Here is a 288,358-nt window from a genome sequence, read left to right on the forward strand (position 1 = left end):
AAAAAGTTTCCCCATATTGTTGCAAAATTCTTTCTACTGAAATGCTTTGCTACAATAATAAAAAGCATACATTACATATAAAAGATACCAGTGTACTAAAAAGTGACAGAAGTGGACTAGCAAATCCTTCAAAGCACATTATATAAATGACTAGCATTTAAAAACATTTCTCCTATAAAATGTAGGTCATATACATTATAAATTGGCGGTTTTATTTCTAAAGCAGTGATGTGTGTTCAAATAGTCAGCTGTTCTGTACAGTAGCTACTCGATTCAAACTACATTAGGTTTGTCTTTCTTTGTATTGAAGTTGAATAAATTCATCTGATCAGTTGAGAAATCAAGCTTGAAAAATAAGTATCTAAAAATCAAAGTAGAAAGTTTAGAATTATTGAAATGTAGCTACGAAATATGAAGAGAACTACCTATTTCACAATGGAGCTGAAGTCACCTCAAACTTATGGACTTGAATTTAAAACAGAAACTAATATTAAAATCCAAAGCAAACCACAAGGTTAGGTAGCAGGACAGAAGCAGGAAAGGAAACGAAAACAAACAACACCCCCTTCCTTCAGTGTGATGGGCACTAAGTTTTGCGGTCTTCCTCCACCTTGCACAAGAGTGGTAAGGCCATTCAATGCTCAGTGAAAGTGAGTACAGATGAAGCCAGCTTTAGCCTGTCTCCCCTGCTGCTTCAATTATGCTGTGTAAACAGTGTTCTGTTCCAACAGGAGGAACAATGGAATTTGCTTATAAAAACTGATTAAAGATAATCGTTATTAAGTGAATAAGGATAATTGATAACTCTGAAATGTGTTTAGAACTTTCCTGATGCTACTTGAAAAGTTAGCACTGCTATGTATTATTGCTTACATACAGTACAACATCATATGCCTTCTAACGTAAAGCAGTACTGTGATTTGTACATATTTACAGATTCTTAAAAACAAGCTGTAAAAACATTACATACTTTCAGACAATACAAATTAGCACATTGGTACTCACTTTAAAACAAATGGAATGCATAACATTAATAAACATTGTAAAGGAAGACTCACGTAAAAGTCCTTGATTGTCAAGACACGTTTATATATAAACTCTAACTGTGCAGAATTAAAGATTTGATCATAGGTACATCCTTATCTGATGAACCATATTTACAGCATGGTCTTGCATAAAAAAATAAAATAATGTTTACAGGGTTTTACTTTTTTTATCCATTGGATTCAAGAAAGCAACAAACATAACAAAGAAATGTTTGTCTGCTTCAGTTTGTTTCCTACCAAAGTCTAAGTGAAAAAAGGAAACATAAGGTTTTTATTTGCAGATATAGCAAAAACTGGAAAATTATTTCCCTGAAATAAAGCAATTTGAAACTGAAAAAAGTTTAAATTAAATTGCAGACTCAAAATTGTTTTGACTATAATAGTGCTTCTTCAAGTAAATACACTGTGGGAAAAAAAAAAGGAGTTCTAGTTTAAAATCTTCTAAGAAATGTAGTACTAGAGTTATGCCTACTTTAAAAGTTTCCCGGCTTTTTTTTTTTTTTTTTTTTAACAGCCCTTTGAAAACCCAAATAAAAGGAAAGAAGTGGCAAAAGATCTAACCTAGCTGGCATTCTGCAAGTTTCTCTTACTTGTGGAAATGAAACCTACCCTGAGCACAAGGCCTCTTCTACCTCTCAAAAAGGTAAAATCAGTGTACTGACAATCCTCAGCTAGGGCTAAAAAGATTTCTACTCTATCAAGTAGAAAATTTGCATGCAGATCCACAAAATCTAAGAGCCACTCAAATATTCTGAACCAAATGAAGTGTGCATGCAGTAAGAAGTTAAAAAAAAGACAAAAAACTTTTAGAACATGTTCAAAAGATATTACCTCACCTAAGGTTACCTGTTTCCAATCTTCAAACATGAGACTAAGTCCTAAGTGAAAAAGCACACCTCACTTATACTGATCAAAAGTTTAAGGGTGAACTCTCACCTAAAGCACAATACTAATTAAAAAAAAAAAAAAAAAGTTTCAGGGTGTAAGAGCATGTAAAACAAGCTGGAAAAGGATATTTCATACCCTCAATGTTCCAATCTAAAGCCGCACACGAGGCTACTTATTTTCTCTATTAATGCCCAGATAGAAATTAAATAACATTCTGAACCAATGTGGGGAAACCCAAACTATTGAGATGTTTAGCATAGCAACGATAATAATACAAGGTCACTCTGGTAGGCATTGATAATTTCACAGTAAGAGTGAAGACTACACTTAAATGGTAAATGAATAATTTATGCTGCTAAATATCACTTATCTCAAAAACGCTCATCACCTGGTAGAAAAGTCTGCCATTGTGTAGATTTAATGAATTGTGTTGAAGACAGAAATGCAACACCTGAATTTTCCGCTTGCGTAACTACCATTTTCCAAGGCCTTCCTTCCTAAGCTTACCCTGGCTGCTCAGCAATAGGGTCGCATTCTCAAAACTGTGCTGGTGATGTGGAAACAAACAAAAAACTTTAGACTGCAACCAGAACTACATCAAGTTCTCAATGGAACAAAATTTTTGATCAGGCTGAAAAAAAATTCAACTCAGGAAATAAATGCCGGCTATCATCAAAAATACGATTAAAAAAAAAAAAAAAGCAAATGCCTATGTAGCGTGAGCACAGTTCCACGTCCGATCTCACCTGAGTGAAGCCTTCTTGCAATTATGTGATGTACAATCCAACACACCAACCTGAAGAGTCAATAACGGCAGAACTTAAATATTTACCTCAAGGAAGTCTAGTTCCTTCCAAAATTTGCCAGCAAAGAAAGCTGTCAAATGGGAAAACTAGTATTTCAAGCAAAGCTTAGTAACCAAAGTGTAGAGGAAATCACATTAAACATAATTAATATTCCCTATCATAAAAACACCGATATATTCAAAATAAGTGTGAGGGGTGTCAGGGTGAATATTTCTTTGCTCCCCTTTTTTATGGGAACAGTCTTGGGATATCATTAAATAAAAGAAAAAAAATAATTTAAATGGATAACATATTTTATGTTGAAACAAGGACTACAGATTTATAGGGCCAATATAAAGGCTAGAATGGAAATTAACAACAATAAAGTTTCACCTTCCAAAGGTATTAATTTTAGATTATCACTGGTGCTATATCAGTATGTGCATTGTGATAAAGATGGTGGAAATTTAAATAAGAAAACCAAAAGCTGGAACAAATAAAAGAGGATAACAGAATTAGTATAACTAATGTTATTTTCCAAAAATCCAAACTGTCTAATATGCAACTCAAACCATCATTCTTCAGAAAAGTGTATATATATAGGTATATATATATATATATAAAATCACTATTTATTGTACCATGCTGTATTTAATTTTAAGACAAAGTATTTAAAAAAAAAAAAAACATTCGTGGTATAAGGATAAAGTCTGCAGTTTATTTAGATTTTGAAATGCAACAAAAAGTTTTCGATCACTCATCTAGCTGAAAAAGAAATTGTTGTTACTAGAATTAGTAAACACTTTTGGTTTGTAAAATTGTAATGAGCAATGTTCATTAAAAAAGTAACTCAAGATAAAATAAGCAATTAAAATGCCCATTTCTTTAGTTTCTCTGGATACTGTTTAATTATCCAATCTATTAAGATTCTAGAAAGAGAAGGATTAAAGTGGTTTTACAGCTCCAAAGACAACCCAATTTCCTTTTATTGCCAAAAATTAAAATTGTCACTTATGAGATGATTATGACACAATCATATCAAACCTAAAAATCTAATTTTTTTTTTAACTTTGAGAAATCAAAAATACCAGATAGATTCTAAGTGCTCTATGTTGACTGAAGTGTTTATGTAAAGGAAAATACAATTAAGCTTTAAAACGTGGAATATACATTTTGTGTAAGCATTATGTTCTTGGGAATGTAATCTACAGAATTTTTTTTTTTTTTTTTTTTTTACTAAAACTTCAAAACCTTGATACCTGCACATGAAAAAATCATAAAAAATATCTAGGTACAACTGTACAAACAAACTGACACCGATATGCACACTTCCACAGAGAAGTGAATGCTTCAACAGTTGGGTATTTTGGTAAAAGTTTTGCAAGTATGCATATTTTAAAAGTAATTAGGCTTTTAAATAGTGGAGTCTTCGACTATCAGGTTTTATTACTTTTTTTTCTTCAAAAAAAAAAAAAAAAACACATGTCAATATAATGCAAAATGAAAATCAAGGGTATATGGCATACCATTCTTTTTAAAAGGTGGTGTCTTTTTCCCCCTAGAGGACGCGCTAATTTATTTAAGCCATCATCTCTTGACATTTAAACTCTGAAGTTCACTCTGGCTGTAAAGTATACTGGGATTCCCTGCTGAAGTGCAATGACTACGCTGAAAGACTCAGAAACAGTATCAGAGTAAATCTCACACAATCACTAATCTCCGAAGAATGTACAATGAAATCAGCTAGGAAACAATTGTGCGGAAGTCTTTTTTTTTTTTTTTTTCCTTTTTAACTTGGTGTAGGTAGAATAGCAAGTTTCTGATCTAGAACAAGTAATGCATTGCTTCTATAAAGGTGACAACATGTAAGGCAGTTCAAAGAATGCTGACTAACCAAACAAAATGCAGTTATTGGATTATCTTGCTATTCATATCAGCTTAACTTGTTATAATGCATTGCTCTTGAATCTGTACAGCACTCCATCTTACACAGAGTAACCCCACTCTTGATTAATCTGTTCTAAAGTGCCAGTATTATTTACATTTTTGTTTTGTTTTGTTTTTTAGCCAAAAGTCTGGCCAGTCGTGGCATCCGGTGAAGATGTCATCCCAGCTCTGTTATCATTTACATTCACCAAGGGAAACTCTGGAAATTCAGCACTTGTCCCTGGTCCCCGAAGGTTCACCTGTCCGTTGGCAGTGCTAAACTGAGTAGCTATCCCAGCTCTTGATCCGTGATACGGAGCACGGAAGGGCTGTTCGAAAGAGCTCATTTGGTAAGCTTGGTGGACAGGCTGAGCCTCGGCTTTCTTCTGAGAAGTCACTTGATCCAAAAAGTCCTGTGTTGCTGTGGCAGAAGCATGGTTTGTCTCATCACCTGAAAAGGGAAATGAGTGCTGTGAATCACCAACTATTAGTCCAAAGTGGGACTTATCTGGAGTCGTTCTTAGTGGAGAATTCATTCCTGATCGAAAGCTATTGATGGGCATGGCGGCATAGACTTGCTTGTCTATGGAAGAGAATGCTGGCTGATTTGGAAGGGTCTGGTTATCAGTCACAAAGTTAAGGCTCGGGCTATTCAAATAGGCATCGTTTTGGCTAGTTCTGTCCAAAGCCTGCTGCAGAAACTTGGAGTATTCCTGCAACATGTTGGCTTTATCCGACGAGGATGCTTGGGAGCTTGATCCCACATTCTCTGACTGGGTGACCTCAGGTACTTCCGAAGAATTGATTGATATGCTAGACGTCACCTCAGTGTCAGCCACACTGAATGATATCTCATGCTGCCCATTAGCTTTATGGGAGTAATGATCCAACAGAGTCTGCAGTACCTCGTCAGGGATAACATTTTTGTCATGGTTACTCTTAATCTCCACATTCAGGGCCTGGGAGTCCAATATGGACGCGGTAGTGCTTTCATCAATGACGCTTGCCACAGCTGCTTGTGTTACGGAAGGCTGAGAAGCTATGGTGCCCACATTCAGCGCGTACTCCCTGCTGTTGTTACTCGCTGCCTGAAGGTACCGCTTCTTTTTCAGAAACTGCATGGCGTCATCGTAATTCGTACTGCTATGCACAGGTTTACTGGGCCCCTCTTGTAAATTATCAACTTGATCAATGTCGGCGTTGCCTTCTGAGTCCAGTAAACCTTGTTTATCCACAAGTTCGAAAGCATACTTTGAAACTTTGCTCTCTTCGTATGTGGATAAAGGTGAAATTGTTTGATTTTGCTCCAGTGGCTGTTTCAGACTTCTCTTACTATTAATTTTTTTGAGGACCAACTTAGGTGGGTGTATTTCTCCGGATGCATCTTCTAAATGCGAGCCCCCAACCGAAGAATGCGGCATTTCAACGGCGTATTCCGCTACCATATACTCATCCTTCACTTTAGTGCTTGGAGAATAAAGAGGCAAGTAATCATTTTTGTCTTTCTTCAGGTCAGATTTGTCCATACCACTTTCCTTGTCCATCCCAGATGACTTTTTCTCAGTTTTCTGCCTTTTCTTTTTTGGCAGTGAGTTATCTTTTGGTGACGTAGAAAAGCCAGAATCTTCCTCAGAGGTCAGAAGGCCACCTTTAATGGCACACCTGTTTAGTTTCTTGTCATGATTTTCATGGCACATACGTTTATGTTTCAATACACGATCTGTTCTGGAAAAATACTGTCAAATTCAGAGGGCAGTAGTGGGTTTGTTTTTTGTTTGTTTTGGTCAACCAGGAAAAGAAAAGGAAAAAAAGAAATAAATTAATATGATGATATATATATAAGTATAATAACATGCAATTCCAAACTAGCTTGCTGAGTCAATTTGATTTGTATACAAATCTGATTAATGATGGTCGTGAGGTTTTCAAATAGTTCTAGCAGTAGATAACATTTTCTAATTGAACTTACTAGAATCATTTTATAATTTAGTTCTAGACAAAGAATTTCAAGTCATCTCTTACCTGTAAACAGTATTCACACTGGTAAGGTTTTTCTCCACTATGGGTTCTCTTATGCCTTTCCATATGATATTTTTGTATGAATCTCATACCACACTCATCACAGCGAAATGGTTTTTCACCTAGTACATGGTACAGAAAGTTTAAAACAAAAACAAATATTGTCAAATGATGAATTGTTTTCCCATAAGAATTTCTAACATAAATGGCTTTTGCAAGCTGTCATAATTGATTTGCTCTTTTTAAATGAGAAAAGAGCAAGTCTCCCTTATACTAAATAAAAAAATATATATATACTAAATATATTCTCTAATTTGGAATGTCAAGTGGGTTTTGCTTTATAAAAATGAAAAGAATTGGAATATGCCAATGGAAAGAAAAAACTGAAAGCAGGCATACTCAATTTCCTTGTCTGTCTACATGTATATAACATACTCTTTTCACAGAGAACAGTAGTACCAGGAATTTATGGCAATATGAACATTGTTTTAGTAGACATTGTTATATTAAATAATCTTTAATATTTCAGAAAATACTTTGAAAAAAGAAAATTTTACCCATACATAGGCCAACACAATTTTTGGGTATACCTTTCTAACTCAATTTCTTTTAAAAAACATTTATGGTTAAGTGAAATCTGACTCTCAGGAAAATATTCTTTAGGATCTCATTTATTAAAATGTTATAAATAGAGCTTAAATTAGAGATTAAATTTCAAAAGTAAGGTTGGTTTATATAGATTCTTTTTTTCTCAGCTCAAACCAACATTTATCATGCCCTTTTGGGAATGAATTAAACTGAGTACTGTTAATTGGATACTTCCCTACCCCCAATTTTTTTCAATCCCATTATGACTTCTTTAGCTGTAAGGAACCATTATTACGGAGATCTGAAACAGTTTTTACTGATAAAACCACAGTCTAAGTAAATAGATGGATGTGACAATAAGCTATCTTGACTAATAATTATTTGGGAAACTATCTTTCTATATTCTTTCATACATTCCATAAAATTTTACTGAATATTTCTCCTCTACACATAGCCCTGCTGTAAGAGGTTAAAAGCATGAGACATACTACTTGTCTTCAAGGAGTTTACAATGTAGCTGGGAAAACAAGATAACACGCATAATAAAAAGACAACAAAACAAGGTCCAGCTCTGGTTTACCTTTACGGCTTTACAGTCCACTATATTTCCCTTCTTAACCCTTTCTTCTAGCCAAACCAAAGCACCTACCCAGCTGTCTTCCTGGCTCTCTGCCTTGGTTCCTGCTTTCTTCAGTCAGGAATGCCTACCTTTCTGAGTTCAGACCTTATACTTCCTTCAAGACTCAACCATCTCCTCTTTGCCCTATTGCCCCAGGGAAAAGGTATCTTCATCTTCTTTTAAATTTCCATAGAACTTCATCTGTACCTTCCCAACTCCATAATTATTTGTACATTTCTATTCTTCTACTAGATTACAGATCTGTAGGTCAGAATCTGCCTAATTTATCTTTACAAAGCTCATAGAGCCTTGCATAATTTTTAAGTCCCAAGTAAATGGCATAATAATGATTACTGAGTGTAAGTGGGAAAAAATATTACTGTGAGCTGGTATGATTTAGAAAAGCTTCTGTGAAGAGTCGGAAGAATCTAGGCTGGGTAGCACTTGGAGATATTGTGTGCATGTCATTAAAGTCAGGTAAAGAAATAATTTTGGGGGAAAAACAGAGCAACTAAGGGCTCAGATATCATAAGGTGTCCAGGAGAATTGGAGCCTAAAAAGAGAATTTAATTTAGCAACAAGTATATTATTTGAAAATTTCAAGAATGCAACGTCAGTAATTGCTTGTGAGTTATCAAATTTTAGAGCCGAAGAGACTTTTCAGTGGCTTTCAAATTGTGCTCTTGGGGATTCCATAAAGGCTCCCAAAAGCTACTGCTGCACGCGGCAAAAAGCTCTAAGCTTGCCACCTGTAACTCAGTACAGGATAGCTCCACTTTTGCAAGTAAGCTTTCTTTTGAACTAAGAGTTCAGAGGCTAGAGAGGTATCTTAACAAAACTAATCTAGACCACTGTCCTCTTTCTACAGAAAAGAAGATTTAAAGTCCAGAAAAGTTAAAAGGCTTAGCAAAGGAATCTGGGAAGAACTTGGTATCTTTTGGTTTCTAACCCAACGCTCCTTCTACTATAACACACTGCCTCAAGGAGGCAAGTAAATGGGAAATGAAACAATGGAAGCTGGTAGAGAGGACCATGTAATAAAGAAGTTTGGGAATGAAAGAAATGAGAAAAAGGAGCTGAAGGGGATTGTCAGGAGGCAAACGATTCAAGAGTAGTACTGTTAAAGATGGGAAACTGGAATTGTTTGACAGGAGAAAGGAAGGTACAAGTGAAGATGAGAAACTGAAAATGAATACCGAACTGAAATTAAACATTATGGTGAATAATCAAAAGAACAAGATCCCTGTGGAACCAGGATGAGAAAGGAAGGTGAGTACAAGTAATATCTTGGGAAAAAAAGAATAGTTGCAGATGTTGAAATGGAGAGTGTAGATGACAGGCTTCGTTAAAATCACTTATCAAAAATGAGAAAAAATGGATAAAATTAGGGAATTGATTAAAATTCAATTAGTTCTGCAGGGTTAGAAGACTTAATATTGTTAAGATGGCAATACATCCCAAACTGATCTGCAGATTCAACACAGAAATTGACGAGTCCATCCTAAAATTCATATGGAAATAAACACAAGAATAGCCAAATCAATCTCAAAAAAGAAGATCAAAGTTGGAGGACTCACAGTTCTCAATTTCAAAACTTACTTCAAAGCTACAGTGATCAAGATGTGATAATGGCATAAGAATAGACATATAAATCAAGCAATAGGATTCGAAGTCCAGAAATACACCCGTACATTTATTTTCTACAAGGGTGTAGAGGGACAGCGAAGGCAGCACAACAATTGCGAGGAGGGCACAGGACCGGGCAGTGTTTCGTTCTGATGTAAACAAGGTCACTGAGTCGGAACGGACACGACAGCAAAAGGGCACCAGTTTTCTCAACGCCATTCACTGAAGGAAAGTTTACCTTTTCTTGGTCCTATTTCTTAACCATGATCATAAACTAATAAGTTCCACGGGTCTATGTCTAGAACTTCTATTCTGTTCCACTGCTCTGACTATTTGTAAGCCAGAATCAAAATGCTCTAAGTATTATGGCTTTATGATTTATCATTTGGTACAGCTAATCTCCCTCATTGTTCTCTTTTACTTTCATCTTCCTGGTTTATTGCATTTGTCCACTTTTCATATAAACTTCAGAATTAGCGTGTCTAGTATTGGGGGAAGGAGCCCTGCTGGTGCCATTGTTAAAATGCTCGGCTGCTAAACAGAAAGGTCAGCAGGTTTGAATCTACCAGCTACTCCAAGGGAGAAATGTGTGGCAATCTCCTCTCATAAAGATAACAAACAGCCTTGGAAACCCTATGGGGGCAGTTCTACTCTGTCCAATAGGGTCGGTATGAGTCAGAATCAACTTGATGGCAATAGGTAGGGGAGGTGGGGTTGTCGTAAATGCTTATGCAACTTACAGAATATTGATCTTTAATGGTGATGAGTCTTCTCATGAAGAAAAGGCTATGTCTTCCCATTAGATTAAGTTTTCTTTCGTATCCTCCGTAGCGTGTTTTTAAAAACAGACTATTTTATAGAGCAGTTTTAGGTTTATAAAAAATTGTGCAGAAAGCAGAGTTCCCATATATTCCCTCTTCCAGTAGTGTTTTACTGATTTCCTCATATGAGATTTTCCACATTTCTTGTTAAATTAATTTCTATTAATCTTTTTTTTTTCTGGGGATATTATTTTTAAAAGCATTTATTTTCTTCCATTATAGCTTCTACCTTGAATATGTGTATATATATGTATAAACAGTATTGCTTTCTGCTACCTTAATGAATTCCCTTGTCTGTGGTAATTTTTTCAGTTAACTCTTGGATTTTCCAAGTTTACAATCATATTGGCTACAAAAAATGATTGCTATACCTATAATTTTTCTTGCTACTATTTTTAAGCACTATATTAACAGGCAGAAAACCTGGTGGCATAGTGGTTAAGAGCTATGGCTGCTAACCAAAAGGCTGGCAGTCCGAATCCACCAGGTGCTCCTTGGAAACTCTATGTGGCAGTTCTACTCTGTCCTATAGAGTCACTAGGAGTTGGAATCGACTCGATGGCAACAGGTTTTTTTTTGTTTTTTTTGTCATATTAAAAAGCAATGATGACAATGGGTTCTATATCTCTGGTACTTTGGTGTATTTCTTATTCTTAAATAGAATGAAAATAAGATGACTGATATATATTTCTCAAAGAAAAACACCTAAATGAAATTTCTTCTGGAGAAAACTGTTTTATTGATTTTCTCTTGGATGACCAGAGCCCCTTTACTGGAAAAGGAAGACAATTTATATAGCGCTCAAGCGATTTTATGATGGACAGGAAAAGCTTATTTGAAAAACACCAAAGAGTTTGTAATACAATGTTTTGACATTCAGAAAAGCAGTAATAAGGTGAGGAAAAAACAATCCCAAAGTTTTCCACTAATGGTAATTTTCCAATACCCAAAGGCTCTGGAGTTTCTGACAGTAATACTTATCCATTAAGACCAAAAATCTTCCCCATTCTTTCTGGTACCTTTGACATTACATACATTCAACTGTTTATGAATAAGAACTCTTATTATAATATATGGGTAACTACTAAACACCCCTCCATGCACCGCCCCCCCCCTAAAAAAAAACCCAAACCCATTGGTGTCAAGTTGATTCTGACTCACAGCGACCCTACAGGACAGAGTAGAACTGCCCCATAGGGTTTCTAAGGAGTGCCTGGTGGATTTGAACTGCCAATCTTTTGGTTAGCAGCCACTACGCCACCAGGGTTTCCTGGGTAACTACTAGGGTAAATGATATACAAGGAAGTTATAAAGACCACTGTGGCTTAACATATTAAACTGGTTTTGACAGTGTCAACTAACTCCTCTCTTCTTCAAATCATTCAAATCTTGCTTCTTATCACCCCATCAAAATGGTTCCTGATATTCACAAATCACCTTCATGTCACCAAATACAACTTAAACTTTTCAGTTATCACATTAGACCTCTCAGCGGAATTCAACTCAAGTGATACCGTTCTTCTCGGCTTCTATGACATTATGTTTCCTTCAACTTCTCTGACTTTTCCTTCTTAATGCTCTTTCTAGCTCATCTTCCTCCCTCCAACCATAAAATGTTTTTTCAAGGCTTTGTCCTAAGCTTCCTCATTTCCCATTCTATAGTCTTTACTTTGGCCAGAAGGGAAAAATCGAGTCTTTACTTTGGCCAGAAGAGAAAACTCATCTATTACCATAGCCTTATTTACTCTCAAATCTACGCTCCAGATCCACACATTCAAACTGCCCACTCAACATATCCACTTTCATGACACAAGGGGGACCTCAAGTGCATCACATTCCGATCTAAACTTGTAAACTTCAACCTCATGCTTAGTCCTTCACCAGATGCCCTACTTCCATGCATGGTACTACCATCAACCCAGTTGTGCAAATCAGAGACCCACACATCTCTCTTCTTTACCCTCATTACCCTTGTTACCCTCTCCGTTATCCACCAATTAACAGGCCCTAATTTTTTTTTTTTTTTTTACTAATTAGATATCTACTAAAAATCTGTCAAATTGGTCCACTTCTCTCTATTTCCCACTGCCGACACCCAAGTTCAAGACACCATCATCCTCTGGCCTGAAGTATTATAATACCCTACTAACTAGTAGCCTCTCTAGGATTCACTCTCATCTTCCAGTTCCACACTACAGGCAGATTTTGTTAATATTAGTAAATGTGCTCATGCTTAAAGTCTGCTGATGGCTTCTACTGTTGGTAAAATCAGATAAAACCTGGATCCTCTATCATCTGGACCCTGTCCTTCTCTCATGTCTGAACGTTGTTGACAATTTTCCTCTTTGCTTTCTAAGTTCTGGCTGAAGTAGCCTTCCTTCAATCTCTAGAATTTATCACTTTTTCTCACTTCAAGGTTCATTTTCATCTAAAATTCCTCCCCCAAACCACCCCTAAACCAATTGTTTGTTATGATAGTGTATGTAAAGCACTTTATACTCAAGAAATGGTAGCTACTGTTCCTGTTAACCAGAATATAAGTGGAAATTATCAATAATAAAGAGTGTTCATAAAACCAAGGCTAAAAAATGCTTATCATGATACCTAAGGCAAAGTTCAAATGGTCCAGTAATGCATACGTACAACAAGAAGGACTGTCCATCTTTAACAATCATAAAATGGATGGGTGTAAGAGATGATTTAAAACTGCAATAAATATTACACTAACAAAAAAAGCATGCAATAATATAAGAAGAATATAAAATAGTACTTAACAGGGTAGGTTCTAGAGCCAGACTACCTGGGTTTGAATGCTGGTCTCACCATTTCTTAACTGTGAGAAATCGAGTATGTTATTTAAACTCTTAAATAACTTGACATTCTCATCTGTAAAATGAGAATAATAATAGAATATACCTCAGAACCAAATGTTAAATGAGATAACCTGTGTAAAATAGTGATTTCAGAATGAAGCCTAGCACAATTGTAATAGCTCTATAACAACAGAAATAAAGAGGCTGATAACAAACGATTATTATTATTTATATTTTGGTTATAGTTATAACCCAGTGACTGGGCTATAAATCCCAAATGAAAATATACTTAAGCTGGACAAGAAACTTGGGGAGACAAGAAACAAGAGAATTAGTGAAGTAAACACACCAGCTAGTGACCACACATCCAGTACTGGCTTTGAACTGTAGAGAACATAAGAATTTCTTTGGCATATAGTCCTTCCAGGAGATCAGAAAGATCTTATTCATGAGATTAAGGAGAACCCAAATACTATGCATGAAATTACATTCTATTGGAAATCATCTGAGATTAAAGCACAATTAGTGAAGTATAAATTAGGTTAGTAAACAAAATCTGTGACGCTGTTACAGTAACATGAAGACATGTTGGTTAAAGCCCAATGGCAAAAGCCCAAAGGGCAATAACTAATGACAGAAACTGTATTTCTGAGCAGTACATTTTTTAAAACCCATCTTTCTATTATAGAACGGTTTTCTTTCCCTGGAACTGGAGGGCAGGGAGACACATCAACTTCTGTGTCTCGAACTTTAGAAACACTGGCATATGTTGGCTCATTTATTAAGCTGACAGGTTGTGGTCAACACCACTGACCCTTGACCCCAGCAAAGAAAATAAAGTTTTTCCGCTTTTTATGGGTTTCTTTTATTTTACAGAGCTATAAAATAACACAATTACTTTATGATTTTTAAAGCTATCTAGCTCTGGGGGTCCACAAATTAAAAACAGAAACGATGGAGCTGTTTCTGGGCTTCCACAGATGATGTTTTATACTTCCGCTTTATGAGACAGACAACATGAAAGAATGGTCACTTCCACCTTGTGAGGCAGACAACATGAAAGAACGATCAATTACCTCTGTTACTGTTAGGTACTGTCAAGTTGGTTGGTTCCAACTTATAGCAACGCTACATACAACAGAACAAAACACTGCCCGGTCCTGCACCATCCTCACAATCATCGCTATGTTTGAGCTCATGTGTTACAGTCACTGTGTCAATCCATCTCCCCGAGGGTCTTCCTCTCTTTTGCTGACCCTCTACCTTACCAAGTATGATGTCCTTCTTCAGGGACTGGTCCCTCCTGATAATACATCCAAAGTAAGGGAGACGATGTCTCATCATCCTCACTTGAAGGGGCATTCTGGCTTACTTCTTCCAAGACAGGTTTGTTCATTCTTCGAAGTCCATGGTATATTTGATCTTCTTCGCCACGGCCATAATTCAAATGCATCAATTCTTCTTTGGTCTTCCTTATTCACTGTCCAGCTTTCCCATGCATATGAGGCAACTGAAAACACTATGGCTTGGGTCAGGCACACTTTAGCTCTCAAGGTGATGTCTCTGATTTTTAACACTTTAAAAGTTTTTTGCAGCAGATGTGCCCCATGAAATACATCGTTTGATTTCTTGACTGCTGTTTCCATGAGCGTTTATTGTGGATCCAAGTAAAATGAGTTCTTTGACAACTTCAATCTTTTCTCCATTTATCATGATGTTGCTTACTGGTACAGTTCTGAAGATTTTTGTTTCCTGTTGAGTTGTAAGGCTGAAGGCTGTGGTCTTTGATCTTCATCAGTAAGTGCTTCAAGTCCTCTTTACTTTCAGCAAGCAAGGTTGTGTCATCTGCATCACGCAGGTTGTTAATGAGTCTTCCTCCAATCCTGATGCCATGTTCTTCTTCATATAGGTCAATTTTTCAGATTATTTGCTCAACATACAGATTGAATAAGTATGGTGAAAGGATACAACCCTGACGAACACCTTTTCTGACTTAAACCACTCAGTATACCCTTGTTCTGTTCGAACTGCCTCTTGATCTACAGACAGGTTTCACATGAGTACAATTAAGTGTTCTGAAATTCCCATTCTTCACAATGTTATCCATGATTTGTTATGATCCATATAGTCAAATATCTTTGCATACTCAATAAAATATAGGCAAACATCTTTTCTGGTATTCTCTGTTTTCAGCCAAGATCCATCTGACATCAGCAATGATATCTCTTGTTTCACACCCTCTTCTCAATTTGGTCTGAATTTCTAGTAGTTTCCTGTCGATGAACAGCTGCAACAGTTTTTGAATTATCTTCAGCATAATTTTACTTGTATATAACACCAATGAAACTCTTCAATAATTTCTGCATTCTGATCACCTTTCTTTGGAACGGGCAAAAATATGGGTATCTTCTAGTCTGTTGGCCAGGCAGCTATTTTCCACATCTCTTGGCATAGGCAAGTGAGCGCTTCCACCATTGCATCTATTTGTTGAAACATTTCAATTGGTTATTCCAGCAATTCTTGGAGACGTGTTTTTCACCAAAGCCTTTAGTGCAGCTTGGACTTGTTCCTTCAGTGCCAACAGTTCTTGATCATATGCTACCTCCTGAAATGGCTGAGCATCGACCAATTCTTTTTGGTACCTTTAATAAAAGTTCAATTACCTCTAATAATACCAAAATCCCAGGCAGATCCTATATATAATTTTAAGGATTTGAGAATTGGTTTAGGAACCATACATTAAAAAAACACTGTCCTGATTTTGAAAATAAGCTGAATAACATATAATTATGGCAATTTCCCTATCTCATTTCTCTATCAGTCAAAGTACACACTTCATACACAACCGGTACTAATACCTACGCACATTAATACTAAATAATTGATGTCTCGGCACTACATGACCTAAATTAACATAATACTAACTTATGGTAAACGCCATCTACATGTGACGTACGTAACTAATGTCTAATTATTCTAAAAACTATAATTCAGAAATCACACACACATAAATCTATCTTCTACAGATGTGGTTTTAAAGTATTTTTAAAACCAGTAAAATGGCTGGGTATGTCTGTGTCCCTACCAAAAAGAAATCTAAATTAGAATTCCAAAATACAAAGCAGATTTAGTGAAGCGATCTCTATTCACGGCAGACTTCTTGTCTTCCTTGCAGGAGACCAGGGAACTAATCCAGCCAGCATACCTCACGCACAGCCACCACCCACCTGTCAGTGGAGGCCTGCGTGCTGCTGCGATGCTAAACCTCCAGACAAAGACGGGCTATGAAGAAAGGCCTGGCGATCTACTTCTGAAAATCAGCCGATGAAAAACACCCAGGATTACACTGGTCTCATCAATTAATCACGGCCAAGGCCTGGGCAGTGTTTCTTTCTGTTGTGCATGGGATTTCCCTAAGTCAGGGGCTGACTCACAGGCAACTGACAACAACATCTCTCTTTGCAGATGACATAATCCTATGTGTAGAAAAAGCCAAAAAAACCCACAAGAAAGCCACTACAGCTACAACGAATTCAGCAAAGTTGCAGGGATTAAAATCAACATACAAAAATCAGCTGTGTTTCTATATGTCACTAATGAACAATCTGAAAAGGAAATTAAGAACACAATTCCACTTACCATAGCATCTCAAAGAATTATAAATAAATTTAACCAAGGAGGTAAAAGACTTGTACACTGAAAACTCCACAACACTGCTGAAAGAAACTAAAGATGACCTAAATAAATGGAGAAACATCTGTGTTCATGGATTGAAAGATTTAATATTGTTAAGATATCAACATTACCCAAAGCAAAGTGATCTACAGATACAGTGCAATCTCTTATCAAAATTCAAATAGCCATTTTTGAAAAAGCCAATCCTCAAATTCATGTGCAACTGTATAGTACCCCAAATGGTCAAAACAATCTTGAAAAGAACAAAGTTGGAGGACTCATACTTCCCAATTTCAAAACTTACACAAAGCTACCATAATCAAAACATTGTGGCACTGGCCCAAGGCTAGATATAGAGACTGAAGAAACATAACTGAGAATTCAGAAATAAACTCACACATCTATGTGAAATTGGTTTTGCGTGCCAAGTACATCCAAAAGAAAGCATAGTCTTTTCAACAAATGGTGCCGGGACAACTGGATTTCCACATGCAAAAGAAATGGAGTAGGACCCCTACACTTCACACTATCTAGAAAAATTAACTTAAGATGGATCAACAACCTAAATACAAGAGCTAAGACCATAAAACTCTTAGGAGAAAACACAGGGGTAAGTCTTTATGATCTTGGATTTGGCAATGGATTCTTCGACACGATACCAAGAGCGTAAGTGACAAAATAAAAAATAAATTGGACTTCATCAAAATTTAAAACTTTTGTACTTCAAAGGTTATTATCAAGAAAGTAAAAAGATAACCTACAGAATGGGAGAAAATATTTAAAATTATGTACCTGATAAGGGTTTAATACCCAGAATTATAAAGAACTCCTACAATTAATTCAACAATACAAAGATAAACAACCTATTTAAAGAACAGGCAAAGGACAGAATAGATATTTTTCCAAAGAAGATATACAAACGGCTAATTGAAACAAAACAAAACCCGTTGCCGTTGAGTTAATTCCGACTCATTGTGACACTGTATGATGGAATAGAATTGCCCCATAGGGGTTCCAGGGAGAGGCTGGTGGGTTCAAACTGCCAGCCTTTTGGTTAGCAGCCGAGCTCTTAACCACTGCACCACCAGGGCTCCCAAATGGCTGATAATCACATGAAAAGATGCTCAACACCATTTGTCATTAGAGAACTGCAACTCAGACCATAATGAGATACCACTTCACACCCAGTAAGACGGTTATTATAAAAAATTAAATAACAAGTGCTGGCAAGGATGTGGAGAGACTGGAACACTTGGGTATTGCTGATGGAAATGTACAAACGGTGCAGCAGCTGTGGACATTAATTTGGCAGTACTTCAAAATGTTAAATATAGAAAAAAATACATGACCTAGCAACTCCACTTCTAGGTATGTAACAAAAAGACCTGAACGCAGAAACTCTAACAGACACCTGTACACCAACGTTTACTGCAGTATTATTAACGATAACCAAAAAGTGAAAACCACCCAAGTATCCATCAACAGATAAATGGAAAAACAAAATGTGGCATACACATACAATGGAATATTACTTAGCAATAACAAGGAGTAAGTCCTGATACATGCTATGACACAATATATAAATTTTGAAACATTATGCCAAGTGAAATAAGGCAGACACAAAAGGACAAATACCGTGTAATTCCACCTGCTTGAAAAACCTAGAAGAGGCAAATTCATAGAGACAGTAGCTAGAAGAAGTGGGTGGGAGATGGGAAGTAACTGCTTAATGGATAGAGTTTCTCTCTGGGGTGATGAAAAAGTCCTGGAAACACACAGTGGTGATGGCTGTACAACATTGGGAATGCACTAACGCCACTGAGCTGTACGCAGGTGCTTTATTTTCTAAGGTGTTGGTGTTATCTAACAATGCCAGTGGAATTTGCATTCTAATCTAAAATACTTCTGTTTTATGGATGTCTTTTCTTAAAATATCATTGCATACCTACTGTATGCCAGGCGCTTGCTGGGAACTCTCATATTTAAATCAACTATTTCTATTAAGTAAATGAATCCCCCACATTAACAAATTTTTGCCTGAGGTCATGACGCTAATAAACGAGGTCAGGAGTGAACCCTGGATGGCCTTCTTTCCTCTCAGGGAACATCCCACACAGCATCGTGTTCATCTACCTCACGGTTTCTCTCAGACAGCCCAATGTGTGGCACAATCACGTACGAAGCTTTCAAGGATTCATTTAACGAGTGCTAGTATTTTCCTTGTGGGTAGTATTTTCCAGTGTCTGTTCTTCCTTTTCCAGGAAAATGCCAGCAGTGGAGTGGTTACAGCCTAGGTTTTATTGTGTGTGTATGTTTTAACACTTTTTGAAAAGTTTTGACAAATTTATACACGTTTAAAACCATATCGCAATATACCATAAAACAATCCAAACCACAGTTTCCTGTTACTCTCTGTAATCCTTCTCTCAGTCCCTGTCACCTCCCCTTTCTCCGGGCAACCAATTATCTGCTTTCTTTCCCTCTTGTTTATCTTAACTATTATTATGGATATTTTCAAACATATACAAAAATAGGAAGACCTGGTGGCCTAGTGGTTAAGTACTATGGCTGCTAACCAAAGGGTCGGCAGTTCATATCCACCAGGCGCTCCTTGGAAACTCTATGGGGCAGTTCTACTCTGTCCTATAAGGTTGCTATGAGTCAGAATTGACTCAATGGCACTGGGTTTGGTTTTGGTTTTTGTTATACAAAAATAGAGAAGAAAACAACGGGCCCTTCTGTACCAATCAACCCAGCTTCACTAGTCATCAACACAGGTAAATTCTGTTTCCATCTAACCTCTCCCATTCTTTCTTTCTTCCTTATTTTAATTAAGTGAACTCAATTGGAGAATAACAGTCACAGAGAAAACAAACCATAATCATAGCTCAATGAATTTTCACAAAGTCCATCTATTCATATAACCAGCATCCTTATCGCGAAACAGCATATTTTCAAAGGATTGATGAACGATATGAACCACAGCCTCCACCAGCCTGAGCCCAGAACTATACGGTGCCTGCCTACCACCACCAACCGCTCTGACAGGGACCACAATAAACAGCCTGGGACAAAACAGGAGAAAAATATACAACAGAATTCAAATTCACACAAAAAAAAGACCAGACTTGCTGGTCTAACAGAGACTGAAGGAACCCCCGAGACTATCGCCTCCGCACACCCTGCTAACTCAGTACTGAAGCCACGCCCAAAGTCCACCTTTCAGTCCGTTAAGACAGGCCTATAAAACAAACAATAGCACATGTGAGGAACATGCTTCTTTCTCATTTCCATCAAGTATACGAGACCAAGTGGGCAACACTTACCCAAAAGCAAAGACAAGAAGGCAGGAAGGGACAGGAAACCTAGACAAACGGACGCCAGGGAACCGAGGTGGAAAGGGAAAGGGGGAGAGCACTGACACATTGTGGGGATTACAACTAATGTCACAAAGCAATTTGTATATAAATTCTTGAGTGAGAAACTAATATGTGCTGTAAACTTTCACCTAAAACACAATAAAAAAAAATTTTTTTTTAATGCAACTAAGAGGAAAAATACAGTGCCTGGCAGAGTGGAGATTCTCTACATGTGAAGTTTTTAGTATCAAATTATCACTGCCTGCTATTAAAAAAAGAAATGGAATATTACCAGAATCACTGAAGTGCCTCTTGTAGCCCCACCTGGTCACTAATGTCTCAGAGATAACCACACCTGTGTAATCAGCAGCCACCAAATCAAGAAACACAACAGTATGAGCACGGCAGAGGTACCTCACCCACCTCCGTTGCTAATCACTATCCAGATTTCCAACACACAATTTAGTTTTCTGAACTTCATATGAATGGAATCATACAGGATGTATTCTTCTGTGTTTAGCTTCTTTTATTCACATTATACTTGTAAGATTTGTCCATATTGTGGTGTCCAGCAATATCTACCCTTTCTCATTGCTGTATGTTTTCTATTGCATGAATACACCACAATTTATTCATTCTACTGCTGGCAAAAATCTGAGCTGTTCCTAGTTTTGGCTATTGCTAACAATGCTGCTTTAACATTCTTGTATACATCTTTTGGTGAAAATATGTACACATTCACATAGGATACACCGCTCAGAGTGGACATGACAGATTACAGGGTTTTGTATTATGTTTGATACAGCTTACCAAAGTGGATGTAGCAATTTACAGACCCAGCAGCAGGACATAAGCATTCAAATTGCTCTACATTCTTCTAAGTACTGCCTGTATTTTTCATCTTGATCATTCTGGGGTGTGTGCAAATGTTAACAGATCGGAATTTTAAGTAAGATTTTCCTGATGACTAATGGAGCTGATTAACTTTTCATATGTTTTCGTATTTATTGACCATTTAGGGGGGTGTGTGTGTGTGTGTGTGTGTGTGTGTGTGTGTGTGTGTCAAGTGTCTGTTCAAGCTTTTTGTTCATTTTTCTATTAGCTTATCTTTCCCTTAACAGATTTGTAGAAATTCTGTATTTGTCAGGCTTCAGTTTCCACACTCTTAATGGCGTCTTTGATGATCAGGAAGTCTTAATGTTAACGTAACCCAATGTATCATTTTTCCCATTATGATTAGCATTTCTGCACCCTGTTTAAGAAAATTTTCCCAACACCAAAGTCATGAAATTATTGTATAAGATTTTCTTATAGAGGTCTTATTATTTTACCTGTCACATTTATATCTATAATCTATCCAGAATGAATTTTTATGTAAGGTGTAAGGTAGAGAGTCAGGTTAACTCTTCCATAGACTTATCAACATTCATGAATAAGACTATCCTTTCTCTACCACATTATGTGTCATTTTTGCCATAAATTAAATGAATACATGTGGGTAGGTCTGTTTCGCGGCAGCATATTTTGTTCCATTGGTCTCTTTGTCTCTCCCTGTGCCAGTAAGACCAAAAAACAAAACCCACTGCCGTTGAGACGATTCCGACTCAAGACACTATCTCAAATTATTACAGTTTTATATTTTGATGTACAGTAAACTGGACAGCTTCTTCAAGGCTGTCTTGGCTACTGCTGACTGTTTGCTTATCTGTAAGTTTTAAAATCAATTTGAATGTTCTCCCCTTTCTCCCATCTCTCTCATTCTCTCCCTCTTTCTTACAAACACCCACACACACACCCCTCTGCTGAGGTATTAATTAGAACTGCATTTAAGCTGTAGGTTAGTTTGGAGGATAGATGTAACAATAGTTTTCTAATCAATGATTATGCCCATTTATTTTTCTTTTCAGTTTAGAAACCTTCCAAATCTTTCATCAGGTCTATTCCAAGTTGATATTTTTTACACTACTTTAAGCGGTGCCATAGTAAAAATTTCATTTCCTATTTGCTTATTTGTAGACACAGAAATGCAACTGATTTTTGAATACTGAGCTTACATGCAATGACCTTGATGAATTCACTCTAAATTTTCATCCGTAAATCATTATGGATTTTCTACATATACAAAATAATCTACGATGTTGGCCTGCTTTCCCCTCCCTGCGCCTGCATTACTGCATCGGCTAGGACCTCAAATACAACACTGAACAGAAGTGGTGACACTGGGCATCACTGTCCCATTTCCAACCTCAGGGAAACCTTTTACTATTTCATCTTTAAGTACAGTATTTGCTATGGGCATTTGATGTATACCCTATCGATTACCTATTATTCCTAGTTAGCTAACTGTTGAATTTTTTAATTATCAAGTGCTATCGAGATAATAAAATATTCCTCCTTTTATAGTACCTATCTTTGTGAAAAGACAGAGACCAAATATATAAAATCTTATTGCAGATCAGAATTAACAGATGAACATTTCCAACTGATTTGATGACAGGGAACACTGACTATAACCTAAGCAAAATATTAGCCCTCTCCCCATAAAAAGGAAACCCTGGTGGCGTAGTGATTAAGAGCTACAGCTGCTAACCAAAAAGTCGGCCGTTTGAATCCACCAGGCGCTCCTTGCAAACTCTACGGGGCAGTTCTACTCTGTCCTATAGGGTCAATATGAATCGGAATTGACTCAACAGCAGTGAGTTTTGGTTTTTATCGTTAATGGGGTAAACTAGATTTACTGATTTGTGAATATCAAACCAGTTTTGGATACCTGGAAAGTTGACACTGTCCTGATAAATTATCTTTTTAACATACTGCTGGATCACCACACAACCACCCACTGCCGTCTGGATCAGATGGCTAATATTCTGCACAGGAGTTTGCACCTATGGTGATGAGACAGGCTTATAATTTTCTTGTCATATCTCTGTCAGGGTTTGATATCAAACTATGGTGGTCTCATAAAATGAGCTCGAGGCGCTTCCTCTGTTTCTAAATTTTCTAGAATTTTTCTAAGACTGGTGTTATTCCTTCCTTGAATGTTTGGGAAAATTCACCAGGGAAGTCATCTGAGCTTGGAAATTTCTCTGCGATAAAGTCTTACATTTTAGATTCAGTGTCTTTAGTAGATATAGGACTATTTAGGTGACCTGTTTTTTTCTTGTTTCAGCTTTGTTAAATTATGTTATTCGAGGAATTTGTCCATTTTAATTTTCAAAAATTTTAAACAAAGTTGAAATGATTGTGTTGGATCTACAGTGCTGTACACATTAAAAATCCTGACACTGGTAATTTATGTCTCGTAGTGTGTTGAGGCTTGCTTTATGATCAAATAAATTATCTGTTTTGACAAACGACCAACGTATACTTGAAAAGAACACGTATTTGGTCACTGTTGGGTCGCTTAGGTCAAAACTGTTAACGGTGCCGTTTAGGTCTCTACCTCACTGATTTTTCTTTTATCTTTTGCACCGCCAGCCATTGAGAGAGGTACTGTAGGTACCCACTGTGACTATGAATTTGTCTACTTTTTTTGGTCCTGTCAATTTTTGCTTTATATATTTTGTAACTATTGATATGCACGTTAAATTTTTTTTTAAATCTTCTGGTGCACACGACGCTTTATCATTATAAAATGTTCCTCTTTATCTCTAGGACTGCTGCTTCTCTTTCGTCTGATACTAGCTTAGTTCCACCTGCTGTTTACTGCTGTTAGTGTTTACATTGTGTGTTTTTTCTATCATTTTATATTCAACCTTAATGGTATTATGTATAAGGTGGGCCTTTGTTTTGGTCCTTAAATATTGGAGTATTTAGGCTACTTGCACTTAATGTGTTTTCTGATTTAAATCTATTATCTTACTATTTGTATTGTTTGTCCCGTCCATTCTTTGTCCCTTTTCTTCCCCTTTATGGCTTTCTTGTGATCAAGAGTCTTTAATACTTCCATTTTCCTATGCTGTTTGATCTTGTTGGTTTCAACTTCTTTTGCTATTCTTTTGGTGATTTCATAGAAATAACAGATTCCAACATACATTATTACTTTTACCACTTCACATCAAACCAGGATCTTAGAGCACTAACCCCATTTACCTGCCTCACTCCTTTTATTATCACTCTTACACATTCTTATGCTATATATAATTTAAGCCTCATTGTTTGGCATGTGAACACTGACTGACATTTAGCTGTACATTTACCATCTCCGCCATTCTTCATTCCTTCCTGTTTTTCCGTATTTTCATATGGCACCATTTTCCTTCAGCCTAAATAACTCTCTCTATTGTTTCTTTTAGTGTGGGACTATTGGCAACAAATCTACTCAGTTTTTGTTCAGCTGAAGACATTTTGAGTTTACCTTTCTGAAGGATAGTTTCCCTAGGTACAGAGTTCCAGGTAAGCTTTCTGCATTTTAAAGATGTCATTTCCTTTTCTTCTGAATTCCATCATTTCTAAAGAAATAGCAGCCATATTTTTGTTGTTTCTTTGCAAGTAATTTGTGCTCCCGTTGTCTTTGAGATTTTCTTAGTCTTTAGTTTTCAGCTGTTTGATATGATGTGCCTCCTCTTCTTTCCCTCCCTCCCTCTTTCTTTTTTTTTAATTCGATCTGCTTGGAGTTAGCAGAGTTTCTTGAATGTGTCCTGACACCTTTCATCAATTTTGTAAAAGTCACAGCCCTGATCTCTTCAAATGTTGTCTCCCCACTTTCTGGGACACCAATTACAAATATGCTCCAGCCTTTCTCCACCAGAGTTTCACAGGAGAATTAAGCTCTGACGCCCTAAGACATCCATCGTATGCAGTAAATTAACTTCTCTCCTATGCATCTAGAATAGAACTAGTTACGTACTACCTCCAGGAGAAGTAAGAAAATCAGTCATTCAAATAATTTTCTGTGTTCTATGGGTCAGATGAAGAATCTGAATTGAGAAAGTACTCCATGTATCTTTTTCTGCATCTTCATTTTTTTCTCTGTGGTATTTTCTATTGAAATATTCCAGTTCACATCCAGTTCTTCTATCTCTACGCTGCAATTAAACCTATATTATTTATATTAGTTATCATATTTTTTAGTACTAGATTTTCCATTTGCTTCTTTTATAGACTACAATTCTCTGGTAAAATTCACCAATTTTCCTGTTTTCTGTACTCTTTCTACTATTTTGTTAGAACATATTAATCAGTTTAAATTTTAAAGCCCCTCTTTAGTAACTCTAACATCCAGATCACCTGTGACCTTGTTTTTATTGCCTAATTTTTCTCTTAGTTTTCTGTCATTCAGTCCCACCTCTTGGCATGCACTGTAATTTGACTGAATATGAAATACTGTGCATAAAAAATTGTAGAGGCTCTGAATGTTGTTATTTCTTTTAGAGAGGGTTCGCTCTGTTTTCTCCTGAGTATGCAGAGTGGGGGCTGATAACCTAAATCCCAAGATGGATTAAGCTGGCTTGATGCTGGGTTATTTTACAACAAATCTAAGACTTCATGGCTTTTCAAAATAAGAAAATGTTCTTTCCCATCCCTCTTCCTCTCTACCCTCATGAACTTTTTTAAATTAAGAACTCTGTCCCACTGTCCAGCCAATTGGCCTAATACTGCTTTTAGAGTTTCTGGTCTACCCCCCAGTTCAATGAGTAGTGCCTGCAAGGGGTCATCCAAGAGACAACAATTGGTCTCCACTCACCTGGAGCAGCAGAGGAAGAAGGGAGACTCAGGAACTGATGAAGGAACTAGACCGCTTCCTTTCCCATGAGACCAGAAGAACTGGATAGTTTCTGACTACCATTACTGAATGTTTTGATCAAAGACTCAATAGATGAGTCCTGATCAAAAGGGGGAAACTGGTGAACAGAATTTTAAATTTCTTACAGAATCCAGACTTACTAGACCCACTGAGGCTGGAAAAACCCTTGAATCTGTTGCCCTGAGAAAACTTTTGAATCTTGAACCAAAATTATCCCCTGAAGTCATCTTCAAACTAAACAACAGTTTAGCTGAATTAGTAAAAATGTTCACCTTGGGCATTACACTCTTTTAAAGGATTATCTATATCAGATCAAACGGTCAACAGTAACTCTATAAAGCATACAAGTACCATATTTTTACACAAATTATTCGCACCTTTGCCCTCCCCTTGCGAGGTATTTTTGTAAGAGTGCTGTGCTAATTCTGTTCTCACAGCAACATGTAAAAAAAATTGGCATAGCAGTGCTAATGAAAATACCTTGAGGGGGGAGGAGGGTGTGGTTGGCAAACAAACATAGAAGGTACGTGTTATCTACATAAAAGTATGGTAGTTTATGGGGCAAGGAGTCTAAATCAACGGAGGTAAAATAATATGGGAAGAGACAGTGAAAATGGTGATACAACGTGAAGAACGTAACCAATGTCATTAAACTGTACATGCAGAAATCGCTGAATGGGTATATGACCTGCTGCATCTCTCTTCACAAAAACACAAAATCAAACGCTGCTGTCCCAGATGCCTGGTGCTTACCCCTGGCTTTGCAAACCCCTGGAAATAGCACAGCAGCGTTATGCTCAGTGGCCTTTCTTGTCAACTCAGTTCTACCTTCTTCTGAACACTGTTTTTTTCATATGCCTTACTGCTTTAGAACTTAGTACTATTTAGTACTAAATAACATAATATTTAATTGTAAAATTTCTAAAATTTTATATAATGTATTCTCTCCAATAGCACTAGGTATCTATGAATTTCATCACGAAATTTTAGATTTTTCAGTGTGAATCTGAAGGTTACCACTGTTAATATAAAATCTGGTAACAAAGCATTTTAGTTTTCACGAACAAAGCATGAGTCTGTTAAATAAATTACTTTCTTATTCACTCTTAAATAAAATACAAATTAGTCATATGCTAAAAATGTTTCCAAGTGTAACTTATTTTCCATATCACGTAAGTTAAATTCTTCCAGTGTTTCAGTTTGATAGTAAAACACTGATTTATGTGAAACATACAGCCTATCAGTTTTTAAATAGATGTTAAGAATAAATTACCTACCGAATATAATCAAATATAATCAAAATGATCCATATTGTTCTTTAAGATATATAGTAAAACTTACATAATACGAAGAAAACTTAAATACATAAAAAACAAAACCTAGTATCTTTAACATTTTTTTGGTTTTAGATTTCTCCATATTTTAGAAAATACTTATATTAATGTAATTTGTTACCATTTTACTTTTTATTTGCGGTAAAGGTAGAAACATTAAGTTATAAAAAAAAAAAATTAATGTGATGCTACCTTAGAAAATATATCTACTATTTCTTAAGAAGTCCCTCAGGATAACAATGTTTTCTTTTTTTATCAATTTGAAAAAAAAAAAAAAAAAAGTCCAAAGGAGAAAATATTGCAAATCACATATGTGATAAAAGACATATCCAGAATATATAAAAATTCTCAAAACTCAACAAAATAAGAAAACAATTTTAAAGGGGGCAAAAGAGTTAACACTTAACCAAAAAATATGTCAACGGCAAATAGGCTCATGAAAAGATGCACAACATGCTTAATCACTAGGGGAATGCAAATTAAAACTATGAGATACCAGTACATACCTATTAAAAAAAAAAAAAAAAAACCCAAACCCGTTGCCCATTCCAACTCATAGCAACTCTATAGGACAGAGTAGAACTGCCCCATATGACTGCAGGTGGTGGATTCAAACTGCCAACCTTTTGGTTAGCAGCCTCTTAATCACTATGCCACCAGGGCTCCACATACCGATTATATTGGCTAAAATAAAAAAATATGACAATACCAAGTGCTGTCAAGAGTACAGAGCAACTGTAACTCTCCTAAGTTGCTGGTAAGAATGCAAAATGGTAGTTGCTTTTTAGAAAACATTTTGGTGTTTTTAGTTATTATTAAAGTTACAAATGAACTTACCATACAACCTAGAAATTCCACTCCTAAGTATTTTCACAAGTGAAGCAAAAACATATGTTCACATAAAAAGTTGTACAAGAATTTTTATGGCAAATGTTTACAATGGCTTTATTCATAATGCCCCCAAACTGGAAACAACACAAACGTACTTCAACTGGGGAATGGAAAAACAAACTGTGGGATAACCATACAATAAAATACTACTTGACAATAAAAAAACAAACAAAAAAATTACTGATTCATATAACAGCACAGATGACTCTCAAAAGCACTATGCCAAGGGGATGAAGCCAGACTCAAAAGGTATATACCGTATGATTCAATTTATACAATCTTCTGGAGAAGACTACAGAGACAGAAGACACATCAGTGTTTGCTACAGGCTGGGGGTACAGGAGGGTGACAGAACTGCTCTGTATCTTGCGTGGTGGTGAGTACACAACTGTATTAATCTTGAAGTATATACTAGAAAGGGTGAATTTACTGTATGCAAACTGTACTTTAATTTAAAACGATGAAAAAATGAGTCCAGAGTCAACAAATTTCCTTTAAGATGAAAGATAATGAAAATGTAAACTATCTATATGCATATCTTTGCAAACATTACAAAAACCTCAGCTATCTTGTAAAATAACATAAATCGCTATTTGCCCACCTTCCTCCAAAAGATCAAAACATCTCAACTCATGGATGAACAGATGTGATACTAGGAACTTGCTGAAGCTCTCTTCTGAGTACTCTGATTTTCTCAGTGAAACAGGAAGCAGGTAATCAACTCAAAGTGAGAGGGGTGGAGGAGGTGTTGGAGGTTTATGGAAGGAAAAAGTATGAAATATCTGTCTGGGAGAAAGGTTGGCCACAGAGAAGATATTTTCGGCATGGAGACAACCTGTCACAACTACTCAACTCTGCTGCTATAGGGAGACCGTAGCCATTAGCGCTGTAGTTTTGGACCCCATCTAGGTGAGTGACAAGTGAACGGACTGGGAAATGACCGCTTGCCAGCAGGCATCCAGGGCCCACTTACGGTTTCCCAAAAATAAATTTAAAGTGACCCTAATTCAGCAAGGCTTTCTATGTAATTCCAACAGTCAGGTGCATGGGAAGGTTGAGTTAAATACACCTAAGGTTTTAATTTAACCAAGTGAGTACTATGTATGAGAGAGAGGCAATGGGGCACAACAAGTGACGATGAAAAATCACCACAGAATTTACACTGGGTGAAGAAGGTAAAGATATGAGGACAATGAGAGCTAGTGAAAAGGAGAGAGAATTCTAGGTCTTAGCAGAGGCAAAGGATTATCGAAATCTAAGTTCAAGAAGGCAACAGCAGGAACAATAGGATGTGGTGCTTCAAAACGAGAAACTGAAATGAACAATGAAGTCAAAATCATGGAGAGATCGAAGTTTGGTAACAACTGGTCTCAGGTTTGACCGTAACCGAGATAGAATGAACGAGAGGATCACGGACAAAGAAGAGCTCTAGGAACCGAAAGGCTAGGGCATTCAAAGAATGATCTTTACGACGGGGTCAGCCAATGTTTTCTAAGGTGCCAGATAATGAATACTTTACGCATGATGGGCCAAGAGGCAAAATTAAAGATATTGTGTACATACTCATATAACAAGAGATAAAATAATTTCCAAAATTTTTTAATTGGTGAAATTCAAAGTATAATAATAATCAAGTACAATTTTTTGTAACAGGTATACTAGTGAGAGGAGCCCTTGGGTGGTGCAAACGGCTGATGCGTATGTCTGCTAACCGAAACGCTACAGGTTAGCAGAGGAGGCTTGTAAGAAAGGCCTGGAGACCGACTTCTGAAAAATCAGCCAATGAAAACCCTATGGAGCACATTCTACTGAAACACTTGGGGTCGCCATGAGTCAGAACTGACTCAACAGAAAGTGGTTTATATTAATAAGATGACAAGGATTCTTTTTTATGGGGAAGAGGACTAATATTTTGCTTAGTTGGAGTTCAGTCAGTGTTCCTATCATCAAAAGCAACTGCAAAAGTTCATCTGTTAATTCTGATCTGCAATAAGATATTATATATTTGATCTCTGAAACTGTCTTTTCACAAAGATAGGTACTGATATCAGTTCAGGAAAACATGACTTTAATTAAGCATTACTTATCACATAAAAAGCATTTATAGAATTGTTAGATTTTTCTCTTGATGTTTGCCTTTTAGCACGCCTTCACATTGCAAATTAATCACTTCCAAGTGAGGGTTAGGCAGAGGCTCGATCACACTTAAATAAGATTCTGAAATATGGATATTTCCTTTACACTTGTATAAAGGCCCCAAAACTCTTCAGAAACTATAGTTTGAGCTCAGAAAATATATATCCACCACGTATTTCTGAGAATGGAAATTCTGCTACTTGTTCTAAGTTCGACAGTGTATAAAGCAGCATTTTGTGATTTAACAACAGGGCTGCTATGGGTGGGAATTGACTTGACAGCAGTGGGTTTTGGGGTGATTTAACAATACTGGCTGTTGTCAGGGAGCCCTGGTGGCACAATGGTTAAGCACTTAGCTGCTAACCAAAAGGTCAGCAGTTAGAACCCAGAAGCACTCCTCGGAAGAAAAGACCTGGCGATCAACTCCTCTAAAGATTTCAGCCTAGGAAACCCTATGGGGCAGTTCTACTCTGTCCTACAGCAGGTTCCCTATGAGTCAAAATCAACTCAACAGCACCTAACAACAACAACTGTTGTCAAAATGACTTTCACCACATATAGGCTGCATGGATAAGCACTGTTTCCCATTAAAATTTTAGGTTGAATTTATATAGACATATTAGTGACCGAAAGTGGCTCTTCTCATTCAGAAAAATTTTAATCTCAACCCTGTGCTCAAATGCCCCCAATAAAACTTTACCATTGCTAAGACATCAAACTGCTGTATAGTACTGTAAATCAGGATATTCAACTTCTATATGTAACAAAAATTAACACAACTGATGATGATTAAATTTACTACAGAGCAAATAAAGTCATCACTGATACTACTGGTTCAGTAAGACACAACCTATTCAAATATTCTCAGCAAAGTCCTGCTCATAAATAATACAAGGAATAACCATAGGTTTTATATCACTTACATCTTCACAACCTTTGTGTATCAGTCTAACTAAACCATTTTTACGCTCCACACATTTTTACCACCATCAGTTGTAAAACATCTTAGCAGATCCCACTTCAGGTTCTACTGAAAGCATTTTTTCAACTTTTTTGAAAATATTCTCGCCTATAGTTGTTCCATGCAGATTATTCACACAGACTATTTCTTCCCGTCACTTCTAACTCCTCAGGTTGACTCCTCAAATAAACAGCTGAGCGGTATTGGTAACATCTGTTGACTCACCAAGAGCCAAGGAAAACCACTTACAACCATTTGCCTTGTTTGTCAACCGATTACTGTACTGATGTTGCTCCCAATGTCCTCAAATCTTTGACCAACTGTTCTTACCAAAAGGCTAATGGTCTTAATCAAGTTTATATTCTCTGGACATATTTCCTTGGCTGCTGCAAACAAACACGATTTAATTAACACTACCAATGGAAAATGGCTTTCCTTGCTTTACATTTTTGTGAAGAAATTTTGCCGTGGTAAGATATTTCATTTTAAATTTTCTAATTTTACTGACATACTTTCCTCTGAGTTGGGAATACTGTGATGAGTGCTTAGTCTGGTTATGTCAAAGTATATTTTATTTCTTTGGCCCAGCTATAATGTCATAGGATAAAACAACAAAATGCTTTGCTATCAAGTTAGATAACAAAATAATCCATACTACACTGTGGCTTAAAAGTACAACATTCAAAGTCCACTTTTATCTTTTCTTTTTTGACATGATAGGTTCATGCTAAAAAACAAAACACCAAAACCGCTGCCGTCGATTCTGACTCATAGCAACCCTATACTAAGCCCCCCTCCCCTCCCGCAACCAAACCCGTTGCTGTGAAGTAGATTCTGACTCATAGCAAACCTATGACAGAGTAGAACTGCCCCCATAATCTTTCCAAGGAGTGGCTGGCAGATTTGAACTGCCGACCTTTTGGTTAGCAGACAAGCTCTTAACCGATGTGCCACCAGGGCTCCTAGTGTGCACTAGTAATAAGAAAATAAAATGTCATGGTAGGGTGATGCTCCTGGCACTAAAAAAGCTATTGAGTTATAACTGCATTGTTATAACCTGTAACATGCCAAGGAGAAGTGTAAAGCCATGAGAGTTTCAAATACATTCTCTGTTTGTCATTGATTGAACTATGTCCCCCTAAAAATGTGTGTATCAATTTGGCTGGGCCACGATTCCCAGTACTGTGCGATTTTCCTATGTTTTAAATCTTGCCTCTATGATGTTGATGAGGGAGGATGGGCAGCAGTTGTGTTAGTGAGGCAGGACTCAATCTACAAGACTGGATTGTGTCTTGAGGTGATCTCTTGAGATACAAAAGAGAGAAGCAAGCAGAGAGATAAGTGGACCTCATACCACCAAGAAAGCAGGGCCTGGAGCAGAACACATCCTTTGGACCCAAGGTCCCTCCACAGAGAAGCTCCTAGTCTGGGGGAAGATTGATGAAAAGGCTGACAGAGAGACAAAGCCTTTCTCTGGAGCTGACGCCCAGAATTTGGGCTTTTAGCCTATTTTCCTGTGAAGAAATAAACTTCTCTTTGTTAAAGCCACCCACTTTGTAGTATTTCTGTTATAGCAGCACTAGATAACAAGACACTGTTGCAACTACTCAACTCTGTCACTGTAGGGTGAACGCAGCCATAGACAATATGTAAACAAATGGGCATGTATGTACTAAAAATAATATTTACGTAAATTTGAATTGCATGTAATTTTCACATATTACAAAATACTCTGGTGTTTTTATTTCTTTGAACATTTGAAAATGAAAAAAAAAAAAAACAAAAAACAATTCTTAGCTTGAGGGCCATACGAAAACAGGTAGCAGGCCTGATTTGGTCTGTGGGCCAAAGTGTGCTGACATATGATCTATGAGAACATGGAAATTACTAAGATTTCTGAAAGGAAAATGTTAAGAGAGTAACACTGATTGAGGAGCTAAGACCTTCGAGGAACTGGAGACACTGGGGGCATGGGGTACTGGATAGTCTGATTCAGAGTTAGAGGTTTTTAGGGAGGAGACCTAAATAATTTGCTAAAAGTTGTTGTTAGTTGCTGTCAAAGTCGATTCTGACTCATGACGACACCATGTGTACAGAGTAGAAATGCTGTGACATTTTGGGAGCAGACTACCAGGCCTGTCCTCCAAGGAGCCTCTGGGTGGGTTTGAACCACCAACCTTTCAGCTAGTAGTTGAGTGCTTAATCGATTGTGCCACTCAGGGATTCCTTCCTAAAAGTTAGATAGCTGAATAATAACTGGCAGACCAAAGTCTATCCTAATGTATTTCCAGCACCTAATGTAAGTCATACTTGCCACCTAATCAGCACTCAATTACATATTTGTTAAATAAACAAGTTAACCAATAAAATTAGCAAATCTAGACCCAATTTCAATGTACCTATATTAAAAGAAGATAAAGTATCTTGGGATAAATTTAACCAGGAGAGTGAAAGGCTTGTATACAGAAAACTATAAAACATTACTGAAAGAAGTTAAAGAAGACCTAAATAAAGGCAAGGACATTGCATGTTCATGGATTGAAAGGTTTGATATAGTTTAAGATATCAATACTACCCAAAGCAATCTACAAATGTAACGCAATCTCCATCAAAATTCCAACAGCCCTCTTTGCAGAAATGGAAGACAGCCTCCAAATTTATACTGAAGGGTGAGAGACCACGAATAGCATAAGCAATCTTGAAGAAGTATAAAGCAGAACTCACACCCCCTGATTTTAAACCATACTGTTCAAAATAGTGACCCTCTGTACTCACAGTGACCCTATGTACAACAGAATGAAACACTGCCTGGTGCTGCGCCATCCTCATAATCATTGCAGTGTTTGGGCCCACTGTTGCAGCCACTGTGCCAATGCATCTCCTTGAGGGTCTTCCTCTTTTTCCCTGACCCTCTAACTTTATCAAGAATGATGTCCTTCTCCAGGGACTGGTCTCTCCTAGTAACACATCCGAAGTATGTAAGATGAAGTCTCGCCATTCTTGCTTCTAAGGATCATTCTGGGTCTACTTCTTCCAAGACAGATTTGTTCATTCTTTTGACAGTCCATGGTATATTCAATATTCTTTGCCAAAACCGTAATTCAAAGGCATCAATTCTTCTTTGGTCTTCCTTATTCATTGTTCACCTTTTGCACGCATATGAGGCCACGGAAAATACCATAGCTTTTTTTGTGTCAGGTGCACTTTAGTCCTTAAGGTGACATCTTTGTTTTTTAACACTTTAAAGAGGTCTTTTGCAGCAGATTTGCCCAATGTAATACATCGTTTGATTTCCTGACTGCTGCTTCCAAGGGCATTGATTGTGGATCTAAGTAAAATGAAATCCTTAACAACTTCAAAACATACTATAAAGCCACAATAATTAAAATGGCCTGGTACAGGTACAATAATAGACATAGAGACCAATGGAATTAAGAGTCCAGAAATAAATCCAAACATCTATGGTCAACTGATTTTCGACAAGGGTGCTAAGTCTATTCAGTGGGGAAGGAACAGTCTTTTCAATAAATGGTGAAGGGAAAGCTCAATCTCCACATGCGGAAGAATAAATCAGGATCCGTATCTTACACCATACACAAAAACCAATTCAAAATGGATAAAGGACCTAACCGTAAAATCTAAAATAATAAAATTCTTAGAAGAAAACATAGGTACATGCCTGCGGGGCCAAGTTTTTAACAATAAATTATCAGATATGAAAACAAAAGCATGAGCAGCAGAAGGCAAAGCAGATAAGTGGGACCTCATAAAAATTAAATACTTTTGTTCATCAAAAGACTTTATCAACAAAGTGAGAAGACAACCTACAGACTGAGAGAAAATATTTGGAAACCGTAAATTCAATAAGGGTCAAGTATCCAAAATATATTTAAACTTCAACAACTTAACAAAACGGCAAATAGCCCAATCAATAAACGGGCAAAGGACTTAAACAGACATTTTGTCAAAGAAGATATTCAACTGGCCAACAAGCACGTGAGAAGATGCTCAACGTCATTAGCCATTACACACTGCCATCAAGTCGGTTCTGACTAATACATAGGATAGAGCAGAACTGCCCCATAAGGTCTCTAACACTGTAATCTTATGGAAGCAGACCGCTACATCTTTTTCCCACAGAGAGGTTGGTGGGTTCAAATGCCAACCTTTCAGTTAGCAGCTGAGTACTTAACCACTGCACCACCAGGGTTCCTATATTAGCCATTAAGGAGATGTGAATCAAAACCACAACGAGATACCACCTCACTCCCACCAGAATGACTATGATAAAAAACAAAACAAACAAAACCAGAAAACAACATGTGTTGGTGAGGTTGTGGAGAAAACGGAATCCTCAGCCATCAGTGGTAGGAATGTAAAAATGGTACAGCCACTGTGGGAAACAGTTTGTGGTTTCTCAATAAGCTGAACAAAGAACTACCATATGATCCAGCAATACCAATCCTAGGTATAATCCCAAAAGAAGTGAAAGCAGGGTGCAAAAAGAAACCTGTACACCAATGTTCACTGCAGCACTTTTCACATTAGCCAAAAGGTGGAAACAACCGAAATGTCCATCAATGCACTAACGGGGAAACAAAATGTGGTACATACCTGCAGTGGAATATTACTCAGCCATAATGTGAAATTAAGTCTTGACGCATGCCACAACGTAGATGAACCTTGAAAACATTACGCTAAGCAAAATAAGTCAGTCACAAAAGGACAAATACTGTATGATCTCACTTATATGAAATAAGCAAATACACAGAAGCCAAAGATTATTAGTGATTAACAGGGGTGGGAGCTACAAGGGAAGGGGAGTTTTTGCTTAAGGGGCATTGAGTTTACGTTAATGGTGGTGGACAATTTGTAAATGGAGAGCGAAAATGGCTGCACGACTTGAAAAATGTAATCAATGTCATTGAATTATGTATGTAGAGATTGCTGAAATGATGTTTTGTGGTGCATATTCTCGCTGCAATGAAAAAAGATGATACATGAAGGATATGTTAAAGAAAGTCTTTTTATAAAAACAGGACAACTTTAAATCAAGCTTAAGTATTACGTACTCTGTAAGTTGGACTAGAACTGCACAGCCCATCAGAATCACTTGGGGGAACTTGTAGAAAATACACAATCTAAAATAACGTGTCCACAAAGAAAACTGGCACAAAAATGTTCAAAGTAGCTTTATTCCTAATAACAGAAAACTGGAAACTCAAATGTTCATATCCGTTTATATCCTGCACACCAACAAAAAGAATGAAATATGATATACACAATAAAAATTAACCTCCTAGACTTTAAGCTGAGAAAAAAGTTGAAAACAAAAGAGTACATAATGTATGAATACATTTACAAGAAATTCTAGAAGAGGCAAAACTACCGTAAGTTGGAAAATATCAGAATAACGGTTGTGTTTTGGGGGGGAAGGGTAGTGAGGAGAGATCGACTAGAAGGGAACCAGAGGAAACTTTCCGGGGAAAAGGAAATTTTCTATATAGTAATATTCTATTATAGGAATATGGTTGCACATTTCAGCATATGTCAATTTTACCTTACGAAAAAAAAAAGATAATGGGAAGAGAAAAATGTATATAGAATCTCAGGTCATATTCCTGAGAATCAAATTATCTACACCAGGGAGGTGTGTTGGTCCAGAAATTTGTATTTTCTAAGAATGCAATACGTAATTTTGACTCACACAACCACTGAATCAGATGACCCAAAGATCTCTGTAACTTCAGAGCTGATGAGGCTTGAAAGCTTAGTCACAGTGCTTTCTTTTTCCTTCTTTTTTTATTTTTAAGAGGAAGATGCATTATCTTCTCTTACCTGTTTCATATAACTGGGTTCCACGTAAGATTTAGTCTGAAAAGTACGGTTCAACTATCTTTGTACTTAGTAATACTTACATCACATTATAGCCCTTAATCAAATGCTCTCTGTCATACTCCGTCTCCCCAACAAGAATTTATATTGGGGCCTTATCTTCTACTTCACATATTATTAGTCTACTATCATCCGCCATAAAGAGCACTTGGGCACTGGCTACCATGTTCTCTCTGTATATATTATGTACACACATGTATATATGTGTTTATGTATATAAAACAAGTTGCTGTCAAGTTGATTCTGACTCACTGTGGCCCCGTGTGTGTCAGAGTAAACGGTGCTCCACAAGGTTTTCAATGGCTGGTTTTTTTGAAAGTAGATCACCAGGCCTTCTTCAAAGGTGTCTCTTTGTGGATTTGAATCATCAACCTTTCAGTTAGCAGCTGAGCATGTTAGCTGTCTGCACCACTCAGGGACTACATATGTATACGTGTGCATGTGTACAAATTTTCTATAAGAAAGCTGATAGAAGAATTGACTAAAAATTTGTTGATCTTTTTCCCCTACATTTTCATCCATCTGTAAATTTTTTACAGAGCTTTATTGATTTTTCTTCATTCACATTTCATTACCCATTTTGATTGACTTTTTAAGGGCACCTACAGAATGACCAAGTCCTTGTTCCTTTCAGTGTAAGTTCTTAAGTAGTCCAGAAAATATATTCAGTTAACTCTTAATTACCTAGGGTGAACTGACCAAACTGTACAGGCCAATATTGTGCTTATACAATTCAAGAACTCTCTGCACCCTTAACAATTAGTCAGATATATTCTTTAACATGGGACAGAGGGGAGAGATATGGACTCTGACCACCTATAACTCTATTCAAACTGTATTCCCATAGAAAATCTTGGTTTGCTCTGTCTGTTCCTAAGATGTTTTACTTTTTTACACTGAAAACTGGGGGAAATGGATGATGGACTCACAAGAACCTGGAGCTGAAAGGTATTATTTTAAAATCTTAGGATTCAGAACTGAACTGCCATGTTGTTGTTAGATGCCGTCGAGTAGGCTCCGACTCATAGCGACCCTACGCACAACAGATCAAAACACTGCCCGGTCCTGCGCCATCCTTACAATCATTGTTATGCTTGATCCCATTGTTGCAGCCACTGTGTCAATCCATTTCCTTGAGGGTCTTCCTCTTTTCTGCTGACCCTGTACTTTGCCAAGCATGATGTCCTTCTCCAGAGATTGATCCCTCCTTACAACATGTCCAAAGTATGTAAGACGCAGTCTCGCCATCCTTGCTTCTAAGGTGCATTCTGGTTGTACTTCTTCTAAGACAGATATATTCGTTCTTCTGGCAGTCCATGGTATATTCGATATTCTTCTCCAACACCACAATTCAAAGGTATCAATTCTTCTTCGATCTTCCTTAGTCACTGTCCAGCTTTCACATGCATATGATGCGATTGAAAATACCACGGCTCGGGTCAGGCACACCTTAGTTTTCAAGGTGACATCTTTGCTCTTTGACACTTTAAAGAGGTCCTTCGCAGCAGATTTACCCAATGCAATGTGTCTTTTGATTTCTTGACTGCTGCTTCCATGGCTGTTGATTGTGGATACAAGTGAAATGAAATCCTTGACAACTTCAATCTTTTCTCCGTTTATCATGATGTTGCTCATTGGTCCAGTTGTGAGAATTTTTGTTTTCTTTATGTTGGGGTGCAATCCATATTGAAGGCTGTGGTCTTTGATCTTCATTAGTAAGTGCTTCAAGTCCTCTTCACTTTCAGCAAGCAAGGTTGTGTCATCTGCATAGCGCAGGTTGTTAACAGTCTTCCACCAATCCTGATGCCACGTTCTTCTTCATATAGTCCAGCTTCTCAGATTATTTACTCAGCATACGGATTGAATAGGTATGGTGAAAGAATACAACCCTGGCACACACCTTTCCTGACTTTAAACCAATCAGTATCCCCTTGTTCTGTCCGAACAACTGCCTCTTGATCTATGGAAAGGTTCCTCATGAGCACAATTAAGTGTTCCGGAATTCCCATTCTTCGCAATGTTATCCATAATTTTTTATGATCCACACAGTCAAATGCCTCTGCATAGTCAATAAAACACAGGTAAACATCCTTCTGGTATTCTCTGCTTTCAGCCAGGATCCACCTGACATCAGCAATGATATCCCTGCTTCCACGTCCTCTTCTGAAACCAGCCTGAATTTCTGGCAGTACCCTGTCGATAGACTGCTGCAGCCGTTTTTGAATGATCTTCAGCAATATTTTGCTTGTGTCTGATGTTAATGATATTGTTCTATAATTTCCACAATCCGTTGGATCGCCTTTCTTGGGAATAGGCATAAATATGGGTCTCTTCCAGTCAGTTGGCCAGGAAGCTGTCTTCCATATTTCTTGGCATAGACGAGTGAGCACCTCCAGTGCTGCATCTGTTTGTTGAAACATCTCAATTGATATTCCATCAATTCCTGGAGCCTTGTTTTTCGCCAATGCCTTCCGAGCAGCTTGGACTTCTTCCTTCAGTACCATCAGTTCCTGATCATATGCCACCTCTTGAAATGGTTGCGCATCGACTAATTCTTTTTGGTATAATGACTCTGTGTATTCCTTCCATCTTCTTTTGATGCTTCCTGTATCATTTAACACTTTCCCCATGGAAACCCTCACTATTGCAACTCAAGGTCTGAATTTTTTCTTCAGTTCTTTCAGCTTGAGAATCACCGAGCTCATTTTTCCCTGTTGGTTTTCCATTTCCAGCTCTTTGCACATGTCATTATAATACTCTGTCTTCTTGAGAGGCCCTTTGAAATCTTCTGTTCAGTTCTTTTACTTTATCAATTCTTCCTTTTGTTTTAGCTGCTTGACCTTCGAGAGCAAGTTTCAGAGTCTCCTCTGACATCCATCTTTGTCTCTTCTTTCTTTCCTGTCTTTTCAATGACTTCTCGCTTTCTTCATGGATGATGTCCTTGATGTCATTCCACAACTCGTCTGGTTTTCAGTCACCAGTGTTAAATGTGTCAAATCTATTCCTGAGATGGTCTCTAAATTCAGGTGGGATATAGTCAACGTCATATTTTGGCTCTCGTGGACTTGCTCTGATTTTCTTCAGTTTCAGCTTCAACTTGCATATGAGCAATTGATGGTCTGTTCCACAGTCGGCCCCTGGCCTTGTTCTGACTGATAATATAGAGCTTTTCCATGGTCTCTTTCCACAGATGTAGTCAATTTGATTTCTGTGTGCTCCATCTGGCGAGGTCCATGTGTACAGTCACCGTTTATGTTGGTGAAAGAAGGTATTTGCAATGAAGAAGTTGTTGGCCTTGCAAAATTCTATCATTTGATCTCCTGCATTGTTTCTATCACCAAGGCCATATTTTCCAACTGCTGATCCTTCTTCTTTGTTTCCAACTTTCACATTCCAATGGCCAGTAATTACCAATGCATCTTGATTGCATGTTCGATCAATTTCAGACTGCAGCAGCTGATAAAAATCTTCTATTTCTTCATCTTTGGGCCTAGTGGTTGGTGCATATATTTGAACAGTAGTCATATTAACTGGTCTTCCTTGTGGGCGTATGGATATTATCCTATCACTGACAGCACTGTACTTCAGGATAGATCTTGAAATGTTCTTTTTGACGATGACTGCAACACCATTCTTCTTCAAGTTGTCATATGAACTGCCACATGACCCAGCAATTCCACTCCTAGGAATATACCCAAAAGACTTGAAAGCAGACACTCAAAAAGAGGCTTGTACACCAATGTTCACTGCCACACTATTCACAATAGCCAAAAGGAGGAAACAACCTAAATGCCCATCAATAGATATATGGATAAACAAAATGTAGTACATACATACAATGGAATACTCCTCAGCCAATAGGAAATGAAGTCTTGATACATGTTAGAGTATGGATGGAGCTTGAAAACACTATGATGATTGAAATAAGCCAATCACAAAAGGACAAATATTGTATGACCTTACTTATATTAAAACAACAACAACAACAACAAAAGACAAACACATAGAGACCAAAGATTATTAGTGGTTAGCAGGGGCGGGAGGGAGGGGGAAGTGGGGTTAACGGTGATAGAAAAATTGCACTGAATAAGGGTAGGGTTGCAGACAATGGCTGTAATTGCTGTCAATAAGTTGTACATACACCTGTAAAAAGCTGTGTGGTAGACATATTTACAGCAATAAAAAGAGAGTAGCTGCTGAGGCTACTATGTACAATCAAAGACCTCATGGGATTTGGTTCCCTGGTTTGCCAGTTTAGGGTCATAGTTTCATGAGACATCCCAGTTAATCGGCCTATTAACATGTTTAGGGCTTCTAGTCTACCTCCTAGTTCATTGCATAGGGCCTGGGGTCTTAAATGCTTCCCAGCAGGCATCCAAGGCACAACAATTGGTCTGTATTTGTGTGGAGCAGCAGAGGAAGGACAGTCAGGAATAGGAGGAGGATATGGAATGTGTGGCTAATTGCCTCCATGAACAACTGCCTCTTTTGCCATGAGACCAGAACTAGATGATGCCCAGCTACCATTACTGAACATTTTGATCAAAGATTCCATAGAAGAGTCCTGATCAAAAGGGGGGAAATGCAGAAAAGAATTTCAAATTCTCATGGATTCCAGATTTCCATGAATGAACCCCTGAAATTACTGCCTTGAGATAATCTCTAAACCTTAAACCAAAAAAAGCCCCTGAAGTCTTCTTAAAACCAAACAATAGTTTAGCTTAACTAGTAAAAAAGTTCTGCCTCGAGCATTATGCTCTTTTAAGGACTATCTATAGTGGATCAAACTGACAACAGAAACTCGAAAAATCAGACGGGAACCTTAGGGGGCAGTGAATTTATGTTGATGGAGCAGGAACAACAGAAAATAGGGTGAGACAATGGAACACTATGCAACAATAAAGAACAATGACGAATTTGCGAAACATCTCAAAACAGGGACGAATCTGGAGGGCATTATGCTGACTGAAATAAGTCAATCACAGAAGGACAAATACTGTATGAGACCACTATTATTAAAAACTCATGAAAATGTTTCCACACAGAAACAATCTTTCATGGTTACTAGGGACAGGAGGGGTGGGAGGGGAAAAACACTAACTAGACAGTAGATAAGCGTTAACTTCGGCGAAGGGTAAGACAGTACATAATACCAGGGAAGTCACCACAACTTGACCACGGCAAAGTCAAAGAAGCTTCACAGGCACATCCAAATGCCCTGAGAAACCCTTATTAAAATTTTTAGCGTTTAAATATAAAAAAGTGTAAAAAGAAAAAGAGGGTGAGAATTTTTGCACACCTTGAAAAATGTAATCAATGTCACTAAATTATATACGCAGAAACTGTAAAAAATAAAATACAATAAAGAAAGAAATCTTTGTAATAGATGGAGAAATACTTATCCTTTCATGATACATGAAAAGGTAAAATTCACCTGTGTAAATACAGTATGATTGGAACTGTAGGAAAAAACTAGAAGGAAGTATATCAAAACATCAGCAGTTACCATCTTTTAGTGCTGGGACTGGGGTGAGTTTATTTTCTTCCATTCTGTTTTTCCAAATTTTTTATAACAGGCATGTAATTTTTATGTTAAGAGTAACAGTAAACTTTTTGTAGGTTGTCTCAAAAAAAAAAACAAAAAACAAAAAACTTAGGATTCAGGGACAAATGCAGGATTTGCCCTATGCAGAAGCCATGGACATAAATACTAGGGACTGAGCAGGAGACATCTGAGGGGCTGTTATTAAGGAGATGAGATGCTAAGCAAAGATGGAGAAGAGGATGGTCACTACAGCGAGGGGCAGACACTAGCTACCAAAAACAATGCCTGCTGCGGCTGAGCTTTATCACGTAGACTTTTGCTTGACTATTTCTAGTCTAAGGTTGCACAGGCTTGGTTTCTAATACTAAAAAGAAAAGACTGTCACCAAGAAACAGATAATAGTGACAGACTAGCAGAATGGCGGTATTTTTGATAATTTTTCTCCTTGTATTTTATGTGACACATTTTATTTCTAAGCTGTTACACTTGCATGGTTTCTGTATCTCTGATGGTAAAGCCCTGGAGGTTGTACAAAGTTTCCATTAAATCATTACTTTCCTGAATTGAGGGTTGAAGCTACTGCTTCTACAAGAGTCTGAATTTATTTACTCAGCAGTTTTGGGGTTTTAGATCTTATTAATGAGCTATTATAAAATTTTCCTCCTGCAGGAAAGTAACTGTCTCTGGAACTAATCCCAATTTTTTCCCCCACCACTCACTGAAATAACTGCTTGTAAAATGAGATTTCTCAGGAATGCCACTATCATACTATAGCAAAGTATATTTTATTAAGTGATGAGGGCCTCTATCAATATACAAGACTAAAAATGGAATAAAAAGGATAGGAAAGACATTTCACGGGCAGAATATAGATAAAATTTAATAACACTTTAAAAAGAGGAAATTAAAGGAGTGAGACCAGTCTAGAGCAACGGTTTTCAAGCCTTTATCATGAAATCCTACATCCTACGTCTTTGTCTGTGTCTCTGTGAACAGGAGACAAGGCAGAGTCCATCCATTTAAAAAGACAGAAAAAAAAAGACAAGTTCTACAGGAAATAAAGAGTGGGAAGTACTTGCGCTGATGACTAATAACACAACCAGTAGAAAGCAGCACGGCAGATGAAGTGGAATAGATAAATAACCACCTAGCGCCACACTAGGATGCCAATTCTATGACTTAACACTCGCTCCTTACCAGCATTGTGAAGTTAAGACTTGCCAAAAGATGTGCAAGAGAGTGAAATAAGTTAAAAAACATGTACAAAGCTGTTGTTATTGTGCTGGCTATTTTCAAAGAAGAAAAGAATGCCAAGGTACTTTCATAAAATTCAAGTGAGGGTTGAAAACCATAGACATTTAAGCATTTTTGAAAAACAAAAACTCTTCCAGAGGAAGCAACACCTAAAGCTCTTATACCCAGAAAAACAAAAGAGAACATCCTTGGTAAGGCACAAACGTCCTCGGTGAGGCAGGAACGTCCTCGGTGAGGCAGGAACGTCCTCGGTGAGGCACGAACGTCCTCGGTGAGGCACGAACGTCCTTGGTAAGGCAGAACGCTGGGGATCCACCCCACCGGATTCTGAAGTAATCAGTAGTCTTTACTGCCAAGAAGGCAGCTTCAAATTTTGGAGAATCCTGAAGGCCTGCAAGTGTTTGGGTTCAAGGCAAAAACTGGGTGTTTTTCCAAAGAAATTCCATCTAGAATTTGGTGTCAAAGGATTTGTAATTCAAAGTGTCAGATCTAGACTCAATTATCATAATGCTTCATCTTCTGTGCTTGTAAAATAATTTTTATTTTGGAAGGGGAGAAATTGATATTAAAGGCAAACTAACAAGTGAAAGAGAAGCTGATCTTGTTCTAGACTAAATGTGTTCTAAAGTTATTAAAAAGGATTTAAAAAACATCAAAAATTGAAAAGTATCATCAGAGATAACTTCTAAAAAAAATCAGGAAGACAAAGTTTCAGACATGTTAAGTTAAATTTGGGGAATTCTTTTTCGATAAATTAGTGCTTTCAATACTATTGAAAAATGAAGAAAATCTAAAGTCCGGAAAACATCACTATGTTTTACTGTAATATTCTGTGGTTTCCCAGTTAGTGCCTACTTCTCACAAACTGAAGTAATATTATTTTCTTTCAAACTTAACAATGTTGTTCTATTTGTTTAAAAAAAAAAAAAAAAGATGTCAAATACCGAAAAGTTAACTTGATCAGTAAATTTGCCATTGTCTGAAAAAATATTTATTTTTTACTCGTACAAGCAGCTTTACTCATAATAGACTCAAAGTGGAAACACTCAAAGGTCTACCAACAGAAGAAAAGATAAATCGTGGCATATTCACACAATTAAAAAAAATTATAAATAGGCAATAATAGGAATGAATCTCGAAAACATTCTGAAGTGAAAAAAGAGTACATGCTATATGATTCTGCTTATATGAAGCTCTAGAAAGGGCAAAACTAATGCAGATGAATAAAAAATCACAACAGTGATTGCCTGGGGAGTGAAGGAGTAGGAACAGGGACTGACTGGGAAGGGTAAAAGGGAAGCTTCTGGAGTGATGATAATGTTCTATATTGAAAAAACTGTATTTTTAAGTTAAAAATATTAAATATAGAAAATTTTCTCATTAATTATACTTAACAAAAAAGTAACACATTTCCTAAAATTTCCATCTTTCCTCACAAAACAGTATTTTTCCCACATGGCAATTAATGCCCTGGTATTTTATGAATGCTTGTAGGGTAAACCGGATACTCCTTAGCTAGCATCAAGACTTGATCATCTGATTCTAAATCAAGCTAGTCTTAGCTCCTTATCCACAACCCTACATGCTCCTTCCTGCTCTACTTAGGACGGTCACTTCCATGATGCCCATCTTGCTTTGATCACCTCATACCAGCTAGAACCTGCCTTAACCCTGCACTTTAGCTTTCATTCCAATCAGGCATACCCAAATACTCAACAGGCCACAGGCCAGGTCCAAGCTTGGCTCTGCTCTTACCTAAACAAAATACAAACCTCCACGGCTAAAACCAAAAGAGAGAAGAAAAACCAAAGGCTGCTGTCAATTCAAAGTTTTCTTGGTGCTTCATCTGCCCTTTCAGTAGCACAGTGGTTAAGGTCATGAACTTTGAAGACCTGGACTGTGTCATTAACCAGCTGTGCACATCGGGGCAAGTTCCTTACTAATTTTGAAAATGAATTTCCTTATCTGTTAAATAGGAATAATAATACCCTCCTTACAGGGCCGCTGTAAGGATAAACTGAGATAATTCATGCATTGTTTAATAATAAATGGGTATTCAATAAATTTAGTTGGCAATATCATTAGGTTTATGGTGATGGTTTATGATAGCGATGACTTCTTAAGAATCTCTAGCCTTTTTAACCACCTGGAAGTGTCTGGCTCCTTTTGGTTCTTTTAAAACGTATCTGACACGCTACTTGCCGTACTGTCCAGTATATGCTTGTCTGGCTGATTTTTAACTTGCTGCTCTGTGTGTTTTAACTTTTTGCTCTGTGTGTACCTCTGAATTGATTACGTACACATCTTTTACCTATCCTTGCCCAAAAGAGTCCCAACTTCAGTACACCCCCGATTTTTCTCCTGTTCCTGGTTTCCGTAATGCCTTTGTTCTACCACCTACAGTTCCTGGACTGACACTTGACTCCATGTAATACAGATTAAAAACTGGAACCTTGAACACTCTCAGGGCCACTGAAGTTCCACTTCTTCCATGACCAATCTGATTCCTCACTGGTCTGTTTCATCTGAACTCCTAAAGCACAAGCTATCTGTACTGCTTATACGGAAACCTGACATATCTGCTGTCAAACTGTAAGTCACGTAATCCACGTGTTCATGATTATATGTAATACAAGAATGAGACCACCTGAACAGATTGTCAACTTGTTCAACTATAGACCTGAGGCTTGTCAAAACAAATGGGGTGTGTGTGTGTATTTTTTTTTTTTACTATAGCCACTGTGAACTAACAGATATCATTTTATATGGATTTGAGGGGCAAGGGGGAGATATTTTCACACACACAAAGTATATACCCTTAAATGAAAACTAGGCAACCTTCATTATAAAGCCTATAACTCTCCACATTTCAGTTGTAAAACAACACTAAAATGGGGTTAATATTCTGGATGGCTATTCCTATCCCTTAAAACGAAAAAAACCTTTAAGAAGTACGGTGTAATTATAAACATGCATGTGCACTCACACACATATGATTTCTTTTATGTCTTTACTGAGATGTTTTGTTATAGTGTTAAGTTCGGTATGTTTTATGTGTACTAACCATTTTGCAGAGGGAAAAAAAAATATCTGGTTACTGCAAGCTTTACTGAAGCAATGAACGTCAGTCACGGCAATATGTACTTCCCTGCTTAATTTTTCTTGGCAAGTTCTGTCCATGCTGGTGCTGCATGACTTCAACCGCCACAATGCCGGGAGCTCAGAGCACAGACAATATTCTCAGTAGCAAAAAAAAAAAAAAAAAGGTATTCACTTCCCTCATCTTCACAAATGAGAGTTAAACTCTAACTAGGTCTGTAACATCTTCTTTTAGGAACACTTCTCTAATGACTGAAAAACTATAAATTAAGGCTTTGGGGGAAAAAATGAGAGAAAAACCTGTAATTTTTATTAATAACAACCATATTGAAGGAAATGTAAAGCGTTAAGCTAAGGCAGTCAGGGTGAATCAATATTGTCTCTGCCCCCACCCCACCTGCTCAACTGGTTTTAAAAAATAGTGCTACTACTCAGCTATTTAACATTGTTGTAAATCAAAACCATACTTAAGAATACAAAAGGATCAACGTATGTTTTCAGGCTTGACGAATACTGACATAGAAGACATGTTTTCCAGTGTCTCTAACTATATATGATTCTATAGAATTTTATGTATCCAAGAACTACAAGCCTTAAAAAAGAGAATTTATAGGGGGGAAAAGCCCTAATGAATATGCATAACTCTGAATGAATTGCTTATATTTTCATAATCCCTTTGACTCTCTTGGGGAAAAATCGTAAGCTGGTGGCATAGTGGTTAAGAGCTCAGCTGCTAACCAAAAGGTCGGCAGTCCGAATCCACCAGCTGCTCCCTGGAAAACTTATGGCGCAGTTCTACTCAGTCCTATAAGGTTGCTATGAGTCAGAATCAACTTGACGGCAATGGGTTTGATTTTTGATACAGAGGAACACTTTCATAACATTTTTACTAATTGAAATAAAAAACAAAATTATAAAGACTACCACAACTATAAACAGCAACCATGATTTGCTATACAATAAACAGGACATCAGGATAGATATTCTGTGGCTTACTACTTAGGAGTGTTTAGAAAAATAAAATACTGACAATTGTATTTTATGCCTCATATGCTGCCACCTCCCATGGCAGTAAGATGGGTGTTTCCTTAGTTAAGAGTAAAACAGTCAAACAAGAAGCCAAACCAAGCCAGCTGCCATCATACAGTGAGCAGAACACAACTGTTTGAGAACTGGATATGTGTCATTCTAACATTTATTCTATACATGCATTTCAGAAATGCAAAATGAAAGGGCACCTTGGACAGAAGCACCTAATTACAAAGTCAATCTGCCAGTGAAGATGAATATTTAACCTTGGTATATATCTAGCAGTTATTCTGGCCCTAGACAAGATCATCAATTAGGATCCATTATCTTTGACCTAGACCTCAAGTCCTCACCTTCTCTCTGATATTCCAAAACATAATCGCCAAAAATAGCAGTTCCAAGGGTATTTGCATTTTGACAGTTTTCAATGCCCTAGGCATAAAAGAGGAGCCCTGATGGCTCCATGGTTAAGCAGTTGGATATTTATTGAAAAGTTGGTAGTTCGAGCCCACCCAGAGGCTTCATGGGAGAAAAGACCTGCAGATCTGCTTCCATAAAGATTAAAAAACTAAACTTGTTGCCATCTAGTCAATTCCGACTCATAGCAACTCTATAAGACAGAGTAGAACTGCATTACTGGGTTTCCAAAGCTATAATCCTTATGGGAGCAGACTGCCACATCTTTCTCCCTCAGACAGGCTGGTGGATTCAAACCTCCAACCTTTCAGTTAACAGCCGAGTGATTAGCCACTGAGCCACAGGGCTCCTTCTGTAAAGATTAAACCAAAAACCAAACCCAGGGCCGTCGAGTCGATTCTGATTCATAGTGACCCTAAGGACAGAGTAGAACCGCCCCACAGAGTTTCCAAAGAGTGCCTGGTGGATTCAAACAGCCGACCCTTATGGTTAGCAGCCGTAGCCCTTAACCACAGAAAACCCTATGGGGCAGTTCTACTCTGTCACAATGGGTCACTAGGAATCGAAAATCGACTCAACAGCACCTAACAACAATTGGCATAAAGGAATAAAGCTTTCATCAGAATTCACAGATCATCCTCCGGACGAAAAACCAGTCTTAAAATATTTCAGAGGCTGGCTCAAGTTCAGGAAACAGAATTACCTGACAACTTATCCAGGGCAAGTTCAAAGTTTTCTATTTCAAACCGAAACCAAGCTAGGTTTTTGGTTTTTAAAAGCCACACAGGATTTCTTTATTGGTGGCAAGCAGCAGCCAAACACTTAATGATTTGTGACCCTATTGCAAAGGGATCAGAGAATGGGCTTCGGGAGGTTGGTGGGGGGGGGAGGTATGAGACCTAAAAGGAAGGGGGAGACTTTGAGGAAAAGTGGGGCTTTAAGAAGAAGTAGTTCTCACCAGCACACAAATCGCTGAGATCAGTTGATGGGTAACTCATTATCTGCCTGACAGTTTAAAAATGGATAAAAAAAAAAATGGATAGATACACGCAAAATCTTTTTACTGCCATAATGCAGTCTTTTGAATTGAGATCCTACAGAGAAGGAAAGCCTTGAAACAGGCAAACTTTAGGGTATTCCGCCCTCCCCACTAACTCCCTCAATAAGCCATTTAAAGCATGAAAGAAAGGATAGTGAGGACAGAATAATAAACCATGGAGAACGTATTTGTGTTCCTACATCTATATTCCCAAATAGCTTTAACTTCTAGGTATCCTGATTACAAGACAAAGATATTCTACTATCTTCAAAAAGAACCTATAAGGAGAATCAAGAATATGATTAAAGAAGGAAGAATTAAGCCCCTTCCACCTGGGACGGTGAAAGAAAAGAAAAAATAGGGCAAAAGTGAGTATCTTCAAAAGAAATTTTCCTCAGTAAAGGAACCAAAGTGATCAGTGTGTCCTGTGTTCCTCTCAACCCCACATCTTGTTTTAAGTGTATTCTCTACAAGAGAACTATCTTTGCCTCCACCCCCTTTAAAAACAAAACAAAAAAACACCAAACTGGTTTCCCATTGAGTCAATTTCGACTCACAGCGACCCTCTAGGACAGAGGAGAACTGCCCCAAAGGGTTTCCAAGGAGCAGCTGGTAGATCTGAACTGCCAACCTTTTGGTTAGTAGCCATAGCTCTTAACCACTGCACCTGCTCTGCCACTATGGCCAGCAAAACCAGGGATATATTAAATTATGGCTTAGACTTCTTACAGGTTTAATAACATCTAAAAGGGATGGGGAGCCCTGGTGGTGCACTGGTTAAGAGCCATGGCCGCTAACCAAAAGGTCACTGTTTGAATCCACTAGTCACTCCTTGGAAACCCAATTGGGGCAGTTCTATCCTCTCCTAGAGGGTCGCTATGAGTCAGAACTGACTCGATGGCAATGCGTTTTTAGTGGCAGAGCAAGAAAAACTCAGAAAGGCCGAAAGATATTTTTCTGCTTCTAATTTATTCCCCATAGTCGGTGATTTCGCACGTGTACCTGGAGTCAGATGAGCTGGAATCTTGGCCCCACCATCTACTAAAACCAGTTGCTGTTAAGTCGATTCTGACTCACGGTGATCGCATAGGTATCAGAGTAGAAGTGTGCTCCACAGGGTTTTCAGTGGCTGATTTTTCAGAATTAGGTTGTCTGCTCTTTCTTTCAAGGTACCTCTGGGTGGACTCAAACCTCCAACGTTTCAGTTAGCAGCTGAGTGTGTTAGCTGTTAGCACCACTCAAATTATATAAGTTCAGGAAAGTTTGTTAACTTCTGTATGTATCCTACTTCCTCACCTATAAGATAGAGATAGGAATAGCTCCATCCTTTCAGATTATTGTGGGAATTAAATGAGGTATATAACAAAACACGTAGCACAATACCTGGTACTCAGTAAATTCTCAATAAATGTTAACTACCCTTAACACCCTGCTTAAATCCAAAATATCCCAAAGGCTACGGCAGTTGTTTTCTAAACAGTCGGATTACACAATCGTGACCAGTACTTTAAAAATGAATTTGTTAGAAGAAAACAAAATATCAGAATGCAATGAAAGTATTGTTTTGAAAATCTGTGTATGTATACACACACACACACACACACGTATACATGTATGAATTCTTAACTTCACCTCACTCAGCCTTTCTGCGATGCCTTCCATAAGTCACCTTCAACAGACAGCACACCTGTCTCTCCTCAGAGCACCACAGCATTGCGTATGAAACTCTACAACACTTACTACCCTGTGTGTGTTTATGTCTGTCTCCCCCGTAAGAATGTAAACTGCAAGGAAATGTCTTATGTATCTCTGTATTTCTGGTGCCTGAGAAATGCTGGGTGCTCAGTAAATTTCTATTGAATGAAGGAACAAATCATCAGAATTCAGTAGGTATTAAAAACACACAAAAATATATGTAACCACTTTCGTTTTTATATGATTGAGTTTTATTATTGTATAGAAATTCAAACTTAGCCACAAGTCACACAAAATCCGTTAACGATGGTCGTTCTCCCACCGTGCCTATCACACTCCCTTCCACATGAACGTGATCAATGTTTACTTAAGAAACAGAAAGGAAGGATGCGCAAAATGATGTTTAAAAAGTAGAATACTGAAAAGAAGAAAGAAGGTAGAACACCAGAGCACGGAGATGTGACACACTGTTTAAATTTCACTGAAGCCCATCAGCCACCTTCATGCTTTTTTGTTAGGGGCAAAGCAAGCTGAAGGAAAGTCACTAGACAGAATAAGTCGTTTCTCTATCACAAACTGTCCAAGGACCTTTCTCCCCCAAGTACGCAGGCACCATGAGAACACATCTAAATAACAACATTGGACAGGATACTTGCTTCAGTACTTTACAAAGAGAAATACGAAAAACTTTTTTAAATATTCATATATTACCATCACCATTCTTGATTGCACTTAAATATAATAATCACAGTTGTACAAATTCACCAACTCTGCCTTTATTACAGCAAAAAAGCCAAACCACTGGAAACCAATTCTAAAGAGACATTTTTCACCATACTTAAAGGTGTCAGAAGTTAAGAGTTGACTAAATCGAGGTTACTCACAAAGCTTGGTTTTACATTTACCAGTAAGAATAAATGCAAATAAATGTTTCCTCTAAGATAAGACTTAAAAGATTCAAAACACGAGTTCCTTTAGATCATCTTCCAAAATATTTGTTTCTAAATCACTAGCAACTTGACTGAGAAACTGGAAGTCGCCAACTTTTTAGAGATTGCGTTCCTCTGGATACGGTACACCGTGTACATGCTATGGTGCCGCAACACTATCTTAGGCCTCAGGCATTGCAACTTCTTCCCCCAGACTAATTAATGCGAATGATAATTTACCTACTTTTTAAACATCTAAGGAAACAGCTATTTCACAAAAGCTTCCTTCTTTAGTCATTTTAAGTGTATATTTTATTACTTATTTCAAAATAATTTACTGAGCTTGGACATTAAAGCCAAGTCTTAACAGTTAACACTAATTTATTGAAAGAAGAAAAAAGATGAGATGTGATCTATAGTCAAAACAATGGAAGTGGCAACAGATGGTTGCTACTCATGAGAAAGTCTTCCTTACATTGGAAGTAGTAGCTGTAATGACCCTAGCAAGGGTGTCAACACTCACCAGTATGAATCTTCTCATGTCTCTGTAGCAGGTACTTCTGTATGAAACGCATGTCACATTGACTACATTGAAATGGTTTTTCGCCTTAAAATAATTTCACATCCATAAATTAGTTACTGGGTAAAACAACAGTTTATAGTTACTATTTCTGAGGAAAAATAAATCTTACAAGCCCAGATTTGGGGAAATTCCAAATTATCCAAACAAATTGCTTATATTTGTTCATTAACAGAATTTTATTTCCTCTCAAGTTTTCCCCAAATATTTTAAAATTTACATTCTCATCATCACACAAAAATTGGATCTATATCCTTTAAGGAAAAGAGGAAACAAAACAACTTCAAACAGAATTTTTAAAAAATCACAGGGCTGGAGGTACTCTAAAGGACTCTAGCATGCCTTAAACTTTTCCTTTTTATCTGCAGGATGATGCAGCCATCCTGCTCTCTATGGCTAACCATCCCTTTATTCTCTTTCACTTATATCTTCTTCAGGACCTTCAGGTCATCTCTTTTTAGAGAAAATCCTTTCTCATCAAAATTTCTCTTCCGTTAGAGCCTTTCTTTTTAAGTATTCTTAGGTCGGTACTATGCTGAGAAACTTTCCTACAATCCTGAATCTCTCCTACTTTACTAATTTCTCTCCTTCCCTTTTACCAGAGAACCTTATTAATAGAGAGTAGTCTACCCAAGGTCTCACATTCTTCCCCATCCACTGGTGTTTTAACCCCTATACTCCGCTCTCACAAGTTGCCCCTGATCTTTCCTTACTATTTACTTCAATGGTCTTTCCTCAGTTGTCTATCCCTCTCCATCCTCCTGAAGCTTTCTGACTGACGTTGATGGTGTCCTTAAAATTCTCTCTTCTTTTGGTCTCTGGGATACTGCATTTTCCTAATTTATCAAATCTCCCTCCCTCATTACTCCTTTTTTTTTTTTTAAGTCATTGATTCACCCTACATGTCTAGTCTGTTTCTCTAAAGACCTGTGATTAGTTTTTAGATCTCCTCTCTACAATTGCAGGATCTTAGCCATCATCTGTCAAATTCTACCTGGCTGTCCTGTGCAGAAAAATAAAGGTTGACAGGCTTTTCAAAGTACATTCTTTAATCATTTCTCTAACTAAAAGGAACACATTAAGCCAAATAATTTTTCTGACCACAACTATCTAATTAATTTTGCACATCCAATGCTCACTGTTTTCCAATGTAACAGTTTTGCTCTTTTCTTCTGACACTCTGGCCTATAAAGTCTCTGATCTTGAAGTATCAGGTTAGCTATGGTCTTAGGAATGAATGACATTTATGGGAGATGAAAATAGCAAAGATAATAATTTTAATGGCAATAAGCCCATTTTAATTCAAGAAATACCTGTATGAATGAAGACATGTCTCTGTAAGTGATAGTTCGTTCTAAAGGCAGCATTGCAGTGCTCACAAACATGAGATTTAGGGGTTTTCAAACCAAGTGATCCATCCTCATTTATTGTAAGGATCTAGTTAAAAAAAAAAAGGCAAAAACAAAAGAAAGAAGTTTTTATAACGTAATTAAATACTAATTTATAAAAAAGATAATGCCTTTTAATGCAAACAATGGTCACCAGAGATTATGAATTTTTTTTTTCCCTAAATAATCTTGAAAAAACTGTAATGTTATCATTAATGGTAAGGAAGTACAATGTGGCTCAGAATGGGTAAAAATTACTAATAAAATCCTGGAAGCTATTTAAGTAAGATCTTAGTACTCTGCCCCTCCCCCTCCAATGCTGACGCCCAATGGAGTCCTAAGTGTTCTCTGTTAGGGAGTTCAGCTATGTTCTCAACTTTAAATCCTCACAAAAGCAGGACAAACATCTACATTTTAGACACCACCTAAACATAATCACAAGGGAGTGGTTAAATAAATCATGAAAAATACAATTTAGTATTATGAAGTTACAAAATAAATGAGAAAGCTCTCTATATACTTAGATGGAAAGAGCTCCAGGATTTATTGTTCAGTAAAAAAACCAAGGTTTACAACCAGGTGTATGTTTTCACTAATTTGTATACACGAGGGAGTATATATAGGAATATTTACATTTGCTTACATATATGTAAGAACTGTTTGAGTAGGATATACACTAAAATGAATATAAGCTTGGTTACAGGGCTAGAGAAATGAGCAGATGGGAGACAGGGGTGAGAGGGAGACTTTGTACTGTACACATTTAAAACAATTTTTTGGACCATATAAATGCTTACCTACTGAACTTTTTTTTTTCCTTTTTCAATGGAGAGAAAACTAAGTTCTGTAGCCATCCTAGAGTAGAACTTGGAGTCTAGCTCAGTCTAGGATCTCTAAGGCTAGTCTAACATTATTAAAGTATTGCTAAACATATTCCTAAAAATATCTGCTGGGTAAACAAATTAGAGGTGAGTATGGAGCGGGAAGATAAAAGACAAATCAATCTTATTTTCCTAGGCTTCTTGAAGTTAGGAATGTTGTGGACCCAATCTGGATATGGCCAGAGAGAAGAAACTCTGTCTGGGCCTCATGTATTCCAATTTACCAACTACTTATGTAACACACAACATTAAACTGCCTCTCTAATGGCTGAGTAAGATGATAAATGCCTCCTTTTTTCATTATTGAGATGAGAAATAAGATGGAAGACTATGACAGGGAGATAAGAAGCAAAGAAAACTAGGAGGTAAGATCAGGAGGAACATGGCAAGTCAGGGGGAAATGTGTTGGAGGTAGGAGCATACACAGTTGGAGCTAAGAAATTGTGTCCAACACAGGGTAGAGAAATCTGGGAAACACCTCGAGAAATATAAAGGTCTGTGGAAACTAATTAGGGTCTACAAGTACATAGATAGCTATGACCCCTTCTCAAACCTAGGTGAAAAGGGAAGTACAAAAAAAAGAAAAAAGGCTTTAATCTTTTTTTTTTTAAACTTTAAATTCAGGAACAGTTAAGCCTATAGTGTATGTAAATCAATGGTTAATTATTATGCAAATTATACAGGGCATTTGGGTTCTAGGCAAACTGCCAATGTGGTCAACAATGCTTCAAAGACTATGCGCTAAAGTCAGAGGGAAACATTTGGCAGGAGAATGGAAGTGGGTGTCACAGCTTCCTGAAGAGAGTCAGTGAGGATGGAAAGTTTCATCTCTGGCCATTCAGTGAAAAATTTTTTCAACCCCTCCAAGCCACATAATAATATGCAAGTTAACACTGCAAAAAGAAAAACACAAAGTCTTTTAAAACATGATTCAAAATATCCCTAGCATAAAACAAAATGAAAATGTTAAATAAAAGAACTAAAAACATGATAGGACCAGGTATTTTTTCACATGTGTTGATAACAAATGACAAGATCCAAGTGCCAAAAAACATGGCAGCTCAATAGCTTTCTGTGGCATAGCAACTGCAACGAAAGGCTTTGTGGGGAATGAATCTGGCCCAAGTTACTAAATGTGAAACGGATGTAATCCTTGCCTGGACAGAGCCCTATTATAAAGAGAGTTAAGGACTTCAAGGTCATTGTTTTCTGGCACTAGAGGTAATGCTGCTTTTCATTATGGATTCAAGGCTTAAAAAGGTGGATTTTTATGGATGAAACAACTACCACTGCCTCATAAATAAAAAGACTGAAAAATCTAATATTTTTATAAATCCAAAGACAGAAAGACCAAATTTTGGGGCATTTGATATATCATTCTTCTTTTTTTTTAGGCCAGAGTAACAAACATCTTTGTTGACGGGACACAGTAAAATTTATCTTGCCTCAGAAAAAGCATCAATGGTCTTTCCAATTTGTAATCTACTCTAAACATTTCCACCCCATTTTGTCTGTTTTATTCACCACTAAAAAAAAAACAAAAAAAAAAACCCGGTGTTCCAAAAGCTGGCACATAGTCCAGATTCTACAAATCTCTACTGACACAGCTACCTGCTACCTATACCAGATATCCATCACAGTTCACCACTTTATTCTTTTAAAATAATTGTTAAAAGTGATACTTTTCCATTTTTCAAAGTCTTCAGGTCATTAAATTGTGCCATGGAGACAGGACATACAAAGCACAAAGTCCCTTAGTGGTAAACAAATGGCACATTAATGTAGCAACAGTTTCTTGGTATAGACTTGTCTTCTTTTCTTGCTCACACCCTGTCAAGATCTTTTAGTAGAATGTGAAGTACCAGTGAAGTGTGTTTGTCTTAGAGATTTAGCAGAGTCTTACCTGCTAAAGATGTTTTTCTTTTTTCTCAACATAAGGAATACTGCATCACTATACAAGTAAATTTTATGAACGCCATTACAACTAAAGAACTTAAATCCCAAGATGCCTATGATACATAGTATTTCCAGGTCCTTTATCTTGTCCCCATCACTGCTACTACAGGAGAAATACGGTATATTATAAAGACCAAGAAATCAGGCTTTATCCAGAGTAATTAGTAATAATCTAAACATTATTCAACATACTTGATTTTTTCCTGAACTATTTAGTAAATTCAAAACAGAATTTTATAAAGAAAGTCTTCAATACCAAATGGAATGCAGCCAATCTGCTTTCCTGATTTCAGAGTCTACTGTAGATATTATTTTCTGTTCTGAGCCCCGTCTGTTCTCGGCTAGCTACCTATATGCACGGTGAAGGTTATCTTAAATAATCTACGAATTTTCATCAGGAAAAGCCCTAAACTCTTTCTATTCAATTCAGACATTTTTCACTCTTCAAGGGTCTCTGCCACTGAATGACTGAAATATGACATATCCCAATGAGAAAAAGTTCTGCTCTCTTAAAAGGCAGACATGATTTTCCCTATTCTACATATGAACTACTGAAGTTATTAAAACATACTTTAAACTTATGGTTAAGATTATATAATATATTGTAAACCAGGTATGTTTTACCATACATTCTTAAATCAATCTAAATCTACTTCTAAACCACCAAAACCCAAAGACAACTTTGAAAAGTTTAACAGTTTACATTTCTCACCTATCATGAGTGGTTTTATTGCAATTGTGAGGAACAGGGAAAGCTTTTAAAATTCTCTTTACTCGCCAAATCCAATGAGAAATTGAAGAACAATGCAACTCAAAAAACATACAACAAAATTGTTTAGAGCAATAACCATCATGAGATTTTAACCATTCTCCTTATCTCTAATATCCCACTCTCACACTGTCATTGTCTTTCATTCTTACTATCAAATTTCATTTTTAAATGGCCAACCTCTGAAAGCTCCAGAACATTAAATTCATAATTGGATAAGAAGGAAATTACACACAACCCAACAAGTATTATGTCATAAAAGCCATGGATTTTCTCCACAGGAAGAGAGTGAAGTTCCACATTCTTCCTCAAGGACAAAACTTATCAGATTTAATTTTACACATATATTTTCACTTTGGAAAAAGGCTGGTTTAGCCCCAGCTTATAAATATCAGGAAAGAAGACATAAAAAAGGATGTGGACAGCACATTTTTGATTCTGACAGGGAACAGGGGATGTCATACTGAAGATAAAAGATGATGAACTAATAGCAGCACCACACAGAAGGACAACTACAAAGAGGAAGAGAAACAAAGAAATAGCACTAAAACTTAGAGCATTCTGTCCTAATTCAGCATCGAGACAAACAAATCGCAATATCACCTGAGGCCCACATAGAAGAAACGGGATCAGAGATTAACCAAAGAACACAACGAAATCTTTAGTGTATCAGTAACTACTTGGACAGGGAATGGGGAAAGAAGTGTCTCAATCCCACAATCAACAGTAGTGTAAAAGTGGTGTAATTTAGTGAAAAGGAAAGTTAAACCACACAGACGTGAAAAGTCCAAGAGAAAAAGTTACATACTGTGTGATTCCAACTATCTGACATTCTGGAAAAGGCAAAACTATAGAGGCAGTGAAAAGACCAGTGGTCGCCAGGAGATCAAGGGGAGGGATGAAGGATGAACAGGTGGAGCACGAGGCATTTTTAGGGCAGTGAAATCGTTCTGTATGACTATAATGGTGGATATATGACGTTATGCATTTGTCAACATCTACATGACTGTATAACACAGAGGGTAAACCCTAATGTAAAATATGAACTTCAGTTAATAATAACATAACAATATTGCTTAATCAACTGTAACAGAGACCACAGGAATGTGAGGAGAAATAATGCGCAAGAGGGAGGGGGTACATGGGAACTCTCTGTACTTTCAGCACAATTTTTCTGTAAACGTAAAACTGCCCTAAAAAACAGTCTATTAAAAAAAAAGTCCAAGGGCATGACTGTACCGTAAGGATAGTACAATAACTGATGCTCACCATAATGACCCTGAGTTGCAGAAAAGGTTGTTTCTTTCCTGTTTCCTGAATACTAACGCAAAGAAGTATGTGATCTATTTTAAAGATTTACATCAAAAATTAAAAAAAAATTCTTAAGAGTTTAGTTCTCTGGAAAAAATACTTTACCCAGAATACAAAACACCCTGGGAAAATTACATAAATAAAAGACTAATACATTATTTTAACTCATTTCCTTCCTTAATTTTCTCTTAAGTACTATTCCATATTTCCTGTTTTCATGCCCCATCTTATAATTAGTTATAATTAGTTCATCTTCAAATCCCATTTCTTCCTAAATCAAGGTAATGTGAAGAAAGTATAACAAATGCCTGGTAGTATCTATCTCTCTGTTCCTCTTAATTAAATTTTCCTCATTTTATATCATTCAATTTCAAATCTTTTTGATACTCAAATCTCAAATTCAGAAGGGAACCAATGGTATGTAATAAATTACTGGGAAAGGATTCTTTATATAATTTACCATCTACTTGGTTTGGGGAATATGCACTTCCTCTAATGCGGCTTAACTTGGAATGACCACTTTCTTCTGCTCAGATGACCTCGAGTGCTGTGACACGGTTCCTTTCTTCAGTAACTAGTAAGAGATCCTAGAACGTAACAGGCCCTCAAATTATTTGTTGAATGAATGAAAAAGGAAATACATTTCAGAATAAGGAGAACTCAAAGTGCCCTGCTCTATCTCACTCAATTGCTAGGGCCGATGAAAAAACTTATAAAACGTTTACAATACTAGGTTAGATAACACTGTTATATTTTATTGAAAAGGAGTCTTGGAATTAATTAATGTTAACACAACAAACCTCATAAAATCCTTCTGAGGTGGGAAACGTTATCTCTTAATTCACATAAATCATTAGGAAAGCCAGGTGGTGGCACCTCATTTTTCCAGAAACGTCAACTATCAAGACTTGAGGTTCTTGTCACAAAACAATTTGTGTACTAATTGTCTAATGAGAAACTCATTTGCTCTGTAAACTTTCACCTAAAGCACAATTAAAAAAAAAAAAAAAAAAAGACCTGAGGTTCTTCAGCTTAAGTGTATATCACCATCTGGAAGAAAGACCTAGTAATTGACTCCTGTAAAGATTACAACCTAGAAAATCCTATGGGGCAGCTCTACTCTGTCACATGGGCTTGCTACCAGTTGAAAACTGACTCAACAGCACCCAACAACAACGGCGTATCACAATCACCTTGGACTATTTTAAAGTATGTAAGAATCTACAGGGGTGGGGCTGGGCATCTATAATGGAAAAAGCCCTATAGGTAACTTTAACGCACAGCAAGAAGGGAGCGCCACTGACATGAACGCACCAAACTGAATTAAAATCTTAGACTTCCACACACTGCTAGTGAACGTGGTTATCTGTAGTCCCAGCCTACAACAGAGCAAAAATAGATTTAAAGGGCAAAGGAAAGTGATATTAAGTGGCCACGCAGGCACAGAAATGTAAATATGAATAGCAGGTCATTAAGGAAAGAGACAGTGGAGCAATCAAAAGCTGTCAAAAAACACTGGATAGTCTGGCTGACAGGAGTGTTCAGGGTGAAGGGAAGAAAGCCCCAATATCTCAGCCACCCCAGAGGGCTTCATTACAATACGTGTGATTTAAAACATGTAAAAATCAATCCTGGGACAGCAAAAGCTGGGTTATGTTCAACCATACCATATTTAAAAAGGAAACGATACATTAAAGATTTCCAACAAAGTGGTTAAGATAAAATCTGACATTTAAAAGGGGCAGCCTTCTATTATGTAGAAAATTTACTTTCATAAAGCAGTTTATTCCATGATAGTGTCAAAAAAACTCCATCTAGCTTGATTACCCTCTTCATCAGACATGTTTCCATGTGTATTTTGGCAATTTTCAAATACCAAACATATCTTAAGACAACTAGGTTTTGTCATATGACAAAGGTTAGAAAGCAACTGTTGCTTTAAAATCCAAGGCAGCTAAGGGTGACCTGACAATACAGCTCACTGTAGAGCTTATTCTGAAGGGAGCCACATTCATATGAATGTATAAGCTCATTTCCTTTTTTTCCTCTAAAAATCGATCACATTATTTTAACTTCCTACACAGACCCCCAATCTAATGAGACTCAATGACGACACATACTCAAAATATTCACACTGGCAAAATTCAAGATGTGGGAAAGAGCGGAGTCCTCTCAGCATAATTAATTAATAATAATCCTTTGAGAAACTTAAAATTATTCTTCAGGAATTTAAAACACACAACACTTACTGATTTACACACCTGAGGTAAGCCACTTTTCATACAAAGGGCAGAGTTACTTTAATTTTTAAACTCACGCCTGAGAAAATGTAAAATAACTCTCTGGTTATGCCTCAAAGCTTCAAAATTCCAGAAGCTCTCCATTCATCTGCAGACTGCAGACCAACGTTTAAAACAGCCCACAACCATTCATATATAACACGTCAGTACAACTTAAAATTAATTCTCAAGTAGGTTTTCAATATTCTCACACCCCTGATATATATTATTTTTAGCCACTTCACCTTTCTACCAATTCCCTAAAAAGACTGCCCTAAAACATTTTCTTATATACATTATGCTTAGAATACGTCAAATTTTTCATCTGGTAATATAGGTATATAAATACTTAACAAATAATATCTTTAGAACTATTATAAAATACGACCTTATAAATGAGTTTAATTATCTCAAATTAGATAAGCAAATATCTTAAGCTCTGTAAAAATCTGACTGTATTGCCTCTATTTTAGAAACACCTAGAACATACCACCAAATGGAGATTCCAAATAACACTCTACTAGAAGGAGAATCACAGTTTAGTTTTAATCAGAATTTCAGAAAGATACTACACTCAGGAATAGTACCAGAAAAATATGGCAATAAAATAACTAAAATGACCTAAAACGTACATATATGTTGTTTTTAGAGACTTGAAATAGATTATCCATAGATCAGTAGTGAACCCAAAGTAATATAATCCGTCATCATCACAAATTATTTTAGAAACAAATCTTTCCTCTCAAAACCTGGTATTGTTCTCTATATCAAGAGCTTGATCTATACCTTCATGAAAAAAGCGGGTGTCATATAAATTACTGGGAAAAAGCAATAAGGCCCCCCAAAAAGTGAGGAACGCTGGAAGGGAGAGAAGGAAGAGAATGAGGGAGGGAGGGGAAGGCGGGAGGAGGGAAAAGTGGGAGGGTGGGGAAGGGGGGAGGGGGAGGGAGGGGAAGGGGGAGGAGGAGAAAGTGGGAGGGTGGGGAAGGGGGGAGGGGGAGGGAGGAGAAGGGGGAGGGGGAGGGAGGGGAGGGGGAGGGCGAGGGGGGAGGGGAGGGAGGGGAAGGGGGAGGGGGAGGGGGAGGGGGAGGGAGGGGGGAGGGGGAGGGGGAGGGGAGGGAGGGGAAGAGGAGGGGGAGGGAGGGGAAGGGGGGACATACAAGCATCAGACATGAAATATCAAATGCCCATAAGAATGAAAAAAGTTTAATATGACTGGTAACTACAGAAATGCAAATTTAAACTATAATGAGGCAGCCACTTTCAGCTCTAAAATAAGCAAAGTCTCCTATTCAAGGCTGGCGAGAGTGTATGAATGGCCCTGGTCCAACATTCCTGAAAGGAGTACCATTATGGACAACCTTTTAAAAGCTCCCACCCTTTGATTGCGTAGTGCACAAAGGTCCATACACAAATACGAGTACAGCATGATTGAAAATCGAGAGAAAGAGAACACAACTTAAACGTCCAACAACAGGGTAATCGTTAAATATGCTGTTACACTGAAAAATATTATGCAGCTAATAAAAATGTTTACAAAACCATAATACTCTAAGTGTAAATACAGCTTATATACACTTAAGCATTTAAAATCAGGAAATTAAAACACACACACAAGGCTTTTAAAACATAGAATGGGAATGTGGCAGAAAATTAAGGAAATGTCAAAATGTGACTATGGGTTACCTTAGTCTCTGTATTTTTCAAAATTTGCTATAGTGGGCATACTTAAATATCTCAAAAGCAATGGTATGCTGGAAAATGTTTAATGACCTGTTAGTCAAAGGGTTGGGAAGTGTTTGCTGATTTCCATGGTATAAATACTCTCATACAGCCAATTTCCAGTTACCAATGGTTTTAGAAACTGGGTTGCAAAATTCCTAAAATCAGCACACCACTGAGTCCAAAAGCATACAAAATATATAAATATCATCTTTTAAAAAAAAAGCTTCATTCATTACATGAAGGAAGAAAAAAAAGATGAAAAATAGTAACTACAAAGATGTAAGTACACTGCAGAGTTCAGGGAATTAGTAGGAATACCAAAAATTTCACTGTACTAAAAAGAGGGAGAAAAAGCAGGCAACTCCTAATATTTACTGCATCACCTGTTTACAAATTCATTCATTCACCTATAATACGTTTATTGAGGGCCTGCTATGCCTACTAATTCACATTCTTGGGATACAGCTATGACTAAAACAAAGTCCCTGCCCTCATGGAGCTTACATTCTATGACAGGTAGCCCACAGTCTTTTTTCCTGATGAACAATTAGTATTGAATCTTCCTGAAACCTTTATATTAAAATAAGTAAAACTACTGAATGAGAAAACAAGGTCACTGCCTACCATCTGCTCATTTTCAGAGAAAAGAGAAACGTGGAGAAAGAAAAGTTCATTTTTTAGAAAAAAGAGAGGCATGGTTAAAGTAGAAGTGGGGCAAACAGTGAGAGACATGGCCCACCACCTCCATGCAGGCATGCATCCCTTGTTCCCTCCTGGTGAAGCTGGTGTGGCCCTCCAGCCTTAATAGCCACGTGACTTTTGCTTCTGTCTTACGGGCCAGCCAGGTTACTGTTCATGAGATTAGCCAACGGTTTGGGATTAAGAGGTCAGGAACCACCATTTTAATATATTCTCTTACTTTTGCAGGAGAACGCTGTTTCCTCTTCTTCTTTTTCTGTAAGTCTACTGGTTCTCTGATTTGTTTTTTGTCTCTCATCAGTTGCTCAGATACATCAGTAAAAGTAATTTCCTGCTTTACACTTATCTGTTAAAAAAAAAAAGGCAACTTTAGAAATGAATAAAAAATTCCATGTGACAAAAAGCCAGTGCATGTTTAATCTTTTGCTAAAACCTACATATGGGTGCTCCCAGAATGACTATTTATATGTCTATGCCAACTGAATAGTCTTAAAGAATTCCTTAATAGGCAAACGAAAAATAAGAATCAAGAGTACATAACTGAAGATTTAAAAACAAAACTATCTGGAAAAAAAGATGAAAGATGTCCTGGGAAAGACGATCACAGAACCTAGCAAAACGAAGTGTAAGTCAGAACACAGTAACAGTGATTTCATTCCCACATTTAAGGAAACTGATGCTGAAGTTAAAAGCACAAGAAAAGGTTAAATACCTAAAATCAATAAAATATTGGGGGATAAAAGGGGTATCTAGGCATCTCGATGGGCTCTCCCTCAATTTATAAAATATCAAGAAAACAATACATTCTCAGTGACAAAAAAAGAAAATACAAAATTCCAAAAGATGATCACATCAAAAGAAAGGCAAGACGAACTAACTGAAAATTATTTTTGTGCTCAACACTTCTGACAAGATCTTAGCCAGTATTTTCCTGGCCTTCTACTACAAAACATGACCAAATATGTGTTTATCGAATTGCATGTAGATGGCTTTAGGGCACTACTTTGCACAAGACAAAATGCTAACTACACAACAGAGAAACACTACAAGAAACAGTAAGGTTTCACCAATGCTATGCTATCTTTAGGTCTTGGTTCTCACAGATACAAAAGAGTTGGTTGTCCTAAAAAATTAATTGACCAAGGTCCTAAGACCACTGATGGTAACATCAATCCTTATCAGATTTGATGGTGTTCTGTCATCCACTCCTCATTGCTACATTTTCAGTCTGTCCTTGAAATGAAAACACAGTGATCTTAAAACTAACTCAACAGGCTATGAAATGCATTAAAAATCCTTGAGAATAATCCCGGAAGTACAATGTGCTAATGGTCACATTTTCAAAAAACACACTTAAAGAACGATACAGAAGATTATGAACATCTTACAGATTCTTAGTGTAAAGTTGGGAGCCAGGTATACAGAAGGGGCTCATGGGGAAAACGCAACATGAACCAGGGATTTCAGATTGACAAAATAAGAAATTGCAAGCTTTCCTGGGTTCCTGAAATGTAGGCAGTATATATATACCATCCTATAATGTATAAATTCATAAAGAGAATTACAAATCAAGGAGAGCTTTGGCACAAAAACATGATGTAAAATGATGATTTAGCTAATAATTCTATCAGGTTACCGAACAGTACTAGTCCCATCCTTATGAATTCTTTCAGTGTCATTTATACAGAACATAAAACAGAACGTGGAAATCGCCACCAACAGAGCTTTGGAATACACATCCTACCACCTCTGAAGTGATGTTTACTGAAACACAACTACCTGGGCTGGGTACGAGACAAGGATAAATGATAAACACTAAGTAGCTATGTTTTATTCTGTAGGGCCACCAAAAAGTACTTTAAAGATTTTGGTCAGCTTATAAATTGGAAAGAAGTCATGAAAATATAACAAGCGAGAGTGCCAAGTAGAGCATAAGCCGGATTCACAAATAAGCTCTACCATTAGCAACTATTCACAAGCCAGAGAGCCTTTATGTACAGACACTGAAAAAAGATTAATACTTATGTACCTTATTTTCAAATATAAGGCATATTATGAAAGCACAGACCCAAATGGGAAGTATCAATGGATCCAAGCAGAGTGAATGTCAACAGACACAGCAAGCTACACTTTCGGATGCTCCAGGAGGTTAATCACTCATAAGTGGGATAAAGTAATCTCCTCTATATATAACTTGTCACCACACACTAAAGCATACAGTCCAGTCTGAGGTGCTTGGAAAGCATGTCGGTAAATTTAAAAACTAAAGAGATGGGTACGAGAATGATAAGACAGCTAGAAAGAATGAGTTGCAAAAAGTATGGAAAAAACATAAGCCTTCTTTGGCCCAAGGACAACTATAATAGTCTACGAAAACTTCCTAGGCATGGCAAGAGATAGCATAATAATTCATCCGTAAGTTGTCTACCCTTTCCGTGAAACCTTCCAAAGGAAAACATTAATTGTGTGTTCTCAGTATTACTTTTCACCTGAAATAAAACAAATTAATCAAAGCAGGCATCAGCAGAGCTATGGTATTTGAAAAAGCTGATTTGCTGAATTTTTGAAACATATCCATAAAAGCATCAAGAAAAGCTAGTCAGAGCCGTGACGCAAATAGATATATGCACACTCGTGTTCACTGCAGCATTATTCACAGTAGCAAAAAGATGGAAACAACCTGAGTGCCCAACAGAGGATGGATCAAATAACTGTAGAATATATACACAATAGGATACTATGCAATAATAAACAACAATGCTGAAGCCACAAAACATTTCACAACATAGATGTATCTGGAGGACGTTATGCTCAGCGAAACAAATCAATCACTGAAGGACAAATGCTGTACAAGACCACTACTGAAAAGTAACAACAAAAGGTTTACACACAGGAAAAAAAAAAAACTCTTTGACGGTTACCAGGGATGGGAGGAAGAGAAAGGGAAAACTACCAATTAGGTAGAAGACATGAGTTAGTATCGGTGAAGGGAAAGACAATAGATAATATGGGGGATGTCAGTACAACAAGACCAAGGCAAGAGAGGACACTGCGCAGAACGTAAGAATAAAGGGCAACTTATGGTAACTACTATAACTTAGACAATCCTGCAGCAATAGTTTAACAAACAATAATTTACAAAAGGACAAATAGGTATATAGATACATCAAGAGGTGTGGGAGGATGTAATGGAACACACCCATCGATAAACATAGGTTTAGTGATAGATATTTCTACATACATGATTGTAGGTGTGGCTCATTTAGAACACACAAGGGCTAAAGTCAGAGAAATCTCTTAGACATAACCAAATACCTTGTGGGATGAAGTTCCTAAGCTAGAAGACACAGGACCATAGACTTGGGGGCAGCATCTATGTCAAGTGGCACAAGAAAGTAAGTAAAGACAATATCCTGCCATCCTACCTTGGTGAGTAGTGTCTGGGGTCTTAAAAGCTTGCAAACGGCCATCTAAGACATAACTACTGCTCTCTTCCCATCAGAAGTGAGGGGAAGTGAAGGAGGCAAAAGACTCACAGTCTACATGACCCTAAGACCAGAAGAACTAGATGATGACCAGATGCTACTACCAACTGCTCTGACTGGGATCACAATATGGGGTCCTAGATAGAGTGGCAGAAAATTATAGAACAAAAAAATCAAATTCACAAAAAAGATCAGACTTACTAGTCTAACAGAGACTGGAAGACCCTCTAAGACTAAGGCCCTAAGACACCCTTCTGACCTGGAAATAAAGCCATTCCCAGCAACCACCTCCCAGCCAAACAACAGACAAGCACGTAAGAGAAACAATAACACCCAAGAGGAACGTACTCTTTAGAACAATTATGAGAAAACAGAAAGGGGTAGATAATCAGGCCAAAAGAAAATAGGGAAACCAGGGCAGAAACGGGGAGAGGGCTGACACACTGTGGGGAATGAAACCGAGGTCATGTAATATTTTATGTACGAACTATAGATCAGGAAGCTATTTTGCTCTGTCAACTTTCACCTAAAACACAATTAAAAAAGAAAACCAACAGCCTAAGAAATATATCAGATTTTTAAAAAACAAAACAAAACTTGTAGTTTCGTCCTATCACTGGAGTTATACCATTTCAGCTAGTCCACTAGTACCCTTCTGTCCACATTCCAGTCCATTAATTTCAACGCTGCTCCTGCTCCTGCTACCAGCCCAGAAATACCATCACCATCATCACCACCCTACCCACCCTTCTTTTATCGGATTTGACTAAACCCAGACATTTTTCCTCCAAAAACTCAGCCTCCTGCTCATCCACCTATCCATTCTCCCTCTAGCCTCTCACTCTGATTACTATAGTAGCTTCAGGCATGACTCCCAGTTCCTATCTATCTTCTGAACTCACCTAACTTCCTCACTAACACTAACATCCTCAGAAAAGGTAGAGTCTTATTGTGTTATGATTCCTTGCCCCTTACTTCTGCCCAAGGAGGGGATTTCTTGTAAGTTCTAAAATCTCTCAAGTATCCTGGGGTTTTTTTTCTCATTTTCAATCTCTCCCTCTTTCTTCTCCTGACCTTAAACATAAATACCCACCGCTGTCGATTCCAACTCATAGCAACCCCACAGGGTTTCCAAGACTAAATTTCTACAGAAGCAGACCACCACATCTTTCTCCTACGCAACTGCTGGTGGTTTAGAACCACCGACCTTTCGGTTAGGAGTTGAGCACATTTACCACTGCGCAATCAGGGTTCCTTAAACATAAACAGGTCTCTCTATGTAGAATGGCACCTTGGTGGCATAGTGGTTAAGAGCTTGGCTGCTAAACAAAAGGTCAGCAGTTAGAATCCACCAGCAGCTAATTGGAAACTCTATGGGGCCCTTTTACTTTGTTGGATAGGGTCGTTACAAGTCAGAATCACTTGAGGCAATGTTTTTTTTTTTTTTTTTTCTTTATATTGAAAAAAGCCTTCCCCTGATTCTAATTACTAATAACTCAAGCCCAGAAGGCAGAATGACTTAGGGACTCATTTAATTTCTGACCTAATAATAAACTGTCTTACTTTCGTATTTATTTCATGTACCCATATCTTGTCTTGATATATTAAAGGAAAGTATTTTTCTTTGGTATTTCCCGTAATAGCTTTCATGCATTTATTTATTCATCAGCTACTAAGTACCTACTATGTGCTAAACTCAGTCACTCTAATGTAACAGAAAACATTTACTTAGATCCTAATATGTGCAGAGCACCATTCTAGATTCTAGAAACTGAGGTCTCCTTTTCAAAGGTCTTAAAATCTAAGTAAAAACCAAAGACCAATCAACACAGTGGCTCCAACAATGGGCCCAGGCGTAACAAGGACCGTGAGGACGGCGCAGGGCTGGGCAGCATTCCGTTCTATTGCAGGCAGGGTCGCTGTGAGTCAGAACCGGCTCAACGGCACCTAATAACAAAATCTAAATGGAGAGTTACACGATGCTCATTGCAACAAAAAAAGAACTAGTAACTCAAGACCGCACAAGTCAAGCTCTCATAAAATGAATAGTACAGGCACTAAGGGCAGGAATTCAAAGGGAGAAAAAAGAGCTGAAATAACTGCAAAAGGCTTCACAGACAGAACAACAGACATAATCAGACCTGCAAGTTGATGTATTTATATACATCTCCCCCTTTAATTTTTTCTTCCAAACCTGCTATCCTTCTCAACGTCTTTCCTCCAGACTCAGTAATTTTAATCAGTGAAACAACAAATGTGAAAGTATCTAAAATAATGTTGCCAGATAGACTGCATGATGAATAAATACTTCACTTGGTTTGCAAATCTACAAGTATTCCTTCCCAGTATCCTCCATGCACCCCCCACTGCATCTGTTTCATCCCGGCCTTGCTGCCTTACGGCATTCTCATCCCCCGACGTATTCGTCCAAAAATAAATCAACGCTAAACTCGGTTTTCATGCTCTCCATGGTCAGTGGTATCAATTATAAGCTCTCCAGCACAGTTTTTAAGATTCTACATAGTCTACTTTCCAGAAAAGACCTAGGTCACCTGACAGAAGTGCCTGTCCTTGCCATCGCTCCTCTCCATTGCAAACTTTTCCGGAGCCCTCTGTCCCTTTCGATTTTTAGTGTTTCCATCCTATCAACGGGCCTCACTCCTGCCGGAGTGAAAGGAAGGGGAGTGAAAGGAAGGCGCTGTTCTGCTCTCCTCTACACCTGGGCTACTGACTCCACCCCCAGCATCTCCAGGGCTCTGCTGCTTTGCCACCGCTCTGAAACAGTCAGGCTTCTCGACTCTACCTGCTCCTCCTCCTCTACCTAAAAGCACACTCAAGTATCTCCTCTAAAATAAAGTCTCCTGACCAAAATGTTTCCAACTACTCTCCTTCTTATGGCCAAATTTTCTGAAAGAATAATCTACAGTCCACAGACAAAGACAAAATAAATTGTTCCTAAATTTAAAGAAGTGGTTATTCTGAGAGTAAAAGTAGTACCCATCCCATTGCCGTCGAGTTGATCACGACTCACAGAGACCCTATGGGACAGGAGAGCTGTCCCATAGGGCTTCCAAGGAGTGGCTGGTGGACTCAAATGGGCAAAAAAAATTTTATTTATTTTTTTTATTTTAAGTGAAAGTTTACACATCAAGTCAGTCTCTCATACAAAACTTTATATACCTTGCTAGAAACCCTGGTGGTGTAGTGGTTAAGTGCTATGGCTGCTAACCTAAAGGTTGGCAGTTCAAATCCACCAGGCGCTCCTTGGAAACTCTATGGGGCAGTTCTACTCTGTCCTATAGGGTCACTATGAGTCCAGATAGACTTGACGGCAGTGGGTTTGTTTTTTTGGTTATATACTCCTAGTTGCTCTCCCCCTAATGAGACAGTACATTCCTCCCCTCCACCCTGTGTTTCCATGTCCTCCTCGGCCCTCTCATCTCCCTTCCAGACAGGAGCTGCCCAGATAGTCTCCTGTGTCTACCTGATCCAAGAAGCCCACTCCTCTCCAGTATCATTTTCTGTCTTGTTGTCCAGTCCAATCCTTGTCTGGAGAGTTGGCTTCAAGAATGGTTCCTGTCTTGGGCTAAAAGAAGGTCTCGGGACCATGACCTCTGGGATCCCTCTGGTCTCAGTCAGACCATTAAGTCTAGTCTTTTTACTAGAATTTGGGGTCTGCATCCCACTATTCATTTGCTCCTTCAGGGATTCTCTATTGTGCTCCCTGTCATGGCAGTCATCAGTTGCAGCTGGGCACCATCTAGTTCTTCTGGTCTCAGGATGATGTAGTCTTTGATTTATGTGGCCCATTCTGACTCATGGGCTCATACTTACCTTGTGTATTTGGTGTTCTTATATTCCCCTTTGGTCCAGGTGGGTTAAGACCAATTGTTGCATCTTAGATGGCCACTTGCTAGCATCAAACAGGCAACTTTTTGGTTAGCAGCCAAGCTCTTAACCACCGCATCACCAAGACGCCAAAAGTAGTACACAGACATATAAGAAGGATGCATTTAATTTCCCAGGAAGAAATCTGTCGCAAATGTTGTCTGGGAAACACTCAAGTTGGATCAAGGATCAAGGTTAATATCACCAGTAACAAGACATATCCCCTAATAGAAAGGGCCTTGGGTGGCACAGTCTGTGCGCAACTTACAAACCCACCCAGCAGCACCACGGAAGAAAAGCCTGAAGATCTGTTTTCATAAAGATTACAGCCAAGAAAACCCTATGCAGCAGTTCTACTCTAACATAAGGGATGACCATGAATTGGGATGAACTCAACAGCAACAGGTTTGATATGACACAACATCAGTTCTGTGTGATTCTTGTCAAAAGCACCTAAATTCAATAAATGAAACAGAGAATAGAAAAACAATTGAAAGCATCAACGATCAAACACTGGCTCTCTGAAAAGATCAACAAAATTGACAAAACACTGACCAAACTGACGGAAAAAAAACAGGAGACGATGCAAGTAACTCGAAAAAGAAATGAGATGGGTGATATCACAACAGACCCAACTGAAATAAAAAGGATTGTAACAGAATACTACGAAAAACCGTACTCCAATAAATTTGAAAACCTAAAGGAAACGGGCAAATTTCTAGAAACGCACTACCTACCTAAACTAAGACAAACCAAGGTAGAAAAACTAAATAAACCCATGACAAAAGAAGAGACTGAAGAGATAATAATAATAAACTCCCAACAAAAAAAAGTCCTGACCCCTATGGCTTCACTACAGAATTCTACCAAACTTTCAGGGAAGAGTTAACTAAAGGTATTTCAGACCACAGAAAAGGAAGGAATACTCCCAAACACACTCTTTGAAGCCAGCATGACCCTGATACTAAAGCCAGGTAAAGACACCACAAAAACAGGAAATTACAGACCAATATCCCTCATGAAAATAGATACAAAAATCCTCAACAAAATTCTAGCCAATAGTATTCAACAGAATCCAACAGCATATCAAAAAAATAATTCATCATGACCAAGTGGGATTCATACCAGGTATGTAGGGATGGTTCGACTTCAGAAAATCAATCCATGTGTAATCCACCACATAAATAAAACAAAGGTAAGAACCACATGATCTTATCAATTGATGCAGAAAAGGCATTTGACAAAGTCCAACACCCATTCATGATAAAAACTCTCAGCAAAATAGGAGCAGAAAGGAAATTCCTTGACACAATAAAGGGCATTTATACAAAGCCAACAGCCAATATCATTCTAAACAGAGAAAGAAAGCATTCCCCTTAAGAACAGGAACCACACAAGGATGCCCTTTATCACCACTCTTATTCAACACTGTGCTGGTGGCCCTCGAGGACAGCGCAATAAGGGAAGAAAAAGAAACAAAAGGCATCCAAATTGGCAAGGAAGAAGTAAAAGTATCCCTATTTGCAGATGATAGTATCTTATACACAGAAAACCCCAAAGAATCTACAAGAAAACTATTGGAACTAATAGAACATTTCGGCAAAGTATCAAGAGACAAGATAAACCTAAAAATCAGCTGGATTCCTCTACACCAACAAAGGGAACATCGAAAAGGAAATCACCAAATCAATACCATTCACAATAGCCCCCAAGAAGATAAAGTATTTAGGAATAAATCTAACTAGAGGCCTAAAAGACCTCTGCAAAGAAAACTACAAAATACTACCGGGAGAAACTAAAAGAGGCCTGTTGTTGTTGTTAGGTGCTGTCGAGTCGGTTCCAACTCATAGTGACCCTGTGCACACCAGAAAGAAACACTGCCCGGTCCTGCGCCATCCTTACAACTGTCGTTATGCTTGAGCCCATTGCTGCAGCCACTGTGTCAATCCACCTTGTCGACGGTCTTCCTCTTTTCCGCTGACCCTGCATGATGTCCTTCTCCAGGGACTGATCCCTCCTGACAACATGTCCAAAGAACGTAAGACGCAGTTTCGCCATCCTTGCCTCTAAGGAGCATTCTGGCTGCACTTCTTCCAAGACAGATTTGTTCGTCCTTTTGGCAGTCCATGGTATATTCAATATTCTTTGCCAACACCACAATTCAAAAGCGTCAACTCTTCTTCGGTCTTCCTTATTCATTGTCCAGCTTTCGCATGCAAATGATGTGATTGAAAATACCATGGCTTGGGTCAGGCCCACCTTAGACTTCAGGGTGACATCTTTGCTCTTCAATACTTTGAAGAGGTCCTTTGCAGCAGATTTACCCAATGCAATGCGTCTTTTGATTTCTTGACTGCTGCTTCCATAGCTGTTGATCGTGGATCCAAGTAAAATGAAATCCTTGACAACTTCAATCTTTTCTCCGTTTATCATGATGTTGCTCATTGGTCCAGCTGTGAGCATTTTTGTTTTCTTTATGTTCAGGTGCAGTCCATACTGAAAGCTGTGGTCTTTGATCTTCATTAGTAAGTGCTTCAGGTCCTCTTCACTTTCAGCAAGCAAGGTTGTGTCACCTGCATAACGCAGGTTATTAATGACTCTTCCTCCAATCCTGATGCTCTGTTCTTCTTCATATAGTCCAGCTTCTCGGATTATCTGTTCAGCATAAAGATTAAATAGGTATGGTGAAAGAATACAACCCTGGAGCACACCTTTCCTGACTTTAAACCAATCAGTATCCCCTTGTTCTGTCCGAACAACTGCCTCTTGATCTATGGAAAGGTTCCTCATGAGCACAATTAAGTGTTCTGGAATTCTCATTCTTCACAATGTTATCCATAGTTTGTTATGATCCACACAGTCGAATGCCTCTGCATAGTCAATAAAACACAGGTAAACATCCTTCTGGCATTCTCTGCTTTCAGCCAGGATCCATCTGACATCAGCAATGATATCCCTGGTTCCACGTCTTCTGAAACCAGCCTGAATTTCTGGCAGTTCCCTGTTGATATACTGTTGCAGCCATTTTTGAATGATCTTCAGCAATATTTTGCTTGTGTGTGGTATTAATGATATTGTTCTATAATTTCCACATTTGGCTGGATCACCTTTCTTGGGAATAGGCATAAATATGGATCTCTTCCAGTCAGTTGGCCAGGAAGCTGTCTTCCATATTTCTTGGCATAGACGAGTGAGCACCTCCAGCGCTACATCTGTTTGTTGAAACACCTCGACTGATATTCCATCAATTCATGGAGCCTTGTTTTTCGCCAATGCCTTCAGAGCAGCTTGGACTTCTTCCTTCAGTACCATCAGATCCTGATCATATGCCACCTCTTGAAATGGTTGAATATCGACTAATTCTTTTTGGTATAATGACTCTGTATTCCTTCCATCTTCTTTTGATGCTTCCTGCCTCGTTTAATATTTTCCCCATGGAATCCTTCACTATTGCAACTCAAGGCTTGAATTTTTTCTTCAGTTCTTTCAGTTTGAGAAACGCCAAGCGTGTTCTTCCCTTTTGGTTTTCCATCTCCAGCTCTCTGCACATGTCATTATAATACTTTGCTTTGTCTTCTCGAGACACCCTTTGAAATCTTCTGTTCAGTTCTTTTACTTCATCAATTCCTCCTTTTGCTTTAGCTGCTCGACGCTCAAGAGCAAGTTTCAGAGTCTCCTCTGACATCCATCTTGGTCTTTTCTTTCTTTCCTGTCTTTTCAGTGACCTCTTGCTTTCTTCATGGGTGATGTCTTTGATGTCATTCCACAGCTCGTCTCGTCTTCAGTCACTAGCGTTCAATGTATCAAATCTGTTCTTCAGATGGTCTCTAAATTCAGATGGGATATAGTCAACGTCATATTTTGGCTCCCGTGGACTTGCTCTGATCTTCTTCAGTTTCAGCTTCAACTTGCATATGAGCAATTGATGGTCTGTTCCACAGTTGGCTCCTGGCCTTGTTCTGACTAATGATATTGAGCTTTTCCATGGTCTCTTTCCACAGATGTAGTCAATTTGATTTCTGTGTGTTCCATTTGATGAGGTGCACGTGTACAGTCACCGTTTATGTTGGTGAAAGAAGGTATTTGCAATGAAGTTGTTGGTCTCGCAAAATTCTATCGTTTGATCTCCGGCATCGTTTCTATCACCAAGGCCATATTTTCCAACTACTGATCCTTCTTCGTTTCGAACTTTCACATTCCAATCGCAAGTAATTATCAATACGTCTTGATAGCATGTTCGTTCAATTTCAGACTGCAGCAACTAATAAAAATCTTCTATTTCATCATCTTTGGCCCTAGTGGTTGGTATGTAAATTTGAATAATAGTCATATTAACTGGTCTTCCTTGTAGGCGTATGGATATTATCCTATCACTGACAGCGTTGTACTTCAGGATAGATCTTGAAATGTTCTTTTTGACGATGAATGCAACACTATTCCTCTTCGAGTTGTCATTCCCAGCATAGTAGACTATATGATAGTCCAATTCAAAATGGCCAATACCAGACAATGTTCCGCTGCTATTCATAAGGTTTTCACTGGCTAATGCTTTTCAGAAGTAGACTGTCGGGTCCTTCTTCCTAGTCTGTCTTAGTCTGGAAGCTCAAATGAAAACCTGTCCTCCATGGGTGACCCTGCTGGTATCTGAATACCGGTGGCATAGCTTCCAGCATCACAGGAACACACAAGCCCCCACAGTACGACAAACTGACAGACACGTGGGGGAAAAGAGGTCTACATAAGTGGAAAAACACATCTTGCTCATGGATAGGAAGACTCAATATTGTGTAAGTGTCAATTGTACCCAACACGATCCACAGATATAACACAATCCTGATCCAAACTCCAATGGCATTTTTTAACGAGATGGAGAATCATATCACCAACTTCACATGGAAAGGGAAGAGGCCCTGGATAAGTAAAGTATTACTGAAGATGAAAAACAATGTGGGAGGCCTCATACTACCTGATTTTAGAAGCTATTATACCGCCATAGTACTCAGAACAGCCTGGTACTGGTACAACAACAGATACACAGACCAAGAGAACAGAAATGAGAATCCTGACGTAAATTCGTCCACCTATGAGCATCTGACATTCGATAAAGGCCCAAAGTCAGTTAAATGGGGAAAAGACAGTCTCTTTAACAAATGGTGCTGGCCAAACTGGATAGCCAGTTGCAGAAAAAAATGAAACAGGACCCATACCTCACACCTTGCACAAAAACTAATTCAGAATGGGTCAAAGATCTACATATAAAATCTAAAACAAAAAAGATCATGGAAGAAAAAATAGGGACAATGCTAGGAGCCCCAATACAAGGCATAAACAGTATACAAACCATTACTAACAATGCACAAACACAAGAAACTAAAAAACTGGGAGCTCCTAAAAATCAAACACTTATGCTCATCAAAAGACTTCACCAAAAGAGTAAAATGACAACCTACAAACTGGGAAAAAAAAAAATTGGCTATAACAATTCTGAGCAGTGTCTAATCTCTAAAATCTAAAAGATACTGCAAAACCTCAACAACAAAAGATAAATAATCTAATTAAAAATGGGTGAAGGATATGAACAGGCACTTCACCGAAGAAGACATTCAGGCAGCTAACAGAAATATGTGAAGATGCTCATGATCAGTAACCATTAGAGAAATGCAAATCAAAACTACAATGAGATACCATCTCACTCCAACACCACCCACTGCCGCTGAGTCAATTTCGACTCACAGCAACCCTACAGGGCAGAGTAGAACTGCTCCACAGAGTTTCCAAAGAGCGCCTGGTGTATTCGAACTGCCTACCTTGAGGTTAACAGCCATTATCTCTTAACCACTGTGCCACCAGGGTTTCCCAACAAGACTAACATTAATCCAAAAATCACAAAATAATAAATGTTAGAGAGGTTGTGGAGAGACTGGAACACTTATACACTGCTGGTAGGAGTGCAAAATGGTACAACCACTTTGGAAATAGATTTGACGATTCCTTAAAAAGCTAGCTATCAAGATACCATATGATCTAACAATTCTGCTCCTAGGAATTCATCATAGGGAAATAAGAGCCATCACAAGAATAGACATATTCACACCCATATACTTCACAGCATCGTTCACAATAGCAAAAAGATGGAAACGACCTAGGTGCCTGTCAACAGATAAACAAATTACGATACATATACACAATGGAATACTATGCAATGATAAAAAACAATGGTGAATCCATGAAACATCTCACAACATGGATGAATCTGGAGGGAATTACTGCTAAGTGAAATCAGTCAGTCGCAAAAGAACAAATATGGTATGAAGCCACTATTATAAGAGCTCAAGAAAAGGTTTAAACACAAAAAAAGCCGTCTTTGATGGTTACAAGGGTGGGGAGGGAGGAAGAGGGGAAGTCATCTTAGGTGAAGGACAACAAACAGTACAGCGAAAGTCAGCACAGCTGCACCAAAGCAAAAGCTAAGAAGTTTTCTGGACACATTCAAACACTTCGATGAAGAGGAGCTGGGGCTAGGGCCTGGGGACAATAGTTTCAGGGGACATCTAGGTCAATAGGCATAACAAAGTTAATTAAGCAAATGTTGTACACCCCACTTTGGTGAGTGGCGTCTGGGGTCTTAAAAGCTTGCGAGCAGCCATCTAAGATACATCAACTGGTTCCATCCCACTTGGAGGAAAGGAGAATGAAGAACACCGAAGACACAAGGAAAATATAAGCTCAAGAAACTAATGGACCACATAAACCAGAGACTCCATTAGCCTGAGACCAGAACAACTAGATGGTGCCCAGCTACCACCAATGACTGCCCTGACAGGGAATACAACAGAGAGCCCCAGATGGAGTGGGTGAAAGGTGTGGAGCAGAACTCAGATTCACGTAAAAAGACCAGACTTAATGGTCTGACAGACACTGGAGGAATCCCTGAAACTACGGCCCCTGGATGCTCTGTTAACCTAGAACTGGAACCATTCCCAATGCCCACTCTTCAAAGATTAGACAGGACTATAAAACAAAAAATAATACATGTGAGGAGCATGCTTTTTAGTTCTCAGATACATGAGACCAAATGGGCAGCTCCTGTCTGGAGATGGGAAGGGATAGGGGCTGGTTGAATGGACACAGGAACCCAGGGTAGAAAAAGGAGAGTATGTTGTCACACTGCGGTGACTGCAACTAATGTCACAAAACAATATGTGCATAAATTTTTGTATGAGAAATTTTTTTAGAAGTAGATATGGATACTAATAAACCACTTAAAATCTAAAAAGAAAACCTAACTTCAATCTAGTCATGAGAAATCATCAATTAAGCCCAAATTGAGAGAAATTCTACAAAATAACTGACCAGTATTCATCAAAAGTGCCAAGGGAAGTTCCAGCCAGAAGAATAAGACAAAAAAAAGCAATAAATGTATCCAGATTGGAAAAGAAGTAAAATTATTTGCAGATGACATAATCCTATATATACAAAATCCCAGCGAGTCTGCCAGAAAACTTCTAGAGCTAATAGAGGACTTTAACAAAGTTACAGTATAAAAGGTCAACAAACAAAAATCATTTGGGTTTCTATACACCAGCAATGAGAAATCTGAAAGAGAAATTACAGAAACAATTCCATTTACAGTAGCATCTAAGAGGATAAAATACCTAGGAATAAATCTAACCAGCAACGTGAGGGACTTATACAATGAAAATTACAAAACACTGCCGAAAGAGATTAAAGACTTGAATAAATGGAAAGATGTTTCTTGTTCATGGATTTTAACACTTAATATTGTTAAGATGTCAATACTACATTTATACATTCAACACAATCCCAATAAAAATTCCAACAGTCTTCTTCAGAGAAATGGAAAAACCAATCCTCAACTTCATATGAAATGGCAAGAGATACCCTGAATTGCTAAAGCAATGTTGTAAGAGAAGAACAAAGTAGGAGGTCACTCACACTTCCTGATTTTAAATCATATTATAAAGCTACAGTAATCAAAACTGCCTGGTACTGGTATAACAACAGAAACAAAGACCAGTGGGATAGAACTGAGAGTCTAGAAATAAACTCACACATCTATGGTCAACTGATTCTTGACAAGGGTGCTAAGTCCAATCGATCGGGATAGAAGAGTCTCTTCAATAAACAGTGTTGGAAAAACTGGATTTTTCATATGCAGAAAAATCAAACAGGGTCTCTGCCTCACCATGTACGAAAATAAATTCAAAATGGATTAAGGACCTAAATGTGAAAACAAAAGCTATAAAATTCTTAGAAGAAAATGCAGGGGCAACTCTGTCAGGCCTAGCTTTTAATAATGGATTATCAAATATAGTAACGGAAACCCTGGTGGTGCAGTGGTTAAGTGCTACGGCTGCTAACCAAGAGGTCGGCAGTTTGAATCCACCAGGCGCTCCTTGGGAACTCTACGGTGCAGTTCTACTCTTTCCTATACGGTCACTATGAGCCCGAATCGATTCGATGGCAGTGGGTTTGGTTTTTTGGTTTAATATAGTAACAAAGCACAAACAGCAAAAGAAAAAATAAATGGGACCTCAAAAAAAATTAAAACTTTTGCTCATGAAAAGACTTTACCATAAAAGTGAAAAGACAAGCTACTGACTGGGAGAATATCTTCAGAAACCGTATTTCTGATAAGAACGTAAACCGAAAGACATATAGAACTCTGACATCTTAAGAACAAAAAGATAACCCAATCATAAAATGGGCAAAGGACTTGAACAGACATTTCACCAAAGAGGACATTCAAACGTCCACCAAACACATGAAAAGATGCTCAACATCATTAGCCAGCAGAGAGATGCAAATCAAAAACACAATGAGATACCATTTCATTCCCACTAGGATGGCTAGCTAAGGGGGAAGAAAAAAAGTGTCGAGGTCATAAAGGACAAGGAAAGACTGACCAGTTGCCATAGACTAAGGGGGACTAAGAAGATACACTAATTAAATGTAATCTGGGATCCCGAACTGATTCCTGAAACAGAAAAAAGGCATTAGGATAAAAATAAGTAAAATACAAGTACTTAACAGAATTTTACCAATGCTAAAAAGAAAAAAAAAAAAATTTTTTTTCTTTTTAAGTTCTTAATCTTGGTAACTGTACTATGGTTGGGTAAGTTTCAATATTAGGGGAAGTTAGGTGATGGGTGTATGTGAACTCCGTAATGTTTTTTGTAACTTTTCTGTAAGGCTACAACTATCTCAAAATAAAAAGTTTAAAAGCTGTTCTAGACTCTTAGATTTTTCTAACTAAAAAATGCTTAATGTTTATATGTGCCTTACCGCTTTGTGATAAACCTTGCTTGCTGCAAGTGAAGGGGACTTGAAGCACTTCCTGGTGAAGATCAAAGACCACAGCCTTCAGTAAGGATTACACCTCAACATAAAGAAACAAAAACCCTCACAACTGGACATTATGAAAATCGAAAAAATATTGACGTTGTCAAGGATTTCATTTTACTTGGATCCATAATCAACACCCACGGAAGTGGCAGTCAAGAAATCAAATGACAGATTGCACTGGACAAATCTGCTGCAAAAGGCCTCTTTAAAGTGTGAAAAAGCAAAGATGTCACTTTGAGAACTAAGGTGTACCTGCCCCAAGCCATGGTATTTTCAATCACCTCATATGCATGTGAAAGCTGGACAACGAATAAGGAGGACAGAAGAATTGATGCCTTTGAATTACAGTGTTGGTGAAGAGTACTTTACGTACTATGGACTGCCAGAAGGACGAACAGATCTGTCTTAGAAGTACAGCCACAATGCTCCTTAGAAGCAAGGATGGTGAGACTTCATCTCACATACTTTGGACATGTTGTCAGGAGGGACCAGTCCCTGGAGAAGACATCATGCTTGGTAAAGAAGAGGGTCGGCAAAAAAGAGGAAAACCTCAGCGAGATGAACTGACATAGTGACTGCAGTAATGGGCTCAAGAATAACAACGATGATGAGGATGGGGCAGGGTCGGGCACTGTTTTGTTCTGAGGTACGCTGGGTCACTGTGAGTCAGAACCAACTCAACAGCACCTAACAACCACCACCACCACTTTGTGATTCCTCCTCCTCAACACGGTAAAGACTTCTCTAACAATTACTACGTGCCAGCCGCTGTCCTAGGTATTAAAGATACAACGGCCGGGAGGGGGAAGAGGGGCGCCAGGTCTCAAGCCTGTAGAGTCTATTGCATTTAATCCTACAGTATCCCAATGAGGAAGTATTTTCATCCCATCTTAAAAATAAGAAAACTAAGATCTAGAAAGTTTAAAAGAGGAAGCCAAATTTTAAATCCAAGTCTTGAAACTCCACCAACTGAGATCCTAACTGCTGTGCTCTGTGAATTATTTTTAACCTCACCTTACGGGTAAGGAAACTAAAACGTCAGGGAAGTAAGTATCTTACCCCAGCTACAAAGTTTCAAAACTGGCACTTAAACCAAGATCTTATCTCTTTCAGTCCAGTGCTATTTTTACTACTATAACTGCTTCCTAATAAGTGTAAATTGTTCAGACTTATTTATATGCTAAAAAAAGTTTAGTTTGCGGATTTTTTTAAATGAACATATTGTATTTTCCCATATATGGACTATGGTTTGGTTGCTACCAGAGTTTGGAAAGAACTTCTAGTGGTTCTAGAATGCCTAGTAGACACTACTAAAAAGAAAAGAATTTTATGAATAATAAAGTAGACAAATCATCAACAATAATTAGGTGAAGTAGCAGAAGACACGAGTTTCAAGACCATCTTTTCAATTACTAGCTGGGTGAAAGCTTCCAGAGGTAGTATGGCAAAACAAGAAAAGCACAGGTTGAGAGTTAAAAGAAAAACAACCTAACCCCAAATATTAATGCTAGCAGTGTAATGCTGACGTTGAACAATTAAAATCTAATTATTTGAAACTTTTGTTCACCTGTAAAATAGAGGGAATAATCCTCACAGGATTTCTGTAGTTAAATGAAACTATATTTGTAAAACACCAAATACAATACATAGCAATAGACAGTAGATTGACAGTACTTTATTTTCACCTGTCATTTGGTAATAATAATTTCTATCTTACACACATCAGAAAATCAAATGAGATTACATAAAGAGCACCTTGAAAGCATTAAAAGTAGCAAATACATATATGGTCATTACTTATCATACAACTGCAGATGTGTAATTGATTGGATTCACACAGTGTTACCAATTGCTACAGAACATCTCTACTTATGCACCCTGACATCTATCTCAATACACCTAATAACGAATAAATCTCTATTTTACATCAGATCCTCCTTCCAAATGCCCTGCTTTCCGATATGCCATGTTATCTAGTCTCCCAAGCATGAAAGCCTGGGACACCTTTTAATTTTCTTCTCCCCTCCCCACCCAAGGCCAAGTCCAGTTGATTTTTGTTCTCAACATGATAAGAATCTAGAAATTTTATTTCACATTTCTTATACTAGATCATTTATAAAAATACTGACTTAGGAATCTCATATATGACTAGAGAAAGACTAAATGGGTCAATTTTGTGGAATACAATTTGGCCAATACATATCAAAAGCTGTAAGGAACCCATACTAAAGAAAAAATCTCACACGACAAACGTTATCCACATATAACATCACAATATTGGTTAATATAGTAAAAAAGTGCCAATAATGCAAGAATGGTGACATAAATTACAACCCGGCTATACGACATACAGATAGCAGAAATCTGACTTCTGGTTAAAATTGAGAAACACTCGTAATTTTAAGACTAAGTGATAAATATATAAATAAATGTTTACATCTTTATACAAACACAAAAATGCATACACAGCATATTTTATACAAACACATACACAGGCAAACAACAAAAAAGAAACGCTAAAATGTTAACAATTAAATAAATGCTGATAGTTGTCATCCTAGAGTAGAAAGATTATGGTGATTTTTATTACCTCCTTTGCAGTTTTAAAGACTTTATATTTTCTCAACAAATATGTATTACTTTATAATCTTAAGAAGATATTAAGTTCTATCAAATTCTTAACATGAGTCAAAGAACAACCTATTTATCACAATCTTAATACATTAAGTTGTTTTAAAGAGTAAAACATTAAGGCAGGAAAGTGAAAATGAAAAGAATCTCTATGGGTTTTTTTTTTCTTAAGCCATCAAAGAAATCTTGATCCCTCACACATCATGCCAATAGAGAAAAATCAACTCCAAATGGATTTTCAATCTAAATGTCAATGGAAAACCATAAAGCTTCTAGAAGTTAGTAAAAGAAAGTATCTTCACAAACTTGAGGATGGCAAAGATTTCTTAAAAGGAACACACTAAACACTAAGCAAAAGGAAAAGACTTAAAAATTGAACTTTATTAAAAGTTAATTTCTGGTTATCAAGAGAAAAAAAAAGGCAAGCCAAAAAGTGGGGAAAGATAAGTGTAATACATATGCAACAAAAAGATAAGGAAGTATAAATCTATAAACAACCCAAGAGAAAAATGGGCAAAAGATGAACATAAGCCTTACAAAGAAATAATAGCCAAATTGCCAATAAACATAAGAAGGTGCTCCACTTCATCAGTTACCTGGGAAATGCAACCTGAAATCACATTGCAATGACACTACATCATCACTGGAATGGCTAAAATTAAAAGGACTGACAATACCCAATGGCAAGGATATGGAGCAGTTAGTAGAAACTGGCGAACCACACAGCAAACTCCTGGCAGTACCCACTGAAATGGAACATTTGGACTGTCAGCAAATTCGATCCCAAGTGTGTAACAGAAATGAGGACATAAGTGCATCAAAAGGCACATCCGAGAATATTCACAGCAGCTTTTTTCATAATAGCCAACATCTAGAAACAACCTAAATGCGTATTACACTAGAATGAATAAATTCTGGTATAGTCACAGCATCAACTATTGTACAGAAAGGAGAATAAACTATTTTTTTTACATATAATAACATACTTATGCCTCATAAACCATGTAAAAGAAAGAAACCAGGCACAGAGTACACAGCATATGATTCCATTTATATCATGCTGAAAACCAGGTAAAACTAATAAAATGTTAGGGTAGTGGTTATCTAGGAGGGTTGTGATGAGGAAGCACAGAAGAGGGGGCCTCTGGGACGCTGTTCTACGTCTTGATCTGGGTAGTGGTTACACATCACATTTGAGGAAGTTCATCAAGTGCTTTGCGTACTTTTCTGCATCATTGTTATATTTCAATAAAATTTGGAAAAGACACACACTTAGAGAAACAGTGTTACAAATACATACAAGCATGCGCCTTTCACCATTGTTTCATTCAAACGAACTTGGAAATAACATAAATCCATCAACAGGGGACCGGTTAAATAAATTACAGCATACAATTTAATCAGTCACTAAGTGCAATGAGGCAGATTTACATGCAATAAAACCGACATTGCTCCAAGATGTTATTAAATGAATCATTCAAATTTCAAAACATATAAATAGTATTACTCAATTTATATAAAACAAAATGTATGTAGATTTATATAAAAAATACACAAAACGTATTATATAGACATACACACACACGTTTATAAACTGACATTTTACAGAAGGAGTCCAATGTTAGTAATTATCTCTTTGGAATGAGTGAGCAGAGGTTGGAAACGGGGAATTCTTCCATTTTAGTTTATTCCCCTCTATACTATTTTAATTTTTACAATGACTATGTCGTCCTTTTATAAGAAACTACATCATACAATTATGAATAAAACAAAGTAGCCATCTCTGAGACTGATCTAGCTGGCTGATCCTATTATACCCTTGTCCATAATGATTTCCAATTTGTGGACTCCGGGTCTAAAAGAGCATAGCTCTCATTCAGTATCACTGTCTCACAATTACAGATCAATGAATTAGACACCAAAAATCAGACAGAGCTCCACTCTGAGTGCTAAATAACTGACTATGGTATTTAAGTCATCCAGAAAGAAATCTTTTATTAACAATTTATGTCTACCTAAGAAAAAATAAAATGCCATAAATTGGGTAAAACAACTTGAAGAGCATGGAAGGACACCGAAAATACACCATGCTGGACTTAGTTCCCTAAAATAATCCACTAGAAGAGCTTCCTTGATTCATCTACTTACCAAGTGGATTAAAGTCAATAATAACAAGTGTTTTAAGCTGGGTTCTCTAGAGAAGCAAAACCTATAAAGCATAGAAATATATAGAGAGAGAGATTTGTATCAAGGAAACAGCTCACGCGATTGTGGAGGTTGAAACGTCCCAAGCCCCTGGATAAGGATAGAGGCCTTTACCAATTCACAGAGCCACAGAAGCTGGTGAACCCAAGATTGTCAGGTTGGAAAGCAAGGCTCCCACTCACAAGCTGTGAATCCCAAGGCCAGCAGGCAAGACCGCAAGGTTTCTCCCTGTTCACATAACTGCAGGAGCTGGCAAACCCAAGATCGGCAGGTCGGGGAGCAGGACTCTTGCTTGCAGGCTGTGAAGATCCACGAATCTCAAGATGGACAGGTAAGCTGCTGGCTCAAGTCCCAAGAACCGGACATCAGACAAGAGGCAGCTGCTGGATGCGGTACAAGCTAAAAACCTTGGCAAGGCAAGCAGGAAGGAAATAGGTGGAGAAAAGAAGAGAGATGAAGGCTAAGGGGGCAGTGAGCTGCCACAGGCCCCATCTCCACCAGTACCTCTCAGCAGATTCCAGCATGGGGGTAATCACACACCAAATTTCAACAGGTAAGCGATCACAACATTATACAACTGCCAAAACACTGAGAATTGTGGCCCAGCCAAGTTGACACACAATCTCAACCATCATGGTCCACTCCTTGTCAACTTGGTATCTGCACACATCTCCCCAAACCATACCTGATCTCTGAATAAACACAATTACAAAGTCATACTTGTACCTAACATGATACAGCTAACACACGTACAACCGAAAACACACTAACCCTATTTACATCTTATATTTTATAATAAAACAGAAATATCTGATGCACACATACACAGCAGAAATACTCATAATAATTACAGTCCTCGTTTCTGCAACTGGTCACGTGTCCATAACCAGTATTTAGAACCACCTTCTTCCACCACCTATTCCGTATTCCCTTTATCCTCAGCAAGCACCTCAGCTGGCCGTGGTTCTTTGTCTGATGGGGTGACCCAAACCTTCATTCCTGAAGGGTCTGGGCCATTAGTAGTCATGTCAGAATTGGATTGCTGTAGTTTTCCGCTGACTTTAATCACAGGACATGGTAGTACTAAGAGGGGCCCTAAGAGATCTCCTGCATTCCAGACATACTCTTCTTTACCTCCCTTATGAAGTATCAGCCCGATTTCCTCTTGGTAATGATGATCAATCACACCAGCCAGCATGGTAACTCCCTTCTTTGCCTCTTGATCCAGAGGCATAAAGAACCCAAGGTGGCCGGGTGGCATTCTTAGCTTCCAGTTCAATGGAATTATTGATGTGTCTCCAGATGGGAAAATTCCTCCCTTTCCTCCCTTTGGAACTAAGACCTCTAGACCTGCAGAGCATAAGGTCACAAGGACAGGAAGCAAAAATCTTACAAGTGAATCACTAGGGGTAATAGTGAGTGGCGCCACTCCCATTTCCACCTCTTGATTCCTGGACCCATGAAGCCCGGCAATGGGAGAAACAGCATATACTGAATGCTGGTTTAGAGCATATATAGCCTCCCAGAGAACACTGACCCAAGGTATCATCACATAGCTGGCACCATAATTGTGTCATCAAGGAGGCCATTCCATCATTCTATCAAGCCAGCTGCTTCAGGATGAGAAACACAGTAAGACCAGTAATTCCATGAGCATGGCCCCAGTGCCAGACTTAATTTGCTGTGAAGCACGTTTCTTGATCAGAGGCAATGCTGTGTGGGATACCATGACATCGGAGAAGGCGTTCTGTAAGTTCACAGATGGTAGTTTTGGCAGAAGCATTGCATGCTGGAAAAGCAAATCCATATCCACAGTGTCTATTCCAGTAAAGACAAAACACTGCCCTTTCCGTGATGGAAGTGGTCCAATGTAATCAATCTGCCACCAGGTTGATCATCTCAAGGGATGGTGCGATATCAGGGACTCAGTATTGGTCACTGCTGCTGGCAAACTGGGCACTCAGCAGTGGCTGTAGCCAGGTCAGCCTTGGTGAGTGGAAGTCCATGTTGCTGGGCCCAGGCGTAACCTCCATCCCTGCCACCATGGCTACTTTGTTTATGAGCCCATTGGGCAATGACAGGAGTAGCTGGGAAAAGAGGATGAGTGGTTTCCACAGAACACATCATCCTATCCACTTGACTGTTAAAATCATCCTCTGCTGAGGTCAACCTTCGGTGAGCATTCCCTTGAGACCCAAATATCTTCACTTCTTTGGCCCATTCAGAGAGGTCTATCCACATACCTCTTCCCCATGAATCTTTGTCTCCAATTTTCCAGTCAAGTTCCTTCCAAGTCCCTGACCATCCAGCCAAACCATTGGCCACAGCCCATGAATCAGTATACAAGTGCACATCTGGCCATTTCTCCTTCCAAGAAAACTGAACAACCAGGTGCACTGCTTGAAGTTCTGCCCATTGGGAGGATTTCCCTTCACCACTGTCCTTCAGGGAGGTCCCAGAAGAGGCTGTAGCGCTGCTGTTGTCCACTTTCGAGAGGTGCCTGCACGTAGCACAGAACCATCTGCAAACCAGGCACAAATTTTCTCTTCCTCAGTCAACTGGTCATGAGGAACCTCCCATGAGGCCACAGATGCAGACTGGGAGATGGAAAATAATGTGACAGGAGTGGAGACCATGGGAATTTGGGCCACTTCCTCATGCAACTTACTTGTGCCTTCAGATCCTGCTTGGGCCCAATCTCATATATACCACTTCCATTTAATGATGAAGTGCTACTCTGCACGTCCAACTTTATGACTCTGTGGGTCATACAACACCCAGTTCATGATGGGGAGCTCAAGCTGCATGGTGTCCCATGGTTAACCGTTCAGTTTCTACTAAGGCCCAGTAACAAGCCAAAAGCTGTTTCTCAAAAGGAAAGTAGTTATCTGCAGAGGACAGCAGGGCTTTGCTCCAAAATCCTAAGGGCCTACACCGTGATTCACCAACAGGGGCCTGCCAAAGACTCTAAACAGCATTTCTATCTGCCACGGGCACTTCAAACACCATTGTACCAGCTGGGTCATATGGTTCAAGTGGCAGAGAGGCATGCACAGCAGTCTGAACCTGTTGTAAAGCCTTCTCTTGTTCGGGGCCCCACCCAAAACTAGCAGCTTTCAAGTCACTTGATAAACAGGTGGGAGTAGCACACCCAAATGAGTAATATGTTGCCTCCAAAATCCAAAGAGGCCCACTAGGCACTATGCCTCCTTTTCAGTCATAGGAGCAGCCAGATGCAATAACTTATCCTTCACTTTGGAAGGAATATCTCGACATGCCCCACACCACTGGACCCCTAGAAATTTCACCAAAGTGGAAGGCTCATGAATTTTTGTGGGGTTAATTTCCCATCCTCGAGCATGCAAATGTTTTACCAGTAAGTCCAGAGTCACTGACACTTCTTCCTTACTAGGTCCAATCGGCATAATGTCATCAATGTAACGGACCAGAGTGACATCTTGTGGAAGGGAAAGGCGATCGAGGTCCCTGTGGACTAAATTATGACATAGGGCTGAAGAGCTGATGTAGCCCTGAGATAGGCAAGTGCAGGTGTGTTACTGGCCTTGCCAGCTGAAGGCAAACTACTTCTGATCATCCTTCGAAACAGGTATGGTGAAAAAAGCATTAGCCAGATCAATGGCTGCATACCAGGTACCAGGAGATGTATTAATTTGCTCAAGTAATAAAACTGCGTCTGGAACAGCAGCTGCAACTGCAGTCACCATCCCGTTAAGTTCTCGATAATCTACTGTCATTCTCCAAGATCCATCTGTTTTTTCCAAAGGTCAGTTTGTCTAGCGAAACTAGGACCAACCAACCAGCTTCCTTATACCTCTCATTCTGACAGAACTGCAGAAAGCTATCACACATGTGTTCACCCAGAGCCTTGCCTTTCACCAATGCCCGATCTACTGGTGGTGATATTTTGTGTATTTGTATCGCCACCTCAGCCCATGGATTAACAGTGCCCGCTTTACTGCTGGAAGCAGAGTCATCAACATCTTTAAGACTAACCAGACTTGAGAACCAATTTAGAAAACTCATCCTTACAATTTTGTTTCTCTACAGCCACTCTGGGTACCAAACGTCTTGGGCTGGGTTCTCTAGAGAAGCAAAACCCGTAAAGCATATAAATATATACAGAGATTTATATCAAGGAAACAGCTCACGTGGTTGTAGAGGCTGGAATGTCCCAAGTCCCTGGATAAGGATAAAGGCCTTTCCCAATTCACGGAGCCACAGAAGCTGGTGAACCCAAGATCGTCAGGTCAGAAAGCAGGGCTCCCACTCACAGGCTGTGAAGGTCAAGGAATCCCAAGGTCGCCAGGCAAGACTGCAAGGTTTCTCCTGATTCACATAGCTGCAGGAGCTGGCAAACCCAAGATCGGCAGGTCGGGGAGCAGGACTCTTGCTTGCAGGCTGTGAAGATCCACGAATCCCAAGATGGGCAGGTAAGCTGCTAGCTCAAGTCCCAAGAACCGCACGTCAGCAAGAGGCAGCTGCTGAATCCAGAACAAGCCAAAAACCTTGGCAAGGCGAGCAGGACGGAAGTAGGCAGCAGAAGGCAGAGAGACGAAGGCTGAGGGGACGGTGCACTGCCACAGGCCCCATTCCCACCAGTATCACTCAGCAGACTCCATCATGGGGGCAGTCACATATCAGATTTCAATAGGGAAGTGATCACAACATTATACAACTGTCAAAACACTGAGAATCATGGCCCAGCCAAGCTGACACACAATCTTAGCCATCACAACAAGTAATACCACAACCCTCATTAGCAAAAATTATAAAGGAAGAATACTGACTTAATGCTTTCTGCTCAAATATTGATTCCTATCAGTCAGGATACTTTCTAAGAGTCACTTAGTATGTGAGTGAAAATCTGTGAAAAAAAAAACTAGAGACCTGATAAAAGTTCTCTGTTCTCCTTAAAAAGAGCTCAGTTAATAAATCTATTTCTGAAAATGACATCTAAAGAGTGTAAAAAACCCATTGTCATCAAGGAGATTCCAAGGCACAATAAAAAGGATTCAAATGTTTAAAAAAAAAAAGCACCTGTAGAAAATACACCAAAAAAAAAAAAAAAACCAAACCCACTGCTATCAAGTCAATTCTGACACTCGGCAGCCTTATAGGACAGAGTAGAGCTGGCCACAGGGCTTCCAAGAAGCAGCTGGTGGACTCCAACTGCTGACCTTTTGGTTAGCAGCCGTAGCTCTTAAATGCTGCACCACCAGGGCCCCAAAGAGCCCCAGTAAAAGCCAACATCCAACAAACATAACAAAACTATGCCTGAATCTCTCAAATGAACTTTAGAAGAAATACAGCGGTAAAAAGAAGTGGCAACAATTTCTAAATTCTTTGTTGAAAAAGTATAGCATGTCACAGATGACAAGTTTGGAGTTAGTCAAAGACAGGAAGAAATACATCTCACCAATGACCATTTAAACAAATAGAAATATAAAGAGATCAGTCACCTTCCAGGAGGATTCTGAAAGATCATTTGTCGCCCTTAACTACAATTCAATTCTGCAACTAAACCAGAGTACAAAACACGTAGCAAAAATAATATATGCCTTGTTGTTGTTAGTTGCCATTGAGTCAATCCCAACTTATAGTTATACCTTAAAGCCATTTAAATGGGTGAAACTCTTTTTTTTCTTTAAATAGGAGAGAAGTCACCCATTATATATACCCAAACTCCTACCATCATCTTATTAGGATTTTATTGACTAAAGCCTGAGATATTTGGGAGGATATCTCCTTAAATTAATGACAGGATTTGAAAAAAGGCTGATAACATCTAAATTTAAAAGCTAAAAATCACAAGAGGTCTTTTGTCAATGGCCAAAAACATTTTGAGTTTCCTGGGCCATTAAGCAAAATTAAGTATAAATACAAACTGTATAAAAATATGCTTGTAATTTATGCTGCTTTATAGCACAGAAATTTGTGACTAAAATAAAATGCTACCTGAATGCCAAAGTACATTTTTTCAAGAGTTATGAATACCTGAAATATTTTATTTCTTTTTATATTATTATATGACTGGAACACAATTTTTTTAGATAACTTCTAATTTATAAAACCCTTTTGCTGAAGTGATACCATTCAATAGTTTTCTAGAAGATGAATGTAGCCCATGTCATTCATTGTGAATTGCGGTTTGTGCCATTTTGTTAAGAAATGACATTCCTGTTTAACATGCTTGTCATCAAACAGGAAAAATAAAAGCCATAAAAATGCGTGATTTCTTGAGTGGCGTCTGGGGTCTTAAAAGCTCACAAACAGATACCTAAGATGCATCCATTCGTTCCAACCCACCTGGAGCAAAGAACAATGAAGAATACCAAAAACTAAACACAGTGCCGTCATGTCAATACCGACTTATAGCGACCCAATAGGACAGAGTAGAACTGCCCCAAAGAGTTTCCAAGGAGCACCTAGCAGATTCGAACTGCCAACCCTTTGGTTAGCAGCCGTAGCACTTAACCACTATGCCACCAGGGTTTCTATGAGAATACCAAAGATGCAAGAAAATATTAGCCCAAGAGACAAAAAGGGCCACATAAACCAGAGACTCCATCCACCTAAGACCAGAAGAACTAGATGGTGCCCAGCTACCACCAATGACCGCCCTGAATGGGAACATAACAGAGTCCCTGACAGAGCAGGAAAAAAGTGGGGTGCAGAACTCAAATTCATATACAAAGACCAGACTTAATGGTCTGACCGAGACTAGAGGAACCTCAGAAGATATGGCTCCCGGACTCTCTGATAACCCAGAACTAAAACCATTCCTGAAGCCACCTCTTCAGACAAAGATTAGACTGGACTACAAGACATAAAATGATACTCGTGAAGAGTGTGCTTCTCAGTTCAAGTAGATTAAAAAAAAAAAAGTACATACACGAGACTAAATGTGCAGCTCCTGTCCAGAGGCAAGATGAGAAGGCAAAAAGAATAGGAGCTGGTTGAACGGTCACAGGGAAATCCGGGGTAGAAAGGAGAAGTGTGCTGTCCATTATAGTGATAGCAACTAGGGTCACATAACAACGTGTGTATAAATTCTTGTATGAGAAACTAACTTGAGCTATAAACTTTCACCTAAAATACAATTAAAAAAACCAAAAGGGTATGATTTCTCAATTCCTACTGATAATAATAAAAAGGACAAACTACTTCTTTCAAATTTTTGAGATAAATTTCATTTCTGAGTTGAGAGGCTTTCTAATGCAGTAGTATCCAATAAAACTTCCACGATGATGGAAGTTTTTTTTTTTTTTTAATCTAAGCTGTTCAATTCAGAAGCCACTAGCCACGTATAGCTTTTGAGCACATGAAATGTGGCTAGTGAGACTAAGGAATTATTAATTTTATTATATTTTAATTTAAAAAGTTAACATATTAAAAAGCAAATTGTAATGAACAAATCATATACACTCAAAAGTGGGTTGTACTTTGCTACTGGAAATACGAGGCTCCTAAGTTAAATTCGAGTGAGTGATTAAGAGTAGGGAGGGTAAAGACAGACCTTGAAAACTAGCAGGTATTACAAATGAAGAATTTTTACTTCAATTATCACTAAACACTAGGAAGAGCTTTTACAAAGGCTAAAATTGTTATTAACAGTGTCAGAAAATTCAACTCAACTTTTCTGTTTTGAATAAATAAAAAGTTAATATGAAATAAATAAAAGTTCTTTGCAACTCCCAAATGAATGAGCAAATGAAAGAAGAAAACTATTAACGTGTTCAGTATCAATTTTTAAAAGGCTTTAACACAATCTAGAAAGGATGTAAGACCTGTCAGCTTAAGTTTTCACACTTTGGGGACCTAGATCACAGTGTTATAGATCAATGTCTTCTCTCCAACTCAAAATGTATATTCGTGATCCCAAGACTGCCCTTTACCTCTGTGCCTTATCAGCAGGAACACATGAGTAATAAGGGGTATAATTTCTCATGTCTGTTATGTTTTACTACAAAACAGCACTACACAATCTCTAATTCTGCCCATTTGGTATACGGTTTGATATAACTTCTCCCTGATTCATTCTCAAAATGAACTAAAATTCATCATTATCTATTAGGGTTAAGAGCACTTAATAATAGAATATCTTCAAATATAGAATACCAAGCTGACTTCTAATATTAGAAGAATAAGGACTTGAGAAAAGTTCAAAATGTGTTGGTAAGTAAGAAGCAACATGACCCTATACATGGTAAGAAAAACAAAAAAAACACGGTATGCATATAAAAAAACATGGAAGCATATACATCACAATGTTAGGAGTAGTTATACCTAGTCGACAGAGCTATGATATTTACCCTAGAGATACGTGAACCAATGTTCAAACAAAAACCTGACCACCATCTGGGGTCTTAAACACTAGCAAGTGGCCATTTAAGATATGTCAATTGGCCTCAATCCACCTGGATCAAAGGAGAGTGAAGAACACCAAAGACAAAACGTAAATATAAGCCCAAGAGACAGAAAGAGCCACATAAACCAGAGACTACATCAGCCTGGGACCAAAAGAACTAGATGGTGCCCGGTTACCACCAATCACTGCCCTGACAGGGAACACAACAAAGAATACCTGATGGAGCATAACAGTGGGATGCAGGTCTCAAATTCTCATAAAAAGACCAGATTTAATGGTCTGACTGAGACCAGAGGGACCCAGGAGGTCACGGTCCCTGGACCCTCTGTTAGCCCGAGTCTAGAACCATTCCCAAAGCCAACTCTTCAAATAGGGATTGGACTGGATTATAAAACAGAAAATGATACTGGTGAGGAGTGAGCTTCTTGGCTCAAGAAGACACTGGAGACTATGTGGGCAGCTCCTGTCTGGAGGGGAAATGAGAAGGCCGAGGGGGACAGAAGCTGGTTGAATGGTCAAAGGGAATACAGGGTGGAGAGAATGAGTGGACTGTCTCATTAGGGGGAAAGCAGTTAGGAGTACACAGCAAGATGTGTGTAACTTTTTGTATGAGACTGACTTGATTTGTGAACTTTCGCTTACAGCACAATAAAAAAAAAAAAAAACCTACCCACAAATGTTCACAGCAGCTTTATCTGTAATAGCCAAAACCTGGAAACAGCTAAAATGTCTCTCAATAAGTGAAGAGTTTATCAAACTGTGGTACAGTCATATCAGGGACTACTTAGAAATAAAAAGGAACAAATTACTGATACCCATAACTTGTATGGCTCTCAGAGAATTGCGCTGAGTGAAAAAAGTCAATCTCAAAAGGTCACATGATTCTATTCATATAATTCTCAAAATGACAAAACAATAGAGATGGAAAAGAGTTAAGGACAGCGGTGGAAAGGGGAGAGGTATGAATAGAAAGGGGTAGCACCAGGGAGATCTTTGTCCTGATGGATTAGTTCCATAGGCTTTCCAAGGAGCAGATGGTGGATTTGAGCTACCAACCTTTGCTTAGCAGCCAAGCTCTTAATGTGCCCCCAGGGTTCCGAGAGTCACAGGAAATGTAACCACTGGGGGAAAGGAGGTGAAGGGTACACCAAACTTCTCCATACTATCTTTGCAACTTCCTATGAATCTACATTATTTCAAAACAAAAAGTTTAAAAACAAACAAAAAAAGTTAAAGGACAGATCTTGTCCCTTCTCCTTCCTGCTCCCCCATCCCTATCCTATTACCCTTCCTGAACCATTCAATCCCAAAGCCCTAAGCTCAGACAGAACAAGGCGTCAGATCCCCAAACAGAATAAAGAAGCGTCTGCATGAGAGGGCTCCCCAGTATAAAATCTAAGAGCCCAAGCAAAGTGAGGACATCCTCCACACAGAAGAGCAGCTGGCCAGAAGGTGCTGGAGTCCAGGCAGTATAAGGAAGGGTCTACGTTGTGGGGAAGGGGAGTATGGAGCAGGGTGTGGACCAGCAGAGTTTATCTGAGCACGAGTGCAGTAAGGAGAGCTTCTACGTGGTAATGCAGTCTAGTACGAGCTGTCAAAACACACGCAAGGGAGAGGAGCGTATCTGCACAGGGGGTGGCAAGCGCTGCCATCCTGGCATGGGGTATAGCAGCCTAGGTGAACTGAGAAGGGCATCTGCAGGAGAAGAAGGAACACTGAAGGGAAAATGGTTACAGAGGAGGGGGCACGGAGTAGTCTGATCAAGTACATAAAAATAGTATTAAGGATAACAGGAGCCAGGTTTCTCACTGTCTACAAAGGGAGTTATAAAATAGGAAAACGGAAAAAGCTAAAGTGTACCCAGTGGTGGTAGACTGTAATTGGAGGTATCATGGTTCTCAATATTGACAGACAGGGAAATAATTATACCTGTAAGTATGTGTACATACGTACATATAAACACAATAGTATGCACGCATATATTCCCCAGCTCTGTCCACTGAAAGGTCTATACTCCAACAACAATGAGCAGCACATCTAGCTCCCAGATCTTAGCTTCTAAATATCATTCTCCACTAAACTGAACTAGGGCTCCTTGGAGAAACAGCTAGTTCCAGGGCTAGGGCAGGGAAAGTACAAGATAAGCCTAGAACACCTCGTGCCAGAAGCAAGAAAGTGCTCAAAAACTGATGGGACATGTCAAAAGAACACAGAAGTCAGCCTGAAGAGGTTCCTACCGGAACCTCTTAAATCTTAAACAAAAAAAGTATCAAAATAAATAATCAGAGTGACAGATTATAACACAGTCAACAAAATAAAAAACTGTAAAACCATAACGATACAAATAAATAAATTAGGAAGTTTAATAAAGAACAAAATTAACTTCACGGTGGCAAAGCCCACGAGGTACCACCTGAATCCACTGATTAGCATGAACTCTCAACAGAACAAGGCAAATCGTGTGCCACCTGAAAGCATGCAATAGGGAGAACTCGGCAACGCTTCTGTAATATCCCTGCCAAAGATGCTTAATTTAAATCTCATAAAGAGGAAAAATCAGATGAACAAAATTAACGGACATTCCATAAAATTAATGGTCTGTGGTCTTCAAGTATTATTATCATAAAGCTCGGAGACTGGGGAACCGACCCAGATTAAAGAAAACTAAAGAGACATGACAGTTAAATGCACCATGTAATTCTGAACTGCATCTTCTTGTGATGCAAGTATTGATATAGGTAACAATCGGGACAGATCTGCATATCACAAAACAATGACACACTGTAAGATCCTAAAATACTAGAATATGCAAGCTTATTTATAGGAACAAAAGGGATTAGTGATTACCTGGAGATAAGGGCAGATGGAGAGACAACAAAGGGGCACTTCTGGGGGTGACAGAAACGTTCCGTTCTCTTGATCTGCGGTGGTGATTTTGTGGGTATATACACGTGTCAAAACTCATCAAATTATACACTTTAAGTAGAGGGAGTATGCTGTATGTAAATTATACTTTAAAAAAGTTCACTTCGAAAAAACTAGCCAAACTGAAATATTAAGTACATAAATCCACAATTAAAACTGGAGATTGTAATTGTTCAGTCAAGTCTTCTCAATAATGGACTGAACAAGTACACAGGAAATCAGTAAGGGTATAAAAGAGCTGAAGAACACAATTAGCCAACCTGACCTAACTGGCATTTATTCTGTAACAACAGCCAGAACGCACATTCTTTTCAAGTGAACATAAACTGTTCACCAACTAGATACCTAGGCCCTAAAACAAGTCTCAACAAATTTAAAAGGACTAAAATCATGTAACATATGTTCTTTGACCACAATGAAATTAAATTAGGTATCAATCAGAAAAAGGAACCTGGAAAATTTCAAAATATTCAGAAATTAAGCAAAACACTTCTAAGTAACTCATAAGTCAAAAAGAAATTATGAAGGAAGTTAAAAAATATTTTGAATGCAATTATAATGAAAACACAACATATGAAAATATCTGGGGTGCACTGGAGCAGTGCTTAGAGAGCAGTTTATAGCTTCAAATGCTACGTTAAAAAGAAAAGTCTAAAATTAATTATCCAAGCTACTACCTTAAAAAGCTAAGAACAGAAGAGCACGTTAAAACCAAAGTAAGTAGAAAAAGGAAATAATAAAAAGTAGAAACAAATAAAGAGTTCAAATGAACAACAGTGCAAATCAATAAAACCAAAACTTAATTATTTGAAAAGATCAACAAAATGGATAAATCTTTATCCAGACTAAAAAAAAAAAAAGATAAATTATCAACATCATAAAAAAAAAAAATCACTACACATCCTCTGGACAATAAAGTAAGAAAATCTTATGAAGAATTTTGTATCAATTAAACAATTTTTAAAAAACAAAAAGACACCTTGAAAAACACAAATGACCAAAACTGATTCAAGGGAAAAAAAAATGTTAAACCTGAATAGACTGATGTATGTTTTAAAAATTGAATTTGGAATCAAAAACCTTCCTACAAAGAAAACTCAGCCCCAAATGGCTTTAGTGGTAAAGGCCATCAGATATGTAATGTGGAAAAAATACTAATCTTATACAAACTCGTTAAACAGAGGAGGGAATATGTCTAACTCCTTAATGAGGCCAGTATCCCCAAAACAGATAAAGATACTGCAAGAAAATAAAGCTACAGACCAATATCCCTCACGAATACATGTGAATAAAAATTCTGGTTCAAAATCAGTAAAGTAAATCCAGCAGCATATTTGAAAGAATGACACATCATGACCAAGTTTATCCCAAGAATGCAAGGCTGGTTGAACATTTGAAAATCAATGCAATTCACCGCTTTATGAGAATAAAGAAAAATTATACGATCATCTTAATAGGTGCAAAAAAAATCTGACAATATTAAATACCCATTAATGATTTCAAAATTAAAAAGCTTCTTAGCAAAATAGGAAGCAAATTTCTTTAACCAAATAAAGGACATCTATGAAAAACCTACAGTCTTTCATAAAGGTGAAAGACTGAATATATTCCTCTAAAGATCTATTCAACATGGAATTGAAGGTCCTAGGCAGTGCAGTAAGGAAAGAAAAAGACATTAGATTGGAAAGGAAGAAGTAAAACTGTCTTTACTTGTGGACAACATGATCATGAAGAAACCTAAGGAATCTACACAATAACTACTAGAACTAAAAAGTAAATTTAGTTATAATCATAGAGTAAAAGTCAGTATAAAAAGTCAAGTGAATTTCAATTCTAGCCACAATTAGAAATTGAAGGTTTTTTTTTTTTTTAAATACCATTTACAATAGCATCCAAAACATGAAATACTTAGGGATAAGTTTAACAAAATCTGTTTAACATATACTCAATTTATTTTCAACAAAGGAGCCAAAGCAATTCAATGAGAAGTAAAATTTCCAGATGTATCATAGATTTAAAACATCAAAAGTAAAAACTAAACATAAAATTAAAAACATAAAACAAACTCAACTATAAACCATTTAAAAGAAGAAAATACGAGAATTTCTTCACAACGTAAGTGTAGCCAAGGATTTCTCAGAAGGGCACAGAAAGCACTAAACATTAAAAAAATTTTACAAATTACACTTCACCAAAATTAAAATATTTTGTTAATTAAGAGATACTGTTAAGACAATAGACAAGCCACAAATGAGAAAACAGTATTTGCAAAACAATTTGACAATGGACTTGCACCCAGAATACATAAAGAATTCCTTCAAATCAGTAATAAAATGGTTTTTATGGACAAAAGACTTGAGTAGTACTTCAGAAAGAAAGATACACAAATAGCCAATAAGCACCCAAAAAAGTGCTCAATGTCTCTAGACTTCAGGGACATAAAGATTAAGACCACAATGAAATACCACTACACACACACTAAAATGACTAAAATTTAAAAGGCAGAGAACACCAACTGAAACTCTAATACATTGTTCAGAGGGGTGTAAAACCAAGTAACCAATTTGGTAATCAATTTAGTATTTTTATTAAGTTAAACACATACCTACTTTTATGTTTAACCTAACATAGAAATTCTGTATCTGTACCCAAGAGAAATAAGACTTGTACAAAAATATACTCAAGAGGAATGAAATGGGAAAAAAAAAAAGGCTTGCATAAGAATGTTCATAAAAGCTTTAATCACAATGGTCAGAAGCTAGAGGTAACACTAAAAGAAAATAAAAATAACACTAATGACCATAAAAAGGAAAATGGATAAACAAAATTAGTATATTAAAACAGCAGAACATTATTCAGTCATGAAAGGGAATGAGTTACTGATACACTCAACATGGATGAACCACAAAAAACATGCTGGACAAAAGAAGCCAGGCACAAAAGAGCTACCCACTGTACAATTCCATTTATATGACATTCTCAAGGGATAACACTAATCTATGGTAGAAAAAAAGTCAGAACAAGGGTTGTAGGGAGTATAACTGAGCAGAAACGTAAAGAAACTTTCTGGGGTGATGAAAATATTCTGTATCTTAACAGGGTGTGTGTTACACATGCTTATGCAGTTGTCAAAACTCTGAACTACACACTTAACGTCTGAGCATTTCACCCTCAATACTTCCTCAATTAAAAAAGAAACATGTATTTTTATAGTCCTTCACTCAGCAAATATTTGATTGTCCACTATAGCCTATTAAAGTTTCAATATACACAAATACCTGCTTGCCTACTGCTGAGGACACAAAGTTAAAAGGCAGAATCCAGGAAACAGATGTTCAAGTATAGCACAATATAAGCTTGCAAAGAAATGCAAAATAATAAGTTAGTTACCATAATGAAAATCACACAGAAGAGAGAGCTTTTGAGCTGAGAAGTGAAGAACAGTCAGGTATACACAACATGTACAAAAGTAAAGTGACAAGAAAAACCACAGTGCATCTAGTAATTTGGTACGCTTAAAGCATGAGGGTTAGGGAGGTTACTGGAGAAAGAGGCTGGATAAGATAAGGAACCTGACTGTGAAGGCTCTTTTGGCCCATGCGAGAGAGTACATTTTAGCTGGCTGGCAAAGAACAACCAACTGAAGATGTTTTCGCAGGGGAATGCCAAGGATAAATCTCATCTTGGAAAGATCACTACAGAAAACGGATCTGAAAGATAGACTGCAGAGGGCTGAGGCTAGCGTCAGACCAGCAATGGGCTGGGTAAAAGTCTGTGAGCCACCTATATCAGAACAAATTCTAAGTGGTCATCCATTCATTCGTACCATGTAACAACACCTGGAATAAGGCAGAAAATAAGACAAAATTTCTGCCCTTGTAAAGCCTACAATCTATCACAGAAGACAAACGGAAAAAGTAATCACAGGTTCCTACTACAGGAATTCAGCCTACGGCTGATGAGGACAAAATGCTATCTAGGTTAAAAAACAGGGTATGGCTGTGAGGAGTATGCCGAGTAGAATACAGGAGGGTCTTGAAGCAAAATTTTTAAAAAATTCAGCGTATTAGATGAATGGAAAGAAACCCAGGTTTAATATCACAGGAGGCAGAGAAGAGAACTGCATTATGGTTGTGGTTTTGCTGGTCAACAGGGAAAAATAAAGGTATAAGAAGGCAAGAACGTTACTGGTGCTTACAAAAGAATGGCTGAGGTGATGAACCGTGGTGTCTAGGGTAGAAAGGAAAAACTAAAGGACTGATAAACGTTAAAAAGAGAAAGAAATCAAGCAAGTTGAGAATATCAAGAGGTCACAGAGCTGGGATACACTAGGGGAGAAATAAAGGAGAAAGGAACTGTGGGGAGTTACTGTATTTGAAGGAAAAATCCTTGAGCATGTGTCTTTTTCTAGCTATGCTCAAGATTCAAACTTTCAGCTCTTTAAGGAGGAAACCCAGAAGTTAAATATCTTTTAAAATTAAGTATTCATAATTCAATACATAAACAATCCTGATAGACAGCAACGGTATCCTGGAAAAGATAATTTTTAAAAATATATGTAATACAAAAACTTCACTTTTCCAAATGTGATTTCTGTCAATACTGTAGTATATCTACTCAAGAACACTCATTTGAGCTATACTTCAAAATATTAAAAAATATTTTGTGAAACTTTTTCAATGACTTGCAGTACGACTTATTATAAAATTAATTCTGTTTCTGACTAGAAGGCGAATATCTTATAAAGGAATTACTTACAGGGACATTAAGTGCATACTGTAGTCCTTGAGGAAGCCTTTCGTGCGTCTCCATCTGCTCTTCATCATTTTTCACTGTCTCCTCATGGACCATGAGTTCATCGTGTGATATCATATCCTGTTGTCTCATTTCACTTTCTTGTAACACTTCATCTGCAGCAAGGATCTCCTGGTGCGGTATACTCCGATCTTGAAGCACTGACTCCTGCAGCTCCCCAGACACGGTGGACTGGCCAGACACTCCACCCATTACAACCATTGCCCTGGAAGACTGCATTTCGTCTATGCCGCCACATTTAAGAAACAATCCTTCCAGTTTGTCGTCAATGTTCATGCTTAAGTGTAACTGCCTAGAAAGACCAGGTGTGGCAACAAAGCACAATAAATTAGTTTCACGTCCACTTAAATTTTTTTCATTCAAATTATGAAAGGTACACATTTAAAGAGAAAATGTTTATTCGTGTAATTCAGAATTGCATCCAGTTTTAAAATTATCAAGATAAGTTTCCAAAGGCTAGTTGAGTAAAACACAAATGTGCATTTTTTACATTAAGATTAAGCTACTTAATATTGACAGATTAAATCTTAATCTATTTCATTAATGAAAAATGAGCCTGATATAAAGCAAATTAAGGAAAAGTATTTGTAGCATGAGACAAAGGGTCCATTCCTTTAATCAAGATGTCTTAAAAGTAAAAAATAGATGATAAATTGAATAAGAGATAATCAGACAAAGGACAATATCAGGCAAATCATTAAAAAAAATTTAGAAATACTTAATAAACATATAAAAACATTCACTTACACTAGCAATCAAAGAAATAAACACTAAAAACAGGTGCCAAATTTCAATCACCAAACTGGTAATGATTCTTCTAATGTTGAGGTGGTTTAAAAAAAGGGGGGGTCATACATCCAATGTTGAGGTGGTTTAAAAAAAGGGGGGGTATCCATCCACTGATTCAAAACTTGCTAGTGTCGACTCACAGCGACCCTACAGGACAGGGAAGAACTGCCCCACACGGTTTCCAATGAGTAGATGGCACATTCGAACTGTCGACCTTTTGATTAGCAGTCAAGCTCTTCACCACTGCACCACCAGGGCTCCCATATCCACTGCTAGTGGAGTATAATAAATGAGTTCAACTTTTTCAAAGGTAATTTGGTAGTATATATCAAAAGCCATAAAAATGTTCATTTCCTTTGACCATGTAATTCTACTTTTAGAAACTTATTCTGATAAAATCAGAAACATATACAAAGATAATACAAGGGAAATCACTACAGCAGTGTTTATAATAGTGAAAAACTGGAAAGACACTATGTATTCAGAGACTGGTTAAAATATGTCCATACAAACGTTTTAAAACTGGATTATAGTGATAGCTGCACAACTCAGTAAATTTACTACAAATCACTGCTTTGTACACTTAAAATAGATGAATATTATTGTATGTAAATTATATCTCGATTAAAAACAAAACAAAACAAAACAATGCCTTTGAGTTGATTCAGACTCATAGTAACCCTATAGGACAGAGTAGAACTGCCCCATAGGGTTTCCAAGGAACAGCTGGTAGATTCGAATTGCCAACCTTTTGATTAGCAGTCAAGCGCTTAACCACTACACCGCCAGGGCTCAATAAAGTCTTTTTTAAAAAATCACATCAAAATTCCCCCTTGACTGGGGAAAGGGGAAGTTGCAGCTAGGAAGCAGGAAGGGGGCTTCTGGGAAGCTGGTGATTTCTTTCTTGAGCTGAATGTTGGTTGCACAAATGTGCTTGCTCTGTGGAAAATTTAAGATGTACACCTGTGATATATGTACTTTTCTGTCAGTTATTATACTTCACTAAAAAGTTAGTCTGTTGAAACTAAAAAAAGTCCAGTCATCAAAAATATCCTTGAAAAATACGTGACGATGTGAGAAATTATCCCATTAATGGAAATATGTGTGTATGCACGTGTGTACGAGCATACATAGGTTTTTGTGAAATGTAACAGCTTTAAGATTACCATTGGATGGTGAACTTATCAGTTTTTAATTTTCTTATTTATATTTATCTCTAGTTTCAAAACTTTCTATAGTAAAACTTTATTACTTTCATGTTTTTAAATTTGCTAAAAGCAATAAAATTAATATTTTCATTACTAATATATCCTTAAACAGTCACACCAGAAAAAATAAATTTAATAGGTCATGATAAGAAATTTAAGAACTTGTTAGATGTTGTCGTTTAGGGGCCATGGAGTCGGTTCTAACTCATAGCAACCTCACGTACAACGGAATGAAACAGTCCTCGGTCCTGCACCATCCTCACAATCGCTGCCATGTTTGAGCTCACTGTTGCAGCCACTGTGTCAATCCACCTCATTAGGGTCTTCCTCGTTTTCGCTGACCCTCCACTTCACCAAGCATGATGTCCTTCTCCAGGAACTGGTACCACCTGATAACATCTTATTTTGTCCAGTGTTACAGAAAAGACAGTCAATGTTTTCAATCCACTCTTCTTACACTAGTTGCTGTAAATCCATGTTTAATATTTTAGTGGGTTATTATACCAACTAACATAATAATCATGAGATACAAAGGAACTTCACCGCAAAGAAGATCAAAGCACTGGTATAAAATTTGTTCCTTAAAACGTTTCTGTACCAGACTGTGTGAAATAAACATTCACATCCTACCCAACGTGAAGAAACTACAATTCGTAAATGTATAAACTACGCTTCAGTTTCGTCAGCTCTTTCCCAAGTTGATCACTTAAGCAATGGTTATGGCCTTGATCATAGCTTTCAGAGCAACATACATGATCAGTAAAATTCAAACATACTACTGAAATCTAAACACACTTTCATTTATTAATGCTATAATCAAGGAAGAAACTTTGACTTAAGTGAACCACTCAAAATTCTTATAAACAGCAACTGAAACAAAACAAAAATACAGCTCACACTTGCTTATCTTGTCTTCCCTGGTATCAGGTATTATCAGCCCTGGAATACAACCTACAGGACAGGAGACCAAGACTTTAGGTAGCAAACTTGAAATCTGAAGAGTAAAGATTTTAAATACACCATCAAACAACTGTTCTCTTCAAACATCTCATTTATCCTATTTCTTAGAGAATAAACTACGGCTAAATGAAACTTTAAAAATCTTCTAAGGCTAAAATCCGTTTATTCTGACCATTTCTTTGGGAATCCTTACAAAATCAATTATACTCTTTCAAAAAATATTTACTGTTTTCTTAAAGAGTTTGGAAAGCCCCTAACTTAACCGGGACTTATATATACACAAAGCCACCCTTATTGGAATTTTCTGTTGCCGCTGAAACTGCTATTGCTCAGGAGCATTTAGTGAATATGGGAGATATAGAAGTTACTAGAAGAAAGACAAATTCAGAGAAGCTGACCTAGGGCAGGGTCTCAGATTGGGGGGAAAAAAGAAAAAAGGGCAAGCCAAAGTGGAAGCTAACTGGATCTAACCCAAGGTCTACATTTCCCTAAGCAGTGGTCTCCAATGTTTTTGATCGAGCATCTCCATCAATTAAGGTAGTATACTCTAATAGATACACACTATTTAAAACTATATACCTGTATTTTTGTGCCAGTATGTTATGTACATATTAAAAACAGATGTAAAACATAATTTTTTACTACCCTCTTCTCTAACGTCAAGCTGAAACAATAAGTCCTGAGAAAGTCAAAGTTCTGAGGCAGTACTTTGGGGACAGAGAATATTTTGGAAAAAAAGGCAAGCTCGGGTCAAATGCCAGAGTCAGCGACGTGGGTAAGAAGATAACACACCTCAATACAGAGGTAATAAATGGAAAGTGGGAATATTGTAACTGCAAGACAAACCTGACTTCTTTGAAAATTTTTCTGAAAACAGATCATAGAAATGAAAAAATCTTTTTTCCATATGGCTGCTTATTCCCATGGCCCCCAAATTAAGCCATGCATTTTGGGCTAAACTGGTTGGCATGCAAACTGTCTTTTTGAGACAACTCCCTTGGAATACCAGAAAATACATTTTTTTGGGGGGGAGGGGCAAACAATGCACCCACGTAAATAACAGGCCTACATACATAACCACAGTGCACCTGGGAAAATAACACATGAGGGGGTTGCACGGTTGGCATGTTATTTGCATAAAATATGGTAGTAAGATATCAACAAAGACTCTATTTTGGACACCGTACAGATAAGGTTTTAATATGCACCCTGGAAATGTCTATCAAAATGAAAACGCCACGTGCCATCAATCCGGCAATCTCACTGCTAGGGATGTACACAACTCTATGGATTTATGCATAAAAGTTCACACCAAAGACATCCATCCGTACAAGGATGTCTGATGCAACACTTTAATGAGAAAAAACTGGAAAGAACCAAAGTGCCCAATGATAGGAATCTTCTTAATTATGATTCAACCATACAATGGAATACAGGAAGCCACTAAAAGAATGAGGTAGCTCTGTATGAGCTAGGTGAAAAGTTCTTCAAGATATGTTAAGTGGGAAAAAAAAATCAAGTGAAGAACTATGCAGAGAGTAAGATCATTTCCACATATTTTTTAAGAAGATTTTTAAATAGCTCAATCAATGGTTATTCTATAAAGGATTTTTTTTGGGAGGGGGGGAACCTTAGCAGTGGCCTTTGAGAAATAAGATAACACAGGAGCTATGGGAAGAAGACCTTCAATTTTATACGTTTTTCTAACTATGTGTCAGTATCATCATTTTTTTGTTGATGTTACAACAGGGGATTATGTGGGTAATAGGACCGACTCTAAGTCTTATTTTTCTTATTTACGTTAAAACAAAGACTTAAGTGTTATTTTAAAACATGTTTTAAAGACAAAACGAACCACACCTACACCCCATCTCCTCGGTTTGTCTCCTGGCAGAGTAAGGTGGACAGAAAATGAAACAGGCCCCCAAACCAAAAAGGTAATTTCATCAAGTCTATGAAAAAAGGAAATGAGACAACCCTACTCTAAGAAAAAGGATGAAGTAGGGAAAGTCTGTTTTTTGTTGTACCTGTACCTCCTTCCTTCTACGCCTTTAACAACTTCAGCTTTTTCCCCTTAAGACCCCTATGTGGTCTTAGTCAAAGCTCTACCGTGCTTCACTGCACATTCAAAAACCTGAATACAACAAACAGTCCCAGACTCAAAAGTGAAATCATGCTACTTCCCTTCTCTAATTTCAATATTTTTAGGGGTGAGTCAAATGTAAAGAAAGGAAACTGAAGTAACCAATCCATACTAAGATGTATATAGTGAAACGTCTCATCCAGCTAAACAAACCCGTGGCCACTGAGTCAGTGCCGGCTCATGGTAACTCTAATAGGACAGAGTAGAGCTACCCCATATGGTTTTCTAGGTTGTAAATCTTAACGGAAGCAGGCTGCCACATCTCTCTCCAGCAGGCTTGTTGGTGGGTTCGAGCCACTGACTTTTTCGTTGGCAAGTGAGCACTTAACCACCGTGCCACCAGGGCTCCTCTCATCCTGCTAAACCCTCAAAAAGCTAAATGTTTTTGATCCAAATGTGTATACAATTAATGGAAATCCAGGGACTAGGGATATTACAGGAGAGACAAGAAAATAAATAAAACTTCTTTTAAATCACATTTAAATTCTTTTAAGTATTTACATAAAAGACTGGATCTGGAAGAAGAAAAAAAGAGCTAAACAATTAATTTGAGTTCCCAAGAGCCTCTAACCAACTGGAGGAAAAGATGGAATAGGTGGAGTAACGAGACACTCTGAACACCCTGTGAAGGCCCTTCATTTTGTGAGTCAAGAGACCTTTGGCAGCTGACTCTGAAGGATACAAAATGGCAGAGCTGTTAGGAGCCAAGACAGGATGGAAAACGCTGCCCTAGGGCTAACTCAGCTTAAGGATGGATGGTACTCCTTCTTCTGCAGTTTAAGTTACCCCGAGCAAAGAAAGTTGAAAACTGGAATACAGCAGGACAGAGAGAGAAAGAAGCCCAGCTCGGACTAATTTCTCCAAAATCTCTCTTTAGCAGATTACTTCAAACTCTGAACTCTTTTCTTCCTTCCAAGGTTTTTCCTTCCCTCATCTCCATTCCTTGGCCAGAGAATCCGGAAGGTATGACAACAGGGGTACAACGGGGACCGCAAAAGTTTCCTGTTCCATCCAATGTCCCACTCCCCAAGCTACCATTCTTTCCTACTGACAAATGTATGTTTGATTCAGCTGAGTAACTGGAGTGCTTAGTCAATTCCCTAGGCATTTAAGCCCAGAGGCAATGCTGTACTTAAAGAGAGCGCAAATTAGCAGCCATCACTTTCTCCTGCCTTCCAGGAGAGACAGCTGGCTCCCTTGTTGTCACCTTCTAATTTAATTCTTCTAATCAACTGTGTGCAAGCAATTAGAAATTAAGCTTTATAGATTTATAAGATGAAACAGAGTAAATAAGCCTGAGTCAGGGCTTTTAATAAGAAGTTAAATGCAGGGGCTTTTACTATAAGCATTTACGACAATTATTTCCTAAGCTCAGGGGACTACTGGGCTTGTTCACGGAGGACGAAGTTAACAGAAGCTAACATGGACAAGCTGGGCATTGCTACTCATTTTTAATCAACTATACAAGGCTCTTAAATGTTTACTCAGTTTTTTTTTTTATGAGAATTCTATGCAATTAAATGCGGAAAATATCTTTCCAAATTTTATTATAGGTTTGTGTCTGTATTATAAAGTTCAGAGGTTATGAAAACCCAGAGTGGAAGGATAACTAACGTGTGTTAAGCTGGGCATCTTTACATATGTTACGTCACCTAATATATACAATAACCCTTCAAGGCAGTAACAGTGTATTCCCATTTAACAGATGAGGAAAGTAGGGCTTACCCAAAGTCACATAGCTAGGAAATAAGTAAACTGGAATTTCAACCCAGGCTTACCCGGCTCGATGTACTTTTTACCACACCATACTCTCAACCTGAAAAGGCCCTGGACATATTAAGAACCCACTGGACTCACTCCCTTCTCACCACTTAATCTGAGGGCATCCTACCACCATTGCTTGGCTTGGGTAAAGCACTCAACTCGCCTTACTTGGTTATTCCATCTACTGGCTGCCATGGGAAAACTTTCTGACTTGGAATTCCCTTTTCTCCTTTAGGAGGAGTGGACACTTTCTACATCCCACTTCCATCTATTATTCACAGCTCAGTGAATTTCAACCTAGTCATTCTTTTTTTCACGGGTTTACATACAGCCACTTAAACTACCTTCCTTCCTCCATTCTTTCTTCAAACCGTTACCAGTTACTTCAGGAAAATCTCTTTTCTCTTTCCCATTTCTATTTCCAAATAAAAATAATAGTAACCATAATCCTAAATATGGCTGATAAATGTAAAAATCAGTGCTAAAGATACATCTATATCAAAGAAAAGAAGGCTGTACGTTTTAGGATACAAGCAGATGTGAAGACTTGTGCCATAATACTCTAAAATCCCTGAACGGACACCTAGTTCCCCCACGGAATAACATAAATATCCATCTGCCACTTTATCTTTAATTAAACCTGCAGTCAAGCATTCAAAAAACAAAATCAAACAAACATTTCTCATTTAAAGACACTTTTTTGTTTTTATTAAGTTTTATTTATTGAGTTTGGCAGTGATATTATTTTACACCATTTCTTACTGAACAATGCATTACTTGAACTATATATTATGAATCAAAATGGATTGTAATTGACATGCTTAGAAATCTAAACATCATTGTCTTCTCTATGAAAAGAATAATTTCCCACTCAAAATGTTCTCCCAAATTCAACAATATCCCTCCTTTTACACAGAAGCTTCAGTTGTAGGCAGAAGAGAAGCACTGAAAGGAACCTGTTCTGAAAACAGGTTTAAAAAAAAAAAGCTAGATTTCACAAATGACTTCTGATTCAAAGCATATCCAAGAAATTCCTTGTAGTTTGGAGGATGCCAGTTAGGCTAATTTGGATAGTAACACTTCTAACCTATGTATGAGTCAGTGAGAAATTACAACTTAAAAGTATCAGCATTAGAAGTACACCCACTCCTCATTTATCAACATGGTTAGGTTCCAGGTGGTTATGCAAAAATCAGTGTTATGCAAAAATGCAGGATGACCTCAACAGATCACAAAATGGAGGATGACTACATCATTACATGACTGCCAAATTACATCATTACATAACCACCAAACCACTGAGAATCATGGTCCAGCCAAGCTGACACACAGCCTTAACCACCACAACCGACATTACTCTCACCTTGCACCTCAGCATTTGTTACTGTCAGACATTCATCATTAATGTGCAAAATAGTCAGACAGTAGATTTTTTTACCACTGTCGTAAACGTGAAACGTCAGATAGTGAGATAGCCGATAAGTGAGGAGTAAGTATATAAGTATCGGTCTCAGGATCATTTGGTTAGATGAAGCAAGAGGTGAAGAGCTCCATGATCAATACTAGAACCTTTGACAAATTTGCCATTTCTAAAAAGTTGTACTGTTTTCTATTCTCTCTCATCCTTCGAAAGTATAGTTTTGATCTAAGCAAAAACTGCCTCATCTCTAATTTAGAACAAAACCTACTTCTTGTCTAGGCACGTTCCACATTTAGAACTGTCTTCAAATACATGTTTGCGCAATGATCATTTTGCATCTATAAAGCATACCTTGTAAACTGTGCCCTTAGTGATTTTACAGGTGCTGTTGTGGTGTGCCATCAAGTTGCTTTGTTATAGTGCTGCTAGTTCAAAATGCACAAATAGAAGCATTGTTTACAATGCAGGTAAGTGGATAAAATGGCTTTTCTGATTAGTGCTACCAAAAATAAAAGAGGTTCAAATAATAAACAGGTATCTAATTTTAAAAACTAAAAACAATATAATTATTAGAGAATTTATAGGTTAAGATCAATCATTTTATACAGTATGACAATAAAAAAAACTATCAATCATTTTATACTGTATGACAATAAAAAAGGAAACTGTGAGCTTTTAACCACAGAAAAATAATTTATAAATTTTACGCCAAAGTTAACAGGCATTTCTATATCCACTGAAGCCTCCCTCAAATAAAGCAGAATCCAAGTACATTCTGCATTCAAGTAACTATCACCAATATGTCCTAAAACAATGCAAGAACAAAAAATAGTAGTATTCAGAAATATCAAAACATCAAACGTATGGCAACTCCAAATGTTAAGGAACAATTATAATTTATTTTAAGAGAGAGAGGGTTAAAAGGGTCAAACAACAGAATCCCATAGTCTGCTAATCGAATTGTCGCATCTATTATATCTTATGCCAATATCAACAAATCAAATATTAGTAGTCAAAACACTGATTCTATTAGGAAACTGAACTTTCTATAATCTTGCATAATAAACAGAAGATAAAAATACTTCTTAAAACAAACTTCCCTGTGCACTATCAATGAACGTTACAAACCGAGTGGTTATTTTCAATACGTACTATATAGTAATCAGAACTTACTCAAGAACAGAAGCAGTGTCAACTAAATTTGGCCTTTTCAACAAATCAAACAAATGTCATCTCACGGTAACAGTACAAACCCTATTTGTGAAATACAACAGGATTAAAGATGCCTTCATTGCCATCAAAGCCAAAAACATCTCTGTTTTATAATCATTTAGCAATAAACTTAAATCAACAGACCTAATACAAAAACTGTATATAAGCATGAAACAAACTTATCAAAAGTAATTGCTATGTGAAGTCTTTTTAAAAAAGGTATCGAGTTTAATGTATACTGGCATAAAATAAGGTAGAAACTGACAACTAGTTTCCAACCCTTTAATAAACTGTGTAACAGAAATATGAAATATTTGATACTTGTTTCAAAGTGCACACTATTCACATTAGGACAAGCACCATAAAATGCAATGTACAGTACTTTCCATCTAAAAAGAATGACTTAAAATATATCATGTCTTGGGGAACAAGTTGTTCTGATCATATCTAAACATTTAGAATAGACTCTTTAGAATTCGAAGAAATCCTTTACATGTCATTTAGCTCTATACAGTGAAACCTGTGAGAGCCGGAACTCTATGGGACTGCCTTGTTTTTCCAGGTCTCCCAAGTTTTTCGTCTACGACAGCATACAGTCTTACCACTTCTCTATTGCTCTCTATTAGTGGAAAATAACTTCGTTTTCCTTCTCTGACAGGTTTCCACGTTACACAGGTTTTGACTTTCACAGATTTTACCGTATGTAGCTAAAAAGACCCTCCCAGCCACAGTCCCTCACTCTTGCTTTAAAGTCTAAAATTTTATACGAATCATTTCAACCTAATGTCAGTGAAGCAAAATGATAAATTATCTCAAGTCAAATTTACCTTTTAACACGTTACCCCATCTTATGATGGGGTAGAGCTTAGTCAATGAACCATGATGACTTTCCAAATTATTGATGAATTTTCAAAGTATTGTCTGAGGCCAAAAGTTAATGTCTTGGGCAATAAAAACTACATTTTAAAGTAACAAATCCTAACATGACAGATGGCTGATCCTCAGAATGTTTTCTGCTTCTTACTCAATAACCAAATTTTAAGTGAAACCCTTAGCTACCAGGTAAGACTCATTTCTCAGTCTCCCTTGCAGCTGGTTGTGGCCACGTGACTAAGTTATAGCCATCGGGATGTGAGTGGAAGTGGTATATACATCATCCTTAAAGGCAAGAAGAATGTGGTATATACATCATCCTTAAAGGCCTCCCCTTTTCTTTCTTCCTTTTGGCTAGAGTCAGACATGATGGTAACTGTTTTAAGATCAGTGTTAGAAGCCACATATTAAGAATGGCAGAGCAAGACAAAGGAGCCAGGGTCATACTGCTTTTAACACCTCCATAAAATCCCTGGATTGTTTACACGGGCTTTTCAAGTAAATATTTTTTAAAGTCTGTCTTTTTTAAGCCTCTGTCACAACAAACAAATCCATATCCTAACTAATACATCTAATATAAATAACTGCTTAATTATCTACATGACTGCTTCTTTACATTAATGTAAACAAGCATACAGTATGTACGAATATACAATAACTGGTATGTTCTTTTCACATTTTAAAAATTATATAGCAAATGCCATTAAATTTGACCTATATATCTAATTTTCACAAAAATGAAAATAGTGTTTCCCTGGAAATTCTGGAAAATTTAATGTGTGTGTATTGTGTGTGTGCGTGTGCACTGGGATGGGGTAAAAAAATGCAATAATCTGCTAAGGAAAAGGGTTAAACAAGAAAACAACTTCTCACTTAAATTTCACGTAAGACTACATGCTAAGCTATACACATTTTCTTAATACCTAAAGCCATGCCATTATTAATCAATTTTTCCTTAAAACTGTTTTCTGAAGAAAAAAAAATTAAATTTCTTCCAGATATAAATACTAAAACATAAACTATTATACAAACTCAATATGAAGTTCTAGCAGTCAAAAAATGGTTTCATATTTGAAAAAAAATTTACTTACACATGATTATGAAAAACAAGAACTGAAGTTACCTGAGACTAAGGTAACAATGAAGACTTCAAGGAAGGAAATGCTGTAGAGTTGAAAACGAAATCATGGTTGAGTTTCCACCTTTCCCAGGCTTCAGAAACCCTCAAAACCACCTTAATCACTTAGGTCATCCAATTCCTATCCAAAAACAAAAACAAACCAAAAAACCACATTACTTATGGGAGAAAAAATACTATATAAATACAATATGGTGAAGCAGGTATGAATCCTTAAGTGATCACTCTTTGTAAACACTGAGCTACGCCTGAATAACCAAAGTACTGACTTGTATTTAGGTCTGAAATTGGGTAGATGTACCAGTGGTAAGTGGTCAGCCATAAAATAATCCTGGTCTTATAAGAATAATTTGTCTAGATCTGGGGTCTACAGCCTCAGAAATATCGGATGTTTAAGGAAATTCACAGTTACAGACTTTAAAGGTTAGAGAAGAGAAAGCAAACATTAAAGAACTACTTAAACACATCATTCATATTTGCTTTATAAAGTCTATGAAGTGAAGAGAGAAATAAACAAATTCCTGGCCTTACAAATAACAAACAGAACTGGTGGTATCCAGAATGCATGTATATTCACAATAGAAAGGACAAGAGTTATATACTACATTAATTACCCAGATACAGAAACATCGTTACTAATCTTTGACAGGGAAAGCTGACAAAAAGATGGGAATAGTGACATAGAAAGTGTGTACGATATCCAAAAACACAAAGAGCATAGACTGTACATAAGAAGGCAACTTCTTGGCAATATTTCTGAGTATAGTAACAATCTAAAGAATTTGTGGAATTTCCTACTCTGGAAGTATGTAAAAATATTAGATTTCTATCTAGCAAGGATAGTTTATATACACAGGCAGTCCCCAGGTTCCGAAGTCTGAGTTACATACAACCTGTAGTTACAAACCAACCCCCATAAAACATATTATATTAAAAATCTGAGGTATATACAATGCTTCGTAATGACAAACGGGTGCTACTTTGTGACGTTCATCAAAACATTGTTATTATGTTGAAGATGTCTGTGTATCTAGAAGTCTGTCTTTAATGCTTGTATGCATAGAAAGATACTCTATATATTATATACTACAACAAACATTTGACTAACTGATGTTAGATATGAACCATACGTAACTCTTCCAACTTACGTACGTATTCAATTTGACGACAGACTTAGGAACGGGAACTCATTTGTAATCTGGGGACTGCCTGTATCCTTCAAGGGAAGCTTCCAAACCAAACCAAACCCGGTGCCGTTGACTCAATTCTGACTCATAGCAACCCTATAGGACAGAGTAGAACTGCCCCATAGAGTTTCCAAGGAGTGCCTGGCGGATTTGAACTGCTGACCCTTTGCTTAGCAGCCATAGAACTTAACCACTAGCCACCAGGGTTTCCACGAGAAGCTTGGGGACCAGATAATATACAAAGAGATTTTATATCAGTTGCCAAGGACACAAAGGCAAGAAGAGTGATTTTTCTTGTCTAGAGCATAACCAGTAATAACCGCATCTTTGAATTTCAAAAAGTATAACAGTAATTATACTTTATTTTTTAAATATTTCACCAACATTGTGTATATATTTTTAAAACATTTTAAACTCTAACAAAGCTATTCACCCCTCAGTACCCTTCCATTTCAAAATGTAGCAGGAGATTCATGCATGTCTATTTTTCTAGATAAAGTTTTGCACAAAATAAAAGTTGTTACTTTTTTCAATAGGATAGGACCAAATATATAAATCATAGTGAAATGACAAGAGAATCAACAACAGCCTTGAGACTGGGGGAATATCACAATGCTGAGTTGTTACAATGCATTATCTAAAACGCTGTTTTTAACAATAAATTATGAAACAGATAAACAGGAAAGTGTGAACCTAATTATCATATTTTTAGACAAATAATGCACATGTTACATGTTTTTTTGCCAACCATGCAACTCCCTCATGCATTATTTTCCTAGTCATGCTATGTGTGTTATGTGTGTGGGCATCTTATTTACGTGGGCATGTTGTTTGTGAAAAATATAGTACTGAAAAATAGCAGTCAGTACAAACTGTTTTTCCATGCTCCCAGATGCTGGTTTAAGCAATATGTGTATACATGTTAAAAGAAATAAAGAAAAGTTAAGTTTTCAAAATTAAAAGAAATTATGAAAACAATAAGTCGACAAAGATTCTCAATATGGGCACAGAAACTATTTTAAAGGAACAAATGAAAATTCCGAAGTTGAAGAATACAACAGATAAAACATTCACTAGATAGGCTGAGCAGCAAATTCAAGATGGCAGAAAAAAGAATCTGTGACCCTAAAGGCAGATTAACAGAAAATATCCAGACTAAAGAACAGAGGGAAAAGAGTTTGAAGAAAAATGAACAGAACCTCAAAGACCTGTGAAAAAACATCTAACTTACCAACATTTTTGGAGTCCTAGAAGGGGAGAAGAAAGAGAATGGGGTATAAAAAGATAATAAAACACTGGCAAAAATTTCCTAATTAAAAAAAAGCAAAAACAAAAAATTAATGTACAGATCCAAGCAGCTGAATGAATCTCAAGTAGGAGAAATACAGAGACCCCCGCCTAGACACATCGCAGTCAAACTGTTGAAGGCAAACACTGGAAGAAAACTCTTGAAACTGGCAGGAGAAGAATGACTTGGCATGTACAGAAACATCAATACGATTAACGGATGACTTCCAAGTGAAACAACAGAGGCCAGAAGACAGTGGAACCACACATTCCAACTGCTGAAAGAAAGAAGCACTGTCAATCAAGAAAGAACAAAATTATTCTCAAAATGAAGGCATAATAAACATCTTCTCAGATAAACAAAGGCTGAGAGAAATTTTTCTAGCAGACCTGCCTTTCAAGAAATACTAAGGAAATCTCTTCAAGCTGAAAGGAAATGAAACCAAACAGTAACTCAAATACACAGGAAAAAAAGAAGAGGCACCAGAAATGGTACATACATGGGTTAATCTAAAAGACCCTATAAATGTATTTTCTCACTTCTGCTCTTCTTTAAAAGCCATAAGGATGCATGAAGCAGTGACTGTAACACTAGACCACTTAGTTGTTGCTGTTAGTTGCTACAGAGTTGATTCCAACTCACAGCAACCTCACGTGTCCAGAGTAGAGCTGCGCTCCAAAAGGTTTTCAAGGCTGTGACTTCAGAAGCAGATCGCCAGGTCTGTCTTCCAAGGTGTCACTGTGTGGGTTCGAATTGCCAACCTTTTGACTAAGAGTTGAGTGCCTAACCATTTGCACCACCCAGGAGGAGGGAGAGAATGGAGCCACACTGGATCAGTTTCTACTCCACCAAACAACACACATTGTTTAAAGCACGCATGGAACCGTCTCCAGAATAAACCACATGCTAGGCCATAAAGCAAGTATCAATAAATTTAAAAGGACTGAAGCCATACCACAACCGAACCGTCAGCTATACTGGAAACTTGGAAATTCCCAAATGTTTAAAAATTAAACTTAAAATTTCTAAATAACATATGGGCCAAAAAAGAAATCAAAAGGGTAAATAGAAAATAATTTGAAATGAATGAAAACGAAAATAAAATATATGCAAGTTACTGAGGGAAATTCATAGCCTTAAGCACATATATTAGTGGAGTCTCCAATCAATAACCTAAGCCTCTACCTTAAGAAACAAAGAGAAAAACAAGCTGAACCTTAATGTAACCAGAAGGAAAGGAATAACACATATTCAAGCAGCAATCAATCAGATACAAAAGAGAAAACCTCGTTTCTTTGAAAAGATCAACAAAATTTGACTAATTTTTAGTTCAAGGACTATGAAAAAGGAGAAACAACACAAATTACCAAAATTATGAAGGAGGTGGCATTACATGTGACCCTACAGGAATTAAAAAAGAATTATAAGGGAATATTATAAATTTATAAAACAAATAGACAACTTGCATAGAATGGACAAATTCCTAGAGAGACACAAATTACCAAAAAAGACTCAAGAAAGAAAAAATCTGAATGTTAACAAACTAATTAATACTTAAAAATCTCACAAAGAAAATCCAAGGCCCAGACGGCTTCACTAATGAAGTCCATCAAATATTTTAAAAAGAAATACCAATCCTTCACTAACTCCTTTAAGAAACAGAGGAAAAGGGTACACTTCACAACTGAATTTATGAAGCCAGTATTACCTTGATACCAACATTAGACAAAGACATCACAAAACTACAGACCAATATCCCTCATGAACACAGATGCAAAAATCTTTAACAAAATATTACCAAATTGAATTTAGCAACATATAAAAAGGATCATACACTATGACCAAGGAGAATTTATCCCAGGAATGCAAAGTTGGTTTAACATCTGAAAATTAATTAATGTAATACATCGTATTAACAGGAGAAAGAACAAAAAAATCACATGAACATCTCAACAGACACAAAAAAGCATCTGACAAAATTCAAAATCCATTCGTGGCTTAAAAAAAAAAACTCAAAGCAAATTAGAACTAGAAGGGAGCTTCCTCAACATGATAAAAAAGCATCTAGAGAAAAAGCTACAGTTAAAACAACAATGAATGATTAAAGACTGAAAGTTTTCCTCCTAAAAACTAGAAGCCACACACCACTTCTATTCAACATTACACTGGAGGTGCTAGCTAGCGCAATAAAAAAGAGGGAACAAAGCATTAAAGGCATCCAGATTACAAAGGAAAAAGTAAAATTGTCTTTATTTGCTAATGGCATGATCTTGTATGTCGAAAATTCCTAACAAATTCACAAAAAACCTACTGGAACTAATAAACAAGTTCAATAAGATCTTCCTATGCAAGAACTAGAATTGATTCAAATTTTCTTCTTTATCACTCAGTAGAGTTTCAAAATTTTCTTTAAATTCGTTCTATAAATGTACTAAATTTGTTCCCAAGCATTTTATCTTTTAGTTGTTATTGTGAATGTATCTTTTTTTCTTCCATTATTAGTCCCATCGTGTGCTGTTTATATAAAAGAAAGGTAATTATTTATGGATCATAATTTTATTAGTATTTCCTTTACAGAATTCTCTTAATACTATCAGTACAAGAAGAGGCAGGTTGATGAACTGAGCTAAATAGATTTCAGAAACAGGCCCCACAAAAACACAGAAATTTAGTATATGATAAACGCGGCATTTTGAATATGTGGAGAAGAAATGCATCGTTCAATAACTGGAGTGCAGACAGTTGACTAGACATCTGAAAAAAAGTACAGCTCTTTTTCGAGTATCGTAGTTTACTGAATCTAAATCTACCAATCTTAGGACATGCAACTATTTTATGTGGAAGAAAGGATGGGAGGGAGGAAATGTCAACCTATGCCATGCCAGCGATTTATGTCATTCAGAGATGTTAGACTGTTGGGGGAAAGTGAGTCCTACAAGCAATGACGAAGACCTTATAAGCTTACACAGAGCCTTTCCATATTATAAAAGAAAACATCACTACATTAACCATAAAACACTAAAACTTCTGTAAGGCCAAGACACACACAAAATCAAAGGTAAGCAAACACTGAGCAAAAAGATTTGTCTATCAAATGACAAGGGGCTCATTTCCTTAATATACAAACCTTTAAAACCAAACCCCTTGCCGTCAAGTCAATTCTGACTCCTAGTAACCCTACAGGACACAGCAGACTACTGCCCCACAGTTGGATTCCAACTGCCTGCCTTTAGGTTAGCAGTCATAGCTCTTAACCACCACACCACCAGCCACCAGGGCTCCGAATATACAAAGCGCCCCTGAAAAGGGCAAAAGCACGACTAAATGGATCACTGAAAAAATGCACACAGCCAACAATCATGAAAAAATGCTCAAACTCACTCATAATGAAAGGAAAGGAAAGCAAAACAACATAAAACTGGCAAATATTAAAAAGTTTGACACTAGCTAATATTTTCAAGGAGATAAACAGATTCTCATTCTCACAGACTACTGATATTAGGGCAATCTTTTGAGAATCAGGCAGTTCACCCATCAAAATATTAAATGTTTTCCCCTCAGGAATTAATACTGCAGATATACATTAAAATAGACAAAGATGCACCCAAGAATATTCACTACATTCCCATTTATTAATAGCTAAAAAACTGAAAACCCAATATCTATAAATACATGACTAGCTAAATTATGTTACATACAAATACTGGAAAACTACACTAAATGAAATGAAAAGGGGTGATACGGAAAGTTTAAAAAAACATGCTGCAGAACAATATATATGGTATGATCTCCTCCTTATAAAACCAAAAAAAAACCAAAACCATTGCCGTTGAGTTGATTCCGACTCATAGTGACCCTATAGGACAGGGCAGAACTGCCCCATTGGGTTTCCAAGCAGCGGCTGGTGGATTTGAACTGTGGACCTTTTGGCTAGCAGCTGTATCACTTAACCACTGTGCCACTAAGGCTCCCATTTGTATGAAAAATATGTAAATACAGATATACATATAGATGTCTGCACATGTATGATAATTTTTGGAAGGATACATACACACAACTGTTAACAGGGAATGATAACAGGGAAAAAGCCTCTGACCTTCTAACATTCTCTACTGCTTAAGTCTGTACTCCTCATTATAAACTTGGGTGAGGAGTGAGAAATGTTGGACATGACAATACCAGAAGATATGGAAAAAGAAGAAAATCCTAACATAAGCCATTAAAACAGGTACTATTTCCACAACCTCAAGTTTTAGAAGAATTCTCAAAGCAGAACAATCGCTGAGAAACTTCAGAATTTTTATGATCATCAATAATTTACATGAAGATATAAGCCACTGCCAGATATGCAAATACCTTGAAAACTGTTAAACATTTCATTTTCTTTCACTTTGTTTGAAAGATAAAAGTACAGTTATAATACATGCACCAAGGTAGGCCAAAAAGAAAAGGAAGTATCATCCGTCTTACTAACATATGAGAACTGGGGCCTAAAAAGTAACATGCAAGTGATCTGGTTATATAAGAGAATATACTAGACTTTATATTATAACATTAATTCTTTTCAATGCACAAATATTCTTATCTACATACAGTGAAACTATGCTATTTATGAGTCCCTGGGTGGTGCAAATGGTTAAACGCTTGACTGCTAGCCAAAAGACTGGAGATTCTAAACCACCCAGAGGCTTCAACGAACAGAAATTTATTTTCCCACAGTTTAGGAGGCAAGAAGTCCGAAATCAAGGCACCAGATCTGGTGGAAGGCTTTCTCTCCCTGGCTCTGGGGGAAGGTCCTTGTCCCTTTTCAGCTGCTGTTCCTTGGTCCCTTGGCAACCTTCATATGGCGTGGCATCTGTCTTGCCCCATCTGTGCTTCCTTGCTTCCATGCCTAATTTGCTCCTTTTATTTCTCCAAAGTGATTGGCTTAAGTGACATCCTGCACCGATACGGCCTAATTAAACATGACAAAGGACACTCTATTCCCAAATGAGACTATATCCACAGGTACGGGGGTTAGTATTCCAAGACATATCTTAAGGGGACACAATTCAATCTTTACAACTCTACCCTTTGGTCCCACAAAATCATGTCCTTCCCACATGCAAAACACATTCTCCCAGTCACACCACCCCAAAAGTCTTAACCCATTCCAGTATCAACTCTAAATTTAAAATCTCACCTCTTGAATCATCTAAATCAAGGATAGGGGAGACTTTAGCCATCCACTTCTGAAAAGTCAAAACCCTATGGGGCAGTTCTACTCTGCACACGAGGTTACCATGAGTCAAAAAGACTCAAAGGCAACTAACAACAACATGCTATTTATACTTGATATCCAAGCCATATACAGGCGGGTATGAAAGGAAAAGGGATTGCCCAGAAAGTACAGCGTATGACCCAATAGCAGGAGTGTTCACGTGCATCTGCCTGGTACAGGCAAAAATTAAAGATGGAGTAAACAGTGTTGGAATACCTCCGTGAAGTGTATCAGGCAAATGCCCATGCCGCCAGATCACTGGGCTGAATTTCCAGGCTGCAGGTTCCTCCCTCAATCCTACAAAAGTACAAAAATACAGGTTAACCCCAAAAGAATCAGGATTAGATATATTCCAGAGTCAGGTAAAATTGTTATATTTAAATGTGCTAAACCTAACAAAAATCTCTCCATGGTACTAACTTACGGATTAAATTAGTAGTAGCAAGAAACTGTAACGACCCATCAGTGCTACATGATATTACAAAGATAAAAAATGACTCATACACTAATTGGACTTTTTCAAACTTAACTTCTAGCTGAGAATTACAATTTCTTTAAAAACAAGAAAATAACCTATAATTAAATATCTTAAAATAGGGAGAACATAAAAATGTGTTCCATTAAAAACATATTTTGTCTCTCCATTACTAAAATGATATTTTTTAAATGTTTTTATTTTGGTAAAATATATGTAACAAAAATGTGTCGTTTTAAGCATTTTAAATGTACAGTTCAGTGGCATTAATTACATTCACAATATTGTGCAACCATCACCACTATCCATTTTCAAAAGCTCTTCATCACCCCAAACAGAAACTCAGCACTCCCTAGGCAATGAACTCCACATTCCCTCCCCAGCCTCTGGTAGCCACTAGTAAACTCTCTCTATGCATCTGCCTATGATACAATTTCATACAAGTGGGAGCATACAATATTTGTTCTTTTTTGTTGACATATTTCCCTTAGCCTAATGTTTTCACGGTTCATCCACGTGGTACCATGTATCAGAAGGTCATTATTTCTTCATGGCTGAAAAATATTCCATTGCATGTATACACCACATTTTGCTTATCCATTCATCTGTTGACAAGATACCTGGGTTGTTTCTAAAATAAAATTTTTTCATAAAAATCCCGTAGTAGCATCTCCCTCAGATCAATAAACATATTAAGGTTTGAGGTTTTTAAAAAATATGAAGTATTTAAAATTTTCAAGGCAAAGGGTATTTAATAATGCTAAAATGAACTATAGACACTTTTTAAATATCATGCTGTCATCACCCATTTAGCAGAGGCTAACACAAAAAATAAACACTCTATGTTGGTGCTGCATTGATACCCAAAATAGATCATTTTCTTCTCGTAACTGGTATATTTTTTCCCTTGTATATGAAATAAAAGTAATGAAGATTGAAAGCTGAATTATTAGAAACAAAGAATAGTTTAAAGAAAGGTTTTTACTCAGAAAAAATAGGTAAAGGGTTTCACATAACGGCCCTAGCACATATTCTAGGGCTAAATAAATATTGCGCAAATCAGTAAAAGCTGTAAGTGTAAAAGCAGAGCAATGAAAGAAATTTTAAATCTTTAGAAAATATCCAAGTACCTAAATTCGAGATTGTGTTTATATATTTTATCCGGGGATTACAAACACTACAGCCTCTCTGGTAGTTGGGCGTTTTCTAGTCCTTGGCCAGTCAGTAGCTCCGCTGCTGAACTAGTTACACAGGGAACATCTGTTTTAAGTATCTATTTCTACTTAGCCCTTAATTGCCTACCTCAAAGTTTTGTAGCCAAGCATTCAAAAGGGCAGACAATTACTTCCAATTATGCAAAATTATTTTTTAAATCTTATTTCTACAGCAATAGTACCAAAAAGATCATAAAGGTCATAAAATTTTACCCTTATGGAAGACATTATTAAAAGGAGGTAAAGTAATGCAAAACTGTATCTGTCCTACACTGTTATTCACTATTCAATTTATGTGTGTAGAGGTATATGCAGGACACCCTGGTAGCGCAGTGGTTAAGTACTAGGGCTGCTAACCAAAAGGTCAGCAGTTCAAATCCACCAGGCGCTCCTTGGAAACTCTATGGAGCAGTTTTACTCTGTCCTATAGGGTCGCTATGAGTCGGCAACAGGTTTGTGTTTTTTTTTGTTGTTGTTGTTGTTAGGTATATGCATGTATGTGTATATGTATATACACACACACACTTCCCACTTGTAGGAAGTAAAATTTCTTCAAATCATGTATTAGATTAAGTCTTTTTAAAAGTTGATATGAAACTCCATATATCTACTCCACAATCAAGACATTATAGTATCTCATCACATAATACGGTAACATCTACAGATTGGACAAATATTTTTAAAATATTAATATTCTGTTGAAAGCACTTTCACAAAAAGCCTACTCACCTTCTTGCATCACTTTTTATTGAAAACCCTAGATTAAGGCTGTCATACATCAAAGAACATAACTAGGTATGTTAAAATGAAACAAAAATAGAGCAGCAAAAAGGAAATATCTCTCTCTCACACACACACACCAATATACCCTCAAAGTCCACGTCTATCAACAGAAATTTTGGAATATCTTCCCATCACAACCTTTCCTCTACCATGGAAGCCCACCGTTTCCCCCTAGGAAAGTAAGACCGCAAAAGTTAAAGTTTTAGAATTATTGTGGCAAGATCCAGACGATACAGGTACTAGTAGAAACCCCACAAAAATTATGTCAAGCATATTAATTTCTAAGGCAATGAAGTTTTTTTTTAAATGGTGGAAGAAAATTTAACAAGTGAACTCATCATTCAGAATCACTAACTTCTAATGGAGAATGGGCATATTCTTATTTCCAGCCAATTTATACTCAGAAAATTAAGGACTGTAAAGGCAGGACTCACTGCCTATTTGTCATACCCCATGGCGGCTTGTGTTGATGCTGTGATGCTGGAAACTATGCCACCAGTATTTCAAATACCAGCGGGGTCACCCATAATGGACAGATTTCAGCAGAGCTTCCAGCCTAAGACAGACTAGGAAGAAGGGCCTAGTGATCTGCTTCCAAAAATTAGCCAATTTGAAAACTCTATGAATACCATCCAATATTGTGCTGCAAGATGAGCCACCTAGGTTGGAAGGCACTCAAAATATACAGTGGACGCAACAATGGGCTCAAGAATACTCACGGTCATGAAAATGGCACAGGACCAGGCAACATTTCCTTCTGTTGTACATGGGGTTGCCAGGAGTCAGAGCTGACTCAGTGGCAACTAACAACAACAAAAGCGGGACACTTTCTTGCTTTTCCTTCTCAATCTATGAATTAAATGAAACAGACTAAATTGGTTGCATAAGATTTTCAGTATTGTTCTGAAAAATGTTTGATGACTATCGAAATACTATTATGGATTATTGGGATAATTAAACATTTTAAATACAAATAATTGATGAAACACATCCTTGAAGATACACCCAGAATTCATATTCATTTTAATTAACTAAATAATAAAATCCTGTTTATGTCTGCATAACATAGAGGCATAGGAAAATAGTATGCATCTATTCCCTAGCACCCTCGTAAACTGGGTATGGCTGACCTCCCTAACAGGCGTCTGTTTTAGTGCTTTATGAAGCAAACATTTATATAATGCTTAAAAATTCACAAAGCACCTTCCCATATACCATTATTTTCAAAGCTAAAATAACCCAGTGAATGGAGAATATTCAAGTCAAAAAGGTAAGGAACTTGAACTTCCAGTCCAGTCAAATGGTGCTGATCTGTATTTCCCTGCTCCTCCTCACTAAGCGTTAACTATAAACCATGGAAATAACACAACAAACAACCAAAGGAGAACTCTGAAAGGTGCTTAACTAGTCACACACAGAACATCCATTTTAAATATTTATTTTATAAGAAGGCGAACTGGTTTAGGACCCCATACTGGAGAAACCACCCAGCATCAGAGCGTTTACGTTTCCACACCCATCAGAAGAAGGCCACTCAGGCCTGGCATCTCCTGACCACCAACCTAGCAACAGAAGCCCAGAAAAACATATTCCTTTCAGGGGTCAAATAGGAGTCTCTCTGGCAGCATCAAACAAGGGGAATCAACTGGAAGCCCCACCAACAATAAGGGCCAGGGGAAACACTCTCCTTACTCTCTTGCTTGAGACTTTCCTTTTCCATCAAGAGATACCAAAGCAAGTGGGCAGACTTCCTAAGAGGAACTTGGCCACAGCAAACAGCTCAATTTGGAAACTCTTAATTCCCAAAAGCCAAGACTCTAATCCTCAGGCTAGCTGGCTGGGGCTTTGGGAGTGGGAAACCAGTAGGGGTTCCAGGACACCTGAAAGCCCAGCCTGGGGAAACCCAGCAGCATCATTAACATCAGATAAATCAAGGAGATGAAAATAACACTGCAAAGGCTCTGAAAATCAAACCACCATTGGAATCAGCCCACAAAACGGGCCAAGATTCACTGCTAAACCAAAACAGAGTGACTGCCTGCTAAAATAAAAGATTTAAGTAGGACTCAAAGTCTGCTAACATAATAAAATATCCACAATACAACAGAAAATCGTCCAAGAAAATCACAACATGAATGAGAAAAGACAATTAACTAAGGTAAACAGAGAGATGAAGATGTTGCAATTATTTGACAAGGATTTTAAAGCAGCTATCAAGGGTCGCTATGAGTTGGAACAGATTCGACAGCAATGATTTTTCTGGTTATCACGAAAATGTTCCAACAATCAATTACAAATTCTCCTGAATCCAAAAACAGAAAACCTCAGCAAAGAAACAGCAGCTATAAAAAAGAAGCAAAAGGAACTTATAAGACTAAAAAATACAATATCAGAAATAAAATTTTATAAATTTGCTAAATGGGCTCAATAAAGATTGGAGATGACAAAGAACCAATGAATTTGAGGACAGAAAAATAGAACTGACTCAATCTGAACAACAAAGAAAATGCAGACTGAAAAAAATACTAAGTCTTAGGTACCTGTGGGGCAATAACAAAAGATCCAGGAAAAAGAGTGGGGCTAAAAAATGTATTTGATGAAATGAAGGCTAAAAACTTCCCAAATTTAGCAAATAAAACAAACTTACAGATCCAAAAAGCCGAGTGAACCTCAAACAGGACAAACCCAAACAACTCTACAAAAAGATACATGATAGTTAAACTTTAAAAACCTAAAGACAACAATAAAAAATAATAATCAAAGTAAAAAAGCAACTAAAGACAAAGAAAAGGTCTTGAAAGTGGCCAGACAGAGATGAAGCATTGCTTACAGGAGAACACTAATTTGAATGACAGTAGAATTCCAATCTGGAGACACTGAGGCCAAAAGAAGTGGCACAGTATTTTTCAAATACTGAAGAAATGTAAGTGCCAACTAAGAATTCTATACCCATTTAAACTATCCTTCAGAAATAAAGAAGAAATAAAAACACTGTGAAAAGAAGAAAAACTAAATAAACACGATGCCTGCAGACCTACCCTTGATGACTAGTAAAAGGAAATTTTCCAAACAGAAAGGAAACAATAAAAGAAAATCCTGGAAAATCAGGAAAGAAGGAACAACAGAAATATAGGTACATACAACAGACTATTTTTTTCATCATTAGTTTTATAAATTATATTTGACAACTGAAACAAAAATTGTAACATCATCTAATACTCAAAACAATTATACTTAAAACTTAACAGATAAAGAGACCTAAATGGAAGTGAGATGTCCACCCTTCTGTCAAAGTGGTAAAATGCTGATACAGTGGGCTGTTATAAGCCACATATGCATATTGTAATACCCAGAACAACCACTACAAAAACTCTACCAAGAGACAGACTCAAAAACTCTGTAACTCAAGACAGAATCCTAAAATATGTTCAAGTAACTTGCATGAAGGCAAGAGAAGGAAAACTAGAGGAAATAAACAGAAAACAAATAATAAAATGGCAGGCTTAAGAGCGAACATATCAATAATACTCTAAATGCAAATGGTCTAAATAAACCAATCAAAAGACACACTGACAGAATGGATTTAAAAAACATGACCCAACAATATGCTGCTTACAATAAACTTCAAACTCAACAACATAGGTAAGTGGAAAGTAAAATGATGGAAAAGTTGCAACAATTGGAAAAAGAAGAAAAGCGGAAATAACTATATTAATAACAATCAACCAATAGGGTTTAAATGATATACATAGAATACAGAACCAACAACAGCAGAACATGTATTTTTTCCAAGTGCTCATGGAACATTTTCTAAGACAGACCATATCCTGGGTCATAAAACAAACATCAACAATTTTAAAATTTGAAATCACACAGACTAAAAACCAGTAACAGAAAGACAACAGAAAAATCTCTAAACACATGAAAATAAAACACACTTCTAAATAATCCATGGACCAAAGAAGAAGTCTCAAAGAAAAATTTTTTAAAACACATAGAAAATGAAGACAGCACATAAAAATACGTAGGATGCTGCTAAAGTAATACTTAGAGGAAAATTCAGAGCACTAAAATGCTTACATTAGGAATGAGAAAAGATCTCCAATCAATAATCTAAGTGCCCACTTCAAGAAACTAGAAAAAGAACAAAATGAAACCAGAGCAAGCAGAAGAATGAAAATAAAGATAAAAATAGGAATCAGGAAATAAAGATAAAAATAGGAAAACAATAGAGAATATCAATTAAAAATTGAATGAAACAAAAAATATACCAGATTTTAGCTTGTATAACAAAAATAAAAAGACAAGAAACAAATTATCAGTATCAGGGATGAAGTAGTAGACATCACTAAAGATTCTGCAGCAATTCAAAAAATAATTTTAGAAGAAAAGGTAGGAGTAATGCTTCAGGACCTAGTTTTTAACAATGAATTCTTAGATTGACACCAAAAGCATAAGCAACAGAAGACAAAATAGATAAACTGACCTTCATCAAAATTAAAAACATGTGTACCCAAGGACTTTATCAACAAAGGGAAGAGACAAAAGACTGGGAGAAAATTTGGGAGACTAATATATCTGATAAGGGTTTAATATTCAGAACGTATAAAGAACTCATACAAAAAAAAAAAAAAAAACTCAACCAAAAAGTGGGCAAAAGATTTGAATAGACATTTCACCAAAGAAGAAATACAAATGGCCAACAAGCACATGAAATGATTCTCAACGTCATTAGTCACTAAGGAAATGCAAATCAAAACCACAATGAGATATTACTCTAACCCCATTAGGAAAGCTATGATCAAAAAAAAAAAAGAAAACAGTAAGTGTTGTAGGGAAACCCTGGTGGCATAGTGGTTAAGTGCTACGCAAGGGGCGGCAGTTCGAATCTGCCAGGCGCTCCTTGGAAACTCTATGGGGCAGTTCTACTCTGTCCTATAGGGTCGCTATGAGTTGGAATCGACTCGACGGCACTGGGTTTTTTGGTTAAGTGTCCTAGAGGATACAGAAAATTTGGAACCCTCATCCATTGCTGGTGAAATTTAAAATGGTACAGCCACTATGAAAACAGTTTATCAGTTCCTCAAAAAATTACCATACAATCCAGCAATTCTATGTATGTACCCAAAAGAATGGAAAGGAAAGATGCAAACAAATACTTGTACCAAATGTTCACTGCAGCACTATTCACAATAGCTAAAAGGTAGTAAAAGCCTAAATGCCCATCAACAGCTGAATAAATATAAAAAGTGGTACATATATACCATAGTATGTTACTTAGCCATAAAGAGAAATGAATACATGCTACATGAACCTTGAAAACATGCTGAGTGAAATAAGTCACAAAAGGACAAATACTGTAGGATCTCATTTATATAAAATATTTTAGAACAGGCCAGTGTATAGAGACCAAAGCTTATTAGTGGTTACCAGGGACAAGAGGGAGGGAGGGGCAAAGGAGGACTCATTGCTTAGGGAACAATGAGCCTCTGTTTAGGGTGATGGAAACACATGGAAATTGATATTGGTGATGATTAAACAATATGATGAATGTAATTAATGTCACTAAATTGTACCTATAAAAAATGTTGTAATGGCAAATGTTTTGTTACACATGTATTTACCACATTTAAAAAAGAGTGAAAAGAAACACCAACTAGAGTTAATAAATAAGTTCAGCAATGTTGCGTACTACAAAATCAATGTACAAAATGTTCATTTCTTACACAATGAACCCAAAAATGAAATTAAGAAAATAATTCCATTTATAAAAGCATCAAAAAGAATAAGATACTTAGGAATAAATTTAACAAAAGAGGTATAATACTTGTACACTGAAAACTACAAAATACCATTGAAAGAAGGCCTAGGGTCGCTAAGAGTCATAATCAATTCCACAGCAACGGGTGTTTTTTTGTTTTGTTTTGTTTTTTTAATATAAATGGAGGAGGAACCCTGGTGTTGCAGTGGTTAAGAGCTTGGCTGCTAACCAAAAGGTTGGCAGTTCAAACCTACCAGCAGCTCCATGGGAGAGAGATGTGGCAACCTGCTTCCGTAAAGATTACAGCCTTGGAAATTCTATGGGGCAGTTCTACTTGGTCTATAGGGTTGCTGTGAGTTGGAATCAACTCGACGGCAATGGATATATAAATGGAAAGACATCCAGTGTTCATGGACTGGAAGACTTAATGTTGTTAAAATGACAATAATCCCCTAAATTTATCTACAGATTCAACATAATCCATATAAAAATGCCAGCTGCCTTTATAGAAATTGACAAGGTGATCCTAAAATTCATATGGAACTGCTAGGGATCCAGAATACTCAAAACAATCTTGAAAGAACAAAGTTGAAGGATGCACACTGCCCAGCTGCAAAATTTACTACAAAGCTACAGAAGTCTGGACAACATAGTACTGGCATAAGGATGTTGTTGTTAGTTGCTGTCCAGTCAATCCCAGCTCACGGTGGCTCCATGTATGCAGAGTAGAACGGCTTCACAGGGTTTTCAAGGCTGTGGCCTTTTGGAAGCAGACTGGCAGGCCTGTCTTCCAGGGTGCTTCTGGGTGGGTTCGAACAGCCAGCCTTCCAGCTAGGGCTGGAGCACTTAACCTTTTGCAACATACAGATCAAGGAACAGAACTGAGAGTCCAGAAATAAACCATTACATTTACAGCCAAATGTTTTTTTTAAAAGGGTGACAAGATAATGCAATGAAGAAAAAAAAGTCTTTTTAACAAATAGTGCTGACAACTGGATACCCACCTGCACAAGAATAAAGCTATACCCCTACCTCACACCACATAAAGAAATTAACTCTAAAAAGATCAAAGACGTAAAAGAGCGAAGAAAATGCAGACATAAATCTTTATGACCTTGGATACGGCAAAGCCTTCGGAAACCCTGGTGGTATAGTGATTAAGGGCTACAGCTGCTAACCAAAAGCCTGGCAGTTCAAATCTGCCAGGCACTCCTTGGAAACCCTGTGGGGCAGTTCTAGGGCTGCTATGAGTCAGAACTGACTCGACAGCAATGGGTTTGGTTTTGGTCTGAGACTAAATGCACGAACAAGAAAAAAAAAAAAAGACGTTTGACTTCATCAAAATTAAAAACTTTTGTGCTTCAAAGGACAGCATCAAGAAAGCGAAAACAATCCACAGAATGGGAGAAAGTATTCACAGATCCTATTTCTCTTAAGGGACTGGTTTCAAGAATATACAAATAACTTTTACAACTCAATAATAAAGTGACTAATAACCCAATTTAAAAATTGGCATAGGATCTGAATAGACATTTCTCCAAAGAAGATATGCAAATGGCCAATAAGCACATGAAAAAATGCTCCACACGCCGTTAGTCATCAGGGAAATACAAATCAAAACCACATGACACTCCCGGAGGTCACCTTTCAGCCAAATAACAGATTGGCCTATAAAATAAACAATAACACCCTTGAAGAATGTGCTCCTAAAAACAATCAACTCTACAAGCGAGACCAAACAGGCCACATTTGCCCAAAAGCAAAGATGAGAAGGCAAGAAGGGGCAGGGAAACTGGAGGAGTGCAAACACGGAAGACAGGGTGCAAATGGGGAGAGTGCTGACACATTGCAGGGATAGCAACCAATGTCATGGAACAATCTGTGGACGAATTGTTGAATGGGACACTAATTTGCTGTGTGCACATTCACCTAAAACACAATAAAATGTTCCAAAAAAAAAAAAAAAAGCCCACAAGATACCACTTTACACCCACTAAGACAGCAAGGATCAAGACAGACAATACCAAGTGCTGGTGAGAATGAGGAGAAATGGGAACCCTCATACACTGATGGTGGGGGAAAAAAACAAAAGTCCAACAACTGATGAATGGATAAACAAAATATGAAAGGTCTGTATAAAGGAAATATTCAGCCACAAAAAGGAATGAAGTACTGATATAAGCTACAATACGTATGACCCTTGAAAGCATTATCCTAAGTAAAAGAAACCAGTCATAAAATGGCACATATATCCCATTTTTAGGAAATGTCCAGAATTGGCAAACCCAGAGAGACAGAAAGTTTATTAATGGTCACCAGCAGCTGGAAGGAGGGAGGAATGGGAAGTGATGGCTAATGGATATAAAGCTTCTTTTAGTGGTGATTAAAATGTTATAAAATTGGTTATGGTGATGGCTACAGAACTCTGCGAACATGCTAAAAATCACTAAACTATACACTTTAAATGGGTGAACTGTATGGTATGTGAGTTATATCACATTGAAATTGTTTATGAAAAACTATATGGTACCTAGAAACCCTGGTGGCGTAGTGGTTACGAGCCACAGCTTGCTAACCAAAGGGTCAGCAGTTCAAATCTACCAGGCGCTCCTTGAAATCCCTATGGGGGCAGTTCTACTCTGTCCTACAGGGTCGCTGTGAGTCAGAATCAACTCGACAGCAATGGGTTTGGTTTTCTTTGTTGTTGTTTATATGGTACCTGGAAATTTGCTTCAAAATAATATGGAAGATCTAAGCCTCTACACAGTAGAGAGTTACTGGGTAGTGCAAATGGTTAACATGCTCAGCTACTAACTATAAAGGTTGGAGGTTCAAGTCCATGTAGAAGTGCCTCAGAAGAAAGGACAGGCAATCTACTTACAAAAAACCAACCACTAAAAACACTACGGAGCACAGTTCTACTCTGACACACATGGGGTCACCAAGACTCAGAACTGACTTGACGGCAACTGGGTTTTTTCTAATACAGTAAAGATATCAATTCTCCTCAAGTTGAACGACAGGTTTAATTACTATTAAAATCTCAACAAGATGTTTTTGTAGCTTTAGACAAGCTCATTCTAAAATTTATACAGAAAGGCAAAGGAACTAGAACAGCTAAAAGAATCTTGACAAAGAAGAATGAAGTGGGTAATAATCAAGACAGTATGGTACTGGCAGAGGGACAGATAAACAAAAGCAATGGAACAGAACAGAGAACCCAAAAACAGACCACCACAAGTATGCCAAACTGATTTTGCCTTCAAACATTGAAGATATTACTACATTGTACTCTTCCATCAATTCCTCTCCACCCACTTCTCTTAAACTGACTCCAACCAGGCTTTTATACTCTTTTCTCCACTGGCTTGCTACTAATGACGTGCAACTTGTTTAATATAATTGGCAATTAAAAAAAAAAATTATTGTAGTAAAACACATGTAATATACAATTTACCATTCTAACCATTTTTAAGTATACAACTCAGTGGCATGAATTATATTCACAATATTATGCAATCATCATCACTATTTATTTCCAAAACTTTACATTTCCCCAAAAAGAACCTCTACTTATGAAGCTGTAACTCTCCCTTTCTCCCTGCCCCAACACCTGGTAACCACTGACCTACATTCTGTCTCTATGTATTTGCCTATTCCAGATATTTCAAACAATATTTTTCTTTTTTTTGTCTGACTTATTTCACTTAGCATAACGTTTTCAGGGTTCATCCATTTCGCAGAGTGTATCAGAACTTCATTTCTCTTTACGGTTGAATAATATTCCATGTACAGATACACTTTTGTTTACACACTCATCTGCTAATGGACACTAGAGTTGTTTTCCACCTTTTAGCTCTTGTGAATAATGCTGAAGTGAACACTGGGGTACAAGCACCTGACTCTCAGCTTTCAGGTCTTTAGGGTATATACTCAGGAATGGAACTGCTGGGCCGTAGGATCAGTCTATGTTTAACTTTTTGAGGAGCCACCAAGCTATTTTCCACAGTGGCTATACCATTTTACATTCCCACCAGCAATGGATGAGGGTTCCAATTTCTCTACATCCTCATGAACGCTTGTCTTCCATTCTTCTGATAACAGACACCCTGCTATGAAGGGGTATCTCATGGTTTTCTATTTCCCTAGTGACCAATGAAGGAGCCCTGGTGGCGCAGTGGTAAAGCGCTTGGCTGCTAACTGAAAGGTCGGTGGTTCAAACCCACCAGCTGCTCTGCAGGAAAAAGACGTGGCAGTAAATCTGCTTCTGTAAAGATTTAAGGCCTTGGAAACCCTACGGGGCAGTTCTACTCTGTCCTGTAGGGTCACTATGAGTTGGAATCAACTCGATGGCAGTGGTTTGGCTTGGGAATGACCAATGACTGCTGAGCGTCTTTTCATGTGCTTATTAGCATTTGTATACCTTCTTTACAGAAATGTCTATTTAAGTCCTTTGCCCATTTTTTAAACTGGATTATCTTTTTGTTTTTGTCAACTGATTTTTGACAAAGGGACAAAAACAACTCCATAGAAGAACAACAGTGTTTTTTAGCAAACAGTGTGGGAGCAACTGGACACCCATAGGCAAAAAAAATGAATCTTAAACTAAACCTCACAACCATATACAAAAATTAATCCAAAATGGATGATGAGTTTAAATGTAAAACTAAAAACCATTAAAGAGACTGAAAACATAAGCTACAAACTCAGAGTAAATGCTTGTAAACCACGCACCTGACAAAGTCTTATATCTAGACTGTGTAAAGAACTCTCAGGACTCAACAGTTAAAAAAAAAATTATTCTGATTAGGAAAATGAGCAAAAACCATAAGGAGAGATTTCCCCCAAGAAGAGATACAGATGGCAAATAAGCACATGAAAAGACATTCAAGACCATTTGTCATGAAGCAACCACAAGTTAAAACTACAATGAGATGTCACTACACACCGATTAAAACCCAAAAACCAAACCCAGTGTCGTCGAGTTGATTACGATTCATAGCAACCCTATGTTAAAACTGCTAAAATTAAAAAAAATGACAGTACCAAATGCTGGTAAGGATGCAGAGAAACTGATCTCTCACACACTGCTGGTGAGAAGGTAAGATGGCGCTGCCACCCCGGAAAATCGTTTCAAAGTTTCTTATAAAACTAAACGTGCAGGGCCGTGGACAACCTGCGAACTCAGAACCGAAGCCACTCCCAAGGCCCATTTTTCAGCCGAAGATTAGACAGGCGTACAAAACAAACACATGTGAGAACGCGGTTCTTCCTTCAAATATATGAGACCAAATGGGCAACTCCTATGCAAAAGCAAGACAAGAAGGCTGGAAGGGACAGAAAAACTGGACGAATGGATACGGGGAATCTGGGATGGAAAGGAGGAGAGTGCTGACACATTGTGGGGATTGTAACCAAAGTTACAAAACAATTTGTGTATAAATTGCTGAATGGGAAATTAATTTGCGCTCTAAACTTTCACCTAAAGCACAATAAAAATAAATGTGCACCTGCCATAGAGCCTAGCAATTGTACTCTTGGGCATCCATCCCAGGGAAAAGAAAACTTACATTTACAAAAAAATCCCGTATGTGAATGTTCATAGCAGCTTGAGTCGTAATAGCAAAATACTGGAAACAACCCCATATGACCTCTAATGGGTTAAACAAGTCTGGTTACACACTGTATTTATATGTACCATTCTTGCAACAACAAAACTATAGAGATGGAGAACAGATTAGTGGTTGCCAGAGGACAGGGTGGGGGGTCAGGGCACAAATACAAAAGGGAAGAAGAGGTAGCTCCTTGGTAGTGATGGAACAGTCCCATATCTTTACAGTGGTGGTGTTTACATAAATTTACACACAGGACAAAACTAGACAGAACCATATACGTATACGAATGCAAGTTTTAAAAAAGGGTGAAAACTCAGTAAGTTCTGTACTCCAATTAATACTAATGTTGTATTGCCAATTACCTACCTTTGATGTCTTACTACAGCTTTCCCCCACTGGGGGAAGCTGGGTGAATGATGAATGATACACAGGACTTGTACTGTTTTTGCAACTTTGAGTCTATAACTAACTTCAAAATAAAAAGTTTAAAAAAAAAAAAAGGGGAGAAAGTGGGTAGAGGTACAGATGAAACAGGACTGGCAATTAATTGCTAACTGTTGAACCTAGGCCATGAGTACACAGAGGTTCATAATATTATTCCATCTATTTTTTATCTATTTGAATGTTCCCATAATAAAAGATTAATTAAAAAACAAGAAAGCGACACATAAAAATATTAACAGCAGTTTCTTTAGTTGGTGGTTTTAATTTCCTTTTTGCTAATATGCATGTTTAAAATGTTTCTATAAAATAAACATGTTCCTTATATAAAACAATTTTTAAAGAAATTTTTGGTTACAGGGTCTTTTGTCCTCATCTACTCATTTAAAAAACAAAGTGATGCTACAGAAACCTTAAAAACATAAAAAGAAGCCCATTGACACTGCTTCCTCTGATAATACTGCTTAAGGACTTTGAAAACATTTCATCTAAATAAATACCAATGTATATTTCACCTGCAAGCTCAAAAATCCAGCCACTGAAAAAATTATGGCGCACAGTACTACTCTGCGGCGTGTGGGGTATCCATGAGCGGGAAGCACCTCGCTGGCAACCGGTACTGGCGGTTCTCCGTTGGCGGGGGGAGGGCTGTCCTGTACACTGCAGGCCGTTTGCACCTACCCACCCACTGGATGCCAGCAAACCCTGCAGCACTGCAACCAAAAATGTCTCCAGATTACCAAAATCATGCCTGGGTGAGAACCACCTTATCAGATTAAAAACTCCCACGGGTTCTTTGGAGCTGGGGAGGAGGAAGAAAGGTGGTTTTGGTCTTTGTGATGGAGAAGGAAAGGCAAAGAAAGGTGAGGAATATTTTATAACAAACAAAAAGGTTCAACTGCAACTCACACACCACAAAAAGGAAAGGTACCCTTTTGTATGAGGTCTACTGAAAAACATTTTAACCAAATACTGCTGTGTGTGGCCAGCACAGTAATGATGAGAGTAACAGTACAGAAAATTGAGGGGAAAATCCACAGCATCATTACCTTGTTAATAAGTATCTTCAATAAAATAAGGTCCTAAAGATTTTCGCAAAGATCAATGAAGTTAAACTAACGTAATTCCCGTTCTCTCCAACATATGTAAGGAGGTTAAACATTCTCAAATTACCTGCTATTCTCTTACCACTGAAAATATCCACATAAAAAACACATCCACTCAATTAGCTATCATAAGCATCTGTTTTAATCAAGTGTAAATGTGCTACAAATGCCATTAAAAAGTAACATTTTCAGAATCCTCTCCTCCTTTCTATTTGCAAAGGAAGACCAAAACATCCAGCCTGGAGAAGCTATGGTTTAAACATTACAACAGAAAATTAAACATTCACACATTCTTTTTCTGGCTGATTATAAAATCAACTCAGCCATATTTTCCACCAAACAGACAAATACCCAGTTTCCTTAGTCTATTCTTGGACAGGTCACCAGACTGGGAATAAGAGACCGATAGTCTATTCCCAGCCGCAAAACAGACTTGTAATCTTAAACAAATTATTCACTCAGGTTAAGGTTCTACACCGGTATCATGCTGACAATACTGAAAATCCGCCCAGAAACAGGCTCGGAGAAACCCGGGACCTCCTCCTGCACCCAGAGGACAAATGGCAGCGTATTTTTAGATTTATAAAATTTATAAAATCTACAACGCTGAATAGGGTTTTATTTATAGCAACATTTTAACATACTTGAGATTTCGAAACTTTACCATTGCCATCTATAAATAAGAAACGGTCCTTGTTTAATCACACCATGCCCAAGTTTGCAAAATTCTATATGCCAAGTAAACAAAGATAATTATTATGTAAACCAAAACAAAAAAGCTCTTTTAAATTCAAGCTATTGGTTAAGGTTCAACTTTTGCATTTCCTAACTCTAGCTTCTTTCCTGGCACTGTAAAAACGGGCTTTGCAAAGTCTGGAGAGTCAAAGTTTGCCCCATAGCCTAATTTTGGAAAGGCCTTAAGATTGTCCTCTCCACTAAACACGCAGGTTTTACTAGCGCAACCAATGTAAGAATACAGGCATATATTTTTTTACTCTCGATGCCAAGTAAAACAATACCCAGTAAACCAAGCTACCCGTCTGACCTTTTCGCACACCATAAACCTGAACATGATGCAGTCCAACGGTAGTTTGAAAAAACAGGGTTAAGAGGAAAAGTGTGCGTGGGGGTTGTCAGTTAACGTGAGGCGGCCCCGCTGTCAGGCAGACACTTGTCAGCCGCCGAGGACCCACTCACACCGTCTCCCATCTCGCTGGGGCAGAGGCACTGACTGCGCCAGCGGAGCCCGACCCGGAAGTCGCGGTGTCTGGGCCACCCGGCGGCGCGCGGCCCGGGCCCCACAGCCCTCCGAGGCCCCGGCCCCGCCGCCCGCCGAGGCCCCGCCGCCCGCCAAGGCCCCAGCCCCGCCGCCCGCCGAGGCCCCGCCGCCCTCCCAGGCCCCGGGCCCGCTTCGCCCGCGCAGCCGCAGGCGCGCCAGCCACTCGGGCAGGAAAAGCCCCAGCTTCTCGGCAGCCCTTCTCTGCACACGGGGGCCACGCGCGCGCGCACACGCACTCACACTCACTCACACAACGAAAGCGAGCCGTGCGGGCGGCGTGCGGGGCTCCGCTCGGGGTGTCCGGGAAGCCCTTCCTCCAGTCCCCGCCGCGCGGCCCGGGCCTGCTCACTCACGGAGCGCTCCCCGGGCGCGCGTGCCTGCGCGCAGATCCCGGCCGCCCGCCCGCCCGCCCGGCTCGGCCGCGCTCCCGGAGGCGGCGGCGGCTCCGGGCCCACCAGCAGCGCGGCTCCGCGCCCTGCTCCGCCCGCAGCCGAGCGGACTGCCGGCAAAATCCCGCCCGCGCGGCTGGTCCGATCCGGCCTGGCTCCGACAGCCCCAACGACCTGAGGGCTCCCTACCTCCCGTCTTTCTTAAGAAATAAAATTATTACGCTTAATTATCTGTATTGAAAAACCGTACAAACCATGGCCCTGTAAGCCCCTTCGCTTCCTGAACCAGTAATCAAAACTACCATCTAACACACCACCCCCACAACACAGTCTTAAAACCTATTTTCGCCAATCAAACGGGCTTCAGCAATCTGTCAGTAACCTCTTCAATCCTTCCTCTTGTCTCTTCACTTCTTCATTTACTTATCTTAGTTTTCCCCTGCCTTCCTGTTTTTAACCTAAGGGCTGCGTTTCTCCCAACGCAGATTGTTTTCTAAACCCTCTTTCCGATTTTACTCTTTTGAACTTTTCTAACAGTACTAAGCTTCCTCATAATCCGTCATATCTCCCACTGAACTTATTCAAAACCTCTCCACGACCTTTATAATTATCAGCTCCTACCAAATCAATGTATAAATGACCTCAAACACTACATTTTTTCTTGTCTATTCCCTCAAAGTTAAGACTTTCCAACTTAACATAGAAATTTGCCCGAAACTGCCCTCAAATTTTGTGAACCTATTCCAGAAAGCCACAATTATCATTGAAAAAACCCATCTCCTAAGTATGCCGCTAGTAACTTCACAATGATCTTTCTAAATATTCTTTACCAATTCATTTGAGTTGCTCAAAACTCAAGACCTACCATGCCCATTTCCCTAAAGGCTCTAATTATAGAGCCTAATCGAACTAACAAATTCCCTCTATTACTGTGTGTATCTACACATTCAGGTGTTTATGTGTAGACAAACACACATACACAAGACCCTGCAGAACACCAACTGTACACTTCATTCTAATCCCTTGAGTATTGGCTCTTCTCAAATTTACAAGGAAAGCTCAACCTTTCCTTGATTTGAGAAGGAAATCTAGATTTTCAGGCATCCTACACCCTGTGAAGTCACTTAAAACATACCTTGTCATTTCTACTCTGACCCCTCCCAACATCTTCCTTAAGGTATCCATCTTTAGTCTAACGCACACAATCCACCCCAATATTCAGAATAAACCATCACTCCCCAAGGTCCAGGTATGCCTGAAGCAGGTCCTAGAAACAATTCTAGGTCAAATGAAATCAGGCAGGGTTGCTGTACGCTGCAACCAAGCTTTGTGAGTTGGGTAGTGACATCCCTGGGCCCTCTTAGACCTTTCAAAGCTCTGGATTTCCGTAGGTCCTTTATTATTAAATTTGGTGTCTGAATAGATGTAGAAGAAAAAAAGAAAAGGGATGACTGCCCCAGGGCTAGATGCTGGAAGTAACCCTAAAGCAAAGCTGCACCAGGATGGAACACCAAAACCATGGACTCTGTCTTGTCATAGTGTTCTCCCTGACACTTCATGTTTCCAACCCGAATGGGCCCTCCCCCTGAACACAGCCCAACACAGCATAAACCGTTCTGGATTCCTGGTTTGAGCAGGGAAATATTCTTTGCTCAGAGGTTGAAAGGGTTAGTCATATGAGGAATATAATGCAAATACCAAGGGTTTGAAGCATACAGCATTGGTTCTTTAACGGTTTAATATGTCATTTGTGACGTTCACAGCAAGACACTGATGGAGAGTCTTATAAAAATCACAGTTAGGTAAACGGTTTAGAGTCCAGCCTTTGATACTGTAAAGGAAAAGTTGATTTAAAAAAAGAGTTTAACAAAAATGAATACATACCATCTCAGAACTAGACACGCAAAAATTTGAGAGCAGATACAAAGTTAAAAGCCAAAGAATAAGGAGCCTGGTACATGTCATAAATATCACCAATGTAGACTACGAAAGCGAGTGTATGGAAGAATGATGACCATTTCAAACCCTGAGATTATAATGCTCAAGATGTTAACAATAAAAAGCAAAGCTTCGGTTTTACCTATATTTTGTTTTTGTAATTAGCATGACAGCTCCTTTACAGATGTTCAATAAACAAGAACTACAAATAAGACAAGAATGCACGTTTAGAACTATATATCTGGGAGTCACCTATACAGGTAGTAGGTGAAGCGAGAATACAGATCAAACCAACTTCCTAAAAAGCACTAAGAAAACATGTGTACACTCTGAAACGAGACAGAAAGCAGTTTTCATTATACAGTAGTCCCCAGTTTACGGCGTATCTGAGTTATGACAAACCACACTTACTACTGTCCGTTTTTTTTTTTTTGTACATCTTATCCTTAGTCATATGTACTACATATAACGTTTCAGTGCATAACTTGCTGATGTTATTCTCGTGCCAACCCCCAAACCCAAAGATCAAATTTATAAATAGAATGATAATAAAAGGCAACAACAGTGGAAACTTTAAAAAAAATAATGAGGTATTCAACTTACATCAGAACAGAGCCCCATCGTAAGTCAGGGACTACCTATACACAAAACAGAGAAACTATGAAGCCCTAGGACATCTCCTTCCTACCATCTACCTCATTCTCTTCACTTTTTACCAAAGCCTCCTACATACACAAATTATCACAATTTTTTTTCTTTTTTAATTGTGCTTTAAGTGGAAGTTTACAAATCAGGTCAGTCTCTCATACAAAAATTTACATACACCTTGCTATACACTCCTAATTGCTCTCCCTCTGATAGCTAGCACAGTACTTCCCTGCCCTCTCTCTCCTCATGTACATTTGGGTAGTTTCTGGACACCTCTGCCCTCTCATCTCCCCTCCAGACAGGTGATGCCAACATAGTCTCATGTGTCTACGTGATCCAAGAAGCTTGTTCTTCACCAGTCTCATTTTCCATCCCCTATTCCAGTCCAATCCCTGTCTGAGGAGTTGGCTTTGGGAATGGTTCCTGCCCTGGGGTAACAGAAGGTCTGGGGTCCATGGCCTCCAGGGTCCCTCCAGTCCCAGTCTGACTATTAAGTCTAGTCTTTTCACATGATTTTGGGGTCTGCATCCCACTGCTCTCTTGGTCCCTCAGGGTTTCTCTATTGAGTTCCCTGTTAGGGCAGTCATTGGTTGTGGCCCGGTACCATCTAGCTCTTCTGGTCTCAGGATGATGTAGTCTCTGATTTATGTGGTCCTTTTTGTCTCTTAGGCTCATAATTATTTTGTGCCTTTGGTGTTCTTCATTCTTCCTTGTTCCATGTGGGTTGAGACCCATCGATGCATCTTAGATGGCTGCTTGTTAGCGTTTAAGACCGCAGACGCCACTCTCCAAAGTGGGATGCAGAATGTTTTCTGAATAGATTTTATTATGCCAATTGACTTACATGTCCCCTGAAACCATGGTCCTCAAACCCCCAACCCTGCTATGCTGGCCTTTGAAGTGTTCAGTTTTTTAAGGAAACTTCTTCGTTATTGGTTTAGTCCATTTATGTTGACCTCTCCTTTATTGTGTATTGTCTTTCCCTTCACATAAAATAAAACTTATCTAGTATCTAATTAGTGAATACCCCTCTTCCTCCCTTCCACCCTCCTCCCCCCATAACCATCAAAGAGTATTTTCTTCTCTGCTTAAACTATTTCTCCAGTTCTTATAATACTGGTCTTATACAATATCTGTCCTTTTGCAATTGACTGATTTCACTCAGCATAATGTCCTCCAGATTCCTCCATGTTATGAAATGTTTCATGGATTCAATACTGTTCTTTATCAATGCGTAGTATTCCGTTGTGTGAATGTACCACAGTTTATTTATCCATTCATCTGCTGACGGGCACCTTGGTTGCTTCCAACTTTTTGCTATTGTAAACAGCGCTGCAATGAACATGGGTGTGCATATACCTGTTTGTGTGAAGGCTCTTATTTCTCTAGGGTATATTCCAAGGAGTGGGACTGCTGGATCATAATCACCATTCAATTTTTGCCAATACAAAGTCTGATGTGGTTTTGAGACGCTCAAGTAGAAATCAGGGATCTCTTCGTGTCTATGATTTACACTATAAAAAAGTTACGCATGACGTACTATCTAAAACCACCTTTGTAACGTTATGGGTAGCATGGACTATCCCTATTAGCACAGAGAACAAACAGGCTACTGGTATTTGTTACTTCTGAATAATTTCCTGTTTCTTTGATAGGTAGCTTTATGTTTTCTCTATATCTTCCCTGCTACAAACTACTTCCTCCACTCTTCATCTTATTCTTACTCCCAACTCAACACCATGTTCTACTGTCGACAAGCTGCCCCACGTCTTCTTCTTTCCATATTAATACTCATTCCACCTCATCTTTTTGTCTTTAGTGTATGATTTTTAATCCACAAATATCTCTCAACTGAATTTATATCAGTAGATTACATATGAATGGTTATGATTTTGCACTACTGTGAAAGAATTGATGAAAGTAACAAATCCATCTACTTCTCTCAATCCCCACACCACAATGACAATTAGGATCACTACCATCTCTATTGTGTTTTAGGAGAAAGTTTACAGCTCAAGTCAATTTCTTATACAAAAATTCACAATCATATCACTTTGTGACATTAGTTGCAATCCCCACAATGCGACAACACACTCTCCCAACTCACCCCAGGTTCCCTGTATCCGTTCAACTAGTTCCTGCCCCATCCTGCCTCCAGGTAGGAGTCGCTCATTTGGTCTTGTGTATCTGATTGAACTAAGAAGCACACTACTCACATGTATTATTTTTTATTTTATAGTCCTGTCTAACCTTTGTCTGAAGAGTGGGCTTCAAGAATGGCTTCGGTTCTGGGTAGAGTGTCCAAGGGCCACATCTTTAGGGGGTTCCTCCAGTCTCTGTCCGACCATTAAGTCTGGTCTTTGTACATGAATTTGAGTTCTACTCTGCACTTTTCTTCCGCTCCATCCAGGACTTTCTGTTGTGTTCCCTGTCAGGGTGGTCACTGGTGGTAGCTGGGTACCATCTAGTTCTTCTGGTCTCAGGCTGGTGGAGTCTGTGGTTTATGTGGCCCTTTTGTCCCTTGGGCTAATATTTTCCTTCTGTTTTTGGTGTTCTTCATTCCCCTTTGTTCCAAGTGAGTTGGGACCAATTGATGCATCTAGATAGCCCCTTGCAAACTTTTAAGTCCCCAGTCACCACTCACCAAAGTGAGATGCAGAACATTTTTTTAATAAACTTTGTCCTGCCAATTGACCTAGATGTCCCCCGAAACTGTTCCCCAGGTTCTAGCCCCAGCTACTCTGTCCCTCAAAGTATATGGATATGTTCAGGAAACTTCTTAGCTTTTGCGTGGGTCCAGTTGTGCTGACTTCCCCTGTACTGTGTGTTGTCTTTCCCTTCACCTAAGATGATCCTTGTCTACTATCTAGTTAGTGAATGCCTCTCCCTCTCCCCACTCTCATAACCATCACAGAATGCTGTCTTTTGCGTTTAAGTCTTTTCTTGAGTTCTTATGACAGTGGCTTCATACAATATTTGTCCTTTTGCATCTGACTAATTTCACTCAGCATAATGCCCCCCAGGTTCATCCATGTTGTGAGATGTCTCACAGGTTCGCCATTGTTCTTTTATCGTTGTCACTACCATCTCTTGCCGGGATTGCTGCAACCACTTCCTCATCTTATTTCAAGCTTGCCTTGTCTTGGACAACCCGCTTCTCTCAAGACTTAGCTAACACTCTCCTACGCCTTTAGCTTGATAAAAGTGCTGACTGCTTCTTGCTCACCAGGGCTACTCTCACTGTTCTCCCATTGCTAAAAAATTCCTTTGCGGTTCACAGTACTCACTTAAACCATTCCTTCTACAACATTTCCCAAGCTCCAGAATACCCTCTGACCTTCGTTCTCCAGTGACTTCAGTTCTACTTTGTCCCATACAAAAAACCCTTCGCCATTGAGTCAATTCCAACTCACAGTGATCCTATAGAAAGAGTAGTACTGCCCCAGACGGTTTCCAAGGAGCAGCTGGTAGATTCCAACTGCCAATCTTTTGGTTATCAGCTTGAGCTCTTAACCACTGTGCCATCAGAGCTCTACTTTGTCCTATATGCACCCACTATTTGCAAGTGAATTCAACATTGACAGTGAAGAGCTTTCTATATCCTTGCCCTCAACTCCTGAAATCTTCATTTGCATTTCAGCCACCCACAAATACATACTGTAAACAGTTGCAAGTGTTCTACCACTTAGCATTGTGAACTTCAGATACCCATTGTTTACTTTTTTTTTTTAAACCACAACCACCTCGTTCTTCTAGTTCTACACCTGCGCTTCACCTCCTTTTGGCTTCATTTGTCGCCTCCCTACACAATTTAAACCTGTCCATCTGCCATATTTAACACTGCCCTCTCCAGAATATGATGGCCTTCCTTTCATTACACTCATCATGTTTCTCCCCAGTGATGGATATCTTCACCATCTGTTTTCTCCACACCCACACATCAGGTGGTAAGCACCACCAAAAAGCCATGAAATCTTCCACAACAGATTTACTCTGAATACAATTCTCCATCTCATTGACTGATTCAAATTGTTTTCATATTTAAATCCCTAATCCCGTCAAATACTTAATCCCATCCACAAAATTCCCTCAAATCACACCTTTTTTTTTTCCAACTGTAATCATACAGCTTCTAAACTGCTACGTCTTCATCATCTGTTCCCTTTGGCTTTTAGTTTCAGAAGTTATTCCTCCTTCTTAAAGTAAACTTAGTACAATTTCTATATTCATTGCTTCCGTATTCTCTCAACCCATTCAGACTTTTACCCCCATACAATCTGCCCTCTGAATTGTTCTCCTGAAGAGCACAAAAAAAATGTATGTATGAAATCCTATGACCCACCTTTCAAGTCCTTATCCTCTCCTTGACAGTGACACTTAAACTACTTCCATTGGTTTATGTCACTCACTGTACCATGTGATTCTACTCTGGCCCTTGTCTTTGCTTTTTCTGTCTCCAAGGACTACTGCTCCTCTTCTTAGCCCAAACTGTGGGTTATTTCCCCCCAACTTCTGTCTTTGAGCCTTTCTCTAATTCTCTGTCCTTAAGGGTCTCATCCCTTAGCACTGCTTCTACATTTTCATTCGTCAAATAGATATCTTCCCGCAGACCCCAAAAGGAATAATCTTCAAAACATCACCCTCTGCTGCAATCTACTTTATTCCTGAGGAGTTAGAATATATAATGATTTCTTTGTAACTAGTTTCTTCAACTATTGCTTCATTTGACACCTAGATTATCTGACCAATCAATTTCATAGTCATTAGTCCCCTACCAAGTTCAGAATTAGTAGCTTCAATTACCAACTCTATGTAAGTATTCCCAAATCTGTACTGGACCTATTTCCTCAGCTGCAATACAGTATTTTTAACCCTAGCTAGACAATTCCCCCTGGAGACAGTGTGCCTCACACACTGGTTAATGTGTAGCCATTCTTCGCCACCAAAACAGTTCTGCTACCTGATCCAATAATTTCTGTTAATGGTATCACCATTCTCAGTAATTCAGGTTGAAAAGCCTCATCACCCTTAACTTTTCCTCCATTATTTCCCAAAAGTCCATTTGCCATCACGCCCTTCAATACTTTCTTTGAGGTATTTCTTACCTCTATTCCTTTTTTTTTCATTCCCACTACCACCATCCCAGCTTCATATTTCTTTGTCCTAGTCACCAGATTCTCTTCATTACAAAAAAAGGATAGCAGATTAATATTCCTAAACTTTACCTTATTTCCACCTCAAAAATCATCAATGGTGCCCCACTGCCCACTGAATCAAGTTAAAACTCCTTTTTTCCCACTGCCATCAAGTTGATTCCGACTCACAGAGATCCTATAGGACAGAGCAGAACTGCCCCATAGGGCTTCCAAGGCTGTAAATCTTTACGGAAGTAGACAGCCACATCTTTCTGCCTAAAACTCCTTAGACTTCCAAAAAACAGAAACGACCCAACTGTCCAAAAATTGTGGAATGAATAGCTACACTATTGTATATTCACATAACGAAATATCACAGAGCCATGAAAAAGAATGTACTACTGCTCTACACAACATGGATAAATTTCACGGGTATAATGTTGAGCAAAAGAAATCAGACATAAAAGTATGATTCCACTTATTCGATGTTCAAAAACAGGCAAAACTACTCTGTGGGGATAGAAGTCAGAACAGGAGTCACTTTTAGTTGTAGGCATCAACTCACAGGCGACACATGAGGAAGCCTTTGGGGTGTTGGTAATGTCCTATATTTTGATCTGAATGGTGGTTACATAAACGCACACCTAAGAAAAATTCATTAATCTATATCCTTAAGATTTGAGCACTTCACTGCATATAATTTATATCTCAAAGTTTTAAAAACCACTTTAGAGATTTTTTTTCATCTACTTTCCAGCTTTATTTCCCTCTACTGCTCAATAAAAATATAAACCCTAAATTCCAGTTCATCTAGACCACCAATCCCTATACATCCCTAGAACTCTTCTCACTGTCACTCACACCACTGTGCATTTTTCTTGCAATGCCAACCCTTACCATCTTGCCCACCATAATCCCATTTATCCTTTAAGATCTAAACTACAATGCAATTCCTCCAAAAAGTCAGCCCTGATCAAGCCGGCCACAGCACTATGTCATAGACAGAGGTGTACACATTTTGCCCCCGGATAAACTCCTGAAGAACAGGAACTGTACTGTATATAAGCAGGTACCCTTCACGCTGCCGACCGTGGAACCTCGCACACGGTGTTGCTCCTAGCTGCTGTCAAGTCAGCTCCAACTCATAACGACTGTAGCAGAGTGAAACCTTGCCTGGTCCCACACTATGCTCACAATCTTCTCAGCCCACTGTCGTCAGCTATTTTGTCAGTCCATCTCATTGAAGGCTTCCCTCTTTTGGCTGACCCTCTACTTGACCAACCATGATGTCCTTTTCTGACAATTGGTCTTTCCTAATGACATGTCCAAAGCAAGCAAGACGAAGTCTCACCATCCTCGCTTCTAAGGAGCATTCTGGCTGTACTTCCTCCAAGACCGGTTTGCACACAGTGAGTGTACAAACATATTCTCTGAATCAATAAATTCTAGGAGTGCATCAAAAGCACCCTTCCATCTAGCCCCTCCTCTTATATCCATCCACTATTGTTCCCACTCTCAATTCATTCCACGGATTACATACCTGATCATTCAACAAACAATTACTGAGTACCTACCACATGGAAGAAACTGTAAATTACCTACTCTGTGTCCCTATACTACTCGAAAATGTGATCTTATTTCAGCTGTCGCTATTTGAATCTTTTCACAACCCTCAATTTCCAGGTATCTTTCCTTCCTCTCTATATCCAATCATATCCCACTACCTTACTTCTAATCCTACTGCTATCAGATGTGAGCCCTTGTGGCACAGTGGTTAAAGCTTACTGCTAACGGTAAGTTCAGTGATTCAAACCCACAGCTGCTCTGTGGAGGAAAGATGTGGCAGTCTGCTTCCGTAAAGATTTACAGCTTTGGAAACTCTATGGGGCAGTTCTACTCTGTCCTATAGAGTCGCTCTGAGTCAGAATCAACTCAATGGCAACAGGTTTGGTTTTGGTTTTACTGCTATCAAACTAAATCAAGCCCTTCTTAGTTGCTACAGTAGTCTTCTAACTGGTCTTCTCCCCTCCAATTGTACTCTACCACCACCTGGCCCCAATCTCTCCTGTATGCTACAGCTACGGTCAGATTAAGTCATCTAATGGCTAGTCCTTCACTCACTTCTCTATACAGAAAAGCTCACTAGCCATACATTAACATTATGTTAACATACTTTAGTTCTATATTAGCATATTTTAATTCTCAAATGCTCACAATAACCCTTGCAAGAAAGGCAGAATGACTATCAATTTCCTGATGAGAAAACTGAGACCAGAAAGTAATCCCTCCACAATCATTAAAAAAAAAAAAACCCACTGCTGTCACGTTGATTCCAACTCACAGCGACCCTACAAGACAGAGTAGAAATGCCCCAGAGGGTTTCCAAGGAGCACCTGGTGAACTCAAACTGCAGGCTTTTTGGTTAGCAGCCGAGTTCTTATCCACTGCACTACCAGGACTCCTTTATAATCATAAATATAGAGCTGAGTAAACAGAAGGGCCAAGACTAAAACCCAGCTCTGTTTGCTTACTAAGTACAATACTACGTAATATCAAACACAAACTACTTAGCTTAGTCTCAAGGCCATCCATCTTCTACCCAATCCCATCTTATATAATATTACGCTCTCTTCATGAACACTCTCCGTATTCCAAACTATAGGTTATGATCAATTACTTAGTTGGTTGTGAAATTCGTTTAATGGCTCACAACCAGCTCTTTTTTCCCTCACACAGCTTTTTTCTTTTTAAGTCAAACAAAAGAGAATGGAAAACACCCAAGAGACCCCAACATGGTAAGGATAGGCATTGTTTTGAGAAACTTTATTTTACACATACACACATTTATAAAGGTATAAATTAGGTGAAGGAAGGAGCCCTGGTGGCACAGTGGTTAAAGCGATCAACTGCTAACCGAAAGGCCGATGGTTCGAACACCACCAGCAGCTCCGCCGGAGAAAGATCTGGCAGTTTGCTGTCATAGAGATTTAAAACCTCGGAAACCCTATGGGGTCACTCACTACGAGTCGGAATCGACTCCACAGTAGTGGGTTTGGTATGCTAGTTGAAAGAACCCTGGTGGCACGGTGGTTAAGCGCTTGGCTGCTAACTGAAAGGTCAGCGGTTCAAACCCACCTGCCATTCAAAGGGAGACAGATGTGGCCGTCGGATTCCATAAAGATTACAGTCTTAAAAACCCCATAGGACAGTACTACTCTGTCCTACAGGGTTGCTATGAGTCGGAATTGACTCGATGGCAATGGGTTTATATTAGGTGAAGATGACATGCATTTCTTACTGTGGGTCACAGATAACGCACCATTCCCAACATATCCTTGGCTTCTCATCTCCAAGTCTCTGTTTATCTTATTAAATGGTATGCTCTTTCCAACAATCTCTGTTGAGTTAGAATCCTACTCGTCCCTTCAAAGACTAGCTAAAATGCCACTTCTTCCCCGAAGCTTGCCCCAGGTTTTCTCCCAACCAAATGCATTTTTCTACCTTTTAATTTCATTAAGATGTGGCGTTTTACGATAAAGTCGTAATCACAGTGTGTTGTCTGCACACAAGTCCAGCTCCCCTAACAGCACACAAATCCTGAAGGACGATGCACAACTTCCAGTGTTTCTGGCTGCACCTAACACAGTGCTTTTACATATGATAAATGCGCAACGATTGCTGAACAAAAAACTTATCCCATCATTTTCTGAAACCATTAAAATAATCTCTACTACATTCCAAACTCCCGCTAACTCTTACCCTTCAAACAGTCTCACCATCTTTCCAAAACAGACCTCGCAAATAACTCTTCACCTTCAACCTTCTCTTGCTTCCCTGGAAACATAACCTGTTGTATTTCAATAGTCTTTCCTTCTTTTAGAATCATCCTATCAGCTACCATCTTTCTTCTCCACATACGTATCTTCCACTTCATTCCTAATTCTCTAACATCCCTAATGATCGATCTTACAGTCTTTAAACAGATTTTTCTTTCTTCCTTAATTTTCTCTTCAACCAGACCTCCCTAATTAATTTCAATTCATGTATAGCAGACATATTTTTGCTAGCCCCATTAAGTCCTTTGTAGAACAAGGCAGGGTGTGAGTAAATAAATGAAGACACAAAAAACATATATATAAGTCCGACTCCCTAAATGATCTTGGGTATTGCCCAATTCATTCACTTACTCAAGAAGCATGTGTCTTCTGGACACATGCCCTCAGTTCTCTGTCTGTTTTATTCCGTAATTCAGAAAGCAGTTTTGAGAAAAGCCTGCAGGAAAATGTCAGGGTAACAGAGGAGCCAAGCTGACTCATGCTTTTCACTCACAGAGACCAAACAATTTATGGGGTACAGGCTCAGAAAAGGACAAACTAAGAGTTACACTAGACATAGATGGAAATAAGCCCCGCAGTTGTTCCAGGGGACTCAAAATCTACCCAGCAAATGTGAATTTGAAACGGAAACAAGCCAGTAGGAGTAGCTAAAATGAAGCAGGCAAAAAGCATTCAGACAAAAATAGATTCAGGCTCTAGGTTCATCCTAGGGCTGCAAGGAAAATTTGGAGCTATTCAGTCCCTCTCCTGAGATCCCTCAAGAATTCTTTCAAATATTTAGCTAAAGTATGGTACTTAAATCCTTTCCCCAAACTTTAGCCAATATTCACTTCTCCATTCTCTTAACTCCTACAGCACTTACAATCTGTAAAACTCATTTGGAAACTTAATCATAAACTATCTTGTTCAAGGTAATGAAACTGTTTTTGTTAACAAATATATCCAGAATTTATTTACAGATTCAATTCAGTATGGTCCTCCTCAATAGTTACTCCATCCACCCAACCATCTGATGCACTCAACCAACATCTACCTACGGCCTACTACATGTGAAGCCACCATCACTGCTCAAAATATTTCCAACAACTTCTTTGGGAGTGTCTTCCAAAGGCAGTTAATAAATCAATCAAGAAAATTATTCCCATTTCTTGTGACTATCTGAATTTAAGGTGCCCTGGCAGCACAGTGGTTAAGCACTTGGCTGCTAACCAAAAGGCTGTGGTTTGAACCCACCAGCAGCTCTGTGGAAGAAAGATATGGCAGTCTGCTTCTGTAAAGACTTACAGCCTAAGGAACCCTATGGGGCAGCTCTACTCTGTCCTCTAGGGTCCCTAAGAGTTGAAATCAACTTGACAGCAATGGATTTGGTTGTTTTTTTTGGGGGGGGGGGGTGGCCGCAGGTAGTATCTGAACTTAATCCCAAACATGGGACACTGGTGGTGCAGTGGTTAAGAGCTCAGGCAGCTAACCAAAAGGCCAGCAGTTCAAATCCACCAGCCACTCCTTGGAAACCCTATAGGGCAGTTCTACTCCATCCTATAGGATCGCTGAGTCAGAATCGACTCGACAGCAACACATTCTCCGAATTTAAAGTCAATCTATTCTTTACTCAGTCTAGAGCTTTATTCACTTTGGAACTCAATTTTGACGGATTTTCAGCATTTCTAGAAATCACACTTTCCAAGGATAAAGATCTGTCACCATAAGCCGCTTCAGAATAACAGAATGCCTTGCATTATTTCTAAAGGTGGAAATATGAACTCTTAGGGATGTTTTACTCACCTCTATTGGCCCCCACCCCCAACAGCACACACCAGGTACTGAGTAAGTAAATTGTATAACGTTGTGCTAGAGGTGTGGAAGGTAATTCAGAAAAGGCATTCCAAAAATACTCTGAAAACTGACAGCATTAGTGAAATAAGTGTACAGCTACTGAAAATGACTACCAAAATATAAAAATTCTCAGCTGGAGCTAAAATTTTGTTTTTAAAAGTCAATTTTCCTGAAATCTTACGCTGCTACTGAATTAGTTCACAACTGTCTTTCTCCCCAAAAAAAAATATAAATATTGTAAATTCCCTGTGGGAAGAAACTTCATTAACACTTATTACCCTATAAATGAATTAAATCAGACAGATCCTTAGAACAGCTAAAAAATTTCTAAGAGTCATTTATGCCTGAGGCAAGAAAATCCAAATCTGTCCCAGACCTGATTCACTACAGATTAAAGGAGCTTCAGATTAGAACCTTGGGCACGCCCACCCCTTCTGTGTTTTTGCAGGATTGCTGCAATTCCATTCTAGTCCATTCTGTATTCTCCCCTTAAATCTGAAGGCCCTCTCCGGTCAGATATCCTTCCTGTCCTTCATTCTCTCAAACACACACACACACACTCACAGAAACACACAAACTTGTCTACAATATCCACGTAGTCCTCAGCGATGTCACAGTCCTACTATTATTACTAACAGCGCACAGTGCTCTCTAGCAGTCACTCAACAGGTATTTATTAAGCACTTAAGAACCAAGCTGTTAGGAGTCTCCCCAGAGATTAAATAGTCTCAGCTCTAGAGCAGGTTACAATCTAGTTACCATTTGCAAAACAAAGAGAGAATAACTCCCATAAGTAAATATGAGATTTGGCAGTACGGAATCTACATGGGAATGAATAATGTCATTATTCAAAGCAAGCAAGACAGGACTCAAGAGCTGGGGTTACTTAAGCAAGACTTCCAAAAAGGAGGGGTGCAAGAGCCTTCTATTTTCCCAGTATTAGTCACTACTGGATGTTGCACCTCATGCACAAATTTCAAAAACACCAATATTTTATGACTCTGTCCTAATATACGAGCAGCTGACTTTTTTCTACCATATCGCCAACATATTGATGACTTAAATGTGCTAATTTCCTTACAACTGCCACAAATCTGTCTCATCACTGGAATTTAAATCTCCTTCAAATCAACTATATCCCAGTGCCCTCAGAATTCCTTTCTTTGGCCTGCCACAAAATTATCACCACCTTCATCATACCCTGTCCCTCACGTCCCTCATACTCCTCCCCCTCTGATCACATTTTCCCATCCCTCCCCAAAAAAGAAACACACTCATGCCCACACCAATCGATTCCTTCCTGAAAAGAATTGCCATCGGAGCCTGGAAAGAATATTCAAGGGCCACTTTAACCCAGATTGCCCACTCTAACTCCCCAGAAGACTGTCAAAGAATAATGCAGTCAACCTAGTAATGAATTCCAGGATGAACAATTATCATTTTTAAGCAACTCCCCCCACCTCTAACCAGCAACCGTTATGCTGCAAAGGTGTTTCCTACACAGGGTCACCCTAACAGGTCCATCCATCAAACTTTCCTTTACCATCTATCCCACTTTTTCCAGTCTGATAAAATGCTCTCTTTACCCTAGGAAAGTCCTTCCTCGTCTAAACCCCCATCTAATATACTGGTAAAATCAAGTGAGACAGCCTAAGGTTTCTGGAGTCTGAAATCAAGGCATCCATCCGCATTATATTTAAAGAAATAAACACATCCAATAAAAGAACTTAAATAATAACTATCAAAGATTGGAAAGGAAAATGAGAAAGGGGATAATGTCAGTGCCTTAGATTGGAAAGGAAAACGAGAAAGGGGATAATGTCAGTGCCTTAGATCCTTTTTATTCATGGTAAAGAGTCAAAAGATATCATTTTGATAAATCAAGAAATAATACTACGTACACATTACTTAGGGACCTGGATGACAAGAAGTACAAAAATCAATGCTGAGAAGTAGTAGCCTCAGGAAAGTGGGAGGACAGGAGACAGGCGGGGCAAGGGCTACTACAAGCCCCCTCAGGACAATTTTATTTTTTAGCTATGTACATGCATTATTTCATAATAATTTAAAAGGGAGGGAAATAATACTGACATACAATTTTTAAGCCCATTAAACTTACAAAATTAAAAGGATCGTTAATATCCAGTGCTAGTAAGGGGAAGGGAAGGAAAACTGGCCTTCTCATACTGGGGATGACAATAAGAATGGGTACATCAACAGCCTGTAATATAACAAAGCCCTTAAAAACAATGCATACATCTAAATGTACTGATTTAGAAAGTTTTCCAAATATCTTACAACAATCCTGAATTATTCCTATAAGAATCTTTCAATAAAAGAAAACCTCTCTTCATTCTAAATTATCACCCTCCTTTAGGTATTGGCTGATATTTGCTAAAAGCATGAATGACTGAATTTTCCCTTTCCTCTCCCACACCTCTTTCCATCTTCCCCATTAATCCCTCTGTCCTCTACTTCCATAAAAAGATTTTTCATGCTCAACATGCATATTACTCTTAGTGGAAGGAACGTTACAATGTAAAGAGTATATTGTCTTCCCTAATAACAGGTGAATAGTTTTCAGGTAAATTTAAGAACATGGTTTTAGTCCAGAGTTTCCTCCTGGAAGTCCAGTCCAGTATGAGCTCAGGAAATCCAACGGAGTTGGGTTCATTTCCTGATGTGGAGATGCTAATCCGCCCTCCAAACTGGCTCTAGAATCATCCAGTCTCTTCAGGTTCTCCTAGACCTCAAGATAACCAAAGGCAGTCCTGACCTCCTGGCAACTCAAGACCAAAACAGATATTCTACTAGTCCACTCTGCAGGCCTACACTTGCTTGCTGATGCCTTCTCTTCAATACCACCATGCCTCAGTGAGAGTTCCATCAGAAACTGTGAGGGACAAAAGATCTCCTCCCACCAGCTTATGGAATCAATCTGGGCAACTAGACTAAGTTGAGCTACACGCGGAGCTGGCAAAGAAGGGCCACCATGCATGGACCCAGGCTGACTAACGTAGCAGCAGTTCTCCTGCTCCAGATTAGCTGGGCAGCGAAGAAATCACCAAGCCAAGTCATTTCCATTCTAGCAACTGTCAGCATAGTGTTCACACGGCCTTTGTATGTGATGACTTCCAATCTGCTAAAATCTCAACTCCTTGGCCTAAAGAATCCTTGTAGCACCAGGCCCATTCGTGAGCTATGTCAGAAGTGCTCATATTCACTGGTGTAGGTCTAGGGAAGTATCTCAAATCAAACTATACAGTAAGGTCTAATTCTCAATGATCCCAACCACAGCCGGGACCCACACTTACCAGATGTCATCTACAGGAGAGCCCAGACAGGTTCGGAACTATGCCGTCCTGGCCCATCTGGAATAACTATTCAGTCCTTGGCCCAACACTTATTAATTATATCACATCTGTCTAGTCTATCAAGCTTTCCCTTCATCTTCTCTAATACTCAGCACTCCCTTTTGCTTCAAACGCTGTCCTGTCTATTCACAGAAACTCCTCATGTCCCGTCTTCCTTTCCTTTGAAACGCTTCAGTCCTTTCCAGAACGAAATACCTAATGTATCTGCACAATAAACATCCCCAGAATCCTCAAGACTCCTCCACCCCCTGCATTCCTCCACCTATCCGGCATCTTTCCCTCCGGCTTCTCTCCCTGCTCACACTCCCACTATGATTCTTGCAAGAATTCCCTTTTCTCCAGCCCCTGCCCTTCCCTTCTCCTAAAGAGCACACTCAGGCAGCAACACCGACTGAGGCCTGCGGGGCATAAAGCACTGCACCAGGCACGGCAGACAGAGACCTGGTGTGTCCCTAGCCCCTTCACACCCACACCCGGCGCCCTCCGGCTTCCCCGTGCAAACGTTCTACCCTCCTCCCTACCTCTGACACCTCGCTCGGGCCTCCAAGGCCGCCTTCTCTCCTCCGCCACCCTCGTCATTATCCCTCCTCAACCCCCAGCCCACTCTCCGCGCCCTGCTTCCTCCCGTCCCCCGGGCAGCCCCTGCGCTCCGCACGGCCTCGGCCGGTGCCTCGGCCGGTCCCCCGGCCGCCCCCGGCCTCGCCCCGGCTCGCTCCCCCCGGGGTCAGGCCGTTACCGCCGCGCGCTCCCCCCGCGCGCCGCCCCCTCCCCCTCCCCGCCCTCCCCGGGCCCGGGCCTGCCAGGCCGAGCGCTTTACCGCGGGCGGCGCCGAGTCGCGCGGTCCCCGACTGCAGGCGGCGACAGCTCCAGCCTTCCCAGGGGCCTTGAGAGGAGGGGAAGGGGGGAGGGGGAAGAACTTTTGCGGTGGCAGCTTCAGCAACAGCTCCCACCCCTGCGCCTTTCTCCTCTTCCTCCCCCTCCTCCTCCTCTTCCTCCTTCTCTTCCTCCTCCCAGAGCAGTAGAGACGCAGACATGCCCCAGCTAGAGCGCCGCCGCGGTCGCCGCCGCCGCCGCCGCCGGCGCAGTGCACTGTGGGAAGCCCCGCAGACGGGAAGCGCTCTGCGGCGGCGGCCCTCGGCCGCCCGGGACCTGGCTGGGCAGCCCCAGCGTGGCCTCGACGGTGGCGCCTGCGTGTCACCGCCGCAGCGTGGCTGGGGGAGCGGGCCCTGGCCGCGGGTCCGCCGGGCCGGGCCTGGGAGGAGAGCGGTTGGGAAAGATTGGGACAGAGGAAGTCTCTTCGAAAGGGGTCCTCCCTTCAACCTTAACGCCGAGCGCCCCGAGAAGGGGAGGACTCGGGGTCGAGAGTGGCAGGGACGGGGACCTAGGTGAAAGTTTGCTTGCCTTGGCTTTTTCGTTTATCCTTCCTACCCTCTCCCCCTTCACGTCCGGTCGCTGGCCTCTACCTCCCCAAATGCCACCTTTTCCGGAAGCGGTAGCAAGCCCCGTTAGTGTTTGCAAACCGAGATGCATGGTGTGAGCATACAGAAGGAGCAAGAGATCCGGCCCTGGACTCTGTCTTACATGTCACTTCCCGCACACCGCACCTGGGGCCCAAACCTCGGTCTGTATGGCAAAGACCTGATAATATCTCTACAGAGCTAGAATTGCACGGTTGTGTATTATCCCTTGGCGGTTTTTAAGTGACCTCAGCCAAATTTTTTAAAACCCACTGTCGTCAAACCTGACTCATTGTGACCCCATAGGACAGAGTAGAACTGCCCCAGAGGGTTTCCAAGGCTGTAAATCTTATGGAAGCTGACTGCCACGTCTTTCTCCTGCAGAGTGGCAGGTGGCTCCAACCGCCGACTTTTAGCCACATAAACCAAAAACCATTGCCATCGAGTTGATTCTGACTCATAACAACCCTGTAGGACAGAGAGAACTGCCCCCATAGGGTTTCCAAGGAGCACCTGGTGGATTCCAACTGTCCACGTTTTGGTTAGCAGCTGTAACTCTTAACTACGCCACCAGGGTTTCCTTTTAGCCAAACGGCGACCTTAATAAACGGAAAAAAAAAAAAAGATCAAACCTATTGCCATGGAGTTGATTCCAACTCATAGCAACCCTATAGGACAGAGTAGAACTGCCCCATAGAGTTTCCCGGGAGCACCTGGTGGATTTGAATTGCTGACCTTTTCATTAGCAGCCATAGCACTTAATCACCATGCCACCAGGGTTTCCTTAACCTTCCTAGTGAAACTTAATGGTGAGACCATAATGGGTGCCTTCATCCAATTAACATTTATGAAGCGCCCTGAGGTGCTCGTGCATGTTGCTATGGCTCACAATCACTCATCTCAGCATCTTCATCCTAGGTCAAGGTCAGCCACGTAACATAAAAGGTGCTCAGTGAATGCTGAGTGATTATAAGCATGAGGAACTTGCCGTGGGATGAAGCACCTTAGGGTTTCTTCATAATCATCTGAAAAATTTATTTACTGCCTCTCTGTAATGGTTAAGCATAACCTTTGAGGGGAAGAGAAAAGGTAAGGGCATTAAAATATCTGTATAACCATTTCTGGAGTTCTTCCCTTGTCCACACCCACCTGGCCAACTGAATGTTCATTTGAATAGTGCTTTTTGGTAAAACTCCAAATTCCAGCATTATGCGCTTGTGTGATGGCACTGAATTAGATTCGTGTCTGCAAAGTTAATGTTCCCCCAGGCATTAACCTTAGTGAATCGCGATGCCTGTTTAGAAATAGCTGAGGCCCAGAAGTTCAGCTTAGACACAGGTAACTAAAGAGCAAGGATGAGCCACAGCTCCACAGTCCACTCTCCGTGTGCTTTCTCCACGAAAAAATATAAATTTTAATAAGATGACAGAGCAGATTCTGAATGGTAATTGCAACAAAACAGTGATACAAGCTAGAGCAAGGGACAGTTATCTGGAGGACAGTCTTTTGGCAGCTTCTAGCATCTGCAGTGGCATCAAATTCAGATATTAAAATAAAAGACACCTCTGACAGCAAAGAAGCGAACTCTTGAGTATTAGGCAGTCAGAAAATGATACCTGAAAGGGGCTGACAGCCTGAAGATTATACCCGAGGGGCTAAGGCTGATTGGTTTGTCATTAGGAATCAATGTAGTTCTCTTCTCAGCACCGAAACTAAGGAACACTAGAAGAAAAATCATTTAAAATGGGCAGAATAAAGAGTGGGACAGCTATAGGGGTGGTGACAGCAGAAGTGATGGTGGAAAGTTAAATTTCTGGAGATATTTCTCAGCCCCTCTTTGGCTCTCCATGTTCTTGACCCCCTCTGCCAACACCAGCCCTAGGCATTCAGTCTACTTTCCTTTCCTTTTCGGGGCTTTTTGTTTGGCTTTAATTTTTATTTTGAAATAAGACTCACAGAAAATTGCAAAAATATACAAAGAGTGCCGTGTACGCTTCCTCTAGCTTCCTCCAATGGTCTCATCTTACAAAGTTCTCGTAAGACATCAAAACCGGGAAATTGACATTGGTATGTTACTATTAACTAGACTATAAAACTTGTTTGGTTTTCACCCTTTTTAAGCCTGCATTTATTTGTGTGTGTATGTGTGCAGTTCAATGCAATTCATGTAAAGGTTCATGTAACCACCCCTACAATCAAGATATACAACTGTTGCATCATCACACAAAAAAACCTCTCTTGCGCTACCTTTGTATCAGCAAACTTCCTCCCTACTCCAGCCTCGTTCCTGTTCCCTAGTACCCTTATCTGTTCTTCATCTCTGTAGTTGTGTCATTTCGAGAATGTTATATAAATAGCATCATACAGCATATAAGCTTTTTAGATTGATGGTTTTCACTAAGCATAAACGAAAACCCACTCATAGAGACCCTATAGGACACAGTAGAACTGCCCCCACAGGGTTTCCAAGGAGTGGCTGGTGGATTCGAACTGCCAAACTTTTGGTTAGCCACCATAGCTCTTAACCACTATGCTACCAGGGTTTCCTCACTAAGCATAACGCCCTTGAATTCCATCCAGGTTGTTACAGGTATCAAAAGTTCATTCATTAAAAAAAAAAAAAAAAATTTTTTTTTTTTTTTTTAGTATTCCATTGTCTAGATAAACCACAGTTTGTCCACTCACCTTGAAGGACATTTGGGTTGTCTCCAATTGTTTGCTATTATGAATAAAATGGCTATGAACATTTGTGTACAGCTCTTTCTGTACACGTAAGTTTTCATTTCTCTGGGATAAATGCCAAGGGTATGACTGGTGCGTCATAGGGAAAGTGTATGTTTAGTTTTTCAAGAAGCTGCCAAACTACTTTCCACAGTGGCTATATCATTTTACATTCCTACCAGAACTGTATGAGAAATCCAGTTTCTCCCCATCCTCACTAGCTTTTGGTATTATTACTATTTTTATTTTAGCTGTTTTAATGGGTATGTAGTGAATGTGGGCAGAGCCCTAGTGGCACAGTGATTAAGCGCCCCACTACTAACCAAAAAGTCGGTGGTTTGAACCCCCCAGTCGCTCTACAGGAGAAGGATGTGGCAGTCTGCTTCTGTAAAGATTTACAGCTTTAGAGACCCTATAGGGTCACTGTGAGTCGGAATCAACTCGGCAGCAACGAGTTTTTAGTGACGATGGTGCAAACAGTTAATGTGCTCAACGGCTAACTGAAAGTTTGGAGGTTCAAGTCCACCCAGAGGCAACTCAGAAGAAACGCCTTGTGATCTACTTCTAAAAAATAAGCCATTGAAAACCCCATTTCTACTCTGACACACACAGGGTCACCGTGAGTAAGAATCGACTCAACTGCAGATGGAAGTGATATCTCATTGTGGTTCCTTTCCTTTTAAAAGAGGGTTTGCTCTCCCCTAAACTGATTTCCTGAGTAGGATGCAAGTCATCTCCCCCCATCTCCTACTTTCCTTGATGTACTTGCAAACAAGCACGCAGGCCCCATTTGTTGAAGGGTTTCATTGCATATCACACTGTAGAGAAACACAACTCTTCATGGGTAAGTTATAAATGTTTTTTGAAATATTAAGTTTATATGGCTTGCTTTTTTTTTTTTTTTTTTTTTTTAACTCCAGGAAACATCTGTCAAACAGGCCTAGAAATTTCTTCTGGGAACTAAGCTAAGCCACCCAGGCTGCAGTCCACAAATTGCAAATTTAAATGTCCCAAAAGCCAAGCAGGTAACATGAATAGGTGAAGCAGGCTAGATATAAAACAACTGACAGTGGCAGGGACTGTGAAGAGCCAGAGAGCTGAAGCCTGTCAAAAGGACAGAGCCACTACATATTTTCAGCTGATGGTTTCAGGTGGGAATGTGAAAATCAGAAAATAAAAAGAAATCAGAAATCTGAGCTTTGGGGTAAACTCTCCCAACTATTAAATGGTGGCAACTAATTCCATTTCTTTAAAACAAGAAGGCATGACACACAAAAGGTGCCTGTGGGACAGATTCAGCCTCCAGCCACCAGTTTATCTGATCTGATACAGCCTAGCCCATGAAGGGTGGGCACCACTGCTCTGACTGAGGAGTTCTCACTGCCTCCCAGGACCTCTTTCCTCTCCTCTGGCTCCAGAATGGCTTCTCCTCACTCTTGGCCCTCTGGCTTCTTTACGACAGGAGTGCACTTCCATCTCTTGCTCCCAGAGATTTTACCAGGTCTTTGGAACCTTCTGTACTAGCCATCATTTTTTAAGGTCTCTGAAATCGTCTGGCTTAGGAGGATGTGAAAGTGCTATCCTCTCAACCTAGGTGATTGATGACTGCCTGCAGTATGAGCCATTTGCCAAGGCTAATTCAGCCTTAGGAGCCCTGGTGGTGTAGTGATTAAGAGTTTGGCTGCTAACCAAGAGGTCTTACAGTTCAAACCCACCAGCCCCTCCTTGGAAACCCTATGGGGCAGTTCTAATCTGTCTATAGGGTCACTATGAGTCAGAATCAACTCCAAGGCAATGGGAATTTGGCCTTAAGGAGAAACTTGGCTTCCTTTTTCATCACTGTAAACTTACAGCCTTAACAGAGGTTGGTCCACAGAAGCCTGTCTCCACTAATATCTTGTCACTCCTACTGTACCCAGGAAAACTTGGCTTTTCCTGTTCATAGGGGTTCTCTCTTCTTCCTAGGATATCTTCCACTGAGTTCTGGCTTCAGATACAAAGGGTACTTCCAGGTTATAGGGTTGCTATGAGTTGAAATAGACTCAACAGGAACGGGTTTGGTTTTTTTTTTTTGGTTTTCCAGGTCATTGATATATTCCAAAACACTTCATTGACTGTTGTTAGGTGCGGTTAAGTGGGTTCCCACTCCTAGCGGCCCCATGTACAAAAGAAACACTGCCCAGTCCTGTGCCATCTTCATTTGTTGCTATGTTTAACTCATTGTTGCAGCCACTGTGTCAATACATTTTGTTGAGGGTCTTCCTCTTTTTCACTGACCACTACCAAGCATCATGTCCAGAGCCAGATAAAGGCATGTGAGGGCCCTAAACACTGATAATCTGTAGTGCCCCCTCCTCTGTTTACTCATCCTTAAATAAATATTGAATTTTGCATCCTCTTGATGTACTTTATACCTCATTTATTAGCATATATAGAGTAATATCAAGCACTGCACCCTGTGCAACAATAAAAAATGAAACACACTTGATACATAAATTAAAACTTTCTGTGTTAGATAAATACTAATATTTCCAGTATTTTTGGACATTTGGTATGTTAGTTATTATATTAAATGTATGCTAGATTACATCTGCATATATGCCAAACATTTTAAAGTTAAACTTGTAAATATTATTGTTTACAAAACTTAGGGCATAACTCTGTACATAAATGGTATACAGTTAAAAAGAAACGTGATTGGATTTATTGCAATGGTGGACTTATTCGAGTTTCCTCACTTTTTATGTCATCTGGGACTGGAATTCCCATTGGTTGTTCACCAGGAAGTGCACAAGAGCATACTCTTGTGTTCGTAGCACAGCAAAAGGCATTACTGGCCCTCCTAGCTGTAGTTACTGAATCAGCAGACATGGATGTATGAGGTGGTTCTCTCAAAATGGATTGGCTTGCTGTCTATTAATATAATCCACCCTTGCCCAATAACTGCTCATGCTGGATCCATTACATATCAGGTGAATGTACCAAGAATTAGACTTGACAGCCCACCCCCACTTCTTGTTTGTTGTGTGTGTTAGGTGCCGTAGAGTTGCTTCCAACTCGTAGTGACAATGTGTAAAATAGAATGAAATAAGCCTCCTGTTTATTAGAAAGAAATGGTGTACTCCCAAGAGATCCACCGAGATAAGGAGTTTCAATGACATGGGAGGGGACGGTAGGAGACAGACATCAACGAAGGTGTTGAAGGAAGTAGTAGGGGCCTCATAGCTTAAACAATTTTGCACGTGGGTACCCTCATGACCCTGTGTAAACTTCATTTCGGGCCAGCACATTCTCACACACTGGAGCTGGTATCAATTTCATCTAATGCCCTGCCAGTTCCCTTCCACTGCAGCACTCACTTTTCCTTGTGTCCTGTCTGCTTGGCGTCTATAGGTCTTTGCTTTGAACAACTGGTGCCCCTGTTTTGTTGACGCCCTAAGCACATGCTTACCTTGCTTACTGGGTAATCCATCCCTGATGATGTCCTTCCCAGAGACTGGTCCCTCCTGATAACATGTCCAAAGTACGTGAGACAACGTCTCACCATCCCTTCTTCCAAGACAGATTTGTTCGTTCTTCTGGCAGTCCGTGGTACATTTAGTATTCTTCACCAACACCATAATTCAAAGGCAACAATTCTTCTTCGGTCTTCCTTATTCATTGTCCAGCCTTTGCATGCATATGAGGTGATCGAAAACACCATGGCTTGAGTCAGGTGCACCTTAGTCCTCAAGATGACATCTTTGCTTTTTAACACTTTAGAGAGCTCTTTTGCAGCAGATTGGCCCAGTGCAATCTGTCATTTGATTCCCTGACTGCTACTTCCGTGGGCGTGGATTAAGGAGCCAAGTAAAATGAAATCCTTGACAAATTCAATCTTTTCTCCTTTTATCATGATGCCGCTTACTGGTCCAGTTGCAAGGATTTTTATTTTATGTTGAAGTATAATCTTCATCAGTAAGTCCTTCAAGTTCTCTTCACGTTCAGCAAGCAAGGTTGTGTCATCTACACACTGCAGGCTGTTAATGAGCCTTCCTCTAATCCTGATGCTACACTTTTATTAATTGGCTACTCTCTCCTATTTAGGAGAGTTTAGATAAAGTCTTGAGTTTGGGAGAACAAACGGCACTTCACCTCTCAGAAGCATCTACCAAACCAAAAAAACCAAACCCATTGCTGTCAATTCTGACTCATAGTGGCCCTATAGGACAGAGTAAAACTGCCCCCTAGGGTTTCTAATACGTGCCTGGTGGATTTGAACTGCTGACCTTTTGGTTAGTAGCCACAGCACTTAACCACTCTGCCACCAGGGTTTCCGGAAGCATCTAAGGGGTTACTAAACCAAAAACCAAACCTATGGCCATCAAGTTGATTCTGACTCATAGCAACCCCAATAGGACAGAGTAGAAGTGCCTCAGAGGGTTTCCAAGGCTGTAATGTTTATGGAAGCTGGCTGCCTTATCTTTCTCCCACAGAGCAGCTGATGGGTTCAAAGCACTGACCTTTCAGTTAGCAGCCAAACGCTTTAACCACTGTGCCACTAAGACTCCATAAGGGAGATACCGGGTCATATTAAAGTTCGTCGGTTATGGTTCGGAGGGGTACAGGGCAAGACATGAGTGAAACATCAAGATACACAAGAATACAAAAAATGAGTGAAAATGAGGTCTTGGACTAAGAATGATGTCAATGGAAAAGTTAGAACAAATAAATAAAGCAGCATTATGAGGGTCATCTCTATGAGGGCCTAGAGGTTTGCCTGGTGGTTAAGCACACACGCTGTGCAGCTAAACCATCCTGGGTTTGAACCCTGGCTCTGTCACTTACTGGCTTTGCAACCTTAGCTGCTTAACCTGTGGTGTCGAGTGCTCCATCTGTAAAATGAAGCAAATAATTGTATCTTCCTTTTAGGGTTTTTATGAAGATTAAGTAAGCTAATTATAAAGTATTTAGAGCAATACCTAGCATGTAGTTAGTATTCTATGTGTTGTTGATATTATTTTTTATATGAACTTAAATACTGTTGAACTGGTACTGAACCAAATTTCCTAAAAATATAATTCAGTAGTGAGGGGGAAAGTCAATTCCTACAAGTGGATGGGGGGAAGGGGCGGGGAAGAAAGGGTAGAAACTATAAAAGTACAAAAAAAGGATAAGAGAGAGCAGTGCAAATGAATTACTTAATATGACTCTTCCAGCCATGGTCTTTGTGACTCACACAAAATGATTGAGTGGGACTAAGTAAATAAGATGTATGGAACCCTAATGAGGGGATTGGTCAGTTTTGCCATCCTGCTAGGCTTAAAATGAGCCAACCCAGAGGCGGGAAGAGAAGATCTCACCAAGACCAAGAAAGAAGAGCCAGGAGTAGAGCACGTCCTTTGGATCTGGGATCCTTTTGCTGAGGATCTCCTGGAACTAGGAGACAGAGAGAGAGAGAGAAAGAGAGAGCTGTAACACCAAAGATGGCGAGAAGCAGCAGCAGAGAAATGGTGGAGGCAGAGGCAGGAGACCGGCAGCAGATGGTGCAGTTGGCTTCGCAGCCCATTAAGTGAGAAAGCTAAAGCAAGAAAGCTAAGCGTCTTCGAGCAGGAGGCTTACTGGCAGAGTAGGGTGCTCCGGGCACTTGGTATAGCTAGGTTTGCTCCACAGAGCTACAGCTGAGTAACTTCAGGCTGAGGCTTGCTGGCAGAGTGGGGTGCCTCTGGGCACTTATTGGCAGAGCTAAAAGAGCTTTGTAACACTTGCCTGAGCAGGGCGGAGGCTGAGGGGCCAGAGAGAGGCATGCCTGTGGCCGTGACTGAGAAGAGACTGTCCTGATGGAAAAGCTGTATCTAAGTGTTCCCGAACCTGAATTGTAACCTGTTACTTCCTTAATAAAGCCCTTAACTCTGAGTATGGTCCACGAGATCTGTGTGGCCATTGCAACGAATTATCAAACCCAGCAGAGAAGTAGAGAGTACAGTGGGAGGAATGGCTGGTGTCAGAATTGGTAAAAAGTTTGGAGGGTAGATACACATCTGATCACATAGAAGTCAGCCTTGGGCTGTTGATCTTGATTCCCCTTCCCCCTTGTGAAGTTAGACAAGGAGGTCGAACACTCCTGCCATGTCATATTTACAGAGAGATATAACTTAGATGGAAAAATATCTTAAAGAATGTTTAGCACAGGGGATAAAAAGGGTATATGATACCTAGATGGAATTAGGAAAAATTAAACAATTAAACTGCAGGAAAAAAATATGTAACTTTATTCAGAAAATTTATTTCTGAGTCTAAGCTTTGCCTGAACAATTTTATAACGCTGATGAAATTGGTCTATTGCAAAGATGCTTGCTACTTTCTATGCAGTAAATGCCGCTGAATCAAGCGCCAACTTCTTCTTTCCCAAGGCTTAAGCAGAATGAAGACAAGTTCACTGTTCTTATATATATTAAAGCTGTGGGTTTCCATAAAATGGAAATAATGGCCATTGAAAATTTTTATCATCCTAGAGCTTTCAAAGATTTTATGCATTTGCTTATTGCCAAGATAGCACAATATAACGCAAAATGAATTTTTTCTTGTTCATTTTTACTGTCTTTATATAGTTTTAATAAAGAAGCACATCAGACTTTTTGACTTGCCAAGGTATATTAAAACTATCCTGTTGCTAAACAATTGTAGAGATCAACACAAAAAAGGAAGTCTGGTTTCCCAAAAAAAGACCAACTTTCTACCTATGAATGTTCACTTTAAATATTTATTAAAAGCACACGTGCAAGGTACTGTGTTCATTGCTGGCATTCAGAGAGGGTTAAGGCATGGTCTATGCACATGAGGAACTCCTCAACTAATGGGAGAGACACACAGGAAGTGATATCATTTTGACATAATGTTATTGTCGTTGTTAGTTGCCACTGAGTCAATTCCAACTCATGGCAACCCCATGTGTACAGAACAGAACTGCTCCATAAGGTTTTCAAGGCTGCACTCTTTTGGAAGCAAATTTCCAGGCTTGTCTTCCAAGGTGCCTGTGGGTGGGTTTGAACCATCAACCTTTTGGCTAGTATTCAAGCACTTAACCGTTTGTGCCATCCAGGGACTCCTTTTCAACATAATATCCTGTGATAAAATAAAGGTATGTAGAGGGTACTTGGGTTTCCCTCACTTATGGAGCCTGCAGACTAGCATATCATTTGGATACCAAAACAATGCTTTCCAACTTGTTTAAACATATAAAAACTTACGTGTGAAATTCTATTCCAGAATCAGACATTATGCAGGACTTCCTTTAGCATTTAGAAAAGCATTTATCTCCTCATAATTAAAAATGTGTAAGCTTTGTGTCATGGATTGAATTGTATCCCCCAAAAATGTCTGTTGACTTGGCTGGGTCATGATTCCCAGCGCTGTGTGATCGTCTACCATTTTGTTGGGTGATGTGATTTCCCTGTGTGCAGTGAATCCTATCACTATGACGTAATGAGATGGATTGGTGGCAGTTATGTTGATGAGATCTACAACACTGGATAGTGTCTTGAACAAATCTCTTTTGAGTTATAAAAGAGAGAAGCGACCAGAGAGACATGGGAACCTCATACCACCAAGAAAGCAGTGCTGGGAGCAGAGTGCATCCTTTGGACCTGAGGTTCCTGAGCTGAGATGCTCCCAGACCAAGGGAAGACTGATGACAAGGACCTTCCTCCAGAGCCTTTATGGAAAAAAAAAAAAAAAGTGGGGGTGAATAGCTGAGAAATCAGTAGATTTAGGGCTATGTTTTGCTTATAAGAAAGTAAGTTTCAACATCACTGCTATTTTCAGTCTCCATTTAGCATCAGGTCCTATATCATCTAAGTCTGTACGCATCCTCCCCCAAGCCTCTAGCACTGACAGATATAACATCCAAATAACTCTTCATAAAAAGAGCCCTAAGTCATAAAGGGCTGCAGTAGTGGTTCAGTGGTAGAATTCTCACCTTCCATGCAGGACACAGAAGCTCGATTTCTGACCAATGAACCTTATGCATGGTTACCACCCATTTGTCAGCGGAGGCTGTTGTGTTGCTATGACGCAGAGCAGGTTTCAGTGGAGCTTCCAAACAAAGACAGATTAGGAAGAAAGGCCTGGCTATCTGCTCCCAAAAGTCCATCAGTGAAAACCCTACAGATCACAAAGTTCTGGTCCACAACCAATCATGGGAATGGCACAGGGCTGGGCAGCCTTCATTTCAATGTGGGTGGAGTTGCCACGAATTGGGAGCCGACTGGCAGGCAGCCATCAATAAGACATCAAGAAATGGTTAATATGTGGGGTATTTTGTTTTAAAACCAGAGAAGTGTGCAGTATGTTGGGAAAGTTTCTATCATGTTTTTAAAAATGCTTTGGTGTTTATAAGATTAAACATCAGTTATTCATAAGCTTCATTTATCCCAAATACTATATTCACAAAGATGCCAGATAGTAGGTCTATTACAGAAAGGGAAATAAAGGTCCCTCTTCGCTATCTTCCCCATTCCCCAGCAGCCACAGCCATGAAGTTCAAGCTGGGCAGTTTCAGCAGGTGCAAGATCTACTCTGGACACAGGAGGCACTACGCCTCACTTCCGAAGGTTTTCCAATTTCTTAATGCAAAACATGAGTTGGCATTTCTTTCCAAGAGGAACCCTCGGCAGATAAACTGGACTGTCCTCTACGGAAGAAAGCACAAAAAGGGACAATCGGAAGACATTCAAAAGAAAAGAACCTGCCATGCAGTCAAATTCCAGGGGGCCATTTTTTTTTTTTTTTTATCACTGATGCATCTCTTGCTGATATAATGGCCAAAGGGAATCAGAAAACTGAAGTTTGAAAGGCTCGATGAGAACAGGCTATCGGGGCTGACAAGGAAGGAAAAAAAGGCTAAGCAAGCATCTAAAAAGACAGCAATGGCTGCTGCTAAAAAAAAAAAGCTGCTAAGGCTCCCACAAAGGCAGCACCTAAACAAAAGGTTGTGAAGCCTGTGAAAATTAAAAAAAAAAAGCTGGTGGAAAATGCTAAGTTGGCAGATGAGATGTTTAAATAAAGATCCGACTGTTAACAGAACCAAACACTGCCCAGTCCTGCACCATCCTCACAATCGTGGCTATGTTTGAGCCCACTGTTGCCCACTGTTGCAGCCACTGTGTCAATTCATCTCGTTGAGGGTCTTCCTCTTTTTTGCTGACCCTGTATGTTACCAAGCATGATGTCCTTCTTCAGGGACTGGTTCTTCCTGATAACATGTCCAAAGTAAATAAGATGAAGACTTACCACCCTTGCTTCTGAGGATCATTCTGGCTGTCCTTTTACCAAAACAGATTTCTTTGTTCTACTGGCAGTCCATTGTATATTTACTATTCTTCACCAACACCGTAATTCAAAGGCATCAATTCTTCTTCAGCGTTCCTTATTTATTCTCCGGCTTTCTCATACATATGAGGCAATTGAAAACACTACAGCTTGGATCAGGTACACCTTAGTCCCCAAAGTGACATCTTCTCTTTTTAACACTTTAAAAAGGTCTTTTGGCAGGGAGCACAACAGAGAACCCCTGAGGGAGCAGGAGATCAGTGAGATGCAGACCCCAAATTCTCACAAAAAGACCATACTTAATGGTCTGACTGAGACTAGAGGAATCCCAGCGGTCATGGTCCCCAAACCTTCTGTTGGCACAGGACAGGAACCATTCCCGAAGACAACTCATCAGATATGAAAGGGACTGGACAGTGGGTAGGAGAGAGATGCTGATGAAGAGTGAGCTGATGATATCAGGTGGACACTTGAGACTGTGTTGGCATCTCCTGTCTGGAGGGGGGATGGGAGGATGGAGAGAGTTGGAAGCTGCCAAAATTGTCATGAAAGGAGAGACTGGAAGGGCTGACTCATTAGGGGGAGAGCAAGTGGGAGTACCGAGTAAGGTGTATATAAACTTATATGTGACAGTCTGACTTGATTTGTAAACGTTCACTTGAAGCTCAATAAAAGTTAATAAAATATATATATATACTTTAAAAAAAAAAAAAGGTCTTTTGTAGCAGATTTGCTCAATGTAACACGTTTGATTTCATGACTGCTGCTTCCATGGGCGTTGATTGTAGATCCAGGTAAAACGAAATCCTTAACAACTTCAGTCTTTTCTCTGTTTATCACGATCTTGCTTATTGGTCCAGTCGTGAGAATTTTTATTTTCTTTATGTTGAGGTATAATCCATACTGAAGGCTGTAGTCTTTGACCTTCATCAGTGAATGTTTCAAGTCCTCCTCGCTTTCAGCAAACAAGGTTGTGTCGTCTACATATCGCTGGTTGCTAATGAATCTTCCTCCAGTCCTGATGCCATGTTCTTCTTCACATAGTCCAGCTTCTCAGATTACTTGCTCAGCCTGCAGATTGAACAAATATGGTGAAAGGATACAACCCTGACACATACCTTTCCTGATTTTAAATCATGCAGTATCCCCTTGTTCTGTTTGAACTGCCTCTTGGTTTATGAACAGGTTCCTCCTGAGCACAACTTAGTGTTCGGGAATTCCCATTCTTTGAAATGTTATCCATAATTTGTTATGATCCACACAGTTGAATGCCTTTTTGTAGTCAATAAAATACAGGTAAACATCCTTCAGGTATTCTCCGCTTTCAGCCAAGATCCATCTGACATCAGCAATGATATCCTTCATTCTACGTTCTTTTCTGACTCCAGCTTGAACTTCTGGCTGTTCACTATTGATGGACGGCTGTAACCGCTTTTGAATGATGTTCAGCAAAATTTTACTTGTGTGTGATATTAATGATATTGTTTGATAATTTCCACATTCTGTTTAATGACCTTTCTTTGAAATGAGCACAAATATGGATCTCTTCCACTTGGTTCGCCAGGTAGCTGTCTTCAAAATTTCTTGGTATAGTCGAGTGAGCACTTCTAATGTTGCACCCGTTTGTTGAAACATCTCAATTGGTATTTCATCATTCCTGGAGCCTTGTTTTTTGCCAATGACTTCAGTGCAGCCTGGACTTCTTCCTTCAATACCATCAGTTCTTGATCATATGTATTTGTTTTCTCTTGTAGGGATTACCTACCAGGAAGGAATTGACACGGCCAAGACCTTGATTTGATCTTTTAGCCACCAGAACTGTGAGAAAATAAATTTCTGTTCTCTAGAGCCATCCACTTGTGGTATTTCTGTTACAGCAGCACTAGGAGACTAAGACACATGTGCACAGTGCCAGAGCCAGAGAGAGTTCGATGCATTCAGGGACCTGCCAGTGGTTCAGAATGAATGAGTGCAGGAAGTGGTAAAAAATAATACTTTAGCGGAAAGTACCAGCAAGTTATAGAGTGCATCGTGGGCTAAGTTGAGGCATCTGACCTTTCTGCCGAGAACAGTTTTCCCCAAAGGGTGGCTGTGTGGTAAGCAAGAAGATTTCACAGGTACACAGATCAACATTTTTACTCTGGAAGTTAGCGGATTTAATATGGATAGCAATACATGTAAGTGTGTGTGTATATATATATATATATATATATATATAAAAATATAGTGGCACAGTGGTTAAGATCTGAACTGCTAACCAAAAGGTCAGCAGTTTGAATCTACTAGCTGCTCCTTGGAAACCCTACGGGGAAGTTCTGCTTTGTCCTATAGGGCCGTTATGACTTGGAATCAACTTGAGGGCAATGGGTTTTATGTACATAAAACTTATGCATCCAACACATTACTTCTCTTACATTATTGCTTAGGATGAAGCTGAGTGACAAAAATGATTCAATTTATAGACAAAATACTAAATACATTACAGTTGGTACTTGAATGACTGATGTTTGGGGAAAACTGCCTGAGACCAACACATTTTCACTGAAAAAATTTTAGCAGGGAAGTCACATGAGAAGACTTCAGAGTTAGAAAGAAGCCTCTGGTTCTGGAGAATACATTAGGACAATGTTTGTCAAACTCCTGGCTAAGTTCCAACAGTGGACTCTGAAATCAAATCTGAAGTTGCAATTGCAATCTTTTTTTTTTCAATGAAATGTAATGGGATAAAATAAATAATATCAGACAGCATCACACATAACAATACTTTTAATTTTTATATCTATGCATTTATGTGTGCAGGCATGTGTGTCTTCATTGAGTCACACTGTAAAATGTTTTTCTGTGGGTCAAGGTAAAAAAAAAAATTAAAAGCCCCCAGTTAGGGGGCTGTTGCAGTATTTCATTCATTCATTCAACTAGCATTTAGTCAGCACATATTATGTTAAAGATGGACACTGTTACAGACACTGATAACATAGCTGGTGAACAAAATAGATGATGTCCCTGATCTTACAACGTTTAAACTTCGGTGGGAAGAGGATACAACGAGCAAGTAAGCAAATAAATACATAAGACAATTTAAGAGACCCTATGTTCTAGTTTTTTTTTTTTGTTTGTTTGTTTTATGTTCTTAAAAGCAATAAATACAAGGAAGGAACACTGCCATGTGCCAGCACCTAGAATACTGCCTGGAACATAGTAGATGTTCAATAAGTATTAGTTGAATGAATGAATGTGGGATGTTGCTGGCTTGACTTAGGTCAAGTGGCAACAGAAATGAAAAAGTAGAAAAGTTCAGGATATATTTTAGAGGTAGAATAAACAGGATTTCATGAGAAAAAATAGATTTGGAGGCTGAGAGAAAAAAAGAATGATTTTCTATAGCCTATTCTAAACACAGAAACCAGAGCAATTATGTGATTTTCCTATTCCAAAGCTTCCTGGGTTCCCCATTTTACTCAACAGTAAAAGCCAAAATCATTACAATGGCCAACAAGACTGTACATGCTCTGGGCTTCTGGTACCTCACTGACCTCATCTCCTATTCATCTCTTCTGCTCCAGCCATACAGGCCACCTTGCTAATCCTCAAACCCCTAGTCACGTTCATGGTTCAAGGTGTTTGTGCTAGCTGTCCCCTCTCCCTGAAATGTTCTTCTCTTGAATATCCATATAATTCAATCCTCACTTCCTTCAAGTATCTCCTTCTTGGTGAAGTCTACTCTAACCACCTTGTCTAATACTACAACTCACTCTCCCTGACACTCTCTACTCTGCCAGCTCAATTATTTTCCCCATAGCACTTATCACACTCTATCATGTTATGCAATTTATTTGTTTAGTTATTATCTTAATTGTCTCTCTTCCTACTAGAATTAATCTCTCTGTATCTATTGCACATAGTAGATGCTCCATAAATATTTGTTGACTAAACAATATCACTTAGCAAATATTTGTAATATAAATATAAATATAAGAACACACTCACCATTTCTCAAGCTGAAAGAACTGAAGAAAAATTGAAGACTCAAGTTGCAATACTGAAGGATTCTAGGGGAAAAATATTGAACAACAGCAGGAAGCATCAAAAGAAGATGGAAGGAATACACAGAGTCACTGTACCAAAAAGAATTGGTTACCATCCAACCATTTCAGGAGGTAGCATATGATCAAGAACGGATGGAATTGAAGGAAGAAGTCCAAGCCACACTGAAGGCATTGGTGAAAAACAAGACTCCAGGAACTGACAGAATACCAATTGAGATGTTTCAACAAACAGATCCAACTTTGGAAGCACTTACTCGTCTATGCCAAGAAATTTGGGAGATAGCTACCTGGCCAACCAAATGGAAGAGATCAGGATTTGTGCCCATTCCAAAGAAAGGTGATCCAACAGAACGTGGTAATTATCAAACAATATCATTAATATCACACACAAGTAAAATTTTGCTGAAGATGTTTAAAAAATGGTTGCGGCAGTACATGGACAAGAAACTGCCAGAAATTCAAGCCAGATTCAAAAAGAGGATGTGCAATGAGGGATATTGTTGCTGATGTCAGATGGATCTTGGCTGAAAGCAGAGAACGCCAGAAAGATGTTTACCTGTGTTTTATCGACTATGTGTGCTGCAATGAATTACTTAATATGGCCCTTCTAGCCATGGTCTTTGTGACTCACACACGATGATTGAGTGGGATCATGCAAATAAGGTCTATGGAACCCAGATGAAGGAATTGGTCAGTTTTGCTATCCCACTAGGCTTAAAATGAGCCATCCAAGAGGTGGGATGGAAAGGATCTCACCAATACTAAGGAAGAAGGACAGAGCACATCATCTGGACCTGGGATCCCTGCACTGAGAAGCTCCTGGAACAAGGAGACCAAGAGAGACAGCGAGAATGAGAGAGAGAGAGCTGTAACACTGAGGAGATGGAGCAGTGCAGTGGGCTACTCGGCCCATGGAGCAAGAAAGTTGAGTGCCTTCAGGAGGCTTGCTGGTGGAGTAAAGTGCCTCCAGGCACTTGGTGGAGCTAGTTTTGCCAACACACAGAGCAAGTGCTGAGTATCTTCTTGCCCAGGCTTACAGGTGGAGTGGGGTGACTCGGGGCACTTATCAGCAGAGCTAAAAGAGCTTTGTAACACTTGGCAGGGTAGGGCAGAGGCCAAGGGCCAGAGAGAGGAGTGCCTGCAGGCACAGCTGAAAAGAGGTTGTCCTGATGGAAGAACTGTATCCTGAGCATTCTTGAACCTGAATTGTAACCTGTTATTTCCCTAATAAACCCAAAATCATGAGTATTGTCTGTGAGTTTTGTGTGGCTATTGCAATGAATTATCAAACCCTGCAGAGAAGTAGAGAGTGCCAGGGGAGAGACAGCTGGTGTCAGAGCTGGTAAAGATAGCAGAGATAGGAGGCACATCTGGCCTCTGCCTCATAGGAATCAGCCCTAGGCTGTTGATCTTGATTCTCCTTCCCCCTTGTGAAGTTAGGGGAGATCAAGTGCTGCCCCCCCTCCCCGCCATTTTTACTCTATGCAAAGACATCTGACTGTGGATTATAATGAATTATGGATAACATTGCAAAGAATGGGAATTCCAGAACACTTAATTGTGTTCATGAAGAACCTGTATATAGGCCAAGAGGTACTCTTTGGAACAGAACAAGCGGATACTGTGTGGTTTAAAATCAGGAAACATGTGTGTCTGGGTGGTATCGTTTCACCAAATTTATTCAATCTGTATGCTGAGCAAATAATCCAAGAGCCTGGACTATATGAAGAACTCGGCATCTGGACTGGAGCAAGACTCATTATCAACCTGTGATATGCTAACACAACCTTGTTCGCTGAAAGTGAAGAGAACTTGAAGCTCTTACTGATGAAGATCAAAGACTACAGCCCTCAGTATGGATTACACCTCAACATAAAGAAAACAAAAATCCTTACAACTGGACCAATAAGCAAGATCATGATACATGGAGAAAAGACTGAAGTTGTCAAGGATTTCATGTTACTTGGGCCCACAATCAACACCCATGGAATCAGCAGTCAAGAAATCAAATGATGTATTGCATTGAGCAAACGTGTTGCAAAAGACCTCTTTGAAGTGTTAAAAAGCAAAGATGTCATTTTGGGGACTAAGGCGTACCTGATCCAAGCAATGGTCTTTTCAATTGCCTCACATGCATGTGAAAGCTGGACAATAAGGGAGACTGAAAAAGAATTTATGCCTTTGAATTATGGTGTTGGCAAAGAATATAGAATACACCATGGACTGCCAGAAGAATGAACAAACATGCCTTGGAAGAAGTGCAGCCAGAGTACTCCTTAGAAGCAAGGATGGCGAGACTTTGGACATGTTATCAGGAGGGACCATTTCCTGGAGAAGGACATCATGCTTGCTAGAAGGTCAGTGAAGAAGAGGAAGACCCTCGACAAGATTGACATAGTGGCTACAACTATGGGCTCAAGCATAACAACGATTGTGAGGATGGGACAGGACCAGGCAATGTCTGTTCTGTTGTACATAAGGTCGCTACAAGCTGGAACCAATTCAATGAATGGCACCTTAACAACAATGACAGTTGGCAAATGAATGAATGCATTGGACAGTTGAAGGAAAAGTCATGACAGAGACAGGCCTGCCCCTAATATTTGCAGGGCCCGAAGCAAGAGGAAAAATACCCACATGCCATCCATAAACCTAAGTATTTAAAAGTATTAATCAAAGCAATTTACTGTTCAATAAAATACCCTCTCTCCTTTTCACCTTAACAAATATATCTTCATAATGATAAAATTTAAAAATGTGTATAAAGTGATGGCTTTTATAAGACTAAAAGTTTCACCATACTTATTCAATCTGTATGCTGAGCAAATAATCCAAGAAGCTGGACTATATGAAGAAGAACGGGGCATCAGGATTGGAGGAAGACTAATTTACGACCTATTATATGCATATGACACACCTTGCTTGCTGAAAGTGAAGAGGACTTGAAGCACTTACAGATGAAGATCAAAGAGTACAACCTTCAGTATGGACTACGCCTCAACATAAAGAAAACAAAAATCCTCATGTCTGGACCAATAAGCAACATCATGATAAATGGAGAAAATACTGAAGTTGACAGGGATTTCACTTTACCTGGATCCACAATTAACGCCCATGGAAGCAGCAGTCAAGACTTTAAATGATGTTTTGCACTGGGCAAATCTGCTGCAAAAGACCTCTTTAAAGTGTTGAAAAGTAAAGATGTCACTTTTAGGACTAAGGTGTGCCTGACCCAAGCCATGACATTTTCAATCACCTCATACGCACGCAAAAGCTGGGCAATAAATAAGGAAGACCGAAGAAGAACTGATGCCTTTTAATTATAGTGTTGGCAAATAACGAATATACCAAGGATCTACAGAAGAATGAACAAATCTGTCTTGGAAGAAGTACAGCCAGAATGCTCCTTAGAAGCAAGAATGGCAAGACTTTGTCTAATATACTTTGGACAGGTTATCAGGAGGGACCAGTCCCTAGAAAGGGACATCATGCTGGGTAAAGTAGAGGGTCAGCGAAAAAGAGGAAGAACCTCAAGGAGATATACCGACACTGTGGCTGCAACAACGGGCTCAAGCATAATAACAATTGTAAAGGTGGTGCACGACAGCGTGGTGTTTCGTTCTGTTATGCATGGGGTCGCCATGAGTCGGAAACAACTCAACAGCACCTAACAACAACAAAAGTTGGCAAAATATCAAAGACAACTTAGGAGTTCTATTGGAAATCAGTGATGTCGAATGAGTAATAAAATAAAGACACACCTCATTCATGTATTATTATACATTTCTTCCTGGAAATTTATTTTTCTTACCTTCATTTCAGCAAAATTTTCCATAATGTTGCTATTAATGAAGATTTTCACATAATTTGTGTTCAACTGACAGTAGTGATTCAAATGATTAAAATATAAGTGTAACTGTACAAAATTCTGAATAAATTTTCATAAAAAATGTAAATCAAAGAAATATAAAAATTAAAATGATCTTTCAGCTAAGTTTGTCTTTTTAATAATATTTTATGATGTTTCCTGTAAAGGTTTACACATCAGTTTAAGTTCCCATTCAAAAATTTCTGTGCCAAGTTTTCAGCGACATTGGTTACAATCTTCACAATGCATGAACATTCTCATTATTTCCATTCTGGTTGTTCCATTTCCATTAATCTAGTTTCCCTGCCCCCTTACATTCTCAACTTTGTTTTAAAGTAAATATTGACCATTTGGTCTCATATAGGTGATTTTTAAAAGGAGCACAGTACTTACAGGTGATATTCACTACTGTATAAGTCAATCTGTTATTTAGCTACAACATGATATTAGAGGTCAGTGTCAGTTCAAAGTGTGAAAAGTATCTCAGTGCAACAGTCTTGGGGAGTCCTCCAGTCTCAATGAGTCCAGTAAGTCTGTTTTTTTTGTTTTTTTTTTTTTAAAGGAATTTAAGGTTCTATTCCACGTTTTTCTCCCATTCCATCAGGGTCCATCTATTGTGGCCTTGATTAGAATAATCACTAGTGGTAGCCAGGCACCATCTAGGTCTTCTGGTCTGAGGGTAGACGAGGCCATGGTTTGTGTAGACTATTCGTCCCGTAGATTAGCTTCTTCTTTGAGTCTCTGGTTTCCTTTTTTCTCTTTGCTCTGGATGAGTAGAGACTAATAGTTCTATCTCAGGTTTTAAAAAGATACTTTCCTGTTAAACTATTTAAAATAATCTATTTTTTTAAATTAAAAAGCAAAGTGCCAATTGTAATAAATGAATATCAATATCTGACATCAAAATTATTTAAAGCCGAAAGTTTTAGTTTTTTGACAATTTCAATTTTATCAAATATGTTTATAAAATAATCTTATAAAATTATTGGCAATTTTAGCAACATCCATGCTTTAGTTATATTTTGCTACTAAACTACATCAAAACTTAGTGGCTTAAAATAATAATGATGTATTATTTCTCACTTGATGAGACTGTAGTCATCTGTCGGGTCACCTGGAGCTGGAGGGTCTAATACCACCTCATTTACATGTCTGGGGCCTGTATAGCAAAGCTAGAAGGCTGGGGCCTCTCTGTCCACATGCCCTCTCGACTGCGGTGCTCTGAAGGATGGTAGTTTGCTTAGGTAGTGGCTGGGTCCCAAGAGAAGGAAAGCAGAAGCCGCCAGGCCTAAGGTCTAGGCCCTGAACTGAGACAGTGTCACTTCTGCCACATTCTATTGGTCAAAGCAAATCATCAGTCAGCCCAAATTCAAGAGGAGGGAAATAGGCTTGACTTCTTGATTGGAGGGGAGGTCTGAGTAGACAGGGATAGGAGGAATTATCACCAGCCATCTTGGAAGACAATTTACCACAGTCCATCAGGTTGCCAACGTAAAGGATGGCTTATTCACATCACTTCACCTAAGTTACGCCTAGACTCACACGTTTACAAATTTAAAATCATATGAGTTGTCTAATATTGTACAACATTCCTCAGGCATCCTGAGCAGCTTTTGTGATGCTACTATGATTTGTGAGTACCAGCAGAACCACCATTCGGAACCTGAAGAGAAGGCAATGGATGCTCAGGACTACAAGGGAAACAATTGTGCAACAATTCATCACATTTACACAGTGTGAGAGGGAGGATTTGGCAAGTTAGTTGTCTAAATGCTTACTCTGCTCAAATCTTCTCAAAACTCAGAAGCAATGTCCATCTCCAATGTCAGCAGCATGAATTTGGAGGCAGATGCCTTTTGAGAACATAGGGCAAGAGATGTAGAGACATCATTCCCCAGAACCTGAACCGTGTTAGTGGGCGTTTAATATTATGGGTCCTACTATAGCTGTGTTGAATGCTAGATCCTGAGTGACAAGGTACCCAGGTATTCTTCAATTAATTTATTTTGTGTGTTTACAGAACCCAGGGCAGGTCTCTTTTGCTCAGGTCTAAAGAAGGTACTAGCTAGGTACCATTATACAGCGAAGGGGGTAAATGAAACATGGGAGTGGATGAGAGCTAATCCAGGGTGAGTAGGTAAAGCAAGAGCAGTGGGCTAAGGATGGCATTCTGGGAGTTAGAGCAATGTTTACAGAGTGAATGGGCCAAGATATCCATCAGTAGGGCAAACAGTTAAATAAATTGACATGTCCACAGTATAAAAGACCAGGCAACTCCCAAAAAGAACGAGATATGGAATGATGTCTATTTTTTTTTTATAAGGTAAATTGTGAAATAAAAACAGCAAGGTATAATACTTGCATAACATGATTTTATACAGTAAAATCTGCAAAAGCCAGAACCTGTGTAAGATGGAAACCCGGCAGAGCAGGAAAACTCAAATACAGTCGGTCCTCCTCATCCACAGCTTCCACACCCGAGGATTCTACCAACCGCGGATAGAAATTATCGGGAGGGAAAGAGTGACAGGGCCTGGCCGCAGCGCGGAGGCAGCACAAGGCAAGATGAGGTTCACCCCAAGGAAAGATACGTGCTGTGAAGAAAGAAGCTCCCAGGGGGACAGAGGCAGCCGCACCCCGACACAATGTGGACAAGTGAGGACACTAGGAATGGGGTCGCAAATGTACAGGGCTTCTTGGAGGATCTCGTGGAGCTTGTGTGCTGCAGAGGTCTCGGTGTGGAAGGAGAGAACAAAACTGGCAGGGCCAGGACCTAGCACTCTGCCCAGTGTAGGTGCGGCGCCCACAGTCACCAGGACCTACCACCTGAGGACCCCTGGCTAGGTGGGGAGGGGGGCTGCAGAGGAGGCCGGGACGTGGCTGTCCTTCAAACTGCCAGCTCTGATCCAGCCCCTCACGTCCGCCCTGCCCCGGCCCACCGTCGCCACTCCACTTCAAAGCCAAACCCTGTTCATTCCCGTGCTGTGTAAATACATATATATTGCTCCATTTTACATAAGGGACTTCTGCATCTGCGAATTTTGGTATAGGGGAGTGCCTGGAACCAATATCCCCTGCGGATTCTGAGGGAGTACTACATTTTCCACTAAAAGGACTGATGGAAAAGCGGTAAGACTGCATCCTGTCAAAGGCGGAAAACTTCGGAGACCCAGAAAAGCAAGGCAGTTCCTGTAGAGTTGGAGCTCTCACAGGTTTCCCTGTACCCCCAACCCCCACCCCCACACACACTCTCCACGTACATGTAACTGCACAGAAAGAGAACCGGAAGAGATATACCAAATTGCTAACAGTATTCACCTCACAGAGTTTTTTTTTGAGAGAGAGAATTCCTACACTACCAAATTCACCTTTTTTAAAGTGTACAGATCTACGGTTTTTAGTACATTCACATTGTAGTGCCACTATCACCACTACCTAATTCCAGAACATTTCCATCACCCCCCAAAGGAAGGTCCATTCCCATTAGCATTTGATCCCAATTCCCTCATTCTCTCAGTTCCTGCCAACCACTAATCTACTTCCGGTCGCTATAGATTTGCCTCTTCTGGACATTTCAAACAAATGGTGTCATCTAATATGTAGCCTTTTACATCTGGTTTCTTTCACTCGGCATAAATGTTTTCAAGATTCATCCATATTGTGGCAAGTATCTGTACTTCATTCCTTTTTTTTTATGGTTGAATAATATTCCATTGTATGAATTGGACCACATTTTGTTTATCCATTTATCAGTTGATAGACATTTGGGTTTTTTCCACTTTTTGGTCATTATGAGTAAAGCTGATATGAACATTTGTGGACAACTTTTTGTGTGACTGTATGTTTTTAATTCTCTTGGAATGCTGGGTCATATGGTAACACTAACTTTTTTCAGGAACTGCCAGAGTGTTTTTCCAAAGTGGCTGCACCATTTTACATTCCTATGACTTCCAGTGTATGAAGGTTCCAGCTTCTCCACACTCTTGCCAGTACTTGGTATTGTGGTCTTTTTCATCATAGCCATTCTTGTAGGCGTTAAGTGGTTTCTCCTTGTGGTTTTGATTTGCATGTCTTGATGGCTAATGATGTTGAGCATCTTTTTATGTGCTTATTGGCCATTTGTATTTTTCTTTGGAGAAATGCCTATTCAGATCCTTTGCCCATCTTTTAATTGGGTTGTTTGTCTGTTGATTGTTGAGTTGTAAGTGTTCTTTATATATTCTGGGTATGAGATATGTGATTTGCAAATATTTCCTCTCACTCTGTGGGTTGTCATTTCACTTTCTTGATGGTGTGCTTTGAAGCACAAATTTTTTTCATTTTGATGAAGTCCCATTTATCTGTTTTCGGGGAGGTTGCTTGTGCTTTGTCTCACATCTAAGGAATTATGGTTTAATACAAGATCATGAGGATTTACACCTATGCTTTCTCCTAAGGGTTTTATAGTTTCAGCTCTTAAATTTAGGTATCTGATCCATTTTGAGTTAATTTTTGTATGTGGTGTGAGGTCACAGAGTTCTTACAAGGATTCAATGAGATGAATATTGCGTCCTGTGTGGCACAGAGTCAGCTCTCAGTGAATAGTAGCTGGTGTTATTATTGCATGATTTGTGTGAAGAAACCACCAGACACACGATAGACACCTAGCAAATGAAGCAAAAAATCAATCTCATTATTTCATTGCCACATCTTCTTTTTGAGTAAAAACATAACATAATCTCCTAGTTTGATTGCCCACCTTGTTCACCACTCTTGATAGCTTCTAGTTGTTGCCAAAAAGGTGAAGACTTGCCACAGGTAGAGAATTCAAAGCAGAGGCAGTTCCCAAGGGCAGCTCCAGCTCTCCTGAGCAATGATGTCAACTCCGGCACGTGCATGAAGCTTCCGAGGGTTACTGCGTAGGAGGGAAAAACACACATTTTCACATGGGCATTTGCATGAAACTTCATAGCTTCGCCTTTGTTCCTCTATGGCCACGTGCATATTTCTTCACATGAGCTTTAAGCAGAATTAAATAATTTCTGGGGACTCACCCACCAAAAACAGTAAATGTTACGCCATCCAAATGCTTCAACTAAGTCAGTGCCCCAGCTCCCCAACTGTGCCACGCTTCTTCCTTGGATCTTCAGTATTCCCAGTGGCCTCCTGTGAAATAGCCTCATGCTTAAATCTCAGTGGTTGTCCATAGAGGTGGGGGACATGATTTTGCCCCCCAGGAGACATATGGCAAAGTCTGAAGATATTTTTGGTTGTCACAACTAAGGGGGTGCTACTGACATCTAGTGAGTAGAGGCCAGGGATGCTTCTAAACATCTAATGTGCAGAATAGCCACCCCAATACAATTATCCAGCCCCAAATATCAATAGTGCTGAGGTTGAGAAACTCTGACTATGTGTGACTATGCTCACACCTTGAACTAGGGCAACAAATTGTAATGGTTCTGGAATCAGGTAGACCTAGGTTCAAATCCCAGCTCTACTGCTAACCATCTCTGTGGCCTTGAACAAAATCCTTAACCTCTCTGAACCTTAGTGTCCTCATCTAATAAGTAGCTAGATTTTTCTGGTATATTGATTACACATATATGGTATGTTGTCGTTAGGTGCTGTCCAGTCGGTTCCAGCTCATAGTGACCCTATGTACAACAGAACAAAACTCTGCCCAGTCCTGCACCATCCTTAAAATTGTTATGCTTGAGCCCATCATTGCAGCCACTGTGTCAATCCATCTCATTGAGGGTCTTCCTCTTTTTCATTGACCTCATACTTTACCAAGCATGATGTTCTTCTCCAGGAACTGATCTCTCCTGATAACATGTCCAAGGTATGTAAGATGAAGTCTTGCCATCCTTGCTTTTAAGGAGCATTCTGGTTGTACTTCTTCCAAGACAGAACTGTTCGTTCTTCTGGCAGTCCATGGTATATTCAGTATTCTTTACCAACACCATAATTCAAAGGTGTCAATTTTTCGGTCTTCTTTATTCATTGTCCAGCGTTCACATGCATATGAGGCAACGGAAAACACCATGGCCTGGGTCAGGTGCACCTTAGTCCTAAAAGTGACATCTTTGCTTTTGAACACTTTAAAAAGGTCTTTTGCAGCAGATTTGCCCAATGCAAAGAGTCATTCGATTTCTTGGCTGCTGCTTCCATGGGTGTTGATTGTGGATCCAAGTGAAATGAAACCTTTGACAAGTTCAATCTTTTCTCTGTTTATCATGTTGTTGCTTTTTGGTCGAGTTGTGAGGATTTTTGTTTTCTTTTTGTTGAGGTACAATCCATACCAAAGGCTGTAGTCTTTGATCTTCATCAGTAAGTACTTCAAGTCCTCTTCACATTCGGCAAGAAAGGTTGTGTCATCTGCATATCGCAGGTTGATAATGAGTCTTCCTCCAATCCTGATGCTGTGTTCTCCTTCATGTAGTCCAACTTCTTGGATCATTTGCTCAGCATACAGATTGAATAAGTGTGGTGAAAAGATACAATCCCAACACACACCTTTCCTGACTTTAAATCACTCAGCATCCCCTTGTTCTGTATGAACGACTGCCTCTTGGACTATGTACAGTTTCCTTCTGAGCACAATTAAGTGTTCCCATTCTTCATAATGTTATCCATAATTTGTTATGATCCACACAGTCGAATGCCTTTGCATAGTCAGTAAAATACAGGTAAACATCTTTCTGGTATTCTCTGCTTTCGGCCAAGATCCATCTGACATCAACATATGCCATAGTGACTGGCATATATTAAATACTCAGTAAATATTAGCTCACATTAATGTAGGTGGTAGCAATGTTCTAATAAAAATAATCTCAGGTTTTTTTAAAGGTCAGGTTTGTTGAGGTATAATTGACATAGAATAAAATTCACCCTTCTTGAGTGTATAGTCAATGTTTTGATGAATGTATGTAGTGGTGTAACTGTCCACCACAATCAAGATCTTGAACAGTTCGACCACTCCCCCAAATTCTCGCATACCCCTTTACATAATATCCCCACTCCCACCCCCAGTCACAGGCAATCACTGATCTGTTTTCTGTATCTACAGATTTGCCTCTTTCAGAATGTCCTGTACCTGAAAGCGTATAGCATTTAGCCTTTTGAGTCTGGCTTCTTTCACTTAGAAAAATGCTTTTGAGATTCACCCCTGTGTCTGCATGTATCTTTTTTTTTGCTGAGTAACTTTCCATTGTTTGAATGTATCACAGTTTATTTACCTATTGACCGGTTTATGGATTTTGGGTTGTTTCCAGTTTTTTGGCAATTATAAATAGTTTTGTTATAAACGTTAGCATACAGGTCTTTGTGTGGACATGTGTTTTTATTTCTTTTGGATAAATACCCAGGAGTGGGATTGCTGGGTCCTGTGGTAAGTGTATGTTAGAAAAAAAAATGTTTAGAAGAAGCTGCTAAATTGTTGTTTGAAGTGACTGTATCATTTTGCGTTGTTGATCCACATCCTCACCAGCACTTGGTATTGTCAGTTTTTGTTTTGTTCTGTATTTTAATTTTAGCCATTAGAGAAGGTAGGTAGTGGCATCTCATTGTATTTTTAATTTGCATTTCCCTCACAACTAGAGATATTGAGCCCCTTCATTTTGATTTCATTTTACAACATACAGACCATTCTGGATGCATTAAACCTCATCAAAACTATATTAGGTAGGTAGGAATAAAGAACATGTTCGTGCTGGCAAGGACCGAATGCCTGCCGTCTTCCCACCCCACCATCTCCAAAGTGACAGCTTCCCCATTTCCCAAAAGAGAAGGAACGTATGGTTTTGTGCACTCTCTAGCAACCTGGAGCTGCAGCCAATCTGCGTCATCCTCACTGTAATTAGAGGCTGGAGGTGCCCACGGGTCTCATTTTTAGGATCCTGTGGGCTACATTTGGCCCAGATTAGGTTATACTTTAGGCATTTCTCTGCATATCTCCACTGTTCCCTCAACGTCTGTTTCTCAGAAGGCGCTTCAATGGACAAGCAGATCTGGAGTGAAGAGTATCCTTCTCTGAGGACAGTGGGGTGACAGAGACCTCCCCCAGGCATGCTGTCTAAAGCAGGAAAGGAAAGGAAAACCCGCTGGCATGCAATGGCTCAGGGTCTTGGACTCAAACCCAGCAAGATCATACCACTTCACTTACTAAAATCATCTGCCCACAAGAATTCTGTTTGTCTCACTAAGTGGGCACTGGCCCTGCCCACGTTGCCTACATTTTCCTCTCCCTTCTTCTCACGTAGAAACCATCACCACCTCCACTCTTCTTCGTCCTCCTGGTTATGGTTAGAGTTACCAGATAAAATATAGGATGCTGAGATTAATTTGAAGTTCAGAAAATTGGGGGTATAAGTATATCCTAGGCAGTGTTTGGGACATAAAAAAAACTGTTGCCGTTGAGTTGATTCCGACTCATGGCGACCCCATGTGTGTCAGAGTAGAGCTGCAGTCCACAGGGTTTTCAATGGCTGTGACCCTTCAAAAAGAGATTGCCAAGGCTTTCTTCCAAGATGCCTCTGGGGACTCGAACCTCCAAGCTTTCAGTTAGCAGCCAAGTGCTTAATCATTTATACTACCTAGGGACCCCCATTTGGGGTATGCTTACACTAAAAAATTATTTGTTGCTTATTTGAATTCAAATTTAACTAAGTGTCTTGTGTTTTTATTTACTACATTTGGCAACCCTACTCTGAGGGTCTTCCTGTATGTACTGATCCTTTGATCTCCAAATCCTTTGCATGTATCTGCATATGTCCTGTGTAGGCTGATGTCTTGGTATCTATGGTACCAAAAACAAAAACAGAAAACCCACTGCTATTGAGTTGATTCAGACTCACGGCAACCCAACGTGTTATCGAGTAGAACTGCTTCACAGGGTCAAAGCTGCGACCTTTCAGTAAATGTTACAGATTATGGCCAAGAAAATCCTGTGAAGCACTTCTGCTCCTCACATGGAATCCACCCAATGACAACTAACAACTACAATAACAGTCTTTACAGGAGCAGATGGCCAGGCCTTTTTTCTGTGGCACCACTGGGTGGGTTTGAACCACCAACCTTTGGTTAGTAGTAGAGTGCAAACCACTTGGCACCAAGGGATCTGAGATCTTTGGCACAGTCCTGCTGAAATCATCTAGGTATATTTGGAATGATTATGCTCAGGCCTTCAACTAAGGCAGTGATATGTGATGACTCTGGAATCAGGCAGAGCTGGGTTCAAATCCCAGCTCTACCACGGACAAGCTATGCAAATTTAGCTTCAATTTCCTCATCTGATAATGAATTTTAAATCTGTGGTATAGTGGCTACCACATTGTAAGTCCTCAGTGAATATCAAGTAATATTAACATGTTGTCATTAGGTCCTGTCTAATTTATTCCAACTCAAGGTGACCCCATGTATGCAGGACAGAACTGCTCCATAGGGTTTTCAAGGCTGTGATCTTTCAAAACAGATCTCCAGACCTGTCTCAGGGTAGGTTTGAACCACCAACCTTTTGGGTAGTAGTTGAGTAATATTAACATAGGTGGTAGAAATATCCTTTATGAAAATAGTCCCTTAGCTTTGGAAAAATTTCTTAAATTTACAGACTGTCATGGATTGAATTGTGTTCCCCCAAAATGTGTCAACTTGACTAGGCCATGATTCCCGCTATTGTGTGGTTGTCCACTGTTTTGTGATCTAATGTGATTATCCTAGGTGCTGTAAATCCTAACCTCTATGATGTTAATGAGGTAGGATTAAAGGCAGTTTTGTTAATCACTCAATCTACAGGATTAGGTTGTATCTTGAGTCAATCTCTTCTGAGATATAAAAGACAGAAGCAAGCAGAAAGGAATGGGACCTCATACCACCAAGAAAGATACACCTGGAGCAGATCATGTCCTGTGGACCCAGGGTCCGTGAGCTGAGAAGCTCCTAGACCCAAGGGAAGATTGATGACAAGGACCTTCCCCCAGAGCCTACAGAGATAGAAAGCCTTACCCTAGAGCTGTGACCCTGAATTCGGACTTCAAGCCTCCTAAACTGTGAGAAAATAAATTTCTGTTTGTTAAAGCCATCCACTTGTGGTATTTCTGTTATAGCAGCACTAGATGACTAAGACACAGACCATTTTTGGATTCTCTAAAATCATTCTGTATTAGGTGATGGAACATGTATTCCCTTCCCCCATTTTCCACATGAGGAAACCGAGACTCAGAGAGGGGAGCAACCTAACTAAGGTCACACAGCTAAAAAGCAGTAGAGCTTGCACTTAGGTCTTGATGACTGGCCTCAACACACAGACTACACTGGAAGAGGACAACCTATGTTTTATGGACACGGATGAAGAGTAGACTGGTCTCAGAGCTACAAAGAGAAGTTCCAGCCTGAGAGTGCCCTAAAACTAGACGAAGCCTAACAACCTACACCTGATACATTTATTTGTAATCTCCCACCTGCATGTCATCGATACCCTCAGTTCTCTTCATGCCTATAATCAGATGATTCTTGGCTGTCTGTGACAATGGACTCTGTCCTGAGAGGGAGGGGGAAGACAGGACTCCGGAAGGGGAAGACCACTGTCTCTTAACCCTGCCTCCTGAGAGACATTTGACAACAGCAGGACAGACGCTCTGTCTTCCTAGTGAGAACCCAAGAGAACCTTGTAGGAGTATCAGCCCCTCTTTAATAAAATCAAACTCAGAATTGCTGAGAAGAAGGTGAATCTCACAGACAAGATTATGGCGGGTAGAGCCCAGACATCCCTCGCCACACGGCAAGTCTTCCTCCACTGCCAGTGTTTGAGGCGATAGCATATTTTTATAAAGGGAGTCAAGCTGTTAGTTGGGGAGCGAGAGACAAGAACGTGTTTGACTTCTTTTAGACCTATTGTTTATTTTCCTTCAGAGGCACAGGGTACTCATTTCCTAGGGGCACTACAGCAAAGTACCACAGACTGGGTGGCTTTAAACAATAGAAATTTATTCTCTCACAGCTTTGGAGGCTGGAAGTCCTGAATCACCGTATCAGCAGGGTCATGCTCGTAGTGAAGACTCTAAGAGAGGAATCCTTTACTTGCCTCTTCTAGCTTCTGGTGGTTCCAGGACTTCCTTGGCTTGTGGCAGCATCACATCTCTGTCTCCATCTCCACATGTGGTGTGTACACCTGGGTGGTACAAATGGTTAATGAGCTTAGCTGCTAACCAAAAGGTTGGAGGTTCGAGTCCACCCAAAGGCATCTCAGAAGAAAGGTGATCTACTTCCAAAAAATCAGCCCCTGAAAACCTCTATAGAGCACAGTTCTACTCTGACGTACATGGAATCGCCATGAATCAGAATTAACCTGATAGCAACTGGTGTTTTTTGTTTTTTTTTTTTTTCTTTTTTTGCTTCACCTCTTCCCTCTGAGTCTGTGTTTCTCTCTGTCTGTGTCTCTGTTTTCTATTATAGGACACTGGAGCCCTGGGCATGTAGTAGTTAAGCATTTGGCTGCTAACCAAAAGAAAGGTTGGCAGTTTGAATCCACCAGCTGCTCCTTGGAAACCTTATGGGGCAGTTCTCCTCTGTCCTGAGGGTTGCTATGAGTCGGCATCAACTTGACAGCAGCGTTTTTGTTTTTTTAATAGGACATTAGTCATAAATAGATTAGGGCTCACCCTCCTGCAGTATGACCTCATGTTATCTTAACTAATTACCATCTGCAATGACACTATTTCCAAAAAGTTTACATTCTGAGGTTCTGGGAGTCAACATATCTTTTTTAGGGACCTAATTCAGCCCCTAACACGGGGTACGTAGAACTGCTTAGTTTCACCACCACTGCATCGGTCATGAGACTTCAGAAGCTAATGACCCAGAGCCAGATGGCAGTGACCTTCCCTTCAGGAACAATCCCTGTGAAAACCAAAAGAGCAAAGCTCCTTTGAGCTGGCTGTCTGTGGTCAGATGAAAAGGTGACCATCCCGTCTGCTCAACAAGGCATGGCTAGCTAATCTTTATTAAAAGGTCTCTTCCTAAATACAGGACGCATAGATCTTCCATATGGAGAGGAAAACAAGGCGATATAGGACGATACAAGTTAGGATTTTACTTAGAAAAATAGGGGTAAATATTAAGGTAACCACAAAGAGGTCTAACAATTCCATAATTCACAATAAAAACCAAGAAAAACGTAACGACTCAGCAAACATAAATTCAACTACTATGAAAATGAGGAACACACAACTTACCAAGAAAAACTTCTCAGCACAAAAAAGTAAGTGGAAAAGTGAAATTGTCAACAACATACACAAAAAGACATCAAAATGACAGCACTAAACTCATACTTATCTATACTTATGCTGAATGTAAATGGACGAAATGCACCAGTAAAGAGACAGTCTCAGACTGGATAAAGAAACAAGATCCATCTATATGCCGTCTACAAGAAACACACCTTAGACTTAGAGACACAAACAAACTAAAACTCAAAGGATGGAAAAAAATATATCAAGCAAACAACAATCAAAAAGAGCAGGAGTGGCAATATTAATTTCTGACAAAATAGACTTTAAAGCTAAATCCACCACAAAGGATAAAGAAGGACACTACATAATGATTAAAGGGACAACTGACCAGGAAGATACAACCATATTAAATATTTATGCACCCAATGACAGGGCTGCAAGATACCCAAAACAAATTTTAACAGAATTGAAAAGTGAGATAGACACCTCCACAATTATAGTAGGAGACTTCAACACACCACTTTCAGAGAAGGATAGGACTTCCAGTAAGAAGCTCAATAGAGACACAGAAGACCTAATTACAACAACCAACTTGACCTCATAGACTTATACAGAACACTCCACCCAACAGCTGCAAAGTATACTTTTTTTTTCTAGTGCACATGGAACATTCTCTAGAATAGATCACATATTAGGTCATAAAACAAACCTTTGCAGAATCCAAAACATCGAAATATTACAAAGCATCTTCTCAGACCACAAAGCCATAAAAGTAGAAATCAATAACAGAAAAATCAGGGAAAAGAAATCAAATACTTGGAAACTGACCAATACCCTGCTCAAAAAAGACTGGGTTACAAGAAGACATTAAGGAGGGAATAAAGAAATTCATATAATGCAACAAGAATGAAAACACTTCCTATCAAAATCTCTGGGACACAGCAAAAGCAGTGCTCAGAGGTCAATTTATATCGATAAATGCACACATACATAAAGAAGAAAGAGCCAAAATCAGAGAACTGTCCCTACATCTTGAACAAATAGAAAGAGAGCAACAAAAGAATCCATCAGGCACCAGAAGAAAACAAATAATAACAATTACAGCTGAACTAAATGAATTAGAGAACAGAAAAACAATTGAAAGAATTAACAAAGCCAAAAGCTAGTTCTTTGAAAAAATTAACAAAATTGATAAACCACTGGCCAGGCTGACTAAAGAAATACAGGAAAGGAAACAAATAACCCGAATAAGAAATGAGATGGGCCATATTACAACAGACCCAACTGAAATTAAAAGAATCATATCAGATTATTATGAAAAATTGTACTCTAACAAATTTGCAAACCTAGAAGACATGGATGAATTCCTAGAAAAACACTACCTACCTAAACTAACACAGTCAGAAGTAGAACAACTAAATAGACCCATAACAAAAAAAGAGATTGAAAAGGTAATCAAAAAACTCCCAACAAAAAAAAGCCCTGGCCTGGATAGCTTCACTGCAGAGTTCTACCAAACTTTCAGAGAAGAGTTAACACCACTAATACTAAAGGTATTTCAAAGCATAGAAAATAATGGAATACTACCTAACTCATTCTATGAAGCCAGCATATCCCTGATACCAAAACCAAGTAAAGACACCACAAAAAAAGAAAATTACAGACCTATATCCCTCATGAACCTACGTTCATGCAAAAATCCTCAACAAAATTCTAGCCAATAGAATTCAACAACATATCAAAAAAATAATCCACCACGACCAAGTGGGATTTATACCAGGTATGCAAGGTTGGTTCAATATTAGAAAAACCATTAATGTAATCCACCATATAAATAAAACAAAAGACAAAAGCCACAAGATATTATCAATTGATGCAGAAAAGGCATTTGATAAAGTCCAACACCCATTCATGATAAAAACTCTCAGCAAAATAGGAACTGAAGGAAAGTTCCTCAACATAATAAAGGGCATCATTACAAAGCCAACAGCCAACAGCCAACATCATTCTAAATGGAGAGAGCCTGAAAGCATTTCCCTTGAGAAGGGGAACGAGACAAGGATGCCCTTTATCACCGCTTTTATTCAACATTGTGCTAGAGGTCCTAGCCAGAGCAATTAGGCTAGACAAAGAAATAAAGGACATCCAGATTGGCAAGGAGGAAGTAAAATTATCTCTATTTGCAGATGACATTATCTTATACACAGAAAACCCTAAGGAATCCTCCAGAAAACAATTGAAACTAATAGAAGAGTTCAGCAGAGTTTCAGGTTACAAGATAAACATACAAAAATCACTTGGATTCCTCTACGTCAACAAAAAGACCATCGAAGAGGAAATCACCAAATCAATACCATTCACAGTAGCCCCCAAGAAGATAAAATACTTAGGAATAAGTCTTACCAAAGATGTAAAAGACCTATACAAAGAAAACTACAAAGCACTAGTGCAAGAAACTAAAAGGGACCTACATAAGTGGAAAAACACACCTTGCTCATGGATAGGAAGACCTAACATAGTAAAAATGTCTATTCTACCAAAAGCCATCTATACACACAATGCGCCTCCGATCCAAATTCCTACGACGTTTTTCAGTGTGATGGAGAAACAAATCACCAACTTCATATGGAAGGGAAAGAAGCCCTGGATAAGTGAAGCATTACTGAAAAAGAAGAAGAAAGTGGTCGGCCTCACTCCACCTGATTTTAGAACATATTATATAGCCACAGTAGTCAAAACAGCCTGGTACTGGTACAACAACAGGCACATAGACCAACGGAACAGAATTGAGAACCCAGGTATAAATCCATCCACATATGAGCAGCTGATATTTGACAAAGGCCCAGTGTCAGCTGATTGGGGAAAAGATAGTCTTTTTAACAAATGGTGCTGGCATAACTGGATATCCATTTGCAAAACAATGAAACAGGACCCATACCTCACACCATGCACAAAAACTAACTCCAAGTGGATCAAAGACCTAAACATAAAGACTAAAACGATAAAGATCATGGAAGAAAAAATAGGGACAACCTTAGGAGCCCTGATACAAGGCATAAACAGAATACAAAACATTACTAAAAATGACGAAGAGAAACCAGATAACTGGGAGCTCCTAAAAATCAAACACCTATGCTCATCTAAAGACTTCACCAAAAGAGTAAAAAGACCACCTACAAATTGGAAAAAATTTTCAGCTATGACATCTCAGACCAGCGCCTGATCTCTAAAATCTATATGATTCTGTTAAAACTCAACCACAAAAAAACAAACAACCCAATCAAAAACTGGGCAAAGGATATGAACACGCACTTCTCTAAAGAAGATATTCAGGTGGCTAACAGATACATGAGAAAATGCTCTCGATCATAAGCCATTAGAGAAATGCAAATTAAAACTACAATGATATTCCGTCTCACTCCAACAAGGCTGGCATTAATCCAAAAAACACAAAATGATAAATGTTGGAGAGGCTGCAGAGAGATTGGAACGCTTATACACTGCTGGTGTAAAATGGTACAACCACTTTGGAAATCTATCTGGTGTTTCCTTAAAAAGTTAGAAACAGAACTACCGTACAACCCCGCAATCCCACTCCTCAGAATATATCCTAGAGAAATAAGAGCCTTTACATGAACAGATGTATGCATACCCATGTTTATTGCAGCTCTGTTTACAATAGCAAAAAGCTGGAAGCAACCAAGGTGTCCATGAGCGGATGAATGGATCAATAAATTATGGTATATTCACAAAATGGAATACCACGCATTGATAAAGAACAGTGATGAATCTGTGAAACATTTCATAACATGGAGGAACCTGGAAGGCATTATGCAGAGTGAAATTACTCAGATGCAAAAGGACAAATATTGTATAAGACCGCTATTATAATATCTTCAGAAATAGTTCAAACTGAGAAGAACACATTCTTTTGTGGTTAGGAGAGGGGGGAGGGAGGAAGGGAGGGTGGGAGAGGGTTATTTATTGATTAGTTAGTAGATAAGAACTACTTTAGGTGAAGGGAAAGACAACACTCAATACAGGGAAGGTCAGCTCAACTGGACTGGACCAAAAGCAAAGAAGTTTCCTGAATAAACTGAATGCTTTGAAGGTCAGCGGAGCAAGGGGGTAGGGTTTGGGGACTATGGCTTCAGGGGACTTCTAAGTCAATTGGCAAAATAAATTCTATTAAGAAAACATTCTGCATCCCACTTTGAAGTGTGGCGTCTGGGGTCTTAAATGCTAACAAGTGGCTATCTAAGATGCATCAATTGGTCTCAACCCACCTGGATCAAAGGAGAATGAAGAACACCAAGGTCACAAGATAATTATGAGCTCAAGAGAAAGAAAGGGCCACATGAACTAGAGATTTACATCATCCTGAGACCAAAAGAACTAGATGGTGCCCAGCCACAACCGATGACTGCCCTGACAGGGAGCACAACAGAGAACCCCTGAGGGAGCAGGAGATCAGTGGGATGCAGACCCCAAATTCTTATAAAAAGACCAGACTTAATGGTCTGACTGAGACTAGAGGAATCCCAGCGGTCATGGTCCCCAAGCCTTTTGTTGGCCCAGGACAGGAACCATTCCCGAAGACAACTCATCAGACATGGATTGGACTGGACAATGGGTTGGAGAGAGATGCTGATAAGGAGTGAGCTACTTGTATCAGGTGGACACTTGAGACTGTGTTGGCATCTCCTGTCTAGAGGGGAGATGGGAGGGTAGAGAGGGTTAGAAACTGGCAAAACGGTCACGAAAGGAGAGACTGGAAGGAGGGAGCAGGCTGACTCATTAAGGGGAGAGTAAATGGGAGTATGTAGTAAGGTATATATAAGTTTATATGTGAGAGACTGACTTGATTTGTAAACTTTCACTTAAAGCACAATAAAAATTATTTTAAAAAAAAAAAAAAGGTCCCTTCAAATCATTTCTGGAACCAGGCTAAGATAAATTGATTCATTTAACTCTAATACTCTTGTGTTGTTGCAATGACTAGCAAAACCTGCTAATAGTGAATTTCCCCTGCAGGTAAGGGGCACAAGCCAATTCAAATCCTCCAGCTCCTCACATAAGGTTAATAGAAAAAGATGCAAAATATAAATACGAGCAAATAGAATAAACACTACTTTTAAAATAAGAGGGAAAATATTTACTGAATGCCTCCTATGGGCCAAGTTCCGTATACAGATTATCTAATTTTATCTAACATACCTGTGAGTTGAGTGTCATATCAGACTCTGAATGGCTTAATAATTTGTCCAAGGCTAGCAGAGGAGCTTAGGTTTGAATTAGGAATAGCCTGATTCTGGAATCAGGGGCCTTCCTCCTAATCCATATGAATCTAAGGCCATAATCATCCAGGAGAAGGAAAGAAAAACTTCCCAGGAAAAGTGCTCAGAAGTGTGTGGGAATCACAATAGGTCAGCCCCAAATGTCAAGGCCTATGCTTCCACCAAAGAGCAGAACCCATCTGAGTAGCTCTGGCAGTGATGCGAAGGATGGCTCTAGGTGCCACGACCATGATTGTTTATGATACAGCACCGGGGCTCGAGTGAAAGGCCAAAATTGGACCCAAAAAACCCATTGCCATTGAGTTTATTTCAACTCATAACGACCCTATAGGACAGAGTAGAACTGCCCCATAGAGTTTCCAAGAAGCACCTGGTGGTTTTGAACTGCTGACCTTTTGGTTAGCAGCCATAGCTCTTAACTACTACACCACCAGGGTTTCCAAAAACTGGACAGTTATGTCCAAAAGTCATTGACAGAAAGAGGAGTAAAACTATCTGGTAATTGCCAGAGGCCCAAGCAGGGAGGAGATCAGGCAGGCAGAGAAATCTGATCATGTTTCTAGCCACCAAAGCACTATGACGTGACGGTGACTCTGAGGTAATGTCTGGGCCAGCCAACGTTTGGTCGGACACTTGGACCTGTGTCCTCAGGTATAAATGCCAACAACAATGAGAGGTAACACTTACATAGCACCTACCAAGTTCTGTTCTAAGTGCTGTACACCTATTGACTCATTAAACCTCCCAACAACATTTTAAGTACATACTTTTATTACCCTCCTTGTGGAAATGAGAAAACCGAGGCATAGAGTGGCTAAGGAACTTGCCCAAGGTTACACAGTGAGTAAGTGGCACAGCCGGAATTCAAACCAGGCAGTGTGGCCACAGACTCTGTGCTCTTACCCATCATACCATACTGCTGTGTGGTAAGTATCTGCACCTGGCCAGAAGGAGGAACAAGAGAGCAAGTAAGGTCTGAAGAAAGGGATGAAATTATGAGTTGGGTACCAAATATAGAGGAGAAAAGTCAATGGAGAATGGCCATGGTTTAAGAAGGGAAAGCCACTGAAGTAGACAAAGAAGGGACAGTCAGAGAGGTAGGAACGGAACTGAGATTGTGCAAAATCAGGGGAGCAGAAGAAGGAGAAAATTTCAAGAAGGAAGTTTATCCACAGTGCTCAGTACTTAAGGAAGATCAAGAAGGGTAAAAAAAAAAAAAGGGTAGAGTCTGAGAAATGGTCACTGGAATCGGCTATTTGAAGCTTGTGTTGATGAAGACACCGGTTATTCTATAAAGACACAGGTTTGGCTGCTGTAATAAAGTCCAAACTCACAGTGTAAAGTTTATTTCTCTCATGTAACAGCCAATGTAAACAGTTCAGGGCTATTACAACAGTGACACAATCTTGGGAACCCAGATTCCTTCTATCTTGTTGATCTGCCATCTTTAGCATGAGGCCTCTGTCTCAGGTCTAAAATGACTGTGCCTGCCATCCTTCCACATTCTAGCCACCATGAAGATGAAATGGAAATATGAGTAGCATGTCCCTTCCTTTTTTTATTGTGCTTTAAGTGAACGTTTACAAACCAAGTCAGTCTCTCATACAAAAACTTATATACACCTTGCTATATACTCCCAGTTGCTCTCCCTCTAATGAGAGAGCATATTCCTTCCCTCCAATCTCTGTTTTCGTGTCCATTCGGCCAGCCTCTGACCCCGTCCACCCTCTCATCTCTCCTCCAGACATGAGCGGCCCACATAGTCTCATGTGTCTACTTGATCCAAGAAGCTCACTCATCACCAGTATCATTTTCTATCCCACAATCCAGTCCAACCCCTATCTGAAAAGTTGGCTTTGGGAATGGTTCCTGTCTTGGGCTAACAGAAGGTCTGGGGGACCATAATCTCTGCGGTCCTTCTAGTCTCAATCAGACAATTAAGTCTGGTCTTTTTGCAAGAATTTGGCGTCTGCATCCCACTGCTCCCCTGCTGCCTCAGGGTTTCTCCATTGTGTTCCCTGTCAGGCAGTCATTGGTTGTAGCTATGTCTCTTCCTTTCAAAGGAATGACCCAGAGGTTGCATACAGGGCAATACCTAGCTCCAAGGGAACCTGGAAAATGGACTCTTAAGCTGGGAAACCTTATGCCCAACTAGAACTGGTGGAGTCTATTACTAAAGGAAAAAAAAACGACAGACATTGGGGTACAACTCTCTACCACACTGTTATAGTTTCATTGACTGGGCTGTAGTTTGTAGGGAGATGATGGAGTGAATAGAAGAGGAAGAATTACTATCTGAGAAGGTTGTTGGCCACTAGAAATAGAAAGAGAAAATGATAATAGTCTGCGGAGTAGCAGAATAGAGAGGGAAGAGAGAGACCAGAGGGTGAGGAAAATTGATAAAGCAAGGCTCCAAAGAGACTGGGATGAAAAGGGATTGAAGATACAGTTGGAGAGGTTAGCCTTGGACAATTTTTTTCTCTGGAACAAGAGAAAGAGAATAAAATGACAGAAGATATTTTTAATATGGAAAGGAAGGAAATCACCTACTGAAAAACCTATGGAATGGAAAGGGAAGAGTCCCTGGATAAGTAAAGCCATTACTGAAGAAGAAGAAGAACAAAGTGGGAGGCCTCACACTACCTGATTTTAGAACCTATTATATCGCCCCAGCAGTCAAAACAGCTGGTACTGGTACAACAATGGATACATAGGCCAATGGAAGAAAATTGAGAACCCAGACGTAAATTCATCCACCTATGAGCAGCTGATATTTGACAAAGGCCCAAAGCTCATTAAATGGGGGAAAAGACAGTCTCTTTAACAAATGGTGCTGGCATAACTGGACAGCATCAGCAAAAAAATGAAACAAGACCCATACCTCACACCGTGTACAAAAACTTACTCAAAATGGATCAAAAACCTAAATATAAAATTTAAAATGAAAAAGATCATAGAAGAAAAAAATAGGGACAATGCTAGGAGCCCCAATACATGACCTAAACAGAATACAAACCATAACTAACAATCTACACACAGAGAAAAGAAACTAGATAACTGGGAGCTCCTAAAAATCAAACACTTATGCTCATCAAAAGACTTCACCAAAAGAGTAAAAAGACAACCTACAGACTGGGAAAAAAAAATTTTGGCTATGATATATTTGAGCAGGGTCTAATCTCTAAAATCTACAAGATACTGCAAAACCGCAACAACAAAAAGGCAAATAATTCAATTTAAAAAATGGGCAAAGGATATGAACAGGTACTTCATCAAAGAAGACATTCAGGCGGCTAACAGATACATGAGGAAATGCTCACGATCATTAACCATCAGAGAAATGCAAATCAAAACTACAATGAGATATCATCTCATGCCAACTAGGCTGGCACTAATCCAAATAACACAAAATAATAAATGTTGGAGAGGTTGTGGAAAGACTGGAACACATTTTTGCACTGCTGATGGGAATGTAAAATGGTACAACCACTTTGGAAATCGATTTGGCACGTCCTTAAAAAGCTAGAAATAGAAGTTCCATACGATCCAGCAATCCCACTCCTTGGAATATATTCTAGAGAAATAAGAGCCATCACAAGAATAGATATACGCACACCATGTTCTTTGCAGCCCTCTTCACAATAGCAAAAACATGGAAACAACCTAGGTGCCCATTAGCAGGTGAATGGATAAACAAATTATGTTAAGTACACACAATGGAACACTAAGCAATGATAAAGAACAATGATGAATCTGCAAAACATCTCACAACATGGATGAATCTGGAAGGCATTATGCTGAGTGAAATTAGTCACGGAAGGGCAAATATTGTATAAGACCACTGTTATAAGAACTCAAGAAAAGGTTTAAACATAGAAGAAAACATTCTTCGATAGTTACTAGGGCGGGGAGGGAGGGAGAGTTGAATTCGCTATCTAGACAGTAAGCAAGAATCATCTTGGGTGAAGGGAAGGACAACACACAATACAGGGAAAGTCAGCACAACTGGACCAAAGCAAAAGCTAAGAAGTTTCCTGGATATAACCAAACACTATGAGGGACAGAGTAGCTGGGGCTGGGGTCTGGGGACCATGGTTTCAGGGAACACCTAGGTCATTTGGCACGACAAAGTTTATTAAGAAAATGTTCTGCATCTCACTTTGGTGAGCGGCTCTGGGGTCTTAAAAGCCTGCAAGCTGCCGTCTAAGATATATCAATTGGTCCCAACCCACTTGGAGCAAAGGAGAATGAACACCAAAGACACAAAAAAATATTAGCCCAAGAGACAAAAAGGGCCACATAAATGAGAGACTACATCAGCCTGAGACCAGAAGAACTAGAAGGTGCCCTGCTACCACCAGTGACCACCCTAACAGGGAACACAATAGGGAGTCCTTGACGGAGCGGGAGAAAAGGGCAGAGCAGAACTCAAATTCACGTAAAAAGACCAGACTTAATGGTCTGACTGAGGCTGCAGGAGCCCCGGAAGACATGGTCCCCAGATGCTCTGTTAACCCAGAACTAAAACCATTCCTGAAGCCAACTCTTCAAAGATTAGACTGGACTATAAAACATAAAATAATATTCGTGAAGAGTCTGCTTCGCAGTTCAAGCAGATACACGAGGCCAAATGGGCACCTCCAGTTAGTAAGCAGGATAAAAAGGCAGAAGGGGACAGGAACTGAGTGAATGGACGCAAGAAACCTGGGGTGGAAAGGGGGAGTGTGCTGTCACATTACAGGGATTGCAACTAATGTCACATAACAATATATGTATGAATTTTTGTATGAGAAATTAACTTGAGCTATAAACTTTTCACATAAAGGACAATTAAAAAAAGGAAAGAAGAAAATCCTATGGAGCACAGTCCTACTTTGATACACATGGGGCCTCCATGAGTAGGAATAGACTCAACAGCAAATGATCAATAGAGTTAGAACCACATGGCAGAGCAGCTCCTAACTACAAAAGCAGAATAGGCGCTGAAGACACAGAGTTGGCCCTCAATGAATATTTGTTGAATAAACAAATGGGAAATGAATGAACACATCTCATACTCCATGACTTTGGATAGTTAGTTGTACATGTTTGGGACATTTAAATTCCTCTTTAAGTTGCGCAATTTCTTTTAGGCCAACATTCATTTCAAAAGATTCCATTTCCGAAGCTACTTCCCTCTTCTCTAAAACTATACATTCCCTGACATTTCTGAGATGGCTATGGGTTTGACGAGGCAGTCTCTAGGTCTTTTGTTTATTAGAGTAGCTCGTCAGGGTCATTCAGGCTAAATGTTGACACCTTTCAGTTTAAAGAAATAACATCAACGATATGCTGTTTTTTCCTAAAGGGAAAATATCAATCCTGGAAGTTCTTTGTGTGTATTTGTTTCTCATTGCCACAACATCACTTCATTTCAGCTGTCAGTCAAGCCGTGAGGGGACTCAGGAATCCAGACACTTCACACAAAGGGAACAACCTGCTCCCCTCAGTTTATGTAGTTAACTGCCTCTCGTCTCTCCTTTGTGTTTCAGGAGATTATTTCCAGAGAAGATGGTGACATTAGGAAGAGAAAATCAGATTAGATGTTGCCTTATCAGCCATCAACCATCCATAATATCAAAAAGTCTTTTATTACAAGGCTGTTGTCTGCGGTGATATAAAGGACTAAACAAAGTGACCAAGAGCTCATGGCTGCTGCCTGGGGTGACGAGGACACAGGCATGGTTGTCCCCTCCTGTGAGAGAGTCCCAACCCCATGACCACTTCAGATCTTGGCCCTCCCCTAAGGTTCTTTCTAAAACAAGCCCATTAGGTTGGTAATACACTAAGCATCTTCACTACGGAGTGAGAAATCAGGTCCAATCATTACAACGCCAGAAACGACAAGCTGGCAAAATGGTTACATCACTTCTAATTACAGTTCCCCTTTCTGGCTCCAACATGAGAAAGAAGCATTCTTGCTTTTATCCTCACCTTCAGACTGCCAGCTCTCCAAGCTGGCTTCACCTGCTGAAGGGCAAAGCTGCCTCTAGTCTTCTAACCTTGGAAATCGCCCTAAACCTGTCCCTTTCCAAGAGCCTTTCTGTCTGCCTCATACTTCAATGCATTTGTTAAAGCCCTTCCTCTCTCACACAAGATAAAACAGTTGAGCAACGGAGCCGAGGCAACTGTCCTCTTCCTTCTCCAAGGGGACTGGCTGGAGAAGGCTTTCATCAAAAGCCTTTTTTTTTCTTCTTCTTTTATTGTGCTTTAAGTGAAAGTTCACAAGTCATGTCAGTTTCTCATACAAAAACTTATACACACATTGTCATGTGACCGTAGTTGCTCTCCCTACAGTATGACAGCACACTCCTCCTCTCCACCCTGGATTTCTCATGCCCATTCAGCCAGCTCCTGCCCCCCTCTGCCTCCTCATCTCACCTCCAGACAGGAGCTGCCCACATAGTCTCATGCGTCTACTTGAGCTAAGAAGCACGCTCCTCACCAGTATCACTTTATGTCTTATAGTCCAGTCTAACCTTTGTCTGAAGAGCTGGCTTCAGGAATGGTTTTAGTCTAACAGAGAGTCCGGAGGCTGTGATCTCTGGGGTCCCTCCAGTCTTGGTCAGACCATTAAGTCTGGTCTTTTCACTAGAATTTGAGTTCTGCATTCCACTTTTCTCCTGCTCCATCAGGGACTCTCTGTCGTGTTCCCTGTCACGGCCGTCATTGGTGGCAGCAGGGCACCATCTAGTTCTTCCGGTCTAAGGCTGCAGCCTCTGATTTATGTGGCCCTTTCTGTCTCTTGGGCTCATATTTTCCTGTGTCTTCTCCTTTGCTCCAGGTGGATTGAGACTAATTTATGAATCTTAGATGGCCACTTGCTAGCTTCCAAAGCCATTTTGATGAAATATCTGGGGCCCTTTCTCTGCCTCCTCTCTGCTCTCCTAGAGCACTGAGCTTCCCAGTGTTCTGGGCAGGGGAGCAGGACATCGACAGCTACCATTGATCTCGATCCCTACCTGCCTTCCAGGTTATTCCACTAGCTTCTGGCTGGGGATCATTCAGTCCCCTATACCACTTTTGTTTGACAACAGAGCCTATGACTTCTCAGCCAGCATCCCAGAGTGACCAATGGGGCTCTTCCTGCCCCGGGGACAAGGAGGATTTTCTTTCTTACCTTAGTTTTCATTTTTTCTATCTGCAACCTTCCTCTTTTCCATACTATTAAGAGTACACCCAGGGCAGGCCACACATTTTCAAGATGTTTACTAATGAAAATTAAAGGGATAAACCAAAATCCACTGGCATCAAGTTGCTTCCGACTAATAGCAACCCTATAGGACAGAGTAGAACTGCTCCACAGAGTTTCCAAGGAGTGCCTGCCAGATTTGAACTGCCGCCCTGTTGGTTAGCAGCTGTAGCACTTAACCACTATGCTACCAGGGTTAGTTGTACTGAAATTACAAAGTAGCATCTGTGTCTAACCCTCAGTTACAAATTGGTGCTAAATCTTGTCCCTCCTCTGACCACATGGTGATGGTCACCCGAGATGTATACCTCTGCCAGCTCTGTCACAGCCCATGCCAGAGTCCCCACGCAGACCCAGACTGGGCTCGGCCTCCTCTTCCAACTACAGAGATGCCAGACCAGGGTGGTTGTGCATCTGCATCTTGCCCTGACACTTCTCGATGGATCTAATATTTCATATATGGAGATTGGTTCAGGGAGTCATGTTTTAAGAAGTACATTGACAACCTTGAGAGAAAGTGGTGAGGGATCTGGAAATCACACGAGAATGGTCAGAGAAACTGAAGACGGAAGCTAGAGAAGAAAGGACTTGGAGGGGGGCAGACGTGAGCATCACAGATGCTCCAACGCTGAGCTGTGAAGAAGGGCAGAGTCGGGACCAATGACGTACATGTACTGTGTGCAGCTCAACATAAAGGATAACTTTCTCCCAGCTGTACTAAAGCCGTACAGACTGTTCCAGGAAGTGTTCAGTGCCTCTTTACCTAAATTGTTCTAGCAGAGCTAAGCTGGCTCTCCAGCAGAGATATTCCAGACAGGGTGCTTTTTTTGAGGGGGGAGGGTAGGGGGTAGGGGGAGGCTGGCCTTCTAACTCCATAATTGTCTTTTCTATGAGGAAGACAGAAAGGTGGTCAGGAGGTTTTTCGTGACTATGATCCTGTAAAACCTTGCTGCCTGCTCTGCTCTAGACATCACTCAGTTTTCACCTGTTATTATTAGCCTTTGAAATTCTGACATGCTCTCCAGGAATTTAAAATATTCCCTTGTGCAGGGTGACACAGCTAGCCAGCTTTAAATTTCAAAGTTCAAAGCGGCTTTGGGAATAAAAGTTTGCTTTTACAATTGTAAAGGTTTCTAGCCATAGGAAAAGGCTTGGACTTTGGAAATTTACTTTTGACATTTAGACCTATTGACCAGTTCAGTGGTTCGCTTGAAAGTCCCTCTGGCATGTCCAAGCAGCCTATTTGACTTACCTTTGCTCTCTGAAAGATAAAGCCTACCTCCAGTCTGGAGCAGTGGGCTCCAACCTTTAGAGTCACCAGGAGCTTTTAAAAAACCTACGCTCAGGCCCAGTACCTAGAGCACCTGATTTAATTATGCTGGGATTGGACACAGGCGTGGGTAATTTTTTAAACTTCTCTGGGTCTTTCTAATGTGCAATCAGGGGTGAGAATCTCTGTTCCAGATAGTTTGAGAGTTGCTATTTGATCCATCTCCCCTTCCCTGCCCCCGCAGACATCATTTCAGAACAAACCAGTTTCCCAGGGTTTTAGAGGGCTAATAAAACCAAAACCAAATCTGTTCCCGTTTAGTCAATTCCAACTCATGACGACTCCACGGGCGTCAGAGTAGAACTGTCCTCCACAGGATTTTCAATGACTGATATTCTGGAAGTAGGTTGCCAGGCCTTTCTTCTGAGACATCTCTAGGTGAACTCAAATCTTCAACCTTTTGGTTAACAGCAAAGCACTTAACCATTTACACTCCCAGAGGGTTAAAAAAAAAAAATTGCCGTTGAGTCAATTCTGATTCATAGTGACTGTACAGAATAGAGTAGAACTGCCCCATAGAATTTCCAAGGAGCAGCTGGTGGATTCGAACTGCCGACTTTTTGGTTAGCAGCCGAGCTCTTAACCTCTGTGCCACCAGGGCTCCGAGGGGTTAATAGTTTGATTATATTCTAAAACACCACTCAGGAATAATGGATGAATTCTTTCTCTCTGTTGTTTTGATCCTCTGTAGACTTTGTGCCTCAGTTCCACTGGACCCAACTATGATGGTGGGACTGAGCGCTGAGGGAAGTTTTTACATCGCTAATGATAAAATTGGGGTTTTTCAGTTCAGTGAAGTTCACCTACAGGTGTTTTTGTGAATTTCTGTTGGGTGCTCCTTCCAAGACACAGCTTCCCTATGCCTGGACCAAAAACGTCTTTCTCTAAAGTTTCTAAAGTCTCAGACAGGAGAGTGCACTCCTTTTAGGTGGCTTTTTGACATGTTGATATCCACAGCTGTTTATATTCAAGAATAGCCATCAGCTGGGGAAATCACACCTACTTTGACTATTGGAATAGAGCCATCCATGGGAGTTGGCGGGCCAGCAGTCTTGCCCCTTGGATGGGACTAGACCCACATCATTCTCACACGGAAGTAAATCCATGAAGGCACAGACTTCCTCAGTCTTGCCCATCTGTGTGTAACTTCAAAGCCTAGAGAAACGTCTGACACAAAACGAATGCTTAAGAAATGAATGAATGAATCAAGTAACAATAAGGCCCAGATAGAACTCCAGAGACTACAAAGATTATTTAAAAATAAATGTGTGGAATATTTATTTCCAGGTTCTGATTTCCCCAGAGCTTTTTTTTTTTTCATAGAAGAGCTGAGATACCAACAGAGAAAGGTCTCCTGCACAATTTCATGTGTTAGTCCAGGGAGGAAAGGGGTGGCCAGGTCAACGATGGATCAATCTATATGAAGCCCTATAATTCGTAGGACTACTTCTAAATCAACCAGCCTGATAATCTCTCATTGGTAAAGTTCCTCCACCTCTATCCCCTTCATCTTGAACATCATCAAAGGCCCCCTCCACAGAGTTGCCTCCCCAGCCCAGGGGCTGGTCCAGTTCTCCCTGCTCTTAACTTTAACTTCCACTCCGTTCCAAGGAGAGCCCCTCTCAAGTCTACTTATTCTACCCCGAGTCTCAGGACGGACACCTGCACCCTTGCATAATTCCATTTTTACCAATTATAGAACACCCCACCCTGCCTAGCAAGATGATGCACAACCAAGCCCCTCTTTCTCAGAGAAAGCAGCTTGGAAAATACTTTTTTTGTACCTCAAAAAATTAGAACTAGGCTTGTCCAGTCCTGACAATGTTAACAATCATCTGCTGGAAAAGCATACAGATTTGAGTTTTGAAAAAAAGCCAAGCAGCTGTATTCTTCCAACCCCCAGAGTCCTAGAACCAGGGCTTCAAACTGGTTCTTCCTGGTTCAGTCATGGCTGAGGAAGCGAAACCGGAACAGACCCAATATTTTTTAAAATTCAGGTGAACCAGAACAATAACTGGGATGGGAAACATTACAGGTCAAAGCCCCACTAGAAATCTAACTTCCCTCTTAGAAAACAAGGGCAATGTACACGTTGCATAGCAACCAAATCTCTTGCCCTTTGGATTTTGAGCAGAGTTGGAAACAGCGGTGCCACGATCAAAGATAGCAGTCGACTGTGCTACTTTGAATGTTCCTGGCTCTGTACAGTCCTGGCAATAATCCAATCACCTGCATTCCGTTCCTGCAAGGGATCACTAGCCTCTTTGGAGTCTCCCACTCCAGGGCTTCGACTCATAATTTTTCCGATTCCGGTTATCATTCCAGATCACCCAAATTGTAAAAATTCAGATCTATTCCTGTTTCCCTGAATTGGCCATAACTAAACCCGTTCGAACCAGTTCAAAGCCCTGCCTAGAACACATACAATCCTATGTTTGCCTTGAGCACTGTGCTCTTTTAAAGAACTATCTATAGCAGATCAAACCGACATTAGCAACTGGAAAGGTTAGATAGGAAGCTTAGGGGGCAGTGAGTTTATGCTAATGGAGGAGGAAAAATTCCTAAAAGGAGGGTGAGAATGGTTGCACAACTTGAAGAATGTAGTCAATGTCACTGAATTGTACATGTAGAAATTGTTATATTGGTGTATATTTTGCTGTGTATATTTTCAACAACAGCAAAAATAAAATTTTTTTTTAAAGAGTAGAAATCCTTTCTTGGAATATGTCAGAATGTGGGATTCAATGAAAAAATTCCAACCTGACCTGATCACATTCTTCTGGGTTCTCACATGAACTGCCTGTAAGAGGCCTGATTTTAAAGGGACATGCTGGCGTACAGAGCTTCAGTTTCTCCTTCATCCTGGCCTCTGACCCTGTGACTTGTACAGAGCCCTGCTGTCCTCCCTGAGTCTCTGACTGATACAGTAAGGAATTTCTACTTTGCAGCTCACTCAGCTTTCTAATGGAAGGAATTCACTTCATCTTGGTATTGTCCATATCAGTGTGCACAGGGAAAAACCAAATGCTTGGACCCAGTTAGTTAACATGTTAAATCTCTTGTATTTACCACATTCTCTGGCTGAGAGTCAAAATGAGGGATTAAATGCTGGGGATTTGGGTGCTAGCACCATGAGTGGTTCTATAAAAGTCTCTTCCCCCACCCCATATATCAGTTAGCCTGGGGAAATTATTCCCTATGGGCCACACTTCTTGAGATGTTCATCGTAACTGAAGAGGGAAATAATAGATTTAATCTATAACAGTAACCTGTGATTGTTAACTTGAGGCTAATATTCCAACAGGGACAGCATTCACATTTCCAATCAAAGGTAACTGTTTATGATAATATCAGGCCCTCCTGCTTATCCCTATCTCTGAAGTAGACATCCTAATAAGGGCTGGAAAGTGATCACTTCTTTAGGAAATTTCACTGTCCCACACTATTTCAACAACTGGAAGGTTTGCTTAAATGGGATGGTGGGATTAGGAACTGAGAGGCAAGGCTGAGATGCACTATATTTAAGCAGCATCTGGTGAGCAGTGCCTAATGCCACTTTGCCCAGCTTTCCCCTAAAACACATGCAGACACAGAAAAAGATGAAAAACTCCAAGTCATTCAATCATTTAGAAAATATTTATTCTGACAAGTACTGAGTAAATAAGACCGTCACTGCTTTCAGGGAACTTACGATATAGTCACCAGACCCAACTCCGTCTTAGTTATCTGTTGCTGCATACAAATTGCCCCAAAATTTAGTGGCTTAAAACAACATTCACTATTCAAATGCTAATGTACATAAGAACCAGTCTACAGGGTATCTACACAATAAGTTATTTACTTACTTTGTGAGAGAGTTAAAGGATTTTCAAGGTAATTTTGATTTTACTTGATCTCAGTAAATGCTGACTGAAGAACATAATCGTGGTAGGATCGGACACCACTGAAGGTCAGCAGGAATTCCAAAGATGGAGCCCTGGTGACGTAGTGGTTGAGAGCTCATCTGCTAACCAAAAGGTCGGCAGTTCGAATCCACCAGCCGCTCCTTGGAAACCCTATGGGGCAGTTCTATTCTGTTCTATAGGGTCACTATGATTCCAGCTATGAGTCAGAATTGGCTCAATGGCAACGGGTTTGTTTGTTTTTTGGTAAGGGCAGAGACAGGATTCTTTCATGGAGCAGTGTTTACTGGGGAGTCAAGTACTAGGGGTTTAATTGAATTTGGGGGGATAATTGCTTTTTTTTTTTTACTTTTTATTATAGAGAATATCAGTATGCAAAATTAGCAGAATCCTATAATGAGCCTCTGTGCTCCCATAACCCAGTTTGACAATTATCAACTCAAGACCAATCTTGTTCCATTTATAGTCCATTCACTACCCCCCCATAGTATTTTGAAACAGAACTCCAGACATCATACCATTTCATTTGTAAATATTTTAGCATTTAACTATAAAAATACTTTTTTGTTTTTTTACAGGAACACAGTACCATGATCGCTTCAAAAGTTAACAATAATGTCTTAATATTATAAGAAACCCAGTCTGTGCTCAAATTTTCAATTGTTTGACACATACCATAATTTTTTTTAACAGTTCGAATCAGGATCAAAATAAGCCCACACATTGAGAATGGGAATATAGCTCTTAAGTCTCTATACGTTCCCCTTCCACCATCATAAAACGCCGTCAATTCTGATTCATAGTGGCTCTACAGGACAGAGTAGAATGTCCCATAGGGTTTCCAAGCAGCAGCTGGTGAATTCAAACTGTCAGCCTTTTGGTTAGCAGCCAAGTTGTTAACCACTGCACCACCAGGGCTCTTCCACCATCGTAAATATGTATATTTTTAATTTCCTGGCAAAATTATTTGTTGAAGAGAGCAGGTTTTTTGTCCCGTAGCATTTCCCACAGTTGGCTTTTGGTGATTTCCATCCTCGTGGTGATAGTGTTTAATGTGTTCCTCTGTCCTCTGAATTTCCAGTGAAATGAGAGTTGAATCTAGAGGCTTGATCAGGTTTGTCAGATGTTTTTGTACTGCTGCTTTCTTCCACCAAAAGTTCACTAAAGTTTTGCGTCTCTTTTGTGATGGTGGCATGTGTGGGTGATCAAAGATTAGATTTGACTGCAGTTCACTGGGGGTTGCTGAACGGTTCTAACTCCCTCCTTTCTTCTTCGGTTTACTGTAATACTTCTGTAAAGAGAGTCACCTCCCCCTAATTTGTATTTGGTTTCTCAGTGGTACAGTTCATATAGGAAAGGCAACATATATGCTTGATTTCTTACCTTTACCCACCAGTTCTCAATGAGTTGGTCTCTGGTATCCTCCCATAGAAACCGATTGTGTTTTTTGTGGAAAGGTGATGGAGGGAAGTTCATGAACACATGGATTTCATTGTTTGATTATAGTTATCCTCATTGATGCTCAAATTATTCTATCTTTAGCCAATGGGAGCCCCTTCCAGTTGGTTCTCAAGTTCTTTTGATAGATAATCCTTACTTTCTGGTGTGACCACGTGTGCAGGTTCATCTTGTATATTTCCAATAATCATCAGCCATTTCCTCAAGAAACTCTGGTTCCTTTTTTTTTTTTTTGATAGTTTAATGTATTTTAATAGCAAATGTACAGGAACAGCACAGAAGACAGACAACATTTTAAAAAAATGTACTTGTATGCAAGAAAACTCAGAAAAGTAGAGTGAATGGATAGAATCTACAGTATGATAAAAAAAAAAAAAAAGTTACAAACACCATTTAGTTGCCGTCAATAAGAAATTTACTTATTTTAAAAAAATCCAAATGCTGGCATTGTCCAGAAAAATTTAACAGGTTTGTTTACACTTGTTATCAAGTTGAACTCTTGAAACTTGTTCACTGAATCATTTTGACTTGCATTAATGCTTTATGTCCCCATATTTATATTAAAAGTTCACACACAAATGAAAATGGGAAAACTGCCAATATCTGATTTCCATTTCCTATTTTTTTTAAGGATGAAATGCTTCCCATCCTAGTGGATTTTTAAGCACGTTCTCCACGTATGCAACATGCTAGCTGGATGTCTTTTGGCATAACTGTTACGCGTTTGGCATGGATTGCACAGTCTGGTATCTTCAAAAAGACCAACTGGGTAGGCCTAACTTGCCTCCCGCAAAGCACCCATAGCTGCGCTCTGCAAACACTGATCTGTTTTGAAGTCCTGAGCAATTTCTCACACCCAGACACTGGAAGCGATGGTCAGTGGACTTCTGGTAATGTCTGATTATCCCGAGTGCCACATTCCAGGCCTGTAACAACGAGGTTTCTTCACCCCTCCAGTAGAGGGTGCACTCTTGTGAGTGGCTTTCGTAGCCAGGTGCTTCCTGGGTGCTTTGCTACAGGTTGATTTGTAGGCAGTCTGCTTTGTAGGAGCCACGGTATAGAGACCTCCTCACTTAGAGACCTCCTCACTTAGAGACCTACTGACATATTCCCTTCTCTTCCCACTAGAGCTCGGCAAGCTAGAGGCAGTGCTGGCATCAGAGAGCGACGGTGGCGTGGCAGTGACTGTGATCACAATTATCTGATTCCTTTTAATGGAATGAAAAGGAGTTGAAGTTGTTATGCACTTCATGGAGTCACAGAATTAAAGAGCCAGGCACTAGGTATAGAAGGAGATGACATCTCACCGACCCAAGCTGTACCGGAGTCTTTCAGAACTCAGAATTTGACTGGAAACCATTTACACCCACCTCCTCTCTAGCTGTTGATCTAAGAAAAGGATTCTATTATCTCCCAAGCAGACAATGTGGGGCCAAGCTGGACGCCTTTGTTTCATTTAATCCAAGTAAGTAGAGAGAGAAGAAAAATGGGGCCCATGAAAAAAATGCTGCTGGATAAAAGAGGGCTCATCTCCTAGAAGAACAAAGAAGGCCAAACCCTTGACAATGTAGACTACTGTGTCTTGTATTCACACAAGAAAAAGAAATGCTGGGAAACCATTTGGCATCCTCAATAGAATGGAAGAGAGATGTCTTTCATAAAACAGGAGCGTGCAGCCATATGAGGGGGGGAAAAGAATAAATAAAACAGTAAATGGTTGAGGTAATGAATTTCAAGGAAAGTGAAAAACACATGCACGATAATATGATCGGGCTGTACATATTGTTTTCTAGCCTCTTGTTTTCACCTCATGACATATGAGAAGTATCTTTTCATATGCCGTTAAATTTTTTTAAACTATGATATTTCCAATAACTGGACTGAATGGAGGATTCAACACATGAAGAATCATACTTCATTTAACGAGTCCGCTCATGTTAGAAAATCAGGTGTTTTCTGGGCTCCCACCCCTCACTATGAGCAGTGTGAGGAGGACATACCCTTGTACATCTTGCCGTTTATTCAACAACTATTTATTGAGCACCTACTAATTACTGGATACAGTGCTGGGTGTTGGGGTCATGGTGGTGAAAAAGATGGACACTGTTCCCATCTTCATGCATCTTGCAGTCAAATAGGAAAACAAAACAAGAAATCACAATACTTTTGTGATAAATGATAGAAGAAATATATGGTGATAAGGAAGCACGTGGCCAGGAAGCCTAATTTACTTTTTCCTTAGAAAGTGACGTTTAATCTGAGACCTGAAGAATGAGAGGAGGTAAGCTAAGAAAGGAAAAACAGTATTTCAAAGGCCTGAATGTGTGAGGGAGAACAAGGCTCAGTTAAGGCACTGAGAGAATTCCAGTCTGTGACTGGACTGACAGAGGCAAGCCATGAAGGGCCTTGTGACTGAAGGCTTTGAAGCATGGGAGTGTCATGGTCAAATTTCTTGCTCTAGAAGAGCAATGGAGATTGGACTGTAGCATAGCATGACTAGAAGGAGGGAGGCCATTTGGGAAGCTGTTCAACAGCCCAGGCAAGAAAGGTGGTGGGCTGGAACAGGGTGTTGGCAGTGGGGATGTAAAGAAACAAATGGATTTAAAAAATATTCAGGAGAGGATGATTCATATGATGTGGGTGGTAAGGGAGAAAGGGGAGTCAAAGCTGGCTCCCAGGTTTCTGACTTTAGCAACGGGGTGGTACCATTTACTAGTAGCAGAGAAAGAGGGAGGAAAAATTGTACATTTAGCTGGGTAATGTTGAGATTGAGGTTCCTACAAAATTCCCAAATGGACCCAAAATTCCCAGCTCTTGATCACAGGAGAGAAGTCTGCACTAGAATTCAAGATTTAGGATACATCAACATATGGGTTCCCAAGCCATGGTATTTTCAATCGCCTCATATGCATGCAAAGGCTGGACAATGAATAAGGAAGGCAGAAGAAGAATTGACGCCTTTGAATTATGGTGTTGGCCAAGAATATTGAATATACCATGGAATGCCAGAAGAATGAACAAATCTGTCTTGGAAGAAATACAACTAGAATGCTCCTTAGAAGGGAGGATGGTGAGACTTTGTCTTATGTACTTTGGACTTGTTATCAGGAGGGACCAGTCCTTGAAGGCCATCGTGCTTGGCAGAGTAGGGGGTCAGTGAAAAAGAGGAAGACTCTCAGAGAGATGGATTGACACAGTGGTTGCAACAATGGGCTCAAACACAGCAACAATTGTGAGGATGGCACGGGACTGGACAGTGTTTCGTTCTGTTGTATAAAGGGTTGCTATGAGTCAGAACCAACTTGATGGCACATAACAACAACATATGGATTGGAGCTGAAGCTATGGGAGTGGTTCAGATCTTTCATCTGTGTGTGTGTATGGGGGGAATATACAAAAGAACAAAATAGCCATTTTAACCATTCTTAAGTGTACAATTCAGTGGCATTCATTACATCTACCATATTGTGCAACCATCACCACCATCTAGTTCCAAAATGTTTTCATCAGCCCAAACAGAAACTGTGTCCCTATTAAGCAACGACTCTCCCTTCTTTGCTTCCCCCAGCCCCCGGAAACTTCTGATCTACATCTGTCTCTATGGGTTTGCCTATTCTAAATATTTCATCTAAGTGGAATCATACAGTGCCTATCCTTTGTTACTTGCTATGTCTCTTAATAAAGTGATAAAAGTAAACTCACTCTCCTGAAATGACTTGGAAGGTAGACAGACTCCTTTTAATTCTACCCAGTGGAACGCAGGCAGTCTACGACAGAGTCCGTGCTCTCAACCACGATGCTATACTGCCTCTCCTGTGAATCAAAGCATCCTAACAGACACGGCAAGTTAATTTGACCTTGAAAATAGTCACACCATAAGGGCAATAATTCTACTTGTAGAAACATGCCTTCAAGAACTAATCAGGAGATTTACACACATAGGCATTCATTGCACCATTATTTATAAGAGCAAAACAATACGAATTTACATAGATTTTCTTTTGTTGAAATAATACCAACCTTCCCTACTGCTCAACTTATGTCTTTTAGTCTGTGTGTGTGTTTACGGACTTTTTTGGGTCTTCTATTTAAATTTCGGTTGTAAATCGATCACATTAATTAAACATTGATTGAATATACATTAATATTGTACCCTGTTTCCTTCCAGAGTTAAGTGATCGTTTACAGCACAGAACAAGACTTGACATACAGGAATGGAACCGCTCAGAGTCCACCTGAAGGAGGCAGAAGGAGCAGGAATTTCCTGGCACCAGAGTTGAGCATACTATAAACCTGGGAAATTTGATTCTAAGATGTCTGGCCATGAAACAGAAAGAAACACAGTAAGTTACATAATTTTCATTGTTGAATAAGACAAAGAAGTCCAAGTAATTCTTCTGTGAAGGCAACTTTTTTTTCTGGGATCTAATGTCTAGCAGGAATTTATGATGTGAATTCGTATATAAAGGGCACAGAGGAACCCTGAGGAGCCCTAGTGGCATAGCGATTAAGAGCTTGGCTGTTAACCAAAAGGTCAGCAGTTCAAATCCACCAGCTGCTCCTTGGAAACCCTAAGGGGCAGTTCTACTTTGTCCTGTAGGTTTGCTATGAGTTGGAATCAACTCGATGGCAACAGGTTTGGCTGTTTTTTTTTTTTTTTTTTGGAGAAACACTGAAGACTGTCTTTTAACTGTTTCATAAAGAAGCCCTGAAAAACCATTCACCTGGATGGTTCTTTATGAACTTGCCATGAAGTTAGACCGTGGTGGTGCAGTGATTAAGAGCTTGGCTGATAACCAAAAGGTTGGCAGTTGGAATCCACCAGCTGTTCCTTGGAAACTACTCTGTCCTATAGGGTTGCTATGAGTCAAGATCGACTGAAGGCAATGGGTTTGGTTTTTGGATGAAGGTAGACAGTGAGACATTAGCATCTAACTTGATGAAAGCCTTTATGCAAACAGCTGATATGTGGGGTCCAGGTGTTTTGCCTTCTGTTCACACCAATTGCGCTCATCTGTGGAGCTCTAGCCTCACAAGGCACTTTCCCATCCTGCGCTTCTCCAGCTCAGCCACAAAAGCACCCTCACGTGAACACGAGCTGGAGGTGGGTGAGAAGAGGTTGTAGCCCAAAAAGGCCAGCTGTAAGCTAAAAATTTTCTTGAAGATTTGCAATTTATATTTAACATTCATGTGAATTTTACAGTCTGTTTCATAACATGTGTTTATATATAAAAATGTATTTTTCCTTTAAAACTGCTAACAAAATTGGTGCTCCAGGAAGATGGGCTACATTTATCCTCGTTGAATATCCCTTGGCAAGTTATCTTGGACATTCCTGCCTAGTCCCTGACCCCTACAGACACATCATTATTTTAATTTGATTTGGGACCAGTATTCCCAAGAGTCCAGATGAATAAACTTCTTTCAAATATTAGATGACTTGGAACAGAACCTCATATATTCTTCTAAGGTATGGAGAAGAGGGTCAACACAAATTTTGGTTGATAGGAGTATGAACAATAATAAAACCAACGTTACCTTGTGAATATTTATTAGTTGGTCTTCCTATACAGACATCAAAGAAAGACACTACTCGACATAGGTACAAACATCAAGTGACCATAATTGGCAAGAGCCAATACTTATTTTTCAAGTAGAATCTTTTTTTTTTTTTTTTTGGTGAAAAATTATGCAGCAAAACATACAGCCATTCAACAATTTTTACATGTACCATTGATTGACAGTGGTTACAAACTTCATATTCTGTCACCATTCTCCCTATCTCTGCCCATATTGTTCCACCACCATTAACTTAGACTCTGTCTTAGGATTGGTTCTCTAGAGAAGCAAAACCAGTAAGCATATAAATATATAGAGAGAGGGATTTATATCAAGAAAACAACTCACGCAATTGTAGAGGATGAAACATCCCAAGTCCATGTATCAGGATAGAGGCTTCTCTAAATTCACGTAGCCACAGGGGCTGGTGAACCCAAGATTGGCAGATAGGAGAGCAGGGATCCATCTCTCAGGCTGTGAAGATTGAGGAATTCCAAGATCTGCAGATAAACTGACAGCTCCAGCCCCAAGAGCCAGAGGTCAGACAAACAGGAGGTAGCCACAGAATCTGAATCCCAAGATCTGCAAATACCTCACATCCCAGGAGCCGGAGGTCAGATGAACAGGAGGCAGCGCAGGATCCAGAGTGAGCAAAAAAGCCAGAATGTCTGCTTATATTTGGACATAGGCCACAACCCCAAGGAAAGTCCCTTTCAATTGATTGGCTACTCACAGCAGATTCAATCATGGGAGTGATCACATATAAGCACTGAGAATCATGGCCCAGCCAAGCTGACACACAATCTTAACCATCACAGGCTCTCTGCCCCTTAAAGTTCTCATCTGTGTTTTAGAGTTACTGTTGTCCATTTGGAGCCCTGATAGCACAGTGATTGAGAGTGCGGCTGCTAACCAGAAAGTTGGCAGTTTGAATCCACCAGCCACTCCTTGGAAACTCTCTGGTCTACTCTCTCCTATAGGGTCACTATGAGCCAGAATTGACTTGACAGCAATGGATTTGATTTGGTTTGAGCTGTCCATTTAATCTCATATGGATAGTTCTTTAAGACAGTGCAATGTTCAAGGGGAACTTTCTTTATTAAATGAGCTAAATTATTGTTTAGTTTAAAGATGACTTCATGGGGTAGTTTCAGTTCAAGACTTAAAAGTTATTTCCAGGCAATAGATTTGGGGGTTCCTCCAGTCTCAATGTATCCTATAAGTCTGGTTTCCAATAATTTGACGTACTGTTCCACATTTTTTCCTCCTTTTGATCAAAATCCAACTATTGGGTCCTTGATCAAAATGTTCAGGAATGGTAGCCGGGCACTATCCATTTCTCAAGAAAAATCTCTTAAGCTCTAGCATTTGTGATTGATCAAGACCTTATCTGTCTTGGACAGTCACAAAGCACCAGGTAGAGCATAGTCTCGGTGGTGGGCGCTTGGCAGGGGTGACCTTATTACAATAACCAAGCTCTAAATGAGAGGTTTGATATTACCCCCACTTGGCAAAGGGTCTCTGTGAGAGCAAGCACGCTCTAAGAACTTCTGCACATGGAGTCATTTATCCAATAAGCTCAGCCCTATTCAATTGGCCCTTTCTCTGGGTAGGACTTCTGGGTCTTAAAAGCTCAGTGTCAGTTAAAGCAGCTCTGAAGGGAGAGTTGCTGTTGTGTAAATCCTCTGGCTGGATTTAGGGCTGGGCCAGGCAGGCCATATGTTTTAATGGCACAATGGAAGGCCCAGGATTGTTTGAGAAAAGATCTGTTCCAAGATTGGAAGCTGCTACTTCCATGAGGAGGACTCCTAGAACACAGGCCATGGATAAGCCAGCAGGCCTCCAGAAAGCTCCACCTAAGCAGGAAGATAACATGTCATCACAAAAAAGTATTTGAAGCAGATGTAGCCACCACTTCTACAGAAGAACTTCAGAATGGCCTCAGCAGTACAGCTGCTTTTTCAAGACAAACTACCCCTCAATGAACACAAGAGAGCACCCCTGAGGGAGCAGGAGAACAGTGGGATGCAGAGCCCAAATTCTTGTAAAAAGACCAGACTTAATGGTCAGACTGGGACTAGAAGAACCTGGGAGGCCATGGTCCCCAGACCTTCTGTTAGCCCAGGACAGGAGCCATTCCCAAATCCAACTCTTCAAACAAGGATTGGACTGTAATATGGGATGGAAAATGATACTGGTGAAGAATGAGATTCTTGGATCAAGTAGTCACATGAGACTATGTTGGCATCTCCTGTCTGGAGGGGAGATGAGAGGGCAGAGGGGGCCAGAAGCTACGTGAATGGTCACGAGGAGAGAGAGTGGAGGGAAGAACTGTGCTATCTCATTAGACGGGAAGTAATTAGGAGTGTATAGCAAGGTGTATGTAAATTTTTGTATGAGAGACTGACCTGATTTGTAAATTTTCACTTAAACCACAATAAAAATTAATTAAAAAAAAAACTACCCCTGAGTGAACCATCAAAATGAGCAAGCTACAAATTACATCCCTAAAGAGCTAAAAATGACCCTGCTGGCACAGTGGTTGAGTGCTCGGCTGTTAACTGAAAGATCAGCTGTTTGAACCCACCAGCCACTCTGGAAGAAAGATGTAGCAGTCTGCTTTGGTTTACAATCAATGTAAAGGTTGTTGTTGTTAGGTGCCATCAAGTTGGTTCAGACTCATAGCAACCCTATGTACAACAGAACCAAAAACTGCCCAGGCCTGCACCATCATCACAATTGTTGCTATGCTTGAGCCCATTGTTGCAGCCACTGTGTCAATTCATCTCATTGAGGGTTTCCCTCTTTTTCACTGACCTTCTACTTTACCAAGCACGACGTCTGTCTTAGTTATCTAGTGCTGCTATAACAGAAATACCACAAATGGATGGCTTCAACAAACAAAAATTTATTCTCTCACAGTGTAGTAGGCTAGAAGTCCAAATTCAGGGTGTCAGCTCCAGGGAAAGGCTTTCTCTCTGTCAGCTCTGGAGGAAGGTCCTTGTCATCAATCTTCCTCTGGACTAGGAGCTACTCAGTGCAGGGACCCCAGGTCCAAAGGACACGCTATTCTCCTGACTCTTGTTTCTTTCTGGTATGAGGTCCCCATATCTCTCTGCTCCCTTCTCTCTTTTATATCTCAAAGGAAATTGGCTTAAGACACAACCTAATCTTGTAGATTGAGTCCTGCCTCACTAACATAGCTGTATCTAATACTGCCTCATTAATATCATAGAGGTAGGATTTACAACACATAAGATAATCACATCTGCTGACAAAATGGTGTGCAATCACACAATACTGGGAATCATAGCCTAGCCAAGGTGACACATGTTTTTGAAGGACATGATTCAATCCATGACAATGTCCTTCTCCAGGAACTAGTCCCTCCAGATAACATGTCCAAAGTACGTGAGACAAAGTCTAGCCATCCTCCCCTCTAAGGAGCATTCTGGCTGTACTTCTTCCAAGACAATTCTTCTTTTGCCTTCCTTATTCATTGTCCAGCTTTCGCATGCGTATAAGGGGACTGAGAATACCATAGCTTGAGTAGGGCACGACTTAGTCCTCAAGGTAACATCTTTAACACTTCAAAGAGGTCTTTTGCAGCAGATTTTCCCAATGGAATTAGTCATTTGATTTCTTGACTGCTGCTTCCATGGCTGTGGATTGTGGATCCAAGTAAAATGAAATCCTTGACAATTTCAATCTTTTCTCCATTTATCCTGATGTGGTATATTGGTCGAGTTGTGAGAATGTTTGTTTTCTTTATGTTGAGGTGTCATCCATACTGAAGGCTGTGGCCTTTCATCTTCATCAGTAAGTGCTTCAAGTCCTCTGCACTTTCAGCAAGCAAGGTTGTGTCATCTGCATAATGCAGGTTGTTAATGAGTCTTCCTCCAATCCTTATGCCCTGTTCTTCATATAGTCCAGCCTCTAGGATTATTTGCTCAGCATACAGATTGAATAAGTATGATGATGCATACCTTTCCTGTATCCCCTTGTTCTGTTCGAATGACTGCTTCTTCGTCTATGTCTAGGCTCGGCATGAGTACAATTAAGTGCTCTGGAATCCCCACTCTTTGCAATGTTATCCATAATTGGTTATGATCCACAGAGTCCAATGTCTTTGCATAGTCAACAAAATACAGGTAAACATCTTGCTTTCAGCCAAGATCCATCTAACATCAGCAACAACATTCCTTGTTCTACATCCTCTTCTGGATATGCTTGAATTTCTGGCAGTTCCCTGCCAATGTACTGCTGCAACCATTTTTTAAATTATCTTCAGCAAAATTTTACTTGTGTGTGATGTTAATCATATTGTTCAATAATTTCCACATTCTGTTGGATCATCCTTCTTTGGAATGGTCACAAATATGGATCTCTTCCAGTTGGTTGGCCAGGTAGCTGTCTTCCAAATTTCTTGGCATAGATGAGTGAGCACTTCCACTGTTGCATCTGATTATTGAAACATCTCAACTGGTGTTCCGTCAATTACTGGAGCCTTGTTTTTTTGCCAGTGCCTTCAGTGCAGCTTGGACTTCTTCCTTTAATACCATCAGTTCTTGATCATATGCTACTTCCTGCAACAGTTGAATGTCAACCAATTATTTTTGGTACAGAGACTTTGTGTATTCTTTCCATCTTCTTTTGATGCTTCCTGTGTCCTTCAATATTTTCTCTGTAGAATTCTTCAATATTGCAACTTGAGTCTTGTATTATTTCCTCAGTTCTTTCAGCTCAAGAAATGCAGAATGTGTTCTTCATTTTTGGCTTTCTACCTCCAGGTCTTTGCACATTTCACAGCAATACTTTGTCTTCTCGAGCCACCCTTAGAAATACTCTGTTTAGCAATTTACTTCATCATTTCTTTCTCTTGCTTTAGCTACTCTATGTTCAAGAGCAAGTTTCAGAGTCTCTTCTGACATCCACTTTGGTCTTTTCTTTCTTTCCTGTTTTTTTAAAGATCTTTTGCTTTCTTCATGTATGACACCCTTGATATCATCCCATAGTTTGTCTAGTTTTCCATTATTAGTGTTTAATGCATCAAATCTATTCTTGAGATGGTCTCTAAATTCAGGTGGGATATACTGAAGGTCATACTTTGGCTCTAGTGAACTTGTTTTAATTTTCTTCAGCTTCAACTTGAACTTGCATACCACCAGGTGTATCTGTCTAGAGACTGTTCTGCACCTGTCTGAACTCAGCACTGATATTGAAGTTTCACTGGAGAAGCTAGTGCTTTAATGGGAGGGCCCACCCAAACCTCAGCTGGTGAAGCCTTCTCAATTCTTTCATAGAGGAGAATCCCAGGCCATGTTCCAAAAGTCCTAAACCATGTTTTAGTGCCTAACCTGGACCACCTTCCCAAGCCTGTGTGGAGCTTGGAAGATGAAGGCAGGAATGAGGTGATGATCTTTGGCTAAAGAATGGAGCAGGCCTCAGAAGAAATTAGGTGGAGAAGTTTCACACTGTCTCCTTGCCATCTGTAAAGCAAAGGCCCAAATTTGATTATCATATGTTGTCTTAGTCATCTAGTGCTGCTGTAACAGAAATACGACAAGTAGACAACTTTAACAAGGAGAAATTTATTCTCTCACAGTCTAGAAGTACAAATTTAGGGCATCAGCTCCAGGGGAAGGTTTCTCTCTCTGTTGGCTCTGGAGGAAGGTCCTTGTCATCAATCTCCCTTTGGTCTGTGAGCTTCTCAGTGCAGGAACCTCCAGTCCAAAGGACACAGTCTGCTCCCAGCACTGCTTTCTTGGTAGTATGAGATCCTCCTGTCTCTCTGCTTGCTTCTCTCTTTTATATGTCAAAAAAGATTGGCTCAAGACACAATCCAATCTTGTAGATTGAGCCCTGCCCATTCACATAACTGCTGCCTATTCCACTTCATTAACATCATAGAAGTAGGATTTATAACACATAGGAAAGTCATACCAGTTGACAAAATGGTGGACAATCACATAATACTGGGAATCATGACCTAGCCAAATTGATACACATATTTTTGGGTGACACAATTCAACCCACGACATATGTCAACTAATCCACCAGCTGCTGCTTGGAAACCCATGGGCAATTCTACTCTGTCCTACAGAGTCACTATGAGTTGGAATCGACTTGACAGCAACAGGTTTGGTTTTGGTTGTTGGTAGGCTGATCACAACTGTACCTCATGCCTACTACCCATCTCCCATCCCCTGGACACCAACTAACCCAGGGCCCCAACTTGGTTTTAAACACTGACATCACTAGAGCCTAAAAACAACAACAATAAAAACAAAAATCTAAACTCACTGCTGCTGAGTCAATTCTAATTCATAGCGACCTTACAGAACTGAGTAGAACTGTCCCATAGGGTTTCCAAGGCTGTAATCTTTACGGAAGCAGACTGCCACATCTTTCTCCCAAAGAGCAGCTGGTGGGTTCAAACCACTGACCTTTTGGTTAGCAGCTGAACATTTTAACCACTGTACCACCTGGGCCCTCTCATATAGTCTAAGAAATTCAAAAAGTGCCTGCCTATCTGGGATCTCTTTGCCCTCCCCCATAATCCCATGGGTATCTGTTATGGATTGAATTGTGTCCCCCAAAAGTGTGTGCTGTAAATCCTAACCCCTCCCTGATGGTGCAGTGGTTAAAGTGATCGACTGCTAACTGAGAGGTTGGTGGTTCAAAACCACCAGCAGCTCCGAGGGAGAAAAATGTGGCAGTCTGCTTCCATAGAGATTTACAGCCTTGGAAATCCTGTGGGGTCATTATGAGTCAGAATTGACTCTATGGGAGTGGGCTTGGTTTGGTTTTTTGATACACCTGTGGTTAGAATCCCGTTTGGGAATGGGTTTCCTTTGTTATGTTAATGAGACAGTATTAGTATAGGATGTGTCTTAAGTCAATCTCTTTTGAGATCTAAAAGAGCAGATTAAGTAAGCAGAGATGGGGGAAGATAGATGCCATTTCCCATGACGATCACCAAGGGGCCAAGGAACAGAAGCTGAAAAGGGAGAAGGACCTTCCCCCAAGTGACAGACACAATGCCTTCCCCTAGAAGGTTTTCTGCCTTAAATTCAGAATTCTAGCTCCCTAAGCTGTGAGAAAATAAATTTCTGTTCTTTAAAGCCACCCGCCTGTGGTCCTTCTGTTAGAGTAGCACAAGATAACTAATACAGTGTCTTCTCTCTCTCTCTCTCTGTGTTTGCATTAGTCAGAATATACTAGCTTGTGCTGCAATAGCAAACAACCTCAAAATTTCAGTGACTTCAAATAACAAAGATTAGTTCCTGTTCACCCTTACATGTTTATTGTGGGTTGCCTGGACCTCTAGTCCACATGGTCCTCACTCTGGAACAAGCCTGATGAAGCAGACAGCATCCAAACTTGGCAGAAAAAAAGAGCACAGCGTACTCTTGTTCTTAAGGCTTCTTCCTGCAAGTGACACGCGGCACTTCCGCTCATTCTTCATTGGCCAAAACCAAAAGTGTGTTCGTTATCTATTGCTGTATAACAAATATTTCCAACACTTAGTGACTTAAAACGATAGACATTTACGATCTCACACAGTTTCTGAGGGTCAAGAACTTGGAAGTGGCTCAAGGTTTTTATCACGCTGCAATCAGCTGAAGGCTTGATTAGGGTTGGAGGATCTGTTCCCAAGGTGGCTCACTCACAGAATGTGCCCTCAAATCCTTGCCACATGGATTTCTCTAAAGTGCTGCTTGAATATTCTCATGACATAGCAGCTGCTTTCCCCGGAATAAGCAAGCCAACAGAGATCACAGGGAAGAAGCCACAAGGCCTTTAAAAATATCTCAAAATTGTGGTTAAACCAAAAATATATACGTATATGTATGTACATAAATTATTATATAGATGTATGTTGCTGTTGTTGGTAGGTGTCCGGGGGTTGGTTCCGACTCATAGCAACCCTACGTACAACAGAATGAAACACTGCCCAGTCCTGCGCCATCCTCACAATCGTTGTTATGCTTAAGCCCATTGTTGCAACCACTGTGTCAATCCGTCTCGTTGAAGGTCCTCCTCTTTTTTGGTGACCCTCTACTTTACCAAGCATGATGTCCTTCACCAGGACTGATCCCTCCTGATAACATGTCCAAGTATGTGAGACAAAGTCTCGCCATCCTCGCTTCTAAGGAGCATTTTGGCTGTACTTCTTCCAAGACAGATTCGTTCATTCTTTTGGCAGTCCATGGTATATTCAATATTCTTCTCCAACACCACAATTCAAAGGCGTCAATTCTTATTCAGTCTTCCTTATTCACTATCCAGGTTTCACATGCATCTGAGGGGACTGAAAACACAAAGGCTTGGGTCGGGTGCACCTTAGTCTTCAAGGTGACATCTTTGCTCTTCAACACTTCAAAGAGAGGTCTTTTTGCAGCAGATTTGCCCAAAGCAATGTGTCTTTTGATTTCTTGACTGCTGTTTCCATGGGTATTGATTGTGGATCCAAGTAAAATGAAATCTTTGACAACTTCAATATTTTCTCCATTTATAATGATGTTGTTTATTGGTCCAATCGTGAAGATTTTGTTTTCTTTACGTTGAGGTACAATCCCTATTGAATGCTGTAGTCTTTGATCTTTATCAGTAAGTGCTTCATGTCCTTTTCACTTTCAGCAAGCAAGGCTGTGTCATCTGCATATGGCAGGTTGTTAATGAGTCTTGCTCCAATACTGATACTCTGTTTTTCTTCATATAGTCCAGGTTCTTGGATTATTTGCTCAACATACAGATTGAATAAGTATGGTGAAAAGATACAGCCTTGATATACACCTTTCCTGACTTTGCATCATGCAGTATTTTCTTGTTCTGTTCAAACGACTGCCTCTTGATCTATGTACATGTTCCCCATGAGCACAATTAAGTGTTCTGGAATTCCTGTTCTTCGCAATGTTATCCATAGTTCGTTATGATCCACATAGTCGAATGCCTTTGCATAGTCAATAAAACACAGATAAACATCTGTCTGGTATTCTCTGCTTTCAGCCAAGATCCACCTGACATCAGCAATGATATCCCCGGTTCCATATTCTTTTCTGAATCCGGCTTAAATTTCTGGCAGTTCCCCATTGATATACTGCAGCAGCCGCTTTTGAATGATCTTCAACAAAACTTTACTTGCCTGTGATATTAATGATATTGATAGATAATTTCCGCATTTGGTGGCATCACCTTTCTTGGGAATAGGCATAAAAAAGGATTTCTTTCAGTTAGTTGGCCAGGTGGCTGTCTTCCAAATTTCTTGGCATAGACCAATGAACACATCCAGCAATGCATCCATTTATTGAAACATCTCAACTGATATTCTGTCAATTCTTGGAGCCGTGTTTTTCACCAGTGCTTTCAGTGCAGCTTGGACTTCTTCCTTCAGTACCATCTGTTCCCGATCATATGCTACCTCCTTAAATGGTTAAGTGTTAACTAATTCTTTTTGGTGTAGTGACTCTGTGTATTTCTTCCATCTTCTTTTGATGCTTCCTGAGTCATTTAATATTTTCCCTGTAGAATCCTTCAGTATTGCATCTCGAGGCTTGAATTTTTTCTTAAGTTCTTTTGGCTTGAGAAATATTCATACCCCTACAAGGAAGACCAGTTAACACAACTATTACTCAAATTTATGCACCAACCACTAAGGCCAAAGACGAAGAAATTGAAGATTTTTTACCAACTTCTGCAGTCTGAAATTGATTGAACACGCAATCAAGATGCATTGATAATTACTGGAGATTGGAATCCGAAAGTTGGAAACAAAGAAGAAGGATCAGTAGTTGGAAAATATGGCGTTGGTGATAGAAACGATGCCAGAGATCACATGATAGAATTTTGTAAGACCAATGACTTCTTTATTGCAAATATCTTTTTTCAACAACATAAACAGTGACTATACACATGGGCCTCACCAGAAGGAACACACAGGAATCAAATTGACTACATATGTGGAAAGAGACAATGGAAAAGCTCAGTATCATCAGTTAGAACAGGGCCCGGAGCTGACTGCAGAACAGACCATCAATTGTTCATATGCAAGTTCAAGTTGAAACTGAAGAAAATTAGAACAAATCCACAAGAGCCAAAGTACGAACTTGAGTATATCCCACCTGAATTTAGAGACCATCTCCAGAATGGATTTGATGCATTGAACACTAATGACCGAAGACAAGATGAGTTTTGGAATGACATCAAGGACATCATACATGAAGAAAGCAAGAGGTAATCAAAAAGACAGGAAAGAAAGAAAAGACCCAAATGGATGTCAGGAGAGACTCTGAAACTTGCCCTTGAATGTCAAGTAGCTGAAGTGAAAGGAAGAAATGATGAAGTAAGAGAACTGAACAGAAGATTTCAAAAGGCAGCTTGAGAAGACAAAGTATTATAATGACATGTGCAAAGACCTGGAGATAGAAAACCAAAAGGCACATATATGTATATCTATAGAGAGAGAGCCCTGGTGGCATAGTGGTTAAGAGCTTGGCTGCTATCGGAAAGGTCAGCCGTTCTAACCTACTAGTAGCTCCTTGGGAGAAAGATGCTGCAGTCTATTTTCCATAAAGATTACAGTCTTAGAAACTCTATGGGCGGTTCTACTCTGTCCTATAGGGTCACTATGAGTTGGAATCGACTCCACAGCAATGGGTTTCTTTTTCTGGTTTGGTGTCACTAGGGGGATGTGGATGGCCCTGGGCAATACTGTCAGAGGGGATGACGCCAAAATGGCTGTCTATAAAACTTTTGTGCAGTGTTTCAGCAGAAATTTTTTTTTTTAAATAAAAATATCCCTTTAGTTAGTTATAACAACAAAAACATTTTTGGTAAGCCCACCTTACATGCATCAATATACCTACAAGGCTAAAACTCTATGCTAATTTACTTTCTGAACCTTCTAATGTGCTCCAGTCAGAGCCGTCATTATGACCCAATTACAGCGATGCATCGAATCTCACACTTTCATCTGCTCGAGCTACAAGCACACGCTATTGTTTTTGTCGCTGCCAGCGTTCTTGTAGTAACTGATTTTGTCAAATTTCCTGGAGTTTCAGCTACAATCTTGTGGCAATTAGTATTTGTGAACCTATATCAATAACTTTTTTGAGAATGAAGTTGTTATTAAAGGAAAAGAAGGAGCGATATACAGGAATTATGATTTACAAGTAACAGTACAAAAAAACATTACTAAGGATTTTGTATGGTCTGGTATGGGAGGAGGTCCATGGGGGGGCGACACCATGAGTTATTGCACTGGGTGACGCCACTGCACCAACCTATCGGTTAGCAGCCAAGTGCTTTAACCGCTGTACCAGTAGCCAATGCTATTGAGCACTTAGCACAGAGCACCAGGCACTATGCTAAGCACTTGTATGCATTATTGTACTTGATACTCACAACGTTTCTATGACATAGGTGATGTAATTATCCCCACTTTGCACTGAGGAAATGGGCTCAGCACACTTACGTAACTTACCCAAAGTCACACAGCTTCTAATAGGTAGACCCAGGAGTCAAATCAGGCCTAAGACTTGACTTCAGAATCCCCCGATTTGCAATCTAGAGCCCCACTCCTGGCTGCTTCTCCAGCTCCAGTCCCACCTGGAGGTCCCTAACTCAGGTGACAGTCAGGAAATCACTTCTGTCTGTGGAGCAGAGCGATCCCACCCCCCCCCCCAAGTGTATTCAGGCAGAATAAATATGTGGCAGGATGTTAAAAAAAATCCTTTTCATGTTCTATTTCTGTTGAAATATAATGCAGTTAGACAATGCAGATGTGTGTTCGAATGGTCTGAAAGAGACACTGCCAGAAAAGCACTAGTGTTTGTACAGGAACTCTGAAAAGAAAGAGGAGTTTAAGGTGGGGGGCGGGGGGAGGCACATCCCTTTAAAAAAAAAAAAAGACAAGAAAATCTCAAAAAAGGTTGGGAGAGTAAAGAAATGAAAGGGGTTTGTGGACACTTAGATGAGAAAGAAAGAGTTATATCCTTCCTCAGATGCAGGATAGATAGAAGAGCAGGTGGGTCGTGGTAAGTTAGGAATTCTTTCCTAGAACGAAGGGCATATCTGAACCCCCTGGAGATGGTCACTGACCACCGAGGTCCCTCTATAAATAAACTTTGCCCCAGATTCCGATGCTCTCTCCCAGCTGATGTCACCCTGCTGCCATTACTGCGGGAGTGTTAGCGCAGGGGCAGGGAAGAGGCGGCACATCTGGGGTCCAGAGTGGCCCAGGGAGCAGCGAAGGGAGAGCCAGAGAATCAGAGAGAACCGTGCAAGTGAGGGTGAGCTAGGAAAAGATCTTCCCCTGAGCAATGACCTACTCTTCACTTCCCGACTATCTCCTTACCTGACATACCGCATTTTCGACAATAGTAAAAAATTTACTCTCTTAGTATTGTGCGCATTAACGAGGCAGCAAGCCTGGTGGCAATGGCTACGAAGCAGACTTGAGAGTGGAGCCTGGAGGAGGCTCCAGGAGGGAGGCTCTGAGCCAGCACAGGAGGAAGGTGAAGTGGTTAAGCCGTGGGCCCTCCAGTCACACAGCTGGGCTTTATCCAGCTTGCTCTCCTCCAAGCCTCCTTCTCCGCAGGGGAATAACCCATAACTGGACCCTTCACTGTGATGAGCACATCAGTAAATCTCAGCTGTATTATTTCTGTTACCATATTTTCTAAGGGGAAAAAATTGGACAAATGGATGGTCTGAAAACAGAAAAACAACAACAACAAAAAAACCTCCATTTTCTCATAATGCCGATTTTCACAAATCGACCTGGTCTTTGGAACCTAACCATGTTGCTAAGTGAGGAGTGTATTGATGAAACCTAGGCTAGAAAGGTCCAAGTTCAAAGGTCCGTTTGCTTTATTATCTTTTCCCCTGAGGAATGTGCCTGCTGGGTTAATGTTTGTTTCATTGAATAACCTAGTTTTAGACATGTCAATAAAAGTGTTACTTTTTTTAGGAAAAAATGCAGTTTCGCGCAAATTTCAGATCTCAAGTCAGAGGTTCCTCCTGGGCCTGTTGGCTCTACTGCCACCTGGTGGTAGGTTTGTCTAGAGCCAGGCAGGACATTTGGGCTTCACGCCAAAACCCAAGTCCCAGGTTTGAATCCCGACTCTGCTCACTCAGGAGCTATGTCACAAGCTAGCCAGAGTTCAGCTCTCTGAATTTCAATTCTACATCTTAAAATGGAGACCGAAATACCTACTTTTGGGGCTGTGGTGATCAGATGAGTTAGCATATATGTAGTACCGAAACCAAAAAAAACAAAAAACCAAACTTGTTGCCATTGAGTCAATTCCCACCCTATAGATCAGCATAGAACTACCCCATGGGGTTTCCAAGGCTGTAATCTTTATGGAAGCAGATTGCCACATCTTTCTTCCGTGGAGCGGCTGGTGGGTTCAAACCATCGAACTTTCCGTTCACAGCCGAGCATTTTAACCACTGTGCCACCAGGGCTCCCCATGTAGTACCTAGTACATACAAAAACCAAGCCCAAACCCACTGCTGTCAAGTCGATTCCGACTCATAGCGACCCTAGTACATAGTAAATGTTTAATAAACTATTAAACCCTGGTGGCGTAGTGGTAAAGTGCTATGGCTGCTAACCAAAATGTCAGCAGTTCAAATCCATCAGGCACTCCTTGGAAACTCTATGGGGCAGTTCTACTCCGTCCTATAGGGTCACTATGAGTTGGAATTGACTCAACAGCAATGGGTTTGTTTGGGTTTATTAGTCTTATAGGAAAAGCAATTGATACCCCTGTAGGGATGACTTCCAGTGGCTGGCCATGGGGCTCTGTTCTCATCATTTTCATCACTAACTCAAGTGACACTACAGGAGACATGGCTCTCCCATCAGCAGCTGACACACTGCTAGAAGCAGAAGCTGTGAGAGATCTTGACAGGTTGCAGGGTGGGCAAATCTAACGGGTGCAATTTAACAGGGATAATGTCAGGTTCTGTCTTATGACAGAACCAAGTGTACAAACACCAGGTGGAAGAACCCCTGGCTGATTTAAAAAAAAAAAAAAAGTTAGAAACAACAGCGAAATCTTAGTGAAGCTCATTTGATCAACAGACACCAAGGGGAAACGTGTAAGAAAAGTCTCTAGAATGTTCATACACCCTGACCTTGTAATTCCACTACTAGGAATCTACCCAGAGGAAATAATCAGAAATAATTGTATACAAAGATGCTCTTCACAGTGAGATTTATAAAATTAAAGAAATAAGAAGCAATAAATGTCCAATTATTGAGGACAATTAAATTGTGGTTTATCTATCCAGCACTTAAACATAATTTTCAAGGGAAAATGTTCATGATATAAGTTGGGGGAAAAAAGCAGGCTGCATTACTAGAAATAGATGATCACACCATAAGGATAAAAGGTTCATTTAACCAAAAACATGTAAAAATTAAGTGCCTGCATACAGGTATCTACTAAGACAGCTTCAAAATGTATGATGCAAAAATTATACAACTACAAGAAAAAAAAAAATCCAACATTGAAATGTGAGATTTTAATATACCTTTCCCAGTCATTGGTAGATCAGGTAGACAAAAACAAAAAACAGTCAAGAAGAGGATTTGAACAACACAGTTAACAAGCTTCATATTGTGGCTGCGTGAGGTACATGACGGCACACCGCTGGAGAAGACATTCTTTTCAAATGCACATGGGGCATTCATAAAACTTGTCCACAGTCTGAGACTGGAGGGACCCTGATGGTCATGGTCCCCAGACCCTTTGTTAGCCCAAGATTGGAACCATTCCCAAAGCCAACTCTCCAGACAGGGATTGGACCAGACTACAAGACAGACAATGATACTGGTGAGGAGCGAGCTTCTTGGCTCCAGTAGACACATGAGACTACGTGGGCAGCTCCTATATGGAGGGGAGATGAGAAGGCAGAGAGGGACAGGAGTTGGCTGAATGGACACTGGGAATACAGGGTGGAGAGGAAGGGTGTGCTGTCCCATTAGGGGGAGAGCAACTAGGAGTACACACCAAGGTGTACATAAATTTTTGTATGAGAGACTGACTTGATTTGTAAACTTTTACCTAAAGCACAATAAACAAAACTTGTCCACATACACACATGTAAAGCAATTTCAGTACGTGTTGCTAAATTCTACCACAGGGAGTCCGTGGCCTCAATTAGGTGCTCAGGGAAGGTCCCCCAGAGGAGGGTATGACTGAGGTGAATGAAAGGATAAGCTGTTCTCATGCTGGGGGTTGAGCTGGCCTCAGGCAAGGTCCAACGGCCCTGACACAACAAAAGCAAGTGGGTTCCGGGAGCCGCAATTAGCCTCCCAGAATTTACATCCCTTGCTCTCCACAATACAGGGTTCTCTCAGTCAGCCTGCTTCCGGGCACTCACCCTGTCATGAATATCCAGGGGCCCTACCGAAACCCATGGTTCAGTTTCTGTCTCTAACGGGAGACAGGGGTCTATGGTTACCACCAAGCCAGGGCATGTCCTTCAGAGAGGAACATGAGCTGGGCCCGAAAAGAAGCTGTCCGGAGCTCCAGTGTCAGGCAGGCCTGGAGAGCTAGCTGTGGGTGGGAAGGTCACAGGACTCCCCAGGCTCTGCCAACTCCTGAAGGAACATTTCCCCCATCCTCTACAGGTGCCCCTAAAAAGCCTTTGAGGGTCTCCCCACAAGCTGAGCCAAGCAAAGCAGGACCCAAAACTCCCAGGGCTCGGTCCAGCCCATGCTGTGTGACCCAGCTCACACCCAGGTTCCCTGGGGCTCAGGCCACCTGCTAAGCACAGGTATCAGTGGCTTCCTGTTCACCGTGCCAAGGTGTCACATACACAACCTCAGGTTTAGGAGGGAACTCTAGAAGTGTATGCAGTGTTAACTATCCAAAGCTCCTGGATAATTGAAAAGCAGTGTCTATCCCAAATCTTCATTTTAGCCAATTGCCTTTCTGAGTCTTCCCCAAAGACCACTCTAAACGTCCCCTCTGACCTGGTATCAGGCCTTGCTTCAGCCCCCTTCCTGTATCTGCTCCCTGGCTACTCAGTTAAAGACAATCCAAAGGTGGCATGTGATAACCAAAGAGGCTTGGGCAAGCCACACAGGTCCATTTGCTCACGAGAAAAAGAGAGAGAGAGAATACTTAACGGGAGGAGCCCTGGTCCAGAAATCAGGAATCTGCACCAACGGGCTCTATGCCCTTGAGCAAATGGCTTCCCCTCTCTGGTCCTTAGTTTCTTCATTTTTAAAATGAGGAGAAATCATCCCTAAACTCATTCCTAGCGATTCTGGTATCCATCATTGAAAGAACTGGCTCTATATCAAGGGTCAATTGAGTAAGTTCTCAACTGGAGGATGATATCTTTCAATTGATTTTCCAGGGCTGCTTAGAAGGGGAAGGAAGCAAAGGAGGAATTCGGAGCATTGCTGAGCCATGGACCAGGAATTAAGCCCTCACAAGAGAGTTGCCATCAGGGCTTGGGGCAACAGAGCCAGAATTCTTCAGTCACCTCCACTTAACCAACACATTAACACAAGGATAACACTGCTGTTTCTATAAGCTTAACCAATGTTACTGATATGCTAAGAAGTCCTAATGAGAAAGTAGCCAATCCTCTCTTGTGTATTTGATGGCACTGGGTTTGTGTATATGTATATATGTAAGTATGAATATATAAATTGTGCATCAAGGATAGGACAATTATATTTTTAAAATGTAAGTGTGGTTCCTAACATTTTAGGGGTGTTAGGGGAACAGTGAAGATACCCCAGTTCACACAGTGGTATCTGTAGTTTGCTGATGGGAACTGAGTGGTACCAATGGGCACAGAGTTTTGCCACCAGGAGTGAGCAACCATCCTGCATCACTCTGATGTCTGACTTACCTCTAGAAAGTCAAGCTCAATTCTGGTTGTTGAGTTTTGAGAAAGATCCTCCAAACCAGATGCTTCCAGGTAACACCAGCTCAGTGGGGAGGGGTCTGGAAGGCATGACAACAACAGCTGAAGGAACTGGGAGAAGAGCAGACGGGGGAGGAAAGCAGTAATGGAGGACAAAAGGCAATGGACATATAGATTAAGATGGAAATAAAGCCCAATGCTTATCAGAATGTGTTGAGGGCGGGGAAAAGATAGTGATAATGGTCATTTCCATAGTCACACATAGTTTCATCCTTGGGTCTCTTTTCACTCTGCCTGCTCCCCTCGGTGACTTCGACTTCGTTCATTGCCAAGGTTAACTTTTCATCCAGAGCCCATCTTCAGTCAAGACTCTTCTTCTGAGTTCCAGACCTGCACACCCAACTGCCTCCTGACAAGAAGTTCTCATGTACACCAAGCTCAACATGTCTGAGAGTGAACTCATCACCACATCCATGACCTTAAGCCACATTGGGAAGTACTTCAACTGCAACCCACCATGTCGAGAAGGCAAGGAAGGACATGGGATGTGTCATTTAGAACCAACCCCCAGAGTGATGGTGTCTCAGTTATCTAGTGCTGCTATAACAGAAATACCACAAGTGGATGGTTTTAACAAAGAAATTTATTCTCTCACAGTCTGGTAGGTTTTAAGTCCAAGTTCAGGGCATCACCTCCAGGGGAAGGCTTTCTCTCTCTATCGGCTCTGGAGGAAGGTCCTTGTCCTCAATCTTCTCATGGTCAAGGAGCTTCTCAGGGGCAGGGATCCCAGGTCCAGAGGACACGCTCTGCTCCTGATGCTGCATTCTTGGTGGTAGGAGGTCCCCAACTCTCTGATTACTTCCTTTTCCTTTTATCTCTTGAGAGATTAAAGGTGGTACAGGCCACACTCCAGGGAAACTCCCTTTACCTTGGATCAGGGAGGTGACCTGAGTAAGGGTGGTGTTATAATCCCACCCTAATCCTCTCAACATAAAATTACAATCACAAAATGGAGGACGACCACACAATACCGGGAATCGTGGCCTAAACAAGTTGATACACACATTTTTGGGGGACGTAATTCAACCCATGACAGATGGTCACTGTTCCTACTGCCTCTGTCCATCCACCAGGACCACCACCAGCTGCTGAGTAGACTGACTCATGAGGACCCATGTGTGTCAGGGCAGAACTGTGCTCCACATGGTTTTCCATGGCTGATGGTTCAGAAGTCGATCACCAGGCCCTTCTTTCAAGGCAACTCTGGGTAGACTCGAACCTCCAACTTTTCAATTTGGTTATTCACTGGAATCAGCTGGGACATTTTTCAAAAAATGTGCATTTTCAGGCCCCATCCAAAACTTCATGAGTCAGAATCTCCAATCTACATATTTTGAATTCCACTAATGTTATCAGTGAAAGTCCATTTCTAACACCCAATATGCTAATTAGTAAAGCCATAAATTTCATCACTGAAAATTCATTTCTAACATTAATTATGCTCAGTAGTTACTATGAGGTAGTTGATTTTGAGATAACAAATGCCTTGGCCCTTTACCCATAAACACACCTAGCCACTCAGTGCTCTCCACCATCCTCTGGGAAGCATTATCTGCTTGGTGGCCCCCGATGGAATCTTCCCTTCATTCTGGGCACCAGGTGCCTGATTGTACTGTATTAGTTAGTTCTCAAGGAGCCCTGGTGGCACAATGATGAAGTGCTCAGCTGCTAACCAAAAGGTTGGTAGTTGGAACTCACCCAGATGCTCTTCCGGAGAAAGCCCTGGCAATCTGCTCCCATGAAGATTACAGCCTACGAAAGCCCTATGGGGCAGTTCTACTCTGTCACATGGGGTTACTATGAGTGGAAAATCCGTCAGCTCAAAGACACCTAACAATAGTTTGTTCTCACATTACTTCTGCCCTTTTAGAGAAAATCTCCATCACTTTCTCTTTCTCCAAGCTGGAAGCTCAGGAGCAGGGAAAGGATCCTTCGGGCCGGTAGTACAAGGCTGTTGTCGTGTGCCGTTGAGTTGATTCTGACTCATAGAGACTCCATAGGGCAGAGCAGAACTGCGCCATAGGGTTTCCTAGGCTGTGATCTTTACAGAAGCAGATTGCCAGGTCTTTTCTCCCACAGGGCTACTGGTGGATTCAAACTGCCCACCTTTTTGTTAGCAGCCCACTGCTCACCCATTGTGCCACCAGGGCTCCTTCAGCACAGGGACTACCAGGTACTAATGTCCAAGGTGGCCCATACCAGCTTTCAGTGGGTTCAAATCCTTTCTTAAACTGTGTATGGCCCTGAATTTCCTGTCATTTTGGAGCCTCAATGTTCTGCTGATCACTTTTCTGTGTTTTTGATAGCCTTTCAAAATACACTTTTTTAAAGTGTATTTTATTTTTGCTGTTGTTGAGAATATACACAGCAGAACATACACCAATTCAACAATTTCAAAATACATTTTTTGAACAAAATAGTCTTATGCTCAAGGGGAGATGAGAGGTAGGCAATTCCAAATGGTAGGTCATTGTCGAATTATTTTATAACTAGATGGGAATGTAATTAGACACGCGTGTACTAGAACACACAGCCCTCCCACACCCCACCCTGCCCGGCCCCACCCTTCAGCTGCTCCCTGGTTGTTACTTGACACTGTGTCCGCCTCTCAGTCCCATCCTGACTGAGCCTGTGGTGAGGGGTTCAGCCAGAGTCTCCACACAAAAATCCTCCCGGGATAGCCTCTCCCACATAATCAAGAGCTAACTTTTTCTCCTGAACCACATGCTCAAACTGGAATTCCAATATGAATTTTACACAACATCATGGGAAGTATACTATGTACCCTTGCCTGTAGGATACAAACCTTATTTTTAAAAATTCGCATCAAATTTACCCTCCATAGGAGCAGAGACAAGGATATTCATCACGTCATCATTTGTAATAGCCCCAAACTGGAAACCACTGTCATACAGTAGAATTTCACACAGCCAGACAGGATGAAGCAAAAGTGTTGATGCGGACCCATTGTCAAGACATGTTAAATATGTACTGTATGCTTCCATTTGTGTGTATGTGTACATGTGTGTACACCAGTATATGATAGACTATTTCTGCAAAGATACAGAGGAAACTGATAACATTGTCACCCCTGAGGAGAAATCAGAGGACTGAAGTTCAGGAAACAAGAGAGACAGGACACAACTTTTAATGTACACAACTCAAAAAAAATTTTTTTTTTACTATCTTCATTCCTACCTACCTACCCATTGCCATCAAGTTGACTCCAACTCTTTGTGACCCTATAGGACGGAGCAGAATTGCCCCATAAGGTTTCCAAGGAGCAGCTGGTGGATTAGAACTGCGGACCTTTTGGTTAGCAGCCAGGCTCTACACCACTGGGCTCTGCCATCTTCATAGATAAACTTAAAAAAAAATTTTTAACATTGAAATGTTAAGTATGAATTTCACAATCTACAAGACATTGGTGTGTCTTCTATCTTTTTTGTTTCTAATACTATGGGGTCTTTGATTTGACCTCTTTCCTTCCCTGGGTGGGGACAGGGGAGCAGAATTTGTCTTTCCTTTCTCTTTATGTGTTTATTGTTTAAAATTATTCTCTACCTTTTCTTCCACTTCTTATATTAGGAGGAAAAGGGATGATTTTTACATGTTTATTATACATATTTGGAATTGGCTATGCCTTACACTAGTCCTTTCTTCGTTGTCATCACAGAATTTATGCCAGAAGCAGCATTTCTGTCAGGCACACTGTGTGCCTCACCATGGCTATTACGACCTATCATTTTATGAAATTGTGTATTAATAATGGGAGCGGGACAGATGAAGACACTGCCCTCTCATCCCAATCACGTTTTGCTAATAACCTAATTTCTGATATTTATTTGTTTTAATCTTCTGTCTTGAATTTCTTTGGCTAAAACCCCCGTGGGAGCCACTCTGGGAGAGAAGACGTGTGCTTTGTCACTTTTATCACCCGTGTCCACAGTTACTTCCAGCGCATCCCACTGTCTCGTACATGCAGCCAATTCTGAGACGTTCCTATCAGGTTGTCTGAGGTAGTTGACTGTGGTTTTCCTTTATGACTCCAAAGCAGTTTGGTATATAGTGATACATCTTTTTACAAATATTATTCCTATAACCTGCAGGTATGGGGTGTTATTTTTATAGATGATCTTCCTTTTTTTGGTAATTATTTCTTACCTATGCTTTTTTAAAAATTAGGTTTTTATTTTATAAGTAATATGTACTGGGGAAATCCTGGTGGTGTAGTGGTTAAGTGCTACGGCTGCTAAGCAAAAGGTCAGCAGGTCGAATGCACCAGGCGCTCCTTGGAAACTCTATGGGGCAGTTCTGCTCTGTCCTATAGGGTCACTATGAGTCGGAATCAACTTTGACAGTAAGGAGTTTGTTTGTTTTGGTAATAAATACTGGCGTTAAAATTTCACCAGTGCCGAAATACATACAGGAACAAGTAAAAGTCTGTTGTTCTAATCAACCGCCCACTCACGCCCTGAACACAGCTGTCGCTCACCTTACCAGGCATTTTTAAGCATACACAAATATATAGTTACAGACAGACATAATCAATGCTCTTTTCTTTAAAAGAAAACAAAAAAAGGCTTATGATGTAACTATTTGTCTTGCAACTCGCAATATTTGTTTTTTTCTATAAAGGGCATGTTTTTACTTTAAAATTTTTTATTGTGGTAAAATACATATAAAAGTTGTCACTTAAGTGTGCGATTCAGTGACATTCATGATATTCATCACATTGTGCAACCATCACCACCATAAACTTCCAAAACTTTTTCATCCCCCCAAACACAGCACCCCTTAAACAACTCCCCATTCTTGCCCCCCCACACCCAACCCCCTGATAACCACGAATAATCTTCTGTCACTATGCATTTGCTTATTCTGAGTATTTCATGTAAGTGAGGTCATACGACATTTGTCCTTTTGTATCTGATTTATTTCACTCAGCACGTTCTCAGGGCTCATCCATGTTGTAGTAGGTGTAAGGACTCCATTTCTCTTTACAGCTGAACAACATTCCATTGTACAGATAGAACCACATTTTGTTTACCCATTCCTGTTGATGGACACTGGCTGTTGTGGACACTGCTGCAGTGAACATTGTGTATAAGTATCTGTTTGGATCACTGCTTTCAAGTCTTTTGGGTATACACCCAGAAGAGGAATTGCTGGGTCATAGGGTAATTCTAGAGTCCCCGGTGGTGTAAACGGTTTAAGAGCTCCACTGCTAGATTTGTCACTTTGTTTTCTCAAAATGTCTTTATCCAATTTTAGTACTGTGATAATACTGGTTTCATAAAAAGGGCTGAGAAGAAAGTATTCTCTCCAATTTTCTGAAAGTTTTTGTTGAGTTATAACTTTTTCGTTCTTAAATGTTCGATGGTCTGGAGTTTCCTTATAGGAATATTTTTTTTTAATCATAAATTTCTTTGATATAGGACTACTCAGCTTTTCTACTTCATCTTGTATCAGTTTAAGTAAGCTGTATTTTCCAAGGAATTTGATGATTTCATCTAATTTATTGGTTTAACATTGTTCATATTATTTCCTTATTACCCTTTTGATGCCTATAGGACCTGTAATAACATCCTCTATTTCATTCCTTATAGGGATAATTTGTGTTTTTTCTTTTTCCTCCAGCTTTGCCAGTGGTTTATTAACTTTACTAATCTTTTCAAAGAACCAACCCCTGGTTTTGTTAGCTCTATTGCTTATCTGTTTTCTGCATCATTGATTTTTACTCTTACCTTTAATATTTCCTTTCTTCTACTTTGGATTTAATTTGCTCATTTCCCCCCTAGCTTCTCAAAGGGGAAGCCAGGCCTTTCTTCTACTCAAATATAAAATATTTAAAGCTGTAAATTTAGAAAGCAAGTACAATTCTACTAATTTTGGCCTTTTATTCTTTTATTTCTCTGGGTTACACAATCTTGAAAGAAATCTCTAATACTTTTTTTTAGGGAAAACTTTTTAGGAGAATCAGTAACTACCACCCAGGAAGTTGAGTACGCATATGAATCAAAAGATTATAAAGATATAAAAAGCTTAGTATTCCTGGTACATAACGATTTTCCATTCTATTCAAAGCTGGGTGTCTGTTTATTCTAAAGATGCTTGAATTTTAAGAACCTTCTAGTTGCTGTTTTGTATGCTGTAATTACCAGTGACTCATTCATTCACACTCAAATTTCTGGATGTAAAGGAAGGTTTAAACATGACTTCAGCTAATATTAATGTGCTGACTACCCTATTTAACTGTATGCCATACCAACCGCATCATTAGTACATCGTCAAGATAAAAACTTCCTCTAAGTATTTACATTAATTTAATGAGTCGTTTTTCTTCATAATATTGCTCGTATTATTTTTTATATTTATCTTTGGAGAATTAACCCATCCATTAATTCATTTTGATTTCAAATTTTTAAACAGTGAAAAGGGTTATTGCATATAGCATATTTTCTATATACTTATTCTGGATAGAACCAAACATGATTTCCATCATAAAATTCCTTTAACAGCTTTTCCTAAAGGAATGACTGTGATATCAAATGAGACTTGTTTTTTAAACTTAAAGACTAAAAGCTACTCCTAAATTTTTATCCTAAGCTACTCAGTGACAACTTTTGGTGTCCAATTTTTCAAAATCCACCCAAGTCAAGATCTTCCCAGTTAAATATACATATAGCCAAGGGTATATTTATATATTTTGGAGACAATAATATTTTTTAAAAGTTCATCATTTTAAAACATTGGTAACAATAGCCTTCTCAGATTAAGTCAGCTAGTAGAAAAAAACTAACACGTTTTACATTTAGTGTAAAGTTAGTGTGGGGAGAGAAGCCTTTTGATTTTAAAATGCCAAGTGGAAAGAGTCACAACATGACACACGAGTCAATGGAATAAAATGTGTATCCATACAGATGACTTTTTCTTCTGTTCTATATTTTTAAAAAAACCTAGTAATATTAAACATTGAATCTCATTTCAGCATCTTACTTTTTAAAAACCAACATTTCTGTGTAATACAAATTTATACAATTAAACAGCTTTAAAACTTATTAAAAAAAAAAAAACCCAAACCCATTGCCCTCGAGTCAATTTCGACTCGTAGCAGCCGTACAGGACAGAGGAGAACTGTCCCATAGGGTCGCCAAGGCTGTAAATCTTTTACAGAGGCAGACTGCCACATCTTTCTTCCAAGGAGTAGCTGGTGGGTTCAAACCACCAACGTTTCAGTTAGCAGCTGAGCACTTTAACCACTGTGCCACCAGGGCTCCTTGTAAAACATATTAGCTTCTAGAAAATAACACAGATCCTTGGATTTCATTGAAAAAAAAAAATATGACATGTATTATTTTCTCACAGGGGATCAGATACTAATATGTATGGATCATCTTGTTAAAATAAAAATCATAAAAATCAGCACAATACTTCATTTATTTATTGTATAAGTTTGGCAAACAGCACAAAAATCCAGTAACATTTTAAACATGTAGAAAAGTCAAATGCTAAACTGGGTTTTTTACATAATTAGAAACAGTGAGTATACATTTAAGATTCTGCGAAGCTCACAAAGAATGCTTGACTTTTGAACATATACCACAAAAACAGACACATTAAAAAAAAAAGAAACAATATAATTTATCTTTACAAAAACCAAAGCCAAGCAACAGAAGAGAAGGATGTTAATACGGAAGATACTAACACACATTGTTTACTACACACATCTCATACACCGAAATGCTGCGTCTCGTACCCTGAAATGCCACGTGTAGAGAGCCAAGCAGAGTAAATTCAGGCTCATCACTGAGGTGAACATTACTTGAGAAGGACTGAATTCTTATAGGTAACATACTCAATTCAAACTTTCTAAATAGTGATTTCTGGATCATAACAACGTATCCCACTATATGTCTGAGAAGTTGAGTCGTCTTTGTTGGCAGTATAAAATTTCTGACCAGTATCAAAATTCGGGTAAAACACAAATTGAAGGCATTTTCTAGTGTATGCAAATGTTATAGGGGGCATCAGCGAATGTGGCAGAAAACCTTAGATTTCCCACTAAGTTTCTGCTGAGCTCTATCAAACCAAATAGCTCAACTATAAGGCAAGGAAAATAACCCCCTATAACAGAATGGTGAATCTTATCAGGAGAGGAATTCAGCCTTAGGAAAAGAATCCCTGTATTACCGATCTGAAACAGTTGGCGTTGAAATAAGCATCTAGAAATTAGCTAACATCCTGACATTCAGTCACTGGTTCAGAGGCCGGATCAACAATCTGTTAGTGTGTATTATCAAATTAACCTTTTGGAATCAGCACCAGTCCCCAAAACCTTAATTACAGTATTTAATCTTCATTAAAATACATCCTTTTTTGTGCTATAGTAACACAACTACAATCAGGTTGAAGGAAGCTGAATTTACTCAACTTATTTTATACTTTTGTGTAGACTGGGTAGCAACTTAAATTTCTTTTATTTACTTGTGCTTCTGTTTGGGGACACTTTGATTGAAGAGAAATTCAAGAAATTCATTTCACAGGATTACATCTTGCTAAAGCATTCCTTAGCATTGGTCCAAACTTGAATTCCCTAAAAACAAAAGGAACTTTACAATGAGGTTCTGAAAGGATTCTGAAAGCCGAAGTACTTGGATTACGGCTACGTTAAGTTTTGCATTTTGGAATAATTAACAAGAAGTCCAGCAAATGTGACACTACTTCTGGCAATGGCTAACAGAGGCTAATGTCTAACACTTCTGAAAAACGTAAGACAATTCTTGTATGAGCCTAACTTCAAAATGGAGAAACTGTTCTATCTGGAAAAGTGAATTTACAAGGTTCATGTCACAAACTCACTTACTCATACCACATAAACCAAACACACTTTCTCTGTGTAATATTACAAACAAAACTTTTTAAGTCTAGTAATTAAATATAAGTTAATGAGTTATTTAGATATTAGTCTAGTAACTAAACTTTTTGATAAAAAATAATTATGTACTAAATTACTGAATCTCCAAAAAGCTGTATAGATGGTGTAATATGCTTAAACAACAATGCATGTTTGTAAAGATGGAACAGTAAAACCTAAGGAAGTGAGTAGAAACAAATTTTTTTTTCCCAATAAACAAGGTGCATATTTTCCAATGACTGCTAATTTATAGAAAAAGAATTTTTTCTTTAATACTCAAGCATCAAACTGTGTCAGTATTTATTGAGGCCTCAAACAATAGAAAATTCAAGAATCCATTTAGTTTCCCTCCTCCCTGCCAGAATACAAAAACAGACAAACAGAATCCTTAAGAATGTCTCAGACTGGCTGGATAAAGTAGTATCTAATGGAGTATTATTCAGTTGTTAGAAGGAGATAGATCTCAGATGTCTCCATGGTGAGATATCGCTGATACATCAAGTGAAAAAACAATAACCACACAATGATAGTACATGTAATGCAATCCTGTTTATGTGGAGAAGAGAGAAGTGTATCGTTTACGCATCTAAACGGTTGTACATGTACAAAAACGTCTGGAAGGATACACACAAAGTCGTAACAGTGATGAGCTTTCAAAGGGGGATTTGGGGGAGAAGGGGGAGGAAATTTCCCTTAATACTTCTGAATTATTTGAAATTTTTGCAATGAACATGTTACTTTTATAATAATAATTAATGTTTAAAATCCACAGAGATAAAGTAGCTTAAAAATCAGTCATTTTTTTAAAGCCTCTGAACCTGCTTGGTTCAACAAATGAGATAAGTCACTATCAAAAAGGCTGATCAAAACAAGAAGAAGAAGAAGAAAATAAACATTTAGAGATGCTATTTGTTTTTTTAAATACTAGTATTAGTACTTTTGATGACAACTTTTGGGGGGTTTGGTTTATTACTACTGTTACTTAGTAATTTGATTATATTCAATTAACATCTTGAATAGCTGACATTAAAAAGAAGCATAAGACACTATGAAAGTTAATACATGATGAAATATACAAAACATTTATCCCAGAAAAACTGATATTAATCTTGATTTCTTATATTTAATTGTAGGTTTCTAAAGAAAAGGACAGTTTTCTTTATATAAAAACATAAAAATCTAGTAGAGTCAGCTAAGAAAATAAAACATGCTGAAGCTTACAGAGCCGTTCTTGGGAAATAAGGAGGACAACAGTATGTCAAGTACATTATAGTAAATCTTGTTTGTTCAGAGATTAAATTTCTAGCACCTTCCGTTACCCCACCCTAAACAGAGGGGAGAAAAGGGCCTCTGGAGCCTTTATATAAAAGGTCCTGCATTTTAACTTTGTAAAAGAAGTGAGGGGGAAATCACAAAGACCTTCTTAATGAGTCTTTTATAGGAAAAAACCAACTCCAAACACCGTTGTTATCTGATCTCTCAGACCAGCAGAGATTAAAAAATGCAGATCAGAAAGAAGACTAGAAATGTCAAGCACCCCGGGAGCAGGAAAGAAGTGGGAGCTGACAGGCGATGGCAACGGAGACACAAATACCACCAAACCACAACACAGGCGACTGACTCCACGTTCGCAGACCAAGTGGTCACGATTTTAACTCAAGTGACGCAAAAGGTCCGCAACGGGAATTAACCTTGGATCTCGCTGAGACACGAACGTGAATTCACCTCCCCGAGGGAAGCCCGCTTAGCTGGTGAGTCAGCCTGGTGTCTGTACCTCAGAATATCTTTGTTCTCTACTGCTGGTGCCAGCAACACAAATGAAAAGGTCTAGGCAGATGAAGGCTGAGCCAGAAAACAAACCTTCAGGGTAAACTGAGGCATAGAAGGGGGTGTGTGTGTCTACATGACTCTGATTTTTTTCCCCTAAGGAGGTCTTTATAAGTACGGGAATTCTTCTTACTATATAACTTACTGAGACAATGTGTGTTAAATCGCTTGAAAAACTCTAAGTGCTAAACGAACGTAAAGTACTGGTATCAACTGCTAGTCACACGGGCAGATGGTGGGTTATGAAAAAAGGTTATGAGATTTTTTTTTTTTAATTTGCTTTAGGTGAAAGTTTACAGCTCATATTAGTTTCTCATTCAAAAATGTAGACACAAATTGTTCCGTGACATTGGTTTTAATCCCTACATTATATCAGCACTCTTCCCCTTTCCACCTCGGGTTCCCAGTTTCATTCGTCCAGTTTTCCTGTCCCTTCCTGCCTTTTTTTTTGGTCAGGTGTTGCCCATTTTGTCTCACATACTTACTTGGTTGATCTGAGAAGCACATTCCTTATGTAGGTTGCTGTTTGTTTTATAGGCCTGCTTGATCTTTGGCTAAAAGGTGACCTTCGGGAGTGGCTTCAATTCTGAGGTAGCAGGGCGTCCAGAGGCCATAGCCTCAGGGTTCCTCCAGTCTGTGAGACCAGTAAGTCTGGTCTTTTTTAAATGAATTTGATCTTTTGTTCTACGTTTTTCTCCCACTCTGTCTGGGATCCTCTTGTAATCCCAGCCAGAGCAATAAATATTTTATAATTAAAGAAATCTTTTGGAAAGATTTCCACCATTGTCAAAACACTTATTTTCGCAAGAATAAGCTTCAATTTTCACATCTTTCACTATGGGTGGTTATTAGCTACATGAAGGATTTATTGTCGCCAACAAACTTAACCACATTTCCCCAAAATAACGATTATGCTATTTCCCAGTAAAAGTATACCCATCACCATTAGAAATGCTAGTTTATTGCCCTGTCCAAAGATACCATATTATCAAGGTAATCTTGTTGGCAGATATTTTCAAATATAAGTTTTCAATGCGGCATACAAACTTGGAACTTTAGATGAGTGGAGACTCAGTAACTGACACTTTGGTTGTCATACTTCTTTCAAAAGTAAGTAGAGAAATTGGGAAACATTCAGAAAGAGGGGAAGAATGGGCTTTAAAAATGAAAATGATGAATTATCTGATCCGAATAAGAGAATTTAGTCTCAAAGAAATGTATCAGCACTTCCGAGCACACCTCTGTCCTCAGGGAAACCAAACCTACCTTTTTACACATGCTGATGTGCATGACGGCATAGCTGATGAGGGCCTCCTTTAAATCCCGGTTCTTTTGTTCTTTGAAGCGTTCAATATCAGCCCAAGCTTTTTTTACAAATTCTCTGAAATAAAAGGTGCAGTCATCATATATTCTCATTTAAATTAAGTAAACTGTGTATTATAAATTCATATAACTACTTCCCATGTAAGTTGGTTTTTAACTGTCTCCATACAAAGAAAAGATACTGCTTATGTAAGATGGGTTTTTTTTTTTTCTCCTCCTAAAAATTATAGTGGGGAAAAAGCAGCAGAGTAACAGTAATACAGTCTTCTACATTTTAGGAATTTATATTTTTGTCACGTGGATTCTACATTTAAATTATTTCTATAAAACAGATGTAGATGGCGCCTTGAACCAGCTCACAAGCCTAATAGATACCACATGAAATGCCTTCCTGGGCATAAGAAACCATATATCTTCATGAAAAAATGGATTACGAATCACATTTTTTTATCATGCACTTGTTTTAAATGGCAGCTAGAGTTTTACAAATTCTAGAAGCATGTACCTTTTTACCTCTCTTTGTGAAAATTGACTTATTGGCTGCCAGTGGTTCTACAAATTAACAAAACCACCTCAGATACTAATGATACACTCCTGGTCTGCCTTGGCCTACTCACTGACTGTCAGATGAAAACAACAGTAAGGAAATAAGCCAGTGATATCAGGTCTTTGAGAACTGAATTTCTGCAAATATTTGCGCTGATGCCAATCCTATGCAAGGTTTTGAGACCAAAAAAAGATGAGAAAGACGCGGCCATTGACTTTGAAGAGCTCAAAATTTAGCCAGGGAAACAGTCACAAGAACAACCAACCACCCAATGAACCAAGCACTATCATCGCCTGAGAGGATTAGAGGTTTCATGAGCTGGGCCCTCAAGAATGGTCAGGCATTCTTTAATGAGGAGGAGAACAGGGTAGAGGGAACACACAAAGGATAGAAATCATGAAAAGTATAAGAAAATAATGTTACGAAATGGAAACTTTCTTTCCCACACTAAAAAAACTACTTCTAGAACACAATTTTTGGTAACTCAAGGTTTCTTAGGAATGCAATCTCTCCATTTTAGAAGAACAGGTGGCATCCAGGGGTGCCAATGAAGCTGGGGGTTATTATAAAAACAACCCCCCATGTGGTCTGCAAGTCCAGCTTTGTCAAACATCTCAGCATTTTTACCTGCCTTCCAGATTTTTAGATTTTAGCTGTTGTTCTCCTTCATTTATTTGTTCTTCTAGCACCTTTATTCTGGCTTCTCTCTGCTCCGGAGTTTCTTGACCAAAGAGCTTGGTAGTCATTCCCTTTAAAGAGAATGTTCTCACAGTCTAAGGGGTAGAAAAAAAAACAAACTTGTTGCCATTAAGGGAATAGAAAACATTTGACGTTTTCCCCCTCCTTCAGACAGAAGTATCAAATGCCTCACAACCAAGGGATTTCTAATACGATCTCTAACACTGAAATAATATGAAATAGTCAGAAAGGGGAAACGATTCAAACCAAGCTTCTCAACTGAACAGAAAACTTCCCAGGTGAAGTTTTGGGCAAGTTATTTCTTACTTTATACTGGTGGTCATATTTGTTTAATTACTCTATGACATAAAAAATGTGTAAAATTCAACAGGCAACTGTGGAAATAAACCAAAACTAAAACAGCATATTTAAAATCAGTACTGAAACTTGAGCATGTTACTAAAACAGGATGCCTCAGGCCCAGCGCTGCAGGACAGCCTCGAGCTTCATTGCTTTATCATTTCCCTGCTCTCTGGAGTTTACTGAGAAAAACAATTTTTCCTTCCACGTGTAGAGAACCAAGCTCCTGGAATGTGGCCTGGGAATTCCCTCCGAGTTTTCAAGTAAATCAGGGGCCAGCCTATACATATTCCATGGTCACACGTCTTTTCCAAGATACATCTATGACTTTTTGCAGATGTAGCAAGTGGTGAGACAATATAAAAAGCACTTTATAAACTAAAGCACTTTATAAAAAAAAATTTACTGTGGTCTAACATATATAAAAAAATATTTGCCATTTCAGCTATTTTTTACGCAGTGACATTAATTATATTCACCATGTTCGCAGCCATCACCACTACTTCCAGATTTTTTTCCTCACCCCTGACAGAAACTCAGTATCCCTTAAATAATACCTCCCTGTTTCTCCTCTAAAGCACTTAAAAAAATTTTTTTTAATTGTGTTTTAGGTGAAAGTTTACACAGCAAATCAGGTTCCCCTTTAACAATTCTTCTTACACAAATTGTTTTGTGACATTGGTTACAATTTTCACAACGTGTCAGCATTCTCGCTATTACCATTCTGTTTGCTGTCTTTCCATTGATCTAGCTTCCCTTCTACTCCTTGCCTTTTCATCTTTGCTTGGGTAAATGTTGACCATTTGGTTTTATATAGTTGATTGTTTAAGCGAGCACATTTTTCATGGGTGATATTGTTTGTTTTATAAGCTAATCTATTATTTGGTTGAAAGGTGACCTCCAGGAGTAGCTTCAGTTCCAAGCTCAAAGGGTATCTTAGGGCAACAATCTCAGGGGTTCCTCTAGTCTCTAGCAGTCCAGTAGGTCTGGACTTTTTTAGGGATTTGAATTTTGTTCTATATTTTTCTCTCATTCTACCTGGGACCCTTACTGTGTGTGTCCCTGGTGAGAACAGTCGGAAGTGGTAGCCAGCCATCATCTAGTTCTTCTGGTCTAAGGTTAGAAGAGGCCGTGGTTCATGTAGGCTATTAGTCCTGTAGACTAGTTTCTTTTCTGAGCTTTTGATTTCCTTCATTCTCTTTTGCTCCAGATGAGTAGAGACCAATAGTTGTATCTTAGATGGCTGTTCACAAGCTTTTAAGACCCTAGGCGCAACTCACCAAACTAGGGCATAGAACGCTATCGTTATGAACTGTTATGCCAATTGACTAAGTTGTCCCACGGGATCCTTAAAGCGCTTTTTAACTGTGAAGTGATAAAGACATGGTGGCACTGTCACTGCTTCACTACTTCCACAAAGTGTGCTCTCACCAGGACAGCTAATTTATTCCAGTGGAAGAGCTGGACAGTACAAGGCTGATCATAAAAAGATCTAAGTTTCATGCAATAAGATGTGGACTTTCCTTCACAAGTACTCACTATGAGCATTAAAGAATCAAGCACACAAAAATCTCCTTGTTAGGAAACATGCACTGAGCTAATTGGCAAAGGCTTTTCAAAGTAAACAAAATCTGCCATAAAATACCTTGCAAAATTAAAGCTAACAAGGCTCTATTTCAATCCCAGAGAAGAATGTTTTTTCATTAGGATGTAATCAGAAATTAGATGGCATTCATTACGCACAGCAACGTGGGCAAAATTTCTTACAATACTACATCGTTCAAGGTTTTAATAGCTTACATCTTCTTACACCAAGATTTCATCCCAAAGAATTATAAAGCTACTTACAAATTACTTCCGTGCAAAAGCTACTGGCATCCTGAGTATTACACCTGTATCTCATTCCACGTAAGGTCTGCTATAATAATGCCAGAGACTCGAACGGCTACATGGAAAAGCACTCACCCCAGTCGCCAATTCCTCACACTGCTGCTTCTTGGATGCTAAGTCCTGGGCAGCCATTTCCAAATCATACTGCATGAGTTCGTGTTTCCTACACACCGCCCTAGGGATGAAAAAACGTGCTGCCTTGGAATTTGCTGGCTTCTCTTTAAACATGTATAAAATTTTTTTTGGACAGGGAGTAAGAAGAGCATTCACTTTATGGTTAAAAATAAATATACAGTAATCCCCCTCTATCCACAGTTTTGTTTTCCGTGGTTTCAGTTACCCTTGGTCAACCGAGGTCTGAAATGTTAAAGGAGTACACCAGCCAAAAACCAAACCAAACCCAGTGCCATTGAGTCGATTCCGACTCATAGCGACCCTAAACAGCATGATAAAATCTCACGCTGTCCAACTCCGTCACTCACATAATTTTTATTACAGTATATTGTTATAGGTATTCTATGTTATTATGAATCATTGTTGCTAATCTCTTGCTCTGCCTAATTTATAAATTTAACTTTACTATAGGTATGTATGGACAAGACAAAACATACTACATGTAGGGTTTGGTGCTATCCACAGTTTCAGGCATCCGCCTGGGTTCTTGGAGTGCATCCCTGCAGATAAGGGAGACTACTGTACAATTATCACATACTTAAAATATTTTTTTAACATAGGAACTAATGCTGTAATCTCAGAACTGAGTATCTGTTGAAAGAATAATGTCTCAAATCTTCATTTAAAACTGTCTATCAGTTTTTATTATTACATAATTGATGCTCACTGTAAAAAAAGATTCTAACATAAAACCAGGAATGCGCAAAATAAAAAAAGTTTCGAGGACACTTTCTTTCTCCTAAACCCACTCTTCAGACAGAATCTAAGTTAATGGATGGTGTATATCCACCAGGCGTTAACGAGGCATTTACAAATACACACGCCCCAAGTATCACTTAACTTGATGCCACACTGATTCACGTTAACGTTTTTTATAATTTTTAAGGCTACACAGAATTCTACTGGGAATAGCAACTTTCTTTTGCTTGGTGTCATGGACTAAACTGTGCCCTCCCCCCCAAATATGTGTCAACTTGGCTAGGCCATGACTGCCAGTATTGTGTGGCTGTCCTTCCATTTTGTGACTGTAATTTTTCTATGTGTTGTGAATCCTAATCTCTGCCTGTGGTTGGTGAGGCAAGATTGGATTATGCTGAAGAGGATTAGGGTGGGATTTAACACCCTTACTAAGGCCACATCCTTAGCCCAATGTAAAGGGAGTTTCCCTGGGGTGTGGCCTGCACAACCTTTTAGCTTACAAGAGATAAAAGGAAAGGAAAGAAACTCCTAGTCCAGGGGAAGACAGATGAGAAGGACCCTCCTCCACAAAACGACAGAAAGCAAGCCTTCCCCTGGAGCTGACACCCTGAATTTGGACTTCTAGCCTCCTGGACTCTGAGAAAATAAATTTCTCTTTGTTAAAGCCATCCACTTGGGATATTTCTGTTAGAGCAGTACTAGATGACTAAGACACCTGGTAACTCGAAAATACCTTGACGAGCCTTCCTGCTGCTCAAAGCTCTAGAAGGAGAAAGGCTAGCGACGTGCACAGATGTTTTCACACCAGTTATCAACCAACTAAAGGACTACTGCTCCTTCTGTTTTCAAAGTGACAGAAAAACTGACCAAAAGTGGCTAGGACCCAAAGCCACCTATTCCAAGAAACTTATTCTTTTTTTTTTTAAATTGGATAGAAAAAAAATGTAGTCACTTTTTCTTCATCACATAGAATTCTCTACCAGAGGATTCTGTTTGGCTCTGTTATCAAAAAACAGAACACCGATTCCTTGACATTAAGGAAGTTTTTACAATCTTACTGAGAAGCTAAGACACGTTAAAAAAAAAAAAATTACCAGATAGAAATGGCAATATACAACCTAGTGACAGACAGGGTTATACATGCTCCATGTGTATTTTGCTTCCATCTTTCAAACTGAAAAAAGGTAGAGAGGACAACATCAAGTCAGATCTGACACCTGAGCCTGGCAGGTCTCACCAATGGAATGTTTCAAAGGGCTCGTCCTAAATTCCTATGCCCAGCACACTGCAACCCAGAGAGCGATACAGTGAGACCTCATTGAATATCTGAGTGAATGAATCTACCAAGAAGAAAAGAAGCCTACTACTTGTATTCCACAGCAGCGTATGGAGAGAGTGGAGATCAGCCACATGGCTGGATCTAGAACTTGTATCAAACTCACCTCAGTGCTTCTGCGTAGAAAAGATACTCTTTCAGCTGGTCCGCATAATGTTCTTCATCTTCCAGAATGTCATCGATAGAAGATGCATACCTGTGGTAAAAAGCACTGCATAAACAGGGTAACTTTCACTGGGACCCCAAGTATGAACGTTCTAAAGACGTGCTCTCCCAAGTGTGGGCCACAGACGGTTACCGATCAGTGACAAGGCATACAGAAAACGAGAGTAAGCATTTAGAAACATTTACAGCCATTTGCAATTACCGTGAAAATCGTACTGAGTTTTATCAAAAAGCTTTGGTCAGCAGTGATTTGGAAACAAAAAACAAAACAAACAAAAAATGGTCCTCCGCACAGGTAGCTTAAGAAAAGCTCTAAGACTCTAATATTTTTTGATCAAAGATATTATAAAAGGGTGATAAAATCTGTGGAGAGAATTGAAGTTAAATAGAAGAATATAACTGGTGCACACGTTTCTGATAGCAACTATTTATAGCAATGCCAAAAAGCTATAGAAGGAAACCTTGGGCAAATACAGGTTATAGAATTCCTTTATACGAATTCCCAACAGCAGCCTCTGCTTTGATTAGGACGGCCCCCTGGTTGTCATGCCACGCTCCTCTGTGCACCTGAGCCTTCAGCTGCACACAAGCCCGACCGCTCTCCACACTGCTTCTCCATATTCACCCAGCACCTATCTCAACACCTCTGCGAAGTTTACCAGACTGTTTTCTTGTAGTCCTTATTCATCACTCTACTTCTGATCTCTTACCAACAATTCAGAACAAATTCCATAAAAATAGTGTTAAGGACGTGGACAACATCGTGTGTTTGCTGCTGTAAGACGTAACAGGCACCCCTCTTTCAAATCCATTCTCATTTCTCAGCATGGGAATAAAAGAACAATGTATGCTTCTGTCTCCAGGCCTGCTTCACAGAAGCAAGTAAAGTTTACTGAAGTCGTAAAAATAAAGAAACCTAACATGGTTCATTTATAAAGTGATGTGTTTGCAGGATTTATAAAGGGGGCCAAGCCCATCCTCTGTGATTACAACCCTACGCCTGTTACAGTATGTAATTTCTTCTATGTGTTGTGTTAACCACTGACACATGTCCTGAGAATCACTGTTAAGAGCAGGAAAAACTGCCACTGGGTCATAAATCTATGATTCTGGAAGAGTTAATGCTAAGAAAACAAACAAAAAAAGAGGAATCACAGGGCTGGTGGCTTGAAGATAGAAGCATAGATAAACTAGCACCTCCTAGGCTGCAAAGGATAAAGGATAGACTTCCAGATACAGTATTGAGAATAATTTAACACTTCAATTAATCAACTGAACGGATGACTCTTACATTCTTACAGATACTGAAAAGTTAAACCAACAGAAGGCAAGACTTCTCAGGGTTAAACAAGCCACCTGACAAAATAGTCAACTTGAATATGGCCTAATGAAAAGTAGTATTTAGATAAAATAATGTCCCCAAATGCTGGCTGGATGCCTCCGAGGTTAAAAGCTAGACGTTAACAAAGGGACACGAGAACCACTGCAAACACAGTCAAGTATGTTGCTGGGACCCAAACAGTCCACAAAATTCTAGACATTGTCCAAAAGAATTTTTTTTTTTTAAAGAAAACAGTAATTGTTATTTTCACTTTTGTCCAAACCCATACAGTGTCATGCTAGAATATAGTTACTACAACTTCTGCTCACCCATCTGAAGAAAGACAACAGAGTGGAGGAGATCTAGGAACCTAGCAGTGGGATAAAGAAAAGAAAGCTGGGCCCGTACATTCCTAAATCTATAAATTCACATCTGCTTGCTAATTTTAAACTGCCTGTCGATCACTGGTGAATCTTAGCCTAGCTTTCCCCCGACCTGTGTGGTGGAAAGGTTTCTAATTCAATCGCTATCTCTTGCATTTAAAACGGCCCGAAAGCCTTCCCCAGGATATGTCCCTAGCTCGGAATCACTACATGGAAAAACAAAAAATTATGCTGCACTAGGAATGACAACTTGCTCCCTGTTCTACTGCTCTTAACTATGTGACCTGGAGCTAATTCTGTTCTCTCTCAGACTTGCTCCCCATTGTAAGGATTCTGTCTCCAAAGGTAGGCTGGATGATCACCTGGCGTAAGTGTTGTCAAGGGGATTCCTGCATCGCACAGGTGGCTGGGCTAAGGACCCTGGAAGATCGCTTTGTTTGTGCTATTTTTGTCCACAGGAAACATTTCCTTTTCTCCTACGGCCTCTGAGTTTTGTGTCACACTTAGGTAACTCTTTCCTATGCCTTTTCTTTTTTTAATTTACCCTTTTGTTCCCCAGTACTTTTGTGGCTTCATTTTTTTTTATTTCTTTATAGATCTTTGATCCATCTGGAAATAATTGCTGTTTGGCATAAAACATGAACCTAGCTTCTGCTTTTTTTCCAAACAGCTAGCCAGTGGGATACTTTGGAGAGCACTGCGGTCATTAGTCTGTGGGCTAACATTTGTGTATCCATATGCAACTGATACAGCACGCACTCAATACATGTTTACAGAATCGAGGTAAAAACTACACACAGTGACATGCACAGATTTCCAGCATAAAGATGAGTGCTGTGCATCACCCGACCCCAGTCAAGACACAGAAGAGTATCAGCTCCCCGTAAAGTTCCCTCCTCTCCTCTGCCAGCCACTTACCACTCCCCGCACGTGACTTCCCTTTGGATTTCTACCATCATAGATTAGTTCTGGCTGCTTTTCAGTGCCATACAAATGGAATTACACAAAATGTAATCTTCTGTGTCTGGTTTCTTTTTGGTCAACATGTTCTCAAGATTCGTTCTTTTTTGTTGTGTCTATTAATAGTTGATCCCGTTTTATCGCTGAGTGTTCTCTGAACACGCCCACAGTTGGCTTATCCATTCTGTTACTGGTAAACATTTAGGGTGTTTTCAGTTTGGATCTATTATATAATAAAGCTGCTATAAACAATCTTGTACAAATTTTTTTTAGGGGGGCATATATTTTCATTTCTCTCGGATAAATACCTAGGCACGGAATGCTGGTGTATGTTTACTTTAGAAGAAACTGCCAAACAGTTTTTCAAAGTGGCGCAGCGGTTAAGAGCTATGGTGTGCTACAGCTACTAAGCAGAAGGTCGGCAGTTCAAATCTACCAGCTGCTCCTTGGAAACCCTAAGGGGCAGTTCTACTCTGTCCTATAGGGTCACTATGAGTCGGAACTGACTCGACAGCAACAGCTTTTTTTTTAGTACCATTTACACTTCCCTCAGCAATGCTGAGAGTTTCAGTTCATCCGCGTACTCACCAACACTTGCTGTTCTCAAGTCTTTTTAATTTTAGCCATTCTAGTATCTGCGACGTAATATCTTGTTATGGTCTTAATCCGCAATTCCCTCATGACTGCGGTACGCCTTTTCATTGCTTATCGGCCATTCATATTCTCTTCTGAAGTGGTTGAGTTTTTCTGCCCAGTTTTTAACTGGATTGGAGCCCTGGTGGCGTAGCAGTTAAGAGCTTGTCTGCTAACAAAGGTTGGCAGTTCGAATCCACTGAAAATCCTAAGGGGCAGTTCTACTCTGTCCTATAGGGTCGTTATGAGTCGGAATCGACACGACGGCAATGGCTTTTTTTTAATTGGATACTTTGTCTTTTTATTATTGAGTTTTAGGGGTTCTTTATATATTACAATTTCTTTGTGAGATATGTATGTTGGAAATGTTTGTGCCCAGTCTGTGGCACGCCTCTTCACTATATGAATAGTGTTGTTTCATAAGTAGAAATGTTTAAATCGAATGAAGAACAATTTATCTTTTTTTTCTTTTATGAGTCCATTTACCTTTTTGTGTCTTCTTCAAGACATTTTTCCTTATTCCAGAGTCATAACAATAGTTTCTTATTTTCTCTATTAACAGCTGTAATTTTAGCTTTTATACGTAGGTATGAGAACCAACTTGAAGTGTTTTTTAAAGTATGAGATGGGGTGGAGGATCTTTTTTTATTTTTTTTTCAATATAAATACAAAGTTATTCCAGCAGCATCTGTTGAAATGGACTGCTGTATTTTTATGCAAATAATATGTGCGTTCTATGTTTGTTAAAAAAAACAGCATAGTGTGCTTATGAAAACACCTCATGGGGGGAAGGTGTGGTTGGCAAACACAGAAAGCACGCATTGTGTGCATAAAACCATAGTGTGTAAGTATGGGTCTATTTCTTGACTCTATTCTATTCCATCAATCTTTATCATTATAGTAAGGCTTGAATTTGGTAGTATATTCTAGTTTTTTTTTTTTCTCCCAAGCTTGCTTTGCCTATTCTAGGTCCTCTGTATTTCCACATAAATTTTAGAATTAGCTCATCAATTTTTACTTTAAAAAGCCTATGGGAGAAGCAACCAAGGTGTCCGTCAACGGATGAATAGGTAAATAAATTGTGGTATATTCACACAATGGAATACTACGCATCGATAAAGAACAGTGACGAATCTGTGAAACATTTCATAACATGGAGGAACCTGGAAGGCATTATGCTGAGTGAAATTAGTCAGAGGCAAAAGGACAAATATTGTATAAGACCACTATTATAAGATCTTGAGAAATAGTAAAAACTGAGAAGAAGGAAAAAAAAAAAGCCTATGGGAATTCTGATCGAGCTGCATTGATTCTAAGGTCAGTTTCGGGAGAGTGCACATCTGAACAATACTCAATCTTCCAATCCATGAACACGGTTTACTTTTCCATTTACGCAGGTCTTCTTTAATCTCTCTTAGCAATGTTTTATATAGTTTTTACTGTAGAGGTCTTTCGTATCTTTCATTAAATAAATCCCTAAGTAGTATGTTTTTGATGCTATTATAAACATTGTTTCTTAAATTTTATTTCTCTAGTGTTCTTGCTAGTATATAAGAACAACTGATTTCTATATTGCCATTGTATCTTGCAATCTTGAATTTGTTAGTTCTATTTTATAGTATTTTTGGAAACCCTGGTGGTGTAGTGGTTAAGTGCTACGGCTGCTAACCAAAGGGATGGCAGTTCGAATCTGCCAGGCGCTCCTTGGAAACTCTATGAGGCAGTTCTACTCTGTCCTATAGGGTCGCTATTAGTTGGAATCGACTTGATGGCACTGGGTTTTTTTGTTTGTTTTTTGGTTTATAGTATTTTTGGTGATTCCTTAGGATTTTCTATGTAAATGATTCTGTTGACTGCAAATAAAGACAGTTTATTTCTTTTCTAATATTTATGCCTTTTTTAATTTTCTTGCCTCACTGCATTGACTAGAAACTCCAGTACAAACTTAAACAGAAGTGGTGAGAGCAGGCAGCCTTGACTTGATCTTGAACCTAGAGAGAACATTTCAATACTAAGTACAATATTAGCTATAAGTTTAAGACTGAGGAAATTCCCTTTTACTCCTTGTTTAATGAGAGTTTTTCTTGTACTAAGTACGGAAGATTGTTCAATGCTGTTTTTTCTACAAGTATTGAAGAGTTACCATTATTTCATCCCCAAACTTCACATCAGGCTTTACATTAAAGTCTCCAGGGACTTACACATCCATATGGTGACCAGCACTCTGTAGTCCATCGCCCATTTCTTTTTCTATGGCACTCCATTCACTAGGAAGAAAAAGTGGAAACCAAAAACATAACGAATTAGAATGTACGGAATGTTAGTTGACTCTTTTCACAGGATTTGTTTCTAACTAGTTTTTAAACAATGTGCAGTATCTACATTTAGATTCATTTTCTGTGACTCAAATATGCTGCTTTCCTCTTCAGCTTAACAAATAACTGCAAGTGAGGGTTTGAAAATGTTAGTTCAGAAGCTGGTATCTGCTACTATTGAGTGCAAGATAAGTATACAAAACAGCTTCTGCTTACAGACATAGTTCTCAGCTGGGGTCCCTGGGGGGGTGCATACAGTTAACACACCTGGCTGCTAACTGAAAGGCTGGAGGTTCAAGTCCACCCAGAGGTGCTTCCCAAAGATCCGCCACTGGAAACCCTGTGGAGCCCAGTTCTCCTCTGACACGGACGTGGTCGCCACGAATCAGAACTGACTTGACGGCAAGCAGTGGTGGTAGCGCTATTAAAAAATAAGGACGTTGGCTCCGTTCTTAACCCTCTCGGTCAGGCTCTCCGGGGATGGAGCTGAAGTACGTTATTTTTAAAAGCTCCATGAATGGTTTTGATGAACACACCTGATTACGTGGCACTGCTCCAAATGCTAACAGAAAAGACGACTGTACAGAAGGACAGTAAAACTCTGGTCACTCACACTGCTGAGTGAGAAGGCCTTCTACAACCACAGATCATTTCTTTGCCATTTCTACGAAATGTGTCTCCTAAAGAAATCCTTTTTATGAAAGTTATATATGTTTATTACAGTAAACTGGGGACATAAATCTATAACCCTAAATATTCAAATCTACAATCCCAGAGATCACATAATTTGATATATCTTCTTCTAGTCTTTTTATCTGCTCATTTTACTGTGCCTGAGATCATAAAAATATGGACTTTTTAAAGTTTTTTTCCCTTAAGAGCATTTTTCCATGTTATTAAAATACTCTAATCCTTTCTAAACACTGCTTCAAATAGTAACTCATAATTTCTAAACCATTTTCCTGGCCATGCAGGGTGTTTCCAATTTTTTTTTTTTTCTATTTAAACACTGTATAATAAACATCTTCAATTGCAACACATCATGAAAGAAAAAAAATTTAAGCAGTATTATTTTGTTAACCGGTGGTTTTTATAAACTGTTTTTGGAATATCAGGTTATATGCTTATAGTACTAGACTCCAAAAAAAAAAAAACAATCAAAAACCTCACATGGTTTTTAAATATTGTCAAATTAGCAAAACACATAAGTCACTTACATAACAGTTTTGTTATGATTAAATGACAAAGTAAGACTCCCTCTGATAATTTTCTTTTCTTATGTTTAACTACTCTCAAAATAGTAACAACAGTTAGTATTTTTTTTTACAGCTCTGCTGTTTATAAAATGGTTTTCTAACATCTCTAGCTCTGTTATCTAAGCTCCAAAGCCACATTTCTGTGCCTACAAGACAACTGTGCTTTTATGCACCTGTCATTTTGAATTCAACATGCCCCTCAGGTTCCCACATTAATTTATAATCTTTGAGCATTTTACTATGTGCCAGCACCTCAATGTCAACATAACTAAATTTAATTCCTTTGTATCCCAAACAAGACTACAGGAAAGTTTAAGGAAGGCAAGACTTAAACTTCCTCATCTCTGTATTCACAGTAAATAGTTTGGTGTCTGACAAATACTTGGCATTTATAGTTCTGAGGTTAAATGAAAGAATGAACCAATAAATGAATTAATAAATGTAAAGAAGAAAACAATGAGTTCTGTGTATCAGCCACTGCTAGGCACTACAGGACAAAGATAAATAAGACAAAAATCTCTCACCTCGAGGTATGTAGAGTCTAGCCCTATGCTACTCAATCTGTGGTCTAGCAACAGAATCACCTGGAAACTTGCTAGAAATTCAGAATCTCAGGACCCTTTCCAGACTTACTGAATCAGAATCTACATTTTAACAGGATTCCCAGGTGACGTGTGTACCCATTACAATGTAAGATGCACTACCTGGACAAAGGAGCCCTGGTGGCGCAGGTGGTTAAGAGCCCAGCTGCTAACCAAAAGGCCGGCAGTTTAAATCCACCCGCCACTTCTCGGAAACTCTGTGGGGCAGTTCTACTCTGTCCTATAGGGTCCCTACGAGTTGGAATCGACTCAATGGTAATGGGTTTTTTTTTTTTTTTTTTTTTTTTTTAAGCTAGACAAAAGGGTCCAAGGATAAGTCTAGAGTAGGGAATAGAAAATGTTAACCAGTTTAGTGAGGACGGAAGAAACCACTGAGACACACGGAACTATTCAAAGGGAAAGGGGCTTAGCATCAAATTTAAAAGAGGCATAATTGTCATCTTAAAGTACTTAAAGGGTAAATCAACCAGATCAGTAAGAGTCATGCACTTTTTACGGCATCTGATGAAAACTATGGACCTGGGGGGAAAACCACAAACACAAAATTTTGTATATAATTAATTTCAGCGACTTCAGGCAGGCTGAAGTCCATCTTCGCCTCTTGGATTAAGAACCCTGAACTATAGAACCACCAGGGTCCTCCCTGCCCCAGTATTTTACCATTTCATTAGAGAAAAAAAGGAAAAAACTCCAAGAATGCCTGAGCATCTAGATTTAGGATGCTGTTTTGTTATGTGGGAAACCCTGGTGGGGTAGTGGTTAAGTGCTATGGCTGCTAACCAAGAGGTCAGCAGTTTGAACCCGCCAGGCGCTGCTTGGAAACCCTATCGGGCAGTACTACTCTGTCCTATGGGGTCGCTATGAGTCGGAGTAGACTCGATGGCAGTGGGTTTGGTTTTTTGGTTTTTTTGTTATGTGCTGTTGAATCGACTCTGACTCATAGCGACCCTACAGGACAGAGGAGAACTGCCCCGTAGGGTTTTCAAGGCTGTAAATCTCTACAGAAGCAGATGCCAGTTCTATTCTCCTGCAGAGCAACTGGTGGGTTTGAACCGTCGACCCTTCAGTTAGCAGCTGAGTGCTTAACTACTGGACCACCGGGGCTCCTCAGATTTAGGATAGGAATGAAAAATAATACAAATTAAACCAAAAATGAAGTTTAGAGTTAAATTTGAGGTCTCTGAGTAGCACAGATGGTTTGCACTCAACTACTAACCTAAAGAACCCACTCGGCAGCACGGTGCAAGAAAGGCCTGGCGATCTGCTTCTGTAAAGATTACAGCCAAGAAAACCCTCTGGAGCAGTTTTACTCCGTGACACATGGGGTTGCCATGAGTCGGAAGTGACTCAACAGCCGTGGGTAGAGTTAAGTTTAGTCACCCAATCTGGTGCTCATCAGGGACAGAGGCATGGGAGGGAGCGTCTCCAGCCTCAAGCAGCTCTGTGGTAATAGGTTTGTTTATACTTTGTACAAGAGTTCCTTCCAACATGAAGGTCCATGCTAAGAAAAGATTTGGAAATCACTGTCCTCATTTAACCTCTCTATTGAATAGATACATAAAATCAAACTCAGAGATCTTTGGTTTTCTCAAAGTCACGCAGCTGATCAGAGGCAGAGCTGAGACTAGAATCAACCCCCAGCGTAGTGCTATGTCTACTAATCCTAACCCATGACATTTCCTTCTCTTTTTGAGAAAAAAGTTAAAACAGCCCTTCCCTCCACTGACCATGCAAATGACAAAGTAATAATTAAGCACAGCATTGTTAAACAAAATCCAACCCGTGTCTCTGAGCTCTGAGGCTCCACAGCATGTCTGCCACAGACTTTGTGTATCCCTGATCACGTGCCTTTGCAAGTGGTTTTCTGAAAGAAATCTGCGAAAGGAACCGTACCGCTAAGTCTGGGAGAGATTGTTGCTTCCATGTGAATTCAGTATTTAATGTGGATTAAAACGAGTATTTAAAAATGTTCTATTAACATAATACTACAACACTTTTAGGCTATTAGCTCCTGTCAGCTTTCATCAGCAGCAAACGCAGTTAACGGAGGTAAAACTCTTTCCCGTTTTGTCTGTCTTCTGCGGAATGAAGCTCACATACATACTCAGCTCACATACATACTCAGTGTTCTTAGCTGAGCCGAAACTGGTCAAAGGAGACAAGACCCATAGTCTCCCGGGGAACGGCCCTTTGGCTGCCCTAAATCAGGTCAACCACTGGGGTGGGAGTTAGGTGGGAGAGGCCTTCAAAAAGGCTCGAAGAACACAGAACGAACTCCTCCATTCAGTAAAGAAACAAACATTAACAATACATGACATAAACATAAACATATCAGAAAATCTTCCCTGTTTCTTCGCTGAGTCTAATTCTTGCTCATTTCTTACTTATGTAACTTGGTCTCTTCATCTCTCTTCCCTACTTTTGATGGTCATTTTCAACTCATAGCTCAGTCTCTTTCCTTAGTCTGTTCTCTCACTCTAACCTCCAATTTAGCAACTAGCCATAATTTCAAAATAAATTATTTGAGGCATATATGGAAAAAAGTTAAATTAGGAAACCAAGCTTATGAAACTAGGTTTATATTTCTTCCTCTCAAATATCAAACCAAAAAAAAATAACAAATTAAGATTTTTTTCCAATTATGTGGCCCAGAACTTTCAATTTTTTCTCATTACTCTCATGGGTCAGTGGCATTCAAAAGACACAAACATTCCCCACAACTGGCACTGCTCAGCAATCCTCTGATGTCCTCACCACTGTGCCTCAGACTGGGATATTTCATCATGGATACTGGAAGCCATGGAGCTTATAGACATGGCACAACTGTTCTGAAGAATCAACTCTAACATTTGAGGGGAGAAAGGCTCTTTCATTTATACACACACACACACACGGCCATGGATAGTCTATGAATAAAGTGCAAATTTTGCATGAACTGATAAAACTCAAGCTTTCAAAGAGATGTATACTTACCACAGCTGCTTCCAGCTAATCGTGGGGTGGCAGGTGAAGGTAAAGGAGGGTGTGTAGGACATATTTAACAATTTCCCACTGCTTAAGTTTGAGGAGACAGACTGCCCTATGTCACTCCCCTCAAGCTCCCCAATGACACAATTACCCAACTTGTTTTCAGCAGAGACACCTACTTCCCTAAGGCAGAGGCCAACTGAAGTTGCCTCCTACATCTTACTTCTCTGCTTTCAGATAGCTCTGTATCTTCCCAAACCCTCTATCTTCTCTCCTACCTAACCCTTGAACACAGGTATTCCCCAAGGTTTGGTCCTCCAGTCTCTTGTAGACTTATTCTAACCCTGAACATTATCACCCAACTCTACGTTGTTAAAAATCCCTCCATGAGGGTCTATCTTATATATGCAACTCATACTCTCACCAGCCTCTCACATTCCTGATTGAAAGTGCCAACTGCTTAATAGAAATCTTTAATTCGAATGCAATCTATCCAGAACAGAAGCCTCTAGCTCATTCTGCAGACCTTCTATTTCTCCTATATTCCCTACCACAATCCTCCTAATTAAACCAAAAAACGCAAACTCGTTCCCGGAGAGTCGATTCGACTCATAGTGATCCTACAGGACAGAGCAGAACTGCTCCACAGGGTTTCCAAGGAGTTGTCTGGAGGATTCAAACTGCTGACCTTTTGATTAGCAACCAAACTCTTAACCACTGTGTCACCAGGGTTTCCATCCTCCCAGTTAAAAAAAATTAGCTGCCCACAAATTAAATCCTGATATTCTTAGTTATCTATGTCACAACAAGAGTTCAGTGTTTGCTGAATGACTGAAAGAATCCACTGATAATCCATTTATGTCTCCTTAATACTGCCCACTGGCAACTGCCCTGGTTCAGACTCTTGATCACTTGTTTAAATTACCTCAACTACCTCTGGTCTCCCTGGCCTACTTTTCATCAAATATTTTAGATGTAAAATGGTTTTCTATTAATTTATTGACTTGGTAAAGATAAACCTGTACACGATTTATGTCACATTAAGGTAAATAATTTTCTTTAAAATTTGAGTCAACCAACTGACCTGTTATCTGCTTGCCTCTCACATTAATACAAGCCCATTTGTCAATTATTACAAACATGCTACTCTTGGGAGTGTTTAATTCATGTTAATTTTTAAATGAGCATTGTTCCCAAACCTAATGAGAGTTCTAATTTGGATAACATTCTAAAAATCAGGGTTGACTTGCGTGAGTCAAGCCTCAAACACCATGCAGCGAACGTCAAAAGGCTGAATACTATTTGCCTTTCTTTGCATTATACTACTCCTTTATGTTTGGCCTTTGTGGAAGGCCAAGCTGGAGAAGGGTGGTTAGGTTTTTACCTGTAGTAGGCAGGCACTTGGGCTCTTTTATCCTTAGGGTATTCTTAGATATTCCTGTCCTACTTATGAAGAGTTTATATTTTTTAAATATCAAGAATTCTCTACTTCTCATTAAAAACTGCCACATAATCCTGATGTTGTCCCAACCTGCATTTAATTTTAATGCACTGATCCACCAAAGACATACAACCTGCTCCTCTGATAAATGAATTAAATAAATTTAGATCCATGCCTCACACCTTACATTCAAATAAATTCCAGATGAATCAAAGCTTAATGAACCCATAAAAATATAGAATGAGGAAAAAAACCTTTTTTTTTAATAATCTAAACTGGGGAAGGGTTCATTAAAATATACACAAAAATCAGAGATCATTTGTCTAAAAAAGAGAAAAATTAATCATTTATATGTAGTTCAATTTAATGCAATAGGATGTTTCTGCATGTTAAAAGCCACCATAAGAAAAACCAAAAGACATATAACAAACTAGAAATTCATTTTACAAAGGCCTAAACTTCCTGGCAAACCAACAAGAAACAACGCTATCAGCCCAATAGGAAAAAAGGGTAAAAGATATATACAGAGAGCTCATGGACTAGGAAAAAAAAATGGCTCTTAGGCATAGGAAAAGCTGTTTGACTTCATTTATAGGGAAATGCAAATTAACAACTACAGAGGAGAGAAACCACTTTTCCTCCTCAGACAGTAACGCGGTGTTCGGGCAAGCACGCGAGGGCCAGGCTCATCCTTTGCTCTTGGGAGTTTAACAACGTCCGTACAGGGTGAATTGGCAGCATTGATCAAAACTACAAACGCTACCATCCTGAGGCCCAGTAATTTCACTTGTAGAATTTTATCCTACATTTCTACTCACACATGTGTGAAATGACACGTCCAAGAGTATTTGCTGCATTGAATACAACAGTAACCAACTAGAAACAATTATCAAGAGGAGACTGGTGAAATGAATTAGGACGAGCCTGTTCAATAAATGTCAATACAATTACTTACTGATAACAATGTATCTTGAAGAATGGTCCTTAAAAAAAAAAAGCAATATATACAATACGTTCCCTTTTTGGGGTTTAAAAAGAAAAATGTATTTGCTTGCATGTTAGTATGTTTGCAGTGTTACGTATCATTGGAAGGATACACAAGAAACTAAGAAACTGGTATTAGTTGTCTCCAAAGAGAACTGGGTGGTTGGTTGGCAGAGAAGGGTGAGGAGACCTTTCACCAGACAAACCTTCGTTCATTTTTAATTTTGTGCCATATAAATCTATTACCTATTCAAAAACATAAGTCATATTTTAAAATTAAGCCAATCAAAAGGACTTAAAACTGAACATTAGCAAGGATATTTTTCTTATAAAAACACCTGGAGGAGAGGGGGCCAAGATGGCGGACTAGGTGGACGCTCCCGCGGATCCCTCTTGCAACAAAGACTCGGAAAAACAAGGGAATCGATCACATACATAAGAATCTATGAACTCTGAACAACAAGCACAGACTTAGAGACGGAGGACGAACAAATACGGGCAGACAGCGACTGTTTTCAGAACTAGGAGCCAGCGCACCAGGCAGGTGACCTTCGGAGCTCGATCTGGGGCAGAGCCCAGGGGGGCAGACGGCACAGAAAGGGGGCCCACCCCTTCCCCCCTGAACCCATCCCGGGAGGAAGCCTAGCAGGTTGGCGCGGGCGGCATAGGGGAGCAGCCGGAGGGAGAAACACCCGGGAGGCAGTGACTGATCTGAGAGGGGGGAGAACAGCGTCCCAGCTGGGGTGCCCTGCTGTCCGCCGGGAGTTAGGCGAGAAGCCGACGGGGCGCACGCGGGGGGGGGGGTCAGCTGTGTTTCCCTGGAGTGACCCCAGGGCGGGGCCCACGCGTTCGTGCGGGAGGACGCGCACCCAGTCCGCGCGTGTGGCACGGCACACCAGAGGGAGAAATCCCCGGAGGTGTCTGGTCTCAAAACAGGGAAAGCAGCATCCCAGACGGGGAGCCATTCCGCTGCGATCTGGGCACGCGCGCGCGCGCGCGGGCGGGGCATGAGCGCGGGGTCCATTTTTATTACCCTGAATTGACCCAGAGGGCGGGAACACCTGGTCGTGCGAGTGACGCCCTCCCAGTTTGCGCGAGAGGTGCGGCACACTGGAAGGAGAAGTCCCCGGGAGGAACTGATTGGTCCCAAAGCGCAGAAAGTAGCATCCCAGACAAAGTGCCGCCCTGCTGGGGCTTGGGCGCGCGCACGAGCGGGCCGTGAGCGCGGAGTCCATTTTTATTGCCCTGAATTGACCCAGGGGGCGGGCCCACCTGGCCGTGCGGAGGAACTGATTGGTCCCGAAGCGCAGAAACTAGCGTCCCAGACGGGGTTCCGTCCTGCTGGGGCTTGGGCGCGCGCACGAGCGGGGCGTGAGCACGGAGTCCATTTTTATTGCCCTGAATTGACCCAGGGGGCGGGCCCACCTGGCCGTGCAGGTGACGCAACCCAGTTCGCGCGAGAGGTGTGGCGCTCCGGAAGGAGAAGTCCCGGGGAGGAAGTGACTGGTTCCCGAACAGGGAAAGCAGCGTCTCAACCCGGAAGTCATCCCGCTGGGATTTGGGCGCGCGCACAGGCGGCGCGTGACCGCGGGATCTAATTATAATCGCCTGAATAGACCCTGGGGGCGGGCCCACCCGTTCGTGCGGGAAACGCCCACCCAGTGCCCACGAGCGGTGCCGCGCACCGGAGGAAGTCCCCAGGAGGAAGGGACTGGTTTTCGAGCAAGGAAAGCAGTGTCCTAGCCAGGGACCCGTCCAGCCCGGATTTTGGCAAACGGGGGCGGAGCGTGAACGTGGTGTTCAGCTCTATATTCTGTGGTGCTACACTCCTAGCTCTCAGATCCCTCCCCCACCCTCCCCAGGCGACCCCATTAACATCCGAATACCCGGAGCCAGAGAGAGAATTCAGATAGGGATCTGACTGCATTTTTTTTTAGCTGACTACTGGGAAAATCTAGTTTCCCAGTGATGGCTCGGAGACAGCAGTCCATATCAAACCACATAAAGAAACAGACCATGACAGCTTCTCCAACCCCCCAAACAAAAGAATCAAAATCTTTCCCAAATGAAGATACAATCCTGGAATTATCAGATACAGAATATAAAAAACTAATTTACAAAATGCTTAAAGATATCACGAATGAAATTAGGATAACTGCAGAAAAAGCCAAGGAACACACTGATAAAACTGTTGAAGAACTCAAAAAGATTATTCAAGAACATAGTGGAAAAATTAACAAGTTGCAAGAATCCATAGAGAGACAGCATGTAGAAATCCAAAAGATTAACAATAAAATTACAGAATTTGACAACGCAATAGAAAGTCAGAGGAGCAGACTCGAGCAATTAGAATGTAGACTGGGACTTCTGGAGGACCAGGGAAACAACACCAACATAGCTGGAAAAAAATCAGATAAAAGAATTAAAAAAAATGAAGAAACCCTAAGAATCATGTGGGACTCTATCAAGAAGGATAACTTGCGAGTGATTGGAGTCCCAGAACAGGGAGGGGGGACAGAAAACACAGAGAAAATAGTTGAAGAACTCCTGACACAAAACTTCCCTGACATCATGAAAGAAGAAAGGATATCTATCCAAGATGCTCATCGAACCCCATTTAAGATTGATCCAAAAAGAAAAACACCAAGACATATCATCATCAAACTTGCCAAAACCAAAGACAAACAGAAAATTTTAAAAGCAGCCAGGGAGAAAAGAAAGGTTTCCTTCAAGGGAGAATCAATAAGAATAAGTTCAGACTACTCAGCAGAAACCATGCAGGCAAGAAGGGAATGGGACGACATATACAGAGCACTAAACGAGAAAAACTGCCAACCAAGGATCATATATCCAGCAAAACTCTCTCTGAAATATGAAGGAGAAATTAAGATATTTACAGATAAACACAAGTTTAGAGAATTTGCAAAAACTAAACCAAGACTGCAAGAAATGCTAAAGGAGATTGTTTGGCCTGATGACCAATAATATCAGGTACCAGCACAATACAAGGACACAAAACAGAACGTCCTGATATCAACGCAACTCAAACAGGGAAAGCACAAAAACAAACAAATTAAGACTAATTCTAAAAAATAAATAAATAAACAAAATAATACATACAACAGGAAATCATGGAAATCAATAGCTAAACGATCAAAATAATCAAAAAGAGGGACTAAATATAGGAGGCATTGAACTGCCAGATGGAGAGTGATACAAGGCGAAATAGAAGGATACAAGTTAGGGTTTTACTTAGAAAAATAGGGGTAAATAAAAAGGTAACCACAAAAAGGAATATCAATTCCATAACTCAAGAAAAAAGCCAAGAAAAACGTAACGACTCAATAAACACAAAGTTAAACATTATGAAAATGAGGATCTCACAAGCTACTAAGAAAAACGTCTCAGCACAAAAAAGCATGTGGAAAAATGAAATGGCCAACAACACACATAAAAAGGCATCAAAATGACAGCACTAAAAACTTACTTATCTATAATTACGCTGAATGTAAATGGACTAAATGCACCAATAAAGAGACAGAGAGTCACGGACTGGATAAAAAAACACGATCCATCTATATGCTGCCTACAAGAGACACACCTTAGACTTAGAGACACAAACAAACTAAAACTCAAAGGATGGAAAAAAGTATATCAAGCAAACAATAAGCAAAAAAGAAGAGGAGTAGCAATATTAATTTCTGACAAAATAGACTTTAGACTTAAATCCGCCACAAAGGATAAAGAAGGACACTATATAATGATAAAAGGGACAATTGATCAGGAAGACATAACCATACTAAATATTTACGCACCTAATGACAGGGCTGCAAGATACATAAATCAAATTTTAACAGAATTGAAAAGTGAGATAGACACCTCCACATATATAGTAGGAGACTTCAACACACCACTTTCGGAGAAGGACAGGACATCCAGTAAGAAGCTCAATAGAGACACGGAAGACCTACTTACAACAATCAACCAACTTGACCTCATTGACTTATACAGAACTCTCCACCCAACTGCTGCAAAATATACTTTTTTTTCTAGCGCACATGGAACATTCTCTAGAATAGACCACATATTAGGGCATAAAACAAATCTTTGCAGAATCCAAAACATCGAAATATTACAAAGCATCTTCTCAGACCACAAGGCAATGAAGCTAGAAATCAATAACAGAAAAACTAGGGAAAAGAAATCAAATACTTGGAAAATGAACAATACCCTCCTGAAAAAAGACTGGGTTATAGAAGACATCAAGGAGGGAATAAGGAAATTCTTAGAAAGCAACGAGAATGAAAATACTTCCTATCAAAACCTCTGGGACACAGCAAAAGCAGTGCTCAGAGGCCAATTTATATCGATAAATGCACACATACAAAAAGAAGAAAGAGACAAAATCAGAGAACTGTCCCGACAACTTGAGCAAATAGAAAGTGAGCAACAAAAGAATCCATCAGGCACCCGAAGAAAACAAATAATAAAAATTAGAGCTGAACTAAATGAATTAGAGAACAGAAAAACAATTGAAAGAATTAACAAAGCCAAAAGCTGGTTCTTTGAAAAAATTAACAAAATTGATAAACCATTGGCTAGACTGACTAAAGAAAAACAGGAAAGGAAACAAATAACCCGAATAAGAAACGAGAAGGACCACATCACAACAGAACCAAATGAAATCAAAAGAATCATATCAGATTACTACATAAAATTGTACTCTAACAAATTTGAAAACCTAGAAGAAATGGATAAATTCTTGGAACAACACTACTTACCTAAACTAACACATACAGAAGTAGAACAACTAAATAGACCCATTACAAAAAAAGAGATTGAAATGGTAATCAAAAAACTCCCAACAAAAAAAAGTCCTGGCCCAGATGGCTTCACTGCAGAGTTCTACCAAACCTTCAGAGAAGACTTAACACCATTACTATTGAAGGTATTTCAAAGTATAGAAAAAGACGGAATACTACCCAACTCATTCTATGAAGCCACCATCTCCCTGATACCAAAACCAGGTAAAGACATTACAAAAAAAGAAAATTTTAGACCTATATCCCTCATGAACATAGATGCAAAAATCCTTAATAAAATTCTAGCCAATAGAATCCAACAACACATGAAAAAAATAATTCACCCTGATCAAGTGGGATTTATACCAGGTATGCAAGGCTGGTTTAATATCAGAAAAACCATTAATGTAATCCATCACATAAATAAAACAAAAGACAAAAACCACATGATCTTATCAATTGATGCAGAAAAGGCATTTGACAAAGTCCAACACCCATTTATGATAAAAACTCTCACCAAAATAGGAATTGAAGGAAAATTCCTCAACATAATAAAGGGCATATATGCAAAGCCAACGGCCAATATCACTCTAAATGGAGAGAACCTGAAAGCATTTCCCTTGAGAACGGGAACCAGACAAGGATGCCCTTTATCACCGCTCTTATTCAACATCGTACTTGAAGTCCTAGCCAGGGCAATTAGGCTAGACAAAGAAATAAAGGGTATTCAGATTGGTAAGGAGGAAGTAAAGCTATCACTATTTGCAGATGACATGATCGTATACATGGAAAACCCTAAGAAATCCTCCAGAAAACTACTGAAACTAATAGAAGAGTTTGGAAGAGTCTCAGGATATAAAATAAACATACAAAAATCACTTGGATTCCTCTACATCAACAAAAAGAACACCGAAGAGGAAATAACCAAATCAATACCATTCACAGTAGCCCCCAAGAAGATAAAATACTTAGGAATAAATCTTACCAAGGAAGTAAAAGACCTATACAAAGAAAACTATAAAACTCTGCTACAAGAAATTCAAAAGGACACGCTTAAATGGAAAAACATACCCTGCTCATGGATAGGAAGACTCAACATAGTAAAAATGTCTGTTCTACCAAAAGCCATTTATACATACAACGCACTTCCAATCCAAATACCAATGTCATACTTTAAGGGAATAGAGAAACAAATCACTAATTTCATATGGAAAGGAAAGAATCCCCGGATAAGCAAAACATTACTGAAAAAGAAGAAGAAAGTGGGAGGCCTCACCCTACCTGATTTCAGAACCTATTATATAGCTACAGTAGTCAAAACAGCCTGGTACTGGTACAACAACAGGCACATAGACCAATGGAACAGAATTGAGAATCCAGATATAAATCCATCCACGTATGAGCAGCTGATATTTGACAAAGGACCAGTGTCAGTCAATTGGGGAAATAATAGTCTTTTTAACAAATGGTGCTGGCATACCTGGATATCCATTTGCAAAAGAATGAAACAGGACCCATACCTCACACCATGCACAAAAACTAACTCCAAGTGGATCAAAGACCTAAACATAAAGACTAAAACGATAAAAATCTTGGAAGAAAAAATAGGATCTACCCTAGGAGCCCTAATACAGGGCATAAACAGAATACAAAACATTACCAAAAATGATGAAGAGAAACCCGATAACTGGGAGCTCCTAAAAATCAAACACCTATGCTCATCTAAAGACTTCACCAAAAGAGTAAAAAGACCACCTACAGATTGGGAAAGAATATTCAGCTATGACATCTCAGACCAGCGCCTGATCTCTAAAATCTACATGATTCTGTCAAAACTCAACCACAAAAAGACAAACAACCCAATCAAGAAGTGGGCAAAGGATATGAACACACATTTCACTAAAGAAGATATTCAGGCAGCCAACAGATACATGAGAAAATGCTCTCGATCATTAGTCATTAGAGAAATGCAAATTAAAACTACGATGAGATTCCATCTGACACCAACTAGACTGGCATTAATTCAAAAATCACAAAATAATAAATGTTGGAGAGGCTGCAGAGAGACTGGAACTCTCATACACTGCTGGTGGGATTGTAAAATGGTACAACCACTGTGGAAATCCATCTGGCGTTATCTTAAACAGTTAGAAATAGAACTACCATACAAACCAGAAATCCCACTCCTCGGAATATACCCTAAAAATACAAGACCCTTCACACAAACAGATATATGCACACCCATGTTTATTGCAGCTCTGTTTACAATAGCAAAAAGCTGGAAGCAACCAAGATGTCCATCAACGGACGAATGGGTAAATAAATTGTGGTATATTCACACAATGGAATACTACGCATCGATAAAGAACAGTGACGAATCTCTGAAACATTTCATAACATGGAGGAATCTGGAAGGCATTATGCTGAGCGAAATGAGTCAGTTGCAAAAGGACAAATATTGTATAAGACCACTATTATAAGATCTTGAGGAATAGAAAAAATGGAAAAGAACACATACTTTTGTGGTTACAAAGGGGGGAGGGAGGGAGGGAGGGAGGGAGAGGGCTTTTTATTGATCAATCTGTAGATGGGAACTGCTTTGGGTGAAGGGAAAGACAACACTCAAAACAAGGAAGGTCAGCCTAATTGGACAGGATTAAAAGTAAAGAGGTTTCCGAGATAAAATGAAAGCTTCAAAGGATAGCGAAGCAGGGGCTGGGGTCTGGGGAACTTGGTTTGAGAGGACTTCTAAATCAATGGGCAAAATAATTCTATTATGAAAACACTCTGCATCCCACTTTGAATTGTGGCACCTGGGGTCCTAAATGCCAACAAGCAGCCATCTAAAATACATTAATTGGTCTCAACCCACCGGGAGCAAAGGCAAAGGAAGAACACCAAGGTCACACGACAACTAAGAACCCAAGAGACAGAAAGGGCCACTTGAACCAGAGACCTACAATATCCTGAGACCAGAAGAACAAGTTGGTGCCCGGCCACAATCGATGTCTGCCCTGTCAGGGAGCACAAGAGACAACTCCTGAGGGAGCAGGAGACCAATGGGATACAGACCCCAAATTCTCATTAAAAGACCACACCTAATGGTATGATTGCGACTAGAGGAATCCCAGAGACAATGCTCCCCAGAACTTCTGATGGCACAGGACAGGAACCAACCCCGAAGACAAATCATCAGGCATGAAAAGGACTGGTCAGTGGGGGGGAGAGAGATACTGATGAAGAGCGAGCTAATTAAATCAGGTGGACACGGGAGAGTGTGTTGGCAACTCTTGACTGGAGGGGGGATGGGAAGATAGAGAGAGATGGAAGAAGGTAAAATTGGCACGAAACGAGAGACTGTAAGGGCTGACTCAATAGGGGGAGAGCAAGTGGGAGAAGGGAGTAAGATGTATGTAAACCTACATGTGACAGACTGATTGGAATGGTAAATGTTCACTTGAAGCTTAATAAAAATTTAAAAAAAAAAAAAAAAAAAAAAAAAAAACACCTGGATATTAACTTTCAAAACATCACAACCAAACTAACCTTCAGAAATTATAAAATGACAAAATAAAGGCAGAATGAAAAGAAAATCTCTAATTCTATGAGACAGTGATTTCCAGCGGAAACTTCTTAGGCATTATGCCAAGAAAGGAGAGGTAAAAGGCCCTACTCCCTGCTTCAATCAGAGTAGTTTCACCTTTATCTGCTCAGTATATCGAACTTCCTCACAAGTTTTCACTTAAGAAAAAAAAAGTGGGGCAGGGGGCTCAGAGGCTTAAAAGTTTGAACACTGCTACCATAGGATATCATTTTAAAACATAATCTACCCTCCAGCCTCATACATTGTCATGAACTACTGTTTTCAGGCAAAAAGCTAAGTAGAGCCAATCATGTTTACTTTCAAAGTTTGCAGAATACTCACCTGAAAACTCGTCCGTAATTCCCATGCACTTTATAGACACCATAGAGTCGATCTGCTACTCTCTGAAATAAATATTTTACAGACATTGCTATTAGGTCAAACTTATATAGAGTTTGCTTAAAAAACAAGGAAAAAGTTTAGAACAATAAACTTGAAAAATATAGAAAAGAAAAAAATTTACATTTTCCAAAGTTCCATCACTATAAAAAAACAGTGCTGGCTTATCGTAGCTATGCAACCACTTCCATACTTCTTATAATACATAAGTTTTAATTATTGTTTTTAAATTTCCTATAATCAACAGTGGTAATATTTTTATCTACCAGGTTAATATTAACTTTAATAAATACTACTATAAATAGTTACATAAATTCCACCAAGTAGTATATAAAATATGTAGGCATTCCTCTGTTGGTGGATATTTAGTTATTCCTAAATTTTCAGTATTAAATACTGTAATAAGCACCTTTGGGCATAGGTTTTTTCCAAATTTCAGACTGTTTCCTTAAAATAATAAAGGCCCCCACAATAGAAGTTACCAGGGCAAGGATATAAGCATTTTCAATCCTATTGATATATAGTTTCATACATAAGTGTTACACACATGCAATATACTTTTTATTCTACTTTGTCAAAAGAACTTCTAATCAACAAAACATCAGACATTTGAATAACAAGAATCACAATTCAGATGCTGAGATGATATGGATACTGCCTTGCTATTCACAAAAATTTTACAAAAGACAAAACAAAACCACATACAGTAATTAATTTGTTTTATTTTCTTCCAATGTGTTATGGTCACTAACTGGAAGACTAAAAACTAATCCCGCATTAAACCCTAAAAAACCCCTAGTATAGTTTCTAAATGTAAACCCTGAGGATAAACTACCTAACTCCTTACTCAAACATGAGGAATTCAGCATCGACCTTCCAACAAATCTTAACACTTTCAACTGTTCAGCCTAAAGCAAAAGAATCACCATTCTGAATACCCTAAGTAGGCCAGAGAGGACCGTAAAATGTTGGCCATCTCCTGCCGGCCTCCTTTGAGGGAGCATATGCCCCCTAGACGCGAGGGGTCAGCACACTGCAGGTCAGCAGCTTGTTTGTACAAACAAAGTTTTATTGGAACACAGCCATGCTCACTCACGTTAAGTATTCTGTGGCTGCTTTCACGCTAAAATGGAAGAGCGGAATAGATGAGACAAAGACCGTACAGCCCACAAAGCTGAAAATATTTACTATCTTGGCCTACAGAAGAAGTTTGCTGACCCCTGCACTAGACTCAACTTTGAAGACAAAGCTCATAACCTTTATTCTGGATGGAACCCTCCAGGGTTATCCCTAGACCACTAAAATAATTTCTCTAGGATATTATTTCCCTATTATATTTTGAGTGTTCTACAGAATTTCCAAGTGTTTATTAAAAAAGTGGTTCCACTGTCATGTAAGTTTTAGAAACAATGGGATAACAAAGTTTAACAAGCTTCTTTTCTTCAGAGCTTCTTGGATCTTTAACACATACTTGAATCATGACTGTTGAAGAGAGATACAGTTTGAGGCAGGAATATCTTACAATGCCAGTGCCAACGCAGATCAGTAACTTTTCCAGGTCCCTGCCCTTTGAGAGATCAAACCCCCTTCCTAAAAGCTAGTACTTTATCATCCACTTAAGATATTAAGCACACATGAGAGGGAGTTTGTTAAATAATCACTTAAAACAAACATGAGAAGCAACCTAAGTGCAAAACACAGATCCGAAACAAATGTTCGAAGAAAAATTCACTGAATCCTAGGTATTAAAAAGTTTATTTCTTTAAAGTGTATCCCTCCTGCCAGCCAGCCAGCACCAAAGGAATTTCAACCACAGTACTTAGAGCTCTGGAAAATACTTTGGTCCACAAGGTATGACCAAGACAGGCAAAAGTCTTCATGCCCCAGAGGTAAGTAGCCACCTGTGGACCTACTGTATTCATAAAGCAGACAACAAAGAGACAGTAATTGCTATTAGACCAACAATGTTACTGTTATGAACTCTCCAAAGATTGAAATAAACTGATCCAGCCAATAAAACATAAAGTGTTTGTAGTTAGACCTTTAGGCAATAAGAAAATGAAGTTAAGAAAAACTATGAACTATAGACCAAAAATTATCATTTCTAGAGAAAATGAAAGGAAAAAAATGACAGAGAAATAAAAGATTAATGATAAAAACCTTAAACCAGATTGATCCAATAGTTTTTGGAGATCAAGAAAATGGGTTCCAGGGAAAGGAAGCTCTCTCCAGTGATTCAGTCCAGGTGTTACTCAATTTCATTTCTGCTGACAAGTCTTTGTTTGAATATTGACCACTGGACAACAGACTGGGGGGAACTGAAGCCCGGCAAACTCCATGACGGCAGAAGAAATCTGTCAGCCTCATTCCACCATCCTTCCCAGCTCTGAGTCACCTGGAACTATGCTAAGAGTGCCTTCATTATGCTCACTGAAGCAGGAGGTGATTACATGCTGGAACGGACAAAGTTCTCTGGCATGCTATCACATGATGGTATTTTTAAAATCTGGGCACGCGCAGCTTTTCTTTTTTTTTTCCAATTATCTCCTAAGAGAGTTAAGACTCTTCGTAATTTCTGCCAAAATGCTTGCCAAAAAAGCTATATGTAATCCTTCATACTGCCATCACCAGCATGTAGATAATTTCACAAACACCAGATACCACCAGTTTAATAAACAATTACAAATTAAATGTGCAACAGTATCTCACTAATCCTAAATTGCATTTTTATACAATTAGCAAAGTTAAACATCCACCCACTGCCCTTTCTAAAATCTGACTTCCTCTAGGAAGGCACCACAGAGTAGAAGAGGAAATAAGGACTTCGGGGTCAGACAAATTTGAGCTCAAATTCCAGCTCCTTCTTACCTTAGCGTTTGACTCTAGAGAATTTATGAAACCACTCTGAGCCTTAGATCTATCTTTTGGAGATGTGGAAACAACCTTTATCATGTGACTCTGTGAAGCTTATATAAAGTAAAGTTTGAAAGGTTCCTGGCAACAAGTAGGGTAGCTCAATGAATGTCAGTTTTGTTCTCCCTCAGTCCACCTGAATTTACATCCTCTGTCAATAAAATATTTGTAGGTGATATCCCTGATACCAAAACCAGGTAAAGACACCACAAAAAAAGAAAATTACGGACCTTTATCCCTCATGAACACAGATGCAAAAGTCCTCAACAAAATTCTAGCCAATAGAATTCAACAACATATCAAAAAAATAATCCACCACGACCAAGTGGGATTTATACCAGGTATGCAAGGTTGGCTCAATATTAGAAAAACCATTAATGTAATCCACCATATAAATAAAACAAAAGACAAAAACCACATGATCTTATCAATTGATGCAGAAAAGGCATTTGACAAAGCCCAACACCCATTCATGATAAAAACTCTCAGCAAAATAGGAATTGAAGGAAAATTCCTCAACATAATAAAGGGCATCATTACAAAGCCAACAGCCAACATCATTCTAAATGCAGAGAGCCTGAAAGCATTTCCCTTGAGAAGGGGAACGAGACAAGGATGCCCTTTATCACCGCTCTTATTCAACATTGTGCTAAAGGTCCTAGCCAGAGCAATTAGGCTAGATAAAGAAATAAAGGGCATCCAGATTGGCAAGGAAGAAGTAACATTATCTCTATTTGCAGATGACATGATCTTATACACAGAAAACCCTAAGGAATCCTCCAGAAAACTACTGAAACTAATAGAAGAGTTGGGCAGAGTCTCAGGTTATAAGATAAACATACAAAAATTACTTGGATTCCTCTACATCAACAAAAAGAACATCGAAGAGGAAATCACCAAATCAATACCATTCACAGTAGCCTCCAAGAAGATAAAACACTTAGGAATAAATCTTACCAAACATGTAAAAGACCTACACAAAGAAACCTACAAAGTACTAGTGCAAGAGACCTACTTTAGTGGAAAAACATACCTTGCTCATGGATAGGAAGAGTTAACATAGTAAAAATGTCTATTCTACCAAAAGCCATCTATACATACAATGCACTTCCAATCCAAATTCCAACGACATATGGAAGGGAAAGAAGCCCCGGATAAGCAAAGCATTACTGAAAAAGAAGAAGAGAGTGGGAGGCCTCACTCTACCTGATTTCAGAAGCTATTATACAGCCACAGTAGTCCAAACAGCCTGGTACTGGTACAACAACAGACACATAGACCAATGGAACAGAATTGAGAACCCAGATATAAACCCATCCACATATGAGCAGCTGATATTTGACAAAGGCCCAGTGTCAGTTAACTGGGGAAAAGATAGTCTTTTTAACAAATGGTGCTGGCATAACTGGATATCCATTTGCAAAAAAATGAAACAGGACCCATGCCTCACACCATGCACAAAAACTAACTCCAAGTGGATCAAAGACCTAAACATAAAGACTAAAACGATAAAGATCATGGAAGAAAAAATAGGGACAACGTTAGGAGCCCTAATACAAGGCATAAACAGAATACAAAACATTACTAAAAATGACGAAGAGAAACCAGATAACTGGGAGCTCCTAAAAATCAAACACCTATGCTCATCTAAAGACTTCACCAAAAGAGTAAAAAGACCACCTACAGATTGGGAAAAAAATTTCAGCTATGACATCTCCGACCAGCACCTGATCTCTAAAATCTATATGATTCTGTTAAAACTCAACCACAAAAAGACAAACAACCCAATCAAAAATTGGGCAAAGGATATGAACACGCACTTCTCTAAAGAAGATATTCAGGTGGCTAACAGATACATGAGAAAATGCTCTCGATCTCATTAGCCATTAGAGAAATGCAAATTAAAACTACGATGAGATTCCATCTCACTCCAACAAGGCTGGCATTAATCCAAAAAACACAAAATAATAAATGTTGGAGAGGCCGTGGAGAGATTGGAACACTTCTACACTGCTGGTGGGAATGTCAAATGGTACAACCACTTTGGAAATCTATCTGGCGTTTCCTTAAAAAGTTAGAACTACCATACAACCCAGCAATCCCACTTCTCGGAATATATCCTAGAGAAATAAGAGCCTTTACATAAACAGATATGTGCACACCCATGTTTATTGCAGCACTGTTTACAACAGCAAAAAGCTGGAAGCAACCAAGGTGTCCATCAACAGATGAATGGATAAATTAATTATGGTATATTCACACAATGGAATACTAAACCCAGAAATCCAGTGCCTTCGAGTTGATTCCAACTCACAGCGACCCAATAGGACAGAGTAGAGCTGCCCCATAGAGTTTCCAAGGAGCGCCTGGTGGATTCAAACTGCCGACCCTTTGGTTAGCAGGCGGTCAGCAGGCGTAGCACTTAACCACTATGCCACCAGGGTTTCCAATGGAACACTACGCATCAATAAAGAACAGTGAGGAATCTGTGAAACATTTCATAATATGGAGGAACCTAGAAGGCATTATGCTGAGTAAAATTACTCAGATGCAAAAGGACAAATATTGTATAAGACAACTATTATAAGATCTTGAGAAATAGTTTAAACTGAGAAGAACACATTCTTTTGTGGCTATGACAGCAGGGAGGGAGGGAAAGTGGAAGAGGGTTATTTACTGATTAGATAGTAGATAAGAACTACTTTAGGTGAAGGGAAGGACAATACTCAATACAGGGAAGGTCAGCTCAACTGGACTGGACCAAAAGCAAAGAAGTTTCCCCGCACAAACTGAATGCTTCGAAGGTCAGCGGAGCAAGGGCAGGGGTTTGGGGATTATGGCTTCAGGGGACGTCTAAGTCAACGGGCAAAATAAATTCTGTTAAGAAAACATTCTGCATCCCACTTTGAAGTGTGGCATCTGGGGTCTTAAATGCTAGCAAGCAGCCATCTAAGATGCATCAATTGGTCTCAACCCACCTGGATCAAAGGAGAATGAAGAACACCAAGGTCACACGACAACTATGAACCCAAGAGACAGAAACGGCCACATGAACCAGAGACTTACATCATCCTGAGACCAGAAGAACTAGTTGATGCCCGGCCACAACCGATGACTGCCCTAACAGGGAGCACAACAGAGAACCCCTGAGGGAGCAGGAGATCAGTGGCATGCAGACCCCAAACTCTCATAAAAAGACCAGACTTAATGGTCTGACTGAGACTAGAAGAATCCCGGCGGTCATGGTCCCCAAACCTTTTGTTGGCCCAGGATAGGAACCATTCCTGAAGACAATTCATCAGACATGGAAGGGACTGGACAATGGGTCAGAGAGAGATGCTGATGAAGGGTGAGCTACTTGTATCAGGTGGACACTTGAGACTGTGTTGGCATCTCCTGTCTGAAGGGGAGATGGGAGGGTAGAGAGGGTTAGAAACTGGTAAAACGGTCACGAAAGCAGAGGCTGGAAGGAGGGAGCTGGCTGACTCATTAGGGGGAGAGTAAATGGGAGTATGTAGTAAGGTATATAAGTTTATATATGAGAGACTGACTTGATTTGTAAACTTTCACTTAAAGCACAATAAAAATTATTAAAAAAAAATATTTGTAGGTGGTTAAGAGCGTGGGTTCTGGAGATGGACAAAGGTTAAGTTCTGGCTCCACGCTATTGTGTGATCTTAGGCAAGTTACTTAACTTCACTTGCCTCTGTTACCTCATCTGCAAAATGGGGACAGTAACAGGACCTACTTTCAGAGAGCCGTGGGAATGAAGTAAGAAAATTATCATATGCTTAAGCACCACGGCTGATACATACACAAAAAAACCCAAACCCGCTGCTGTCAAGTTGATTCCAACTTATAGCGATCCTATAGGACAGAGAACTGCCCCATAGGGCTTCTGAGGAGCAACTGGTAGATTCTAACTGCAGACCTTTTGGTTAGCAGCTGAGCTCTTAACCACTACACCACCAGTGGTAAATAAATGTTAGCTATCAGTATTATTTGCCTTTTACTTTAGTTTACAAAGGCACCCTCGTGGCGCAGTGGTTAAGTATTTAGGTTGTATCTTAAGTCAATCTTTTTTGAGATATAAAAGAGAATTGAACACAGAGGACAGGGACTTCATACTACCAAGAATGAAGAACCGGGGTGGGGGGGGGGCGTGTCCTTTGGAACCTGAGTCCCTGTACTAAGAAGCTCCTAGGTCAGGGGAAGACTGATGACAAGGACCTTCCCCTAGAGCTGACAGAGAGAGAAAGCCTTCCCCTGGAGCTGGCACCCTGAATTCAGACTTCTAGCCTCCTAGACTGTGTGAGAGAATAAACTTGCGTTTGTTAAAGCCATCGACTTGTGGTATTTCTGTTACAGCAGCACTAGATGACCAAGACGATATTAATCACATTTTAAACTATGCATGCTTTCAGCAGAAAACCAAATATAACCATTGTCATATCTTAAACTGTGACAATTTTCTTGTTTTACAAAACCTATCACCCATACCTTCTTTCAGGTGGTCTGTTAGTACAGTCAGTCTCAATAATGAAACTTACTTTCCCTCCTTAAGATCTCACTTAAATTGATTCCCTGTTTCAAGGGTTTTCTAGGTGTACAAGAATACGCTCTGTCTAGCTCACCATTTCTATACCTGAGATTCCTGATGAATCTGACTCTGGCTGGTTTTTCAACTTTGTCCCTTAGTTTCTTCTGGATGGGGAAGGCTGTCTGAGAACCTCTCAGGACCTTGGGTCTGTAATGTGACTGCTTAATATTGTTCCTCTGCCTACTTGACTCCCTGAGCTGTTATCCTTCCTCCTAAGTGACACTTTCTACCCTGACCTCCTTCCCTCTGGTTGAAGGACTAAGGAGGTCTACGGCTGTCAAAACCAGCCAGACCCCTGAGTTAAGTGCATTCTCCAAGTTTTCGGGCACAGAAGACAAAGCAGTCTGTCTTCCTCTTCCACTCTTCTAGGATGTCTCCGTTCCCCACGTCCACTTCCACAACAGCTGTCGCCTGATATTTGGTCATTTTAAGACAGCCAGTGGTCTATAAGGATCTCACAACTTATTTAAGGAGTCCAGTGAGCCTCTGAATGGTTTAACAGGAGCCTGGGCCAACATGGAGATTTTTCCCTCTTATTCTTTTTTTTTATGTTTTATTATGGCAATCTTTAAACACAGAGAAAGTAGGGAAGGGTAGGCTATCCCTTCATTTCTCATCACCCAGCTTCAACAATTATTAAGATACGGCCGATTTTGTTTCACCCAAAACTGCCCCGACCACTCATCAGTGGATGATTTTTAGGCAAATTCCAGATAATCTGTTTTATTTCAGGAGGATTTCCATCAGTATGAGATATGATCCTAAACCTGCTTCCCCAGTATCTTTAAAGCCTTTAGCACAGGCTTCCTCTGGGCTACCCCAAAGGGCTGGAGTGAATGACACATATTTCCAGGTACATTAATTTATTGAGAGAGGAGCCTGGGTGGCACAGTGGCTAAAGCTCTTGGCTACTAACCAAAAGGTCAGGGGTTCAAACCCACCAGCTGCACCGCGAGAGAAGGATGTGACAGTCTGCTTCGGTAAAGATTTACAGCCTTGGAAACCCTACGGGGCAGTTCTGTTCTGTCCTTTGGTTCGCTATGAGTCGGAATCGACTTGGCGACAACAAGTTCAATTTACCCAGAAGCATTTTTCGCCATGTCTGTTACGGCCAAACTACATGGCAGTGTACAACTATGATTCCCCCATTTCTAGTTCCTTTTGTCATGGCAGATCATTACCCCAAATAAGTTTACTTAGCAGGATTTAAGAGCACAAGACACAGAACGGCCTAAATGCACAAACTATTTCACAGACCTTAAAAAAATAAAATGAAAAAACCCTGAAAGAATAAGAGTATTATTACAGGTAGATCTAAAACCCTACCCTTATTTAATTATACCCTAATGCTGAAATGGCAGGCCTTTCATTTATTTTTATTTATTTTGAAACAGTAGGCGTTGTGACAAGATGTCAAAACAAGCATACTATTACAAACCACAGAGAAAAGAATAGGTTCAAATTCTTCAAGTGGTTTATGCCCGAAAACATTTTACATTTTTTCTAACATGAAGTTGGGATGGTTGAGCACACAACATTTGAAAGTAGAAATCAGTTCTTCGACATAAACACAACTAAGTATCTAAAACCCTAATGGTTAAATGAGAAGTATTTCCTTACAAACGTGTGTCAGAAAGCTCTTGGGGACGACTTACAGCTCTGACTCGAAGAAGATGTGAGATGACAGACTGCAGCTCATCACTGTAGTGCTTTAGTTCAGTAAACCTCCTGAAACAGGAAATTAAAGGAAAAACACATCATTTTTCTCATGAAGACAGGCAGGCAAAACCTTCAAGACAAAACAGTACTTCCTGAGAATAATTACACAGATCCTATTTAATCACAGGCTGGCTCTGAACTTTCACACCCCAATACACATGCAAAAAATTCTAAAGTAAGACAGCCATACGTTCTTTCGATATTTTGAAGGCACGAAAAGATGGTATACTCCTTAATTTATACTGTGGGACTGAGATAGAGGTAAAATTTGTTGGTATGAAAAATACTTTAAAAAAATAGGAAAAAAATACATGGTGCTAAAAAAAATCTCATGGTCTAACCGTGAACTCAGGGCCTCTAACTTTAATCTTAACGCTCCCCAGTCATCTCTGTTTCCCTAATCTACTGACTGCCACTCTCCATAAAGACTTCAAACCTGCTACCTTCCTAACAACCGAGCTTCCCTCCTCCTGACAAAACAGAAGCCATCAGATAGAAACCACCACCATTTCCACCTCCTGCCACTAAACCTATCACTTTCCCACATCCACAGTTATCGTTTCTTCTTTCCCTCTAGCATTCTTCTTCCCACAGGCCAATTTTTGAATTTCTCTCTGTAAACTACTCTCATCAGCGTATCAATTCATCCAGGTCTCTCTTGGATGAACACACACACACACACACACACTCCCTTGACAACACATCCCCAAACAGTTATCGCCCTCTCCACAGCCACCCTTTGACAAGGTACTATCTCCCCAGCAATCATCACTTCCCTCCCATTCACCTCTCAGCCCACTACCATCTATCTCCTGCCTCCAGTATGAAAAACCAGCTGCTGTCAAGTCAAGTCTGATTCGTGGCAAGCCGGTGTGTGTTAGAGTAGAACGGTGCCACAGAGGGTTTTCAATGGCCGATTTTTCAGAAGTAGAACACCAGGCCTTTCTTCCGAGGCTCTTCTGGGTGGACTTGAACCTCTAACCTTCCGGTTCGCAGCCAAACACATTAACCATTTGCATCACCCAGAGACTCCAGGCTATAAAACCAAAAATGGAAAAAACAAACCCACTGCCACCGGGTCAATTCTGACTCAGAGTGACCCTATAGAACAGAGTAAAACTGCCTCATAGGGTTTCCAAGGAGCAGCTGGTAGATTCAAACTGCTAACCTTCTTTGGTTAATAGCCAAGCTCTTCCTCTAGGCTATACCGAAAAAACCAAACCCGTTGCTGTTGAGTCGATTCCAACTCATAGTGATCCTATAGGACAGAGTAGACCTGCCCCATAGAGTTGGTGGATTTGAACTGCCGACCTTTTGTTAGCAGCCATAGCTCTTAATGACTGCGCCACCAGAGTTCCCACTCCAGGCTCTAGTGGGGAAATATTCCTGACAAAGCCACCAACTATCTTCACGCTGCCAAAATCCAAGGATACATTTCAGTCCTCATCTTACTTGATCCTCTTAGCAATGTGAACAGCTGACCTTGCCCTCCTCAGATATTTCTCTGTTCTGTCAGAGATATATATTATGAGTCGGAACCGACTGTATGGCACTGGGCTGGGTGTATTGCCTTAGGTAACTGTGAGCTGTTTTCCTTCTAGTCTCCGGTCACTTCCATCTCTTACAGCCCCAGCTCTGGTTTGCACCAGACGACTCCTGAGGAATTTGTTAAAAAGTGTAGATTCCTGAATCTCGCAGTAAGAGCAAGATGTGAATAACCACCACAGGGTGCACAGAAGCCTTGGTGGGACCCAGGGACCTAATTTCTAACCAGCTCCCCCACAGGACGCTGGTAATCCTTTAGAAAATGGCATTCTTCCGGGTTCAGCCCTGGGTCTTCCGCCATCATTCATTCAATCGATACACTCTTTATGTGATTTGTCACTCACAAAGCTTCACAATTGCAATCCACATGCTGCTGAATTCCACTTATCTACCTCCAGCCCAAATCTCTCTCCCAAGCTCCAGATCTATAAAGCCAACCGACTAGCAAACATTTGTATTTGCTTACATATCCAAAGCTCAACTTATCTTTCCCTACAACCCAAAATCTCTCTCTCCGTGTTCCCTAGTATTGTAAAGAATGAAACCTAGGTACCATCTGTATTTCCTTCCCTTCCCTTCGCACATTCTACTAATCACCTGTTCTGTCAATCCTACCTCCTAAATATTCCCCAAACCCATCCACTTTTCTCTAGCCCCTCTGCCAATACCCTAGATTCAGGTTAGCATCATCATTTCTCACCTGGAATTACTGTAAGAGCCTCCTAACAGGTCTCCAGGTCCATTCCCACATCACTCTAATCAACTGTCCACCCTGCTAGGATGATCTTACCAAAGTCCAAATCCAATAATGTCACTCCCCTGCTTTTAAGCAGGTTTCTCACTGCTGCAAAGGCTATTCACTGATCCTTGGATAAATTCCAAACTCCTCGATGTGGGTTATAAAACTCTCCACAATTTCATTCCTGCCTATATCCCTTTAGCCTCATTTCTTGATTCAACTTTTCTCTTCTACTTACCTAAACGCTCTGGTGCAACCATACTGAACTACCAACACCTTCCAAAGGGCCATGCTCTCAATCTGCTTCCAGGCCTTTACATAGGTCCTTTATTTTTTCCCTTTTCCTTAACCCCCCTTACCTCATCATCTAGCTAACCCATTCTCCTTTGGGCTTCAGCTTAGATACCACTTCCTAACATACATCGCCACTCCCTCCGGTACTCCCCCCACCAACACACACACAGGAGAGAGAAAAGTATGTCTCCTAAGAGCTTCCACAGTACCCTATAGTTTTCCTACTGTTGTACATGCCCCAGCATATTGTAAGTGCATGTTTACTTGTCTGTCTCTTTCCATCTCCCACCCAGACTGTAAATTTTATGGGAAAAGGACCTTCTACCTTCTTCACCCAGTGCCTGAAATAAAACAGGGAGTCAATAAAGTATCTATTTAATAATAAATGAGTTATTCCACACATAAGGAGGTGAATGTACAACTATTGTAACTTGTTATTTCATTTGAAGGCATTAAAACATTAGATAAAATATTTCACCTCTATCACTCTTGCTCCTCACAAGGCGATGCTTTTCACCTAAGAAAACAAACCTCAAAGATAGAAGGGGTGACAAGACTGGCTAGCAGTTAAGTGGAATACAAATGCATGCCTGGTCTCCCTTGCGACACCCCAGATGTGAAGGCAGAAAATGTACTGTCAGGGACTGAATTGTGTCCCTCCCCCAACAAGTATGTGTCAAATTGATTAGGCCATGATTGCCAGTACTGTGTGGTTGTCCTCCATTTTGTGATTGTAATTTTATGTTGAGAGGATTAGGGTGGGATTGTAACACCACCCTTACTCAGGTCACACCCCTGATCCAAGGTAAAGAGAGATTCCCTGGGGTGTGGCCTGCACCACCTTTTATCTGTCAAGAGATAAAAGGAAAGGGAAGCAAGCAGAGAGTTGGGGACCTCATACCACCAAAAAGGCAGTGCCGGAAGCAGAGCACATCCTTTGGAACTGAGGTCCCTGCACCTGAGAAGCTCCTCGACCAGGGGAAGATTGAGGACAAAGACCTTCCTCCAGAGCCAGAGAAAGAAAGCCTTCCCCTGGAGCCAACGCCCTGAATTTGGACTTGTAACCTACAAGACTGTGAAAGCTGGACAATGCATAAGGAAGCCTGAAGAAGAACTGACACCTTTGAATTGTGGTGTTGGCAAAGAATATTGAATATACCATGGACTGCCAAAAGAACGAACAAATCTGTCTTAGAAGAAGTACAGCCAGAATGCTCCTTAGAGGCAAGGATGGCGAAACTGAGTCTTACATACTTTGGACATGTTGTCAGGAGGGATCAGTCCCTGGAGAAGGACATCATGCTTGGCAGAGTACAGGGTCAGCGGAAAAGAGGAAGATCCTCAACGAGGTGGATTGACACAGTGGCTGCAACAATGGGCTCAAGCATAACGATTGTAAGGATGGCTCAGGACTGGGCAGTGTTTCGTTCTGTTGTGCATAGGGTCTCTATGAGTCGGAACCGACTCGACGGCACCTAACAACAGACTGTGAGAAAATAAATTTCTCTTTGTTAAAGCCATCCACTTGTGGTATTTCTGTTACAGTAGCACTAGATGACTAACACATGTACTATCTAATTTTGCTTGCATTTGTAGGATAAAGTTCTGAAGGGATATAAACCTAAAAATGAATTAAGTGTCAATCTTTGAGAAGGGAGAGTAGGAATGGACAGATGGGTACGGGGTGAGACTTTTCACTGTCTACTTTTCTGTTTCTATCTATCTACATATACATTTGCTTAGCCATGAGAATGTACTACCTAGTGAAAAAAATTTTTACATCTTTAAATAAAACTGAATTCACAAAAGAACGTATTATCTTAGATAAGTGTGAACTGCTTTCTTTATGTAGGGCCAATTAGGTTTTAACTGGTATAATTTTTCCCTCAGCAATTAAGACACAAATTTGAATGTTAAGAGACAAATAGTTCATTAAACCCTGTCCTTGATGAGATCTTGTGCTGGGACCCCCCAAGAGCCAGAAATTCTACAAGCTTCAGCCTTCTGTAGCTTCTGCAGACTTGATCAGATTCCCTAAGGACCTAGCTCCCCAACTCTAGAGCTGGCATGACTATAAAATTATTAGTTGTCACGTTTGGTTATGAAAAAATTTCTAAGAATATAAACAGTAAGACTTGGAACACTTAAATTAAATGAAGCAGAGGTTTCTTGAATTGAGATGAAAGGTCCCAACAATTTTGGTCAGAGAATGAATAAGGCATATATGGTTTCTCTATCTGACTAACAGAGTGGCACAATTTCTTTAAAGGGCCAGGGGACAGCCTCCCAGCTGATCACTTCATCAGGAAGCAACTTATAGAGACCCTATAGGACAGAGTAAAACTGCCCCATAGGCTGTAAACTTGAAGGAAGCAGACTACCACATCTTTCTCCCATGCAGCTTCTGGTGGGTTTGAATAGCCAACCTTTCAGCTAGCAACTGAGAGTTTTAACCACTGTGCTCCTAGGTGTTCTTAAAGAGAGATAAAAGACTAAAAATCATATATAATAAAGCCAGAATGCTGTTAGTTTCACTTGAAAGGAGGGAGTCAAAGGCAGTCCTGAGTAGGGAAATGGTGATATAAAACTCCCTTTCTTTAATACTATATATCTAAAATCCTTATCTGTGGGGCAAAATCAACATGGCCTCAACCAACCTTAATTTCGATCTCCTCAAAACAGTCCTGTTACCATTACAGGTTCTTATGCTGCCCTTTAATCTCCACAGTCTACATTCATTTACTTGGCAGTCATCTCCCCCTCTAAACCTGGACAGGTGTCTCGCCTAATCAAATCTCACCAATTACTTAAGGCCCATCTTGAAAATAACCACCATCAAGCCTTTTTTTGAATGCATTTCTCCCATCTCAAAGACCCGTGACATAAATAGTTTGGGATCTAACTGTCCTCTATGTCACATGGCTTTCATATTTTCATACGGCCCTAGTTTTCTCTACCCAACTACAGATCCAAGTCATACAGAATCTCTTATATGTCTTCCTAACTTATATATGACCATTACGTCAATGAATTCTAGTAGTCTGAGTGACTTAGAAATAATATATCAGCTCACTCCTCAACCTCCTTTTCTTCCCTCCAGTTCTTAGGTGCCTTGAGCTCTTTGAAGAAAATTTACCGTATAAACCTCCCCTCCCTATCAGTAAGTACTTCCTGTCCCAAACTCAGCATGGGAAAGTAACATAACTTGATAGTTGGGAAACTCAAGGGATAACCTGAGCAAATCATAATCTCAATTACCTGACTGTGTAGCCTGGCTTTCTTTTAAAAGAAGAAAACCATAATTTTATACAGGATTTAACTAAAGTTAGATTTTTTTTAAGCAAAAAAAACAGGCAACTGAAGCCACAGTAGATAAAACTTCTGTGCACAGTAGTCCAGGACATGAGTGGTTATTCTTTCTTATCTCTGTTGGAGACAGCAGATTTTTTTTTTTTTTTAATCAGTTCTTCACATTTTACTTTATTTGACTCAGATTTTTTTAAAAGAAATAAAACATTAAACTTAAAGCCTCTCCTTTTTTTATTTAATCAGAATTTCATTTACCAGTTTTCGTTGTTTCCCTGGGGCCTCCAGACTCTATTCCTACTATAACTGAGAAAGCAGAGCTATGGGAATAGGGACATCTGAAGTTAGCAATAGTAGATTTAAAAATAACTATGTATTGCCCAGCTACTACGGTGACTGCCCTGACAGGGAACATAACAAAGAACCCCTGAGGGAGCAGGAGAGCAGTGGGTTGCGGATCTCAAATTCTCATAAAAAGACCAGACTTAATGGTCTGACTGACTAGAACGACGCTGGAGGTCATGGTCCCCAGACCTTCTGTTAGCCCAAGACAGGAAGCATTCCCAAAGCCAACTCTTCAGACAGGGATTGGACTGGACTATGGGATAGAAAATAATACTGGTAAGGAGTGAGCTTCTTGGTTCAAGTAGACATATGAGACTATGTGGGCAGCTCCTATATGGAGGGGAGATGAGAGGGCAGAGGGGGTCAGAAGCTAGCCGAATGGACATGAAAATAGAGACTGGAAAGAAGGAATGTGCTGTCTCATTAGGGGGAGAGCAACTAGGAGTATACAGAAGGTATATATAAATTTTTGTATAAGAGACTGACTTGATTTGTAAACTTTCACTTGAAGCACAATAAAAAAAATTTTTAAAAACTATGTAAACACTTGTATAATCTGTTCAGTTTATCATCTAGATTTTGTCTTACTGGGTTTAACTTATTTGCAACAATATGAGTTCAATGAATGGAGGTAAACCTTAGGTACATCTCTTTTAAGAAAAATATATAATTAATGTGATGCAAAAAGTACTCAGAGCAATAAAAATTATTTTTAAAAAAAGTGCTCAGAGAGTACCTAAGGCTATCTAAACTGGAGCCATGGTGGTCCGGTGGTTGAAGTGCTCAGCTGCTAACTGAAAGGTCAGCAGTTCAAACCCACCAGTTGCTCTGCGGGAGAAAGATGTGGCAGTCTGCTTCCATAAAGATTACAGCCTTGAAAACTCTGTGGGGCAATTCTATTCAGTCCTATAGGGTCACTATGAGTCAGAATTGACTTGATGGCAAGGGGTTTGGTGTTTTGGTTTTTGGAGGCCACGTAGAAGACTCCAAGTTCTCCTGCTTACAGTCCTTAACAATCTAGTTTGGGAAAAGATAAACATGCATGAAACAAGTATTAAAAGAATAATTTTGATACATCCTTCTGGATACCACCTTTCTGGTTTACTATTTTAGTAATGTAAAACCATTTAAATTATGGTCTGTATAATAATTGATCCACTGGGCCAGCTAGGCAGAGATTCTGTAGATTAAGAATCTGTTATAACAATGACTGACGTAGACAATGCTCTTATCTAGAATTCAAGACAAACAAGTTCCATCCCTAATTATATACTTTAACAAGAACTCAGTGGCAAAAAACTGTCTTAATTATTGGTCATATCATGTTTAAAATTTTATATATAATATGAATATTAAATAAAATTTAGCAATTCAGAAAATCTGGTTACGTCAGAAAATCTGGTTACGTCAGAAAAGGGGAGAAAAACAATCCATTGCCAAAATATTAAGAAGGGTTCCGACACTCTCACCTACATGCTCCCCTAATGAATGTGCACCCACCAATTTCATAAACTTAGCTTTTGAGGTTTTCCACAACTTTTTTCTCGAGGGTGACATAATTTTAGATCTTAATCTAGAGTTGTTGTTGTTGTGTGCCATCAAGTCAACTCTGACACATAGTGACCCAATGTGCCAGAGCAGAACTGCCCCCATAGGGTCTTCTAGGCTCTACTTTTTATGGGAACAGATTGCCAGGACTCTTCTCCTGCGGAACAGTTGGTAGGCTTGAACCACTGACGTTTTGGTTGGTAGCCAAGTGCTTAATCATTGGACCACCAGGCTTCTTTAGTCTAGAGAACACGTCTTATACACCATGGATGTCACTGTAACACAAAATCCTCAGTGGTTACCGTCATAATTCCCTAATTACCAAGACTGTTAAATATTTGTTTGTATTTTATATTCACCATTTATATTAAAAATCAGAGGCATTATTACTAATGCACTATGGTTTACAAAGTCAGGCATCATAGGTCACCACATCATGCAAGCTTGGTCTTTGCTACGTAGAAATTAATGCTAAAGGACTAACTAGAGAAATTGTAACAGATTTTGTACTTTATTCCCCCAAAATGGAAAAGCCATATCTGCCTAAGTACATTTCTAACTGAAAAACTCTCTCAGCTGAATCCTTTTAGTGCTAGGTAAAGGTGCCTATAATGAATAGTGTGAAAGAGGAAACCCAAAATCTTAAGAAAAGCCTTGGTTCCATCCTCAGGGAAAGCCGTTCCTAAATATACCACCTTTCTTTAATATAGGAACACCACACTGACAAGAATGAAGTCAAGTATTTTTCACATATCTCCACGAAAACACTACATGAATTTATTATGTCATATGCATTTATCTACCAGGTTTTCTTGGTATATAAGGTAGACAGTTAATTATTAAAAATATAAATAACATATAATTGTCTTGAGTTTTACACATATTTGACAAGCAAGGTCATGAAAGAAAAACTATTTTATATGAAATTAAAATTACTTTCTCATTTTTCTGATACCTCAGCAACATTTAATAACTCCTTCTACAAAAAAGCAGCGTTTAATTTTCTAAAACTTCCATCAGTTACTTACAACCTTAAACCCAATCAAGTTACCCAAATTTCAAAATCAGTTTTAGACTTTAAAAGGATTTTACTGAATGTGAATCACTATTTAAAATATTTAGCAAATAAAGTGCATACATTCAGAAATGAAAAATTAAATAGACTGATAGGCATCATTCAGAACAACATTGTAACTGTTATTAAAACAAAACCTTACTTGTCTGGGTTTTTCACTCTGAATGTTGCATTAAGCGCTTTTAACCTGGAGTCTGCCTGGAAAAAATAATTTGTTAACTTAATACAATTACATTGCAGGGTATAAAATTCAAACAGTTTTACTTTCCCTTTAGAATTACGATGCTCAAGTACAATTTTCTTCATACTATTTTGTGTCACACACACTAAACATACCTAAAAAAATAGCAGTTTAGTAAGTTTATTTTTGAAAACACGTTATACATTAAACTGAACGCGTGATATTCAACGATACCAAAGTAAAACCACTGTCAACACCAATCCACGATGAGGCACAAAGCTCAGCGTTATCATAACTCAGAATTGGTTATGTGAAAAAAAGTAGTTTACCTTTTCTCTAAGCCACAGAAAAGCAATGATTTGTATACATAAATGAAATAAAATGACTATTTTGTAGCCTATGTCTTACTGAAGGTAGTTCTCAAATGGAACCCCAACCAAATGGAAAATAGTTTTCGTCACTTTCATGTACAGTATTTTAGAGAAAAAATATATATGTACAGGAATGCCTATACTAAACTAATAACAACAACATTGTGCATTAAAGGAAAACAAGCGTCTTCTTGTTAGTCGCCATTGAGTCGTTTCTGACTCATGGTGACCCCAAGCTGCTTTGGACCTGGCAGAAGGTGCTACAAAAAAATAAACCTTATTAATTAGCTTTACTTATCTCTAGATAATTGCTCT

The 288,358-nt window shown here is 39.5% G+C and overlaps 2 protein-coding genes, 1 long non-coding RNA gene and 1 pseudogene across 11 annotated transcripts in view; 1 reads left to right on the forward strand and 3 right to left on the reverse strand.

Annotated features, from left to right (window-relative positions):
- Nucleotides 1–3,932: 3,932 nt before the first annotated feature.
- On the reverse strand, nucleotides 3,933–155,496 carry ZNF148 (zinc finger protein 148). 8 transcript variants are annotated; one of them, XM_064292933.1, is made up of 10 exons: nucleotides 155,314–155,496; nucleotides 120,886–120,966; nucleotides 112,920–113,055; nucleotides 103,649–103,823; nucleotides 101,371–101,719; nucleotides 63,944–64,069; nucleotides 54,029–54,152; nucleotides 52,659–52,742; nucleotides 6,668–6,786; nucleotides 3,933–6,381 (listed from the first exon to the last, which is right to left on the reverse strand). In XM_064292933.1, the coding sequence occupies exons 5-10, from the start codon at nucleotides 101,701–101,703 to the stop codon at nucleotides 4,783–4,785; spliced, it is 2,385 nt and encodes a 794-aa protein (XP_064149003.1). In that variant the 5' UTR covers nucleotides 101,704–101,719; nucleotides 103,649–103,823; nucleotides 112,920–113,055; nucleotides 120,886–120,966; nucleotides 155,314–155,496; the 3' UTR covers nucleotides 3,933–4,782. The 8 variants fall into 8 exon arrangements, with proteins under 8 accessions (XP_064149003.1, XP_023407462.1, XP_064148958.1 ...); XM_023551694.2 differs by lacking the exon at nucleotides 103,649–103,823 and adding an exon at nucleotides 110,885–110,965; XM_064292888.1 differs by lacking the exon at nucleotides 103,649–103,823 and having other exon boundaries at nucleotides 112,888–113,055.
- Nucleotides 155,497–166,839: 11,343 nt separating this feature from the next.
- Nucleotides 166,840–167,775, forward strand: LOC100674916 (large ribosomal subunit protein eL24-like; annotated as a pseudogene).
- Nucleotides 167,776–186,794: 19,019 nt separating this feature from the next.
- Nucleotides 186,795–288,358, reverse strand: part of SNX4 (sorting nexin 4) — a 127,196-nt gene continuing 25,632 nt past the window's right edge. The window contains exons 6-14 of one of the 2 annotated variants that reach the window (XM_064293138.1): nucleotides 287,634–287,689; nucleotides 278,576–278,648; nucleotides 269,351–269,412; nucleotides 253,260–253,325; nucleotides 247,703–247,792; nucleotides 245,463–245,562; nucleotides 243,087–243,232; nucleotides 241,856–241,970; nucleotides 186,795–187,046 (exon numbers count right to left, since the gene is read on the reverse strand). In XM_064293138.1, the coding sequence (XP_064149208.1) occupies nucleotides 187,008–187,046; nucleotides 241,856–241,970; nucleotides 243,087–243,232; nucleotides 245,463–245,562; nucleotides 247,703–247,792; nucleotides 253,260–253,325; nucleotides 269,351–269,412; nucleotides 278,576–278,648; nucleotides 287,634–287,689 (747 nt within the window). In that variant the 3' untranslated portion in view covers nucleotides 186,795–187,007. Of the gene's footprint in view, nucleotides 187,047–237,267; nucleotides 238,442–241,855; nucleotides 241,971–243,086; nucleotides 243,233–245,462; nucleotides 245,563–247,702; nucleotides 247,793–253,259; nucleotides 253,326–269,350; nucleotides 269,413–278,575; nucleotides 278,649–287,633; nucleotides 287,690–288,358 lie in introns of those variants that run through there. The other variant, XM_064293117.1, reaches the window with a different exon arrangement.
- Nucleotides 255,990–269,344, reverse strand: LOC135232687 (uncharacterized). The gene is made up of 2 exons (XR_010323260.1): nucleotides 268,934–269,344; nucleotides 255,990–260,961 (listed from the first exon to the last, which is right to left on the reverse strand). It is a non-coding gene; the product is annotated as an uncharacterized LOC135232687 (long non-coding RNA).

Source organism: Loxodonta africana, chromosome 1 (genome assembly GCF_030014295.1).
Source record: "Loxodonta africana isolate mLoxAfr1 chromosome 1, mLoxAfr1.hap2, whole genome shotgun sequence".
Classification (NCBI taxonomy): Eukaryota; Metazoa; Chordata; class Mammalia; order Proboscidea; family Elephantidae; genus Loxodonta; species Loxodonta africana.

What these genes read in the sequence shown, in the direction of transcription:
- ZNF148 (XM_023551695.2), bottom strand. Translation starts at nt 101,703, where the DNA reads ATGAACATTGACGACAAACTGGAAGGATTGTTTCTTAAATGTGGCGGC. An exon ending in AGTATGCACTTAATGTCCCT is followed by an intron (nt 64,070 to 101,370) that starts GTAAGTAATTCC and finishes TTTTTTTAACAG; the next exon opens with ATAAGTGTAAAGCAGGAAAT. An exon ending in ACATGTCTTCATTCATACAG is followed by an intron (nt 52,743 to 54,028) that starts GTATTTCTTGAA and finishes AATTATTTTAAG; the next exon opens with GCGAAAAACCATTTCAATGT.